Source organism: Cavia porcellus, unplaced genomic scaffold, assembly GCF_034190915.1.
Source record: "Cavia porcellus strain 051 isolate PalLab524CR breed Dunkin Hartley unplaced genomic scaffold, mCavPor4.1 scaffold_11, whole genome shotgun sequence".
In the NCBI taxonomy this organism is placed as follows: Eukaryota; Metazoa; Chordata; class Mammalia; order Rodentia; family Caviidae; genus Cavia; species Cavia porcellus.
In genome coordinates, this window is record NW_026947494.1 from 83,557,963 (window position 1) to 83,793,865 (window position 235,903).

General features: G+C 47.3%; 1 protein-coding gene and 2 long non-coding RNA genes across 25 annotated transcripts; 1 reads left to right on the forward strand and 2 right to left on the reverse strand.

Moving 5' to 3' along the window:
• The first annotated feature begins 49,869 nt into the window (after positions 1–49,869).
• Positions 49,870–234,560, forward strand: Mical3 (microtubule associated monooxygenase, calponin and LIM domain containing 3). 23 transcript variants are annotated; one of them, XM_063258632.1, is made up of 41 exons: positions 49,870–50,008; positions 127,990–128,321; positions 129,909–130,116; positions 132,430–132,546; positions 132,902–133,003; positions 133,481–133,636; positions 134,624–134,724; positions 136,964–137,221; positions 137,656–137,771; positions 139,120–139,246; positions 140,772–140,868; positions 143,177–143,324; positions 145,279–145,475; positions 147,179–147,291; positions 147,386–147,448; positions 147,889–148,065; positions 149,797–149,880; positions 153,017–153,115; positions 154,799–154,855; positions 157,180–157,287; positions 159,646–159,753; positions 160,322–160,508; positions 167,585–167,673; positions 168,751–168,838; positions 189,019–189,214; positions 194,201–194,454; positions 196,282–196,371; positions 198,347–198,484; positions 199,542–199,604; positions 202,982–203,095; positions 203,858–204,004; positions 204,422–204,504; positions 205,637–207,458; positions 207,908–208,002; positions 212,057–212,107; positions 213,332–213,442; positions 214,124–214,217; positions 218,675–218,725; positions 231,213–231,312; positions 231,423–231,496; positions 231,580–234,560. In XM_063258632.1, exons 2-41 carry the CDS (start codon positions 128,058–128,060, stop codon positions 231,762–231,764), a joined length of 6,732 nt encoding a protein of 2,243 aa, XP_063114702.1. In that variant the 5' UTR covers positions 49,870–50,008; positions 127,990–128,057; the 3' UTR covers positions 231,765–234,560. The 23 variants fall into 23 exon arrangements, 22 of the variants coding, with proteins under 22 accessions (XP_063114702.1, XP_063114697.1, XP_063114700.1 ...); XM_063258627.1 differs by lacking the exon at positions 218,675–218,725 and adding an exon at positions 228,320–228,385; XM_063258630.1 differs by lacking the exon at positions 218,675–218,725 and adding an exon at positions 228,320–228,385 and having other exon boundaries at positions 147,892–148,065.
• On the reverse strand, positions 68,895–75,291 carry LOC134478171 (uncharacterized). The gene is made up of 2 exons (XR_010050660.1): positions 75,084–75,291; positions 68,895–70,157 (listed from the first exon to the last, which is right to left on the reverse strand). It is a non-coding gene; the product is annotated as an uncharacterized LOC134478171 (long non-coding RNA).
• LOC134478170 (uncharacterized) lies at positions 165,535–175,323 on the reverse strand. The gene is made up of 2 exons (XR_010050659.1): positions 175,091–175,323; positions 165,535–165,866 (listed from the first exon to the last, which is right to left on the reverse strand). It is a non-coding gene; the product is annotated as an uncharacterized LOC134478170 (long non-coding RNA).
• Positions 234,561–235,903: the final 1,343 nt, after the last annotated feature.

The window sequence follows — 235,903 nt, forward strand, 5'->3', positions numbered from 1 at the left end:
TATATATTTGAATCATTACTTACATTAGGGAAACTATTTGGTATTCACACATGCAAGATTGATTTATTTCACTTATGAGTATGGTCTCAAGCTGCGCCCATTTATTGATAAATATCTCAATGTGATCCTTCTTTATAGCTGAGTAGTACTCCATTGTATAGAAATACCACAACTTTTTTATCCATTCCTCAGTTGATGGATACTTGGGTTGCTTCCAAGATCTGGCGATTACAAATTGTGCTGCTATAAACATAGGTGCATATATATCACTGTGGTATGATGCTTTCAGTTCTTCTGTATGCCTAGAAGTGGAATAGCTAGAATAAATGGGACTTCCAATCCCAGCTTTTTGAGAAATCTCCAGACTGACCTCCACAAAGGTTGTACCAGTCTACACTCCCACCAACAGTGTAGGAGAGTTCCTTTTTCCCAACAGCCTCTCCAGCATTTGTTGTTGTTGGTTTTCTTGATCCTGGCCATTCTTTCAGGAGTGAGATGGTATCTCAGTGTGGTTTTAATTTGCATTTCTCTAATGACCAATGATGATGAACATTTTTTCATTTGTATTTATTTGCCATTTGTATTTCTTCATCTGAGAAGTGCATATTCATCTCAGATGCCCATTTTTGGATTGGATCTTTATCCAATCCAAATTTTGGGGGTCTGAGTTTTTTTTAATTCTTTATATGTTTCAGACAAGAGTCCCTTGTCTGAGAGAGAGTTCACTAAAATCTTTTCCCAGTTTCTGGGTTTTCTTTTCACTATTCTGGAGATTTCTTTTGACATGCAGAAACTTTTTAATAAGAAGTGGTCCCAGTTATTGATTCTGGGAAGTATTTCCCGTGCGGTTTGAGTCCTGTTCATGAATTCTCTGCCTACCCCTATGTCTTCAAGGTTTCTACCCAATTTGTCTTCCAACAGATTTAGTGTTTCTGTTTTAATATTCAGATATTTGACCCATTTAGATTTTAATTTAGTACATGATGATAGACATGGGTCTAGCTTTAGTTTTCAGCAAATGGAGAGCCAGTTTTTCCAGCACCATTTATTAAAGAGACTGTCGTCCTTCCAGTGAACCTGCTTGGCTCCTTTATCAAAGATAAGGTGGTTGAGTGTGTTTGTAGTTGTGGTTGTATCTTCTAATTTATCCAATTGATCTTCAGCTCTGTTTTGATTCCAATACCATGTTGATTTTACTACTGTTGCTTTGTAGTATAACTTCAAGTCAGGGATTGTGATGCCTCCTGCTTTGTCTTTGCTGCTTAGAATTGCCTTTGCGATTCTAGGTCTCTTCTGGTTCCAGATGAAATTTAGGAGTGATTTCTCTAGATCTATAAGGTATGTTGATGGTATTTTTATTGGGATTGCATTGAATCTGTATAACAGTTTTGGGAGAATGGCCATTTTCACAATGTTTGTTCTTCCTATCCATGAGCAAGGGATGTCTTTCCATTTTCTGAGATCATCTTCAATTTCTTTTTTCAGTGTATTATAATTTTCCCTGTATAGGTCTTTCACTTCTTTCATAAGAGTAATTCCTAAATATTTCATTTTTTTTTTTTGCTTGCTAATGTGAAGAGTGTGGTTTCTCTTATTTCCCTCTCTGTGATTTTGTTGTTAGTGTATAGGAATGCTATTGATTTCTGAGTATTGATTTTGTATCCAGCCACATTACTGAATTTATTTATTGTATCTAAGAGTCTTTCAATGGAGTTTAGGGGGTCTTCTATGTAGAGTATCATGTCATCTGCAAACAATGATAATTTAACTTTTTCTTTTCCTATCTTTACCCCTTTTATTTCTCTCTCTTGCCTAATTGCTCTGGATAGTACTTCCAGTACTATATTAAATACGAGTGGTAATAAAGGACATCCTTGTCTTGTGCCTGATTTTAAAGTAAAGGCTTTCAATTTTTGGCCATTTAGTATGATGCTGGCTGTTGGTTTGTCATAAATGGCCTTTATTATATTGAGGTAAAGACCATCTATTCCAATTTTCTGTTCTTATCATGAATGAATGTTGGACCTTATCGAAGGCTTTTTCTGCATGTATAGAAATGATCATGTGATTCTTACTTTTGGCTTTATTGATATGGTGGATTACATTTATTGATTTACGTATGCTGAACCATCCTTGCATTCCTGGGACGAATCCCACTTGGTCATGGTGTATAATCTTCTTGATGATTTGCTGCATTCTATTTGCCAATATTTTATTGAGGATTTTTGCATCTGTGTTCATTAGGGAGATTGGTCTGTAGTTCTCTTTTTTAGTTGGGTCTTTCTCAGGTTTTGGTATTAGAGTAATATTTGCTTCCAGGAATGACTTAGGAAGGATTGCTGCCCTTTCAATTTCATTGAATAGTTTAAGGAGTGTCGGCATTAGGTCTTCTTTGTATTTCTTGTAGAATTCTGCAGGGAATCCATCTGGGCCTGGGCTCTTCTTGGTGGGTAAGGACTTAATTACATTTTCAATTTCATTAACAGAGATTGGGTTATTCAACAGTTTTACATCCTCTTGATCTAGCTTTGGTACTTCATATGTTTCTAAGAATCTGTCTATTTCTTCTGTGTTATCAAACCTTTAATAGTGGAGGTTTTCGAAATAGGTGTTGATGATCTGTATTTCTATTGGGTCTGTAGTGATTTCACCTTTTTCATTTCTTATTGCATGAATTTGAGCTTTTTCTTCCCTTTTTTAAATAAGGTTGGCTAAGGGCTTATTGATTTTATTTATTCTTTCAAAGAACCAACTCTTTGATTCGTTGACTCTTTGGATTGTGTTCTTAGTCTCTATTGTATTGATTTCTGCTCTGGTTTTTATAATTTCCTCTCTTCTTTTGGCTTTGGGCTTGACTTGCTCTTCTTTTTCTAGCTGTTTGAGGTGTAGCATCAAGTTATTTATTTGTATTTGTTCTGTTTTCCTGATGTGGGAACTCAGTGCAATAAATTTTCCTCTGAGGACGGCTTTCATTGCATCCCACAGATTCCGGTAAGTTGTATCTGCATTTTCATTTTCTTTTAGGTATTGTTTAATTTCTTCTGTGACCCACTGATTACTCAAGAGTGTGTTATTCAGTTTCCATGTGTTTGTGGGATTTTTGCAGTATCTTTTATCATTAATTTCTAATTTCAGAGCGCTATGATCCGATAACATGCAAGGGATGATTTCAACTCTTTTGCATTTGTTTAAATATGTTCTGTGAGCTAATATATGGTGTATGTTAGAGAATGATCCATGTACTGTGAGAAGAATGTATATTCTGATGTTGTTGGGTGGAACATCCTGTATATGTCTATCAAATCCATTTGTTCGCAGGTGTGATTCAGTTCTGTTATTTCTTTGCTCATTTTCTGTCTGGTTGATCTGTCCCTTGGTGTCAATGGCATATTAAGGTCTCTTGTTACAGTTGTGTTACTGATAATTTGAGTTTTCATTTCTGTTAATAGTTGTTTTATATAACTGGGTGCTCTGGAGTTTGGTGCATATATATTTAAGATAGTTATCTCTTCCTCTTGGAGTTTTCCCCTAACGAGTGTAGTGACCTTCTTTGTCCTTTATGATCATTGTTGGTTTAAAGTTCACATTGTCTGCAAACAGAATGGCTACTCCTGCTTTTTTTTTTTTGGATTCCTGCTGCATGAAGTATTGTTTTCCATCCTTTGACTTTCAGTCTGTGAGTATCCTTCTGGGTTAGATGGGTTTCCTGTAAACAGCATATGGTTGGATTTTGTTTCTTGATCCATTCTGCTAGTCTGTTTCTTTTGATTGGTGCATTGAGACCATTTACATTAATGGTTATTACTGTTAAATGCTGGTTTATTGTTGACATGTTATCTCTCTGCTGTTGCATCTTTATCTTTCTGTTCTGTTTAATTATCTGCTTTGCTTAGTGGTTTTTTCCTTTGTGTATCTAAACTGTCTTTCAATATTTTTTGCGGGGTTGGTTTGGTGTTCATGAAGTTCTTCAGCTGTTCTTTGTCATGGAAGTATCGTATTTCACCATCAATTTTGAATGATAGTTTTGCAGGATACATCAGTCTAGGTTGGAAATCATTTTGCTTTAGGATCTGGAATACTTCACTCCATGCTCTTCTTGACTTTATTGTTTGTGCTGAGAAGTCTGCTGTGATTCTGATAGGTTTTCCTTTATAAGTGATCTGTCTTTTCTCTCTGACAGCTTTTAATAATCTATTCTTGTGTTGGATTTCTGGGATGGTGATTATTACATGTCTGGGTGTAGTTATATTTTGGTTATGACTATTTGGAGTTCTATATGCTTCACTGATCCTGATGTCGGTTTCTGATCTCATGCTTGGGAAATTTTCAGCTATTACTTCTCTAAATATCCTCTTGACATCCTTTATGGTGTCTCCTTCTTTTTCATTAATCCCTATCATTCTTATGTTATTTTTTCTTTGCATTGTCTTGCAGTTGTTGAATTGTTGTTTCCTGATTCCTTGTTATTTTTAAAAGATCTTTCCTTTCCTGTTCACTAGCTGCAATCCTGTCTTCAAGGTCTGAAATTCTATCTTCACTTTCATTGAGGCGGTTTTTACAACTTTCAGTGGAGTTTTTTATTTCCTGTACATCTCTGTGCATCTGCATTATGTATTCTGTTTGTTTCCTATATTGCTCATCTAGGGATTCTATCTTTTTGTTTAGTCCCTCCAATTTTTAATTGTGTTTTCTTTAGATATATTCAGAATCTCTTTCATTTCTTTTATCGTTTCTTCTTTTACCTGGGAGATTATTTTGAGTTTGAATTCCTTTAAAGCTTCCTGGAGTTGTTTGTTAATTTCAGTAGCTATTGTGTCCGATATTTGAGGTGAAATGCATATATTTTCTTCTATATACATTGCTCCTAGGGTTTTTTGAGATGGGCTGGAGGTTTGAGGTTGTAATTTGGTCTTTCGTTTTGTCATTTTCCTATATTTCTGTGTTTCAAGTGTTATTTGAAAGCTTCCTCAGGGCCTGTTGGAAATCCCCTTCTATGTTCACAGCTCCTGAGACTCTGGCACCCCGTTACCCCAAGCCACTGGGCCTGTAGAACCAATGGCCCTCTTCTGCCTGTTTAGAACTCCGTAGTTCCAGATAAGCTGGGCTTCAGGGACACTGTGCGCCCACCTGCTTGTTGGAAGCTCCACAGTTCTCCAAGCACAGCCGGGATGGGGAGGCGGATGTAGATGCCTCAAACCCACTTATCCACTTCACTGCACCCGGAAGCCTGGAGGGTCCTGAACAGTCTGGGCTTTGGGCAGAGTGCCCTGAGCACTTACCGCAGGCTGTGGGACCTCTGGAACCTGCGATGCTCCCCTGCTTGCTGAGATATCCACACCCCACTTTTCTTATGTATCAGTGTGTCTCAAGGCCTGTCCAACCTCAGCCCAGCTTTGCCAGGAACTCAGATGGGCTGTGCTCCTGTGTGCTGAGAGAGACTCTCACCTGGCAGGGGGATCCCGGGCTCCGACCAAGCCCCGCCCCACCCCGCCCCCTCCAGCCTGCACCCACTGGTTTGTCAGTTTTCTTGCCCATCCAGTAGTTCTGGAAATCCTCTTCTACAAGTGTCCTTATGAAGTGTGACCAAAACTACAGTGAGTGCCATCCAGCAGTAAGGCAGGCTGTGGGAACATCAGAGTCTTCATCACCTCATCACCAGTTCTGCATGGCCACTTCAGGGTCTCCCCAAAGGCAACATGACCCTGCAAGGTAAACATTTTGAAGGGATTCAGGACATCCAGGCATCCATGAGGACACAAGTAAAGACACTCATGGTGGATACCTCCAGAACAGCTTCAGAAAGTAGCAAGAACGGGCTGGGTGTGGTGGTGCACATCCCTAATCCCAGCACTTGGGAGGCTGAGGGAGGAGGATCTCTCTTTATGAGTCCCAGGCCAGCTTGGACCACATAGTGAGTTCAAGGTCTGGTCTATATAAGGAGATCCTGTCTCAAAGAGAGAGAGAGAGAGAGAGAGAGAGAGAGAGAGAGAGAGAGAGAGAGAGAGAAGGGAGTTGTTTGAGGTACAGGGGAAGATTTTGAGGGGAATTAATTACCGTAATACATTTTTCTGTTTAAACATTTACCCTGTGTTTGATTGCCCCTCATTTGCAAATGATGGGAAATTGTTCAGCCTTTAAAGGAACTGCTACAACACTGATGAACTTGATAACACTGCTGGTGAAATAACCCAGACATGAAAGGGCAGTGGTGCATGACTCTACTTACATGATGGGCTCAGAATAGTCACATTCGTGGTGCCAGAAAGCAGAATGGGGGATCCAGAGACCGGAGTTACCATTTAAGGGGGTCAGAGTCACAATTTGGGAAGATAAAAAGCTTTGAGAGTAAACAGTGATAGTTACACAGTAGAGTAAATGTTCCTTATCCTATTGAATCGGAACCTAAAAATGATCGAAATGACCTCAGAGAGCACAGAACACCCAGACAATCTTGAGGAAAAAAAACAAAGCTAGGGACTTCCGCCATCACCGGCAGGGCCTCTAGGTCTAGTGTATGATTGTTTCATGGTGCAACCATGGGATGAAGGGAGCTAGGATCAGGGTGTGCGGTTACACATGCCCCTCTGCCGTGTGCAACCCTGCCCTGGAGCCAGCCAATGACAGACTGAAACCTCTACAAACCATAAGCCGAAATAAACCTTGCTTCCTTTAAGTTTGGCTGTCAGGTATTTTGTCTCAGCAACAACAACAACAAAAAAAACTGATACAGAGGACTACCATGAAGAAGAATAGCAAGCAGTGACTGTATTTTCCTTTTTTGTATTTTCCTCGCTGACATCTCGTCCAGGTCATCCCATCCAAAACCCGCTGGAGGGCCCTGGGATATAGCTCACTGCACAGCGCCTGCCTGACAAGCGTGAGGTCCTGAGTTTGATTCCGGTACCAAAACAAAAAACAACCTGCTGGAGTTCTCTTAGGAAGCCCACATGCAGGTTTGTGGGAATTGTTCTGTGCACCCTCTCTTCCTGTCTCACTGCTGCCCAAAGTCTCCAGCTTATACAAATGGGTAGGTATGGGTCGTCCCCGGGGTAAAAGCCAGGTTCCTGGGACTTGGGAACCAGCACACTTGGATTTTAGTCTCTGCTCCTGTGACATCAGGCAGGTCACTTCCACTTTGTAGGTTGCAGTCTCCTCAGCTGTAAAATGTGGAGTTGAACTAAGTGATTTCTGAAGTCTCTTTCAATAAGTGACTCTATCATCAGTGTTAGAGACTTAACTCTTACTATAAATCTAAACTGAGATTAGTTTCTCCTAGGGCACTAGCTGGGAGGTGATGCAGACTTTGAATGAGAAAAGAGTACAGAGGAGAGTTGACATGGAGGGGCAGAGGGCCAGGGGCCTCCAGGCAGCTCAGGGGGAGAATGGAGGGAGAGAGGAAGGCGCAGAAGTAGAGCGTAGGTGCATAGAACAGACTGCTCCTGCATCCGGGCTGGCCAAGGGTCAGCCTGCCCATTCAGAGAACACTGCAAGGCAAGGATTTTGACAATGATTAATCCCTTTCAGTGGGAAAAATCGTAAGATACACAGAAAGGAAAGAAAAAGTAAAAACAACCTGGCATAGCCTGTAATCCTGGCACTCAGGAAAGAATTGCCACAAGTTTAAGGCCAGTCTGAGCTACACGGTAAGTTCAGGCAAGACCTTGCCCCAAAAACACAAATGGAAGAAGAAGAAGGGGAGGAGAAGGAGGAGGAAGAAGAGGTAGAGGAGGAAGAAGAAGAAAAATAAAATATACCATAACCTAAATTCAATGGAATTTCAAAAATTCTCTCTTCAATCTACTTCCTTTTGCTTGCTTTAAAATTGTTTTGGGAGCTTGGGACATAATTTGTATTGCAGGACCCTGGGTTTCATCCTTAGCAAGACTATATATATGATGAATCCAGGTTTTAATCAAGTTCTCCCAAATTAGGCTCTTAACCTCAATTTTATTTCTTATACTTGCTTCTGATGTCTTGTCTGCCCACTGAAAATGTAAGCCCTGGAGTGAATATGCCTCATGCCTGTGGGAAACAACTCCTGTGACTCCCCTTGAATGCAAAACAATTACTGCACTTCTGATTATCTGGAGATTAATTTCATTACACTGATATGCAGAGAGCTGACTATGGTATTTCCTTCTCTCTTCAACTGGCTCTCAGCATTGCAAATAAGGCTAGCCTAGGTGCTGGTATGTAATCTCTAAAGCCAACAGACAGTCCTGTCTCCTCGCATAGTGTTCTCCTGTAAAGGATATGAGCACAGCGGGATGTTAGTGCCAATAGCTCCAGGAATGTCAGCTGGGCATGAGCCACAAGGTAAAGAGAGTATGACTCCGCAGGGCACAGAGTTTGCATGTCAGAAACTGCAGTAACACCTTCCCAAAACAATTCAATTGCTACCTTAATTACATTATGTGAATTGACCCTTCTGCATATCCTTCTCTCTGCAATTTACAGAGATGCTTTTCTTTTCTCCTACCTGGCCAGCCAGCTCAAGTTACTCACGTAATTCCCTGCCACCCTCACTGTCAGGCATCCCTGAGCTACTCCCCTTCTTCACAAGATAATAAATTCTGGGAGAGGCCTAGGATCAGGGCTTTGTCTGCACATCCTCACGGCATTGGACTTAGGACCCCTTGGCTGCCCTTAATTTGGAACATGTCTTGATGTCTTTACTCTTGCCGTGGGTTGCGTTGGTGGTGGTAGATTGGAATTAACTTTCTGGGATTCCAATAACATCTCAGTGGGATTACAAATACAATCTTTTAGACTGTAAGGGAAACTAGAAAGAGGATTACAATACTTGGATGATTGAACTCAATATTTGGGGTTACAATAATGCCCATTTTTTTTGACACCCTTGTACTATATCCAGCAGAGACACACGGTAAGTATGTATTGGTCTAGCACATCTAGAAACATTGCTATAGAAAATGCATGCACAAGCAGTACATGCCTATAACCCCAGGAATCTCAGAGGCTGAGGCTGGAGGAAATTCAAGGCCAGTTTGGAACACAGCAAAACACTCTCAAAAAGGAAAGAAAGAAAATGCAGACCCAAATGCAATGCCTTTTCCCATAAATACAGTGATTTGTCTGTCCACAGTGGAGCCCTGTGGGAACAGATCTTCTCGGTGGAGTGGGAGGACTTCTGCTTCTTGAAGGCCCGGATCTCTCTCAGATCAAAGGAGGTCATAGACAGAATAAGAAAGGATGCACATCAGCCAGGCAGTAACACCTGCATATAACCCCAGCACTTTGGGAGGATGTGGCAGGAGGACTGCAAATTTGAGCTCAGCCTGGACAGTTTAGCAAGACCCTTTCTCAAAGGGGATAGGTGAGGGTCATGAATCTCAGTATGAAGGCGTTGGGTTTAATCCTTGGCACCACGGAAAAGGAAGGAAGGAAAGGAGGGAAGAAAGGGCATCATACTTCTGAAGGAGACAGTCCCAACAGACACAGCCACTACACGAAATTCCCCAAGAAGGAGAGGAGATGGATCTGTGAGCGAAACCGCTCCGGCCCACTGCCACAGAACACAGCCAGGCCATCAGCACAGGGAGCGCCCTGCCCACCAGTCAGACAGAACCACAGCCCCTGGCTGCAGCCAGTGGGGAGTGGCTGTCCTGGAAACCCGGGGTGGGGCAGACAATCCTGCATATTTTCCCTGGGCCAAAGTAAACACTGGAGGTGAAAGGGCTGCAGATCTGTGTGAAGCCTGCATCTTCCTGATGTGACTGAAATCCTTTCAGTGTCCTGAGAAGTCCAAGCAGGCACACAGAGGTCTCTCCGCAGGCACACAGAGGTGCTTCCACTGCAGGTGCGCGCGTCCTCCTGCCCGCGCCATCGGGGGTGGGGAGACCCTGGGGGAGCGGGGGTGTGGCAAGCTATGGAGAGCCTCCCCTCCCTGCCTTCCCACCGCGCTTCACCCTTCTGCAGTCTAATGATGCCTCTTTGCCATGGCTCTGTGGCCTGGCTGAGACAGGCTCTGCCTCCAAGCTGGAGACCTGTGGTCCCTGGGCTTCCGGACCGAGCCACGCTTCCTGTTTGGGTGGACTCAAGACCACATGTTCTTGGCCCATTCCTATCTCTCTCCACCTCAGATCTGCCTCAGCCAAATTGGCCCGCTCATTTCCCCCCTGAATGTTGCTGGAGATTTCTGGCCTCTGAGTCTTGGCTTGGAGTCCCCTGTCCTAGTGTGCCCATTTCAAACCCTTCTGGGACATTTCCTGGAGGCCTGCTGAGAGCAGCCCTGCCCTTGGCTTTCCGGGGTCCCTGGGCTCCCCACAAGATTAGCTGGCCTCTTACTCCAAGACCAGAATACTCACTCAACTTCCTCCTCAAATGCCCCCAGGGTGCCCAACCCAAGGCCCTGTTCCTGCATCCTCTCAGGCCTAGGGACAGCCCACAGTGTCTGTTTCAACCAGTCACCCCAATTTCTCTCCCACTGCCCCCAAAACTCTGCACATGCATAATAAAGTGCAAACAAAACATTTCTGCTAGCCAGATGTGGTGGGGCACACCTGTAAGACAAACACTCTGGGGGCTGGGATTTAGCTCAGCGGCATAAGCGCCTGCCTTGCAAGCAGGCAGTCGGGAGTTCGATCCCTGGTACCAATAAAAACGGAAAAGTCAAAAAAAAAAGACAAGCACTCTGGAAGCTAAGTCAGGAGGATCACTGAGTTTGAGCCCAGCCTAGGCTACACAGCAAGACCCTATCTTAAAACTAAACCAAAACAAAACAAAACTGCACAAACAAAACAAAAAAACAATAATAAAAACACCCCTGCTGACCACATGTGGGCTGGGGGCAATTTGTAAGCCCTGATTTAAATCAAGAAATAATCATTGGAGTTTCTTACCCTATCACCAAGACTTATTGGTAATCCTCCCTGGGTACAATTTGGGTTTTTAGATTGATATCCCTCTCCCTCCATTTTGCACTATATAGCCAAAACAGAAATGGGTGAATGGGAGGGATGAATCTTAATTTGAGACCCAAGGCCCTGGGCTCTGTCTTTGGTTAACTATTACACTGACCACCTCAGATTGACTGGCCAGGCAGGAAGTAAATAGTCTGTATCATTCTCCTGGCTTTCTCGTTAGTTTTGTCTTTCTGTGACTGGGTTTCGCTATGCAGTACAGGCTGGTTCAAACTTCCACCTGCCTCAGCCTCTAGAGTGCTGGGATTACAGGCATGTGCCACCATGCCTGGCTGTTCATTTTGTTTTAAACATCTCCCAGATGTGAGCTTGGATGACAGTGGCCTGCCTGCAGCCACCACTCTATCCCAGATACAGTAAGCAGCTAGCATTCACCTAATATGAAGTTTCTGTTAACAGAAATGTAGGCTTCCCGCTAGGGAAATTCCTGGGGGACATGGAGACACTAGGGGCTTCCCAACCTGAGGGACACTGCTTTTTGTTTGGATGGTGATCTGAAGGCTATGGGGCACATGGGCAGGGATCCTCTGTCAGTCAAGAGCCAGAATGGAGACCACAAGGGGATTCTAGGCAGTTCCAACGGGATGGTCCTCTCTGTGCAGACACTCCTTTTAAGAGCCGGCACCCTCACATCTGTGCCACCCATCTTGGCTCCTAACTTCGCTTGAGGTCACCTTCTGCTTTATGCTGGCCTCTACACAATGTCAGCTCTGCCTACCGTGGCCCTACTGTTGTGACCAGGCTGACCTCCAGCCAGTCTTCACTGTCCTGGCATTGTCCCCTTATGTTGAGGACACAGGAACCTGCCTTTTCCATACCTCCTGTTACCCTTGACACTTAGCCTCAGCTGCCTGTCTGCCTGCCTGGGCAGAACAGAGGGGAGGAGATGAGAAAAGAATCAAAGCTCTGGGCTTTACCATTTACAGACCGTTCTGACTGGCAATTGAGTAGAGGAAAAGCTGGACGTGGTGGCACATGTCTGTAATCTCAGCACTCTGGAGGAGGCTGAGGCAAGAGGATCAGTGCAAGTTCAAGGCCAGCCTGGGCTACAAAGTGAGTTTAAGGTCAGCCTGAACTGCATAGTGAAACACTGTCTCAAAAGGACAGAGAGAGACAGAGACAGAGACAGAGACAGAGAGACAGACAGAGAGACAGAGAGACAGAGACAGAGAGACAGAGACAGAGAGAAAGTAAAGGACCAACCTGTTCTTTCAGTACTCTGGAAGTCTGAGGTAGGAGGATCACAAGTTTGAGATCCTGTCTTAAAAAAAAAAAAAACAGGGCTGCAGATGTAATTCAGTGTGAAGACCCTGGGTTTGATCCCCAGTACTAAAAAAAAAAAAAGAGAAATAAATTAATGAAGTTATCATTGTTTAACTTATAAATAGAAATTTCTAGTGCTCCTCTACATGCTCCTAGCATACAGAGTTCACAAAGTTGTTTTGGTTTGTTTTTTGTGGTGCTGGTGAGAGAGCCCAGACCCTGGCGCAGGAAGGTAAGTGCCCTACTGCGGGCGGGGCTCCATCCCCAGCCGTCACAAAGTATTTTCATAGGAACTGTCATTTGATCCTCACATATTCCCACAGAATGAGGGAAACCAATATTTCTATTCTCATTTGACAGATAAGGAAGTATGTGGAACTCAAATTCTGCTGGAACTCAACCTCTATCCTCTTTTTTTCTGTTTTGTTTTAAAGTCTAAAGATCTTTTTATTTTGTTTTGTTACTTTCTTTTTTCTTTTTAGACAGGGCTGGACTTGAGAACTCACTTTGTAGCCCAGGCTGGTCTCAAATTCGTGGTGATCCTCCTGTCTCAGCCTCCTGAGTGCTTGTTTTCTTTCCATACAGAGTCTTACCAGTAGCCTAGGCTGGCCTAGAACTCATGGTGATCCTCCTGCCTCAGTCTCCTGAGTCGTGGGATTACAGGTGTGCACCACGAAACCTGACTTAGGTCTAAAGACATTTCTGTGGAGTCCTTGGTATTAATTCCTGCCACTTTGTGTGAGGTCCAGACCAGGAATGAAAAACCCAGACACTCTCTGTGTGACCCCTTGTACCCTGTCTCCATCTGGCTTCTGCGGAGCAGATGTGACTGTGCCCACAGAACGGCCCTGGCTGGGAGGTGCTTCTGCCTGCGCCTTGTTCCCAGGTGGAGAAGAGAATCAACTCGCTTATTGCTCCAAGCTAAGGAGCCTCTCCCAACCCTTCGGTGCCACAGAGCCTCGCCTCAGAGAGACCATTCACCGGCTGAGGATTTGTACCTTAGCCAGCCTGTCTGGTGCCCAGGACGGGCTGAACGAATGGAGAAAAGGGCTGGCTCCTGGCGAAAGGGAAGCAGCACTCGGGAGGACAAGTTCCCACGGCACACCCTCTGTTTCTCCTGCCCTTGGGCTTAGCTGTGTCCAACAGAACAGAAATAAGAGTGCCAGGCACAGGCCTGTCCCCCCTTCCACCCTGGTGCAGAAAAAGTGATGGGCAGGGCTTGGTCCCAGCCCTGTCTCCACTTGACAGGGGATGTCTTCATCAGGAAGCTGCTGGGAGGTGCCTGCTGCTGCAGGTGACAGGTGGGGAGATTTCTCCAAGCCGAGTCCTGCAGCAGGCTCCTGGCTTTGTAATGCTGTCTGGGAGGGAGTTCAGGTGGTCCAGGGCTGAGTGGGGCAGGGAGAGCCCAGTGGAACAAAGGGGTGGGGGTGGTAAAGCCTCAAAGCTAAGCTATTAAAATTCACATGGATTTTGAAGAGCTATACATCCTCTGGCATTTTTAGAAAAATAAGGAACTGGGTTTGGAGCAGAATTGCAAAGCGGCACAAACACAGACTCTAACCACTCCAAACAGATGTGAGTCACCCAGGGGAGCTGGCGTTTCATTCCAAAGCCCTGAGCCAAGCAAACCTGGTAGCAGGCTGGAGAGCAGTCAAGCCCAGGAAGCTGGGCTGGGGAAGGAAGCATGGCAGGGAGGGCTCTTCAGGTCTCCAGGGAACGGAGGAGCGGAGGAACGGAGCAGGCAGAGGAAACCTGGTACCCCTGGCATCCTGCTCCTGAGAAGGCAGACTCACTTTGGACTTTGGTTCCTCCATGATTAAATACACATTGTAAATGGACAGCTTCCTGAGAGACAGCATCGCTGTCAGGATCACACGATCTGGATTGGGGGATGAAGTAATATAGAAATTGTCCAGAACAGTGCTTCTGTCCCAGGGAAGTGAAATATACATGTTGGCTACAATTACCACTGAGTACAGCGGAGCGCAGGGAGAGGAAAGAAAGCCAGGAACCCTGAGCAGCACAACGCTGCTCCAACAGAAACCTGCTCCGGAAACTCCAGGCTGTGCAGGGGCTGCCCTTGTGGAGGTCCAGGGGCTTCCTATGGGCTGAGTTCGGACACGACTCCTTGGAGCGGGCGTGGGTAGTTAGAAGCATGACTCAGAGTCCAACTAGAACACGCCTCCTCCTCCTCCCAGAGCTCCGCCAAAGTTACAGGCTCAGGAACCACGTCCCATTCCTGCCTCGTGAAACACAGACCACTAAAAATACACCAAGCACGTGCTCTCGGTAGATAGTCCAATACGTGCTGTTGGAGTGAATGGAAATGAACCCCAGCGGTGGCTCCTCATCACTAAGGGTTCCTCAATCCTGTAGAGAGGCTAAGGTCAGTACCAATACAGATAAAAGCGCTGTCTTCCTGCACTTCTGGGGTTTTTTGTTGTTGTTGTTGTTGTTTTGTGTTTTTTTTTTTTTTTGCATTTTATACAGCAATAAGAATGTATAGCATTACACATTTCTCTTTGTCTAGACTTTGATTACCTTAAATTTAAATTTAGCGTGCAGCTAGGCCAAGTGGCGTGTGCCTATAATCCCACTTGTTTAGAATGCTGAAGTAGGAGGATCATTTTAGTCCACAAGTTCAAGACCAGCCTGGGCAAAAGACAATGTAAGGGGTTGCAATCTTTAAAAAAAAAAAAAAAGCAAAGAAAAAGGAAAAGAAAAAAGAAATAAATGTAGCATCTTAGCTTGCTCACAGTCCTGGATTCAAACTCTAATGGAACAAATAAATAAATATTGATATTACAAACCATTCCAAATTATTTTAGGAGTCAGAAATCAAGGCCAAAAGTACTAAAACATTTATCCAGTAGAGGGAAATAGATAAGCAGGAAAGGTAGCTATGAGGACTCCCAGAATCTTTGAGCCACAGGAGAGGCTCTCTTAGAAGCTCTTGGATGCACAGCCCCCGTGTCTCCCTGGACACACGCCCAGAACACTGTGTGAGTCGGCCATGCCGAAAGGCTCTGAGATGGAACAGAAATCCCTCTCCCGCGCACCTTCCTCCTTAAAGTCCCACTTGCATCCTGTGGAGGGGACAGCACAAGGCACACTCTTCTCCCGGCAGCCCTTCATAAATGAAGCTAGTAGAGGCCCCCCGCAGGCCACACCTGCCTGAGCCGGCCTCCACTCCAGCCAGCAGGTCACCGGACCTCCCTCCTCTGGGGATGGACTACAGTTTCTCAGGGTCTTTCCTGCACATGCGCAGTGGTGCAGACGTGACCGGAGCAGTCGGATCTGCTGGCCAGTCTCTCCTGTCTCAGGTCATTCTGACTATGAAGGCAGCCTCTGAGTTCACAGCCACTCTTTTAGCAACTGCTTTTAGAGAACTCATGGTTGGCTTAACTTTCCCCAGCTTTTGTTTTACCTAAGTTTTGCCTGTGCTGTGTGACTTTTTATTTTTATTTATTTATTTATTTTTGAGGCAAGGTCTGGCTATCGCTGTTCAGACTGAACTAGTGGAGGCTGGTCTTGAACTCACAACAATCCTCCTGCCTCAGCCTCTCAAGTGCTGAATTATAGATGTCTTCCAGCTCCCCCAGCTTGTAGGGTGATAGAATTGTGGGGGCAGCGATGGCTGACAAGATAAGAAGTATGAAATATCAATGACCTTTACTTTGAGAATGCGGGGAGAGACTCCCCCTGACCCCCCACCCCCGTCGGCAATCTCTCCGTGGAACAGGTGGAGTGGAGGCATATAAGTAGCCTAGGTTTGGAGTGGAACCTGAGGGGCATTAGTGACGTACAGGTAGCCCATTGGCCTTCGTTTGGTGCCATAGGTAAATTCTTAGGGGTGGGGAAGATAGAGTCACAGGTAAAATTCCTAGGGGTGGGGAATATGGAGTTCCTTGGTTCCGCCTGAGGCTTTGCCAGCTACAGTGTCCTGTCTGGGCCAAAACTCTTTCATAGGGCATATTTTCTTTTTTCTTTTCTGTTTTTTTTTTTTTTTTTTTGTACCAGGATCAAACTCATGACCTCACACTTGCCAGGTAGGTGCTTACATCACTGAGCTAAATTCCCAGCTGTATGACACTTTCAACCCAAAGTACAGGCCATTGACATTTGATTCCAAGCAAACCATTTTTGATTGGTTGTTTGGTTCTTTGAGACATAGGGTTGTTGATGGCCTACTGTCACCCTGGCCTCCACCTGTGTATCCCCCCCATCTTCTCCCAGGATAAGGACAGCTGTCACAGCTGTGTTGCACCTGGCAGTCAGTGCTGCCAGACAGCCCTAGCCCAGCCTCCGGAAGGTCTCCTATTCTAGTTCCTTTGCCCCAGTAATCCCCAGCACAAGAGCCATGCCAGCCCTATCCTGCAGGGCACTGTGTGTTTACCGAGCCATCTAATCAGCGGGAAGTGCTGGTGTCCTTCCTGTGAAGGGTGGAGGCAGGTGGTCCTCGGTGGTAGAACACATGCCTGGTGTGTGCAGGCCCTGCGTCCATCCCCAGCACACAGACAGAAGAACACTGAAGCTCACCGGGGAATCCAGGGCAGCCTGTCAGGAGTAGGAATGGGACTACGGCAATCCCCAGAGTGAATATGAAACAAACTCCAAGTTCCTGCAGGGGCGCTTGGAAAGTTTCCCACTCTGCCTCACATTTTCCTCCTTAAAGCCTAGTGTTCATTTCCTGCTCATAGAAGATTTTTAAATAATAATGGGATCCTGAGTTGTTCTGAACAAAAGAACCACCATTACTACAACAAAACAACAAATAATCCTAACATCTCAAAGAATTTTTGTTCTTTCTCTCTCTCTCTCTTTTTTTTTTTAAACACAGTAGATTTTTCGTTTTTTCATCTGTGGTTTTTTGGAGTCTTGGGGTGTGTGTGTGTGTGTGTATTGTTGTTGTTTTGAGGGGTTTTTTGTGTTTATTTTGTTTTGAGATAGTCTCACTATGTAGCTCCTGGCCTCAAACTCATAGCAATCTTCCTGCCTCAGCTGCCCGAGCAATAGGATTTTAGGCACACGTCACCATATCAATCAGAGTTTTTGAAATAAACTATTTAAGTGATAAATGCCAGGTCTGGGAATATCATATTTGGGGAGATGGGTCAGTAGAGAGAGGATGTGCGCTCCTGGGGGATGGGCAGAAGGTGGAGTATCCCCCCCCCCCCCGCCAGACGAGGACTAGAAAATTTAAAAATGGATCAGGTGTAACGATGTACACCCTGTGATCTCAGCACTTGGCAGCTGAGGCAGAAGGACTGAGGAAAGCTCAGGGCCAACCTGGACTATATACTGAGAGTCTGTCTCAAAACACAAAATGAAACAACACAAGAGAAATAGACGATGGATTAGATAAACAGGCACATAAATATTTATTCTCATTTCAATTTAGTTCAGAGAAAGCTAGAAAAATGACTGGGTTTTCTTGAGGGGTACCGGGGATTGAACATATGATCTTGAGTTTGCCAAACAGGCACTTACGCGGCTGAGCTAAACCCCCAGCCCAAATGACTGGATTTTTAAAAATGAGCATTAATCATGACTTTCTTGGGGTGGTAGGATTATGAAAGACTTTTATTCTTTGATGTTTTCATATTTTTCTAAAATAAACTTTCAATTACTTTAAAATGTAGTAGGAGGGCTGAAGATTTCGCTCAGCAGCATAAGCGCCTGCCTTGTAAGCCAGCAGTCATGAGTTCGATCCCTAGTACTGATAGAAAATAAAATAAAATTTTGGTTTAAAATGCAGTAGGAGTGATAGATTAAATCAAACCATGGGGGGTGGTGGAAGAAATTAACAGAGATTTTCAGGGCAAAATGGTACATCTCTGTAATCCTAATTCTAGGAGGCTGAGCCAGGAGGATTAGCATAAATTTGAGGCCAGCCTGTGCTACCTAGTGAGTTCAAGGCCAGCCTGCGATACACAACAAGACCCTGCCTCAAAAAATTTAAAAAAGAAACAAAGACAGAAAAAAGAAAAATGAGCAGAGATTCCAGCTACACTATCAAACAGAATTTGGTAGGAATGTAAAAAAGTAAGTCAGCCATGGATTTAGTTCAGCTGCATTAGCACCAGCCTAGGAAGCATGAGATTGTGAGTTGGATCCCAGGTACCAAAAAACAAAACAAAAAACCCCAAACTAGTCACTTGTTCTGTGTGCTGTTAAGTTCTTCCTTTTTTGATACCGAGGATCGAGGATCGAACTCAGGATCTCACACTTGCCAGACAGCACCTATACTGCTAAGCTAAACGCCCAGCCACACTGTTGAGTTCTTACCTTGTAAAACATGGTGTCTAAGCATAGAGGCTGAAATGATGTAACTCATTTAAGGCCTCACACTTTGCCAATCTCAGTCACAATGTTCTGATGCCTTTGTTTTGGAACTGTGGCAGAGCCCTGCAGGTCTCTAGAGAGAGAGGATGAAGGGCCCAGAGGATGCACAGGGACCACTGTGGGCCACAACCCTGTGCCTGCCAGCCCCACACCTACATTCATGGCTAGGAGTGAGCAACACTGATTGATACAGGAGACGATGTGACCAAGGGACCCCTGGACCCAGAAGAGCAAGAGCCCCTCCCAAGCTGCCACACAAGGGTGGGTCCTGCCACATGAGCATGGGCTCAGACCAGTGTGCCCCCACCACATAGCTCCCCTGGGTGAGGAACTGGGACCAAGGACCCTTGATGATAAAACATGTCTACAAGGCTTCTGTCCCCTCTGATTATAACTCTACCATTACAATAAGTAGCTGTTGGGCCAGGCATGGTGGCACACAACCGGAATCTGCTTAGCACTCAGGAGGCTGAGTCTGGAGCATCCCTGTGAGTTGGAGGCCAGCATGGGATACATAAGTGACCTCGAGGAAGCCTGAACGCCATAATGAGACCCTGTCTCAAATAACAAAAACAAATAAACCCTCCCCCCCAAGAAAACCAGATATAGAGTTAGATGTGATTGAGTCTTTGTAAAATGAACTTTAAAGTGTTTGTTTTTCCCATTCAGTCCAGTGCTTTTGATGAGAAATTCAAATGGATTGGTCTCATGATGCAGAAATGACAAAAATTTTTTATTTCTAAATGCATCGTTTGTCTGCATTGGCAACCCTTCCAGCTGAAGAAATTCCAGGGGCTGCTAATGGGTTAAAGCTTCATTTGCCTGAAAAAACCAGCAGTCACCAGCTGTTAGAAGATAATTACGCACCCAGTAGGCTAAGAAGATACAAGCAGTGAAGTTGCTGTTTGGTCACTAGCACTGATTTGGCCAAAGCTGTGGTCTCTGTGTGAGTGCGTGCAGAATGGAGTGGATGTCCTTATTCCCAAGACAACAGAGAAGCATGGCACAGGTGGGTAGATCTAGCATGTCAGTTCTACTGAATCATACAAGAATTTCAGAGTGAGCTGGGAATGGTGGTGCATGCCTGTAACCCCAGCACTTGGGAGGCTGAGGCAAGAGGATCCTGTGAGTTCAAGGCTAGCCTGGGCTACAAAGTGAGTTCAAGTTCAGCTTGAACTACATAGGGAGACCCTGTCTCAAAGAAAAACTTTTTTCAGCAAGAAAGGCTTTTTTTTCCTTTTGCCTAGAGGCAGGCATCAAGTCTCCCTCAAAAACAAGCCAAAGTGGGTACAGAAAGTACACCCAGAGTGCTGGAAGTATAGCTCAGTGGCATAGCACCTGTCTGGCAAGTGCAAGGCCCAGGTCTGAAGGGTATGAGTTATAGCGAGCCTGCCCACCACGCTGTTAGCCCCCTAGAGTTTACCCAACACCTTAGGTCAGTTGAGGAGTGAGCCAGATGCCACCATGGCACCTGAGTTCCAGATTCTTGCTGAGTTGGTAAAGATGCTTTGAGGTTCTCCTCACTGATGTCCTTTCCACAGACCCTGACATCTGTGGGCCACCAAGGCCATCCACAGCACAGGGAGATAGATATACGGCAGGCAGCCATGGGAAAGGTGACAGCCTCCACCACACTGTGGGTGCTTCTCACTGTGGCTCACTGTTTGTAAAATGCATAACCTAATCAACAGTGCAGACAGTCATGTTTGCTCAACGTGTTGTGTGCCTGTTAAATAGTTTGCAGATTATTTCATGAATCCTTTGTCCAATTATAGAAGCTAAAGTGCAGTCATGTTTGATGACTACAAATGATCATTTTTGTTTCTAATAAAGTTTTTGTCTTTGTTTTATATCCTTAGGGGGATGTAGTCAGCATAGTGGCACACTCCTGTAATCCCAGCACTTGGGAGCTAAGGTAATCGAATTGTTAAAAATTAAAGACCAAAAAAAAAAAAAAAAAAATTGAAGACCAGCCTGGGTTACAAAGTGAGCCCAAGTCCAGCCTGAATTACAGAGTGAGACCCTATCTCAAAAAACAAAACAAAACAAACAAAAAACATTGTGCAAACCAGGCACGGTGGTGCATGACTATAATTCCTGAGTTCATGAGACTTAGCTAGGAGGATTTCTGCAAGTTTGAGGCCAGCCTGGGGCCAGCCTGCATACAAAGCAAGACCCTGTCTCAAAAACAAACAAACAAATTGTGCGGTATGACAGGTGTAAAACAAATTCTTTAAAATAAAAGTACTAAAACCAGCCCTGTATATTCGTTGGGTTACATGTATGAATGCTACAGCTTTCTCGAGGTGATTTTGATGCCCTGCTGGTTTACTATAAAATTGGCTAGCTTCTTGAAGTTGGCAAATGAAACCTTTTTTGGAATCAAACTCAGGACCTCATGCTTACGGGGGGGGGGGGGTTCTGTGCTACTGAGCATTATCCCTGACCTGGCAAATAAAAACTTAAAATTGGGTTTTAAGTTTAAAAAAATTTGTAGGTTTGGGCCAGGGATTTTGATAAGCATCTGCCTGGTAAACACCAGGTTGTGAGTTTGATCCCTGGTACCAAAAAACATTTTTTTGTAGGATAGGGCCAGGGATTTAGCTCGGTAGCACAGTGCCTGCCTGGCAAGCATGAAGTTTGATTCCCAGTACTAAAAACAAAAAAAATTATAGGATGGGAAGAGGATATCTTAACCCTCTATCATGATTAGGTATAGAAAAATGTGAGCTCTATGGCTGGTCCGAAGGTAGTGAGTTATCTCAATTGATTGTTCACAGTCAGTACAGATTGAACTCCTTGTTCTACTCTTTCCCCCCTTCTCACTACTGCACTTGACTAGTCTAAAAAAAAAAAAAGAAAAATGTGAGCTCTAACTTATTTTCAGATTTAGTCGTGTTCCATTTGTACAGTTGATGCTTCTGGAAGAATGTTCCAAAGTGCCACGATTCTCAGAATAAACCATTTGCAGTTTGGGCACGGTAGCACATACCTATAATCCCAGCGTTCAGGAGGTTGAGTTAGGAGGGTTGCCTTAAATTTGAGGCCAGCCTCAACTACACAGTGAGACCATGTCTCAAAAAGAAAAAAAGAAGTCACAAGAAGTTTCTCTTGGAAACAAAGCAAATTTAGTCTAATTTCAATTAAACTACCTAAGTCTCCAGAGTACCAGATACTATCAAGTTCACCTAAAGTATGAAAACTCCTAGTTCAAACGTGTGACTCCCAGGAATTTGATGCACAGTAGTGAGTAATGTTTACACTGGTACATCTTGAAACTAACAGATGTTGAATGAATATTAGGTAAATAAGAGTTTTATGGGTGGGGAGCTGCAAACCAGTGGCCATTCAGTAAGTACCTGCAAAAACCATCATGAAGGGGGCTGGGGATTTAGCTCAACGGCATAAGCGCCTACCTTGCAAGCAGACAGTCATGAGTTCGATCCCCGGTACCAGGAAAAAGACAAAAACAAAACAACAACAACAAAAAAACCCATCATGAAGCCTCCAGCTACACAGCAGGGAAAGTGTGATTGGCCATTTAGGTACAGCTTTAGCTGGGCCTGGTGGTGCAGGCTTCTAGTCCCAGCCCTTGGGAGACTGAGGCAGGAGGATTGCTGTGAGTTCAAGGCCAGTTTGAACTACCTCATGAGACCCTGCCTCAAAAACCAAATGAAACACACACACACACACACACACACACACACACACACACAAAGGCATGGCTTTTGCAAACTATTTTGGGCCAACTGGACTTATCCACTGCCATGAGAATAATAAGAAAAGCTGGTGCCACTACAAGTTCATGGTTTCTGACCTGTGTTGTCTGTTATTTCTCTCATTTCTGGTCAGATTCCCTTAGAAATCCTTGCTATTCCACAGAGCCCACCACCCTGTTTCAATTCGGTTGTCACACCCTTCATTAAACCAGGCTACTATTTCCCAGGGAAACTGGAGAGTGGAGGAAGTAAAGAAAAAACTGTCCTTCACTCTTCAAATTCTAGGCTTGCTGGCTTAAGAATAGGGGCCCTACCTTCAAAATCTACTATAATTGGTGCTGTTCCTGTAACGAGTTTTCTTTATCTAGGGGCTTTAAAAGGACCAGTTGATTTCCAGAAAATATTCATAAATAGGCTCATAAAGCCTCGAGACCTGAAGTTTCTACTTAACAAAATGAACAAAAGGCCCATACATTTTGATTGTATGTGGAGATTATTCAAGTAAAACATAAATGTCGACTAAAACAATTTGTTTTTCAAAAAGAGCTGTGCCACATAGATATGAAGGTATTTTCTAAAGGGAACCATACTTAAAAACAAAAAATCTGGGTGTGGTTATGTATGCCTCTAACCCCAGCACTTGGGAGGCTGAGGCAGGAGGATCATTTTGTGTTTGAGGCCGGCCAGGGTTACACAGTGAGTTCAAGGCCAGTCTGAACTACATAGTGATACCGTGTCTGAAAATAACAAAAATAACAAAAAAAAAAAAAGAATTTTTATTTAAAGGTCATTAAGTTCAGCCAGCTTTTATAGACTACCAACATACAGTTGCCTATAATGTTTCCCTGTAATACAGATTCATGTGTACAATTTCCTTTTTATTTATTTTACTATTTTTTTCTTTTGGACTTTTTTTTCCAGACAGTGTCTATGCAGTTGAGGCTGGCCTTGAACCCACTTTGTAGCCCAGGCTGGTCTCTAATTTGCAACGATCCTCCTGCCTCAGCCTCTTGAGTGCCAGGATTACAGGCATGAGCCACCACAGCCAGCTAACTTTTTTTTTTTTAACCAGGGATTGAATTTGCAACCTTGAACTTGCCAAGCAGGTGCTTATGCCACTGAGCTAAATCCCCAGGCCTCTTTTGGGCTTTTTGAGACAGGCTCTCACTATGCAGTTCAATCTGGCCTTGAACTCACTTTATAGCCCAGGCAGGTTTCGAACTCAAAGTGATCTTCCTGCCTCAGCCTCCCAAGTCCTGGGATTCCAGGTGTATGTCACCATGCCCAGCTAATTTTATTTTTAATTTTTTCTTCTTTTTTCCAATATTTAAATTGTTAACATTATTTCTTGTTTGTCATCTATGCTAGCTAGTTCATCTTTGCTTTGTTTCCAATATTGAATAGATCAGGTAAAATTTTTAGGGGTCTCATTTGTTTATGCATATTTTAGCAAGTTTGCAAGACAGTTGATTTTGTTTGTTTGTTTTTGAGATGAGATCTTGCTATGTAGTTCAGGCTGGCTTTTGAACTCTCTGTGTAGCCCAGGCTGTCCTTGAATGAATCCTCCTACCACAGCCTCCAGAATGGGATTACAGCATGTCCTACCACAGCCAACTCCTAAAGGTGACTTCTTAAGCATTGTGCACTTGCATAAAACATTGAAACTTCTTCAGGAAAGAGAGCATCAAATAGGGTGACCCATGCCTGTAATCCCAGCACTTAGGAGCCTGAGGCAACAGGATCGTGGTGAGTTCAAGGCCAGTCTAGGCTACACAGTGAGATCCTGCCTCAAAAAACAAAACAAATAATTTCTTAAATTTTTCTGTGTGGGCAACTGCTATGCTGCAGTGACCGGTCCCAGTTTTTCATTAATCTCTCTCCTTCCCTCCCTCCCTCCCTCCATGTGAATTTTTATTCTTTGACTCATTTTTTTTACAACTTTTATTTTAGTTTTTATTAATCCCATTACAAGTCTTCGGGACTGGGAATGTAGCTCAGGAGAACAGCACATGCTTCAAGTTTAAAGCTCTGGGTTCAATTCCTGGTACCAAAAGAAAGAAAGAAAAGAGTTACAAGGCTTAGGTTGCCCTTCACAGTATTTCCAATGACTGCTGTTGGGAAGATGGATATGTGCAGCTATGAATCATGAACCATAACAAGATGCTTTTGTACGTCTCAATTTTACCTGTTTGTGTATGAATACAATTTGTCTGCACACAACGATTACACTCGTGCGACTGCCCTTAGTATACCTCTATGTGGGTGCTTACAAAAGTGTGTCCGCTGGCATGCAGAAGATTCCAGGCTGGACAGTGCACCTGGAAGGCCGCTTTAGGAGAAGCCACTGGGGCCCACCGTGAAGGGTGAAGGTTGCCATCACCGCAGGGAGTGGGAGCTTTGGCTGCTCCTGCTTCTACCAGCCTGAGAGCAAGGAGGGAGGACAAGTCTGGTGCACGATCCCCAGGGATGCTGGGCCTCAGAGGCCCTGTTTACGTCAGCAAACCGCAGTGTCCCTGCCATGGGAAGTCCTTGGTGAAAACTGTATGCAGTGAGTCTGAGGCCTGAAGTTGGATTATCTAGACGGCCACTTCCTATACTGCCCCATGGGTTTCAAACCTGGGCATTTTGTCCGCCTTAGGATCCCAGGCTCTAGGTTACACCTGTGACATTGACTGCCTTGACTCATGGGTACCCATGGGAGACCTGGTGAGTCCAGGACCAGCGAAGCCCACTGGGGTGTTAGACTTCAACCATGAACAGCCTGAGAGCTTTCCAATAAGTGTCATTTGAAAGTCAAGCCAATAACTAACCAGATTGAGCGTACCACACCTCTTTCTCAGAAAAGACTGATTATTTCTTGCCAAGTCAGAAACACATCCGAGACTGCTTCCTGGTTTCTCTTTCTGGATCACGGAAGGGGATCAACTTCATGAAGACTCCAGGATGAAAAGGGTGCAAAGAAGCATGAACAGTCTCCTGCTTGAATTTTGATCCCACATCAGAACCAGAGGTGTCTTGAGAGTTTATATTTGTTCAGGGGACTCACACGGCGCAATGCAATTTCTACATGTCAGCTCATGTGACCTCTACTCCAAAAAAAAGATATTGACGACTTACAGGAAAAAAGTGTATGTTATTATTGCCAATTTTATTGTATAGAATGGTCTAGGAAAAAAAGGGAAAAAGTGGTCAAGGGAAGCTGAGCTTGGTGGCTCATGCTTGTCATCCCAGCACTCTGGAGGCTGAGGCAGGAGGATTGTTGCGAATTCAAGATCAGCCTAGTCTACAATAGCCAGCCTGAACTGCAGAGAGAGAACCTGTCTCAAAAAAAAAAGGGGGGGGGTGGTCCAAGAAATGTCATTTTTTTGTTTTCGAAATAAATTCCCTTTAAAAATATAAATAATGCCAAGCCCAGTGGTGCATGTCCGTAATCCTAGACCTTGGGAGGCTGAGGCAGGAGGCCAGCCTGGGCTACATACTGAGTTCAAGACCAGCCTGATGTAGACTGAGACCCTGTCTCAAAAAAAAAAAAAAAACTCAATAATTAAATAAGAGACTTCCGGGAGAACATGGTGGACAGATAACAGCTACTATGGAGGCTCTCTGAAAGGCTCGATTCAGAAGTCAGGAATGGTGCGGAGTAAGGAGTCATAAGCAGGTGGAGATATGCTCTGCTGACTCAGGAACGAACTGGGCTGAGAGAAACCAACTTGGAATGCAGTCCTGGTGCTAAAACAGGAACAGAAAAGCCTCAGTGTGGAGGCTGGAGCCCGCGCCATTGGAAGCCACGATTTGGGTTTCCCGCCGCACGGCAACTGCCTCTACATCGGCTCGGCAAGGAGAGAGACGCGCAGAAGCTCTGAGAACGGGAATCTGCGAACGGAGTCGAAAACAGGACGGGCAGGGAGGCGTGCACTGACTTGTGGTGAGGGGAGTGAGAGAAACTGACACTCTACCACAGTTTGACTCCAGCCGAGGACATTCTGGGCCTGGGCAGTCCTGCGGAGCAGGGCGCGGTGGCGACTCCAGCCACACATCCCCCTCTCAGGCGGGATTGGTGAAAAGTGCCTGGCCTGTGTGACGCTGTTGGCGGACCCGGTAGGCTGGCCCAACCCAGATTCCAGAGCTTGACTGTGGCTGGGAGGGGCGGGGCCCCGCGTAGGCTACCTGGTCCGTAACTCCCTGGTGCGCTGCGGTGGGCAGGAACACCTAACCGGCGCAATTCGATCAGGCTGTGGCTGACAGGGAGAGAAGCTGGGTCTCCTATATAAGCTTGCATATATAAGGAACAGAGAATATGGGAAGAGGCAGCAACAAGAAAGGCTCCTCGGCCCCCAATTCTGAGAAACAGGCAATAGCGGACACCGCACCAATACACATAAAGCACCATATAGAGAGCCTCATAGATCAGTTCAGGAATGAAGTTATCAATGACCTGAAGCTAGAAGTATGCAGAATAGTTAGAGAAATGCTAAGCACCACCCAAGAAAAAACAGATGGTGGAATGGAAGAACAGAAAAAGAGGGGAGAATTGTTTGATGGAGAAAACAGAGAAAGCATAGAATACGTGAAGCAGGTTCCAAGGGACTACCAAGAAACTAAGAAGTCTATCGAAGACTGGCATAACAGCTTGAAAGAAACTAAGGACAGACTATCTGAACTGGAGGGCAGATTTGTAATATGGGAGAATGAAATGAAAAACTTCTTAAAAATAACAAAGAAACAAACAGCAATAATGCAAAGACAAGAAGATGATAAGAGGATCCATAACTTAAGGATTAAGAACATAAAAGAAGAAGTAGGGACACAAACAAATGAACTACAAAAGCTACTCACAGAAATAATCCAGGAGAATTTTCCTAATTTAGCAAAAGGTAAAGATACTCAGATGTATGAGGCATACAGGACCCTAGCTACCTACAACCCAAACAGAGCAACACCCAGGCATATAATAATAAAAATTCCAGAAATTCAATACAAGAACAGAATATTAAAAGCTGTAAGAGACAAGAAACAGACCACTTACAAGGGAACACCCATCAGAATTACAGCAGATTTCTCGACACAAACCATCAAATCACGAAGAGCGTGGGGGGAAATAATTCAAGCTTTGAAAGATAATAATCTCCAGCCAAGATTGAGATATCCTGCACAACTATCCCTGGAAATTGATGGAAAAACAAGGTGCTTCCAGGATAAAGAGGAACTAAGGGAATATGCAACCACCAATTCAACCCTACAGAAAGTATTGCAGGATATTCTAAAAAAAGAAAAATACAAAGAACCCAGAAATAGTGGTGGGGAGGCCACAACGAATGGAGCAGAGAACAAAATGAAGAAGACAAACTGACAGCTACTGACAGAAACAGAGCTCAACAGAAATGAGACAGAGACGATTGGATGATAGGAACAGCTATTTTGGAGAAAATGACATCTTAATAGGTAATACTGATTTAGTATCATCTTGTTTTGAAGTCTCATCTAGCTTTTGTTGTTCTGTCTCCAATGGTCTAAACAGGTTGTATCTTATTGGATTTTATTATGTACGATAGTATAAGCAAAAGCCTTTTAAAGACAAGGAGATTATACAGAAGCCATTGTTCATTTTCTGTTAGCCGATTCTAAATACTCTGTAATGCTATCATTCTCTTAAATGGTTTTACATTGTTTTGATATACTTAATGCTACAGTATTTGAAGTTGTACTCAAGGACTTCAAGGAAAGAGTCAATATGGTAACTACTTTTAGGTCAGGATTATCTGGTGGTGAAACACTACTCTGCTTAAATGGTTATGTTTTGATTTGCGCTATTTCACTGTTATGCCCTCTTTTATCTCGATCTCCACTCCATTATTTACTTTTTTATTTTTATCCTTTTAATTAAAGGAAAAATAAATAAAAATAGCAGGATATATTATAGTAACCCACTTTGACTTTCCATTATCTCGATTTAAAGCCCTTTATTACTCTCACCAGCTTGTTTTTGACTGATGTTCCCCTATTCTGTTTTGCTGGATAGTATCAGGTTCAAAAGTTTAGGCATCAGCTGTGAAGATAATGAGATTCATTATAACGCCCATTCTCGTTGACTTTTATCTACTTTTGAAGACCTACAATGTCTCCAATGTTTTGGTTTTGTCGGTTTTGTTCTTTACTGTTTTGTTCAATTTTATTATAACCAATGATATAGGCAATTCTATTAGAGATAGCGGCAGGCATTATGGTATCCATTGTTGATCACCTTGTATTATGTTTTTACATTATCTATTATGTCCACCCTTTTGATATGACCGATTCTGTTCTATCACATTTGGTTTTACTCTCTTCCAAAAAAGTAATAAGAACTGTGGGAGCAATGAAACCCAAAATGTGTAATAGTCACTGTGCAAAAGAGAGGAAAAGAAAGTGCTCTAAACTATATAACTGCATGTATATTTAAGTGTATAAGATAGAAAATGATATCACAGAGTTTTATTGGATCATTGAACAGAACTGTTTGCAGTATCATTGTTGGAATGTCCACTTTACAAGCTCTAATTTTGTGACTTAAACAATTATTTCTAAGATGACAATATGTTATCCATTAACTAGTGATTTCCTACTGTTTATTTTTTTTTCTGTAAATCTGTATAACTTGTACCCTTTCTCTGCTTTTTTTTTCTCCTTAAATAAAATTTAAAAAAATAATAATTAAATAAGAGGCAGTTGTGGTGTGCATACTTAGAATCTCTGCATGCAGGAAGGTTGAGGCAGGATAGAAATTTCAAGCCTATTGCAGGCAATTTAGTGATTTAACAAGGCCCTATCTCAAGATAAAAAAACACAAAAAATACAACTATAGTGCTGTGCATGGTGAGACACTTATAATCCCAGCACTCAAGAGGCTGAGGCAAAAGGATTGCAGTGAATCTGACGGCAGCCTTGGCTACATAGTGAGCTCCAGGGTGGGACCCTGTCTCAAAAAAGAAAAAAAAAAAGCCTGGAGATATTGCTCAGTGTGAAGGCCTAGTACTCTAGTACTGCAGGGAAATAAGAAAGAAAGAAAAGAAAAAAGAAAAACTAAATCAATGTCCTTTAAAGAGTCTTAAATTTTTTTCAGAATTACATATTTTTGTTCATTTGTTTGTTTGGTACTGAGGATTGAATGTATGATCTCACACTTACTAGGCAGGCACTTATTATGCTGTTGAGTTAAATCCCTGGCCAGGCTTATATATTTTTAAAATTTTATTTTATTATTTTTTAAACATTTATTTATTTTGGAACTGAGGATCAAACTCACAACCTCATACTCGCCAGGCAGCCACTTCAGCCATTGAGCTATATCCCCAGCCCTAAAATTGTATTTATTTTTAAGTCAGCACATATTTGCAGCACGCAATGGTTACATTCCTTGTGGGGAGTTGGGACGGTTCCGTAGCACATCTTCTTTTTCTAATTGCTTCTCCATTCTCTCCTCTCCTTCTCCCTCCAGAATTATATAATTAAGATGCTGACCTTTTGAGATTTTAGATTTTTAAATCACTCAGGATTGGTTTCTTGGAACTATAGCCCGCCCCCCCCCCCCCGCCCCATCATCCTAGTGATGGTAATGGTAGCCCCTGAGTCCTACAAAGGTTCTCACTTTACCAGCCGGCTGTGTCTTTCAGACTGCTGAGATCTCACGACCTGAAGGCTAAGAGACTGGCTCTGCATCCAACCTTTGGTCCCTTCTTTCGGATGCCCCTGCTGGAAAGTGTTCTCAGGAGCCTAACAGCTGGCTCTGCGTGGAGCAGGGGCCTGGGGCAGGACCTAGGGCAGCGCTAGAATGTCCCACCCTTCGGATGCTGGCAAGTGGTGGTGAGGTAGGGGCTGGCAGGAGGGCAAAGGGAAGAAAGGTGCGGAAGAGGAGGAGGGGGGAGGGGAGAGGGAGGGGAGAGGGAGGAGGGGAGGGGAGGGGGAGGGCGAGGGGAGGGGGAGGGGAGGGGGAGGAAGGAGGAGGAGGAGGGAGGAGGAGGAGGGAGGAGGAGGAGGAGGAGGAGAAGAAGAAGAAGAAGAAGAAGAAGAAGAAGAAGAAGAAGAAGAAGAAGAAGAAGAAGAAGAAGAAGAAGAAGAAGAAAGAGGGATGCTTTGCTGTGGGGTTTGAGCTGAGCCTGGAGATCGCACTTTCTAGATGGGCCAGATGAGAAAACCCACCTGCCTTTGCGTCCCTGGCGGCTCAGCGGACACCCAGCAGGGGGCTCTCCCGGCCTCCCGGCGCCGCCAGGCCGCGTTACCTTTTCCCCACCGCCCTCCGCGCCGCCGCGGGAGCCGCCCGCTCCTGGTTACCACGGCAACCGCGCGGAGCCCGCAGCCTGCTCCGCCGCTGCGCTGACTTCTCCAGCTCGGGCTGCGGTGCAGTGGCGAGGACCGACAGACAGAGGCGGACTCCGGAACCTCATTCCTTGCTGCCTGAGCCGACCGTGACCCTGCGGATCCTGAGGGAACCAGGCAGAAGGAACAAGGAGGGGACGGGTGTGCCTTGGGGCCACCCATGCTGACCTCCTGGGGTTTCATCTGCAAGACCGAGCGGGTGGCTGGGCGCCGAGCGCGGTGCAGCCAGGGCAGCAGCACCTGTGCACCAGGCCCCCTGGGCAGCAGGGATTCGCTGCTGATGGAGAAGATACAGAGTTGAAGACCCAACTGGTGAGTGCTATCAAACCTTCCTTAGGGGGAGCAAACCTAAATGGTAAGGCTTTGTGTCTCGGTGGATGCCTTTTTAAAAAATCACATTTAAATGGCTTATGACTTTAAATTGCATGTTCTTCTGACATCTCCAGGGTTCTTGGAGCTATTTTGCCTCCCATTAAAGACACTGCTCTTTTAGCCAGTGCGAGCTACACCCCAGTGTCTGTATCTCCATTACCGCTCAGCACCCCACTGGTGCAGATACCGCGCATCACACACAGCCGAGGCTCTGTGGGAGAAGCTGCAGCCCTCAGTTCCCCAGCCACCATCATCCAGTTTCCTTGATGCTCCTGTTCCGCCATCAAAGAAATAACGTCCCGAGGAAAACCAGTAGTATGCTAGGTGCCCGAGAAATGCCAAGGGATTCCCGGCAAACCGTGTCGTTTCTGGGGAGCTCACAGTGAATCCATGAGCTCATCCAGAAGACAATTGTTACGCTAGGAAGGACGTCTATTTCCGTCCAGCAGAGGGCGCTGGATAAGCAGGCCACGAGAAGAGACCCGCGCCCAAGGACTCAAGCACTGTGCTCCCGGGCTGCAGGACACCGCAAGGGCTTCTCTCGGGGTCGTCCTACAAGGGGTGGGTAGGGTTACAACCTCTGGGGAGCCTGGCAAGGGTCACAGGACTTGTAGAGGAAGGCGTTTGTTTTCGAAGAGAACGACTGTGATTCTATGGGAAAATATTTCAGTGTATCAAGTCCTCCCCTCTCCTGCCACCTTTTCCTTCCCCTCTCACTTCCCAAAGCCTTTCGTAGTGGCCTAGCACTGTGATCAACAGCGTAGCATTGTCATTGTTTTGGAAAGATTCAAGGGAAAGGTACCTTTGTTAGAATGGAAGGTAAACAGAAGGCCCCTGGTTCTCAAACCTGACTACGTGTTAGAACACCTGGGGGACTTTGTTGTTTTTGAGACATGGTCTCCTTATGTAGTCCAGGCTGGCCTTGAACTGTGATCTTCCTGCCTCAGCCTCCCGTGTGCTGGGATTATATGCATGGGCCACCAGGCCTGCTCTGGGGAACTGTAAAAAAAAAAAAAATACTAATGCCCATGTCTCATTTCCCCGACATTCTGACTTAATTGACTTGGGATACAGCCTGCAGTTGGATTTTCTTTTTCTTTCTTTCTTTCTTTCTTTCTTTCTTTTTCCTTCTTTCTTTCTTTCTTTCTTTCTTTCTTTCTTTCTTTCTTTTGTTCTTTCTTCCTTCCTTACTTTCTGTCTTCTTTTTTTTTTTTTTTAATTTCCCAAGCATTCCAATGTGTGAAGGGGGCAGCCCCCTGTTCTAATCGATCTGGGCAGAGTCTTTCCAGATGAGTTTGGTTAAGAGTTTGCCTCTCATTTAGGCTGCTGTTGCAGGACTGGGTATGTAGCTGCCAGGAATGCCTAGAAGCTACAGGCTCAAAGACTTGGCTGGGAAGTAGCTATTCAAAAACGGGGTGAAGGTGATGTTTGGGGGTTTTGTAAAGTGTAGTCCTAGTCCCTGATGGCTTTATGGACTTCACCTCTGTGTGCTAACCTTGAGTCACATGATAAGCCCCCACCCTCTTGCAAGGAGAGAAGACCTTTAGAAAGCAGAGGAGGAGTAGAAAGAAGCAGTGATAAGAGTTAAAAGATTATCTAGGAATTCAGTGTTACCCTTCTCTGGCCTGAAACCCTTCCAAGTTCCTCTTAAACCCAAGAGAAATCCTAGAAATTCCCTTTCTCTGACCAATGGAGCACCAGAGAAATATCTTCTCTGTGCATGCATGCAGGGCTTGGGGCAAAAGGTTTTCCTAACCCTTCTACTCCAATGCCCTCTCATAAATATTTACAAATCGTAACTGCTGAGAGGCAGGTGGGAGGCAGAAACTGCACAGCAATTCACAGAGCCTAAGGTGCTCAAGGAAATTAGGTAAGGCCAGACTGAGTGTGGTGGCACATGTCTGTAATGCCAGCACTCAGGAGGCTGAGGCAGGAGGAGTGCAAGCTTGAGGCTCGCTTGGACTATACATTGAGACCCTATGTCCTGCCCCCGCCCAAACACGATCTACTAAGTTAGTGCCAGAATTTCAGAATTTCATCCTTCACAGCTTCCTAAGGCTCTTGCTTTACTCTTTTTGCTTTTATTTTGTTTTTTTCCTATTTGGGGCAGGGTTGTAGGCTGGTCTTGAGCTCATTCTGTAGCCCAGACTGGCCTCAAATATGGATCCTCCTGTCTCAGCCTCCCAAGTGCTGGGATTACAGGTGTGCACTACCATGTTGCTTTAGTTTTGGCTAAATGGCAAGGAGCAAGATTTCACTGGGAGGAGGGAAATCAATGATACGCTACGACTTCTGAAACCACTGACAAGGCCTGTTACCTCACAAATGAGCAAGACGATTAAGACGCGGTAAGGAACATCTACACCCTGGATTGGGGGTCACAAGGCCTGGGTAGCGGGTGAGAGGGAGTGGTGGGCAGTGTCTCCCAGCAGAGAAGGGCTGCAGCATGTGACTGACGGCGCATCCCCGGGTAGGACCCAGGCAAGCCCACCCCTTGTGCCGGTTTACCGAGCAACCCTGAAGCAGAACCAGCTCCATCCTCTCCTCCAGTCATTGTGTCTCCAGGCTGTGCGCAGCCACAGGAACATTAGTTTGTCTACCTGAGCGACACCCTGAGTCTATCTTTCGGAGGCTCAGGTCTAAAAGGTCTTTCTTCTGGGTATACTTGTTCCAGAAAATTGTGAGTTAGAGTTTCAACTTCTGTTCCTTCTTCAACATACTGCTCCTTTAATATTGGACCAAACCTTTTCGGTGTGGGCAAGGGTGCTGGGGATGGAACCCAGGGGCTCAGGCCTGCTTCATGAACTCTACCACTGAACTACACACCCAGCATACAATTGACAGTTTTCCCTCATTTGGTTTTTTGAGGCAAGATCTTGCTGTATAGTTCAGGCTGGCCTTGAGCTCACAGCAATCCTCCTGCTTCAGCCTCCTAAGTGCCAGGATCACAAGCGTGTGCCACCATGCTCAACTTTCTTTACTTTTTTTTTTTTTTTTTTTTTAGCTCCAGGTCTTCAGCTGTAAATTTCTTTAATTTTTGAGACAGCATCTCCATATGACCTTTAACTCACTATGTAGTTCATGCTGGCCTGAAACTTACCGTCCTCCTGCCTCAGGCTCTTGAGAGTTGGGACTGGAGGCATGCTCTACCGAGCCTGGCCTGCATGTTTGTGACTTTAAAAGTGTGTGCGGGGCTGGGGATTTAGCTCAGCGGCATAAGCACCTGCCTTGCAAGCAGGCGGTCGTGAGTTCGATCCCTGGTACCGACATAGATGAAAAAGACAAAAAAAAAGTGTGTGCACATGGAAAATGAAATGCCCATGTGCAAAAAACTGAGCTGAACTGATGGGTTGTAAATGGGTTTTCAATTTTCAAAATTCATTCGCCTTTTCAATAACAATGCTCAAGTAAAACACTGAAGATTGACAGAATGGGGGAGAGAAAGAAAGGAGGGGATCCCTTGAAGTTTGGGTGGCATGAATGTAGAGGGGGAGAGGCAAAATCCCAGATATTGCCATATTACAATGTAAAATGTGGTGTTCTTGGCCCTAGAAACCAGGAAAATCCCAGGAGTGGCAACTACGTCAAATACGCATGAGTCTGCAGGTTTCCTGTCACGTCTAGGCACGTGTTAACTCTGGTGGAGTCCTTGCCTGGGGAGGTGGCTCGGGAACATCGACTGTCTGGTTGAATATCAGGACCATCTTTTATAAAGTTGTACTTTTCACAGTGACAGTTTTGGAGAAAGCCGCACTTGTCTCTGAAGCAACATTAGAAAACAATAAGGGAATTTTCATTTTCCCAGTGCAAAGGGCAGCCTTTGGGGACCTTTCCCTTTAAAGAACAGAAGAGCAAAGTTGGGAATGTAGTTGAGCAAGGCGGGGGCTCCATCCCCAGCCTGAGAAGGAGAAAATAAAAATTGTTAACGGCCAGGCCTGGGGCACAAGACCGTAATCCCAGCATATGAGAGGCTGAGGCAGGAAAATTATAGTTCCGGGCCAGCCTGCACTTCACAACAAGGCCAAGAAACCCTGAAGTACATAGCAAGACCCTCGTCTCATTCATTCACCAATCAATATAAACATTCTAAATAGGTCAACTTCTTTTTTTCCCTTTTCTTCTGTTGTGTTTGTTTGTTATTTGAGACACAGTCTCACTATGCAGTTGAGGTTGGCCTTGAACTCACTGTGTAGCCTAAACCGGCCTTCTGCCTCACTGGGATTATAGGTGTGCACCCGTACACCAGGTCCAGGTCACACCCGAGAGGGGAAAGATGAGGTATGCGATGAGAATTTTTAAATGATGGAGCTTTTCTGTTGAAGCAGGAAGCAGAACGCGGGGGCAGCAACAATTTGGGAAATGCACCCTTTCTTACGCTCTGGGTCTGAGCTCTTAACACACAGCTCCCAGGTGAGCAGATCGCTTCGCCGGGCCTTGGTGTCTTCATCTCAAAGGAGGAACATTCCTGCTGCGTTCCTTCCCCACAGGCTGTCCAGGTGGCGGTGGAGATCCTGCACTTACTTATCAGAGCTTCGGGCTCTGCAGCAGCTCCAGGAAGTGTCCACGCTTTCTAAAGTACTAAAGGGAAGAGAGACGCAGCGCCAAAGGCCCCAAAACAAAACTGTGCGCGCAAGGAGCAGGGAAGAGTGTCCTTGTGCTTTGTGTTTCCTCTTTTCTTTTTCTTTCTTTACTTATTTATGTATGGTGCTAGGCATTAAACCCAAGACCTTCTGCATGCCAGGCAGGTACTCTACCACTGAGCTACCTCCCAGCTCCCAAGAGTTTGTACTTTGCCTCAAAAGCAGTGATCCTGTTAGGTGTGGTGGTGTGTGTCTAATCCCAGCAGTTGGGAGGCTGAGGCAGGACGATCCCTATGATTTGTACTATTCATGCCTCGGCTACATAGTAAGTTTAAGGTTAGGCTGAACTACTGAGTGAGACCCCGACTCAAAAAAGTAATAAAAATATAAGTATAGGGGTTGGGGATTTAGCTCAGTGGCATAAGCACCTGCCTTGAAGCAGGCAGTCGTGAGTTCGATCCCTGGTACTGATAAAAAGGAAAAAGACTAAAAAAAAAAAAAAAAAGTAAATAAAAGTGAAGCAGTGATCTTTGGACTAAATAAGGCATCAGTTACTTTACTTGAACGTACAGTCTAATATTTTCATTTATAGGGAGGAAACATTAGCACAGAGTCTAGACTAAGTGCTTTTTTTATCCTTTTTTATCCTCAGTACTAGAGATTAACCCAGGGCCTGTGCACTAAGCTATATACTCAGTCCTTTTTAATTTTAATTTTAATTTTGAGATAAGATCTCACTAAGTTGTTAAATGGTCCAGGCTGGGCTCAAAATTGAGATCCTCTGCCTTTGCGTCCTGAATAACAGATTCTAGGTGTGTGTTGCTGCAGTTCCCTAGCAAGCAGCAGCTCTCTGAAGACCGCCGTTATCCCTTTTGTTCTGATACGGTGTTATAGCAATTCAGAGATATAGATATGACCACAGATTTTATGTACAAAATGAGGAAATAGGTATTATTTAAATTTTTTTTCCTGTGTGTGTGTATGTGTGTGTGTGTGTGTGTAAGGGTCTTAGTATGTAGACTGGCCTTGAACTCACTGTTTAACCCAGGCCGGCCTGGAACTCACAGCAATCCTGTCTCAGCCTCCTGAGTGCTGGGGTCGTGGGTACGTACCACCACACTCGGCTTGTAGACGTGTGCTTGGCTGGATTACTTACCTCTGGTCATTCTTAGTTATTGTGTGGTTCTTTGCTTAACACTTACAAATCCAAGAAGAGAGTCAGAGTGGTCCAGGTGGGGCCACCCGCCACTGCCCCATGAATGAGCACAAATCACCTTTATTTTTGTGCACTATGAACTGAACCTGGGACCATAGCCCTGAGCTACAGTTCCAGGCTTTCTGTGTGTGTGTGTGTGTGTGTGTGTGTGTGTGTGTGTGTGTGTGTGGTACTGGGGATCAAACTCACAGCTTGGTGTTTGCCCAGGCAGGCGCTTATGCTGCTGAGCTAAATCCCCAGCCCTCCAGGCTTTCTGAGTTTTCATTTTGAGGTAGGGTCTTGCTGAATTGCTCAGGTTGAAGCTGAACTTGCAACCCTCTTGCCTCAGCCTCTGGAGTCCTGGGATGGCACGTGTGTGCCTCCGTGCCTGATCGTCCAAGCCACCTTGATCCACAAGCTGAGCTGATTGCACTCGGGTCCTGTGACTGAGCAGCGGGCTGGAATGTGTCCTTTCCTGCATGGGAGCCATTCACACCAGGCTTTAGGATGGAGATCTGTCTATGTAATGACCCTTGGAGAAGACAGCGTTTGACAGCAGCCTGGTGTGGAATGACTGGGTGATGCTGCAGTGGGAGACTGCCTTGGGGGGTCTGACCTTATCTGGCACACTGTGACAAATTGGGGTGGGGGAGCTCATTTCTGTGGTAGCATTGCAGCCCTCGGCCACTAGTTTCAGCTTTGCCTGCCCCTCCTTCCTTTCCAAAGCATATTTGTTTGTTTGTTTATTTATTTTGCTGTGCTGGGGAAACCCACAAGAAGGTAACACCCTGTCACTGATCTATGTTTCCAGCACCAACCCTGCCAAGTTGGCTGTTCTAAATTGACCAGTTGGCTGAACTTGCAATCGTCCTGCCTCAGCCTCCCAGAGTGTTAGGCATTATGGTCTCTCTCCCAATTTTTTACTTATCTATCTATCTATCTATCTATCTATCTATCTATCTATCTATCCATCCGTCTACCTATCATCTACCTACTTGTCTTTTGGAGAAAGGATCTCGCTATGTAGTTCAGACTGACTTTGAACACACTCTACAGCCCTGCTAGCCACAAACTCACTGTGATCCCCCTGCTTCAGCCTCCTGAGTGCTAGGATTACAAGCTCGGGCCACCAGCACACCCAGCTTTTTCCCAAGTTTTTAATGAAGTTTCTAAGCAGCTGATACAGAAAAGTCAGTAGCCTATCTGGCCCCTCACTCTCTGATAATTGTAAATTGTCTTCTGTCCAAAATCTCAAGAATTCAAGATTTTCAGGAAATAAAACACTTCTCCATAAGTTAGGGATTTCTGGTTTAAGAGGCCTAGCCTACCCGAGGTGTATCGCTCTACTGGTTGTCAGTTTATGATACTGATTTGTTTATTTATTTTTTTATGAGACGGGGTCTGGCTAGGTAGTTCAGTCTGGCCTTGAGTTCACTAGGTAGTCCAGACTAGTTTTGAACTCATGATCCTCTTGCTTTAGCCTCTCACGTGCTGGGATTACAGGTATAGGAACTTTTTTTTTTTTAAAGGAAAAGTATGTGTTACTGAGGATCAAACTCAGATTTTTATTTTTTGTTTTGAGATAGGGTTTCACTAAACTCCCCAAGCTGAGCTGAAACTTGTGATCCTCCTGCCTCAGCTTGGAACAGTGTTGAGATTACAGGCAAGTACCAGCATGCCCAGTGGTAATGATTGTGAAAGTCTTTGGTCTTGTTGGAATATATCCTGGAGGCTTGACCTGGACGTGGTGGCACATGCCTATAATCTCTGCACTCAGGACACTGAGGCAGGACAATTGCCATGAGTTCAAGGCCAGCCTGAACTACATAGTGAGATCCTGTCTCAAAAAACTAAACATGCATACATAAAATCCTGGAGGCTCTGGGCAGAGTATGGTGGGTTTGCCAGCAAGGCCAAAGGCAATACTAAAGATTTGTGATTGATAGAACTGTGGGGGACTGGCGGTGGCTGAAAAGATAAGAAATATGAAATATAAATGACCTTTATTTTGAGAATGTGAGGAGAGACACCCCTGATCCCCTGGGGCGCAGCATCTCCACCCCGGGGGCCGGCGATCTCTCCGTGGAACACATGGAGTGGAGGCATATAAGTAGCCTCGGTTTGGGGTGGAACCTGAGGAGGCATTAGGGATGCACAGGTAGCCCATTGATCTTTGTTTGGCACCAGAGGTAAATCCGTAGGGGTGGGGGAGATAGGAGCTCCTTGGTTCCAGCTACAGTGTCCTGCCTGGGCCAAAACTCTTTCATATCCCGTCTTATGATTATTATTATGAAAAGGGGCGAAGATTTCTCTCTTTAACTGCTTCCTGCTGAAAGAGGGCGCTGTACTGGGGTCTAGGGGAGTCGACGGGATGACGGTTGATGGCCAGGTAGAAGCTGGTGCCAGGTGTTTTAGCCAGGACAACTTCACTGGTGAATGCACGTATGTTAGACTGGAAAAACAAAGAGACAGATGTTATGAGGAGGCATGGCACTGTCATGTTTAAGGACCCAGGTGAGGTAGAAGGAAAGGTGCCTTTGATTTAGATATGTCATTTTATCAGGACCATGTTGAGGTAGAAACATTTCCACAGTAAGGCAGAATTCTGAAAATTAAATGTGGGGTTAGGAGTGAAGTTATGAGAGGTGACTACTACCCCATCTGAAAGCATAAAAGTTAAGAGGGTAGGTGGGTAAAACTTGTCTCTGGGGGCTGGGGATTTAGCTCAGCGGCATAAGCACCTGCCTTGCAAGTAGGCAGTGGTGAGTTCGATCCCTGGTACCGATAAAAACAAAAAAGACAAAAAAAAAAAAAAAAAAAAAACCAACTTGTCTCTGGTATGGATGATGTTGGAGTCTTTAGGAAATACTGTTAAGAGTCCTGCTGTAAAAAGCATAAGAAATTAGAAACCAAATTGGATAACAAAACATGACAGCCTGAGAGTCATGGCTATGAGGCCTTGGTAAGGCAGAGATGAATAGACAACAGGATGGTCAGATCTAGGGCCTGAGTGATGGGAAACCAGATTGGCAGTCTAGCAACTCTGATCACTGTTGAGGTTGCCAAGAATATCAGGTATGGGTTGCTGTAACCTGGTTGTAGTCCTTGGAATGATTTGCTGCAACAGAACTTTAGCAAGTATATCAGCTGTTTCTCTGGTTGTGGGAAAGGTTCTCATGTATCCTGAAAAAGTAAGAAGTACTTAACATATAAACAAAGTAAGAAGACAAAATGTATCTGCCAGTCTTGACCAGGGTTGCCTGCGAAACTGGTGAATAAGAAAGGAAGGAGGTGGTCTAATATTATTGAGGAGAGATCTGGGACCTGCATGAAATAGGCCTGTTTGTAAATGGCATAGGTTGACCGTCAATACCCCCTACAGTTTGAGGACTTATTATAGTGGCCTGAAAACTCAGGAAGAACTCTGTATATATGGCCTCTGTGTCCACAAGTATAGAGAATGTTTTACCTGAGACTTTTAGTGTGACTTGGACTCTGAGATGGACACCCATAAAGGGGGCTGTTGTTGGCCCTGAGCCCCGTCAGTCTTCGGCAGCAAGTTTAAGCAGATCTGTCAGTGATGAATCTGGCAGTGTTGGCATTTCCTGTGAGGGCTAGAAGTTAGGATGGCTTATCCACTCTCTGGTGGCTAGGACAGCCCAGTAGTCCTGGAGTAAGGTCTCAAAGAACGCCAGGATGGGTCACTTTCTTGTCCAATGTCTTCTGCTGCATTTGAGGCATGGTCCATGGGGGAACCCAGGCAGCTCTACCTTGTGTTAGTTTACCTGTCTCAGAACTCCAAGTGTCACAAGTGTTATTGTTATCTCTGTTGTTGAAAACACGAAAAGCCATATTAAGGTCTCTATGAAGTTTGAAGGTCAAGTTTTTCCTTTTTGTTGTGGGATGTGGTCTACAGTAGAAGATATCTGTAAAATTAAGTAAGTATGCAGGAGTTAAATATAATCAACAGTGTATTTATAACAGGTCCAGAGAATTTTAGGAACTGACATGACATTTATGTCATATATATAAGTATCTCTTTATGTTATTAAAATGTCTAATGCCATCTGATTTTTGGAGGATGGCCTGTTTAATTAATTTTTTCCTTTTTATTTAGGAGAGAAATCAGCTATGGTGTTATTTAATATCAGTTGAATATAGTTAATTATGGCTTGGTGGAGGGCTGAGCTAGGGCAGGCAGATAGGCTGGGAAAAGGTTTAAGTTTGGCTTCTGCCGCAGTGCTGGTTTTGTTTTGGATATATCATACAACCCTTGTCTTGGAAAAGAGCTAGTAGTTCCCAGCAAAAGGAATTCATAATTATTTTTTAATCTTACCCCACCCTTACGGATTTATCTCTGGTGCCAAACAAAGACCAATGGGCTACCTGTGCATCCCTAATGCCCCCTTAGGTTCCACCCCAAACCTAGGCTACTTATGTGCCTCACTCCACGTGTTCCATGGAGAGATTGCCGAACGGGGGGGGGGGGGGGGGGATGCCGCGCCCCAGAGGATCAGGAGTGTCTCTCCCTGCATTCTCAAAATAAAGGTCATTTGTATTTCATACTTCTTATCTTTTCAGCTGCCGCCGGTCCCCCACAGTTCTATCAGTGATCATGGCAATTGACTGAGAATTCAAACCTTAAAATCTGGATAATTTGCATTGGGCATGGTGGTGCACACTTCTAAGCTCAGCATTTGGAAGGCTGAGGCAGGAGGATCACAGCAGCTTTAAAGCCATTCTGAGTTGAAGATCAGACTGAACTATAAAGTGAAACACTGTCTCAAACACCTCTGAAGTCTGGGTAGTTTTCCTCAATCCTTTTCTTAGGAGATGGGGTAGTGCTGTTTTAAAAATGCATTTATTTGTTTGCTTTTTTGTTGTTGCTTTTTGAGACAGGGTGTTGCTGGGTGGTTCATACTGGCCTTAAACTCACAATGGTTCCCAGGGTGGCCTCAAACGCACAGCCATCCTCCTGTCTCAGCTTTTGAATGCTGGGATTTGGACCGTGTGACCCCACGCCCAGCTGTATTTCTTTCTTGTTATAAAAGCGGGCTTCATATTGCACCTGTCCCCAACATAAATAGACACAAATAAACAAAAAGAGGATAACTAGGCTGAGGCTTTTGTTGGATTTGTTTTGTTTGTGGTGTGGGTAGAACTCAGGGTCTCACGCATGCTAGGTAATTGCTCTCTCATTAAGCTACACCAAAGCCCAAAGAGATAATTTCAAAATGTGAATCCCTGCCCATCCCTCTATTCAGCAAGAGGCTTCCTGTCAGTCTTTACCCTTTCAACCTGTCTTTCTGCTAGCCCTCCGCCCCGCCTTTCCCCGGGGCAGTCAGGCGCTTCCTTGGGAAGGCCCTGGCTAAAGGGTGCGAATGCTGCTCTTTCTCTGCAAATGGTGCTAGGAAGAAAAGAAAAGTCTCACTTCTCAGAGTCCCTTTCTCCATCTTCCCAAGATGGTGCCGACCTCCTTGGAGGAACTCTCTTCCATAAAAGCTTCCCTGATCTCCTCACTAGAAGCCTTGCCAAACCCAGAGCAGCATGTTTCTCTTTGCACAAATTCTTCTTCCCAATCTCACTGTATATTTGGAACTCCTTGAGCTCAGATGTCTGTGCTGCTGCCCTGCTGTGGTCCTCAGAGCCTACACAATTAACTACCTATCCCTCAGGTACCCGAAATGTACACATTCAGCCATTTTTTGAGATATCACTGCTTATGAACCTGTAAGTCCAGAAGGACTAAGCCCCGTTGGCAGAATTGGCTGGGCTTCCTAGAGACCTTCACAAACCCTTGGAACTGGCTCAGGGAAGCATCTTCCTGCAAGTTCCAGAAGGATCCTAGGAATCTCTGATGGCAATTATGATGTGGCATTTTGGATTGCATTTTGCAGAGGCTTTGGTGGCTAGAGATTTCTTCCTGACAATCCTATCTTGGCTTTGCTGCATAGACTGTCTGGTTACTACGTGATATACATATGCTCATGAGTCTGGGGAAACTTGTCAAGTTTTTGCCACGTTAAGAAAGCTAGTCCCAGCACTTGGGAGGCTGAGGCAGGAAGATCACCATGAGTTCAAAGCCAGCCTGGGCTACATAAATGAGCTCAAGGCCAGTCTGTCCTACATAGTGAGACAGTGTCTAAAAAAAGAAAGCAAAAAGCAAAAAGCAAGAAAGCTTGATGCAGAAGTAAATTCATAATTGTATCAAGCTGCATTTTAATTTCCTTTCTGCTCACAGGGTGAAAATTTGCAAACTTGTCAGTAATTACAAAGCCAATTTTTTTTTTGAGACAGGGTCTTGAATTTGCCATGTAGCCCACGATGGCCTCAATCCTCCTGCCTCAGCCTCCCAAGTGCTTGGATTACAGGCATGTGCTACCATACCCAGCAAGATTTCTTTTTTTTTTTTTTTCTTTCTCTCTCTCTCTCTCTTTCTTTCTTTATTATTATTTTTTTTTATAAAAATCTTGTTATGAGATGTTGGTTTGGGTATAAACCCAAGAGTCCAGGATGAAATTACCAACTGGGGACATGCTCATCCACAGATCCCCCTAGCTTTCCCCCAACAGATTAAATTGGCTCCCAGCCGGTCCTTCAGTGTAGCAGAGATGCAGACACCTAAAGCCTGTCATACCCGATGTCTCCAGCAGTCCCTGTGACAGTGCCTGCAGCTGAGGGATCAAACACCCCCAACAACCCTGTTACTCCTTCTGAACTCCCACATCCTGTCATTAAGGTTGGGCCGCAGAGTTCTGGGAGCTGGTAGGCTCCACACAACTTAGGAGTCCAGGAAAGGCTCTGCTGCCGCTGGGACTCCTGAGGTCACGATGAACTGACCGGGTGGCAGTATGGGGTGTGGCCTTTGGAATGCTTGGAAGGGGTGGGCTGAGCTGCTTCTGGACAGAACCCATATATAGCAAATGTCTCAGTCAGTGTTTTTTGTTTTGTTAGTGACAGAAAACTGAGGAAAAGTATTTTCATGAGAGAGAGAGAGAGAGAGAGAGAGAGAGAGAGAGAGAGAGAATAATTTCTATGTGAGATTTAATCCAGGATTCACATTATGTCCAGCCTCTGAGCTTTCTCCCTCTCCATTTCTCAACTGTGGGCTGCTTTCACTCAGGCAGGCCATGCCCAGCAGTTGCAGCCACTTAAAATCATGTTTTAGAATAATATATAGTAGCATGGGAAAATGTTTAGTCCATTAAATAAACAAGTACTTGGGGACGGGGATATAACTCAGTGGCGCAGCGCCTGCCTGACAAGTGCAAGGTCCTGAGTTTGAGTCCCAGTACCAAAAAAGAAAAGACAAGTACTAAAACAAAAATAGACAAGATTATAAAGCAGACCAATTAAGTTTTCAGAACAGCCGGTACAATTTAGTGAGACCCTGTCTTAAGAAGAGCCAGGGGTGCATGCCTATAACCCCAGCATTTGGGATGCTGAGGCAGGAGGACTGCTGTGAGTTTGAGGCCAGTCTGGCCTGCACAATGAGTTCAAGGTTGACCTGAACTACAGAGCAAGATTCTGTGTCAAAAATAAATAAATAGGGCTGGGCATATAGGCTCAACCATATAGTGCCTGCCTGGCAAGCACAAGGTTGTGAATTTGATTCCCGGTACCAAAAAACAAGGGAATGAGTAAATAAAGGGCTGGGAATGCAGCTCAGTGGCAGCACAATTATCTAGCATGTACAAAGCCTTGGCTTCAAACCTCAGTACTGCAAAAAAGAAAAGTTGGCAAGAGTAGAGAGATGTAGACTCATGTACATAGAAAAACTGTAAGAACTCTGTAATGATTAACACATTGTGGCAATTTGAGAAATTTAGAAGCTTTATTGAGAGACTCAGCAGGGAGCTAGGATCCTTATTTTGTAAATACCCTTATCCTGTGCAAAGGAGGGCACAGAGATTTTGTGAGTGCTGCGCCTGTCCTGGAAGGAGGTGGGAAGGTGGCCTGTGTATAATATAAGGGAGGAAAAGAGACTTGCTCTCCCCCGCTCCTTTTGCTCTGGCTGCTGCTTTGAAGTGTTGCCCCTGTGCTGTGCTACCCTGCCTTGGAGCCAGCTGATTATGGACTGAAACCTTCACAAACTGTAAGCTAAATAAACTTTTCCTTTTTTAATTTTGGGTGTTGGGCATTTTGTCCCAGCAATGAGAAGAAAGTAACCAGGACAAAAACACATCCATCCACATTAGTGATAGTGAAACTGAGGCACTGTGGTGCATGCCTGCAATTCTAGCACTCGGAGGCTGAGGGAGGAGGAGTATCAACTTAAGCCCAACCTGGGCAAGTTAGTGAGTTAAGGATAGCCTCAGCTTTTCATCCTAGGGACCCAATACCCAACACCTACAATTTAAGGAGGAGAGGTTTGATTTGGCTCACGTTTTAAGGGGAGTCAGTCCATGGTAACTGACTCCGAGGCAGAAACATCATGGAAGGGCATTGTGGAGCAGAGTTACTCAGTTCATGGAGGCTGAGAAGCAGAGCTGGGAACCATGTCAGACAAGGGTGAGGGGCTGGTCGGACACGGACCCCACAGCTATACCTCTGCAGCCTGCACAGATGCATCCAGAAGTGTGCTCCAGACAGATGTTAAATCCCAATCAGGTTGACCTTTCACCTGAACCACCATACCCTAGTACCCTCCAGTAGTAACAGTGAAGCTGGGGAGCGAGGCGCACCTACAGTTCTAGCTGTTCTGGAGGAGCTGAGACAGGAGGACCCCTTGAGCCCAGGAAGCCAACCTGGGATACACAGTGAAAACTGACTCCAGTAAGGTAATGCACTAGGAGAGGTAGTGGTGCGGGTCTGCAGACCTTGGGAAACCTCTGAGAGTTTGAGGCCAGCCTGAGATACTATACACAGTGAGATTCTTTGTCTCCCAACAAACAAAAAGTTAATGAGTAATTTCAACTTTTCTATTATACTTTTCTTCATTTGAAGAAATTTGTGGTGAAGATGTTCATTGAAATCATAGTTTTTTTTCTCAAAAATGATGATAACCAGGGCCAGGGATTTAGCTCAGTGGTTCGAACACTTGCTTGGTTAAAGCACAAGGTTGTGAGTTCAATTCCTAGTACAAAAAAAATGATGATAACCAAATTATAGATTAGTATTAGCCTCCCTGCTGCCTGATTCATGTCTATGTCCAGTTTTTCTAGATAACCTTCACATTTTTGAAGGAGGTGATATTGGGCATTGAAAAAAAGAAGTTATATCACATGCGTGACATTCTCACTTGGGTACATCCGAGCCCTTAAAAAAATTATTGTATAGAAAGGATAGAAGTACATGTTAAAACTCATGAATGTGTAGAATCCATAAACAGTTTATGAGAACTGATCTTATGACACATGATGAAATGAACAAATACTTTGAAGGACAAAAAGGCACGAACAGTACTCGGTGCTGATTCTAGAGTGTCATGATGTGAAACCCAGCAACGCTATTATTCTTTGTTCAGAGTAATTTTAGTCTGCTTTGGTTTGTTTAATCTCAACATAAATGAAGATATGGATAAATGCATATATGTTTAAGAGTATAGGATTGATAACCATATTACTAAGTTTTTATTAGATAGTTGAACAGAATTATTTGCAGTCTCGCTGTTGGAATTCCCATTTATATGCTCCACTTTTGTATAGTGAGTAACTATTTGTAAGAGGACAATATGTAAACATCAACAAGTGATTTATTACTGTTTATTTTTTTCTTTGAAAGTATGTATTATTTCTACCCGTTTTCTGTTTTGTCTTTCTTTAAATAAAATTTTAAAAAATTATTTTAAAATTTTGAGACAGGGTAAATTGCCTAGTTGGAATTCTCCTGCCTCAGCCCCCCAGTTTGCTATGAGTATAGTTGTATTCCACCATACCTGGCTACTTTTCACATTTTTACCTGCCTGCCCAATACACAAGCTCTTCTCCATCACCCTACCTTTTTTCTTTCTTTCTTTCTTTCTTTCTTTCTTTCTTTCTTTCTTTCTTTCTTTTTTGTAATGACCATGCACTTACCAGGCAGGCACTTGTGCAGCTGAGCGGTCTAACACTCCTGCAAGGTGTCTGCTATTTTAGTGGAGGGCACACCAGTGTGAGTTTGTATACTGACCAGGGCGTGACTGAGCACAGTGGTGCACTTGTGGACTCATCTCTTTAGGAGGCTGAGGCAGGAGGATTAGCGAGGGCCAGGTTTTCATTCAAGGCCACCCTCGGCAACACAGTGAGACCCTGTGACAACAACAAAATAAGCTCTCCCACTGAAAAACCCTCAAAACCAAAACAGGATGGAATCATGTCCTCTACTCTTTTCGGTAGTACAATTGAACACATTAAACATAAGAGCTACATCTCCAGACTTTCTAAAAGTTATGTATTTATTTTTACCTGTCTGCACCTGAATTTTCCTTCCTTTTCTTTTTGAGGTTAGAAATGTTTTAATAGACATGAAAAAGACTGTCTCCTGGATTCCCAGGAGGGGTTTCCTAGTGGGGAAACTTATTTACCCTAGTGGATGGTTCATTTTTTTGTTTTGTTTTGTTTTGAAGCAAGGGCTCACTGTGTAGCCCAGGCTGGCCTCAAACTCACAATGATCCTCCTGCCTCAGCCTCCTCAGTGCCAGGGTTACAGGCATGTGCCATTCCCAGCTCAGACGGGGTTTTTAAAGATTTTTAAAATTTGTCTTTTTGAGACAAGGTTTTGCTAAATTACAAGCACGTATCATGGTGCTGGGCCCTTCCCCACTCATCCTAGGGAGCTCAGCCTGACTATGCTTACTGGACTATGCCTGACATTCATCACCCTTGATCTTTCTGGAGGTGTGCGCTTCGTGTGTGTGACCCCCCCAGGATAACACACACAACCTGACAGTTGTTTTTTCTCAGTAGGTGACCAATAAACGTGTGAATACAAAAATCAGGGTCTCACTGTGTAGTCCAGGTTGACTTTGAACTTGCTATGTAGCCAGGTCTGACCTCAAACTTGTATCAATCCTCTGGCCTTAGCCTCCCAAGTGCTGGCATTACAGGTGTACCACGCCTGGCATAACATTTTTGTTTTTTTGATAGGTTCCTTGTTTTTTTTCTTTCCCTGATCAGATTTTATTGGTACATTTAAGGTATATATAATGATTGTATTTATCATAGAGAATTTGTACCTGTATATGATAGAACATCTTTTTTTCCCATTCCCCTCCCTTCTATTTAACTCCTCCTCCCCTCCCCATTTACAAAAATGTTGTTTTCATTTTTCCTTTTTTCATTTTTTAACTTTTCCCTTCTTTTCTTTCCTCTTCCCCCTTCCTTGTTCCCCTCCACATGTGAACATTTTCTTCCTATTCTTAATATCCATTATACATTTTTTTTTGTCTTTTTGAGATAGGGTCTCACTATGCAGTTTGGGCTGGCCTTGAACTCACTTTGTAGCCCAGGTTAGTCTTGAATTTGCAATGATCCTCCTGTCTCAGCCTCCTGAGTGCTGGGATTACAGGAGTGTACCACCACACCCAGCTCCTATTATACATTTTGGTCCTTATTTACACTTTCAGTTTATCAGACCAGAGAAATAATGAAGTATTTACACGTGTGTCTCATTTATTTCACTTAAGAGTAGGGACTCAACATGCATCCATTTTCCTAGAAATGTCTTGAGCATATCCTTCTTTATGGCAGAGTAGTATTTCATTGTATGAAAAAACCACATCTTCATCCATTCACCAGTTGATGGGCACTTGGGTTGTTTCCAGGATTTGGCTATTACAACCTGTGCTGCTATAAACATAGGTGTGCACGGATCAGATGATGGGTGGCGAAAAATAAAAAAGACGGAGTTGGTCTGAAGCTTGGTAGGGCAAAAATGTAGCTCTAGCCCTAGTGTGGTGGTGCAGGCTGAGGCAGGAACATCAAACGTTCAAGCCCAGCTGACCAAATTAGCAACTTAGTGAGGACCAAAGGAAGAAATAAAAAAAGCTTCATGTGGCTCTGTGTAAATGCTCAGGGTTCAAATGCCAGTACCATGCAAAAAAAAAAAAAAAAAAAAAAAAAAAAAAAAAAAAAAAAAAGAAAGAAAAAGAAAAAGAAAAGAAAGAAAGAAAATTGTACTTATTGGGCCTGGGATTTAGCTCAGCGGCATAAGCGCCCGCCTTATAAGCAGGCAGTCGTGAGTTCGATCCCTGGTACCGATAAAAATGAAAAAGACAGAAAAAAAAAAAAAAGAAATATACGGTGGTCCAAAATCCTCTCTGGGCTCGATGCAGAAACTGAAGTCAAGAGCTGGAATTACCAATTCAAGATCATACAAAGTTATTTCCTCTATCTTAGTCTTTTAATTGTGGTTGTAGAAACCTAAAGTGTCTTCCCAACAAGCTACATATCCAGTTTTCTTTATTTTTTATTTTGAGACAGGGTCTCGCTAAGTTGCCAAAATGCCCAGGCTGGACTCGAACTCATGTTCTTCCTCATTTAGCCTCACAGAGTGCTGGGATTACAGATGTGCAACAAACATGGCTTTAATTCTCTTTAATGTTTTGTTGTAGCCCTTTCCTAAAAGTTTGAGGTTCCCTTACTCGCTTTGTTTCCTACCTGCATAGGATCAGGAAGAACGTTAGTGTTATTTATTTGTTTATTTTGGTAATATTATGTATTTGTTACTTCTCTTTATTTTTAGCGGCAGCTACAGACAGCAATAAACACGTCCCTTTTAACCTCTCCCGCTCGGCTCCTCTTCTGGCAGGCTTTGATATGCCCCCCACGTCTTCCCATTGGCCACTTTGTGCGGCTTCTCGCCCCCTTCTAGGACTCCCAGCCAATCACCTCAGCCCTCTCTTATCCCGTTGGGGTTTGAGGAATGTACCATATGAAACTCGCGGGGGACGCACGACAGGAACAGGGTGGCGACGGTTCGTTTCTTTACCTTTTACATACAAGTTACGAGATTTTGGCAAAGTCAGAGACTAGAAGTAGCAGTGGGATCCCGGAAGACAAGGAACCACATGTCATCTCCGGGGCCACCGAAAGCGCGCGCCCCCCGGGTCCGGGTCGCGTGGTCGACTCTGGAGGGCCGCAGCCTCGCCCTGCCATGTGCCCGCCCCGCCCCGGCGGCGCAGCTCTGGCTTCAGCTCCCGCTCCGGCTTCTGCTCGTGCTCCCGCCGGACGCCGCGGGCGGCGCGCTGGGCTGCGGGGCCCAGGGTCCCGGCCCACCTTAGGGACGCCGGCGCCAGAGGACGCCGCAGCATGAGGCGGAGGTGAGGACCGGGCTGCCTAGGGCCCGGGAGCCGCATCCCGCCCGCGCTTTTCTCCAGGCTCTGCGGCCGCCGCGACCCGACTTGTAGCCGCGGACGCCCCGCGCGGGCAGCCCGGGGCTCCGGCCCGCCGAGGGCGCCTCCTCCTGGTGGCTCCTTGAACCCCGTGGGCCGCAGGGTCCCTCCCCGCTTCTTGAGCTTCCCGCCCCAGCCGGCCCCGGCCCTTGACCCCGGGGTTGGGTGTTAGGTCGGTTCGACTCGGCGGGCCCACAGTCGGTCCTGGGTGGGCTGGTGCCAGGGAACCCGGGAGGCAACCGGCTCACGGGGTCCCCAGGGAGGAGGGCGCTGCCGGGGGTCCGGGGGAGGCTCTGTGGTGGCGCGCACGGTTGCACGCGGTCCTGCGGACGTCCCCAGCCTCCAGGGGCAGGTCCAGTCCCGCGATCACTGGTATGGAGCTTGGCATGCGCGGTGTGTGGGTTGGCGAGGTCGCTATGGCAGGTGGCCAGGAGCGAACCCTGGAATTTCCTTGTGCTGCTGGGGTGAGTTGGGGGATGGCAAGCACCTCCTAGGCCTTGTGTCTAAGGACAGTCCCCTCCCCTAACTACTTTGTAGAGTGATGACACTGTTGGAGATCTTCGTGACACGCTGGAAATTCCTAGTTTAAAACAATCACCTTGAGGAGCCCTCCGCAGATTCGGGGCTTGTCCATTGTTAGCAGGAAGCCAGATGGAGTGATAGCCGCTTGCAGGTCTCAGCATCTTAGCCTGATAGGAATCGCGTCTCCAGCTCCTTAGGTTTGTGGGGAGGGTTAGGCGCTGGGGCTTCGGCTCTGTACCTCACCCCTTTAGGGGACATGGGCTGGCACTGTATCTTGGCTGATTTTTCGCCAATCTGAACGCAGAGATGATACTTCCAAAACTACAAACCACACTTACGTTCATTTAATGTTGGTGTTTTTTTTTAATGTTGGTGTTTAAGGCAGACATTAATTATGGTTTACATGAAATGAGTTAATGCAGGGCAATGGAGCTATATAATGCATTTTTTCTTTGTGCTTTTACTATTTTTTTTTAAAGTGGAAAGTGAATGGAGAGAATGGTACCAGCACACCTATGTGTATTTGGTACCATCTGACTGTTTACCATGTAGACATTCATTTAGATTTGTCCCCTGTGGTGACAGTGAGTTAGGTTTTATGGTGAGAAAAGTGCCTTACTACAAATTGCTGTTACCAGCATCACCTTCTCATTACCTGGCCACATACAGGTGCCCATTCATCTTGGTTCACCTTCTAGGAGCACACCTCCAAGGGGCATTTAAGAGGATGTTATAAATTCCACATTTGATTGTCATGCATACTCAGGTCAGAAGTTTGACCCCGGTTATTGTAGATTACAATGAGTTTTTCTGTGTTACAGGTTGTAAAAGCTTTTAGAAGGTTTTGGTAGTGGATTAAATAGCATGCCTTAATTTCGTAATTAGAGAATAGATGTCATTTGGGTATTGCTCAAAGCAGGATCTTTTAGAACTTGGTTCTTGTTCCTCAGCCAAAGGTCCTTTTTATAACACTAGCATTTGAAATGTCTAAAACTTGATTACCAGATTGATTTTCCCCGTTCTTACCTGGGATGCTTATTTCATGGTGTTTCCAGGTATGTGTGAGAAAATGGACTTTGGAGATAATGTAAGAAAGTTATTTGCAGCAGTGCTTACCACATAGGAAGGAAATGTTCAATAAAGATAAATTTGTCTTTGGTCCTTGGTGTGTGTGTGTTTGTTTGTTTTTTTCTTCCCCTGAGACAGTCTCACTGTGTAGTCCAGGGTGGTATTGAACTCACTATGTAGTCCAGGCTTGAACTCATGGTGATCCTCCTTCCCTAGATTCTTTTTTTTTTTTTTTTTTTTTGTCTTTTTCGTTTTTATCGGTACCAGGGATCGAACTCACGACTGCCTGCTTGCAAGGCAGGCGCTTATGCCGCTGAGCTAAATCCCCAGCCCCCTTCCCTAGATTCTTAAGTGCTGGGATTACAGGCGTATGCTGCCTTGCTGGATGAATTTTGACTGTATGTTCTTTTTGTGAATTAAAAGATTCACAAAAGATTCACGTCCCCTTGCTCCACTCCATCGTCTGAAGTTCTAACTTTGGGGGTGCGTATAGTACTGTACTTTGAACCCAGAGCCTTCACACTGAGCTACATCCCCAGCCCTTCTTATTTTTTATTTTATTTTGAACCAGCGTCTTGCTTGCCAAGTTCCGTGGGTTGGGTCTAACTTGCAGTCTTCCTGCTTTGGCTTCCTAGAGTGCTTGGGGTTATAGGCACATCTCCCATCATTTTATTTATTTGTTTATTGGTTGAGACAGGGTCTCACTATGCAGTTGAGGCTGGTCTTGAGCTCACTTTGTAGCCCAGGCTGGTTTCGAATATGAGATGATCCTCCCTCAACCGCCTGAGCGCAGGGATTACAAGTGTGCACCACCAAGCCTAGCCCTCTTATTTTTTATTTTGAGACAGGATCTTGGTAAATTCAATTTTCATCTTCCTGTGCTAAGAGTAGAGGCATATGCCACCTCACTCAGCTCATATTGTGTGTGTGTGTGTGTGTGTGTGTGTGTGTGTGTGTCTCTTTTGTTTTTCCTTCTTGTTTTTGAGATAGGGTTTTGATATTCTAGGCTGGCCTTGAACTACTGTGTAGTTTAGGCTGTCCTCTGATTTGCGGCAGTCCTTCTACCTCAGCTGCCTGCGTGCTGGGATTACAGCCATGTGCCATCACACCCAGCATTATTCTTCTTTTTCTGGAGACGCAGTCTAACTCATTATGTGGCCCAGGCCAACCCTGAAATAGCGCTCCTCTTGCTTCAGCCTCCTGAGTGCTAGGATTGCAGGCAGGCATCACCACAACTGGTGCCGTGTTGGGCTTTAAACTTTATTTTATGTATTTATGCATTTTTGATAGAGTCTTACTATGTAGTCCAGACTGACCTTGAACTCATGGGGGTCCTCTTGCCTCAGCCTCCCAAGTGTTGGGATTACAGATGTTGCCACCATGCCCTACCACCATGTTGCAATTTTGGAAAAAAAAGCACGATGATGCTTGTTCTAGAAGAGATCTTTTACCACTTAGTAGAGGAGAAGAAAGGACCAAAGGTGACCTGTCTTGGTCTGTTTAGGAGTCTTAAGAGATGAAGTTTTTGCTTTGATGTCCTGCGGAAGCAGCAGTAGCTAATTTCTCCTGCCTTGGGTATGAGGAGTGACCTAGCGTGGTGGAGGTCAGACCAGCAGCACAGCAAGGCTCTTTGCGTTCACGGCTCTGCCTTTGCTGGCCTCTGCAAGGCCCATGAAAAGATTAAAATGCTATCAGACCTAATGTTCTTGAAGAAGTAACCATCATTGGTTTACTTATGTGCTGTAATATTGGCATGGCATTTTAATAATAATCTTGCTCCAAACTTACACAGTGCTTTTTCTCTGAGGAAGTGGAATAGTTTTCATCACTGGCTCACAACCTTCCTTTCCGCTCTCTTCTCTTCCACTCAAGTCTCTTTCTTTGCCTGCCTGCGTGCCTGTCTCTGTCTCTGTCTCTCTCTCTCTCTCTCTTTCTCTTTCTTCACTATTAGGGATTTAACCCAGGGCCTAGGTAGAACTAAGCAAGTACTTTGCTGCTGAGTCCGCCCCTTTCCGGCCCCACTGATTCTTAGTTTGCAGTACTGGAGGTTGAACCCAGGATCATTGCACTGAGCTGCATCTTCATCTCTTTGAATTTTTAAGTTTTGAGACAGGATCTTGGTAAATTGGTAAGTCACCAAGTTGCCCAGGCTGAGCGTGAACCTCTGTTGTGTGTGGGGAGGGAGCTTGGAGCTTGTGATCCTGCTTCCTCAGCTTTCTAGAATTCCACAGGTGTGTGGCACTGGGACCAGGCTCACTGATTCTTGCCATCCAAGTGTACATAGTGTAGTATATTATTCCCATTTTATAGATGAAGAGATGGAGGTGACGTATAGATGAAGAGATGGAGGTGACCTGACTTGCTCTAATTGTAAGTGAAGTGGTCTTTGAACTGGGACTTGGGCTTTTTCTTTTTTATCGGTACCGAGGATCAAACTCGTGACCGCCTGCTTGCAAGGCAGGCACTTATGCCGCTGGGCTAACTCCCCAGCCCCTCTAATACTACCTTTCATTATTACTTTCAGAGGAAAGTGCTCACACACAGGCATGCCAGTTGTCTGGATACTGAAAGCGAGACTGGACCACTGTGCTTTTCTGATGACCAGAATAGTTAGCATCCTTGCATTCTGGGAGGCTGAGGCTTGAGGGTTGCAAGTTTTGCCTGCAGGAACATGTGTAGGTGTTTTGTGTACCTGTCAGTATATAAGGTGTGACATTTTGTTCCAGGTTTTCAGGGTTTGGTGAAATCCCAGGTCAAGGGTGTGACGGGGAGAAGCTCTGACTGCAGAGCAAGGCTGGTGCACAGACGTGGGCCCCTGATGCCAGCGTGTGTCCTCACAGCTCATGCCTTAGTGGTGGCTGCCGTGTGTGTCAGGCTTGGCCAGCTATTGCTGCACCCTCCCGGGTTTGATGGCCGCAGTTGCACTGGGGCTTTGTTCTGCATGGCTGTACTGGTTTCACACACTGTTCCTTTGCCAGAAGCGTCCCTCTAGCCAGGTGGGCAACCGCTACTCTAGAAAACATGATCAGAATGTTAGAAATTAATAAAATCAGATAGCAAGGTGCTGGGGATTCAGCCCAGCGGCGTAAGCACCTGCCTTGCAAGCAGGCGGTCGTGAGTTCGATCCCTGGTACCGATAAAAATGAAAAAGACAAAAAAAAAAAAAAAAAAAAAAAAAGTCTATAGGAAGTAAGGATCTCTGTTTATGCTGCACTTATTTATTTATTTATTTATTTAGAGACAGGGTCTGGCTATGTAGTTCAGGTTGGCCTTGAATTCACCATGTAGCCCAAACTGGCCTCTACCTCCAGTGATCCTCCTGTCTCAGCTCCTGAGTGATGGGATTATAGGCATGTTCCTCCACCCTGGCCTCTGGGCTTTTTTGTTTTGTCTTGTTTTTAGTTTACACAAACAGTGCTGCATATTGTGGTAATGGATGGGCTGTTGTCTGGAAATTTACCTAAACTCTGTGGACTTCCCTCCCTTCAGGCAACCCCTCTGTCATCTTCCAGTTCCTCTTGTCAGAATTTGTGTCTGATTCTGTGGAGTTGGGTGGAAGGGAGGTGGTTGCCAGATACACACAGACACTTGGATGCAACCAGAAGGTGGGCTGATGTCACTGGGGCTCAGTGGCCTTAACCTCCTGGGGCTCAGTGGTCTTTGACTTGCTGTTTTCTTGGAGATGGACTTAACTGTCTTTAGGTATATAGGCACCACTAGGCAGAAGCTCGGAGAGAGGATGGGGAAAAGATTATACCAACCCCAGTAATTCATTGAGGTTTTTGTCCCTGGAAAGTTGGAATTGTCACAGAGGAGAGATGATTGCCATAAGTTTAAAAAAAGTTGGGCCTGGTGGTACAGGCTTGTGTTCCCAGCACTTGAAGGGAAGCAGGAGGATCACTGTGAGTTTGAGGGCAACCTGGGCTGCGCAGTGAGACCCCGTATCAAAAAACCAGACCCCCATGGGGCTGGGGATTTAGCTCAGCGGTGTAAGCGCCTGCCTTGCAAGCAGGCAGTCGTGAATTCGATCCCTGGTACCGATAAAAACGAAAAAGACAAAACAAAACAAAACAAAACAAAAACAAAAACCAGACCCCCTGCCAAAGAAGCCAGTTAGTAGATTAAAGAAAGGAGAAGAAAAGGCAGGGGCAGGGCCTGGACAGTACCAGGGTAGAAGGTGGGAGCAGTGACATCTGACCCTTGGTGAAAGATGCCAACCTCTTTTGTGTCTGTCTAGTCTGCACCCCTGGGCCGCGCCTGGCTCTGTGAATTGTGAGCAGAGGAGGCTCTGTACCCGGTGATGTGCAGGGCTCTGCTTTCTTGTGTCCCTTGAAGGATTCTGTCTGGTTGCCTGTGGGCGGGGGCAGCATAGCCCAGAGGTTAACTGGCAGCTTCTATTGAGCTTTCCTTACTCTTTGAAAGTAAATATGCAGGGCCGGGGATGTAGCTCAGTGGCACAGTGCCTACCTGGCAAGTACAAGCTCCTGAGTTCAATTCCTGGTACAAAAAAAAAAAGATAAATGTGTAAAGGCAGAGTAAGCCTTTGGTTGGTCCCAGCCTTGCCTCCCCTGACCCTGCCTTTTTCCTGTTGTGGGTTTCAGGGTAGAGGAGGTGGAGGCTGCAGGCCTCGTGGATGTGGGCATCCGCCTTGGAAGCCTGGAGAGAGGAGGAAGAGCGGGAACACCCACTCCCGCAGCAGCTCGCTGTCCCTCCTTTCCTTGTTTGCCCGCCTCTGCCCCCAAAGCTACTTGTGATTGAGGGTTGTTCCTTTCCCAATGGAAGGCTAGAGAAGTGGGAGAGCAGCCTCCTGAGGCTTATGACAATGACAGCCATGATTGTAGCGACCAACAGGGGAGACAGTGGCATGGATGTGCCCATTCGAGGCACCTGTCTTGCTCAGTCTGCGCAGCCCTCTGGGCAGGGGCTGTTGCTGCTGGGTTTTCCACGCTGGCAAGCTGAGCAGCTCTGGAACTCTGGATTCCTGGATTCCGTGCTTAGTGTTTGGCTGTTCTCTGTGCCGGCAGACTGGGGAGACCCACCAGGATATCTGCCCCTGCGGGTCAGCCTTCCTTCCCTCTCCTTCGCGTTCCCTCCCTCTGCACACCTTTGGCGGTGCTGGGGAACAAACCCAAGGCCCTGGAATCTCGCTAAGCTCCCCAGGCTGGGCTCAGATACCCTCCTGCCACATCCTCCCAGTGAACTGGGGTTCCAGGCATGCCCTCCTTCCTTCTTGGGTTAGCATCTGATGTAGTCGGCAAAGGTGCATTTAGGGTTGCGTTTCTTTACAAGCTCCTCAGCGTATTTTTCAGAGTATAGAATCAGAGTCGATTCTGAAGTACATGGGAAGACACAGGTCCTGGTGGGCTCCCTGGAAGGGCTGCATAGGACAGCGTAAGAGTCTTTAGGAACCCAAGGACTGTGCCATGGTATCCAGGAAATGTTTTGGACAGCTCTGTTCTCAGAAAAGGTGAGAGAACCTTTCCCTTCCTCTACCTCTTATGTCTGTGAAGTACTTTTGATTCCAAGATCCTGAACGCAGGGAAATTCATCATTACCTTAGTTCAGCTATTTTATCTTTAATAAAACACATTTGGGAACCTACCTTTTTGTATAATTAATTGGAAAGTGAACTTTTGGAATAAAACCTTTTACTCAGTTTGGTCGTGCCCAGTCAGTGTCATTTATTTTCCTGTGAAAAAGGAAAAAGGAAGTATTTTAACTAGTAACTTGGACTTTTGTCAGTTTTTTCTAAACCAGATAAGCTATTCTCAAAACTAGCCTTAGAGAAGAGGGAAAAAATTAACTTTCAACCTGTGATATTATTCCTTTTTTTTCCACTGGGGATTGAGTCCAGGGCCATGTGCATACGAGGCAAGTGCTCTACCTCTGAGCTACATCCTCAGCCTTTTAAAAGAAATTTTACTTTGAAATAAAGTCTCACAAAGATACCTGGGCTGGTCTCAAACTTGAGGGATCCTCCTGTCTCAGCCTCTCGAGTAGCTGGGTATGTAAACATGTGCCTGTGACACGCACTGTGCCCTACCTTTGTCTTTTAAATTCTTTTATTTTATTTTGCTTTATTGTTTTTGAGATATCACTGTATTGGGACTGGCTGTGAACTTCCTAGTAGCGTAGGCTAGTCTCAAACTTGAGGGATCCTCCTGCCTCAGGCTCCTGAGTGCTGTAATTACAGGTGTGAGACACCTTATCTAGCCTTAAATACCTTTTGACAGGTGAGCCTGATGGGCAGTTACATAAGAATAGCTGTCAAAGTTACCAATCTCTGGGACAAGGCCTTCACATGCACACATGGCCTCTAGTTTTTGGGTGAGTGCTCATATTCCTCCATTTCTCTTAAGGAGGCTGCTCCAGAGAGATCAGGAACCCTAACCCAGCCAGCTTGTGGTCTGGATGACTCCAGATCCTGAGCATTTAATCACATCACTGTAGGATGAGATGTTACATGCCTGTAATCCCAGCACTCAAGCTGAAGTAGGAGGCTTGCTATGTGTTCAAAAAAAATTGAAGGAGCAGAGGAAAAGGAATATAAAATTGGAGTATGAAGCACAGGAAATTGTCCCCAGCCCCAGTAGGAGGCATGCAGTGCAAAGACGCCCAGGGTCCTGGCCATCCTCAGGGAGAGAGCGCCGAGGAGTGAAGAGGATTCAGCACCTGAGAGCTTTAGCAGGTTACACACTCAGGTTTCCTGGCTCACATTTACTAACACCTGAGCAGTAAGAGCCTTTCAAGGGATGGGGACCGCTACCATATATCTCATGGGGCAGACAAAAATGCAGTCGGCTGCAGTGTGTTGAGAGAGGTGACTTTTACTGGCCGGGGAACCCTGAGCATGGATTGGGGAGCAAATTTGTGCTAAGTAAGTAGCATGATCCTTCTTGAATCAGTTCTGTTTCTTCTCTCTTGCACATGAGGCTGAGAATTTCTAGAATTCACCTGCTGCCCATGGTGATGTTCTGGAATGCTTGTGTCTTGCAAACAGGATTGTTTTGCAGCTCTTCCCTGGGGACCAGTCTGCACCTTGGCTACAAGAAGGGCTGGGGCCACCCCTCCTTTCCACAGCTGCCCTCGGCCCTCACCACTGCTATTAGACCTGACGCTCTGTCCTTACCCAGCCACAGAGAGGCAGGAAGAGGTGCAGGTGCGCCAGCAGTTGGGCCACCCTTGCTGAGGATGTGCTGCACAGCCGTGCCCTCTCTGGCGTTTTGAGGGTGGTGGAAGCCCCTCATTGTTACCTTGGGGATCAGCTTTACCGCATTGCCTATCAGGCTTCTTTCTAACTCTGGGACCACAATGCCAAGCCTGTCAGGACTTTTTTGGGGGCCCTGAAGCAGCCTGGGTAGCCCTTCTTTGTCTTCTTCCCTGTTCCTCCATCTTCCTTTGTTTTTCACTGTCCTGTGCTTTCTCAGCAGCTGACTGGATGTGCTTATTGGGCTCCAGTTTTCCAAGACCTTTAGCTCACTTTGATCAGGTCCTTTCAAATTACTTACATCTCCCTGTCCTATTAATTGAGGTGATTCAGTTTGATGGTCATATTTGGGCACTTTTTTTCCCTTTCTCCTTTTAAGATGGAGGATTGTAGTTCTGGGGATTAAATCCAGGACCTTTACACTGAGCTACAGCCCTAGCCCTTTTTTATTTTTATTTTGAGACAGGGTCTTGCTAAGTCACTACGTTGCCCAGGCTGGGCTTGAACTTGTGATTCTCCTGCCTCAGCCTTCCAGAGTGCTGGGATTATAGACATGTACCATCATGCCCAGCATATTTAGGATAAGGAAAAGTTCTCACTGCCCCTAACCAGTGAGCCCAGAGAAGAGTTCATGGGCTTAAAGGTAATGTGTGGAAATGTAGATTTACCATTTACACCTCAAATAGCATGTATCGATGCTTCTTGATGTTAAGTAGAATTGTTGAAAGTAAAAGAAATTTTATGACATAATTCTTCCTCTAGAAACTTAACATTTTCTTTATACCACCTTTTCAGGCAGTCTAATCCTCGGCTATTGGTAGGTTTGACTACCTGTCACTTTTACCTGCCTTTCCCTCTGTGTCCTCCTATGACACATGCATCCTGTGGGACAGATGCCACTGGCCTATGCCTTTGCAGCCTCCCGGGCCCAGGCGGAGGAACAAGGTGCTGTCGTGGGCTCTCACTCGGCGCATGCTGGCAGGCCCTGCCTGGCCCCGCCTTTGCTCATGCAGTATTCATTTACACACCAGGAGCCATCTGCACTGTCTCCATGCAGTTCCATGTGCTTGTCTCCAGGTGTATTTGCAAGCTTTTATAAGGTCCAAAGACTTGGGTGTAGGCAATAGGCAGGAAAATCCCCTGTGGCATAAAGGTTTCTCCTTAATAGTTAAGTAAGGGAGGTCAAGAGATTTGGCTGGGAATTTCACTTTTTTCTTTGAGCTATGAGAAAGGCAGGAAGGGAACTAACTTCTCTGGCATCTGCTTTTAAAAATGTACATTTAGGGGGCTGAGGATTTAGCTCAGCGGCATAAGCGCCTGCCTTGCAAGCAGGCAGTTGTGAGTTCGATCCCCGGTACCGATAAAAAGGAAAAAAGACCAAAAAAAAAAAAAATACATTTTGGAAAGACATGATCTCTTTTAATTTACAATACTTTTAGTCAGTTATGCACAAAGCACTCACTTAGGCTGGGAGACAGGCTTAGTGAGGGTACTGACTTGCGTGGGATCCCTTAGCTGGTAAGTAGGTAAGCTAACTTAGATTAAAGGCATCCAGAAGGGTAGTGGCTAAGGCCACCATTTACTGGAGTGTGTGACCTCAGGATGTCCTTAACCTCCCTGAGCCTGAGTTTCCTCACTGGTGCAGTGAATGGCATAATAGTCCAGCTTGCCTTGTAAGGCTATGGGCTTGTAGAATTCTGCCAGGCCTGCCGTGTGCTTGCAGTAGTGCTCTGAGTGTCAGCTAGTGATGTTACCGACTGTGCCTCTGGAACTTGAGGGGAATGCCAGGGCTTTGGGTTTCCCCTCATCCAGGGAGCAGTCTCGGGGGACACGCGTGTGGCTCCAGCTGTGCAGGGAGTGCTCAGTGGGTTTCTTTGTGGTGACTGCCAGGGGAAGCCCTTTCCTTGGCCCTCCTCGTAGCCAGCCGCATCTGAGGCTGATTCTTCTGCCTTTCCACTTCTGCTGCCTGACTCATGCCCTGGTGCTGTCATTCCACATGAGCAATCTCGTAGACATCCTGTCCATTAATTTTGTGCCTGCTGGGCCCCTCCATGTTGCACTGCGGAGCACCGGGTCTCAGGGCAGGGACAGGCTTGAAGAAGTAGTAATCGTGTCCTTGCTTATGGTGAATCTGTGGGCTTCAGAAGATACAGTACTGATGCATACAGCAGGTAGGGAGGAGAAGAGATGAAATCCAAATGGCACAGACTGTCTAAGAACGCAAGGGTGGTAGCCATCACCTCTTGAGAACCCGGACAGGCCAATCACTGGCATAGGTGCAGTCCTATGTCATCCGTATGTTACAGATCAGGACCCAGAGATGCCAGGGTCATGTCCAGAGACCCTCAGCATGTGAGCGAGAGCGGAGAGGAACCCAGACTCCTGTGGTCCTGCATGCGAGATGCAATTTAAACTGTGTCCCAGGCCTTCATTGAATTGTCTCGGTAGAAGCAAAAGCTTAGGGTTAGGAGTGAGCCCGTGCTGGGTTTGGTGATGTTTGCCTGTAATCTCAGTACAGGGGGGATTTACGTAAGGGAGTCTCAAGATGGAGGCCACCCTGGGATATAGAGTGAGTTCTGAGCTATCCTCAGCTACAAAGTGAGATCTTGTCTCCACTACAACATGAAAAAGAAAGAAGAAATAGGCCAGCCCACTCAGGGCAGTGAGGCAGGGCCCTGACTGAATGGGAGCCGAGTTCAGTGTTTCTGAAGCACTGTGCCAGGTTCTGCCTGGATTCTGGGACATGAGGAAGGTGTATTTCTTACCCTGCAGAATCTTACCGTAACTGGGGAGACAGACACACAAATAGATGATCTCAGGACAGTGGTAAGAGCTGCGATGAGCGTAAGTATAGGGTGCAGAGGAAAGTCTCGGAAGGTGTGTTAGCAGCGAGCTTAGCAGTTAAGAAGAAGCTTCTTTTAAATTTTTATTAGTACATGTTTGCAGTTCATAATGACTACATTCATGATGGGGAGTTGGTACACGTATGTCTTAGTTACTTTTCTTGTTGCTGAGACAAAATGCTGGGCGTCCACAAGTTAAAGGAGGAAAGGTTCATTTCAGTTCTGCTTGTAGTGGTTTCAGTCCACAGGTGACTGGCTCCAGGGCAGGGTGGCCTGGTTAAGGGGCATCACGGAGGAGAGACAGTTTATGGCAAAGCAGGGCAGGCAGAAGGCGGGAAAGCAGCAGTAGCAGCAGCCAAGCCCACCTTTATATTTCACCCAGATTGTTCACCCTTGGGGCAGTGCCACCCACATCCAGGGTAGGGCACCCTTAATTCCAGCGCCACATACCCTAGATCCGGCCACCTCTGGAAAACCCCAGCTATGACTGTGTGTGGCTTTGGGAGGACATGTGGACTCAGCCGTAACAGTGTGTACAACAACACTTCTTAATTCTTTTCATGTTCCTTCTCTAGTTCTCCTTCTCCCTGCCTCCTTCTCTTGGTCTAGAGGAGTTTTCTAAAAGTTACAGTAACGTGAACAGACATGGCCAGTGTGCTTTTGTTGTTGAAAGCAGGTTTTTCCTTCTGGGTTCTTAAGTGTGATGGGGAAATTCGTGGAAGGGTGTGTGTGTGTACGTGTGTACATGTGTGTGTGCAATAGCAGGGAAGCAGTACAGTATTTTAGGTCATTTGACCAGGCATCAAACCTTATCACTATGGGAAGAGTCAGCGAACTTTTCCATAAAGGACCAGAAAGTGAGTGTTACAGGTTTCCTGAGCTAGGACTGGGTCTCTGATGCAGCCCCTCGACCCCGTGATTGTAGTATAAAAGCAGCTGAGGAAGCAGATGTGGGTGGCAGCTTTCCAATAAAGCTTTTATTTATGGGCCCAAAAGTTTGAATTTTGTGGACAACCTCCCAATCGAATCTTTTTTGGATTTTCCCTCCCAAGCATCTGAAATTATTAAAACATTTTTTACGTAGAGATTGGATTTGGCCCCTCCTTCAGGGTTTGCCCAGCCCAGAGCAGTTGGTATAAATTCAGGTGTGACATGACAAGGGACTGGACTGGAGGCTGACAGTGGGGACCTGATGCCAGGGACATTTTGGAAAGAGGACCTGATTAGATAGAGGAGATAAGGGAGGGGAGAGCCCCAGATAAAGTTTCTGGTGAGGTGCCTCTCAGTCCTCTGTTCTTAAAGCTGGCCTTGTTCTACATGAGCCCAGAGTACCGAGAAAAACCCAGAGGTGGCTGGTGCCACAGATGTCTGTCCATGCTGTGAGTTGTTGAAGCTGTCCCCCTGAGCATGTCTTTGCTCCCTTGGGTTTGGTGTGCAGGGCAGGAGGTGCACCTGTGACAGGGACTGCTGCCTGCTTGTTGGGTTTATAGACAAGGCTCACCTGGGGAGTAACTGTTCAGATAAAGTTTCAAATTTTCAGAGAAGTTGCAAGAACCTGAGTAGGGGCTCTCCCAGTCTTGTTATTTAGATTTATGATTTACTAACTAGATTTTGTTACTTACATTTTGCTCCAGTTGCTTTTTCTACCTGGGGCATTTTTCTGACCTGTTCGAAAGAGACCCAACGGCTTTCACTTTATCCTAAATGCTTGTACGGATTTATGAAGAGTAAAGATATATTTTTCATAGTCACAGTATAGTGAGTTTGTCTTGGTTACTTTTCTCTCATTGCTGGGATAAAACACCTGACCCAAAATGAAGGAAGGAAAGGGTTATTTAGCTCACTGTTTATGGTGGTTTCGGTCCATAATCAGCTGGCTCCTAGGCAGGATAGTGTGGCACAGGGGTAACACTTCAAGGCAGCAGCCAGAGCAAACAGAAGGAAGAGCAAGCATCTTTCCTTCCTTGTATGGTACACAGGCCACCTTCCCCACCTTCCTCCAGGACAGGCGCAGCACTCACAAAATCTAGGAGCCTCCTCTTGCACAGGATGAGGATTTTTACAAAGTAAGAATGCTGGCTCCCTGCTGAGTCTCTCAGTTAAACTTCTCAAGTTGATAGGATGTATCAACCATAATAGATCGGTACACCCCAGCTAAGCGCTCACCTGCTGGAGGGTCACATAGCTCCTGCTGCTGTCCTGTGCCACCTCCATAAGAGTATTAGTCTCCTAAACAGACACAGCCCCGAGATCTGTTACAGTTGCAAACAGCGTCTTCTCTTGGCTTTCTTCTTCCATAGCATCTCAGCCTATAGGAAATGATTTCTTCCATGTGAGGGGTCCCCCATCCCAGGCTCAATCTGGAAAATTAAATTTGAATGATTTATTTGGGAAATAAAATGAGAGCGTAACCTAACATTCCGGAATTAGGGTCAAGATGGATTTTCTTTTTGGTACTTTAAAAGATAAAACTAGAACTAGGGGAAGGCTGAAGGCATGCTCCGTAATTCCTTACGGGTAGCTTGCCTGGTTCAGTGAGGAGTGGGACATGAATCTGAATATTCAGCACATGATGAGCAAGGAGTACAGGGAAGGCTCTTTTCTCTGCGGGTGCAGGGAATCATTGTACCGAGCTAAATTCTCTGCCACTTAGATGTTTGTCTTTGTACATGTGATTGGGGCCGCCACTTGTGTTCAGTGATAATGACTTTCCTGGTCTGGCAGGGTGTGGTGGTGCACACCTGTAATCCCAGCTTCTTGGCAAGCCAAAGCAGGAGGGTCCCAAGTTCAAGGCCAGCCAGGGCAATTTGCTGAGACTCTGTCTCAAAATAAAATTAAAAGGTCTGGTGATGTGGCTGAGTGACGGAGCACTTGCCTTATATGTGCAAGCCATACATTCATTCCATCCTTAGCACTGAAAACTGAAAGCCAAAGCAGCAACAAAAACCTTTGTTCTTATGGCCCAAGCAATCCAAGAGCCAGGAGTCGCTAGAGACTTCAGGCCGTTGTGCCCGGTGCTCAGTGTGGACAGGGCTGGTGACTGTCAGGAAGGACACAGGTGGGCGTGGCATTGCATGCCATGGCCTCCCAGTGTTGATGAGAAAATCTTGATTCTGTTATTACACATAGTCTTGCCATTTGTCAGGTTGAGAGCTGTTGGCTGCCAACCAGTTTAGGGGGCACACTGGGGCTGAAATTTGAGTGTGACATTGGACGGAAGTGTTTTGAAACAAAATGGGAGTTTTCTTAATACACACGGAGGTTAAGGCCCACCACTCAGGCAGGAGGTCCAAGGTGGGAGCACTGGGCTGCCCCGGAGGCCGCTGGCCACTCTGTCCCCAAGGCAAGGCCGAGAGATTCCAGGAGATACCGCTCAGCAGTCCCAGGACATGCGGAGGAGGTAGAGGTCCCAGGGCTGGCTTTCAGAGTTTGCAGTTCACCTTGGAAATGAAGGTAAAGATAAAAAAGCAGCTGGGGAACACCGGAAAAGGTGGGAAAGGTGGAATCCGGTCAGAGGCGGTCAGAGGCGGTGCTTTCTTCCCCGCGGTTTCCTGAGTTCCAGGGTCTCGGGTTGGCTTCTCCTCCACTCCTGGCCCATCCCTGCCTGAGGGCTTTGTACAGATGCATCCCTCACCGTGGATACTGCCTGGTGTCTGCTCCACAAAACCTAGCGCCTCTCCGTGTGAAGTCTCAGCGTAGCGCTCAGTATGGTAGTGTCACTTGGAGACCCAGCTGCTTTAGAGACTGAAGCGGGAGCTTGCTTGAGCCCAGGAGTTTGGGATCACCCTGGGATACAGGGTACTTGGAATCCCTTACCTTGCTTTGCTTTTTATTTTTCCAGAGCGCCCGCCACCTGCTAGCACCTGAAGTCTACCTGAGTTTATGGAGGTCTAGAAGCCAGGGCATTGCAGCCAGACTACAGTACTGTGCGTCTAGTCTTAGCCTCACCATTCCCTACCTCTGTGACCTTGGGTAGATTATTTAACCTCTCTGACCTTGATTTCTACATTTGTAAGAATAATGCCTAACTCTCAGATTTTTTTTTTTTTTTAATCGGTACTGGGGATCGAACTCACGACAGCCTGCTTGCAAGGCAGATGCTTATGCCGCTGAGCTAAATCCCCAGCCCCAACTCTCAGAATTTTTATGTGCACTAACTGCATTAATATTTATGAAATACTTGTCATAACACCTGACACAGAGCAAGTGCTATGGAAGTGTGATAAATGTACAGCCTTTTTTTCCCACCCAGTGTTGGGGATTGAGTTCAGGCCTTGCTCATTGAGCTATATCCCTAGTCCCTTCTAGTTTTTGTGTTTTTTGTTTTGTTTTGTTTTTTGCCATGTAGTTTAGGTTGACCTCAAACTTACTATGTAGCCAAGACTGGCCTCAAACTCTTGATAGCCCTACTGCTTCAGCTTCCCTCATGCTGGGATTACAAGCTGGCACCACCACACCTGGCTCTGTTTATTTTTTGAGACAGGGTCTTGCTATGTATCTCAGGTGGGCCTTGAACTCAAGAGATCTTCCTGCCTCAGTCTCCCCTGGGTGTTGGGATTATAGGAGTTGCCACTACTCTTGGTCATTTTTTATTTTGAAACAGAATGTCATTGAATTGCTAGGTTTCTCAGGCTGGCTCAAACTTGCGATTCTCCTAGCTCAGCTTCCCAGAGTGGCAGAATTACAGGTGTGTGCTACTACACCCAGCTAAATGCTGCTGTTATTCTTTCTTCCCACGAAGATGGAAACTTCATGAGGTCAGTGAGCATCATCTGTTCTGTTCTCTGCAGATCCCGACCATTCGGGACAGGCACCAAGACTGAGCTGGCCTGGAAAAAGCAGGCAGGGTGCTGTGAGGCGTGGGGCGTGCTGTGAGAGGCAGTGCCCACTGGGGTCCCTTGTGCTAACAGTGCCGTGCCGTCCTAGTCATGGGCAGCAGGGTCAGCTGGAAACGTGGACGGTCAGTGCCACGCCTGGCTGGCGGCAGATGGTCCGCGAGTGTGAGTTCTTTTCCTTCCACAGTGCAGTAGCCCTGGAAGAAGTGAGTCAGGACTGGCTCAGGGCAGGGTGGAAGTGGGCTGGCAGGGAGGAGCTGGGCAAATCCTGAGGCCAGGTGAAGGCAGAAGGACAACAACAAGGGAGGCCGAGGTGGACCCAGCCCAGCCCAGCTGCTCGGGTAGCTCATAAGCGTCTACTTTTGTCAAAGTTGGATTCTAGGGAGAGGGTTGGGACTATTTTAGGGGCAGGGATGACTTTATTTTGTTGTAATTTTAGACAAGTGCAAGACTGATAATACTCCTGTTTATAATTCACTAAGAAGCACAGATTGCTTGCATTTTGCCCACTCACTTTTTTATGTTTTTTCTTCTCTTTGAATTTCTTCCCCTGGCGCTGTTTATTAGTTAGATATTATATTGTCCTCTTAGCTTACTGTATTATACTCATGAACTCCTCAGTGTTTACTTCCTGGGAACATGAATATTCTCAGGTTTTGATAGAGCACCTCAGTAGATTTCTATTTTTATTGTACTTTTGTGCTGCTAGGGATAGACCCCAGAGCCTGGGACGTGCTAGGTAAGAGCAGCAGCACTGAGCCACACTCGTCCAGGATGGAAGCTTCTTTCAGAGGAGGAGACATGGTGGGCTGGGGCCAGGAGGGCCCGTGGAGGCAGTTCAGAATGCTTCCCACTGGGGCACGACAGGGAGACAAGAACAAGATGGTGACCGGGAAGGGAAGAGGTGTGGACCTAGGGGAGGTGGGGTCCTGGGCAGGCGTAGTTTGGGACAGGATGAGGTCGGGAGAGGGAGGGGAAGTGTCCTCAAACACCGCTCAGAGCCCCGCTGCCTTGTAGAAGGGAGCAATACATATAATGTGAGAAGCAGATCAGTTTCAGTTTATGCTTGAGAAGATAGAGCATCACCTCCTCTTGTTGTTTACACTACGGTCTGTAGAACATCAAGAAGCCTGGCTGACCTGGATAGCATCTCACCCTTGATTCTCAGAGCAGGGGCAGGACATGCTTGTATTTGTCTGAGGCTTAAGCATTGAAGGACACTGAAGTGATGGATATCAAGAGGTGGATGTTAGGGCTTATCATGAAGCTAACAGATGGTGCTGGGTGTGGTGCATACCTGTAACCTCAGCTACTTGAGAGGATGAGGCAGGAAGATAATTTGAAGCCCAGACTGAACCATAAATAGCCAGACCTTGACTCTGAGAGTACTTAGCACAGTGGTAGAAGTGCCCCTTGGGTTCCAGGTCCAACCCTGATCCACCAGCATAGTAGGGATGGAACAGGTTTAGGAGTTGTTGTGGTGGTTACAGTTACTGTGGTGGGAAGCATTGAAGATTTTTTTCCTAAGGAATTGTTAGTGAGTAGGGAGAATGATGGAAACCAAGGACCAGGACCAACCTGCGGCTGCAGAAAGGATTTATAGAGACTGGGGGATGTGCAGATCAAGGAAGGAAAAATGAAAGGAGGCTACCAATAGCAGTGTAAAAAGAAACAGGAAAGCGGAGCCCACTTTAAGGTGGTAGAACAGGCGAGTCCTTGATGTCATCACTGCCAGCTTGGTGCCCTGTAGAGCCTGGGGTACTTGCTGGGCTCTGTTCTTTCAGATCAGGAGGCAAAACATGTGAGCTTTAAGGAACACCCTATGAATCGTTGAAGCCTTTCTAATTCTACTTTCCAGCTGCTATGAATTTTTTTTTTAAAGAGAAAAAAAATAAAAATGACACAAAATTTTAAAAACAAGATGATAGGAAATTAACAGTGGTTATTATTGCAGATTGTTGTCTTTAGAATAGTTGCTCAGATTACCATATATAGGCATGCAAAATTGATCAGGCAATATAAGCACTAATTGTTCCTTTCCATGAACTAATAGAATGAGTAGTACAATTATCTTAGCTATCTTGTATGAGCGCATTTGTGCATATATGTGTGTATGTATATATATATATATATTTCCTCTTCCTTTTCGCCTTTTCCCTATCCCAGTTGTTCTTTCCTTTTGTGGGTAAAGTATCAAATTTATCATATTTGAGCGTATGCTAAGCATTAAAAGACATCCCTCCCATTTAAAAAAAATTTTATTTAAAGAAAGACTAAACAAAATAGAAAATAGATAGAAATAATACATACGTTCAGAGAAAAAAATAAACAGTAAGAAATCACTAGTTAATGTTTATATATTGTCATTTTACAAATAGTTGTTCAAGATACAAAAATAGAACATGTATAGTGGGAAATCAAACAGCGAGACTGCAAACAGTTCTGTTCAACTGTCCAACAAAAACTTAGTAACATGGTTGTCAATCCTATACACTTAAACATACATGCAGTTATCCATATCTTGATTTATATTTAGATCAAACAAACTAAAGCAGGTTAAAATCATTCTGAACAAAGAATAATAGTATTGCTGGATTTCATATCATGACACTCCGGGATCAGCACTGGGTACTGTAGTATCTTTTTTTTTTTTTTTTAATTTAAAGAAAGACTAAACAAAACAGAAAATGGGTAGAATTCATAATTTCAAAGAAAAACAGTAAGAAATCACTAGTTGATAACTACAGATTGTTTTCTTACAAATAGTTATTTAAAATACTAAAGTGGAGCATATAAAGTGGGGATTCAAACAGTGAGATGGCAACCAGTTCTGTTCAACTATCCAACAAAAACTTAGAAATATGGTTATCAATCTTACATACATGCAGTTATCCATATCTTCAATTATGTTAAGCCTGAATAAACCCAAACAGGCTAATATCACTTTGAACAAAGAATAATACTATTGCTGGGTTTCACATTATGACACTCCAGGATCAGCACTGGGTACTTTAGAGTCTCTTTTTCTTCAAAGTATCTGTTCATTTCATCATGTGTCATAAGATCAGTTCTCATAAACTGTTTATAGATTCTACACATGCATGAGTTTTAACAGGAGAAACAAAACAAAGCAAGACAAACCCTCCCTTTAAAAAAAAAGTGTTGTATGGTACCTTGTACTTTTCTTTCTGGCATTCAGGCCACATAAGGGAGTCTTCGTGTCAGGGTGGGTCCTGGGGTTTGAACCTAATTCCTCCACACTGAAGTACATCCCTAGTCTTTTTTTTTTTTTTTTGAGTCAGGGGCTTGTTATGTTACTAAAGACAAGGGTCATGATGTGCAGAACTCATGCCTTCCTCATTCCTGTGGTACCACAAGAATGCTATCGCATCGGTGGTGGAAATTCTGTGTGCCATTGCGCTGTGTCCTGCCAGCTGTGTCTGCTCAGAGGTGCAAGCTGGTGGCTTGACACCAGCTGTAGGGGAGCCATACATACCAGTGCTGACAAATCCACACATGCGTGCTGCAGTTTGTACCATTGAAAGCTCTGAAAAGCTTGCCATCGCTGGTTCATACCCAGAACCCAGTTCACGGTTGGTTTTCTAAGGAGAGGAAGAATAAATGTTGCCACTGCAGCTTACACTTGCATAGTTTTGTCTGGAGCCACTTTGATTAGCACAAAAGTGTATTCTATGAAAACTAGAAACTGTTCATGCTATGTTTCAGCACTGTTGACCTTATATCACTTTTTCTCTTTTCTTTTTCTCCTGTGTCTATCTCTGTCTATGTGTCTGTCTCTGTCTGTCTCTCTGTCTCTGTCTCTGAGTTTGAGACAGAATCTTGCTGTGTAGTTCAGGCTGGCCTTGAGTTCACTGTGTAACCTGGCTGGCCTTGAACTCAGAGATTGTCCTGCCGCTGCCTCCTAAGTCCTGGAATTACAGGCATGTGCCACCCTCCTTTTTTGTCTGCCGCCTTCCCTCTGGGGCTGGAGATTGAACCAGTGGGTACTAGGCAAGCACTCTACCAAGTTCCTGTACATACATCCCCAGTCTGCAGTTTTGTCTTAATGAAAGTATCATCCAGCATTTACTCATTTGTCGGTGGCATCATAGATTGGCCAAAAATTGGATCTTCCCCCCGCAAAAAAAAAACCCCAAAGGAGACAAATAATCTGTGAAAGCACTTGATAAGAGTGAATTTGCTATCTGGAATTTACAGTAAAGAGTATTGCTTATTGTTTGCTATGACTCTTTTACCTAAGTAAAATTGATAAAACATATATGACATGGTAGCACACGCATCAGTTTGTTAAGCAGGCATATGTCTCATAGCATGCCAGCACGTGAGCTCAGTGCCGTCCTCCTGGAGCCACAGTGTCTGGGGGAAGGCAGAAAGGGCACTGGTCCAGTGAGAGTGCCTGAAAAGGTGTTTCCTCAGTGGGACCAGAAGGGGAGAGCCGAGTTAAGCCGGAACAGCATCTGGGTGAGGCTGGGAGGAGCCTGCAGACTGCTGAGGGACCAGGGACACAGGCATCTGCTGTTACTGCAGTGTAATGATAAGAGGCAACGAGGTGGCAGCTCTAGAGAAAAGGCTGGGTGTAGGCCAGCGTAGGTGCTAGTAGATTGGTGAAATTCACATTTGGATCCCAGGGGTTCTGCCTTGGCTACTCACTTGCCATAGACACTTAGATTGCCAGAAGGAGATGCACATGTGTGCATGGAAGAGTTAGAAGTAAAAACTTAAATTCATTACTTACGAATTGTCCACTTACTGTGTGCAGGACTTTGCAAATGATTTTCAAGGAGCTAGAAATGATTATGTTGTCCTTGTCCACTCGGAAAACATTGTATATGGGGAACCAGCTGTGCACAGCCAGCAGTAGTGCAAGGTGGGCGTGAACAAATTGCTGGCAGAAGCAGTTTGGACCTGGAAGTGGGACGGCCTCGTTCAAGCCAGAGCAGGGCTATGGTTTGCAATAATTTACTTAGAGGCCCCAGAAGAATCCCCACCACTGCCCAAGGCCCTTGCTGTGGTCTCCTAACTTTACTATTCATCTACTGCCCTGAAGGTTTTTTGTTGTTTTGTCCTGGAACTCACTAGGTAGCCCAGGCTGGCCCCAAACTCTGCCTCGGCCTCCTAACTTCTGGGATTACAGGTGTGAACCACCACACCTGGCTGCCCTGAAGTATTGCGTGGTTGTTTGAGTGCTGAGTTTGCCTGGTTCCAGACTGCTGGAGAGGGAGCAATCCATATATATATATTTTTCTCTTCTTCAAGAACTGGGCTTAAGATACTTTCAGGAACAGATGTTGCTTTCCTCTGCTAATAGTAGGGTCACATCAGGTTGAGAAGACACTGGGCAGGGATGGCCGACACGTCGTGGGGTGTGCTGCCCTCGCTGGGTGGGAACTGTCTGGCAGAGATCACTGGAGGTAGTGGGAAATTGCTGTGGGAAATCATCAAAGACTCAATACCTCTATTTTTTAAAAACTAATATTTATTGAGTACTTGTGATATACCAGGCCCTGTGTTGCTGACAAAAATTCAGTGATACTTGAAACATCAGGGGTTTTTTTGTTTTGTTTTTTTTGTACCAGGAATCAAACTCACGACCTCACGCTTGCCAGGCAGGCACTGTGCTGCTGAACCGGATCCCCGGCCCCTTAGACATGAGTTTTTTAAAGTAGCTTTATTACATAATTCATATACCGTATAATTCACTCATTTAATTATACAGTTCAGTGGTTGTGTAGCCACAACCAATTTTAGAAACCCGGTACTCCTCATTCTGAGCACTTTCTGGAACCGTTGTGGAATCCTCGTTAGTCAGTATCATAAGATGGATCAAAATTAAAAAAAAACGCAAAACAGTGACATTGCTGCCCATTGTCATCCAACAGAAGGGCAGGCTTATGAAACATGACAGGGCACCCTCATCCGCCAGTCTGGCACTGGCCCATTTCTGACTCTTCCCTAAAGTCAAAATGACCATGCAAGGTACATACTTTATTTTATTTTGATTTATTATATTTTATTTTGATATATTTATCTTGCTGTGTAGTTCAGGCTGAATTTGAGCTCACTTTGTAGCCCAGGAGGTCTCAAACTCACAATGACCCTCCTGCCTCAGCCTCCCAAGTGCTAGGATTACAGGCATGCACTGCGTTGCCCACTTAATGATTCATTTTTTAAAAATCACACCTGATACATACAGTATTTTGTTCTGTTCTTTGGGTTGTCTTTCACTTTCTTCATGATGTTAGTTTCTAATAATAGTTGATAACACCTTGTAACTCTTTAATACACAGAACTTAGTTGGATCACTGTGTTAGATTTTAGAAACTGAAAATTCTGTCAGCAGAAATTAAAAAACTCTTTAAAACAGACTATTTGCCATGCCTCTATCTGTTTATGCCAAACCAGGCATAAACTGATGGCTATGAAATACACGGGCGGGGGTCTGGGAATAGCTAGAATTTAGGTGTGAGTGTAATAGGGTTATATTTAGGCACAAGCCAGGAAAATGGAGCATTCTTGTTTCTTTTTTTTTTGTACCCAGGATCAAACTAATGACCTCGCGCTTACCATGTAAGTGCTTGAGTCACTGAGCTAATAAGACCCTGGCCCTGCATTGTCATTTCTTACTGTAATCTTAATTCTCTAATGTTACCTAATGAGGTTTTCAGTTTTACTTACTTTAGTAAATTACATGGAACTTAATAACAAGAACATGCATTCTTGGTTTATAAGGGCAAGTTATTAAAGTGAAAAATTAAACACCTCCTCCCATGATCCCTCAACATATTTATTTATTTTTGTCTTTTTGAGACAGGGTCTCACTATGAAGTTCAGGCTGGTCTTGATCTCACTTGTAGCCACTCACAACGATCCTCCTGCCTCAGCCTCCCAAGTGCTGTGATTATAGGTGTGTGCCACCATGCCTGGCCCTCAGATGTATTTTACACATGCCCTTTGGCTTCCATCACAAGTGCAGGCATGACTGTCCCGTTGGGTGGCCCTGTCATGACCGTGCTCACTCTCACAGTCATGCTCTGTGATTATCTGATTCGCTATCTCCATTGAGCCCGGTCACCCATCTCATATCCCATAGGAAAGGGGACACGAGTGGGTGAGGGGAGAGCTCTGTTGTCCAGGGTCACAGAACTCACTCCTGGATAGGAAGGCTGGGTTTCCTTTTGGGGATGCACTTGCATGACTTGCAGATGTGTTGTTTCAGAGCCTCATTTGTTCAGTCTCTCTCTCATTTAGTACTCTATTAGGTATTTCCATGTCTAAATTGGGATAAGCAAACGTGTTGGATTTTCCTCTCTGCGTGTAATCTGGACAAGTGAGTATGAGTGATGTGGCTGAGGAGAAGGGGGAGTGCAGTGGGGCCGAACGTGCATTCCTTTCCTGCAGAGAGGAAACCTGAGTAAGGAGGAATGGAGGATGTGAGTTCTGTCTTTGCAAGTGCAAGGAAGCTGTGGGAGTTTATTAAACAGGAGGTGAATCAGATAGGCTAGATGATGATTTAAATAATTCCCTGCGGTCGGTACGTGGCTCCGTGGTAGAGGGCTTGCCTAGCATGTGTGGTGCCTTGGGTTCTAGCCCCAGCACCGCCAATCAAAAATATCCCAGGCTTGTTCATTATGAGCCTTGAGGCATCAGAATGCTTGGACTGTTTTTTAGCAAATGTAGTTTTGAGATGAGGCGTGGTTTAGCATTCCAATTGGTTGGAGCTGGTTCTGTCAAGTGAAAGGCAGTGGATGTGATGACATCCTGGATGCAGATTCTAGGGCCATTTCTTTATTGCTTTGTGGTGAGATCAACTTGAGAATGGTGGTTCTTTCAAAAGCGTTCACTCTTGGAGTCACTTTCGGGGCCTGCTTTGTTCCTGGGGAGGACAGGTTGTCACAGTGAACATGGATGTGACTGTGACTTAGGGTGGGAGCTGTAGAATCAGACTGCCTTGGATTAGTTTCTTCTTCTACCACTTAGTAGCTGGCCTTGAATTTGCAGTGATCCTGCTTCAGCCTCCTGAGTGCTGGGGTTACAGGTGTGTGCCACTGTGCCCAGCTCGGACCCCACACTGCCACTCCAGCTTTCCTTCCACCCATTGTGACTATCATGATGCGAGGTGTCGTCCCTTCTTGCACTTTCAGAGGTATGCGAGGTCTGGGTGACCCAGCCCAAGTCTTAGACCTTCTCAAGGAAGAACTTGTGCTCGTTACATATTCTTTAGAAACAAGTTCCTGTGTGCAAAAATCCCACCCACTCGGGAGCATTCTGTCTGCCACCCCTCTTGCCCTGCCCTGTGTCCCCCCATGTGGCGAGGCTTGGCAAGTGCTGGGATACCAGGCAATTTGCGAGAAGTGGATGACAGCAGCCTTGTCACCCACCACACACAATTCCCTTTTCTCTCTTCTCCTTTCTTCACCTAGCCCACCAGCCACTGCAGGGTAAGTCAGCACACAAGAGTTAAAATTACAAACCCTCAGTAAGCATGTGTGAATTGGGGTCCAACTCACCTGAAAAGATCAGCGCCTGCAGAGCACAGCAAGGGCCCCAGGACACCACGCCTGGGTAGCCAAGGTGAGCTGTGGCACGGCAGTTGAGGGATATGGGCACCCATGGCTGGCATGGGGCGGTGGGCAGCAGCCTGTGGTGGGGTGCGTGGGCTGCCCAGCGAGTGTGGAGCGCTGAGGGTTGCTTGGGTCTGGCACTGCCAAGGACTACATACACTGGTGGGTCAGGTTACAGTTGCTGTGGGAACTGTGACCTTTGAATTTTCTGGCATAGGACTGGAATTTTGGTTGCATAATACTACAACATCTTGACCCCTCCCCCTTCCTTCATCCTTAGCATTTACATTTTTTCCTTCAGCGTCTCCCTCTTCTCCCATGTCTCACGGTATCCTAGTACTTCATTGAACCCCAGGCTTTTGCACTGAGCTACATCCCCAGCCCTTTTAACATTTTCTATTCTGAGACAGGGCATCACTTAGGCACTTGAGTTGCCCAGGTTAGGTTAGGTTTGAGCTTGTAATTCTCTTGCCTCATGCTCCCAAGTGCTGGGTTTACAGGCATGCCCTGTCATGCCTGGCAGGCATTTAACTTTTTATCCCAGTGAATAAGCTCCAGAGACCTCGGTTACTGCTCCTCTTTTTGAGGCAATCTTCCCCTTTCCTTTTCTTACCCCCTCAAAGTGGCCACTGGGCTGTTGTCTCTGGGGGCTCTTTTAGGGGTCTCTAAGCAAGGATGAGGAATGAAGGTGAATTCCTGGGATCTGCCACTGGGATAGACACTGAGCATTTCAGGGTGGGCCCCAATGCCCCTGTGTGCCCCTCCCAAATGTGCCTCGCTGTTCTGTTTGCACACTTGCTGGAACATTCCACCACCGCTGCCCCCCACCGCCCATGTGGCTCAGCATCCTCCCAGTGCTTCAGCTTCTGCTTGGAATCTCCACCCTCTCTGGGGAACCTGTTGCCACCCTTTTCCCTGGAATTATTAGATCAGGATATATATTATGTCAATTGCATATAATTGTCAGGGGATGGGGTAGGATGATCTAATTTGTTTTTTTACAAACCAGAATATATGGTTCTTGAGGGCTAGGATTTTTATTATTGCCTTGCTTATTAATTAGCCACTGGTAATGTGTGTGTGTGTGTGTGTGTGTGTGTGTGTGTGTTTGTGTGTTTGTGTGTATTGGTGTTAGGGGTTGAACCGAGGCAGTGAGCCACATCCCCAGCCCATTTTTTATTTTTATTTTGAGACAGAGTCTCACTAAGTTGCTAAATTGCTCGTGTCAGACTTGAACTTTCAGTCTTCCTGCCTCAGCCTCCTAGAATGCTGGGTTTACAAGCATACTACTGTGCCTGTTTAGTAGTCATTGGAGTATGGTTAAACCTGTGTTTTCTTTCTTTTCTTCCTCTCCTTCCTGTTCTCCCTCCCTGCTTCCCTTCTTTTTAAAAGACAAAATCTTGCTATATTGTCCAGGTTGGTCTTGAATTCTTGGGCGCAAATGATTTTCTTGCTTCAGCCTCCCAAGTAGGTGGGATTATGGGCATACTCCACAAACATGGTTTTTTTGGTACCAGGAATCAAACTCAGGACCTCATGCTTGCCAGAAGCATGTATTTTTTTAATGTGTACCTTGAGGAAGGCATTGAACTTGAGCTACTGAGGACACAGGAAAAAGCAAGGCCCTGAAATGCAAACCCGGAAGATGTCCAGCCTGCCCTGGTTGCCCACCACCCCCGATCTCAGGGCCGATCTCACCTGGCAGTCTGCACACGTCTCCTGCCCCTGGATCAAACTCCCGCCTTCACTTGGTACCTCCGTCCAGGGCCAGGCGAGCTGCTACTTCACCACCCATGCCAAAGGGGCCTCCTTGAAGTATCTCTTACGTGCTGCTGTTCTTTATCTCAATGGGCATTTTCACTATGTCTAAGTATGAATCTGGTTTGTCCATGAGACATTTTAAATACTAATAACTGTGTCCACCTCTGTGCTTCCGTTTCTAGGGCATAGGAGACATGGGAGTTCAGGGTTTAGACCCAGCTCAGTGCCTGGAGTGCAGTAGGTATCAGTACTTTGCTGTACTGGGACAAAAAAGAAATACAAAGTGAGCCCAGATTTATCCTGTTGATTATGCTGCTTTGGTCGCTGTGGAACACATAGGCCTTGTGGAACCATGTGGTATTCCTCTAGAGATAAAAATGGAAATTTCTTTAATCTTGGCAAAATACATGTGCTGTTTTCTGTCCTTTTCCCTTCTTCCTTCCCCTCTCTGTACCTTTTATGGCTTGCCCTAGAGATGCCATGAGGCAGCTTGGGTTTTCAATCTGTGACGAGGATGAGACAAGGCTATTACTCTGTTCTGTGGAATTCGACACTAATTTTGGGACCTTTGGGGTACAGTACTCATTTTTTCCTAAACTCTTCGGCATCATTTTGAGCACCAGCCTGTGCTGCTGGCCAGGGCGGCCAGGAGCCGCAGGCCAGTTGTCGCCTCTCACTGACTGCTCCTGCAGGCGGTGTCTCAGCCCGCTGTGAGTCCTGGGCCTGCTGTCCAGGAGTTTCCTGGGAAAATGTGTCAATAGAGAACCTGAGGGCCCAGTGAAGTCATGTCTGCAAAAGCAGTCAGAGCTGGTCAGGGAAGAAAGAGGCACTCTGTGTGGCTAGTGTCTAATTATTAATCAGACTTTGCCTGGTCCGCTCTGCCCTGGGTTCGCCTTCTGTTGTAGCTCAGCAGCCAGGAGTCACTGGCCTGTCCCTGCCCCCTCCTGGCACAGTAGCACAGACCGTAGATAAACAGGACTCTGGGCAGCTATCCTCAGTGTGTGGAGCTGCAGCCAGCGGGTCAGTTGCAGCCTCTTGGGGGAATGCATTGTCAGGAGGCCCTGGTTCCTCTGCGGCCCTTCGACACCCACTCTGCTCTGCTTGGCAAGATGTGGGGTCAGGCTGTTTCTCCTCTAGCCTCCTTTGCGCTGTTGGCTGTAAGTTGAAAGTGGATAGCATTTTAAGTCTCTTACCCAAGCAGCTACAGAGACAAGTTTTAGGATCTTCTTCCTGACCCTGGTTCCAGCTGGCCAGATGCCCCTCTGGGAGTTGGATAAAGAAGTCTCAGAATTGTGTCTATTTTCTTACAGTGGCAGACAAGCTCTTCAGTTTTATTTTTCACTTCTTATGTAGCATCAGATTTCAACACTAATATCACTAATGTCACACACACATTTTCTTTTGCTGGGGACAGAACCTCTGGCCTCATGTGCACTGGGCAAGTGCTCTGCCACTGCCCGTGTCCATCCCCAGGTCTGCCGCACAGCAGGAGTTGCAGCCTGAGGAAGCTGAGCTGCAGGCCAGTGACGCCGGGTTCCAAATTGGACTCAAGGTGTGCAGGGATCTGGAGCTCAGCTCTTAAGGAGCAGTGCTGTCTTCAAGACTGCTTGTGCGTGGAAGGTGAGTTTCTTTACTATGCAGGTCTCAACTTTGGGCCATGTTTACTGTCCTCTTCTTTCCCCAGCATTGCTACAGAGGCGGGCCTCAGGACTTGGGATTACTGCCATTTACCCCTGCTCGTATTAGTTTGCTGCTCTTGTCCTCTTTTTGTCTGTGGAATTTGGCATTGCACATTCTTAGAAGACCCTTTTTTTTTTGGTATCCAGAATCAAACTCACAACCTTGCACTTGCCAGGCAGGTGCTGTGCCACTGTGCTATATCCCTGGCCCAGGAAATCCCTTTTTTCTTGTCTGTCTTTATTTTCCTTCTTTCTTTCCATCTTTCCTTCCTTCCTTCCTTCGCAGTACTGCAGATTGAATCCAGGGCTTTTGCACTGAGCATCAGCTCTTTCATTTTTTTGAAACAAAGTTTCACTAAATTGCCCAGGTTGGACTCAAACTTGAGATCCTCCTGCCTTATCCTTCAAGAGTAGTGGGATTACAGGTATGTGGCACTACACCTGGCTAGGTTATTTACCTTTAAAAAGTGAATGTGTGGCCCACCAGCCCTGCTGTGAGCCAGTGGTAGCCATGCAGGCTGGGAGGAGAACCAAGAAGCCAGCCCACCCTCCCGTGGCTCCCTGCCAGCAGCTGACTGATCTGGAGGAACACAGGCCGAGATGTATGTGAAATGATGGCAACTGAAGTAAAGGGACAACTTGGTTCTTGTGTTGCCTGATTGACTTTGCAGGCCTAGAGCTGGTGGTCGGAGTGTCTGTTTGTAGGATAACAATGTCTACTAAGGGATTTCCTTCCATCTTATTTTTGAAATCCAATATTGTTTTCACTGTTGTGCTTTGTTCTGTTCGTTTTTTATTCCCTTAAAAAAAAAAAAGGTGTGTATATGTATGTGTGTGTTGCTAGGAATCAAACCCCAGGTCTTGTATGTGCTAAGTAAACACTCCATCTCTGAGCTGTACCTCAAGCCCAATTTACCTGTTTTTATGAGCATTGTTTTTATTATAATGTGTACTTAGTTAACTGTTATTAAATTGACTATATTAGTAGGATGCGATCTAACTTGTATCTTCGTATGGAACTGTTAGGAGGAGCCCATGCCAGGGATTCCTGCTGTCTGTAGGTAGTAAGAGAGAAAGAGCAAGCGAGAGAGCGCCGGAGCGAGCGAGAGCATGCGTGCGTGCTGCCCACTAGACACCTCGGGGTCCCTAGCGCAGGTTCATCATGAGCTGCAGCTTGCGTGTCCTTTTCCCCCCAGTATCTATAAATGTTGTGATCAATGAAATAGGAACTCATAAGAAAATGTTGAATTGAGTGGCTCTTTGACCATTCATTATCATTTTCAGTTATAAGGCTCCAAAGAGTAACTTCTGTCACACAAAGGGAGGAAGAATCATCGTGCCAGAAGATTAGGGACTGTGGTACTGCCCTTCGCCAGGCATCTGTGGTGTCCCATTCTGTCCTAGGTGCATTCTTCTGTGCTGTGAGCTAGATTGTGAGCCCTCGGGTGTGGGACTTTTGTTTTGCTGCTCCCTTCCATAAAGGAGTAAGATCCCTTCAGCTGCTTAACACATCAGTGCAGACTGGATTTAGTCCTTAAGTGGTGTTTCCCATTTTACTCTAGTATTTTACCGTACCAAGCTCCTGTTTTCTTGTGGTTTTTGGTTTGGATTTGTTTGCTTGTTTGTTGAGCCGAGATCTCACCAAGTAGCTCAGGCTAGACTTGAACTTACTATGTAACCCTGGCTGACCTTGAACAGGCGGTCTTTCTGCCTCAGCCTCCCAAGTGCTGGATTACAGGAGGGCGGCACCACATCCAACCTTCCTCTGTGTAGTTTTGTTGTTGTTGTTTGCAAGTAACCCATAATCTCCAGTGCTTTCCTACAGTGAATTGCCAGGGTGCTTGTTATTCAGCAAGCAGCAGTCTAGGCCATAGCCAGATGACATTAGAGTTGCAGTAGCTGTCTCTGGCCAGGCATTGTGGAAGGTGCTTTAGAAATGCATTCTTCCATTCAGTTAGAAGTAACTTGTAGTTACTGGATCCACCCCCACTTCCAGGTGAGTCAGCTGGCTTTGAGGCAGAGCCAGGCTGTCTCAGTCCTTCTCTCAAGTCAGAGCCTGAAGCCTGACGCATTCACCTCCTGAGGGTTAGGCCTGGCTCTGCCCCTGAGGAATTTCCACTGAGGACATAGAAACAATGGCAAACAATGCTGTTTGGCTGTAAATAAGCATAGCATTGTTTAGAAGTTTGGTGGCGCTCAGAGGTGGAGGAACGGGAAGGGTCTGGAGGAGGTGAGGGCAGCCTGAGGGCCAGTGTGGGCATGTTGGGTGGCCCAGAGGCGAGAGCATTGAGATGAGGGACAGCACACCAGAGCAATGGACTGGCCGAACCGCAGCAGCAGGGTCTCAGGAGAAGTGGGGTGAGGTGGTTTGTGAGCTCAGAGACCTGCTGGAGCGACGCAAACAAGTATGTGTGGAATAAAAGCAGGCTGTGAAGGATGGACTTGGGACAGAGTGATGAGGTGGCCGCAGGAGGCGGAGCCTTCACAGGAGAGTGGTTGGGTCTCTCTCTGCCCACAGCCCACAATATGCCACAGTACTAGGCCTTTGCACTGAGCCACACCCCTGGCCCTTTTTATGTGTTTACCTATTGAAGAGAGGGTCTGACTAAGTTGCCCTGGTGGGACTTGAACTCGTGATCTTCTACCTTTCTGCTCTTTATTTATTAACTCTTCCCGCCTTGTGTGGCCTTGGGGGCCCAGTGCCTCTCCTGGTCCTGGGGTCGGCTGTCTGGACCCAGGTACCCTGTAGGTTGATGGATCACACACCACTCCTGGTGTGTGTGGTGGTGGAGTACACGGAGCATGGGAAAGGGTGCAGAGATCAGGGACCCGGATTTCAGCCCTGGCCCTGAGCTCCTCAGATCAACAAAATTAACCTCCGTTCTGTTTTTTCCACTCATCTATAATTTGCAGATCACCATAGCTACTCAGGGTCTTCTGGATTAAGGTGGAGGCAGGTAAAAGTACAGAAGCTGTTTAGTCTACCAGTTCCAGACTTCCTGGGAACAGGTGGCAGCTCCATCTCTCCCGATGTGACTCTGAACAAGTTGCTTAGCTTCTCTCTGTCTGCTTTTTTTTGTCTATAAATCAGGTGAGAAAGACAGAGAGACAGCTAGACAGGCTGACAGAGAGAGAGACAGAGACAGAGACAGATATTGGGAACACGTGTAAGTAGTAAGTTATAAGTGTTAGTGTTAGTGGTATCTTTATCTCCGTCAGCATCACCAGCAGCACAGTGCTTGGGTGGTATGAACTCAAAGCATAAAGCCTCCCAAATGTATGGTGAGGAGTCATCGTTAGTCACTGTGAGGAAGTGCTGTGTCTTCAGCACGTCTCATAAGCACTGGAGTTACAACCACATTGTGCCAATTGCAGAATCTTGTAGATATTCCAGGTATTGCTGAAGAGCTTGAACAAACTCAGGCATTGTTTTCTGATGTAGATCACATCTTTTCTCAGGCACACACATAGTTCCCTTCTTTTAAAATAGTGAATGGAGGGAGCCAGGTGCAGTGGGGCAGACCTGTAATCCCAGCTACTCCGAAGTTAAGGCTGAAGGGTTACGAGTTTGAGACCAGCCTGGGCAATGTAATGAGACTGTCAAAAAAAAAAAAAAAAAAAAAAAAAGAGGGGGAGGTGCGCAGCTGAGGCAGATCAATGACTGTGTTAGCAGGAAACACTGGGTCTAGTCCCCAGCACTGGGGGGAAAGCGGGAGGAAAGGAGACAGAACAGCCAGGTTGCTCCTTCTGCCTGAAGGGACAGGTCAGCCCTGCGTGATCTGCCAGGGACACAGCGGCCCCACGGGAGCTCTGCACTGCTCTGTGCCTCCTGGCTGTGGTATTTCTGTTTTGAAGTGTTTATCTTCCTCTGTCCCAGACCAGACTGGATACAGTTTAGCTTTAGCAGTGCAGTTACATTTAACAACAAAGACCAGGGCCTTGTGACTACTTTGAAAGTCCTCAACAGGTGGTTCTGGAACTAGCAGTAGTGTCCCAAGTCTTGACTTCATCTATGTAGAGCTTTTTTTTTTTAAAACTGAAATCACTGGGCTTCGTGCTTTGTAGATGAAGTGCGAACTGCTTTCTGAGGACTGGCTCATACTAGAAACCAGCTGGTTTTAAATGACCGCAGATCTTTAAAGGAGCAGCTTTCGGTAGGCCGCATTCTCATCCACAGAACCCTGCTGTCCGTCGGGTGCTAGAGTGGCCCATGACAGTGTGGAGGTACATACGGTACATGACAGCTGGCAGAGGTGCTGCTTGACTTTTACATAGGGTCAGAGTCCGGGGGATGGGCCCTTGGTGTCCTTCTCCACCTTATCATGGTTGGTAATACTGTGGATGAGTGCTGACTGTGGAGATGGCAAACAGGACCCCTCCCCCAATAGTTATGTAGTAGATATTGGAGAAAAGTGAGAATTGATCATTTGGGGTTCTCTGGTACTAGCAGTAGTACTGTGTGCTGAGTCGTGTCCTCCCTAGCACATGCTTTGTAAATGCGGAAAGACTGGACTTTGCATACTTGGCCTCTCTCGTGCAAGACAGAAATGCCTTCAGAAATATGTGACGGGAGAGCTGGGTGTTGAGGGACACGGAGTGACAGGGTGGCAGGACAAACTGGCCCTCCTCCAGCTTTGCTGTTCTTGGATTTCCCACTAAAGTTGAGGAAGACAGGCTGATGTTTTTGGCCACGGACCAGCTCCTTTCTTTATTCTTGTAAGAACACAGAATGCTAGCTCTAGTAGTAGTGCCATTTTAGGGACTTTATTTATAAGGTCCAGTAGCCAGGGTTATACATCAGGCTGACCTTCTCTCTCATCTCTCTTTGAGCTAAGGTCTTACTATGTGGTTCAGCTTGGCCCTGCAGCCTAGGCTGGCCTCGGTGGGCCCTGATATGTACCCCACTTGCCAAGTTGATCATGAGTTGTGTGACGATAGGGCACTCTGCGGGCAGATGGGGCTCAATGCAAGGTCTTCCTTGAGTGCCAAGGGGTGTCAGAGGTACTTTGCAGGCCCCAATGTCGTGCTCATCTCCTTGGGTTCCCAAAGAGGGAGGGGAGCCCTAGCCACATGTTACGGGTTGCATCTTAAATGTCCCCCAAGGGCCCCTATGCTAAAGACTTGGTCACCAGATCTGGTTCTGTTGAGGGGATAGAACCTTGTAGGAGGTTAGGTCCAGCCCAGCGGGAGGGAATTAGGTCATTGGGAACAGGTCCTTGGTGGGGTGTTTGGGCAGAGACCTCTGAAATCTGTGAGCCAAAATAAACTTTTTTGTTCCTTTAAGTTGGTTTTCTCAGATATTTTGTCACTGTGGAAGTAAGTAATGGGTGAAATTGGCCTAGCATATACTAGCAACTGTCTTGCTTTACTGCTGGGGAGATGGGATTGCCATATTGTCCCCCCTCCAATTTATGTAAAGCCTAGGAGAAAAAAATAATTGTCACTAAGGAATGGCAGTAGTTGCCCTGTCACCTCATGTGTGGGTATCCTTAACAGTCCTTCCTAAACCTTCTGTATCCAGGAAAGCTGTAGATAAAGGCAAGTCTTAGATTATAGACGTGTTTGCTTTTCTGCCACTGAACAGGATACAGATAATAATTGAATGAAATTAACAGCTGGTTTATTTACCCCATACATCTAATCTGCTTTGTTATTTCTTTAGGATATCTTTTGAAATTGCTTATCCTTAGCACCTATAACTACACTTAGCATAATGGGGTGCTCACAATTTATTAAATGCTTTTTCTTTTCTTTTTAAACAGTAGCAAAGTTCTATTAAAGATAGGAAAAGAAACAGGCTCTGCAGAATGAGGTTGAGCCAAGTACAGGTAGGAAAAGAAGAACACCTTGCAGCTTGAGGGTGCAAGAGAGAGCCCACGGGTAACGTTTTCCCTTATAGTTCTGCTTCCTGTGACCACAGTTCTAATCGGGCCTTTCTTCATCTCATGATCCCCCAGTGATTGCCTGAGCCCCCTGCTTGTTGCCTAGGCGAAGTTCCATTTTCCTGGTAGCACCCTCTTGCCCATGCTCCTGACATACAGCTTTGAAGGCTCCGGAGCGCTTCTCTGGGTCCTGCCGCGGCTCTCCTGCCTGGCTTGGGGAGCCTGCTGACAGCCACCTCCCTGTCTGGCTCCCTTTCTCGGCCTCATCCCTAATCCTGCCTAGCTTGGCTCTTCTGCTGTACCCCCGAAGGGCCCTTTTCCCAGCCTCCTTGACTCCTAAGCATGATAATCTGGCACGGCAGTGGCAAACCGGAGCCCTCTCTGTCGGCACACAGGAGCCAAGTTGCCCCGCAGGTGAGCATCAGATAACAGTTGTTTTTTCTAAACGAAAACCTCAGTATTCAGGTTTAATTGCAGTGTTGGCACTTTGCAGTAAATAAGTGGGTTTTGGATTGCAGTTTGGGCACTTAGTCTCCAAAAGGTTCACAGTCACTGAGCTAGCCATACAGTTTAGGAAATTGGATTAGTTTTTTCCTTCATTTGATGTTAAGCTTCCGCAGGGTGGCAATCATATTTTTGTGTGTCTCTTTCAGTGGTCCTCAGATGGGGTAAGCTATAAGGAGTGAGCAGACACTTGCTCCTTACTACTCTGACAGACACTGGCATAAGAGATTCTCATTAAGAAATTCTTTTTTTCTACCTTTGTCTTGTTTTGCATTCTTTCTTCTGCAGGTCTTATAGTCTGCCTCATTTTGAATGCTCATAAAAGAGGTCGTGTGGCTCTTGCTAGGAATAGAAACTCCAAACAGAATATTTTCAAAAGTGAACCTTGCGTTGATGCAAAAATTCCCCTTTGCCCTATAGGACCAGCTGTAGGCGGGTGGTACAGTGATGCCACTGCCGTCCCTAGGCAGGAGATGGCTCTAGCATGGCTGAGAGCAGCCTGCCTAGCACGGGTGGTGCAGACCCTCTGCATTTCTTCCTACCCTGGTTTCCTGCCTCGACTCCAAGTCGGGGCCATCTGTTTCTGTGCTGGAGATGATCTTGCCTTCCTAGGAGGGCAGTGGGGTCCGCACAGGGAGAAGCCTGCAGGGGTTGCTGTGTGTGCTGAAGGAGGAACTTGGTTCCGCTCTTCTGGACTTGCTCAGGATTGATAAGGAGCCCTCGGAACAGATTCTGGAGTGACAGACCATGTACCTAAGAGCAGTGGCAGAGTGAGACTTGGAGGCTGGCCTGGACGGCAGAGTCCTCAGGTCAGGTGTGGGTGGGAGGAGGATCTCTGTCAGTGACTGTCCACAGTGGGAGTGCTAGCCTTTGTCATCCTGTTCCTTGCCTCCAGTAGACTGAGGAGGAAGGAGACTTTGTGTTTTGTACTTTGGTTAATTTGTTCTTTATCTCTTCTGTTCCTGAGACCAGAAATCTTTGGATTAGTCTCTTGTATTGTCACATCTTACGTATTTTATCCATGTGCTGATTGTGTCAGCCCCATCTTGGCATTTTAATTCTGATGGCAGGGACCTGCACTGATGTTCTCTAGGGCAGCCCACTACAGTTGGGTCCCTGGGTTCCCACCTGATTTTTCTGCTGCGCCTCGTACCCTCAAGTGGCTTCTGCTAGCACATGGCTTGTGATCTCATCACCCTGTGCATACTGTCACTGGACAGGTCCTAGGAGGTTCCCAAACTCACCCTATCAAAAGAATGAAATTTCAGGTTTGCTGACTCCTGTCTTGGAAAAGGAATTTTTAGGATACATTACTAAGAGAGACATAAAGGGGTTTATTAGTTAGAAATGTAAAGAAATAGTGTCAGCTGAGGCGGGGAGGGGAAGAGAGAAGAGGGAGAAGGAGAGAGAGGTACATTATGATCCAGAGCTGGGTATTACGGGCTTGGAGGTGTCTCCAAGATGGGTGATCTAGGATGTGTATTCCTACTGTCTGTCAGGTCCTCCATCTGGCAGTCTGTGTTAGAGTGTAAACCATATGCATATGCTTCAAGTAGAGAAATGCTGTCCACTCACACGGCTGCTTTGTCTTTTTTTGTGACAGGGTCTCACCATGCTGTTCAGACTGACCTTGAACTCACTCTGTAGTCTAGAACTCATGGTGATCCTCTTGCCTCTGCCTCCTCCTCTCAAGTGCTGGGATCCCAGGTGTGTGGTACCACGCCTGGCCCTGAACCTGTCTTAATTCTTTACTATCAAAAACAATTCTCCGACTCCAGTTTAGGCAGTTACCATTGTGAGTGTCTCTATTTGCAGCTGCATATGAAACTATCTTTGCATGGGACAGGTCCTGAGAAACCCCTGTTTGGTGGTCAGTCCTGGCCCTGCTGTCACCTGTGTGCTTGGGGTGTGATCCCCTCCGAAGACAGCCAGTTCAGCCTGACCTGCAGGGATGGGGGTGGGGTGATTCACTTTGGTTGTTGGGCATGGTGGGAGGATCCAGGTGCTTGGGAAGACTGCCTCAGCTGCAGCTCACTTTCTTCCATAACTAACCCAGCAATTTCACTGTTACCCTAGGAGTGTGGTTCAGCTGATCTCTCACTGTTAGGCATTTAAGGGACAGAACACAATTAGCAGTACAGTGGAAGGATCTGAAGTAGCCTCAGCAGTGTTGAGTCTTCCTGGTGAGGTAGGGACAAAAGGTTGGAGATGTTTGTGTTGGGTTTTTCTGCAGGAGGTAGCAGAAGATAAGGTGTCACAGGTTCATGTAATGCAGTTTGCATTACTGCTGGAAAAGCTCTTGTCCAAAATGCTAGAGACTAGAAGTGTTTCAGGTTTTGGAGTTTCTTGCATTTTGGAATATTTGTGTAGGCTTTGGAGTCCAAAAGCTTTAGATTCTACTAGAGTATTTCAATTTCAGATTTTCAGAGTAGGGATGCTCAAGTAAAATACTGTGGAATTGGTGGGGAAATGTATATATTTGTACCATTCAGGGTCCTCTTGGTGAGCAAATCATGCTGCCTCACTGAGCCAGTTTCTGCGATTTTTTAGTTACGGTAATGTGGACTGTTTAAGGCCTTGGGGTGTTTCTTCTTGTCCTAAACTCCCCAGAAAAGCTCTGCTCCTATTTTGGTATCAGGGTGGCTTGCTACTTAATGACTCCTGCTAAAGCTGTTTTGTGCAAGCAGGTCCCACCTGATAAATTGCCCTGTGCCCTGTCTGCTTGTGAGATGGTGCCATCTTATCTCCTTTATAGCTTCCCTCACTAAATACAGGCTTCCACTGGGGCTGTTGCATCAGTCAGGATTAGTTTCAGTTGGAAATTGCAAAATGTAGTTTAAATGTGAAAGAAAAATTTCTCTTTTTTCTGTTAAAAAAAAAAAAAAAAAAAGTCCAAAGGTGCAAAGCCAGGGCCTACACAGTCACTTCCATGGTCATCAAGTCTTAGAGTCATTTCGTCTGTCTCCATAGGTGGACACTGGTCCTGTTTGCCATGGGGTAGTGGATGTGTGTGCTCCTCTGGATTAACTGCTGAGAGTTTAACTTGACCTAACCCTCCCATTGAGCCTACAGTAGTGATGGCAAACCTTTTAGAACTTTTAAATGATACAAACAGCCTGCTGCGGCACGTGTGACATAGGTTCGCCATCTTGACCTAGGGCCTTTGAGCTGACCTACAGGGACCCACTTAAGTTGCTAAGTAATTCATGCTGGATTTGAATTTCTGATCCTCTTGCCTCAGCCTCCCTTAGTGCTGGGATTACAGGTTTGAGGCTTTTTAGGCATGAGATCTATTCCCACTTCCCACTCTGGGCTGGGTTTTGTCCAGGACATTGTCCAGGCTGATGCATTGAGATGCACAGCCAATAGAGCTTTCAGGAGAAATGCAAGGGTTCATCGCAGCCAGGAGTGGCTCGTAAAAATGTTAATTGGTAAGGATTAAATGAGCATGCTCCGGGGTCTTGGTCGGCATATGTGTGAGTGAAGGTTTGGTCCTCAGTGGGTCCCTCTTGGTGCTGGCTATTCTGCTGTACAGACTTCCTCAATGCTGCAGCTGCCTTGGGTGAGCAAAGCCTGCCTGGGGGACAAAGGAAGGGCTGGGGGTGGATTTCCCAGGAGTAAAGGGAGAAAGAGGACTCTGGGGCAGGGCAGGGCACCTGTGGCAGACAGTTGGGCTGGAACTAGGTGGTGGTCCCCTTCTCAGTTTGGTCCCTTGATTCTCTAGAATTCCCCAAGCCAGGAAGATTGGGAAGGTGGGAGGCAAAGGAAAAGGTGACAGTCTTAGCTGGTGGCTTACTGGAGAGCTTGTTGTGTGCATCTGGAGTAACAACAGTCATTTAGTCCCTAACAAGACCTGAGGTTTAGGGTCTTGATTAAGTAACATAAATTTGAATCCAGTCGTCTGACTTTAAGTTTACATCCTATATTCTATTTCTGTCTCTCCCTTTTTTATTCTTTCAGGACTGAGTGCCTCCCATGTTTCAGGTAATTCTGGGCGCTAAAGATAATAGTGGCAAACCCAGCAAATAAAATTCTTACCATATAGAGCTTTTTATATTCTAGCAAGAGAGAATTTCCTGCCTTTTTTCAGTACCAGTTTCCTGTATTAGATGTTTCTTTTCTCAGACACTTACATGAGGTGAGTATTGTTGTTTATAGACTAATGGGATATGGAGACTTCCACTGTATTCCTGCATCCGAAAGTCCACTGAGACCTATTGGCTTTCAGGAGCTCAGACTCAAAAGGTCCTCTATACTGGGCACTTGGGCTTTCCCTTCAGGTCTTAACTCATCTGTCCCTGGGAAGGGCAGTCTTGACTCATATGGGGTTGCTTTGCTCAGCCTTGCTCCCAAACTGGTTTTGAGTTTTGAGGTGGGAAAGAGTAAAGGTTCAGCAATCAGCTCTGCTGGGGTCTGTTTCCGAGAGGTTTATGTGCCACTGATTTTTACGTAATTAATTTATTTATTTCCCCTGGAGTTTTGTCCAGGTCTTACGGATATAGAAGATCAGTTAAATGTTTTTGTCTGCCTTTGGACCTGATTCAGATACCCAAAGTGGACACTTCTCTTTGATTCAACAGAAAGAGCAGGGAAGATACCAAGGAGAGCACTCTCTGCTAAGAACTCTTAAGTGCTTAGAGTGAGCTGTTTGTCTTGTGTTTGTGAGACCTGATGAATGACCGATCCTGGATTTTCAGTTGCCACCAGTTTGCTGACATGGGAGATCAAAGGCAGGACCCCATCATAGTGGTCATCGTTGTCACTCCAGCGTTTACTTAGTATCTGTGGTGTGCCAGGCACTGCAGGGGGCACCTTCCATGTTACTGCCTTCCTTTGATGGGGTTATGAAAGTTTCCTAAAGCCATTTGGATGGGAAGAGGACAGAGAAGAATGTGCTGTCTCCTAGGCCCTGAGTGCTCTCTCAGTTCACACACAGGCTCTCTGGAGTGTCAGGGACTCTGCACTTCTGAGTCTTATCTGTGCGGCACACCAACCTGGATGTAGGTGTCTCTAAGAGAGAAACTTCTGCTAAGAGCATCTGTATGTTAGCAACAAGTCATAAAAATTGAGATTTTTTGTTGTTGTTGTTTGTTATTCACTTGGTTGGTGAACCTCTTCTTTACAATTAATTCTTCCGTCTGGCTGTTTTCACTCCTTTTTCCCTCACTTTGCACAAAAAGTACCCAGATTGACTTAGTTTTAGCTCAGCCCCGGAACTGGAACACATTTTAAACTGGGAGAGCGGAATATGGTGGGAAGTTTGAGCTCATCTTGTTTCTTAGTTCATTTTCTGCTGCTATAACTAAATACCACAGACTGGGTAATTTAATGATGTTTATTCTGCTTAGAGTTCTGGAGGCTGGCAAGTCCCTGAAGGCTTGGTGCTGCTGCGCCGCAGTGTGGCAGAAGGGCAAGCCAGCACATGCTCAGGGAGGAAATCAGCCCAGGTGCATCATGATAATGGCATTGACTACACGTTAGGGCAGAGCACGTGTGCCTAATCACCTCTTTAAGGTCCCGCTTCTCAGCACATTATGATGGCAGTTACATTTCATCAAGGGTTTTAGGGGACTTTCCAACCACAGCTCCATGTTCGGGTATCCTGCCATCCTGCTCCGGCAAGCCAGAGCTGGCTGCTCACTTACTGCAGCTTAGGGCCTGGATGCTGGGAATTTCCTTGGTGCTTTTTAAAGGAGATGAAGACACATAGTTGTTGCCAGGGTCTCGAGAGAGGAGAATGGGAGACCAGGAGGCTGGTAGACACTTGGCCATGCATAGCGCAGCTTTTACCCAGCTCTTCTGGGTGATGATAGCACTCGGCTGCGAACAGAAGGGTTAACTACTCAGCAAGTCCAATCCTGTCTTTTGATAGAAAAAGAAAATGAATCCTTCCACAAAATGATGTCATTTCCAAGGTTTTGTATGGTCTGTGAGCCAACTAGCAGGTGCCAGAATCTTGTTTCTATCCTCCTGGTTAAGTTAGCTCCACCTCGAGTTCTCCTGTCAGGCAGTTGCCAGGAGAACCAGGTAACTGGTTCGATGCTTGCAGGGCACCTTTAGAAAATGTTAAGACTTGGGTTTTCCAGAAATGAATTAATCAATTGCTTTCTTGTTATTCTGTAGTGGAATAATGTTCCTAGAGACTGTTAGTCATTCACTCAGCTGCCCTGCATTTGGAGTTTGACCTTGAACAAATCCACGATTTTTTCTTTTTCTCTGTGCTTTCAATTTTTCTTTTTGTCAAGCAGGGACAATAAATACTAGATGTATTTAGCAGTACAGCAGGCAAGGAAAATTATCATAAAGGGCCCTTCATCTCTCAGACCCTTTAGGAATAAAGTATGAGGCTTTTTTTCATTGCTGAATTTTATGCTCAGGAGCGTAGGTGGCAGATAGAGCTCAGATTACGATTTTCATTTTACTGTAAGTGGATGTCATGAGGTTATGTAGCTTATTTCAGTGACAGAGCCCTACTTCAGATCTCAGTCTCTGGATTTTGAATCTAATGCCCCCAGCCATCCCACCCCACCTCTTCACAAACAATGTACATGATGCAGGGTCATTGGGGTGACCTTTCCTTACAGTGTAGGCATTCATTTCGGGTCGCCAAGGAACTTGTTGAGTAAGGGCAGTGCCACTTTGTCTGAAATAGCAGAGGAAGTGGTCCAGCCAGGAAGTGAGGCCACATCACCAAATGGCCCAGTTGGAAAGACCACTGTTCTGGCCCGTCCCTTGGGAGACCCATCCTGGGAGGCTGGCAGGGTGGAGCTGACAGTGGGATTTCCTTTCCTGCTCATTATGGACGGTGGGCATTTAAAAATGTCTCATGAAGCATTCTTTGGCTAGTGGCCAGGTGTGTACCAAAGTTCATGGCTTTAAGCCTTTGAGTATCATCAAGTAGCTGCCTTCTACATGAGTCTTACTGTTTCTTAAATTATCAAACAAAAAGCATTCCCTAATTGTCTACTTCAGCCTTATTACCAAGATAATCAATAAGAGACTCTTTCCAAGAAGATTAAATCTTATAGTTCCTGGAAATCTAGTGATGTTTTCTGTTGCTGTGAAAGAATACCTAAGATAGACAACTTATAAAGAGAAAAGATTTGTTTTGAATTCATGGTTCTAGAGGTGCCAGTCCATGGTCACTTAGGCCCATGGCTTTGGACCTGTGGACACAGTGGATCCTGGTGGGAGGGCATGGTGGAAGAGATCTGCTCAGTTTATGGTGACTGGGATGCGGAGAGAGACAGGAATGGGCAGGAGTCCCCATGTTCCCTCTAAGGGCACATCCCCAGTGACTTAATCTTCTCCATGAGGCCCTTCCTCTTTAAGGTTCCACCCCGTCCAACAGTGCCACAGCCTGGGGGCCAAGGCTTTGACCCATGGGTCTTTGGGGGACAATCAGAATCCAAACTCTGACAAGTAGTAAGACAGTTTAGGAGTGTTTTTATAGTTTTTAAAACAGGCATCTGTGCCCTGAGTGATTTGTGCATTTGTGCTTTTTCTTGGCTTGAGTTTTCTTCTCTTCATCTTAAAGACTATTCCCTTGCTTCCTGAAGACGTACTGCCCCAAACTTCTCTAAATTGTGTTCAGTCCCGTGGACTCTGTTTCTGAATGACTTTTTTTTCACCTTCCTGGACCAGCCACTCCAGGGAGTCTTTTTAACTCCAAGGCTACTTGTTGATCAGCAATGGGGACGTGGTCTAGGGGATTGTTAGAAATGCAACATCAAGGCCAGGCATGGCGGCATATGATTGTAATCCCAGCACTCAGGAGGCCAAGGCAGGAGGATTGCTGAGGGCTACAGTGTGAGTTCAGGGCCAGCCTGAATTGCATAGTGAGATCTTGTCTCACTAAGACCAAAAAAAGAAAAGAAAGCCGCCCATCCAGACCTGCTGATTTGGAATTTGCACTGTAATGAATCCCAAGGTCGTTTATGCAGAGAAACATTTGTTTTTCCACAGGCCTCAGGTTGTACTCATTTTTCACCTGTTACTAACTATTGCTTTATTTCCTCTTGTTTGACGAAGTTTGTTTTGTTTTTGGTACTGGGGACCAAACTCACGACCTCACACATGCCAAGACAAAGTTATTTTTTATGTGGATCTCTTCGCAGGACCTGATGTAGCCTTGACACTGAGCAGGCACTAAAAACTATCCACATATTGATGGTCATCACTGGTGCATGCGGCAGGGGGAATCATCTGTGTACATAGCCCAGGTTGGTCTGAAACTCACTATCCTCCCGCCCCAGCCTCCTGGGTGCTAGGGTTACAGACAGGCCTATGGCACCACTCCCAGCTCTCAATAGTCAACATTTATTAACACATTTGTCAGAGAATGTAGGGAACTGAATAAGAGATACAACAAGACTAGTAAGTTTACTACAGAAAAGTAAAGAAGAAGGGGGCATCACAATCAGTTTAAATCCACCAAGTGAGACAGCATTTGGGCAAGTGGCAAGGGGCATGGGCACTGGAGCCAGCCAGCCTGTGTGCTGTTGAGGGCTCTTGGTCCATTTCTTTCCCCTGTTCGGGTATAACCTTGGGGAGTGGATGATCCTCTCTGAACATGGGAAATGTGCTCAACATAAGTTGAACATGTAGCACTGGCATGAAAGTGCTCTGTACGTGATAACTAAATGGCATGAAATGGATGCATTCACTCACTCAACCGTAACTAGAATTTTTAGTTACTTGAATTGGGTTCTTTCGTAACCTTTAAGATGTCTTCTGTTTTATAAAGGGGCCAAAATAAAGCCAGTGCTCTTGAGTGTCATGTTCCATCTACTATTCATGAGTTGTTGAATAAGCCATCAGCTGTAGGGTCCTTGCCCTTTGGGAACACCAGAGTCCGCGAGGTGAATGAGCAGGGTGGGCAATGGGGGACTTGGGAGAGCTGGGGGGACTCTGTGGAAACAGCCCCCTCCTCGTCTTCCCTCACTGTTTATGCTACATAAAACAGATGACTGGGAGGTAGACTGACCACATAACCATTCTGGGAGCCCTCCAGAATCCTGCTAGCAGGTCAGCAAGGCTTGGCCATACAGTAGAGGTTCCCTCCTCCAGCTGTGCGATTCTCTCCTGCTGAGTTGCTGCTTCAAGAGAACTGGTGCAGGGTTAGGGTTGGGGTGAGCGAAAGGGCTACTGTTCTGTGTTCTCACACTGGAGCAGGACAGGGAGGTTGGGACTTGCCAATTGCCAAAGGGGTTTTGCTCATTGGCAGGAGATGGAGGGGAGATGAATGGCACTGGCAGATCTGGAACTTTGAGGCTGCTGTGCACTAGTTCATTTCTCCAGAGGCTTGGGAAGCTGGAGATGGTAGAGTTGATATCCTGAATCCACACTAAGAATTTAAAACAAAAATTTTTTTTTTTTTACTTTTTTGTTGTTGAACCCTTGGTGTCTGTCTAGCAAAAGATGTGGGTGTGCGTGAATTCACAGATGTGAATCATTGTTAACCAGTTGGACTCTCATTTCCTTTACTTGTGATTAAAAAAAGTGTCCCATGCCCCCATCCATCTCATTTGCTGTGTCTTGGGCATGTAGTAAGTCATGCTTCAATCTTTTTTTTAACTCTTGAGATCAAGGCTTCTTCCTGTACTTCCTGTTGCATGGTAGACAGGCGAGGCGGTGAAACACCTGATGAACAGAATCCACTTCCCAGGTCGGGTTGGTGATGCTGTGACATGTATGTATGTATGTCATACTGTGAGAGTTAGTGACAGGAGGCTGTGTATGGAGATCAGCACCCAGGTCGTCTTTTCTCTTAAGGCTGTCCTTACTGTACATTGCCTGCCTTGTTCAGGGAGGACGGCGCTGTCCACCTCATTGGAATAATGGACGCGCTCGGTGGTGGGTGGGCTTGTTTTCATGAGTGATGACGGCCTTGGAGAACGAAGAGAAATGTGTCAATCCAGCCATGAGGCATCAGAACTTATCTTAGATGGACAATAGGCATTTAATGTAGGGTATTTCCTCTGCAATTTCATTCTACTTTATTTGTGGTTTAACTTCTTCCCCTTCCACTTTTAGTCTGAATTTTGCAGTCTGTATTCTTTGAAGTGTGAAGTGTAGCGAGGAATATCAGGGCTCGTACAGCCCCACCTTCCTGCCCAGCGTCAGGATCTTGCGTCCTAGTCCCAGCAGTGTGCAGGAGAGACAGGGAGGGGCCTTCCCTGGGGAAGAGGGCAGGAAAGACCAAGGGCTAAAAATAGGCTGCTCGCTGCCCCCCAAGGTCAGACTGGGTCCTTCTCTGATAACTGAGCTCAGAGCGGTGTGTGTTTTGGAACAGAGAAGAGAAAAATAGATCAAGCCCTGCTAAATAAATATCATTGCTAACTATAACATTCTGCTGTATGTCCCAGATTTGAGAAACTTTCCCAGATTACTTGCTAGTTTGGCTGTGTGTCCTCTGGTCCTTTTTTATCAATGCATATTTTAAAATTAGTGCATATTAATTTTACCGTGTCCCCTAGTCCTTCTGGGGGATGTTTTATGGTGTCCATGTTCCTGTGTCCTCTCAAGTGCATTGCATGTGTGTCATATTAAGCTAGTCCCGTGTTCAGCTGCTGAGACATGCTAGGACTGTGAGTAGTTATTCTCACAGAGACCTTGTTACAGAGATCTTTTGCACATATAAAAAAGGGTGTGTCCCGTCTGCACGATAAGGTTCCTTACACTGACTTGCTAGCAGCTGCCCCAGGCAAGCTTATGCAGTGCTTACCCGGCTGAGGCTGTGATCTCACACAGGAGTCATAGTCATTGCAGCGCAGAGGGTCAGACATAAGCTCTTCTTCTGGTACGTTCTTGGTCCACAAGTCATTTCATCCCCCTTCTTTTTATTGTTTTAAGAAGTATGAATTTTTGCTCCACTAAGCTGAGGATGACAAGTCTTGAGGCTTCCCTAGCCTTCTAGGCTTAAAATCGAGGCAAGTGGACTTGCTCTGGTTAAAAGGGGCAAATGTCCTTTCTGAGCTACCTGGGATAACCAAAGGGGCCTGCAAGGAAAGCTTCAAGAAGTCCTGGAGATGCCTCTGCCTTAGGTAATTTGAGCTGCTTGTCATATCTTCTAACATTTTGTCTCTTGTTCTTACTAGGAAGGAGTTTCTGCCCTTTCAACTGGATTTTTGAATAGCTTTGTAAGGTTGTAGCTTTTGTATACCTCTGGGCTTGTCTCTGCCTTTTCTGGTGTAACCTGAGAAAGCTCCCTTCTGCCCCTCAGGTCTCCAGGATGGACTGGCCCCTGTGCTGAGCAACAGATAAGCGCTGTGTGGGGCTTGGCCTGTGTGGCTCATTCCATTCCTTTTATCTCAATTCGCTGGCTAAATATAGGCTCTTTGCTCTCATTCCTTCTCTCTCCCATCTCTGGGCAGAGGAGATGTGCTTGTATTGGTTTTTGCTGTGGTGGGCTGGGCTGGAAGGGCGGGTGGGTGGGGTGTGTGGTAGCATTGAGGCCACTGCTGCACTGGCCGGCTGGCAGGCAGTTGGGCCCTCTGTAGCGATGGAACCCATCTCCTTGGCAGTGGGGCCCACATTGCCCTTTGATGTCCAAGCCTCAGGGAGAAAAGTTGTTCATGCAAATCTTGCTGTTGTTTCATTTGGAAGAAGCCTAGCAGTGTTAGTGAACCGCGGGTACATTTTAGTTTTGGCCTTTCTTTCTTTGTTAGTAGGTGCCTGCCCGCCTCATAGAGGTCCATTGTGTGTGTGTATATGGTGGGGGGTGGTTGGGGTGGTCAGGAAGCCCACAGTCCTGTCAGCACTGCCTGATGCAGGGCAAGCTAGTCAGAAACCCACCTTCAGCTGGGGTTTCTCTCTCCACATTCTTAAAATAAAGGCCACTTTATTTCATATTTCTATCTTTTTAGGCGCGTCAAAAGTTCTATCAAACACAAGCCCAGTTTCGTGGCCCCTTGTTTCATTTTCATGCACATTAGTAGAGGAGGGCAAAGCAAACACAGGCCATTGGATGGTTTTCAGATGCAGGCCATTGGCTGGCAGTCTGCTTCCTCCACTCCTGGCTGAGCTGAGCCAGGAAAGAACATGGACAGCTGGCCCTTTCCTGACCCAGGAGACGGCCTCAGGGAGAAGATGAGGATGAAGTAGTAGGGTAAGAAGAGAGCTGAGTTTTTCCTCATGAGGCTCACGGAAAATATAGTTGACAGCAGTCAGGCCTAACATACAGAGATTGAGTCTGGCCTGGAGTAAACATGAGCTCACGTATTTATCGACTTACTCTTAGCTCTAGTTTTACCATTTAAAAAAAAAAAAAAAACCCAATAGGGAGCCAGATGTGGTGGTGCACACCTGTAATCTTACCATCCTGGGAGGCTGAGGCAGGAGAATTACAAGTTTGAGCGTTGCCTGAGCAACTTAGTGCCTTACTGAGAGACCTTGTCTTAAAATAAAAATTTTAAGGACTGAGGATGTGGCTGAATGAGAAAGCCCTGGATTTAATCCCATATTTGAAACCCAAAAAAAAAAAAAAAAAAAAAAAAAAGAAAACAAAGTTCCCTTGTATGAGCAAGAGATCCTTATTTAATGGCATTTGATAGCATGTTTACTGTTTATAGAAAGTTTTTATCATCACAGGGGGTACAGCAATGTTAGCAGAAGCAGATGGCACAGTGACTGCTGAGTGACTGTTACAGGAATGCTGCTTCCAGCTTCTCCAACATGGATGCCCTGTCCTCACATGTCTGTTAGAAGTCACAGTAGTCTGTGCATCTCAGCATGTTCACCTGCACGATATTTCAATTAAAAATGCAGTTTCTCAGCCCTGAGGTTATTGGTCAGCTGAGGAGCACTTGCCTATTGCATGCAAGGCTCTGGCTCCCATTCCCAGCCCTGCCTCCCTCTCCCCAAGAGAGAGAAGGAAGAAGGGAAGGAGAGGAAGAAGCCAGGCAGGGTGGTGCATGCCTGTAATCCCAGTATTCAGGAGGCTGAGACAGGAGGAGGGTCATCAGTTCAAGACCAGCCTGGGCTACAAAGTGAGCTCAAGGCCAGCCTGAACTGCATAGCAAGACCCTGTCTCAAGAAGACAAAAAAAAAAAAAAAAAAAAAAAACAAGCGAGTATACATAGTTTTTTCTCTCCTGTAGCTGTGCATGAACCTGTGCAGTCCCCTCTCTTGGAACCTGCTCCCTTGGTCCTCCCATCACTTGAGTCTTTGGGCCCAGAAACTCACAGCTTGATTCCCAGGAGAGCTGGCACACACTATTGCTGGGGGCAGACTGCATGGAATGTTGCCCTTGTGCCACTACCAAGCGGAGGTTGGGGCAGCTCTGCTCTCTCTGCCTCCGACTTTATTGTTCGGGACTTAATGTAATAATATGCTCCAGCGGGTGGGGAGAGCACATTAGCTTGGCTCTGCAGTTGTAAACAGTATTTGCTCTGTAAGTTCCCCCTTTACCCCTTGCTCTCCTGGAGCCTCAGCTACTGCCACCCCGTGTCCTTGCATATTCTAACCTTGGTTAAACCGCTTTTTTCATAAGATTGCTAGCATTTTCTGAGAGGAAAGTGGAGTGAAAATACCCAAGTCCCAAGAACCTCCAGCTGTGACATACAAATATAAAAATTGTTTAGTTTTCTTGGATCGAGGTTTTATCTAAGTCTGAATCAATCAAATTCTTCTCTTCTCCAGCCCTTTTTCTTCTTTCAAACCCTATTTGAGAACATACACACTGTGCCCAGGTGACAATCAACTCTCACAAGGCTCTTGACTCCTTCCTTGGTGGGGAGCCCTGGGAAGGTGCCACTGACTGCCTCTTGGAACAAAGACTTCCACGGTCAGTCTGGCAGGGAAGGGTGAGTAGGAAGAAGGATGCAGGTGTGTGTTCCTGGACAACCTGCAGGCTTCACCAAGGGTATTTTCGGTTTGTGTGTTTGCCTTCAGAAGCCTGTCCTCCTGCTTGTCTTTCTTTTTCTTCTATAGTTTCATGAAAAAACAAGGTAAGAAACCCCGCACCCCCCACCCCACCTGCATGCCTGCCTCCACCCTTTGTGATTTGACAATCGCAGTATTTTGTTTGGTACACACAACCTGCTCCACCTTCTGCATGTTGATTGGTGGCTGATGATGTCATGGTGTGAAATGCAAGCAGATTGCTTTCTTTGGGACAGGCTCCAAAAAGCAGACAGCAGAGCTGACTCTTTTGTTCCTCCAGTTCACAGTATCAGCTGAGATGGGCACGAGTGGAGCTGGGCAGAGGATGCACATTGCTTTGGTTGATTCACAAAGCTGTGTCTCCAGCACCTAGGCTCTGAGGGCTTCTCAGATATACACAGAGCCATTCATTGTTTTGCAGGAGAGTGCATGGTGCTTTTTGCACCAAAAAGATTTTAGTCTGTCTGCTTTAAACTTCTCTAAAGAGGAAGGTATTTTGAAAGAATCTGTATTTTCCTGGCCCAAGAAAGGGTAGTAAAAGGAGTTGATTCAGTAAATTTAATAATCACAAATTCACTGGTTCCTTTCAGAACTTAGGGATTCTTCCTGCTGTCAGTATATGTTTCTGCCATAGAGGAAAACTTCAGCTGGACAGTGAGAATTCTAACGTAGGGATTAAGGGGAATGGTACAGTTCAGTTTTGTCTCTGACCTAAAGAGTCTAATGAGCACAAGTTTCTGGAGAGCTTTATTTTTTGTTTTTATTTTTTGGCGGTAGTAGGAGTTGAACCCAAAGCTTTTGCACTGAGCAAGTCCTTCATAAATTTTTATTTAGAGGCAAGGTCTCACTAAAGTCACTAAACTGCTCTGACGAGGCTCAAACTTGGAGTCTTTCTACCTTAGCCTCCTAGCATGCTGGGATTACAGGCATGTACCTCCATGCCTGGCTAACTGTTTAGTCCTGAGTGGACCCAATGAGCTCTTCTTTTACCGTGGTCCTTCCTGGCCCTGCTGTGGTGCAGAAAGCAATGCCGATGATCCCGCAGAGTGTGCCCGGCTCCTGTCTGGCACAGTAGTACCTACCAGGGCTAAGCCCTCTCTGACTGCTGCTGTTGACATCATAGGTCAGGCTCACCTTGTGCTACCCAGCAGAATGACCACAATTACTGGGCAGCTGTCATTTATATATGCTCAGATCATCCACAAATCTCACCCGGGCCAGATACATTGAAAGGATTCTGTCGCAGTGCCAGGGAGGTCTCTGAACATCTGAAAAACCTTTCTAATACTTTTCATTTCTTGTTTATTTTTTTTTTTTTTTGGTCTTTTTTGTTTTTATCGGTACCAGGGATCAAACTCAAACTTGCAAGGCAGGCGCTTATGCCACTGAGCTAAATCCCCAGCCCTGTTTCTTATTTAGAGACAGGGTCTCACTGTGTAGTTCAGGCTGGCCTTGAACTCACTGTTGTAGCTCTGGCTGGCCTCAACCTTGTGGTGATCCTCCCTTCAGTGTGCTGGGATTATAGGTGTGGTATTTTTTTTTTAATTTTGATTTTTTTAGGTTTTATATATGATTATGACCGCAAAGGAGCACTTGGCCTTAATAGCCATTTCCAGAAGGCGTGGTTGGAAGAGCTGCACCCCTCTGATGAAGTGGAAAAGTGTGCCTGGCAGTGCCGCTGGCAGGACAGAGGCCCGGGTACCAGAGGCCTGAGTATGTGTCTCTCCATCCTGCAGAGCTGACCTTGGCGGGGCTGGGCTATATTTACTCTTTTCCAGACTTTGATTCGTTGGGTGAGAGGAAGGCCTGAAGAGGGCTCAGCAGCCACAGTCGCTCAGCGCCTGGTCTTCCTTTGCCCTCTTGGGCTGTGTTTAATTTTGTGCTTCCTTGCAAACATACAATCACTGTGCTATCTTTAGCTATGCTGTGGTGCAGCCTTGCCTCAGGAGAGACAGAACATGACAGCTGGTTTACATTTTCCTGGACAAAATGCACCGCTCAGGTTAGACACATTGTTTTCCTGAATTCTGTGGCATATCGTGCCATTCTTTGGTTAGACAACTGTCCTCTTGTTTTTATTGTTTTAAGGTTGGGGAAAGCAGAGATTTGTGGAATAGGTGGTTGACATGTGTAAGGGAGGGGACTGTTTGAAGGTAGGTGAACCTCTGCCCAGTCAGCTGTGTATGTGCCGAATGCCCGGATCTCATTCTGTTTTCCTGTCCTCTGAGCCCTGGTAGGTGTCAGTCTGCTGGAGTGGAGGTTCACACGGGTCTACCTACGCCACCACAGATCCTGATTTGATTGATCCTTGCAGTAGTTTTGGAAGTCCCTTGATGATTCTAAGTGAACTTTATGTGTGCCCTAGGAGGCTGACCAAATAGCTAGTTTCCAAATACAGTATAATAAAATGTAATATAATTTTCCTCCTCTCCCTTTCCCCCAAAGTGGCATATAGACCCATGGTAGTTATTTCCCAAATTGATAATTGTGTAAATTATATGGGCAGCAACAGCTGTTGCCTGGTATGGCACTGGAAGCCCAGCTTGTCCCTCCTTTCTGTCTTGTAATCCCCGTGTCCTGCGAAGAACCAGCTGTAGGTTCTGTGGATCTAGCTGCTGATCTGTGGATCCTCCCTCCAAGCCTTAGGCACTTTCCTTTGTCCTTGGGTTGACAGTCTTCCTCTTACCCTGAAGATACTTGGCTTTTTACCTTTGGTGGTATCAGTGCCTTTGTTCACTTGTCTAGTGATGGAATCTTTCTGTGCAGGAATCTTGAGTCTTTTAGGACAAATGCAGGCCAGAGAAAAATGGTATAGAGCAGCTCTGCACCTCAATCTCCCCCCCCCCCCATGAAGTCTGGAATTGTGGGATCTGGCTGGCATTGTCAAGCACCTGCTCTGTATGTAGTGTGGCAGGTGGCAGCAGTGCTCTACCCATCCTGGGGCTTCTGGGTATGACTCGGTGCCTCACATTTTGGTGAGCAGACAGGGAGCGGTGGATTGACCCATCATTCTACCTAGGATTCTGATGGCTTTGGCTTTTCATCCTGCCTTGATCCAGTAACTCTCAGTGAACATTTGACTCTGGCCATTCCAGAGAGGCAGGACTTAACAGTTTTTCCATCGGGAAACTAATCTGCAGATCTAGAAAATGTTCTTTAACAGCTCAAGTACTCGTATCTTCTCCTTTCTCAGCCTGGTTTCCCTTTCTGCTTGTGTCTCAGCCTGTTACTACTTGCGTATGTATATACATCCTGGGGTTTATACTCTCTTTGCACCTTTCTTTGTTGTGGTTTTTAAAATTTTTTTTTACTCTCAAGGTACATTACATTCTTCTGTGTATTTTGCCACACAACTTTAATATTTGTGGAACTTATCCTTCTCTGTCCCCTTTGATCTTTTTGGTTTAGTTTTGCGGGTTTAGAGTTGTATGCTATGAATTTCACAGCCATCGTCAGGCTCTGGTCTCTTCTTTACACTTCAGTAGTACTTTTCACCTAAAAGAAGTATTGTTTTTGAAGTGTGTCCAACTGTCTCAGAGAGGGCAAGTATTAAAGAGGCAGCTGATTGCTACATTGAAAAAAAAAAATGGGTTAGGGTTAGGGTTAGGTCCTAGCACTTCCTTGCTTATGTCCTTGGATTAGGAAGTCCAGGGCGTTTGGTGATGGGAGGCTGCGTCGTGGTGTAGGGCAGAACAGTGCAGCAGCTGTGATGCTGTGACCTCTGGAGCCACCGGAGGAGGAGTGGCACCTTCTGTAAACACAGTACATATATCTGTGCCTGCTTGAGTGGGCTCCGGTCATTGTGTGCTGTTGGCCTTGGATATCTTTTGAATTGGATGTTTAATACAGGACACACAATGTATAGGATTATCATACTCACCCAAAGAGTCACATGCAAAAGTGCATGGGAAATCTGTCTACACACTAGAAACGCAAAGAATCTAGCTGAGGACCTGAATCACATAGCAGTGTCCTACACAAGTCCAGCTGAAGATTTAGAGCCCATCTCAGTGTCCTTCACGAGTCCAGCTGGAGGCCTGGAGCCCAGGAAAATGTCTCATGCAAGTCTGTCGGATCAGGACTGGAAAGGCCCAAAGGTCAGTAGTGGAGGCTAGAAAATCTGTGCCAATGGGATGGAGGATCTGTGTCAGTGGCTGAGGGATCTGCGCTGAAACCAGGAAGCAACACAAAAGAGTTCCCCGCAAAAGAACTGTAACCATTCTCAGGGATAGTGAGGACCCTAGTTCATCCAACAATAAGAACAGCTTAGTTCATATCAGGAAAATCAGCGTGGTTAGCTTCTCCGGGAGAATCAACAGCACCACCTCTCCCTGCTCCAGTTTCTTTTTTATGCTCCCAGGAACAATCCTTAGGTGGGTCCTTTGCACCCAGAACCCCACTGATTCAGTTCAGCTGGCTGTTACAAATGACCGTAGTTAATCTTCTACAGGTGTCTAATATGTCTGTTGTGGCTTTCTTGAATCTCCGGAATATTTTGGCAGTGGGCAGACTAGGCTGGTTGAACAGAGGAGCACACAGTTATTTTAGTATAAAGATAAGAGCCTGGTTTCTTGTCACTTGGCAGCCAGGAAGCCTTTTCATTTCTAAGTCTGGAAAGTCTTTGGCTCCTTTGGATGACTGATGTCACTTCACAGAGTTGCGGATGGAGACAGGTCTAGTCTTCCTCATAAGGAGTGCAAAGTGAGTCAGCCCTTTCACCTGCCTGAATCCACTGTCGGTGCAGCCCTCCCAGGCTTCCCATGCTGCTGTGCTCCTTAGGGATGGCAGGGGGGCATACTGCCTACTCTTAGAGAGCCTGCGTGGCAGGTAGGAAGCTACACCTCTCCCGTGTGAGTGCTGCTCCCACAGATGCATGGCTTGCTGAGTGGGTTGTAGGCTGGATTTCAGGTCCTTCTCCCTCGCCCTCTGTAGCTGGAGAGTGTACTACTACTATATGTGATGTCAGGGTGGGGAGCAAGAGCCTGCTATTTATTTATGAGTATGAGCTCTAAGGCCTGTCTAGGTATGTTTGCTTATTTTTGAGACACTGAGAGGCTGTGTAGTCCAGACTGGCCTTGAACTCACTGTGTGGCCCATGGTTGCCTTGAACTCATGATCCTCCTGCCTCAGCCTCCTGAATGCTGGGATTATAGGCATGTACGCGTGGTGATGTGTGTTGTTTAGTACTTCTTTCCCAAGTGGTAGTGGCTACAAGTGGCTGAATGTCCTTGAAATTTTAGCTAGAGCTAGGAGCACTGTTGGGGAGAACAGTGAAACTTAACCTTTCCAAGTGGGAGAAGTACGTTCACCCTCCGCCAGATTTCCATTTAGTCCTTCCAGTCTTTAATCATCAAAACATCATCTTGGGCAACAGGACTCTTAATTCATACTGACATTCAAATCCTTCATTCAGAATTGTTTTTGGCATCGGAGTCCACCCTAGCTGTCTGTCAAGTGTAAGCCCTGTGAATACAGTGGGACACAGGATCAGCACAACCTTTCCCGTTGCTGAAGGAAGCTTAGGGAAAGGCACAGCACTGCTCCCACATCTGATCAGCTCTGTATGTGGAGCTCCACTCACAGGTGAGCCCTGCGTGACCTGAGATTCAGAGTGACTTCCTTCCCATTTTGTGTTTGAGCTTCCCTGCAATGGTATGAACTTCCATTCCACTTTTGAGTAATTTGGGCCTCAAAGCAAAGTGAGTCTGGGTTTAAATGTTGCCAGCTTTAGCTTATTAGCCCGGCAAGTTATTTCCCCCTGTGACCCTCAGTGTTCTCATCTCTATAATGAGAATTGTAATAGTTGTAACAGGATTGTTGTGAGGACCACATATAGAGATTTCTATAAAGAGCCCAGCACAATGCTTGACACAAGAGAAAGTTTACAGAGCGGTAATAATTTTTATAATCAACAAGAAACAACCACTACACTATTCTTCCTCCTTCCAAAGCAACAAGTATTTGTAAATCCTTATGCTTAGATTCAAATATGATTGCTATAAATATTGGCAAGAAAGAAAAAATTGTAGGTTTTTTTTGTTTTTTGTTTTTTGTTTTTGTACTGGGGATCGAACTCATGATTGCGCACTTGCCAGGCAGGCGCCTATGCCACTGAGCTAAATCCCCGGCCCAAATTGTAGTTTTTTGCTAAGTGATTTGTTTCATTCAGATGTTGACAGCTTTAATGCTGGGATTAAGATGAAACATTGTCCTCATGCCCAGGATCTCACATATATCTGGAGTTAATCACGGAGACTGATTACTAAAGAATAAATTTTACAAGTGCCATTATAGCTATCAGTGAAGTTAGCAATCTATTTTGGTAGTAGTTGATGTTTTTGGTAAGTATGAGACTGAAGTGTAGGTGGGGTGAAGCCAGGACTTCGGCGTTCTCCAGGTTAAAGTTTTGTCCTTAGAGAACTGATGGGGCCTCAGAAGGACCTACAGAGTGATGGTGAACCTTTTCAAGCTTTCCCTGATAGCAAGATACGTGCAATTGGTTTGTCACCACTGGGTAAAAGCAATGGCACAGAAAGGTGGAGTGAAGCAATGCAGAGAACTTGCCTTTTTAATCAAGGGTCACTGGCGGCCTTTAGTGTGATGAGGACAAGTTATTTCATTTTCTTGATCCTCATTTGCTTATCTGCCGAGAGGGGACACCAGCATCTCCCTTCATACTTAGGGCGTTGAGGCAGCAGTCCTTGGGATCATCTGTGCGAAAGCGCTTGTGGTGCAAAGGACTGTTGACACCTGGAGGGTCTGGCGCTGCCGAGGTGGGTGTCACTCTGTTCTAGTGGAGAAAGTGGCGGTCAGACCGGCTGGGGAGGAAACCTGTACTGCGCTCTCCCTCTTGTTCTTCAGTGAGCCTCTGCTGTTAGCCTAGCTCACTGTAACCTGTGCGTCTCCTCAGTAGCAGCAGATTTTGGAATTACATGCTGGTTTACCTACTTGTGTGTGTTCTCCTCTAGGCAGGAAGCTCCTTAAGGAGAGGTGCTCTATTTTCATTTACCAGAGTAAGTTTAATACCAAGCTCAGGACCTGAGAAAGACTATACACTGACTAACCTGCTGAATGACGTAAAGGGCCGCTAGCGAGACATAGTCTACCTGGGAAAAAGCTGTACAAAGGACGCAGAGGAGTTGGGTACATTCCAGAGTGGCATAGCACCACCAGAATGCAAGTTCTGAATGCCACCGGCAGGATTTGTCTTCTGTGTTTCTGCCCACTCCCCTTTCTGCTCATTACTTGGGGGTACACTGAATTTAGTGACTGTCCCTTCAAAAGGGCACATTGATTGTGAAGTATACAACCAACTTAAATCCAGGGAGTTGAGAGCTTGCCAGGCAGGTAGCATGAATCCTCTTTGCTGTTTATAAAGCACGCAATCCTGGCTCTGGTCAGAAGCTGCACCCTGTTGGGCTCCTAGCTGTCTGCCCAATCTTATGCCAAGTGGTGGGTTCTTAGCCTGTGAGGCATCGTGCGGATCCCATTCTGCTGCTGCTGTGTGCCTTTCTGAGTGCTGTACTCTCAGGACACTTCAAAGGAACCCTCCTCTGCTTTTAAGATAGTGATACAACGTGAATCTTGGATGTCAACTTGAATTTTTGCCTGTATAACCTCCTTGTGTGTTCTGACAAGGGTCAGTCAGAGGAGCTGACAGAGATTTTAGGGTTAGCTCCAGCCTCAGTCCTTACACAGTTCTGAAAAGAGTTGGGAAAGTGGGTCTCCAGACACGGGGGCTGGAGTTAGAGAGGAGCCCCTAAGTGTTGCCTGCGGCATTGGCCACAAGTTGGAGTTTATGGGGGGATCTGGGAAGCCAAGCACTTCTGCTTAGGATGGAGATGGGAAGGGGGCGCGGGGAGCCCCGGCAAGCCACTGCCTCTGGGAGCTGGCGGCAAGGACATCCAACAGTGTCTGGAAGTGGCTTATGGCCGTGGCCAGTTTACAGGGTCAGGGGTGGGGAAGAAGAGCCAGATGAAGTATTGAGGGAAACAGGGCACAGGAAATCTCTGTCTACCCCTCTAGTTGACTGATTGACTTACAGAGAGTGATGGCCACTGCTTCGGCTCCATCTTCCAGACTTTGGAAAGGAACTTTTATCCGGGGATCTTGGGAAAAACAGTGATTAGCTTAATCAGGTTAGCACCACACCACGGTCCAGGTCAGGACCCTAAAGTTTCTAACCTCACTCCACTGTTTGGACTGACTTAATTTTATTTTTATTTTAGTTTTGATACAGGAGATTGAGCCCAGCGGCCTTGTATGTGCTGGCAGCTGCTCAAATGCTGAGCTATAGCTGCTGCCCCTGTCTCTGTAGCATAGTTTTGACTTTGGTTTGTTCTTGATCTTATAAAGGGAGTCGTTCTATGTGTTCTACGGTTTTTATCTGTTTGCTGCATGTCACAATATATTGGGGCTCTGGTATCCTTGGGTTCTGCATCCATGTATTCAACCAACCATGTATTGAAAGGTTTAAAAAAAAATGAACATATCCTGTACTGAACATATTCAGGCCCTTTTCTTGTCATTGTTGCCTAAACAATGAAGCATGAGCCTATTTGCATAGCATTTACATTGGAGTGGGAATTATAAGTAGTCTAGAGATGACTTGAGGTATATTGATACAGGGAACTTGAGCACCATGGAGTTTTGTATGAAGGGTCTTTAGCAGATAAAAGGACCACGTAGTTATTTCTTTTCAGTGCTGCATGGAAGTCTGTTCAATGGCTATGGTTTATTTATCATTTAGCTGTTGTTATTCATTTGGGTTGTTTCCCAATTCTGGAATATTTTTAGTAAAGCTGTTTTAAATATTGTTTTATTTGCTTTTTGGTTGACCCAGAATGCCACGTATCTGTGGAAGCTGGTGATTTTTAGGGTAGATACACTTCAAGAATCACAGTTTTTCAAAATGGTTGTACCAGTTTATTCTTCTCAGGGTCTGAGTTTCAGTTGTCATTGCTTACACTTGGTATTGTCAACCTTTCGTATTACTCATTTTTGTGAATATATAATAGCACCTTTTTTTGGGGGGGGTACCATTGAACTCACAACCTCATGCTTGCCAGGCAGCTGCGTATGCCACTGATCTAAATCCCCAGCCCCTTATAATAGTATCTTATTGTGGTCCTGTTTGACATTTTTCCTGATGGCTAATTTTTTTTTTTTTTTTTTGTCTTTTTTTATTTTTATCGGTACCGGGGATCGAACTCACGACTGCCTGTTTGCAAGGCAGGTGCTTATGCTATTGAGCTAAATCCCTGGCCCCCTACTACTGCTTTTTAAAAACACACTTTATTCAAAGATATGCTGAGTGCCAGTTACTTGTCACATCAGGGCATTGTTATTTTAGTGAGTGAACACATTAACCAAAACAGAATCACACTTGTAAAAGATTGTTTCTTTTTCTTTCTTTCTTTCCTTCCTTTTTTTTTTTTTTTTTTTTTTTTGTCTTTTTGAGATAGGGTCTTGCTATGCAGTTCAGGCTGGCCTTGGGCTCAGGCTGTTTTCGAACTTAGAAACAATTCACCTGTCTCTCCAAGTGTTGGGATTACAGAAGTGGGCCACCACACCTGGCTTTTAAAAGATGTTTCTTTTTCTTTTTCTTTTTTTTGCCTTTTTCATTTTTATCAGTACCAAGGACCAAACTCATGACTGCCTGTTTGCAAGGTAGGCGCTTATGCTGCTAAGCTAAATCCCTAGCCCCTAAAAGATGTTTCTTAAATGCATGTGTGAACCAGGACAGTCTTATTGCAATGAATGAACCTGTTCACCACTCTAGTTATAAAATATGGTGTAAAAGCACCTGTATAGCAGTGTCCCTGGCAGTGCTGGTTACATGCTGCATCCAAGTGGTGTTAGCTCAGTGGGTGACTGTGTTCTCCACGCACCCTTGCGTATGATAAACTGTATAAAGACACCCGTGAAAAGCCCCACAATTTACCTGTCACTCTTAAGTATATACACATAAGTGAAAACTTAATTCATTCTATAAAGATCTTAATGTACGTTGTTGGTCTGGTCACTCTGTTAGCTGCAAGAATAGCAGCCTGACTCAGAAATTTGCTGTCATCTGAGAGTTTAGTGGGAAGAACTACAAAAAAGGGAAGAGCAAGTCACAGAGCCAAGGGCTTGGAGAAGACCGTGACATGAAAGCTCTGGTGGCTGAGTGGATTTGTATTTAACCTCTACCTCAGCTCTGAGAGGGTTTGAGGAGGTTAAAGATTGAGTTCAAAGGTGTGTGTACACAGTGAGAAAAGTGCCTTCTAGGCTCTGGCGACTAAATGTGCAGGAGAGCACATGTTTGGTCCTGGAGCAGCAGGCAGATGTGGGTGGGTGGGTGGAGCACACAGTGTGTTGGAAGGAAGAGTTTGGGAAGAGTGGGGTTGAGTCAGGGCTTATTTGTTACACAGCTGGCAGTGAAATGGTCTCTCAAGGCCTGTAAACAGGGAGTGATATGGTTAAGAATACATTAATTTAATGGAACTTCATAATTGAGCAAATTCTCCTTGTATAGCTATATGCGTAGCAACACAGTAACCAGAAGTTGGAAGCCAATTCTCTATCCACAGGTAGATGGATGAATGGATAGATGGATGGTGGGTGGATGAGCAAAATGCAGTGTCTACTATGTGAAACGTATGCAGTCATAAAACAAGAAATTCACAAAAACATTATAAGCGAAAAAAAAAAACAGATACGCAAAAGGATATATGAGTCCACTTATTAGAGATACCTAGAAGAGGCAAATTCCTGGAGACAGAAGCCAGAACGGAGATTACTAGGTGCTTGGGGTATGTGGGACCAGGGACGTTTTGTTTAATAGGTTTCTGTTGAGGATAGTGGTGTGGTCATCTAACATTGCAAAGGGACCTGGTGCCACTGAACTGTATGCTCAGAAATAAAGTACGGTAACTTTTATGTTTTATGTATATTTTACCACTGTAAGAAAACACACAAGTCAACTAAAAACACCTTGCAGAGGAGTCTGATGCAAGAGTCCAGGTAGCGAAGAGGGAGTTCGAAGCAGTGAGGTTACAAAGGAGTGAATGGAGGAGAGAAACAAATGGGAATGTGCCCAGTGCTGTCCTGCTCTCCCACAGTACTTTTTTGTTTGTTTGCTTTTTTGAGGCAGCGTCTTGCTGTATCGTTGAAGCTGGCCTTGACCTCACTATGTAGCCCAGGCTGGCTTCAAACTCTATACAGCCCTCCCGCCTCAGCCTCCCCACTGCTGGGATTACTATGCCCAGCCACAGTACTTAATAACACAGCAGAGCTGTCCTTTTCCTCCCTTAGCAATAGGAGGTAAGGGAGAGGTAGAGGCTGACACCTAGAATTAGAATTTGGTGGAATGGATGACAGTTTTACTAGGAGTGCCATTCGGAGACAGGGATAAATTCAAAAGAGAGGATGAGGGGCACATGTTCTGATGGAGATGTCCTGCAGAGACTCACAAAGATGGTACCAGAAGGGCATAAAAGTGAGGCTCTTGCAGTCCTTATTGTTCATGAGTGTGACCTAAGGATTAGGAAGCATGTCGGAGAAGAACGAACCAGGAGGAGGTGCTGAGCTGGGTGATCTTCTGTTGCTCACCAGACTGGCTCGTGGGCTCCTCACATGGTTACTTCTCCCCGCGTATTCCTTTCCCAAAGCAGACTGCACAGGTGGGTGTAGAGGTCACAGGTTGTGGTGAAGGCATGTGTTTTAAATTCAGGGAAAGGTACACATTTCCAAGCAACCCGGTTGTGTATGGAGCTATTTAGTCCTCTGGCTATTTATAGTTGTTAATTCTACTTTCCCTTCATTGCTTCACTTTACCTATAAAGATAAATTGAGAGCTTTGGCTGGGATCAATCTCAGAACACAAGACATCTGTATAACCCTCCAGGTCTGTGGGTACTGTCAACTAAAAGGCGTGTTTGTTTTTGACACTTGGCATTAATTTCTTATCATTTCTTTGGTGAGTGATTGAATAGATTATTGGGCTTGAGAGCAGTAGCCCATTGCAGCCAGCTGTCAGGAAGAAGGGAGGTTCCCATTTCAGGCTTTCACTGACGCATACTCGGTCCGTGGTGGTGGAGAGATTTGTGCAACTTTCTGGACACTGCTGGAAAAGCAGCTCTGGGAAAACATAGGCTGCGGGCTTCATTTTCATTTGAGAAGCACTGTTCTCACCAGTAGATTTTTTAAAATGTGTGAGCTTTTCACTGCCAAGGCCAGACAGCTGTGATCTCGGCTTGCTTTCCTTTCCTTTTCTTTTTTGGTACCGGGATTCAAACTCAGGACCTTGTACTTGCCAGGCAGGTACTTAGGCCTCTGCTTTTTGGGTCTGCTTTGAGTTCCCTTTATGTTATGGAATTCACAGCCTCAAGTGGAATACTAAACTTTCACGTCCATCAGCCTCCTAAACCTCACTCAGCCAGTACCTCTTCAGGTTTGGGAGTCATTAAAATTTCCTTCAAAAGGGGAAGTAGAAATAATTAACATTTGTCATGTACATGCACCAACTTCCATGAGTGTAATCGTTGTGTACTACAATCATGTCCTGATAAAATTTTTTTAAATTTTAAGGACACCCCCCCCCCATGATGAAAATAGTTTAAAACTAGATTATGATGGCTGTACACTTGGCAGATTTAGTAAAGGTAACTGATTTCCACACTGGAAATGATGAGGTGGTATTGTAAGTTGCATGTTAGTAGAAGGCTTTGATGCAGAGATGCTGCTGTCAGGAATCAGGTGCAATGTGTTTTTCCTCTCCCTTGCTTGAGCACAGTGTCTGACTTTTAGCATGGTTGGAGAACCGACCCAGCGTAAGTCAAGCCCTTTTATGTTTGCAGCCAAAAGGGTGCTGTGAGAAGCCCAGGCCCTGCAGGGTCCAGAAGCCAGATGCCTGGATGGTGGTAGATTCTGATCCCATGACTCTTTCCCCCTCCTATACGGTCCAGGTTATAGGAAAGCAGGAACTTTATTTCTGCAAAATTGAAATCTCCCAATCTGGCCTTTCTCTTAGTATAAGAGGAGCAGTCATCCTGTGATTGAACTGTTGACTGTGTACTCTGCAGTCTTCTACCCTGTTCTGACTTTGTTTCCAAAATTCCCTTGACTGAAAGTAAAGTAACTTTTCCCCCAGCCTTCACTGCTGCCGCCTTCCACTCAGTTGGGTGGCGGTGGCAGTCCCCGTTTGGTTGTCACCAACTTCTCTTAAGGAAGGCTGTGGTGGTGAAGCCCTTGTCCTCCTTCACCGTTCTAAGCTTGCTCTTGTCACCTGCCAGATTCTTAGTAAACAGATTGGCTTTTGCTCACTGGAGTGGAAGCCCAGCCTGGGGAAGAGGGGGAGGCAGATCACAGAAGGGGCTTTGGGTCATCCTGCTGCTCTCACCCTGTGGAGATGCTCAGGGCTTCTGTCTAGATGTCCTCTGAAACACGGTCATCGTAGTCTTTGTGTCTGTAGTGTATAGTGTGTAGTGTGATGTTTGAGCTGGCCAGACCGCCTCCACTTTCCCTGCCCCCAGGTGAGCTGTATTTCTAAAGTGGCCTGTTTAGCCTTTGGATGACCAGGAGGCGAGGAGCACCTGGCTCAGTTTGGTCATGCTTGGCATGTCGTGGTGCTTGGCTATAGGCACAGCAGTTGTGAGTGGGCAGGTGGCATCATTGTCTGTCTTCCTATAAGGATGGCTTCCCCCGAATGGGACTGGCACCCACTGCAGTTGGTGAAGGGTCTCAGCATTAATGATGCTCTCTAACATCCTGCAGGGATGTTGTTTCCCTCAGATTGAGCTCTCAGTTCATGAGGCAAGCCTTCACCGTCTGTGTCCCAGAGTCAGGAGGCCAGCCAGCAGTACTTCTGTGCCTGCAAAGTCAGACACGGTTTACTGAAAGTCAGGCGCTAGGCAGAGAGCTACCTATAACCGGAAACTACTGCCAGCCAGCCTGAGGAAGTGCCAGGCCTCTCGGCCATCAGGTGTTGGCATTTTAGGGCAGGATAGATGTGGAATGTAGCCTGGAGGCCTTCTTTAGTCTGCATTTTCTAGTCTCATTGGTGCTGAGTTGAGTGAAGATTTATAATGCTTATAGAAAAACCCTGGTAGCTTGTTGGCTTTGCGCCCAGAGCAGTTGAAATTTTGGAGCCCAAGAGTTCGTGGCAGTTGGTTTTTGGTATTTGGTCTTCGAGAGAAAAGAAATTAAAATTTTGGCTGTACTTCAGTGTGCCCCGGACGGGGTGGGAACGGGGGTCATCCTTAGGGCAGGGGCAGTGTAACAAGGGAGAAGCTGTAGGCTGTGGACTCTCCAGACTCCTCCAGAGTGTAATTTAGGGAATTTGCTGTATTCTTTAAGCATAAGGCAAAAAGCTCATTGTTATTCCCTTTCCTTTAATGTCTCATTTCCAACCAAATGAGCCCCCTTGCCATGCACAGGAGCCAGGGATGATGTTGTGGGCATGATCGTGGGCAGCATCAGAGCTCAGCAGGAATCCATGTGAGGATGGGCCCTGAGAGGCTCTTGATGCAGAGGAAGCGCAGTTTCATAGATAAAGCCACACAAAGTCCTTAAATATTAACTGGGAAGGGAAAGGCATTCCAAGAGCTGTGCTCAGCTTAGCCCTATGGGTTTATTTCTGCTTTGGAGAGACCAACTGAGATTTCTTTCTGAGCATAGTTGGAAAAATACAGGGAAGGCCTGAGAGCGACCTGGTTCCCGTTCCCGGTTTAATGTAGCCTGCTAGAGAGTTCTCCTGCCCAGTTCGTGGAGGTGAGGTTAGGAAGGAGAGTACACAGCTACCTGGCTAGGGAATTAAGGCCCTGCCTTTGTTAGCCGTCAGCCTGCCATGCCTATTACTTACACTCCCCTTCTCTTTCTTCACTATTTCTGTCTGTAAGAGGCTTCCCTTTAAACTATCTCAGTCTTGGGTGCTCAAAACCACAGCCAGTGGCTTAGGGAGCCTCTGATAACTGAAAAAGGTAAATAAATACCTACCTGCAGTGTGAATTGAAAACACCAGCCCTTGTATAATTAGAAGATGTCTAGGACAATGGTGGTGAATGGGCACATAGAGCTCTCTCTGTGGCACTCAAATGAAGTCTCCTCAGCCAAGGTTTGACAAATTATCAGCGTGCATACCATAGCGAAGATGGCATTAATTATGCAAAAGCAGCCAAATGCAAACTTTCAGTTTGCATCATTGAAATCATCATTGAAATATTGCTATTTGTATCACTGAAAACTCTGTTACTGTTTTTTCTTTTAAGACAAAAGATGTCAATATATGTTAATGTGAATTGTTTTTTCTAAAACTTAAGTATTCATGTTTAATTGTAGCTTTGGCACTTTGCAGTAAATAAGTGGGTTTTGAGTCACAGTTTGGGCACTTGGTCTCTAAAAGGTTTACTGTCACTGCTTAGGAACCCAACTTTGTCTGCTTTCTCCCCTTTTCCTCCCTGTTTAAGAAGTTGCCTTCTTAGTCAGCAAGTTAATAATACACTAATCACCATGTAGGTGCCATTCCTCTTTTGTTTTCTCTTTTTTTTTTAATCAGGAATTGAACTCAGAACCTTGCTCTTGCCAGGCAAGTGCTTGTTCCACTGAGCTATAGCCCTAGCTTTCCTCCTTTTTAATAGTTCTGTGATGTTAGAAATTGTGGCCTAAGCCAAGGTTTTCATTTTCTTTTTCATTTTTTCCTGGTACCTCCCGTGCCTAGTACCAAATTTCACACTAGCATCTGCACAACGGTACAAATGAACTCAGACTCTGCTTCCTGCTGACGGGAGCAACCCACATTTATGGGCAGATGGACATGGGTATGGTTTCAGAACTAGGGGCCAGGGCTAAGTGCACAAGTGAAGGAAGAGTGGCTAACTATGGGAATCCTGGAATGACAGGGGAGGGGTTTACAAGGCCAGCGGGAACACTGTGAGCAAAGATAGGAGGCTCCCAGGGAATATGGCTGAAGTAAAAAAGTTCATTCGTTTGTTTTAAAGACAGGATCTTGCTGTGTATCCCAGAATGGCCTTGAACTCACTAGGTGTGTAGCCTAGGTTGGCCTCAAATTTGCAGCGAACTTTGTGCCTCAGCCTCCTGATTATAGATGTGTGGTACCGTGTCCAGCAGGAAATGGTTTGCATTGGAAGTGTAGAAATCAAGGCTGGTATTGGTGCTTAATAGTCCTTTGCAGCTTTGTGGAGGATTTGGATTATTTCCAGAACTCATGGAGGACTGAAATGGGGGACCAGATTTGCTCTTCAGAAAGAATACTCTAGCACTTAGGATTGGAAAGGGCTCAAGATTCGGGGGCTGTTTTGATAAGCAGTCTTGGTGTTTCCACCAAGGTTATGGTAGAGAGATGAACTCTGTGAGATAAAGGTCCTAAAGGGTTAGAACCAGCAGATTAGACTGAGTTAAAGAACAGAGAAGAGTCTGAGATGACCTCACATAGTGAGAGGTTATGTTTGGTTATACCCAGGGGCTGGGGGAGGAGAACAGAGACACTCAGTTTGGGACTCGCTCAGGTTAGTGTTCCTATGAGATATGTGGGTGGGGCATATAGGAGTATTCAGATCTTAAGAGCAAGGTCAGAAGGTTGAAAATTTACAGTCATCCTGTTTTTTTATAGAGCAGTAGATGAAAGAACTGGAGCCATTTGAGAGACTTGAAGAGCGATGAAAACAGTATGAGGACAAGCAGAAGGCGAGTGTCACGGTGCTGAGGGCAGAAGCAGAGGACATGCATTTCCAGGAGGAGCCAAAGAGAAGGACCGAGCCTTTGTTAGTTAGAAAGCCAGTCAGCCTCAGTGGAGGTGGGGAGACGGAAGCCAGGTTGGAAAGGGGGTGAAAAGGGTCCTTGGGAGAGTAAACTCAGGACAGCAGAGCGGCTGTGGTCCTTTATCTTTGAGGAAGGGCAGCAGCTTGAAGGGATGCGGGGTCGGGGCTTCGTGTTTGCGTGAGTGCCCACGTGTTTAAAGATGAGAGACTCCGGCCTGTTAGAAGGATGAAGGGGAAGGAGCTGGTAGAAGAAATGAGTGACAGATGGTGGTGGTTGTGTAACATGCGGATTTACTTTATGCCACTGAACCGCACACTCAGAGATGGTTCAAATGGGGAGGCAGATTCAGGGGAGAGCAGGGAGGGAGGGTTGGCCAGGTGGGAGTTTCCCAGAGGCAGGAGGAGGAGGAGGTAGGTGTCAGAGTTGAAGAGCAGGGAGCCCCCAGCTCACCTCCTAGACAGTAAGTGAAGGACCCTTAGTAGTTTTGAGGCTATTTCTCCACTGTGTGAAAAGCAAGCCCATTTGAAAGCAGCATGGAGGTGGGTACTGAGCAGGTGACCTGAGCGCAGAACCAGTCTTGGAGGAACCAGTGGGGTCTCCATGAAAGAAAACCGCTGAGGCCCCTGTGGTGCAGGTGTAGCCCTGCCCTGTCCCTCGGCCTCACCTCACTGCGACTTTTCTCCAGCAGTGCAGAAAGCTCTTTTGTTCCCTCTACCTCTACTGGGGGGCTGGTGTTTCTGCCTTCTAGCTTTCAGTCTCATTAGCCTCCATACCTACACCCAGTCTCCAGGTGGCTGTATCTGAGGCTGGTGAGCTGTGGGGTGCACAGTAACCCTCTGGGTCCTCTTTGTCATCCTGCTTTGAATGAGGAGGTGCTGCTGCTGAGACACCCTGGCCCCCTGACAGCTTCATGGTTTTCTGACAGATTTTAAGCACAGAAATCAGAAATAGTGCTGGTCCCTCACTCATCTCCCTGGGGGCAGGGATTGGTATATAACATTTCATGACTGATGCCACCATTCTTTTCTGGAAACCAGTTTCCTTTTATAGGGGACAGTTACTCTGAAAGTATTTGGCTGTTGAAACAGAGCTGCCTCTGGGTTCTGGCTCCTTTCCTACTCCTCACGCAAGGGCAAGGCCCGCGCCTGTGTGAGGCTGGTCCAGGGTGAGTTGTCATGGACAGAGAAAAGGGCTCCAGAGAATCCGGGGACACCTTCCTTCCCAGGCAGCAGGCTCTGGTTATAGGACCCTTGGATTTCTGTGTATTCCTCTCAGCCTGGTGGCACTTGCCTGAAAGCACTTGACTCATTTTCATTTGCTATGATGTCTGTTTCGTGGCCTCACAGAATTCTGTCTCAATCCCCAGACACCTGGGTGGACTGGAGTTCATTCATCCGCCCATCCACTCACTGTAAAGTGCTACCTGTTTATTGTGCACCTGCCTGCTGGGCGCTAGGAACTGTCTAGTGCAGTGGCCCACGGTGAACAGAGTGACAGAATCCTAACCTTTATGGAGCCTGCATTTTAGGCGTAAGGGACAAAAAGTACCCAGTGTGCCAAGTGTGGTATCTAGGAGACCATGAGGGAAAGAAGGTAAGTGTTTTGTTGTTGTTTGGAGGCATTTTTGTTTGTATGTTCGGGGCTGCATACTTACCCTGTGCACTGAGCTGTGGACCTGCCTGGGAGCCGAAGTCCTAGCCACTGTGGTCAGAGAGGACTGCACTGAGAAATGGGCATTCAAGTGGACACATCTGTCGTATCCACAGGGCTCACCTCCTGGGAGGCAGGGGTTTTTGCTGTGTTCACTGCTACATTATTTCTAGAGCCTAGGAAAGGTCTTCACACATAATAGGTACTCAGTGATAATATTTTTTTAAAGAGTAAATGGATTCGGGAAGAGAATTTTTAGACAAAAAGAGAAACAGCACCAAGGCTGCAGTCTGTGAGGAGCTGCCGGAGGCTGCTGGGAGCAGATCTCAAAGAGGCTCCTGAGACTTCTTAGGGTAGCCACAGTTTGAAACATTTTTGCTGTTACCGTTCGGCCCTGGGGATTGAACTTTCCACACATGCTGGGCAGGTGCTGTACCAGAGCTGTAGCCCAGCCACTGTTTGTTTCATTGTCGGGTACTGGGAATTGAACTCAGGGCCTTCACACTGAGCTACATCACCTGCCTGCCTCCTTCCTTCCTTCCTTCCTTCCTTCCTTTTACTGGAGCTTGAACCCTGGGCCAACCCAGCCCTATTTCGAATTGTTTTTTTTTTTTTTTTTTGTCTTTTTCCTTTTTATCGGTACCAGGAATCGAACTCACGACTGCCTGCTTGCAAGCCAGGCGCTTATGCCGCTGAGCTAAATCCCCAGCTCCTCGAATTGTTTCTTTGACACAGGGTCTTGCTAAATTGCCCACGCTGGCCTCAGACTTGAGATTTCCTGCCTCAGCCTCCCAGGACCTGGGATTACAGGCATGTACCACCACACGTGGTATAAAACTCTATCCATAAAAATACGGAGGTGATGTTACTTCTTTTTCCACTTTTGTTTGTTCGTGTGTTTTCTAGAGGCTTGTGATGTGTGATGTCACAACAGATGGAATGCAGAAGCAGATCCTGGAGTACAGCTGTCCTTTAATAAGTCAGACATTAGAGAGATTTGCAGAAGTGCAAAACACAGGGTCACTCCACACAGTTTTGGTTTTGGAAAGTAATTGGTGCTTATTTTTGTAAAGTGTAAATGATGTTAATATGTAATAGATTGTTATCTTATAGTGAAATATTCAGTAAGAAAAATTTTTCTCAGTTTTAATTTTACACGTAGTAAACATATTGATTGCTCTTTAAGTCTTCAACAGCTTTTAAGTGTATAAAGGAGTCCCAAGACCTAGACATTTGTGAAACATAGTTATAGGGCCCTGCAGGCCATAGCATTGCTTGTATACTGACTGACATGGTGTATTGGTTAGTTTTTTGTCTCTGTGACCAAATACCTGAGAAAAACAACTTGAAGAAGGAAAGGTGAATGTCAAGCATGCATCCCTGGTAGCCTGAAGACTTCCCACTAGGTCCCACCTCCTAAAGGCAGGCAGCCTTCAACACCCAACAGCACCACGCTGGGGACCAGACCTTTATTAGCACATGGACCTCAGCTATAGCAGGGAAGCAAGGTGCTCCCTCCCGCAGGCAGTCAGAAAGAGGCGGTGTGAGAGCAAAGACTGAGGAACATGAACAAGCTGCCACGCGCAATGTAGGGAGAGTGGGAAGGCTGAAAGTCAGGCTGTCTGGAGCCTAAGGATTAGTGGGGAGTGGGGGACATGAGGATGGGGTACACGCAGTTCACTCACTTGACAGTTCACTCACTTGACAGATGTTTAAGTAGATACTCTGGCCATTTGTGCAACATATCCTGCAGGGTAGATGTAGGGAGAAGAGGCTGGAAGATGTGTCTCTGTCATCTAAAGTGAGCGTGATGGGGGCATGGATGAGACGGGTAGAGAAGATGCCAAGAGAACTGGATGCATTTGTGTTGTATTTGAAAATAGAACAGGCAACATTTCCTGAAGAATTGAATGAGTGATGTCTTAGATCGTGGTAATTCCACAATTTTTAGGTTAAACCGCTGGGTAGGTAGTGGTGCTGTTTTCTGAGACAGAATACTTAGAAGAAGCAGGTTGGGGTCACCTGTGGGAATTAGGAGCTTAGTTTTGTATATGTTGAATTTGAGATGCCTGGGAAACACCTAGTAGATATATCAAATAAATGATTGGTTATACAAGTTCAGGAGAAAGGAAATAAATATTTGGGTGCCGTCAACAGCCTACATTGTACTGGTGTACAGAATAGAAAGCCCTGGGCTGGAGAGACTCTGGGTAGATGTGTGGGTCTGTACTACGCAAGGCAATCTATTAGGTAGGTCTCAGGATCAGAGGCCGGATATCCACCTAGCTCTCTGCGGGCTAGAGAGCCATGGGGCCCGGTAGCTTCTCCATTCAGCACAAGATGGCTCAAGGGTGGGCGCAGGTAGAGGAGAGTGTCTTCAGGCAGGCACACAAATAGTTGTCTGTAAGGCAGCTGAGATTCGTGCAGTCACTGAGTGATAGGAGCCGTGGAGAACTGCTAAGAATGGGGAGAATCTGAAGTCACATCAAAAGGGAAAGAGAAGGTGCTGAGGAGGATATGTAGATAGCAGCAGACATTTTTGGGAGGTTGTCACGTGAGACAGGAACTAATTTCGTTCTGGATTCCCTCACGAGGTAAATTTTGAGTCACTGGGTGAGAATCTCTGGGCGGATTATGGTTTTCTATGTCAAATTGAATGCTTGAGACAATAATGTTTCAAACTTCTCAAAGACGGCAGAGGCTGCTTCCAATATGGAAAGTTTCTTGTCACTGGAGCCGTTCATGTGTCCAGATGATAGAGAGAGGCAAGTGTGGGGTAACACACAGGGCCTCTGTCACGTGCTGCCTAGCTGTGACCCCGGTGGTCCTGTGATTCCGTGATGGTGGTGTAGGAGGCAGGCTAGACAGCTGAGAGCCGTGAACTCGGTCCCAGGTTAAACTCTTGTCAGCTGTGTGCTGGGAAAGCCTGAAGTTGTGACTGCCAGCCTTCTGCTTGGGAGCTGGGTAACTGTGTTGTTGTGGAGTGTTTTGGAGGGAGCTCCGTGGCCATCTTTATGGGGTCTTTTTAACCTTTGGGCTTCTAGAGCCATGGTATTTTCAGCCCGTCTGCAGCTGTGACCCTCAGGGTCTCCCTGTGCAGCCTCCCGGGATCTGCCTGGGGATTGCTGACTTGGTTGTTTAGCACTCGGCAAAACTTCACTGAGCACCTGTTGTGTTTGGGACTGGGTGGTTAGGGCTGAGCCTGGCCCTGTGGAGAAAAAGCATTTGTTGGAATTCTCCTTTGCTCCTATTGCGCCACATCCTCTCTGGTTAGAGGCCTGGTCATTGCCCTGCAGCCTGGGTTGTAGTGGTGCTCTCAGACCAGCAGGACAGGAAGGTGCTGGTCTTTTAGTCGCTTCTAACTCAGCTGTGTACCCGTGGTAATGAGTCGGTAGGTGGAGGTTCACCTCCTGCCCTGCCCTGGCTGCCTATACTGGAGTGTGGTGCTAAGCAAATAGAAACTACTCTGTAACCTTAATAGTGTTGCGGATGCGGCGGTGCTAGAGCCTGCTAAAGAATGCAGACTGATAGGTTTTACATTAGGACTATTTTCGTCTCTTTGCAGCCAATAGGAAGCGTTTTCCATGAAAGCAGAGTGTGCTCATTTCCATTTATGAAAGGGCTGATACGATGATAAATGGTGCAGGAGAAAGAATCTTGCGTTGCTGTCCGGCTTAATATCCTTGAGACTGTGAGCCCACCACTAGCTCGGCAGCTGGTGTCCTGGCAGACTTCGCCATCGAGACCTGCAGGGTCCAGCTCTGGGGGCAGCCGGACGGGCTGGGAGTGTGCATTCTGGTGTGCCTTCATTTCTCAAACTCTGTTCTCAGGGGGATTTTCACAATGGCTGAGGACTTAAGTTCAGAGTAGGCAGGTTTGGATCTAAAATATGACGGAACTACTTACTTCTTGCTTTGTGACCTTTGAACTTCTTCAAGCTGCAGTTTCCCACCTGCAGCATGGAAATAGTAGATTTTAGCTCCCATGCATTAGTGAAGTTTGAGGAAAGCATGGACCCGACTCCTGGCGACTGTTCCATTGTGTTTTATTACCGCTGAGGAAGTATTTATCTCCACCTTGTTTAATACTAAGTGTGCTGGACACTTGCTGGCAGAACTCGTCCTATATTATTACTGCACCTAGAACAGAGGCACTGGAGCCCGAGAGTTACAGCAGAAGGAAGAAAGTGGAAAGTGTTTTTCTTTCTTTCAGAAATGGTCGGAACTCTTATTTCTGTGATCTAGATCAGCTGTTTATTTAGACTATCACTTTTTATTGCTGAAATTTTTATTCCACAAGCACATATGAAAACGCGCAACAGAAGTAATTACTCAAGAGTAAAGTTCAAGACTAACGATGTAGCTCAGTGGTAGAGCCCTGGCCCTGGGTTCAGTCCCCAGCACTAAAGAAGATTTTAAAAAGGAAAGAAAAATGAAAAGAATGAAGTCAAAGTTTTTCCTCTTGAAATTGGGAACAAGGCACGACATCTTCTTTTACCATTTCTGTTCAACATGGTGTTGGAAGTTTAGCAAGAGCGTTCAGCAAAAACCAAACTCATTGAAAAGGAAAAGGTGGGATTTCCTTCATTCGTAGATGCTCTATTCTCACATAAAACCCTAGACACCCTATCACAAAAGAAAAAAATAAAGCTAATACAGGAATCTCACAAAGTGGCAGGGTACAACGTTGATATACGAAAATCAGTTGCATTTCTGTACACTGAATAGCCCACAAAGGAAATTATGAAAACAATTCCATTTACAGTCACATCAAAAAGAGTAAAATACTTGGGAATTAACTATGGAAGTGAAAGACTTATATAGTGAAATTACAGAACAATACGGAAAGAAATTAAACATAAAGAACACATCCCATGTACATGGCAGACTTGAGATATCTGTCTCATTCAAAATAATTTAGATTTATGGCAACTGTTATCAAAATTCCAATTTGTTTTCTTTTGTTGTCACAGGAATAAAAGCCCCATTTTAATTTGTATGGAGTCTCAAGGAACCCTGAATAACCAAACAACCTTTAGAAAGGAGAACAAAGCTGAAGGAGTCATGCTTCCTGATTTCGAAACTTACTACAAAGATACAGTAATCAAAACATTGTGATACCAGGACAAAGAAAAACATATGGGGGCTAAGGGTACGGCTCAGCAGCACAGTGCCAGCCTAGCAAGTGCAAGGTCTTGAGTTCAATTCCCCATACCAAATATAAAACAAGTGAATAGATAACCTAGAACTGTATACTTACATGTGTGGTTAAGTGATTTTTGCCCGGGGCACCAAGAGCTTTTAATAGAAAAAGAAGGCTTTATAACAAATGGTGTTGGGAATACTGGTTAGCTACATGCAAAAGAATGAATTTGAAGCTTTTATCTAATACAAAAATTAGCCCAAAATAAATGAGAGACCTAAATGAAAAGCCTAAAACCAAGAAACTCTTAGAAGATAACAGGACAAAATTTTCAGTGTTGCGTTTAGCAGTGATTTCTTGGATATGACACAAAAGAAAAAATAGACAGTTGGACTTTATATAATTTTAAACACTTTTGTTCGTCAAAAGACAATATTTGCACGGTGGCCTGCAGAAGGGAAGAAAGAACTTGTATAATCATATATCTGATAAGAGAATAATATATATATATATATATATATATATATATATATATCTTAACTGCTGCCTAGCGTGGTGACACATTTCTGTAAGCACAACACTTGGGAGGCTGAGGCAGGAGGATCATGGCAAATATGAGACCAACCTGGGCTACATAGTAAGTTCAGTTTGTGTGAACTACATTAGCAAGACCCTGGTTCAAAAAATTAATAATAAATAAAACTCCTAAAACTTAACAAGAGCAAAAGTTGGAACTAAAGATGAGAGACTTAAATGACATTTCTCTAAAGAAGATGCAGATGGCCCAAAAAGTACATGAAAAGGTGCTGAGCATCACTAATCACTAGAGCAATGCAGAGCTAAACGGTGAACTCTCATCCGGTAGGATGACCACTATCAAAGACTAATATTAAGAAAAAATACAGAAAATAATAAATTCTGGTAAGAGGGTGGAAAAATGGGAACCCTTAGTATGGTTGGCAGAAACGTAAAGTAGTATACTCACTGAAAGACAGTCTAGGGGTTCCTCAGAAATGTAACACTGGAGCTATTATATGATCCGGTGACCCCAATTTGGAGAATAAGGTACATAAAAAAATTGAAAATAGAATCTCAAGAGCTCTGCATACTTATGTGCACAGCAGCATTTACTACAGCGAAGTGTAGAAGCAAACTGAGCTGCCATCAGCAGGTGGATAGATAAAGGAAAACATGGTATATGCTTAAAATTGAACATTACTTAACTGTAAGGAGAAAGACCCAGCACTTGGAAGGCTGAGGCAGGAGGATCGCCATGAGTTTGACGCCAACCTGGGCTACATAATGAGTTCAAAGTTCAGGGTCTGAACTACATAGCAAGACCTTGTCTTTAAAAATAGTAGAAAGAAAATACTGCAGTATGGTACAATAATATGGGTAAACTTGAGGTTATTATGTAAGTTGAATGAGCCAGTCATAGGCAAATAACTTTGATTCCATTTATATCATATACTTAGAGTAGTAAAACTTGTAGTGACAGAACATTGGTTGCCAAGGGCTAGAGAGAGAGAAGGGGCGCTCTTGTGGGTAGGTGTGAATGTGGAGCTGCAGAGAGAGATGGTGGTGATGGTTGCACGCAGTTATGATTGCTTAGGAGCACTACTGTATTCTTAAATTGGTAAGGACAAATCCCGGATACTCAGGAGGCTGAGACAGGAGGATGACTGGCGTCCAGGAACTCAAGGCCAGTCTAGGTGATTAAGTAAGACTCTTTGTCAAACAAATAAATGGTTAAGGTAGTATTTTGAGCCCACTTCCTCGGGACCCGAGAACCTCATCCTGTGGTTGTAAGAGCTGAGAAGCTGCGTTAGAGGTGATGAGCACACCATTCAGTCCACTTGCTGACCCCCAAGACATGGCCTCAGTGTCCTTACCCACAAGGCCCTTTGTGATTTGGAGCCCTGTCTCTGAGGCAAAACCTGTGGGAATCTTGAGTAATGGGAACCACATTGTTTATCCAAGTTTCCTAACAGCATTGCAAAACAAACATTCCCGCACACCTTCTAGGAGCACCTAGAAGGAGCATCTAAGAGTTTGCATACCTGCTGTTTACTAAGGGTACAGGAGCAGAGGAGAAAAATCAGGTAAAATCATCCCAGTCCAGTACTCTTGCAGTATGATTATTACATTGCTTTCATTCTCTATTTTCAGGATAATTCTCCTTCCTAACCCTCCAAACAACTGCTCACTTAATCCTAAGAGCTAGGGATTGAGTGTTCACATAACAGCCATGAGTCAGGGACAACCTTTGCTCTTGCTGTAAATAGAAGCATGAACCCTGTCCTACATGTGCTTCCTGGGCCGTCTGTCTCCCAGCACTTTCCTCCACAGCCAAGGACTGTGCAGAGAATCTGAGTCAGCAGACAGCTCCCAGAGACAAAGCATGCACGGTACTGTCAGCAGCAGAGACCGCAGATGCTCTGGAAACCTGGCCTCACCATTTCTTCCTCTTTCCTCAGTTTGCTCACTTCCCAAACCCTTTGTCCCATACCTTGGAGTTTCCATGCTGGGGCCTCTTGGCTCCTTATGACTAGGTTTCCTGGTCTCTGTGTTCCCATGGTTATGAATGTCAGTTTTCCCCAGGATAGTGTGATGAATGATAGGGTGGAGCAGGAGGAGATGACACAGCTTTGTCCTTGGGAGATGGGGGCGGTGAGAAAGGGCCCTTCTGCCATTCTTCCCAGCTGTTCTCGGAGTGAGCCAGAGTGCTGGGTAAGTCCTCTTGTAGCGGAGCACAGAGCAGCTCTGAGCACTCTCAGCTTGTCTTCCCACTGCATCATCTGGCCTGCAGAGGAAGTAAAGTGAAGCAGCCCAAGGGACTTAGCCTCGGGTAGTCTTACCTTAGGTGCCTGTCGCATTGTGCTGGGAACCAACCTGCCAGTGTTTATCTGTTGTCATTAGGGCCCTGCAGGTTATGATCCTTAGCCTGGGCACTTAATGCTTGTCTGCTGCTCTCCAAGAGCTGGAGCTGAAAGGTGTTCATTTGAAAGTGCTTTACATCCACAGAGAGATGGAAACAGTTACTAATGAAGGTGTGTGTCCGTGGTAGGCTAGGCGTTGATTTGGAAATTCTCTGAGATGGTTAGCAGTTCTCAGGAAGTAAATATTTGTTTTCAGAGTGAGCTTCAACCAGCCACAGGGATGTTAGCGCCCATGGCAGGACTCTACTTTGGAAGTAATTGTCCAGAAGATCCTGGGATCACAGGACAGGTGTTAGGGTTGGGGAGAGGCTTTTAGAGCCATGTGGTGGGACTTTTAACATGGTAGATTCGGCAGGAATGTCATTGTTCCCAGTACTCTGGCAGGAAGTAGGAGGGGCTGCTGTTTAGAACAAAGGAAGATCATTTTCCTCCTTGAAGCGAGGGAGACCAGGCCAGGTGTTTTCAGAGCTTGCTAGTGTTCACTGTGACACCGGTGGGAGTGCGGGGTAAGGATCACGCAGTGCTGTCTGCTCCGCTGAGATCTGCACTCGGGAAGCAAGAGGCTGAAGGCTTCGAGGCAGCAAACACTGACTGGGATCTTTGTTTACAGTCATTAGCTCTTACCTGCCACCCTTTTTTCTGTCTTTGCACAAGCACATCTAGTTTTTTCCATCCCTAGAAGAGCCATCTTCTCCCCCCACTCCTTCTTTTGCCCCACCCTATTCTCCCTGTCTTTCTTTCTCCTGGGATGGCATCTGGGGTCTCAAAACATGCTGGCTAAGTGCTCTACCATCCAAGCACATTCCCAGCCCTCTCATTCCATTTCCTACTGGACTCCTGGCCATGTAGATTTGGGGACAAGCATGTTTATTAGATATACAGCGTACTGTCGTTTCTAGTACCTAGAGCCAAGGGGGATTGGTGGTAAGGAATATTTTTGAAGAAGCCAAGTCAGTATGTTTCGTACTGGTAAAAGAATTAACCATCTGACCATCCTCCTATCCCCCCATCCCCGAAGAGCCTTGTGTCTGATGGAGAAAACACATGAAGGGGTGGTGGTTCTTGTAGTTACTACTTTTATCATGAAGTATAAGACATGTCTTCAGATGATTCAGTGTAATCGCTTAATACCATGATGTAGTACAGAGAAAAGCGGAGTGTTATTTCTATTTCACAACAAGGGTTCCGTTGCACAGGAATCTGCCAAAGTAAGAGCTTTAGGGCAGAATCCTGGGTCTTGTCCATGTCATGTGGAGCTTGCCGCCTGTCCTGAAGACTGGTTTCATCACCACCTGCAACTTGGGGGTCTCTCTTAACCTTAGGTTCATTCAGCTTTTGCACTCACCCTCCCTTCCGCAGCACAGGGTGTCAGTAATTCCCTCCACCTTCCCTGAGGCCCAAGAATAAGTTTTACCCTTTGAAGAAAAGTTCCAACCCAGTGGTGTTTCGTGTTTGCCACACCAGAGGTATGCTGTGTTCTTCCTGTGGCTTAGTTTTGATCTTTGCCCCTTTGTCTGCTTAACACAGTTCTAATAGTGATGGTAAGTAGAATGTGTTGCAGAGGTTATGAGTGGCCCAGGGAGTGCCATCTCTAGCCTGTGAGCCCCTGGCCAGCAGGCACTCAGACAGACGTGTTGGTATCTCTGATAAGGGGAGGTTGTGGGCATCAGCACTGTTACTCCCGAATATGGTTGTGGGCAAAATGGGATGGCTCTGGCATCTCCCGCTGTAGAGGACTGCCTCAATACCCCCTCTTCCCTTGGCCATCTTCCTGCCTCAGCCTCCCTGAACGCTAGGTGTGCACCGTCCCCAGCCAGCGGGAGGGCTTTTTGAGTCCTTTAAATTCCTGCTGACTGTTCACCTGCGCTTCCTGCTTCTCCTGTCACCCGCACGTTGTGTTTCTTCAGGCCGCTGTCTCTTGTTTCTGGCTTTGTTTCTGCTAGCCTTGTTCAGGTTGGTGCTTCTCTGTCTCATCCTCTCTGCCCAGGGCTGCTCTCTTCACCGGCTCTCACCTGCTCTCAGCATTTTTACCCCACTCATGATGCTAACAGCGCTCCCACCCAGCACGTGTCCCCAGCCACTGCCCTGGCCCTCGTGTGTATACTGTGAGCACTGCCACCTGGGGATCTCAGGTGAGCAGGCTGAGAAGGGCACTCCACTGCCCAATCCTCACACCTGAGGGCACTGCCTGGCTGCCACCATTTCCCAGAATGCTGGAAACCATTCTTGACTCTGATGTGTCAGTGACCCTCACAAGCCTGCCAGCTGTTTTCCTTCCCATGTCCTGCACTTCTCCACCCAGCTGACGTGTGTTGTACCCTGAAGGACTCTGCAGTCTCCTCTCAGAGGTACATCTCCAGTGAGGATCCGCCCCCCTGTGACTTAGTTTCTCTTCTCTACCTGTCTTGTGACACTTGCTGTAACACATTGTGAAGTTTTGTTTATGTGTTAGTCTCACCCACTGGACTCTCAGGGGGTCAGCAAGCGAGGACTTGTTCATATGTCCACCCCTGGTGTCCTGGATAGGGCCTGGTGGCATCTTGCAGTATACTGCTGTTAAATGGATGAGTGTTACCGCCTTGTCACTGCTTTGGAAAGGCCTCCTGGCAAATGTTTATAGAAGCAGGAATACTGAAACTTTCTTTCTCTTTAGGTTAAGGTGACAGTGGATCAGGAGCCAGCCCACCACCCCTTTTGTTGGGGAGCCGAGAGCGTGGAGGCATGGAGGAGAGGAAGCATGAGGCTGTGAACCAGGCTCATGTTCTCTTTGACCGGTTCGTCCAGGCCACCACCTGCAAGGGCACGCTCAAGGCCTTTCAAGAGCTCTGTGACCACCTGGAGCTGAAGCCCAAGGACTACCGCTCCTTCTATCACAAGCTCAAGTCCAAACTCAACTACTGGAAGGCAAAAGCCCTCTGGGCCAAGTTGGACAAACGGGGCAGCCACAAAGACTACAAGAAGGGAAAGGCGTGCACTAACACCAAGGTAGGGGCTTGGCTGCTCTTGGGTCCTGGGTTCACTGGCGTGAAGATTTGACCAGGCAGCAGCCAGGAGGATTGAGTGAGCTGGGCGTGATGGCGCACCCCTATGGGCCCAGCACTTGGGAGGCTGAGGCAGGAGGACAGTCGGGAGTTTAAGGCCAGCGTGGGCTACGTAGTGAGACCCAATCTCAAGAAAACTAAAAAGAAAGAAGAAGAAGAAAAAAGGAGTGGATGTAGACTGGGTGAGAAGCAGGCAAGAGTCTAGTGTTACCCTCGTAAGTTAAGTTTAATTCTCGCTGAAATTTTGTAGATGTTTTACACTTTTTTGACTGTTTAGGATCTATTTGAGCATACTCTGTGCATTTATATGTTGAACAGAGTTTCAGCTATTTAAGACCTTTGAGAGCAGGGTCTTATTTTGGCAGAGCTCTGTTTTGAACCTTGCACTGTTAGGAGGATACAGGTCACTCAGCAAGGACATACTCCGGCCCCATGGTGTCCTGTCTGCACGTGGCTTCATGTTTCTTAGCATACTCAGTCCCTGGTAAGGATTTACCGCAAGCTTCAGACTGTTTCTTACCCACGTCTCGAAAGTCTGGTTTTGGTTCATAAGCGGAACCTTGTGAACTGAAGTATTTCTGTTGCTTTCTTCACAATGTAGCGAAACAGGGTTTCTGTGAGACAGACAGTTTGCCACAGACCTGAGTGTACATTTACCTGTGTCGGGGTGGATGTGAAAATGTGGAAAGGAAGATACATTTTCTGGGTCCTTTTGTTGTTGTTGTTTGAGACAAGGTTTTGCTGTAGTTCAGGCTGATCCTGAACTCACTGTGTATCCCAGGTTGGTCTTGCACTCACAACAATTTCCTTCTGCCTCAGCCTCCTGAGTGCTGGGATTGCAGGCATGTGCCCCTCCTGGGTCCTTTTTGTGAGGACATCTTTGAGAAGTTGAAAAAAGCCAGCAAGGAAACAAATTTGCAAAGACTTTAGGGCTATGTAATTTTCGTGAGCATTAGCTTGCCCTTTGTGGATGCTCGAGACCCACTCTAGTGGATTTATACTTGGATAGCCCTTTATGAACAATACTCAAGAAATTTTAAGGCATGACTTTTAAGAGTACTGAGCTTCATTAAGAATAGAAGGAATGCAGAGCTTGTCTTCTTTTTGTGCATATATAGCAAACTGCTTCAGATCAGTACCCAGCCTTAGGCTGAGTACTGGAGCACGGGTTTTCAAGAGCACTTCCTTGGACTTTTGGTCGAGAAATGATGAGTTTAGAATTCTGAATGGTACATGAAGATTTGGGTCCTGAGAGTTGCCCTCTGGGAGTCACTTATGCGTTAGACTTATTTTAGGACTCAAAGTTTGCCTGTTGAAAAAAGATTAGACGTAGTTTTCAGGTCATTTGTTGGGATGATGACCCATTTAATTGTGATGCAAATCTCTGGGTCACATAGGCTGTCCAAGTCAAGTTTGAAGTTTTCCTGGAGTGGGGAGAATCACCCTGGTTGGGGGTTTTGGGGATTGGTGGTTATGAGATTGTGATACTTCTCTGTATGGTATTTGCCCTGAAAGCAGCTGTGTTTTTCAGTGTCTCATCATTGGAGCTGGGCCCTGCGGTCTCCGAACAGCCATTGATTTGTCTTTATTGGGAGCCAAGGTCGTCGTCATTGAGAAGCGAGATGCCTTTTCCCGCAACAATGTCCTGCATCTCTGGCCCTTCACCATACATGATCTTCGAGGTCTGGGTGCCAAAAAGTTCTATGGCAAGTTCTGTGCCGGAGCTATCGACCATATCAGTGAGTAACATCAGCTCTCCTATAGTATTTTGCTCTTGCACGCTGGCTCAGTAGACAAGAGACAGGTCAGGTGGGCGAGGAATTCCTGCTCAGCAGCCCAGTTGGTTCTTATCTCATTGGTATCTACTCAGTAGCACTTACTGTGTGTGGAACCAGAATACCCACCACCAGTGCCTTGGACTCTGAACGGCAAGCATGTGCCCGTGCTAGCAGTCTGACTTAGGGATGTCGGCATCCGAGACTCAGTACTCAGCGTGAAGGCAGACGGGACCAGGCTTTGGGAAATGTTCAGCGGAAGAAGTACACAGGCTGTGCTGTGGCTCTCTGCAGTGTGACCCCTTGTACACTGTGTTGGTGTGGGAGCAAAGCACAGTGGGGGTGCAGCTCCTGAAGGAATCACGCTTACAAAAAAAGCAGAGCCCTCGCTTGGTCGTGAATGGCAAGTCAACCCAACTGCAGGATTTATCTGCTTAGGTGATTCTCATGAAGTCTGCAGCCAGAGTAGCTCTGGTTGTTTTCATGCCATTTCCACGCTCTTTTGGAGATGGGTGAATGCAAGTTAATGCAGGCAGAGATTTCATTTTCCTGGCTGTAAGTGGCCTATCTGAAAATCAATTCAGATCAATGTCTGTAGAATGAAGTCTTTTCATCTTCTTCTTCTTCTCCTTCTTCTTCTTCTTCTTCTTCTTCTTGAATTGATTATCACTAATGATTCCAGGGAAGTTTTTTCAAGTTTTTCTGAGCTCCTCCAGATATGTCCTGTACACACATTCAACCACTGGACCTTTTGCTTTGTGAAGTGGTTGGGCCCATTTATTAAGCACTGGCTGACAGCTGCCACATTCTACTGGCAAAGGAAGTGCTCTGCCCATCTGCCAGGCTGTAATTTGTAAAGCATCTTGGAATCCACAGTTGTTGCAGAAATTAAATGTGTGCTAGCACTCAACTTAATGAGTCTTGGCGAGTGTGACTCAGAAGGAAGGGGGTGGTTGTGGTAAGCTGAGAAAAATTACTAGGCTGGCAGGGCAGGATGTATATGTGCTCCTGGCAGATTAGTTATGGTAGATAGTAGTAGATATATTTGGCTTTAAGAGAAGATTGAGGATCATTAATCCATGCTATTTATCTCCCTTGTGTGTGACAGAATTTATTTTGAGACTGAGAGGGTCTTAGACCGAGGACTAGATTTCTGTCTCTGTGTATCTGGTGTTGCTCCCATGTCTGGCATCAGGTCAGAACTCACCAGAGATTAAATAAATATGTAAACCTCACTATGATAGTAAGTTGAGATTCTTAATCACTTTGGGCTTCAGTTTCCACAAGTGTAGACCAGTGTCAGGAGGGGATGGTAGGGTTATGATTTCCCTTACTCACTTGGTGAGAGCGTATGCATTTAGGAGATCCTTGGCATTCACGGGGTGACGGAGGGAAGCAGTGCAGAGCATTTCGTGGAGATGTGGAGCTGTGGAACTGGTGCCCTCATCCCTGCCTCCGCCTTGCCCTGCAGCAGTGACTGTGTCCCGTCAGCACTGTAGCCACTGACAGAAGTGATAGCTCTTACTGGATCGGGGAGGATGGGAAGGAATCTCCTATTGGCCACCGTCCCCTGTGTCACTGAATTTTGGGTTTAGAGTACTTGACATGAGGGTGTACTTACGGGAGTCTAGAACATTTCTTCCGCTGGTTTGCATTTACCCTTAAAGAGAAGCAGTGAGGACAAAGCTGCAGCATCCTCCCGAGCATTAGCTGTGGTGGGGTTCGGCCCCCCAGACCCCCTCCCCCTAGCTCTCCAGCAACCCGCTGATTCGGAAGAAAGCAGGCTGAGATGATAGCAATTTAAGTAAAGAAAGAACTTAATGCTTGTATTGTTTGATTGATTTTGCAGACCTAAAACCAGTAGTTTCAATGTCTAGTAGATAACAGTATACAATATAGTAATTATTGTCCTTTCCTATTATCTTGTTTTTACCAATATTGTTCTCAATGTTTTATTTTGTCTCATTTTGTTTTATTCCCTCTAAAATAAAAAACTTGTGAGATCATGCCTTGGAAAATGTCTCCTGCTACAAAGGACTTCAATGTATAGGTTTATTTCTGGGTCTCCCTTTTTCATCCAGGGCTGGAGATAAGCCCAAGGCCTGGGGGCATAGTAGGCAAGAGCTCTACTACTGAGCTGCAGCCCAGTCTATACAGATGGCTCTGAGACCCGGAGTGGACTGTGGACAGGTAGATAGGTGGGAGCCTAAGGAGTGACCACTGGTGGGTATTTTCTGTTTCACGTCCCCTTGCCAACCTGTCTTCGTATTCACCCAGGTATCCGTCAGCTCCAGCTAATACTTTTGAAAGTAGCCTTGATCTTGGGCATCGAAATCCATGTCAATGTGGAATTCCAAGGACTTGTACAGCCCCCTGAGGACCAAGAAAATGAACGTAAGTTGGATTAGACAAATGGAGAAGACATAAAGGGCACTAGCTGGGTGACTGAGGGTGAGCACAAGGGCAAAAATGAGAATGAGTTAAAGGTGCTTTTTGTTCATATACCCTGTGCTCTTGAGGACTTTTGGCTTAACGAGGAGTCAGTTCTTCCGACATAGTAGACTTTGCAGACATTGGCATTAGAGAGAATTCGTGGGAAAAGTGTGCTCCTTCTACCAGCCTCCTTACCGTCTGGCTTAGTGTCTTTGGCTCGGGATTTGGTGCAGCGTGTACTCCTGAGTGTTGACGATGGTGCTGGGAGGTGTGAATCTGATCTGGTGATGACCTTCATTTTGCCATTGGCTTGCAGGGATAGGTTGGCGAGCACTGGTGCATCCCAAAACTCATCCTGTGTCTGAGTTCGAATTTGAAGTGATCATCGGTGGAGATGGCCGTAGGAACACCTTGGAAGGTATGTTAGCAGAGTGGACACTGACTCTGTCTCTAGAGTCCATCCCCCTACAAATCTGCTCCTATGCTACCTGTTTTAACTGAAAGGCATCCAGCCTTCCTGCAGACAATGTCAAATCTTGTTAGTGCCCTGGAAGATGAGCTGTACTTTGAAGGCTTGGTACTGCAGGATCTAACATATATTAATAAGCTAATTCAACTCCTTCCCTTCCTTTTAAATGGACTCTCCAGTACTGAGTAATATTCTGGTCAGTCAGATTTCGAATGGTTTGTTAATGATGTGGGAGATTTTTATTTCATTGCTGAATTACTTGTTTTGGTGGGGAAGCAGCTTATTTTCAGATGGAGAAGAACTACCCTCAGATTTTTCCATGGACCCACACCCCCCACTTTCCCTAGTGTCTTTCCTTATGGGAAGCAGTCCTCCTCCTCCTTCTCCAGCTCTTTATTTCCACTTCTGATCGCTCTCTCCCTCCAGGTTTTCGTCGAAAAGAATTTCGTGGCAAACTAGCCATTGCCATTACAGCAAATTTTATTAATCGAAATACAACTGCCGAAGCCAAAGTGGAGGAGATCAGTGGCGTGGCCTTTATATTCAACCAAAAGTTTTTCCAGGAATTACGAGAAGCTACAGGTCGGTGTCCACGCCTCCTCAACACTGAGGACAGACACTGCAGTAGCCACTTGCTACTTAGCTCCTGAGAGTTTGGCAGGGTTGAAGCTGTGGCGTTGTCTGCCTTGTTCTTTTTTTACTTAAAGTTTTGCTCTTAGTATAATGTTCCCCCACTGTTCATCTCTTGCTCTAGAATTCTCAACGCTCAGTACACTGACTAGGTGCTTCAGATGCTGTTTTGTTATTTGCTTGTTTTTTAAATGTTCATTCTGTCTTCTACAAACGCATTTCTAGCTCCTTATCCCTACACTACGATGCTGAATTACGGTATTGGATGCAGCAAGCTGCCTTTGGTAGCACTGTCATTCCATTAAGAACCTAACTTTGGCATTAAGTATGTAGCCTTACTGAATTCCAGTTCGAGCTCAAAAGTAAACCGTGTGCCAAATGGAAATGAGATTGTATGGGACTGGGAATGTTGCTCAGTGGCAAAGCGCTTGGCTAACATTTGCTAGGCCCCGTGTTTGATCTCTGACCCTAGAAAAAAGGTTGGGGGGAGATTGCTCTGTGGTCGCTTTTAAACAGTTTAGTTAATTTAGCTGCATCAAAAAATGTTTTCTAGAACTTGACTTCTATTAACCTATCCCATTAAGAATATGGGCAAGTTCTGTAGCTTTCTTGATGACTATTGAACAGCTTTAACCTGTTAACTAACCCACACTGTCTTGCAGAGGTTAGCCTTGCTTTTGTTTTGTTTTTCTCATCATTATGTTTTTGTTTACTTTTGATGATCCATTTCTGGGTAACAGGGTATTGAGTGAATTACAGAGCAGAACAAAAAGAAACAAAGCTCTCCTTGTTTTCAGGAACTAAATATGCAAGAGATTAGAATCTGAGCCTAGACATCTTCCCAGCCCTATCTCTGCAGACCCCAGGACAGTCTTCTGGCTGCCCTGAAGCCTGAATGTCAGCAGACTCTTTACATACACGTTTGTTTTCTGTTCACAGGTATTGACTTGGAGAACATCGTTTACTACAAAGATGACACACACTATTTCGTTATGACAGCCAAAAAGCAGAGTTTACTGGACAAAGGGGTGATACTGCATGTGAGCAATGGATTTCTTTCAAGCCACTTATTGTTGAACTGGTTAATGTGATCACCAAGAGAAAGAGTTTTATTATCTAATGGGTTTTTCCTGCAAGGGAAAGAAAATGAGCATTGAGTGCACCTGGAAACTTTAGATTTTATTTAGTATAATTTTGGAAAATACTTATTTTCATATGAAAAAATTGTCATTGTATAGTATTTATTATTCTGATTTCAAATAGAAAAAGTGGATTCTAATGAACTTATGTGCCCATCCTCTAACTTAAACAGTTATCAATAAACTGTTACTGTTTCAATAAAACCCCAACCCACGCCCCTCTCCTGCCATTAGATTGTTTCAAAGCAAGACTCAGATACTGCATGCATACATATTCAGTCTAATTTTAGGTGACTTGGTTTGTGGCTATAGTGAATTTCCTGTATGACCAATTACTGACTGATGAGTGGATCCTTTTCACTGGAGAGAGGCGGGTGATGGGGGAAAAGAATTTGAGTGAGAGGCAACAGTTGCTATTTACGACAACCTGACAGCAGCTCTAGTGTTACTGTGGATTTCCTTGCCAGAGGTTCAGAGATCTCTCTGACTCACCCACAAGGGCCTAGTGTTCATCTTTTACCAGCCATTTCTGGATGATGAGCTGTACTATGTTCCCTGAGATGATGATCTGAAGTCAGAGAATCCCGGGGTAGGGGTGGGCATGGGGGTGGCTCCTTCAGGAGACGGGCTCAGTCTCGTTGGTCTGAGTATGAGAATTGCTCTCCCCTTGTGATGAGATAAAGAGAACCATCAGATGCGCTGAATCTCAGGGAGCCCTTTGTCTGCAAAATAATAATGAATCATCTTTCAGTCTGAGTCCCTTTAGTCCGATTCACACTGTTGCCTTATCTGAGAACAGAGTGGGGAGCAAGCTGAGAACCACGTGCTCACAAGTCTCCCTCCCAGCCCTGAACCCCGTGCCCCCCTTAGCATAATGGTCCTGTATGTATGACGGTACCAACAGGACAAAGCAGTTTATTTAGCCCATTCTGTGAAAACAAAAGCTAGATGTCCTTGGCTCGCTGCTTCATCAAGTGGGCTTGTTCATTATCTGCTACTGATCCGTGGCTGTCAGTAAGATCTAGTGGAGCACTTGGAATGCCTTAAGACCAAGTGAAGACTTTAAATCTACCATCTTGGCAGAGCTGTGGTTTCTTGACTCAAGTTAGATAAGAGCGATTTAGCATGCCAAAATTTACTCTTTGCTTTTTACTCTTAGTTTATTTTTCTAGAGAGCAGGGGTAGTTCCTTCTGTGTGTACAGCTAAGTTCTAAAACCATTGTGGCCACTTAATGTTGAACAAACAGTCTTTCCAGGACCGACATGAGTATTTGTGTTTTGGCTTTTGACATCTTGTAGTTGTAGCTGAAAGTACCATGAGCAGCACTTGGAACTGCAGGCCCCACTTAGGAGAACAAAGGCTTAGCTCAGCACGCAGGAACCTCCAAGTCAGAAAAGGAGTTTTGCAGCCCTCTGTGTGGAAAGCTCTTTTTTTGGTGAGACAAGGGTTCCCTGTGTAGTTCAGGCTGGGCTTGAACTCGTGGCATTCCTCCTGCCTCAGCCTCCTGCTGGGATTATAGGCATGCACCAGTGTGCTCCGTGAAGGCCCTTCTTCTCTCACCTTCATTTTCTTTATTGATGAGTTTTGTATACCCTTGCAGACCCTTCTGTATGATTTTGAAAACCTCTGTTCCATTGTCAGTGTATTCCTCCACATTTTCTTGACTCTTATTGTTCCCATTTCTGTATCCTTTTGGAACTCGTTTTCACATTCTTCCTTGGAGGATGTGATGAGCCATCCAAGATTATTTTATGTGGTCCCAGCAGCCAAATGCTACTCACTATCCAAAAGATAACAATTGTGGAATTAATACAAATAAACCATAAAATGCCCTTTCAGTTGCATATGCATGAGTTTATTTGATACTGGGAACAACTCTGTGAAATAATTTGGTCACAATTCTAGGAGCAGTGACATACTCCAAATAAATGCAAGGCTAGGACTGATTTTAGGCAGCCAACTCTAGGTCAAAATAGCCCCGCAGTTTTTCTTTTTAATCTGTGTAAAAGATTCAGTTTTTGAACTGAGAAAGTCGTAAAACTAGATGACCTTTGCCACACGTTACATGGTCCTGGCTGGCCTCACCAGTCTGTCCCTGCCTGGGCTGTTCCATCCTGTGCATCTTTTCTCTCTGGCCAGGACTATGCTGACACCGAGCTCTTGCTGTCCCGGGAGAATGTGGACCAGGAGGCCCTGCTGAACTACGCCCGGGAGGCAGCAGACTTCTCCACGCAGCAGCAGCTGCCCTCTCTAGACTTTGCCATCAACCACTACGGGCAGCCCGATGTGGCCATGTTTGATTTCACGTGCATGTACGCCTCTGAGAATGCTGCCTTGGTACGGGAGCAGAATGGGCACCAGTTGCTAGTGGCCCTGGTTGGGGACAGCCTCCTAGAGGTGAGTGCAAGAGTAGTAGCACTTTATGGGCAGTGCAGTAGTGAGGAACATATTTGGGTAGCCCAGGTTGTGAAGTGAGTATCCACAGCCTTCGCAGGCTTCCTGCCACGGTTGTGCCCGCAGGGAGAGAAAGGACAGCAGGCCCTGGGAACCCAGGCTTGTTAAGAGTGGAAATCCTGCAACGTTGGTGACTTGCCCTCTCCCTGTTTGTGAAGTAGAGAAGTCCAGTGTCCAAACAGTGGCCAGATCCTACTGTCATAGCAAATGCTATCTTTGTTCTTTCACCTCACTCTTTATTTTATTTTCTGTTTCTGGTACTGGGATTCAAACTCGGGGCCTCGTGCTTGCCAGACAGACGCTGTGCTGCTGAGCTGCATCTCTGAGCCTCGCCTCCCTCTTTCACTTTTTAACTCTGTTTTATATTTTATTCACAGCCTTTCTGGCCCATGGGAACAGGAATAGCCCGGGGCTTCCTAGCTGCTATGGACTCTGCCTGGATGGTACGAAGTTGGTCTCTCGGAGCCAGCCCCCTGGAAGTTCTGGCAGAGAGGTAATGCGAGAAAGCACAGGCTCGCATGAGAAGAGCAGAAGGGAGCGTGGCCTGCTCCCTGGGCAGCCTTTTCTTCATAAAGATACCTTAAAAAAAGGAAAAGCAAAAGTGTATTTCGTGAAATGATAAAAACCTAGATAATCATCTGTTCTCCTCTGACCCCTTCTTTCCTTCCTTTTCTCTTTCTTTCATTCACAGTGACACAATTTATTTGAAGAAGTAGAAGTGAAGCATGAAGGAAAAATTGCAATGAGCTTGGGCCAAGTAAAAGAGAAAAAACTAAAATAAAAGTGTACTCTGGAGGGGCTGGGGATTTAGCTCAGCGGCATAAGTGCCTGCCTGGCAAGCACATGGTCATGAGCTCAATTCTCACTACCAAAAAAAAAGTAGACCCTGGAGAACACAGGGTGGGCTTCTTGAGGAAAGCCATAGCTAGCCTCTTAAGTGGAATTTATGCTGGTGCACTCCTGTAATCCCAGCACTTGGGGAGGGGAGGCTGAGGCAGGAGGATAACTAAAATTTTGAGGCTATCCTGGGCTACATAGCAAGATCCTCTCTCCAAAAAGAAAAAAAAAAAAAAAAGGAATTTACTAGTGCCAAACAGCTTTGTATTCCATTGAGCAATGGTATTCCACTCCTTTGATTCCTTTATAATTGTATCGGATACATGAAAATGGCAAATCAAATCCTCTTGTTCTTCAGCCAGGAAGGCCTGTACTGATACAGTCAGTGTCGTAGTGGGGACATGCTAGCGTAGGAAGTTAAAAGTGACTGGCTCAGAGGAAAGCAAACAGCTTCTGAACATTGATTAAATCCCTAAATGTCAGATATTTTGAAATAAAAACCCTCAGATTTTCTTATTGATAAAGAAGAATTTAACACCACGACCAGGAGAACTGCAGAGAAAATTTCCCAGATAAAATTGCTGGTTGATATAATTTAAAATCCCTTACTTTCAGTGTTTTTGCTAAATGCGGTAGTGAGTTCTTTTCTCATTTATGATTTTTCTTCCCCCTTTGGAAATGAACTATCGGTATTCTTGGAAAACTGAAAATGCAGTCGCTAAATAATGGTGGCCTTTTTAGGTGAAACCAGGCCTGTATCGCTGCCCATCATGTTGTCTCTGATCCTCTCTTTACCTCTTAGCTGATCCAAGGCCATGGAACCACTGAGGGAGGGTGCACTGGGGCGGCTGAGCAGATGTAGGACTAGAGGAAATGTGTCAAGGCTGAAAACTTGTCCTATTTGTCGGATAATTTGGTACGCTGTCAAAAAAGAAATCACTTAAAGGAGGGAAGTGCTGCTGATGCTTATCACTGCTTTGAGTGCACTGTGGATATTTTTGCAGGGAAAGCATTTACAGGTTGCTGCCTCAGACAACCCCTGAGAATGTGAGCAAAAATTTCAGCCAGTACAGCATCAACCCTGTCACTCGGTATCCTAATATTAACATCAACTTCCTGCGGCCGAGCCAGGTAAGAGACAGCTGTGAACATACGGGTCCATAGGACTGGTCAGAACTCTGATATATGACTATGTTGGTATTATTCATGGGCATGTTTAGTAATCTCGTTTGCCTTTGCATATATAGACTTTCAGAAGTCCAAGTCTCTCTAGGTGTTATTTTCCACCAACACACAGAGTCACTAAGACTTGTAGATCACACACATGACCAAAACACTGGACCCAGGGTTTCATTTTTGTGCCTTCGAATTCACATTGCACAGAGTAGAAGGAAAAAGTGTTGGAGATGTGGTTTGTGCTGCGTCATTGCCACTAATCACTTGTAAGTTAGGTCATTTTATGGTCTCTGACTCCTATGTTTTCACTAGACAAATGGAGTAATAATCCTTGTCTATTCAGGACCATCGTGAGGGTAAATAAGACTATTCACTTAAAGAAACTTGAAAGATGAGATACTCTCTACAAGTAGAAGTTGATTTTTTTATTTCTTTGATTTTTGTTTTTTGTTTCATTGAGTTGTTTCTCAGAATCTCTGCAGCCTCATTGCACTATGGGTAATGAAATCTTAGAATGAATACCAATCCCAAAGAGTAGAACTCAGTCCAGGAATTTTTTTTCTTTTTTGAGATAGGGTTTTTCTATGCAGTTCAGGATGGCCTTGAACTCTCATTTAGGCCCAGGCCAACCTTGAACTTAAAGTCCCCATGTGTCAGCCTCCTGAGTCCTGGGATTACAGAGGTGCACCACCATGCCATGGTAACAGTTTATAGAAAGCAGCCTATTTCATGTATTTGGCTGTGTTCTAGAGTCATGTTTTATTTTCCTCCTACCTGAAGTTTATACCTTTAGGCTTCTGTGTATATGCTGGTAAAATCTGTTGATAATGGGCAGCCTTAATTGTCCAGTAGAGACTATCCAGAGGGCTCTCCACAACTGAGTACCTAAGTTTTAGCACAATTGCGTGTAGTTAACATGTATTCATTTGCATTTAACCTACCTCATTTCATAAGGGACTTAACATGTTCATGAAGGGAATGTAATTTGTGTGTCTTGCTGCTAATCAGCTGATTTGAATGATTTCCCCAGCTTGAGCCATGCATGGCTGTCCCATCAGGCGGTTTCCGGCAGTCCCATTGGTTGGTGCAAACCACCCAGTGAGACAGTCATGTGTGTTCCAACTGTGCCTATTAAAGGTCACCATTAGGGCTGGGGATTTAGCTCAGCAGCATAAGCACCTGCCTTGCAAGCAGGCAGTCATGAGTTCGATCCCCGATACCGATAAAAAAGAAAAAAAAAAAAGTCACCATTACGACTTATGTATAAGCCTTGCTGTGGGGCTGTGTGGGTAGCCCCGTGGTAGAGGGGAAGCTAAATTCCTGGGTTCAACACCACCCCCCATCCAGCACCACAAAAAAGTGCAAACAAACTTTATCCAACCTGCTTCCCCAGCCTTTCATCTTAGCCTACTTTTAGGTAGGAATTTGTATCTTCGTGTTGGATTTTTTCTTTCCTTTCAGCTTTTCAACTTTCTTCCAGGTGCGTCATTTATATGATACTGGAGAAACAAAAGATATTCATCTGGAAATGGAGAACCTAGTGAATTCCCGAACTACCCCGAAATTGACCCGCAATGGTGAGTCTGGCAGTAGCCTTCTGAGAGGCAGGTCTGTGCTGAGAGAAGTCTGCACCTTTGTACTTGTGTACAGACAAGTACTGCATACTTGTCAGAAGGCAGTGGCTCTCAAGCTGGGGGGGGGTTGCTTTCCGGGGGATGTTTGGTTGTCGGGGAAATTTTTGATTGTCATGACTGGGGAGGTTACCACTATCTTCTGGTGGATAATCTAGGGGTATTACTAATCCTCCTAGAGTGCACAAGGCAGGACTACACAAGAAAAACTTACCTTGGTTACGAGCATACAGAGATAAGTTGGATAGCAATGCTGTGGAGACAGAGAAGGAGTAAGAGCACAAGAGCCAGAGGACACAGTGCAACCATGGACACACTTAAGGTTTTGGGAGGAAGACTTGCAGAATTTGTGGCATTTATTGGGATCCTATGACATTGTCATTACATAGTGGTAAAGATAAAAGTCACTCTGTATTTTGTGTATTTAGGGGCCCCCGAAGATGTTTTTGGAAAGGAGAGTGACGTTGAGTATACCTTGGACTGGAGATGGAAAAGGTCCCAGTGTGGGAGAGACTGGTTAGAAATACATCATAGTATTCAGACTATGGGCAAAGGCCCTATCCTTATAGAGAAGGGAGGAGGCAGTGGAATCAGACTTTAGGGCCAGATGTGAGCAGGTCCTGACCCACACTGTGATATTTGGAAAGTTTATACAAACATTTCTGAATTTCAGCTTCCTTATTAATTAACATCCCTGACCTTCAGTGTCCTTGTCTTTGAAATGAACGTGACAACACCTCGCTGAGGTTGTGGTCATGAGGATTCTGTGTCATGTATGTGGTCCTGATTACCATGCCCGCCATATAGTGGCCTGGCAGTGGCACCAGCAGTTTTGTCACTGACTTTATTAATTACATAACAGGAAATATTAAAAATTCAAAATCGGGGCTGGGGATTTAGCTCAGTGGCATAAGCGCCTGCCTTCAAGCAGGCAGTCGTGAGTTCGATCCCTGGTACCGATAAAAAGACAAAAAAAAAAAATTCAGAATCGATAGGCATTGGCAGTTGATTGCCTCAGGGGCAAGAGATAGTTATTTGTGGTGGGTGTATATCAGTCTGAATGAGGAAGAAGGAGGCTGATAAGCTGTGAGAGAAGGTGTGGGGTCCATTTTGGACATTTTAAATTTGATAGGCTTTTGGGATGTCAAGGTGGATGTGAGAGCCAGCGAGCAGTTGGAACCACTTCATCTTTTTCTACTAGCGTGTCACCTGCTTGAAACCAGAGAATATATCTTTGTTCATTGTCACTGGTTTAGGACCTGAAATAATTGAAATTAAATATTGGGTGGCTGGCTATACAGACTTCGGAAACAGCTGAATAAATTTAGTGTCTGAGCCAAGAAATGGCATCAGGAGTGATTCTGTGTGTAGTCTCAGAACACATTTAAATAGTGAAAGGTATGAACAGGATTTTATGATACACAGTTTTTATCTTATGTTCACAAATCACTGAATTACATAGTGCAAAGCTAAATATTTTCGACTGCCTGAAGGAAGGATACCAATTGGAATTTACAGATTCTCTTATAAGATCCATATCAGAGCTCTTCTGATGCAAGTCTGTTTGGTTCTAGAAGACTCTAAGGGCATGTTTTGCCTATTTGGTTTCTTATGATATAATCATTTGTAATACAGAGTGCCAGATTGCAGCAGGGGGATTGTTCTGGTTTGGGATGCATAGCCTGGTCAGCACAACCTGCAGCTTCCTCATCTGAAAATTGCGTGGCTCTCTAGGAAACCGAAGAGCAAGGCTTTGTTTGCTTTGAGTTTAAGATGCTGCTATATAGAATGGCTGCTAGGTAGACCGGAACCTTTTATAATCTAAGCTTCCTAGTGTTGCTGTGATGAAAAAGGCTTCCTCAGGCGCTTGCCAAGCGGCTCTCCAGGAAAGACTCAGAGTTGTTAGAGTGAGGGAGACAGCTCCACAGGCAGCCCTCCTCCATCTCCACAGCTTCCAGCAGTGCTGCAGGGACACAAGACTGCAGCCTGAGCAAGTCCATGTCGCTCAGTTGTGGGGCACCAGTCTGTCTGGGGAGTGGACCTTAGAATATGGACAAATTGTTACCCAAACTTTGACTGTCAGGATACCAGGCACTCCACCTTATTCATCACCTTTCTATTTTGAAAGCTGGTAATGGCTATTTTGTCCCTACCCTCAGCAATTTTCAAGCTGGTGATGTATACTGCAAAAGGATCTTGTATCAACCTTACAAGGTAAACACACTTCCAATCATAATTATTTTTGTTGTTTTAGAGTCTGTAGCTCGTTCAAGCAAACTGCTGAGTTGGTGCCAAAGGCAGACGGATGGTTATGCGGGAGTAAATGTGACAGATCTTACCATGTCTTGGAAAAGTGGCCTGGCCCTGTGTGCAATCATCCACCGATACCGCCCTGATCTGATGTAAGCCATGACTAAATTTTGCGTTCATTTCATATCTCCCAGGGATCTCAAAGTACGCTGCTATCTAGTAGGCAGATTTTGTACTTTTGCCAGAGTGGGTTACATAGTAAGATGTTTTCTCCAAGAAGCCAGCATATTGGCTTATTTACATTTAAAACTCAATACCAAGCATTATATGACTCCACTCAGGAATGATTAAAAATCACAGCATTTGCAGGGTTAAAAACTGATCCTGTTAGCTTCACACAGAGGAAAACTCTGTGTGTTGGCCTCGAATTGAACTCTTCATTTGGCCAGCTATCTCTCAAATGTTGTTGGTGGTCACAAGGGAAATCTGGCTGAAACATTTGGCTAGCTCAAGATGAATATGTCACTACCAGTAAAACAGAAAACAATACTTACCTGATTTATGATTGTTCATTATTATTTGCTTTGTTAAAGACTGTATTTCTTGCCCGTATGTTCTGTTAAGTTCATAAATTTCATGTCACCTTACCCACTATACCTGTAATGTCTCCCTTGGTCTATTCTTCAGTCACCTGTCTATAAAATCAGGGCACTAGGATGACCCCAGGTCTGCTGCAGTGACCAGTGTACTCATATTTCTCCTATAGGAGTTTATTACCATAGAAGCCAAACAAAAAGATTCAGAAACCAGGGGCCGGGGGTTTAGCTCAGCAGCATAAGCACCTGCCTGGCAAGCACGAGGTTGTGAGTTCAATCCCTGGTACCAAAAAACAAACAAACAAAAGATTCAGAAACCAGAGCATGTCAGGTAACTCTGACTGCCTTTTATCACTGGGTTCACTTAAAGGCCAATATTTTTGGTTTATTTTGTTTTAATGATAGCTTAAGTCCTAAAAGTCATAGTCCCTAGTTATGTGATTGTAAACAACCTGTACACTGTGGATTAAAGATGGGAAGGACTGAGGCTTAGTGGTGGGGCACTTAACTGGCATGGCTGAGGGTCTGAGTTCCATACCTAGCACTGCCAAAACAGGAGGAAGGAGACATTGATGTGCTTGGTTAAAGCTAAGTGGCCTCCAACAATCCTGTCACTTAGCTCATCAAGTGAAATAACACTTAGAAAATAATGCTTATTTACTCCCACCAAAGGAAGAGAGGGGGGGGGGTTTGCAACTTAAGGAAAAAATTTAATGTATAGTGCTTGCATATGTATTTGTGTATGTATTTGCAGATAGTATTTGGCACTGTTCAGACTACAATGACCTCATTCAGGATTAGTGTCCATAGTTTAATAGGCAGTGGAAAAGTGCCGTGGAATCCAGTTGACATAAAGTAAGGCCTGTCCAGTTGATCCGAATCCTCCAAGAAGAATGCTATTAGTCCTTACTCTGAAAAACAAAAGGCTGAAGCCCCAGTGGGAAATGTTTGTTAAACTAAGTACTTGGGAAAATTCAGGAAATTTAGCTTTGGGAAAACTTTTGAAGAGTTTTTGAAATTTCCCCACAGAAGATGGAGTGAGATTTTCCAGAGCTGACTTAGGATAGTTTGTGCTGCTGGTGGGTGAGTCCCAGACAGGTGATCACCACAGGCTTTAGGAGCATCTGAGCCAGGGACCCTTCTCCTCACTGTGGGACATTTGCTTCATACTCGTGGACACTTGGGTACAGGAGAGACAGTTCTGTCCTGAGCGTGCATTTCAGTAAGAATTTTGTGTTACTGAAAAAATGAGGGAGTCTTCACCTTTTCCTCCCTTTTTTCCTTTATGGGGTAGATTTCTAATCATTTCTTGAGCCTGGATTGCATTTCCTTAGGAAATGGAAGGAGAATAATAGAGGAACAGATTTGTTCTCAGATTCCACCAGAGTGCTGCTCTATAGATTGTAGCCAAAAGACAAATGAGAAATGACAGTAACTTCACGTTAACTGTGTTTGCTGGTTTGAGGAGAGTCAGCTCAACTTGATCAATTCTGCATGTGCTGTTTCTCAGAGATTTTGATTCTTTGGATGAGCAGAATGTGGAGAAGAATAACCAGCTGGCCTTTGATATTGCTGAGAAGGAACTGGGCATTTCTCCCATCATGACAGGCAAAGAGATGGCCTCAGTTGGGGAACCCGACAAGCTGTCCATGGTGATGTACCTGACTCAGTTCTACGAGATGTTTAAGGACTCACTGTCTTCCACCGGTAAAGGCCTCTCTCCTGCTGAGTTGTTGCCTGCCTTTTCTTTCCCTCAAACTGTATCCCTCTGCAGTACCAGTAAATGCAGTACCCCCGTGCTCAGGCTTATTCTTTTTACTGGTTGGCCATTAGAGGAGGTCTCTGGAAGATTCCTTCATTGTTTCCCTCCTCTGGTGGTATTTTCTCAATCACTCATTCTTCTCGACATCTCTTTCACTTAACCTGTAAGTATGCAGAACTCGTTCCTGCGCAGACTTTTTGCTGAGAATGGAACCTGGGGCCTTCTGCATGTCTGGAAGGTGCTCTCCCGCAGAGCTACCTACATTCCCAGGCATCTGTCTAAACTTTCATTCCGTGACTTTCCTGCCCATCCTCTCAGAGCCAGTCTTTCAGAAGAAAAGGCTTGCATTTGTGGTTTCCATGCACTCTACACCTAAACTGGAACATCAGGGATCAAACTCACGACCTCGCACTTGCCAGGCAAGCGCTTATGCCACTGAGCTAAATGCCCAGCCCAAATGGAACATTTCTTAACCCGACACCTTTTTGCACCATTTTCCCTGCACTGTCCACCACAGTTGCGAAGAATCAAAATACTCATATTCCTCTCTGATTTTTTCATCATTTAGCACTTAGCTTTCCTGCATTATTAGGTGTTGTGGAATTCTGTCCTAGTCAACTTCTGTGAGCCTGTGTCTTGCTAGATTTATTCTCCTTTCTTCTGGTACTGTTCTTCTCTGGCTTGTTTCTCTATTCCTGCCTTTTATCTTTTATTTGGCCCTCAGCCTGCCACCTCAATCTATCATAGTGCTACAATAAATATTCCTGTTGTCATTTATTATCCCTAGAAGTAAATGTAATATAATGCTTAAGAGTTTTGACCCATGTTATTCACCTTAGGTTTACATCTAAAACTTCCACATTGGACCTGGGTCAACTTAATAAATTTTCCATTTCCTCAGTTCTTATATAAAAAGGACATGTATATGTATATATATTTTCATACAGTTACATTGTGACATACTAAAAAGCATTTGACAGAAGCACTTAATAAATGTTAGCAATATTATTAATAATCTTCAAGTGCTATTTTTAAAATTATCTAATAAAACATTGCAGTCCCCAGAATTTATGGTACCAACCCCATTGCCTCCTAACCCAAAAGATGCTTTCAGGCATCTGTGGCTTTCTCAGTTACATGGGCAGTTCTTAGCCCAGAAGTGCGCGCCTCTGCAGGAGCTTACCTTTCAGGGAGAGTGCCCTTCGCACGTGCCTCAGAGCCTGGCCTCTCCATCCACCAAGAGCAGTGGCTCTGAGTTTCTCGCTTCTCTGCTCTCCTCTCTCCTCTCCCTGTTTCTCTCCATCCTGGAATTTGCATCACTAAGGTGAGGCTTCCCCACTCTGCATTAATGATCACAGGCAGATGACAGCCTTTTGAAAAGTGAAAGTGCAGGTTTTATAACCAAGTATACTTTGTCTACGTGGATGGAAAAAAGAAGGCTCAGTGTGCACACCCAAGGGTGCATTTCCTTTGTGGCACTTCCTACAGAGATTTGTGTGCTTTGTCTTAGCCAGTGAGCCTTTAGAGCTCCCTGAGGGGATGTTCCCTAGTGCCCTAGTGCATGTACCCTTCAAGAGAGTGGCTGTGGTTAGGACTTCACGGCTCCTGGCGGGGAGTGACCTTGAACATTGCTGACTTCTGTTCACAGACACCCTGGATCTGAATGCTGAGGAGAAAGCAGTCTTGATTGCCAGCACCAAGTCCCCCATTTCCTTCCTTAGCAAGCTCGGGCAGACCATCTCCCGGAAGCGTTCTCCCAAGGTTCGTCCATGCAGGGGTTGTTAAGTTGGCAGCTGCAGAGCTGATGACAAGGCGGAGCGCCCAGAATAATGCGGTTCCCTTTCTCCTGGTGCAGGATAAGAAAGAAAAGGACCTGGATGGAGCAGGAAAGAGGAGAAAGACTAGTCAGTCAGAAGAGGTGAGCTTCATCTGTGACTTGGGAGAATGGTTATGCTCATTCCTCCTCTGATTACAATCTTTAATTCCCAGTTTGGTTCTCTAGAACTTTGCATGTTCATTCTTTGTGAGAATATCTATGGGCAGATGGCTTTTGCCTTTGCTTAGTTATTTTGGAGCACACTAAGGTAATATGTACCCACATGCTCTCAGGCCTTCTGGTCTTTTGGAATCACATTTGATGAGGCACAGTGGCTTTCTTGGGCTTGGATGATACCGACACGAGTGTGAACAGCAGTACTGCCCAATATACTGTGCTCTTGCTGGCTGTTGAGATTAGCACCTCAGAAACTGCTGGCAAACCCAAACCACTGTGCAGATCCCAGCCATGCTGTTTGGAGGAAATAGCAAATGGGTGGGACCCTTCTAATGGAGTCTGTCTCTGGGGTACTTGCTGCTCAGCAGGAAGAGGTTTCCAGGGGCTACAGAGGAGAAAGACCAACACTGGTGAGCACTCTGACAGACAGGAGGATGGATGTTGCCATCGGGAACCAAAACAAAGTGAAGTACATGGCAACTCAGCTACTGGCCAAATTTGAAGAGAATGCACCGGCCCAGTCCACTGGCATAAGGAGGCAGGTAAGCTCATTTCCCATTCACCCATCCTATTGGTCGGGCCATACAGGAATGGGAATCTTTCCAGTGTAGTGAGACAGGCTGTATGACAAACCTGGTACCCAGAGACTCAAGATTAGGATCTGGTTTTCCATCATCTGACTGTGACAGAGATGAGCATTTCCTAAGTTCATTGTAAATGTTCAAAGTTGCTTTGTCTTCTGCATTCACTTCTAAGGTATCTGTGACAAAAAGCAGCATGGAGATCTAAAAAAATGTGTATGTATAGTTCACACACATACATACATACATACTGAAAGTGTAGTAAAAGCAATTTAGGCACTTGCATAAATCTGCTCATATTTTACTACATATCTATTTCTGATCCTTTATTCCATACGTTCTCATTTGCATAATGGAGGTCTTTTTTTCTTTTTGAGACTAGGTTTCGCTATGCAGTTCAGGCTGGCTTTGAACTCACTTTGTAGGCCAGGCTGGCTTTGAACTCACAGTGATCCTCATGCCTCAGCCTCCCGAGTGCTGGGATTATAGGTGTGTGCCCCCATGCCTGGCTTGGAGGTCATTCTTAACATATACTTCTGTTCTGCTGTTTTCATTGAACTTTGGGCTCGTTCCCATGTTATTCCAAACTCTATGTCTTCCAAAATGTGCGGGCACCACACTCTGCGTTAGCATTGCTCCCGTTTTGGATGTTTTAGTTGTTTCTCATCTTTCATGATAAGAATCAGAGGTAAATTTCTTGGGACAAAGCTGCCTTTGTGTGTTGCAGATTATTTCCTAGAATACTATTAGGAATGCAAACATTTTAGTACTGAATTGCACCCTGTAAGTCGTGAAGTGAGTGCCACACAGCGTTTGACCCAAGGTGACCTCATTAGGTCCTATTTGCTTATTGATCATGTCCAAGTCCCTAAGGCTTCTTACTAGCGGAGGGGCTGGGAGTTGGAGATTCACACTGAAATTTACTGACAAAACTCCCTGCCCACCTAGAAGAACGTGCAGAGGAGAGCAGGCCTGTTCTCTTCGTTCTTCCTTCCATCAGCTGCTGTCCCCATGGACCGCTGGACCAGCACCAGCTCCCTTGGAGTCCGCCTGCAGTAACCTGTCACTGTGTCTTTGATTACTGGTGTTTGCACTCCAGTTTCCCTACTGTGGCTCAGGAAAGCTAGTAGTGGTTGGTAGGGAGCATTAGAAGTCACCTGGAGTTGGGGGTCTCCCCACCCCAAGAAGGCTAAAAGAAGGTTGCCTCTAAGAGACAACGCTTCTCTCACTTGGGAGAAAAAAATTGGTTTTCCAAATCATAATTGGCAAATTAAGATTCAGAGGATCAAATTTGGTATACGGTAATGAGAATTACCGCCGCTCTTTTCCTGCCTTTATTTTCTTCTTTGTACTTGCTTTTGGTTTGGAGGCGGGGTATTTCCCCCCTCCACCTTTTTTTTTTTTTAAATCGGTACCAAGGATTAAACTCATGACTGCCCACTTGGGAGGCAGGCACTTAAGCCACTGAGCTAAATCCCCAGCCCCTAGGCGGAGTATTTTCTTTCCTTTTTAAGTGTAACTGTCTAAGAATTGACTGTAAACCCCCACCCACCCACCCACCCACACACCTCACAGTTGGAAGCTGTGTGTCTCCCCTCTGTGAGTACTATTTTGTTTCTTTTATCTTAATGTATTTTATTTTGTTTTGTCTCTATGTTCTGTCCCCACCCACACTTGGCCTGTGTGTCACAGCCAACACAAGAGCGTGGGGTCAGCCAGCCGTCCTGTCACCTGCCTGAGCAGGGTCGCCTTGCTCACATCCCCCAGTGGAAACAGGTAAAGGAACTGCCAGGGACCAGGCTGGGCTGCCACCCCACTCCACTTTGGGGGTGGCCTGGGTCAGGCCTGCACTTGAGGATCCTGGCTTACGAGGGTAGGAGAGTTCTGTATTCCTTCAAGTGATGACTCTGGGAAAATACTTAGCAGACAATGCTGATTCCATGAACGCTGGGGGACTCGAAAAGCCAGTCAAAAGGGCAGACTGTTGATTTGGTGTTAAAGCTAACCGATGGTAGCTAAGGTACCTTAGCTGTTGAGGCTGTGCTACCATGACCTCTGTTTCTAGTTGGCTTTTTGGTAGCATGCCAACTCCTGGGACCACTGGCTTCATCAGGACTGAGACAGTAAGGCCTCTCAAATGAAGTGGGAAAGTGTTACCCAAGAAGTTATCTTGAACTATGGTATTTGTTTGTTTCAGACAAAGGTATTCATAGGCTGGGGGTGGGGGAAGGAAGGCTTATTGAGAAAACTTTTCTCCAGACGTGGTGTTAAACAGCCTGAGGGCCCAGCTACTTGTGAAGCTGAAGCAAGAGGGTTACTTGAGCCCAGAATCTCAAAGCCAGCCTGGGCTACCTAGTTAATAATTAATTAAGTAATTAAGTAAGTAATTGTGATTTTTACTAAAACTGTTTCTTTTTATAATACAGGAAAGAACACTTTATAATAGGGATGGAGGCCTCACCTGTTTTTTCTTCCACTTTATAGTTGAGCAGCTTCGTGCTCCAGGAAGCCTGAATTAGCTGTCCCTTAGTTTGATCTCATTTAGAACTTTATGGTGCTGTAAGGTCTGCTGCACTGACCCAAGCCTCCTTAACTTGTACAGCTGGCCTCAGCAACCTTGTGTGGAGTGGCCTGCCACTGGGAGTGCTGTGGAGGGGGGAGTAGGGCTTCATTTAAGTTGCATTCTGGGAAGAATGTTCCATTCTAGGCTTGTGCCCTGCAAAAGTCGTGGCCTCCAAGGCTGAGCTGGAATCTTGGGAATGATGTCCAAACTTGCAGCAGAAACCAAACATGCCTCTCTCTGTGCCTGGGAGAAGGCTTCTGAAAATTTTTCATCAAAAATTCACTTGCATTTTATGTTCTTGCCCGTTGCCTTGAAGTCTAGGTGGAAGGTAAGACTTGAGAGAGAATCTTCAGTTGAAGATCTGTTGAGGGCGAAAGTGAACTGTAAACCAGATGCTAGAGACCTCAGATTTGTACTTTCTTTAGTGGTGGCCTGAAAAATAAATAAATGAAAGGGGACCTGAGATAGGAGCAATGTGGGAGAGAGCTGAAGAGTCATCTGTGTAGGTGGGTGGGTAGATGATTGTGGTGCGTGTCTGGTGCAGCTTTGGGGGGCTTGCTGGAAAGTGAGGGGTGGTGAATGAGGCCCTAAGAGCCTGGCTGAGCTGTGGCCTCTGTCCTGGTGAGGACTGACCGGTCAGCTGCTCATTTGACAGGACATTGGAGGGACATTAGAAGCTTGATCTTACAAGGCTGCTTACGAAGCATCTGACTGCCGCTAACTGTGTGAAGAATGTTTTTCTACCCATCCTGTCCAGCTTGTCATCCGGTTATCTATGGTCACAGTCAATAAAGTAGAATACTGGCAGGCCATCCGGGCAGCAGATTGAAACCTTTGAAGTTGACCAGGTTCCATGAAGGGAGCACCAGAGAATTAGAAAGAGCAACTGGGGAAACTGAGAAATCACATGCAGCGAACCCCATTTAGATTCTTGCAAGCTTTAGATTGTGTAGAGTTGGGAACTGTGAATTTACATGAATGCAGAAAGGTAGCACGGAAGTGGATTTTTTTTTTTTTTTTTTGTACTGGAGATCGAACTCACAACCTTGCATTTAACCCTATAGCACTGAAGTCTTACAACTCACAATTCTTATATCCCTGTGAGGTGTACATTATTTATATGCACTATTCTCTCAACCTTAGCTCATGAGTCTTGGCCCTCTAAATTTATTTCCTGAAAGTTAGAGGTAAATATGGTGCCGGATACTACAGATACCTGGGGACAGAACAGCTCCTGACCTGCCTGATGGTGGCCTCTGGTCTCCCTTTAGGAGTGGGCTCACCAGCAGCAGCCCCACATGTGGCTGTCTTTGTGTTTCTTTTGAAGTGGTTCCTAGGAGGGGAGGGTGGGGCAGACAGCAGGGGTGGATCAGTTGGCATGAGAACTGTTTCCAACTTGGGTCACAGTGGGGAAGAAAGGAAATGAATAACAGCTGTGCTTCCCAGTGACCTCTCCTCTTCACCTTCCTGTGTCCACGCTGTGGCTCTTTCCCTCCCTACCTTTTGACTTTTTGATCTCAGAAGTGCATCCTGCAGGCTAGCTCTGGAAGAAGCCAGCCTTAGTTATCACCTGAGGTGGGGACAGTAGGGCTCATATCCCACAATCTTTTCCCCTTCCAGGCCTTCCCATGTGCTAACTGGGCAAGAGTAACTGGGAATTTCCTGGAAGGCATCAGGAGAGGCTTAGGGTAGTGTGTGATTTTTTTTTCCTTCAAATATACAGGGTCTTTCTCAATCTTAGATGGAAAATCTTGGATGGCAGAATTAGGAAAAAGCCATGGGCATCATATGGCTTTAGAGAAATGTGCTTAATTCTTTGTCCTGTATTTTTGTGTACATTCCATGGTAGTTTTCCAGAGCTTGTATGAGTCAGTGGCCTGAGAAAAGGGGAACATTGGTGGGGTGTTGTCTCAGTTTGCTCTCAGGGTGCTGCTTTGCTGCTGCGCTCTGTGTGTATGAGAGAGAGAGAGAGAGAGAAAGAGAGAGAGAGAGAGCAAGAGCAAGAGAGAGAGAGAAAGAGAGAGACACCAGACCATTGAAAGGGAGTGACTGGGTCCATCTGCCTCTCTGTCTAGTGAAAATCAAGCCCATTTCTCTTTCCTTCAGCTTGACTATTAAATTCCTTGATTCCTGGCATTTAAAAAATGCCACACCTTGAATTCTTCCCAGCACTGTTTGTTTGCGGGCCAACAGGAGACTGACAAGCCACCCCCTCTGCACAACGATGTGCTGTTGAGGACAGAGGGACATGGAAGGGCCCCTAGGTATGCTTCAGCCTTTCCGGAGCCACCCTTCATGTGACCACTGTTTCAGCAAACCTCTATCTGTTTGTGTCTGTTGGTGTAAAAGCGACGAGGAAAGGACCATTCTCGGACCTGCCCCAAAAAAGTGATCACACTGTGTCCTCCCCCTTCTCCACTTCCCTGCCGGGTGCACAGTGGCCAGCAGGTGACCTTCTCTGCATGCTCTCTATCCTGTTTCCTGCCTGTCTCCATAGAGATCCACTCAGTATGGCCTCTTTGCAAAGATAACTCTTAAGCAAGACCAGTGGTAGCAGAAGCAACCTGTATTGCTACTATGAGCAATTCCCGACTGGACCCCGGGATAACGCATTGTACAGCCAGACTGGTTTACTCCAGTATCTGTCATGGGGCTATAACTGCACAGCTACAGACTAATGTGTAAAATGTATTTGTCACAGATTAGGGCCCAGAAGCCCTGAGGGCAGCACATTTTTATCTATCTGTTTAAAGCAGCCATTTTTCTCTTGCTGTTCAGTGAGGTGTGAGCGTTTGGAAGCTTCATACATGAATTTGATGCCTTGCGATTCTGAGCGCCCGCTTTGTACTTAACCCACCTTCTCCCAGCAGGCGCTGCCTTTCCCCATCAGTCCTGTTCACTCCAGGCAGATCATTCAAGACAGCTCTCTAAGCTGGCATCCCCCGGACATGGCTCCGAGGGCATTAAGCACACATGCAGCAAGTGTGTTAATGGAGTGGTTTTGTTGACTTTTGTGACATCACCCTGTAAAATACAAGGCTGGTTTTGAGGACAAGATCTGTGGAGAAACAGTCTCTCCATCAAGGTATCCTGTGTAAAAGGTGACCACTGATCATGTCTGGTCAAGGCCCAGTTTGTTTCCCCCAAGCCTAAGAACTGAGTCCTGGTGACTGTGGTAGCTGCCTGCCTAAGGCTTTGTCTCTAAAAAAGAGTGAACATTTGTGAGCACTTAGTGTGCGCACGCAGTATTCTAAGTCCCTTTCGAGGATCAGGTCCATCAGTTCTCATAATAGAACTACAAGGCTTTGTAGATGAGACTGGGACATGGGTGGAGATACCAAGTCACTGCACCAGCCCACACAGGAAGTTCTGGAACCAGACCTGCTTCCAGGTTGTGTGAGCGAAGCCCGGCCCTGGCTTCCTCCTGCTTGTAGAGACATTATGCTTGTGGTCGCTGGCTGAAAGCAGCTGTGCAGGAGACTTTGGATCAGTGTTTCCCCAGTGAAAAATCCTTCATTATCCTAGTGCTGAGCGAGGTCTTCCCTGTTGCTGTGATTGCTGAGTTAGTGGTTTCCTCTGCTCAGCAAGGCAGCTCTGGGCTTGTCTGATGGGTTTCCAAGCTTCTCACACATGCCAATAAACTAAAACTTTGTTCAGTCCTTGTCCAGTTCTCCCATAATAAATTGCCTTGGTTCCATATTCCTATTCAGGGCCACTCCCCACATGCCTCCCGCCCTCGCAGTTTCAGCTGGGCCATTGTAATGGTTGTTTAGTCCAGGTGGTTTCCATCTCCCCACCTTCCCATTCTAATGTCTTGCTGTACCCTGCTAACCAGCCTTCTTCTAAACCTTCACTGAATGCCTCTGACCTCATGCCACGGTGTGAAAGAAATATGTTTGATCCACCTTAGTACTAACCGCAGTTCTTTGTTAATCTGTGTAGCTGACCTCACTAGAGGCCAGGTGGGCGAGGTGTCCCAGTCCCTTCCTTTCAGGCTATGCTGTCCTTTCCCCTCCCCTCTGGAAAGCATTTTCTTTGAACGATTTGTGGCACTGAATTTTCCACTGTCACTTGGTGGGTTGAAAAAGAGTATCTGGATGGTATTTTAAGTTTCTGCTTTGTTATCAACAGAGATACAGGCATCTTGATGCTGACACCTGTGGCAAGCAGAGTCCCCACCATGAGAGGGTAAAGGAGCATGAAAGCGTGGCATGGGATGCTGAGAGCCAAACAGATGGGGCACGCTGTGTGGTGGGCAGAGGACAGGGGCTTGGAGGATGGTCCCCGCTCCCCTTGCTTTTTGCATACTTGTCACCTAGCCAAGAGCCAGATTTCTTTTTGCTAACAGTGTTGGCCCATGCAAGCAGATTGACCGTAGAACACTCATCTGCCCAGGATTCAGACAGGATGCTAAGCCTAAGTGGTTGTTTGCATAAAGTGTCTTAATGACTTCCCATTTCTGTGTACCTGTCCAATTGCAAGACCGTACTATCACCACCCTCAAACAGGTATTAGTGATAGAGCACCATGGACTATTAGGGAGCACTTACGTAAGCAGATAGTGTTTGCAGTCGTGGGTCTCGAAATAGGAATACTAAGAGGGCCAACACTTAGTAGGGAGAGGACTTTTCTAGTGTAAAGGTGAGGACGACATGGGAGTGCATAACAAAAAGCTTTTGCTTGTCATTTCCGAAAAATCTAAGGGGATAAATCACAACTGGCCATCATATAATGTAATCAGTAGCAGAGATCTGTTAAAGAAGCCTGCTTAGTCTATGAAATTCTGCCCTTGAATATCTCCAAATGGAGATGGCTTTGCATCTAGAGTGGATCATCTATAGTTGTATGCTCACAGAAGCTCTTTTTATGATTTGTAGACAGTTACACCAAACACTAGGTCAGGTTGCTTCTCAGCTCCTGTAGGAAACTAATCCTAGCACTGTCTTCCTGTGCCCTCACCAGCTATCAGCAGGTGTGTGCTGCCACACTGCGTGCTGGGCTAGGGGGAGGAGGCAGGCCAAGGTGCAGGGTACTGGCCTGCCCAGCATCTCAGCATGGCCAGCTCTCTTTGCTCACTCCTGTTGGGGCTGCTTTCTCTCTCGAGCATGATGTGTGCCTTGGCCCCTTTCCTTCCTTTCCAGACTATACTGTATTTCTTTAGGCATTTTCATTGAGCAGGACAATGCCCTACAGTTCTAAAAATGCATTTTTAATGAAGTCCCAATGATGCATAATAAAACACTTAAAAGAAGATGGGAGGAATATTTTAAGTAAAAGGAGAATCAGGTAGTAGGAGAAGCAATTTGAAGTCTTGAGATACATCATTGAGGGGAATAGGTGGGGTTCGGAGCTCAGGAATCAACCAAGTGACTGGTTTCTGAATTCCTTGCTACCGGGCCTCAGCACAGGGCCCCTCCACAGCTCCCTAACTTGCATGCTACTGGCCTGCTTTCTTCTCAGCTCTGACAGTCCCACCATCAAAGGAAGTACTCAGTCCTCTCAACTCCTGTTAGTGGGTGGTGCTCTTCCACAGCAACCATCCCCAGGGACTGGGTACAAGTCTGGGGTAAAAGCTTGGAGGTACCAGGTACCTGCTATTTCACACTGTCACCCCAGTAGTGTGTAGTGACTATTGGCTAAAGTAGGGGGTGCAGTGAATCTGCTTGGAACCAGAAGAGCGGAGGGCATCTCATTACTCCATCCTTCATACCTTATAAATAGTTTACAGTGAGCCTGGTGGGAAGCTAGGCAGTTATTGTTCACCAGAGCTTGTAGCCACCTTGATCTCTAGACACCAAAGTACCCAGCTGCATGGGCTACCATTAAGGAAGATCCCAGCCCACATTTGCTACCTGAGCTATATGCAGTCCATAGTGCGGGAGCTTTAAGATTTGCCTCCTAATGCTTAGGGATGAGTCAGCTCCTCAGAACGCAGAGCTTCTCAGGCAGTAGGGATGGCCAGAGGAGGTGCTGCAATGCTTGGCGGCATGTGGAAAGAGAGTGTTCAGTCCTGGCTCTGCTGTCTCTCTTGCCTGCTGTGTGGGCTGAAGGAGCCATGGTCTGATGGCAGGACCTCTATGCCCAGGACAAATTCCAGCTCAGGCCAGGATAGGGGGTTTCCTGCAGAGCACAGGGAGCACACGTGTTCACAGTGCCTGCTTCTGCCAGCACCATTACCTGGCTGGCACTATTTCACCTGGCTGGCACCAGTACCCACTTGGGTGGGGGGTGAGAGTACCAAGTGGAGAGAGCGGGGCTTTCATGGGTAGATCACAGCTCCTCAACTTGTGTTCCAGAATGAGCGTCAGTGTAAGCCATGGAGAATGTCAGCAAGGGCAAAAGAGAAACCTTGAGTTGCATGGGTCACTTATGCTTCTGGGGCCTGGAACTGTTTGCTTACCACTTAAGGTCTAGAGAAGAAGGGTCTAAAACTGCCAGATTCCTTAAGTGCAGGGTGTGACTTTCAAGTTAACATATCCTTTGACCTTTTTTCTCCATCTTATATTTTGTAGCCAGAGCCTGAACCTCCTCGTCGATTTTTTGTTGACCAGTGGGAGCTTTCTGTTAGTCTCCGTTCCTCCAATCGCCCTGCCTCTCCCTCCTCAGACTCCCTCCGACAGGTAGCATGGCCTGGGACTTGGCAAAGCCACGTTCCTGCTGCAGCCTCTGCTCACTCCATCTTCACGCCTGTCATCTGGTGGTCTTAACCTTGGCCTGTCTCTGTAGGGAGCTAATGGCGTGCAGGCTTCGGTAGGAGAGAGGGAAGGTTGCTGCAGCAGACACCTAACTTAACAGGCTGCTGGCTGTAACTGGATCATGTTCGGAATGTCAAAGTTGGCCTACTTTGATTGTGTGTTGACTGACTCCAGTAACAATAAGCATTTTTTAGCTGTCAGCTTTTTTACTTCACAGGTCTTCCTGATCATACGTGTTACACAGTATGAACCATATGTAGCCAAATGCCTTCAGTGAAGTAGTGAATGTGTAGTCTTTGGGGGGCTTCTTGATTCGTAGTCATGTGAGTAATGAACCTACAGTTTTCCCCAGTGGCTCTGGTCCAGCCACAGAAGAGTTTTTAGAGAGATCAAAGGGTCTTCCTGCCCTTGTGTGCGTCCTAAGCAGTATGTGCGCACAGGAGTATATGTAAATGTGTGTTGTGTGGCGGTAAAAGTCTGGGGGTTGCTACCCTTTGACTATTTTTTAATAGTGGGGAGGAGAAAACTATCTGCATTTCATGACAGAAATAGAATTTGATCTTCACCTCTGGCAGGGCAAGGGCTCATGCCTGTCAGCGTTACCACATCGCTGGGAACTGAATGTGGCAAATGCCTTTGCACGCGGCAGCCCAGGCTGTAATACTGAAGATGATGGTTTCTGGTTGGGGTGCACAGCAAGAGCCTCGGGCTGCACAGTCTCCTAGCCTCACGCGTGATGTCTGGTCCACACTCTCACTTGTCTGCTGCAGAATGAAAGAGACGTGATTTTCTGCGCCCTCGGTATCAGCTATTAAGTGATGTGCTTCGCTCTGCCTGGTGTCTCCACAGGCCCCAACCTAAAGGTTTAGCATCTTAGGAGCCACTTGTTTTCCTCAGCCACTGATGGATATGATCTGTTAGTTAATGGGCAAGTTGCACCAATCCTTATTTTTAAACTGGAAAATGTAATCAATTCCTTAGTTCTAACTAACCCTTGAACTAAGCCAAGCACGAATTGTTTTCTTGTTTTTGCCTCTGTTGTTCCCAGATTTGCATAGAGTCATCTCACCTGCCCTTAGAGTACTTCTCTTTGTCCATATCCTGCCTCAATATGCCCTTGCTCAGGCCAGTGCCACTCTTACGTATCTGGACCCATAGCCACACTACTTTCTCAGGGCCCATGCCCATCTCCAAGATAACTGCTCCTGATTGTGGGTCAGAATTAGCTGTGGCCCCCCTGTTCCGTGGCATGACATGTATGGTACACACATGTATCATGGCCAGCTCCACTAGGAAGTTGGCCTAGATGTGGAGTCTCTAAGGGACTGCCACCAAACCTTTGACACCACCCCAGGACATGCTGCAAAGCTGGCACCCTGATGCCAGTCTCAATGTGAATCAGAAGGTTCACTGTGCAAACTTGGCAGTGTTCTTCTGCTGCTGCTTCTATATTGCCAGGAAGAGAATTGAATTGGTTGGATCTTTTTTTCCCTTTCTTTTACCTTTTTTCAACCTATAAAACTAATTTCTCTTGGACTAGAAACATTCTGACTTTCTGGATCTGAGTTACTGTCTACAGGGCTGTAGCCTGTGGTTGAGATACTCCACCCAGCCTAGAAGGGTCTGGCTTTAGACCCTGGATGTATCTCAGGGGTCTCACTGTGCTTTTCTCAAACCCCATTAAATATCAGCAGGGAAAATGGGCAGAGAGGAAGCTCCCAGCAGAGCTGGCCGGTGGCCTTACATAGTACAGGCACCGTAGTCAAAAAAAATTGGAACTCAGTGTGGTACACAAGTAGAGTCAGCCTTTGCAACTCTGAGCTCAGTTTCTTTGTAAATGAGAGAACCTGCCAGAGACCCTCCCTCATTCCTTGAAATAGGATAATCTGGGCCTGTTGGAGTTGTTCCTCTTGAATTGTCTGTATAATTTGAGTCACCGGAATATAGGCCCTTCTCACTCTCTTCTGTATCCCTCCTGCAGATCTTACCTCCCCATACATCCTAGAACTGTATATTCTAAAAGATATGGAAGACTCAGTTCTCCCCTGTGGAAAGCCATCTGTCCACAGCTGCAGCTTCCTCCTGTGCTGACCCCAGGGGGACACTAGGGCAGTGTTTTGCTCACCACCCATTTCCCTGCTTGTGGGCACTGTGTTGGCATGGTTTGCTGCTACACTGGTTTCCTTTTTACATCTTTCAGAGATTTTTTTTTCCTTCTTAATTTGTTTATTTTGCCTTTTCATTCCCCTTCATTCTGGTCTGTCTGTACTCTCCGACCCATAGAAGTATATAAAGATGTACACTGGCGGAGTGAGCTCATTGGCTGAGCAGATAGCCAATCAGCTGCAAAGGAAAGAGCAGCCCAAAACCCTTCTAGACAAGAAGGAACTGGTAAGAGCTATCCCAAGGGCACTGTCGCTAGCCATGACACTGCGGTGGTCAAGCAGACTCTTGCTTGTTCTAAGGAGCTTAGTAACATGTGTGGCCGCTTGTGTTGCCATGTGGTAATTATTCTTTTTTTGAGTTGTTTGAATTTTGATAACTGACTGCTAGAACTGTATTAGAAGTTTAGAATGTTATGCGGAAAAGCATTGAATTTTACTAAAAGTGATCACTAGTGTGCATGAAACGCATTTATATATCTATGATTACTGAGTATGAGTATATGTGTGATACCCTCCAAACAGAGTTTTGTCAGAGTAATTTGCTTTGATTGTTATGAAATTCTGCACATTCGGATTCTTTATCAGAACAAGTCTTGGTTGTTATCAACAACCATTCAGACTCCACCTTAGAGGAGCTGTGTGAAACAGCTACTGCGGGAGTTCCATGACCCAGTGGGAGAGCTGAAGGCAGGGTGAATGTAGCCGGCTCATACTTGCTGCAAATAAAAGCGTGTAGCTCTGGGAGGGCGTTCCAGGAAGCCCTTGCCCTGACACCTCACCGCTCTCCCCCACAGGGCTCCATGAAGAAGGAGTTCCCGCAGAACCTAGGGGGCAGCGACACCTGCTATTTCTGCCAGAAGCGGGTGTACGTGATGGAGAGGCTGAGTGCCGAGGGCAAGTTCTTCCACCGGAGCTGCTTCAAGTGCGAGTACTGTGCCACCACCCTGCGCCTCTCGGCGTACGCCTACGACATCGAGGACGGTGAGTCTGTGGGCCGAGGCTGCATTCCCTGTGCGACTTTTTGGTGTGCCTCTGCTGACGCCTCTCACCCATGTCCCTCCACTCTTTGAGTCCGGACTGCATCAGAGAGTTACTCAGTGAGGGTGGCGTGTGTCATCTGAGTCATTTCCCTTACCTGCACTCACTTGCTTTTTACCTCCTGGGGGATCCTGAGATGAAAAGGACACTGTAAGGACAAAGTCCTGTTGACTTATGGAGGTAGAGTCGCAGATCCATAGGAGTCCCAGTTGCTGCCTGAGGTTGATGACAGTAAACTGAAACTAGATTCCAGGCTCTGACTTCTCAGACTGTTACCTCTTTTGCAGGGGGGCAAAGTGGGCTCTGTTCTTTTCTTTATTATTATTAGACTTGCCTCTTGAAGCTGATTGAAATATGCCTGGTGTTGCCGCCTCCCTCTGATGCCAGCATCCTTGTCTTAGGAATAGAGACCAGTGCCTGATTCACTAGATCTGATTTACTGTGGTGTGCAAGGCCTGGCCTTTTATGGCATTTGCTGTTGAGTTGAGTTGTTTGGTTTTAATAGTGGGAAGACCTTGGTAGAGTACAGGGCAGAGAGGTGTGCAAACAAATCACAGGACCTGAAGGAGGTGGCCTGGCTCTGTGCCATCTGAAGACCTTAAGGTTAGTAGAAATAGGTGACCTAAGGCAGGAATGACTCAGTTCCACTCCCATAAGATGCGGAAGGAACCGCATTGCGAAGCAGTTTCACTGGTTCCAAAGAAACAGAAGAGACCTTAATGAAGAGGAGAGAGAGTGAATTTTATGGAAGTGACATTATCCATTACATTGATGGGTGATTTTTGTTTGGAGTGAGAAAATTACAAGATGATGTGATACAAGAGCAGGACCCCATGGAATCTGGAGCCATTCCAGTCTTGCTATAGTGAAGAAATGACAGCTGTGTCAGAAGAAGTAAGAAGAGAACCTAGAATGGGGAACTGAGAAAGACTGATTCTTACCATCGTTGCCCATGGTGCTCTTGCATTAGTAAAGAATATTACCCCCAGGGGCTGGGGATTTAGCTCAAAGCATAAGCGCCTGCCTTGAAAGCAGGCAGTCGTGGGTTCAATCCCTGGTACGGGTAAAAACGAAAAAGCCAAAAAAAAAAAAAAAAAAAAAATTACCCCCCGGGGGAAGATTAGGACAATTTAGGTAAGGAAAGTAAATCCTAAGGAATCAAATTTTCTGTTGAGGGCTGCGGATATGGCTCAATGGTAAAGGAATTGCCTAGCATGCACAAGGCCCTAGGTTCAATCCTCAACACTGTAAAAAACAAATTTTTTGTTGTATTTTTCCTACTGCTCCCTGGGTAACATCTTTGACTCCAAGGATGAGGGTTGCAGATGAAGCTCACTCAATCTCTCTATCTTTAATGCTTAGATTATTTTAGTTAACCTTTTATCTTAGGATCTGCCTGGGGGGGAAAAAATCCCTCAGGCCCAACCAGTTGGTCAATAGGTAACTTTACCTGTGGATGCGTACTAATCTTTGCTGCATTTTCCTGGAGCTATAGATCAAATACTTGTGTTAGTCAGCCTTATATTACTATAACAAAATATCTGGGAAAATGGACTTATAAAAAGAAAAGCCGGTTACACATGTAATCACACATATAATCTCATGGGCAGTCCTCCTACTACCCCTCAGGGTCTCACTGTGTAGTTCAGACTGTCCTTGAACTCACTGTGGAACCAAGGTTGGCTTCAAACTCACAACAACCCTCCTGCGTCAGCCTCCTGAGTACTGGGATTACAGGAATCTACCACCACACCTACCAAACCTGGGCAATTTAGTGAATTGGAAAGAGCCTGTCTTAAAATAAAAAAGGCTGAGCATTTAGTGAAAAGATGGCACTGGGTTCGATCCCCTCAACCGCCAAGAGAAAAAATGGCTTATTTGGACTGACAATATTGGAGGTTTTAGTGCATAATTAGTCGACACTGTTGCTTTGGACCTGTGATGAAGCAGCGGATCATAGCAGGAGTCTTAATGGAGAAAACTTACCTCATTGCCTCAAAGCCAAAAAGGAAAAGCAGGGACTGAGACTGGCTCACAGTCCTGAGACCTAAACGCATCCTTAGGCCCGATTGTACAGGCTCACTGCTGCAGTACACCCTAAAAATCAAGCCTATGTTAACCCATGGTCCTTAGGGGGCGTTCCCAGTCCACACCACAGCGCATTCCGATGAGAATAAGGCCCGGCCTCGGGAAACAAAGCAGTGTGAGAGAGTGCGATTAGGGCCTTGCAGTGCACAGTGAACCTTCATAGAAACTCAGACAGGAAACTGACAGTGCTCAAGATGAGTTGGGAATACAGGACATGGTGGTGCAGGCCTGTAATCCTGGTACTTCGCGGGAGGCTGATGCAGGAGGGTTGCTGTGAGTTTGAGGCCAGCCTAAACTATATGGTGAGATCCTGTGTCAGAAAAGAAGAGCAGTTTGATTGCCTTCGGCAAGTCTCAGAGAGGAGTAGGAACCAGCTCCTAGAGAGGGCTTTTTAGGCAAGAAGCCAGACTACAGGCCCTGAAGGCAGTGGCCGTAAGGTGGGCGTGGAACGAGGCCAGACTACCAAGCGTGTTATTCTAGACCTTGCAGCCAGCCCAGCAGCCGGCCTAAACCAGCTCCCCAAAATACTCTTGAGTTTTCATTCAAGCTTAGCCCCTCCAGAGAAGTCACCTCCTCTGTTAGAGGGCACATGGACTCGAAAAGAATGGAATTTTAGGAGCACCAAAGTTTAACCCTGTTGTTCAGCCAAGCTATCAAGGACCTCAGAAGTCTAAATGAAATGCCTCAGATAAGAAAAAAAAAAGAGGCAGAGAAATCTTTGAAACTCAGAGACAAAGAAACATGACAGATGTTGAGAGCCCTTGGGCACACAGCATGTCATTTTATACTCCCAACAGTTCCCAAGGGAACTGTTTTTATTACTGTAATTTTTAAAAGTTTGGAGAATTTCTGAGTTGCTTGTTCAAGTCTACGCAGCTAATAAGGGCTGGTTTGTATTGTTTTTTTTCTTCAGCCAGATTTTATTGGTACATTTTTAGATATACATACTGATCACATTCATCATAGAGAAATTTGCTCTATACATGATACAACCTGATTCTTTTTTTGCCCATTCCCCTACTACCCTTCAACCACTCCTCTCCTCTCCATTTACAAAATGGTTTGTATTCAGTGACCTGAGATGCACTGCCGGTCAGAGACTCCAGGTTTATTTCCAACAACCTCTGAGGTGACTCCAGGCCCTTTGCAGCTCCACAGTGATACACTGAGATCCTGGGCCTCCTTGTCACTGGCCAGTCTTCCTGCCTGCTCTTTCTAAAGCTGCAGCCTTTGCCAGAACCATGCTGTCCATCTCTCACCAAGCTCTGGCTCAGTGTCATTGCTGCTCACTCTGAAGATGAGGGCTCTGAGTTAGACAGTGTCTCGAATTTTTCCCTGCCATCTCTTTTTTTGTACCTGAAATTAAAGTCAGGACTCTGCATTTGCCACTCAGGTGCTGTGTCACTGAACTATATCCTGGCCTCTTTCCTGTCATCTTGAGGAGAAGAAATAAGACTTCCTGCTGGAGGAATCTGTAGCTTCCCAGGAGTGACAAGCTGGTGCCACCTAGGCCAGCTGCTGTGTCTTCTGCCTGCACCACTGACCTGTAGTCTGTTTCCACAGAGCAGTTGGAGAGATCTTACACAGATGCCCGTCACCCTGCTTCCTGCCCCACTGCCCCCAGCAGTACCCATGGAATTCACAGCCTTGCCCTGGGAGAGTGTCCCATGGCTACCCAAGCTCTCTGCTGCCTTCTGCCCTCCGCTCACTACTGTCCCCTTCCACTCTGATCTCTTTTCCGCTCCATAAGCATGACACAGCCGCTGCTGCCATGGGATCTTGCACTGGGGGCCCTCTCCTCTCTGCAGCACATTTCCATCTTTATAGGGTGGCCCCCCGGCCTCCCTATGTGCACAGACTCCCGGCTCAGGACCTTCCCAGACCTCCAGTGTGATGTGGCAGCACAGTCTCGGTCACACTGCTTTTTTCAATCCTCCACGTAACACTCACTGTCATCAGATGTTTAGTCACACACGGACTGCTCTCTCTGGAGAACTCTGTCCCAATGGGAGGGCTCTCTGCAGTTAGGTCATACCTGTCACGTAAGCGCCCTCGATGCGGGGCTGAGTGGACAGATGAAAGGCCCCTCTGCCTTGTCTGCCTCACACTCATCTGTTTGCTCCAATTCCTTTTGCAGTCACTCCCTGTTGCTTAACTTAGACCCTCTGCAGTTGGTCACATACCCGAGTCACCCATAAATTGTAGTTAATTTATAGTAACTGTCTTTACTGATTGAGAAGCTAGCTGTAGCAGCTCCACAGTTCAGCCCTGTCCCTGAGACTGATGACCAGGGTTCCCTGTGGGCAGGCTGCTCACCCCTTCTGTCTCTCAGCCAGGAAGTGTAGCTACTTCCTTGGGTTGTGTGAAAGTTAAATGAGTTGGTAGATGCAAAACAGGTAACACAGTGTCTGTGATGTGGCACAAGCCCACATCAAATAAAAATCAAATGTTTATCTGAAAAGACAAAACTGTCATTAGGTCGAGTTTGGGGAAGAGTGGGAGGAGCCTCGTGCTAGGGGCACTTACAACTACAGGGTCTATGGATTCCAGCTTGTGGGGTTGTATTGTTTATTTCTGTAATCCCAGCTGCTGAGTGGGTGCCTAGCTTTTGAACTGAGCTTCACTTTCAGTATATGAGGTCCTTATATCATGTTGTAGCTTCCCAGGAAAACGGTTTTCTAAGGCATTGCCTCTGGTTAGACTTAGGAGACTTCAGAAGTTAAGTTCTGAAACTGAACCCTCTTTTTGTTAATAATTTAGGGTGTCAGAGCAGAATTCCTTGAAGATGGTACTCGAGTTCAGTTGAGTTATATCTGAAACTGTAGGTTTCTGCTATTATAGGAAAATAAATTAATGCAAGAAAAAACAGAGGGAAGAAATGAGATGAATGTAGTCTCACATGCTGTAATATATAAGACTCTTGGTTACAAGTAAAGAGAACCCACAGTAGACTGACATTTAAGTCTTTGATATGTGTCTTCCTTGCAGGTACCAGTCATGAAGACAGCTTCTCTTTCCCCCTCACCATCCACGGCAGCCCCTCCGAATGGCTGTGGTTGGCAAACTTTAGTCCCAGGCCGATTCCTAGAGTTGGTATCCCAGGCTGGCATGGAGGACAGGGGTTTCTGATTGACAGCCTGGTGGCAGAGAATGTCAGGCATGGGCGATAGGCACAGGCCCACCACCACATCAAGGAAGGAGGAAGGGTATTTCCTGCAGTAGGAGATAAAGCAGACCTTAAAGTAAGTGCAGCCTCCAACTAATAGCACATTTGATCTTGATAGTCAAAATTGACAAGAGTAAAGTGGCTTGTCATGAATGGTAAAGGAAATTGAGAGGAGCTAAAACTAAGAGGCTCGCCTTCCCCAGTAGGCAGTGAGATGGTGTCCCTGGGTGTCGGGAATTCCCAGCAGCAGAGTTTCCAAGTCCTGGTTAAAGCAGAGTGTTTCCGTGTAAGGCGTGGTGGGTCATGCCTGTGATCCCAGCACTCGGGAGCCTGAGGCAGGAGGATCATTGCGAGTGCGAGACCAGCCTGGGCTATAAGTGAGCTCAAGGTCAGCCTGAACTGCACAGCGAGACCCTGACTTAAAAAAAAAAAAGGCAGTGTTTCCAAGTCCTGGTTAAGTGCAAAGGGCTGGTGAAAATTCTGCATACACTGTGGTGTGATTATTACTTGCAATCCTTGAAGTTCCATAAAAGGTTCATTCAGCATCAATGGGAAAAAACAGATAAAAGAGAAAAAACAAGTCAGCTACTTTGAAAAAAGAAAATCTAGGCTCAGATCACTAGGGAAAAGGGAAAAGAAAGAGTGCCAACTTCCCTTTCTTTTAACTTACGCATCTTCTTACTTAACTGTGACATTAGAAAAGCTTTTTTGATGAAGGACCATTTCCTACAAAATCAGAGGTTCAAAAAGAATGATTCGTGTTCCACCCGTGTGTGTGTGTGTGTGTGTGTGTGTGTGTGTGTGTGTGTGTGTCTTTGTCTTTTTGAGAAGGGTTTTGCTCTGCAGTTCAGGCTGGCCTTGAACTCACTCTGTAGCCCAGGCTGGCCTCTAACTTGTGGTGATCTTTCTGACTCAGCCTCCCCAGTGCTGGGATCATAGGCATGCTCCACGGTGCCCAGCCCCAACACTATCTGTAATAGGGCCTGCCGTTTATTGTTCAGAAGCCTTACCTCTAAGTGAGAGTAAACAATCAGAAGAAAATAGCTCTGAGTTAATCCTAACAAGCATGACATTGGACAAGCTAAGATCAGTGTTTCTCAAGCCTTTTTGACCACACCCTCAGTGGGAAATTATTTCATTAGGACATAGAATTACTTTATGTCATAGCACACTCTGGGGTTATCAGTCCACTGCAGGGTTTTTGTTTTGTAACGCTGGTCTGACCACTCGAGGGCTGGAACCTGCTGTGGGCGCACCCGGCTAACAGGTGGTGGAGAAGGCAGGAGTCTTAGGGAGCAGCACAAGTGACTCCGGCAGAGTTGAGGCTCAGTGCCCCCACCCCCAGGCCCTGCAGCCTTCTGGCCTCCACCCACTTGTATTCCTTCCTGCTTTCCCCTGCATCGCTACTCCCAGCTCTCATGTGACCACATCTTTGTTCTCCACACACTGCCACTTTGTTTGCTGGCCCTGACATGCACGCCTCACATCTTTGCCCCGGGCACTGATTGGATAGTGGCTCAATGGCCTTCACATACTCAGAGGGAAAGGGGACTCCCCACCCCCCACTTTCAGGGCGAGGAGGTCTGGAATCAGAGTTTGGAGGGGGAGACCGGCCTCCCTGACAGGAAGGGCCTGGTGAAGGCTGGTGTGGTAGTGAGGAACTGCCTGTGGCTGGAGGAGGTAGACAGCAGTGTGCTGAGACAGCGAGTCAGGTTCAGAATAAAGAATCTTACTCACCCTTTTCCCCCTGTTCTTGCTTCTGTAGGTAAATTCTACTGTAAACCACACTACTGTTACCGGCTCTCTGGCTACGCACAAAGGAAGAGGCCAGCAGTGGCTCCTCTGTCTGGAAAGGTATGGCCGTCCACACTGGTATGGTTGCAGGTCAGGGCTGGCCCAGCAGTGTGAGGCCCTTCTGTCCTAGCAGGGCCTGAGATGCCATTTCGGTCTGTCTGGGGAGGGAACTTGTTTTCCAAGCACAGATGTAGCCTGGCTTCCTTAACCACCTGGGCGACTGGGGGATTATGCTGATCCCCCTTTCTGCTCAGTTTAGGAGGAAGGTGCTGCCTCTGTAAACAAGCCTTTTTCTTAGAGGAGGGTAATCTGCTGCTGGGTCTTTTTTCTTATGGTTAGAGCTGTCCTCAAGAGTGGCTGTGCAGGAACAGAGACAGGAGTCCCTTTCATTTCTGCAGCACACTTCAGGCAGCCATAGGCACTTAGGAGACACAGACAGCTCCACCAACTGTCCAGAAGGAGCTTGCCATGCAAGCCTGTGTGCTACCTCTGCCGGGCTTCAGTTCCTTCATCCTGCAAGTTACTTTTCTCAGACCTTTCTTTGTTACTTTTGTTTTGCAATAAGAATGGCTTCTCTGATCCTGCTTGTTAGAGTGACCTGAATAATCCCTTTGCTGCAGGGACAGTGCCTTGTCAGGTTCTGTGGGCAGCACACAGGCTGCGGGCAAAGGTGTACCATCAGCCTCCTGTGCTGGGCTCCATAGCTGCAGATTTCATCAGCAGTTATGTCCAGAGTTGATTCGAGGATATAGAGGATATACCTGGGTTTTGTGCAAATGCAGTGCTGTTTTATATAAAAGACTCAAGGGTCAGGGATGTAGCTCAGTGGTGCATCACCTGCGCCTGCCTAGCAAATGCAAGGACCTCAGTTCAATTCCTGGTACCAAAAAAGAAGGCTGGAGCACCCACAGATTATGTTACCCACAGGGATCCTGGGACCAATCCCACAGATAGAGGGCCACCTCTACACTTGGGGGATCTAGATTTTGACTTCTAGTGACTTCCATGGGATGTGTGTCCCTGTTCCTTTAAAGAAAGACTTACTTTACAAGGAATGCAGCCCTGAGTGACAGGGACAGACTAGCCAGTTAGATTGAGGGCTCAGTCAGTCACCATTCTGTTTTGGAACTTTCCTAGGAAGCCAAAGGACCCCTGCAGGATGGCCCTGCTGCAGACGCAAACGGACGGGCCAGCACCGTTGCCAACTCAGCCGAGAGAACTTCAGGTAGCCTCACTTCCTTGTTTGACTGGGTGGTGCGTCACTCTCTCGGCCTCTGTGACAAGGCTAAGGGGATGAGCCAGCACCTTCAAAGCAACATTTCATCAATTGGGCATCAAGTGGTTCAGAACCCTTTGGACTCCTTTTTCATGTGCCAGCTGCTTGCATTCGGGGTTCCTTTTCTCTATGGCCTGTCGGAGGTGCTGGTGCAGATCGGGGGGGAGTTTCACTGGCAGACTGTAAGCCAGTAAGGGGGCCTTTGGGTAAGCGGGGTCACCAGAGTGCAGAAAACGTGTACCAGGGTGTGGTCACTGTAGCCCGTTCCCACCTCCCGCAGACTTGCTGGGTGCCTGGTGTAGACCTGTTAGTTAGACAGGAATGCGGAGAAACTGGGCACTGACCCAGATGAGAGCGCAGAGGAATCAGGCTTCCTCATGGGTCTGGTTCAGGATTTTTATGGCAGAGCATAAGAGTTGTGTTCAGCAGAATTGGACATGTTTGCATCCCATTCCCTAGCCAGGCGTCTGGATGAGTAAGGACGTGCTCTGTCCTGACCTCTTTGGGGCATTTATGTTTCCAGTGAGGGTCAAGCTCTGTCCCAGGGTCATTTCCACTTCCTATGGCACCGTCACACCTTCAGAACACGCAAGGCAGGCCAGGGATGGTGCAGGAGCCTCAAGCCTCTAGAGAACGGTGTTTACATTGGCCCCCTGTAAACACGCCTCTGAAGTGAGTCCACAGTTGTGCAGACCCCTGGGTCCAGAGTGTAGCCCCAGGTACCCACAGCTCAGGGTTGCCATGCAGCTGAGAGGAAGTTTGTGAGGCCACGTTTGTGTTCGTCTCACGTTTCCTCTTGTCCATAGCAAGCATACCTCACACAGCCATTTCTAAACACATGTAAAATTATCAACCAATACTAGAATCCATGGAGAAGAAGTTGGTAGTAGAATTTTCATGATGGAAAAGGGAAGAATTACTCTCTCGGGCTTCACACAAATGGTCCCCAGAATCACTTCTTTTCTTATGCTAAGGAAATCGAGGCATAGGGTGCTGACTCTGGGAGGGGAGACCAAAATCATTTGGTGTCAATCCTAGGGGCAGTGCCCTGGAGCCTGAAATCTGGCCAAGCAGGATCAGCTCAGCTTCTGCTCCTACGTGTATATCCCCATTCCCAGGGTTCCTTGAGTACCCTGAAAGTGGGACCCATAGTTGACAGCCATGCTTACGCCACGAGGGACTAGCTCAGTCAGCAGGCCCTTCATGATGTTTCTCAGGAGGTGCTGACCACGCTCTGCAGTTGACGTTCTCACAGCAAGATTGGGGGCATCTCTGTTGGAGAAAATTGTAGGGATCTAGGTACAGCTTTAGCTTCTCACTGTGGAGCGTGTGTTTGATCGGCTGAGAACACGACCCTATCGGTCCAGGCCTCCCTGCAGCACAGATGGGTTTTCTAAGGAATCTGACTACTCAGTCAAACAACACAAAGAAATGAAACTTTATGAGTAAGATACACAGAATATTGTTTTAAAAGAGATCAATGCAGTGAAATTCAATTCTTTTCTGGTCTTGCTCACTTTCCCGTCAGGTTCAGATTGCCTTTCTGATTCTGATTGAAAGGCGTAATGAACTTGAGGTTTTGGGGAGTTCTGAAGGATTTGGGGTTCAATAGAAATAAAGAAAAATGTTCCACAAAGCTGAGAAAGAAGATGAGGTGGGCAGTGTGACTGCAGAGTCAAAACAAGAAAGAGCCAGTATCCTGAGGACTCTTTAGTCCTTGTAGTACTTGATTATGCACTAGAGCGCCCCTTGCCTGTTATAGCTCCAGCAGCTCACCAAGTGTTGTCCCGAAGGAACCCCAGGCTGAACCCTTAAGGTGAGCCAGGCAGGCCCTTTCCCCCAGTGCACGGTGCCCTCTAGACATCAGGAAGTTCTGACAGCTCAGGGATGCCAGGGTTCTTTGTTGCTCAGAAGACACAGGCTTTTGGAAGTTGCAGCTCAGAGCCCTGGCACGTCCTCTGGGAACTGACCCATGCAAGCTTCTGCAGGAAAGCGACAATGTGGTGGTGTGTAGTTGTCATGACATACATTTCTTTTTTCACTTTATAGAGATTTCTTTTTTTAAAAAATCCCAGACCAAAGTATTTGTTAACTAGAATTTCTTTTGGAAAGTCTTCAGAGAACCTCAAGTGCATGAGGACTTCAGACTATGTGACAGGGAGCAGACGTTAGCCCAGACCCCTGTCTGTCTCCTCCACTGCACCCTAGACTCGAAAGGCTGGGGATGAGTGAAACTGTCATGTGTGACTGAACTGTTCTCCCTAGCACCAAGTCGCCATGCTTCTGCTCTGTGGCTCCTCTTACGGCATCTCTAATTTCCCTTACGTTCTTTCTGCTTGTACCAAAATGACTGTTGTTGGTCAAAAAATACAAACCACCACCCCAACCAAAACCGCTATAACCCACAAGTTTAAAAAACCTACTGCAGGCCTGGTTTAAAGTGTTGTCTTTTTCTGGTAACCTAATATGTAACTGCTGCCTAATCTTGTGGGCTGGGGACATTGTTTACAGTATTTTTGTTTATAATGTGCTTTTAATAGCGAAATCGTCGTTTCTGTTCTCAAGCTTGTAAATGCTGTGTCCTGAGTTCCACACACCCACTGTGGGTCAGTGGACCTGGCACAGATTCCCTTACCCTGGCCTCATAGTTTGTGCCCTGACTTGAGTGGATGGCAGCTGGCAGAGAAAACACCCACATGGGATTCCTTTCCCTGTGGACACGAGGCCTTCACTTGCAGGTGTTCGTTTCTTGTCTACGGGAATTCCCTTTTTATCTCCTGTGTAAACAACAAAAATTGAAGTGGAAGGACTAGGGGTGTGCTATAGAAAGGGAACAGAGCTTTTCTCAGAGTTTGTCAGCCAGGAATCTTCGACCATCTGCATGCTGGCACAGAGCACATGAACTGTCATCTTGTAGGAAAGGTGGCCTAGGTCAAGAAGCTGCCAAATCGCAAGTGGCAGTACCTGGTCTCTGTCCCCAGACACCCCTTGTGTGTAAGCATTGGCTTCCATAGTTTGATCCTGAACTGGCAACTGGAAAACACGGGTATTGCCCACACAGGCCAGAAGTCAGCCAAGCAGTGCAGGAATTTCCTTCAGCCCTGGGGTTCTTACCTAACAGAGGGAAGTTAGGAAATCTCACTGCCTCCCAAGTTCTCTTCCCTCTTAGGCGTTTCTGGAAAACAAAGCAGAAAGAATTCTGCAATCTAGCCTACCTCCCTCCCCAAACCCTATCACAGAGTCACAGGGGAGTCGATGGTAATGTGTAAATGTTATATATGTGTATATAGGGCTCACTTCACTGATAAAGGTATTTATTTATACAGTATACCCTAAGTAATAATAAAAAAGCTGTTTCTAAAATCTCATTCCATCCTTTTGGACATGGAAAGAGCTTTGATGCTGAGAACTTGCCTTTGAGCTGGCTCAGGGTTTTGAGGAACCTCAGCAGCCCAGTAACAGCACACAGGATGGGGTAGAGACGTTTGGGGAGTGGGTGTCCCAGAGCAGTACAGTCCTGCAAGGTCCAATAATTGGTTCAAGAGCAAAGTGGAAAGGCAGGAGTTTGCTGCTGGCAGGGTCACCAGAGAACCAGATCCCCGCCTTCCCTCGAGTTTGTTCTTGGACTCCTGTGTTGCACCTGCCAGGTACTTGCAGCTGTCTGCTGTCACGTGCTGTTTGCTGTCTTTGGGTGCTCCCTACAGGACGGTACATTCTTAGGCCTTCCCAGAAAGGAATATCCTCACTTAGGGTAGGGGCAGGAAAAGGCAGCCACCAGATTCCGTGGCAACAGTACAAAGAAGCCAGAGCAATGGAGGATTAGCTGTGCCAAAAATCATATTACCTGTCCACTCTAACCTTCCCTAAAGCCTTTGTTTTTGCCCTTGTTTTTAACCTGTGCTGTTGTGAGTTTTTGGTGTGTTTCTTTGTGAGTTTTTATTTAATTGTGTAACTTTGTTTTTGCTGTCGCTGTGAAACCAAGGTGTTGTGCTTTTTAAATTTTTCTTTTGACAAATGTTACATTCTTATTTAAGAGAATAAATTCCAAACAATCTTCAGGTTTCTGAGTTTTTCTTTTCCTTCCCTTTTTCCTGACTGGAGGGTGGGGAAGGGGGAAGTGCAAGCAGACCCTGGGCATGGGCTCAGAAGCTGCAGTGCCTCAGGACTCTGGCATCGGCCATAGGGTCAGGAAGAGAGGGAGAGGGCTGCGACGCCCAGGGGGACTGAGCTGTCTGTGTCTACTGTACGCATTCCCACCATGCAAGGGCCCTCTCTGTTTAGGGCTTTGGCACAGTGCAAGATGTTCCGCTTTGCGGCAGCTGCAAATAAACGAGTAAGAAAGGTGCAGCCACGCCTGCGTGTCCCCTGCTCAGTCAGCCTGAGAGACTGCGCAGAGTGGGAGGAGAGAGCTTCCACGCAGCCTGCACCTGCATGAGGACGTAGAGCCAGGTGAGCGCCTCTGTCTCTGCCGCAGCAGGCCCCCGAAGGGAACTGAGAACAGTCAGGTCTGCCCCCACCTCCGCCCCTGCCGCAGTGCCTCTGGACAGTCACACTGCTCTTCCTCCCCGCTGGTGTCTCCCTTTGCAGTCTAAGCTGGGAATGGGCAGTGAGTGAGGGTACCTGGTTCTGTTTGGCCACTCCCAGGCCTACAGGGATAACCCCGTACACTGAAGCCCTGGCTTCCCAGCACCGCACTTACAGACTCACAGGTGTACTGTGTGAGTCGCTTTGCCAGAACTCATTGGTAATTCGGAGACTTAATAGATTAAGAAACAGACTGCCCCTTCTCTCACACGCTGCTATGATCTTAGGACTGGCGGTTTCTGCTGCATCAGCATGCCAACTGCAGCTGGTAAGGCCCAGCTTCAGAGCCAAATTGGGCCAAAACAGGACATCTTGGGGCAGAGCACTTAGCACTGAGCCTGCCCCACTGGGCTCTGGGAAGTTTGGGTTTTCTGGGATTGAATCAGCCTCACTGGCCTGGGAATTTGGGAGCATCAGGCTTCCCCATAGAGTGAAGCCTCAAAGTCCTGGGACAGCTCTGGCATCTTAGATAACCATGCTCCCTGCCAAGGAGGGTCTGGCCACCATGCCACTCACTGCTTCATTTTAAGAAACATGCTGGCGAGAACTCATCTAGCAGAGTTTGAGTGGTCTCTCTTGGTGCTCATTTCTGCCCCACCTCTGTGTCTGTAGTTTTGCTTCCCTTTCTCTGAAGTAGCCAATGTCCAGGTTACCTGCAAACAGGGAGACCAGGCCTGGTGGCACATGCCTATAATCCATGCTGCTTGAAAAGCTGAGTCAGGAGGATGGCGAGTTCAAGGCCACCAGCAGCAACTTAGCAAGACTCTATCTCAAAATAAAAAAGTAAAAGGACAGGATATTCCTCAGGGGTAGAGCCCCTTGGGTTTGATTCCCCAGACCATAAAAATAAAGAGAATGAATTGGGATTGAGGAATTAGTCAACAACAACTAGCCAGGCACGGTAACCATCCTGTATCCTAGCACTCAGAAGACTGAGGCAGAAGGATTACTGTGAGTTCAAGATCAACCTGGACTGTATAGTGAGCTCAAGGCCAGCCTATGTTACAAAGACCTTGTCTCCAAAACAAAAAGTGAATTAACAACAACTAATAAATGAGCCAAGAGTCAGTGACAAGGGTGGCTGCATACACATGAGATTTTCAAACTCAGCCTTTTCTCCCGTTACTTTCATATTTCCCAGTCATAGAGGGGAGGAGGACCATCATCATCATGACAGTGTGTGGAAACACGTGACACTGATGTGACTCTGTGCCACCCCTCCGGGAGATGCCAGAAAATTCCCTGTGGGACTCAGTTCCTTTCTGAAACTTCTTAAAATCTATTCTCTCTTTTGCTCGCAAATCTCCTGGCAGTTTCCCTAATTAAGGCGGCTTTCTAGGAGGCAATGCTTTGTTTTTCCTATGCAGGCATGGAAAAACAAACAATGCAAATGGGCCGATTTCTATTTCCACACTGAAATACAGGGTAGGATGATGCTATTCAGGGCCCAGGGCCCACAGGTGTCCCTGCTGATGTACAAATGAAAGAAATACACCCAGGTGAGACGCCTTCTCTCAGACATAATTGCCAGGGAGAAATTGCAGAAGAATCCTTTTTGAGTTCTGTCCCTTCCACCGAGTTCTAAAACCTCATTGAGATAACAAAACTTGTCCTTACCTGCACCTCACACTCAGCCAAGCACTCAGCAAGTGCCAACAAGCAGATGGATCACAGTACTCCAGTCTAGGCCGGCTCACGGGACCACGGTATGGCTCTCTCGCTGCCCAGGGTGCTCGATGTCTTGGCTGCTGCCTCTTTACAGTTGCTTCTTGTCTCCTCCCAGAGAAGGAGGCTGGCACATGAGTACCTTCCACATGCCTGGGGAGGGAGGCGGCCTCCTGGCTACAGGCCTTTCCTTCAATTACTTCCGGGTTCTGCCAGCCTGGGCACACCATCACCCTTTTACTTCCTGTGGGCCAGCTTCCACCTGGCTTTGCCCAAGCAGTTCATAAATGTTTTCTGAATGTATATGAGTCACTGCCAAATCCAACCTTAAGTCATGCTGCTAAACACAGCCTTGCTATTGACAGCCTTTTCCTCCCCGTAACAAGCTTATCACAGATGCACCCTGACTATGCTCCAGACACGAAGAGAGCTTGTACCCCTCACAGAGGTCATTTATTGGTATAAAAGATAAGTTTGGGGAAACTCTTCAGCAAAAAGGGAATGCACGGCCCCACATTAGTTTTGCTGTAGACTATTGGGACCACGCGAGCTTTATTACTTAAAGCACCTTTACAGGTGGAGCCAGAATTTCTGTTGGCCTCTTGTGTTTCCTTTACTTCTGCTTTCTTCTGTACTTACTCATCTTATTGTGATTGTGTCTTAATTGAGTGAAACGGCCTTCAATTGACTTGTTAGATTTCCTATTGGGTGATGCCATTAAATACCAAATTACTGCCACTGTGTCACTAAGACCTCTCGGAAGTATAGCCTGATGTCTCCTAGGTCCTGGCCTGGGATTGTTGGTCTGTAGTGATTATTTTTACATCAAGTGTTTGTGTCAGTGGAAGAATTCACCGCTTTCATTCACAGCTTTTATTCCCAGGGCTGCACCTTCTCTGAGATTCTGAAGCAGCCACCTGCCATCTTTGGACTGTCCTGTACCTTTTGTCTTAATGCCACTATGCTTCAGTCAGTGCCCATTGCCTGAGAATGGAGAACCTAGCTAAATGGGCAGGGCCCCTGGGTTCTTCCTGTGACAGTTACTGCTTAACATTAAAATATTTAAAAGATTAAAATAACTACAAGATTACCACCACCAGGCAGGGCCTAGGAAACCAGAACTCAGCTTTAGTGGGTCTTGGTTTTCCTCAACAAACACGGCAAAACCCAACTCTCTTTGGTCACCTCAAATAAAATCAAGCCCAAGTCTGTTTTATTAAGCTTAAGTCTAAAACGGTCTTTCCTCTTTTCTTCCAGGTACCCTGATTATTCTCTGGGATGTGGTGTAACTGCTTAGAAATCTGTTGGCTTCCCCTCTTCTTCTTTGCCATATCATTTTATTATACTTTTGTATATGTGTGCGTGTGTGTTAGGAGGGAATCCAAGGCCCTGTGCCTACTAAGTAAGCTTTGGACCTCTGAGCTATACTCCCTATCCCTGGAAAGTTGTATCTAAATTTGAGTCATTTTATTTCAGTTTATACTTAAAATGATGAACTTTTAAGTCTCTGGGTTGGATGTACATATCATTTCAAACTAGCATATTTGCTGGACGGAATTTACTTGGGCCCCAAATGCTTTCAGGAAGCATGCTGGGCACCTGCAGATGTAAACCTCACCCTCCTCTTGGAAAGGGTTATCTCTGTTGGGCTGTCAGAGCTCAAGGGCTGGATCTTTTGGGAAAATGGAAGAACGCGTTGAAGAAGCAAAGAGAAAAGGAGGTGTGTTTTTCATGTGTTCACAAGTTAGTTTTCTTCCTAGGAGGGGGAGGAGGGCCTACCAGAATGCTGCGGGGCTGGTCCATCTATTAGCAGGCTTCTGGCCTCCACCCAGCGAAATGTGAGTGAACAGGAACAATTGATCAGATCCACCTGTTGGTCTCTTAATTTTCACTTTGACCTCACACAAAAGACAAAACCTGGACAGGGAAGTGGCAACATATGCAGGTCACCTTGAATGGCATTGTGGGGAATATGTCATAGATGTTAGATGGTCCGATGCCCAGGTGTCTTACGCAGTTCCTTGTGTATGTGGGCTTGGTGAACGGCTCTGGAACTAGTCCGTCCCTCACGGTCTTAACATCTCTGCTCAGCATGACAGTTCTGAGTTGAACCTTCGAATTTTATCCTTCCATTAGAGTGATTGATGTTGTCAATGACAAGGAGGATCCTCGAGCTCACTGCTTGGTGTTCTTGGTACACACAGTCCAGTCAAGCCACAGTCAGAGAATTTAATGGATTGGTTGGTCTGTTTCATAAGAGAACAGAAAGTTTGGTGCAACTTCTAAACCAGGTCTCTTACCTGCACTGCCAAGATGTGTTCATCCCTTTGTGATGACCACAGCCTCAGAAAACTAAGCTGGATCTAAATGAATAAGCATCATGCCAAGCATGGTGATACACAGCTGTAATCCCAGCACTCAGGAGCTCGGATAGGATCGCCCACAAGTTTGAGGCCAGCCAGCACCACATAGTGAGACTTTGTCTCAAACAAACAAACTAGCATCAATCTTGAAAACAGAGCTTAAATTGAGCTTCATTTCTGCCACTGTTCTTGCTGTCTTTGGTCTTAACCTTTCTGAACCTCAGTTTCCCCATCTAAAGAATTATTAAAGTGGGCGGGAAGCTGGGCTAGTTGGTGCACACCTGTAATCCCAACCTGCAGGAATACTGAGGGAGGAGGGTCACCATGAGTTCAAGACCATCCTGGGCTGCATATTCATAGTTCAAGGCCAGCATGAACTATACAGTGAGGCTCTATGTCAAAAAAACATAAGTAAAATGGGGGAAATCCTACTTACTCTTCTGTGCAGAGCAAGTATGTTAAAATATATGAAACTGGTTATTTAAAAGCATTTCAGGACCAACAAACAGGATTATTGTTGATTGAGATTCCAGAAAATGGTAGAGAAATTGGATTGAGTGGATTAGGATTGCTTTTCTTGGCTAATAGTCTCTCTTTCAAGCCTGTGCATTTTGTAGGGTTGGGAAGGATGGGTCAGTTATGGAAGACTGGGCTCTAGTCTATCAGAGGAGGCCAGGGGGAGGTGACATGTTGCTTGCCAGCTCTTTAGGAGCATTGTTAAGTCTGCAAGCACTTGGCTAAATTTGGCATTGCTTTTCCTTCAGCCTGCATGAATGGGATGTGAAGTCACTACAGTCCCATGACACCCTGGGAGTGCTTCACTATAGTAACAAACACATAAACGACCCAAGGTAGGGTTTGTGTCAAGCTAAATTTTCAACTCCTAACCTGAAAGCCAATTAGTTCTCCCTTAGGTGTGCTAGTGAGACATCATCTTAGGGCTGTGAGTGTGGTGGCTTGATTCCTGGCTCCATCCCCCAAAACTTGGCTTTATCTGTTGGTGCATTTGCAGGAGAGGTGGTCTGACGACATCTTTTGGAATCAGTGCATGGACAGTGCTTTATGGAGTCCAGTGGCTGCCCATCTGCTGCTCATTCTGCTGTGTCTTTCATGGCAGAGGATACACCCAACCCCGTGATTACACTCTTACCCGTTGGCCTGTGTTTTCAGTGTCTGTCTTCTCACCTAGAGCGTCTCAGTGTTTAGAGGCTATCAATTCTTTTCCAGGCCAGTCTCAGAGACCTTCTCACAGCTAAAAGCAGAAATATAGCTGATAGGCATGAGTATCAGGTGATAATTTTGGGCACTGCTGAAGACAATTTTAGTTTCTCTCTAGCCAGTTGAAGGAGTGCTGATTATGAGAGTTTGTATCTTTAAAAGGGACAAGAAAAGCTTTGGAACCTGTTTCAAGAGCCTTTCATCAGGATGTGGGTTTGTTTCCATTGATCACGAGATATTGAACATCTTTTCAGGGATCACAGGCTGAGCCATCTTGGGCTGTCCCACTGGCCACAGTGGGCTGCTGTAAAGCTGGCTTTGGACACAGTCTGGACTGGCAGTGCCATAGGCCAGTGATGCTGAACCTTTTAGAGCTTTCAATAATGACAGCCAGCAGGCTGTGGCACACATGCTATAGGTTCACCACTACTGCCACAGGGCCTCTGCTTCAAAGATGAGACTGGAACTTACACCCAGAATCTTGGCCAGGGGTGTATATGGCTCAGTACTGGAGCACTTGCCTGGCATGTGTGAGCCTCCTGGGTTCCATTCCCAGCACCATAAAAATAAAAATCAACTTAGCATCTTTAGGAAAGTATATCAAGCTGGGCATAGTGGCTCATGCCTATAATCCCAGTACTCAGGAGGCTGAGGCAGAAGGATTGATTCGAGTTTGAGACCAGCCTGGGCTACAGAGTGAGCTCAAGGCCAGCCCGAACTGCAGAGCGAGACCCTGTCTCAAAAAGATAAAAAAAAGCCAGGTGTGGTGGCTTGTACCTGTAATCCCAGCACTCAGGAGGCTGAGGTAGGAGGATTGCTGGGAGTTCCAGACCAGCCTGGGCTACACAGTGAGCTCAAGGCCAGCCTGAACTGCATAGTGAGACCCTGTCTCAGATAGACAAAACAGCGAAAGTACATCAGCTCGTTGTGACTATGGTCCTTCCCTGTGCTTCCCTCTCTCTCCTTACTGCTGCCCATTTTCTAATATGAAGGGCACTCTTTGGAACTCAATTGCTGTCCACTGCAAAGTGCTTATTTTAGGATGTCAGTTCATTTGAGGACCTTAATACTGAGTCTCATGTGCCATTGGCATATTGTCATAATTTCTCTTTCCTGGATACTAACCAGATTGGTGGTACCATGGTAGACTTGCCCCTTTCATGGGCCTGTTATTTCCATTTTTCCCTGGAGCCAGTACAACAGTACCATGCTAGCTACACAAGTGATGTAATGGTCTTTAAGTTTCTGTGTTACAAGGAAACAGGCTAGAATGTGCTAAACTAATTTCTTAAAATTATGATGGAGTAGGCTAGTTTAGACATACGGTTAGAATTTTCATTCTGATCATTTATTCCAGACATTCGCGAATGATTATCCTGATACTGAACTAGGCACCAAGAATACAGTGATGACCAGAGTCCTTTGCTCCTGAGCAGAGCCTTTGTCTTGAGGTCTGTAGAGACTTGTAAACAGGAGGAGAGAGATGCTGTGATAAAGGTGCAGATAGGAGCCCTTTGACACTGCTAAGTAGAGCCATTCACAGCCCTGAGTAACAAGAGACAGAGTGGGAGAGACGGATAGTCTTGGCCTGCCCTCTTAAGTCTTCTCTCCTCTCTACCTGCCCTTAGGGTTTCAGAGATCTTGACAGATGACTCTTGTTTAGCTGTGGAGAGCCTCTTGGTTTGGGAGGCCTGTATATGAGCAAGTGAGTTGAAACCATCCAGCCCCATTGCACAAGGCACCCTTTCTGAAATCTCACATCAGCCACATAAAAGTGGGCAGCCAGGTAAAGGAGGCAGAGTCCCACCCAGACCACAGCCTCCTGGGGTCTCAGAGGGAACAACCCAATCCCGGTGTTTTAGACAGGCCTTCTATCCCAGCACCAGAGAATCAGCCACTCTGTCTTGCGACCTAGTTCTTTGGTAAGGATCAAGTTGAGTTTTATCCTGAAGTATTACAACACAGGGAAAATATATTTTAAGAAGATAATACACTAAGATTTTTTAAAATAGGGTATAAACCTTTTTAAAAACGCCTTTGCATTGGCTAAAGATAGCAGTGCCTGTCAGAATTTCCATTTACCAGAAGAACACCTTGGGGAGATACTGTAATAAGAGGGGAAAAAAATCCCATATTTAGAAAACTAACTGAAAAACGAAGTCCAATGAGATCATGCAGCTTGCGAGCCAGGCTGAGTGTGAGAGCGTGTGGTCCGGGTGCTGCTCGCGCTGCCCGTAGTGTTCTTGAGAGGCAGGATGAGGGCCTGCGGTGCTGCCATTCCAGCCTGGGTGATTTTTTCTGGTACAGTGCTCCCTGAACTACCCACGCTGCGTTTTCCTCCTCCTTGGCCTCTTGGTCTTAACTCAGCATTCTCCAACTTTTTAGTAATTACATAGCTTCAAAGCAACTAAGCTTCTCCTTCACTCACTGAACCTACTTTTCTAAGTATCCCACATAAAAGTGAGCCCAAACGAAGACTGTTTGATATATAAAGAGCAATTCAAAAGTAAGTCTGTTACGAGGCCAGGGGTTTAGCTCAGCAACTCAAGCATATTTCCCTGGTAAGCACAAGGTCCTCGTGAATTCAATCCCCAGTACTACAAGTCTATCATGGGCTGGAATGTAGCTCAACAGCAGGGGTTCCTTCCCGCCCCACTTGAGCCTTTGGACGTGTTACATCTTTGAGAGGTTAATGTCTGTCACACATGTTGAGCATCCCTCATGTGAAAATCCAAAATACTCCAAAATCCGAAATCTTCATGGGTACCTACATGATAGCATACCAAATTCTATACCATGAAACTTTATTTCATGTGCAAAATTATTTAAAATGTTGCATTAAATTTCCTTGAAGTTATAAGATCGTATAAAGCATAAATTAGTTTTGTGTTTAGACCCAGTTCCCATTCCCAACATAACAAATTATGTATATATGCAGATATTCCAAAAGCAGAAAAAATTCCAAAATTGCAAACGCTTTTGGTTCCAACACGGCATAATGGATACCCAGCCTATGAGAGTAATAATAGGGGTTGGCAGGAATGTTGTAACGGTTCTGTAGCCAGTGTGGGGAGCACACCTGTCATAGTACTTGTCATTGGTAATTAATAAAAATTGCTGCTTATTATTCATCATATTCCTCCCAAGAAACGTGCCGTGTTGTATGGTCTTGGATCGTGTGAACAGACTCCTGCCAATAGGAAGCCGCAGAAGGTAGGCAGATACCCATAGGCAAAGATCACCTATCTGCCAGGGAGGCAGCTTAGAAGCTTTATGCCGCACACAGTCAGTGCTTGATGAGAAAATAGCTGAAAAAAATGAGAAATGTGAGCTTAGTCAAGCTGTCTTCTTCTTCTTCTTCTTCTTTTTTTTTTTTTTTCTTTTATCGGTATTGGGGATTGAACTCATGACCACAAGCTTGCAAGGCAGGCACTTATGCTGCTGAGCTAAATCCCCAGCCCCAAGCTGTCTTCTAAGGCAAACAAGCCTGGGCAAAAGAGAAGAGTCCTGGCAAATCTTCCTCCCCAAGTCAGGTTCTAAGCTCGAGGTGATCTCTTTCTGCTAAAAACAGGCTAAAGATCCCCCTCCATAGATTCCAAATAATGTCGGAAGTGATCCCACTTACTAGTTTACTAAGATGGGTGTTGTTTGCCTTGTCTACTTTTCAGACACCCACGCAAGAACTCCTGTGGGACCCTTTGCCCAAGCAAGATAGAGCAGAAGTGTTTTCACACTGATTCCTCACTGTAGTGTGGTTTGCCCTGCTTCAGTCACTAGGGCCCAAATGTGGCTTTATATATTCCAAAGGGAACAGAGGCCCCAACCAGGCTTTGTCCTCGGTAGGGACCTGTCTCCGGTCCAGGCAGTGGTTTTGTTCTAGAACAACCACTCTTCACAAGGCTTCATCCATGTTGCTCAGTGTTAGAGGAAGTAGGAAAATGCAGAATCCATGTCATTTCTCACTCAAGAAGAAAGCAGACTGAGGCGATCGCCCACCCTCCACACATACGAAGGAGCCTTGTGGAATCTTTGGGGCTCTGGGTGAGGAGAGGCACCCCAATTTCTCAGGGTAATTTTGTGTTTCTGAAATCAGTGAATCTAGCAATGTAAAAGTCATCTTGACAAATTGTCACTGTGGATTTAGGAATACGGATGTATGCTGCTGGCCTGAAAATCCTTTCTTCAAGAGGTTTCATCTTCCCTAACAGTGCCCCTAAGGCCTTGTAGTCCTGACTTGGTGTAGACAGACTCTACAGAGGCCTAGCTAATCTTTCCTGAGAGAAAAGTCACTAAAAAATACCCTGTAACTTTTTGATAAAAGCAGCAGAAGGAGCCAGGTGTAGCTTAGTGGCAGAGTGAGCGTGTACAAGGCCCTGGGATTAATCCTGGCACTTAAAAAAGAGAAAAAGGAGCACCCTTGAGGGACAACCTCTGTAAGACAGAATGGCAGGTGTGTACGTCCCATTTCAAATCATGGTGCCATTTCTTACTAGAACCTGGCCCAAGTGACACCTTTCATTCTCCCTGGGCCCCTAGTCCCTCCAAACAGGTAGAAGCAGCCTGTATTGCATCAGAAAGAAGGTTCCCCTGGAGCAGAACCCCTTTGTCCGTTTTGTCATTGGTGCGCCTGAGAACCTTGCACAGTGCCTGGCTGGAAGGAGGTGTTCAATAAATATTTGTTATATCAGCGGTTGAATGAATGGATTCCTGTAGCCATCCTACTTACAGACAGGAAATCAGGCAAATTGATCTCAGGTCACTATGCTTTTCCTAGGTCCTCGTCAGAATCATATTTCATTCAAGCTTTCTCAAGCTAAAAAATGTTGATCTCATCAAAGTAGAGAGTAGAATAGTCACTAGAATACAGGCGGGTAGGGAGACAGAGAGGTCAGTTGATGGGTACCAACACAGTGGGGTAGGACTGACAGGCATAGCGTTTTTCCTTATCTTGCAGTCTCTGTAGTGTACAACAAATTATTATATATTCTTAATAGTGTAAGAGTCTGGGGGCTGGGGATTTAGCTCAGCGGCATAAGCGCCTGCCTTACAAGCAAGTAGTCGTGAGTTTGATCCCTGGTACCGATAAAAAGGAAAAAGACAAAAAAAAAAAAAAGAGTCTGGAGGTTTCCAACACATAAAAATGATGAACGTTTGAGAAGCTAGAAATGCTAATTATGTGCATTTGACTACATTGTATACATGTATCAAATTATACTGTATCCCATGTTGTACACTTGTAATCTCAGCACTCGAGAGACTGAGGTTCGAGACAAGCCTGGGCTACAAAGTAAACCCAAGGCCAGCCTGAATTGCATATCAAAACCCTGTCTTAAAAAAAAAAATTATAGTGTATCCCATAAATACGTATAGTGATCAGGTTTTTGGGAACATTTAAAAAAACAAAGAGAAGATAAGGACTGAGAAAGCAGGTGAGGAATGAATTGGGGCAGAGGAGACAAACTCTCCTCTATACCCATAGACAACTATGGGTATCTCCTGTGATACCCATAGTTGCTGGGAACCTGTATTGTCTCAATAGAGAACCCCCGTCCCATGGGCTCTGGTAGCCCTAGCAGGCAGGACAGGGTTAGAGCTGCCTGCCCGAGGCCCTTGAAAGACATTGCCACTTCAATGTCATCTGTGGCCCTCTTTCTCCCCAGGAATCAAACACAAATCGAAGCTTCTGGCAGCTCTTGTCCCTCCGTGAGGGCAGGTTGTCCTGCTGGGAATAGTGCTTTGGCGATGAACTTTGGGGCTCATGCAGCCAGGGACTGTTCCAAAACACTCAGGTCAGGCCAGAGCCTTTTTCCTATTTAGGACGTGGCCCAGTTCCTGGGATCTGTTTCTTTTTGGTATGTGTGAAGCTGTAATTGGCCTCCCCATAACCTGAGATCAGCTGGCCCTGACTTAGTGATGAAACAGCCTTGGAAATTATTCCAAATGTTCTGTCCTGTTTTTAGCTAGAAAGTCCCTGTGGGGCTGCTGTCACATGGAGACTTGGGAAGCAGAAGGCCAGGTGGGTCTTGGCCAGCCAACCTTCCCCATCTCCTGTCTGTCATAAGGGTTTGTTTTTGTGGCGGTGGTGGTGTTGTTTTGGAAAGAGGATTCTGCTGTGCTGCCTAGGCTGGTCTTGCACTTCTAAGGCAAAGCAGTCTTTCTGTTTCAGCCTCCTAAGTAGCTGGGACTCCATGTGCCTGCTCCCCTGAAGTCCAGGGAGCAGTGTTGTGCAGTTGTCAACAGTGTTAGCCACCACACAGCCCTCCACACTGCGGCTTCTTGTGCTGTCTGCCTCTGTCTTGGCCATCTGGATAATCTGACAGATAGTCTTTTGCTCAGGACAGAGAATCAGAGAGTGCAGATCTCACTGATTCACCTAATTTTTAAAATTCCATTTCCCATGGTGCTTTGAGGTCATAGGCTGGGAATGTTCAACATACTCTGGCAGTTGGAGAGTTTTGAGTATTCGCCAGGGCTCTTCTGAATGCCGCCTTCCCTTTGGAAAAATAACCTCTGTGGGGACCTAGCCTTCAGGGGACACTGCCAAGGCATTCCCTTGTCACCAGAAACCTGGGTGAGCTTGAGCTCTGTGCAGATGGCAGCTGGGTGGGCCTGGCAGAATTGAAACGGCAAAGGTGACTCTACTCCTTCCCAGCTCGACTTGCACAGACTCTGCAGCAAGACACTTGTTGAAGTTTGCCTGGCCCTGAATGTCCTTTCTGTAGGGGCCTGATGTGTGAATGATCTGATAGTACTTCTAGTTTTTTTATTGTTGGTTGTAGCCAAGCTCAGAATTAAATCAACATTTCGCCTCCCCAGAGGCCTGGGCTTGGGCGTGGACTGCCAAGTTCTGATGCTTGATGACCCATTATTGGTCTGCAGAGCTTGCAGAATCTCCAGAAAAATAACACTGAGAGGAAAGCAGAATGTCTGCAGTCTCAGAGTATCTGTCTGTTTAGAGACACTGGATTTTTCATTCTTCAAAGTACAATAGAGAAGAGGTTGCACAGCGAAGCCCCCTGGAGGGAAAAGCAGACTAGGACTCTTACGGAAATGCACCCACTCCTTCCTCCCTGTGTCACAAGTATAGGGACAGCTTGGCGGTCTCCTAAATTACTGTTTTCTTCCTCAGATTCAACTCTTGGCTCTATCACTCACAAGCTTTGTGACCTTGGGCAGCTTAATTAATGTCTCTGAGCTTCAGTTACTTAATTTGCAAGTAATGCCCGCTGGGCTTGGTGGCACCCACCTGTAATCCATTCAGGAGGCAGAGGCAGGAGAATCGTCATGAATTTGAGGGCTACATAGTGAATTCAAAGCCAGCCAACACTGTGTAGCGAAACCCTGCCTGAAAAAAAATGGTGATGCCTATCTTCAAATTAGGCTTCTGTACGGTCTTTTAGAACACCTTCCTTTAAGCCCCAGCCAGGGGTAAGTTGCACTGTCCTATGCTCCCGTTGTACTGCAGGCTGCAGGTGGTCATCTAGAGCTAATTGAAGCTGAGAGCCATTCACAGCCTGCAGCTCCTCAAGAGTACAGATTGTCTTCCTCTGCTATGTTGTCTAAGGTCCTAGTAGAATTCCTGGCAAGGCAGCGCATATCACTCCCCACAAAGGTTCCACTTGGTGCTTCTCTGATGTGTCTACCTGAGCTGTTTTACTCTCTCCTGTGTGCAGTTGCTTGGGTCTAAAGAGATGAGTGCTAATCGTTTTCCTTGAAATGACAGTTCTTGTTTGTTTACTTTTTCTATCTAAAAGAAATTCTGATTTTTATTTCATGTTTGTGGAGTTTCTGGAAAGTAGGCTTATAGCTACTTTCACATTTGTTTCTCGTTCTCCTCTGCTTTCTGGTTAAAAGTGGTGGTCTGGATGTCCATGGTGAGAGATAAATGGTGGTGCAGTCAGGGAGTCCTCAGCTTTTGGCCCTCGGTTGCATCAGGATGTGAGTCTTGCTGAGGAAAGAAAGAACTGGGGGGAAGCCATGGACCTGCTTGCCCGTGTCTCTTTGCTGCTGTTACCTGGGGTTCACAGGCTTCCTAGCCCTCATATGCCCTCATCCAGCAGCAGAGCTTAAGCTTTTGGTGCCCGGAGCTCAGTGGGATATCTTAAAGTGGTACTTGCACAGGTGTAATGCTCCCAAGGGTGTGACAGGCTTGTGTGTGTGTGTGTGTGTGTGTGTGTGTGTGTGTGTGTGTGTGTGCCTGTGCATGTGCGTGAGCAGGCCAAGTGAACCTGAGAATGTGTGTTCAGTCCCCATCACAGCACACTTACCTGGTATTGTAGATGGTCGTGCTACTGGACTTGCTTTTTGCTGAAGATTCTCTAGTAAACTTGAAAAGATGCCGTTTGGTGGAAGATCCCAGTAAATGCAGCAGATGCACTAAGACTTTGTCCTGTGTCTGTATTCATTTTTTTAAAAAGTAGCTTTTTCTTGTGCTGTTGCAAAGGAATTCAAACTCCATATATGCCAGCCTCCAGAATATTCTTTAGACAATTTGTTTTGACGCAAAAATTTCTAAACTTAATACCACTATTCCTTTCCTTTAATCAAGCTTCGCTGATCGACCAAAACTGGCTTGGTGTGACATCACATGCTGAGCCCGGCGTTACCTCTCGATAGTTGGGACTTCTCGGGAGCCTGCGTGGGCCAGGCTACAAGACCGCGCATGAGCCACCCCTAGCTGTGTTTCTGCCTCTTCTCGACGGCTTCCTGTCTCCCCTCCTAAAGATCTAATAAATTCTAAACACAAGTGCTTGTCCCTGTCCCTCAGCCGATGCTGCCCCCACCGATCTTTCTTTGTCAGGTGTGACCTATTTGCATTCTGGAGCAAATGAGTATCACATAACTGTGCAGGAATATACACACATCAGTGGTGAAAATGTTACTGGACATCAGCCACATTGCACAGCTAATTCATGTGCTGAACACTGCCTGTGTTAAGCACTAGACTTAAAATAGCAGAGGGAGGGAAGTAATAGGCCAGACGCCCAGGCTTAGCATCCACACACCTTTAAACTCGTGTGTATAGTTATAATTTCATTCTCTGCTCATAGTAACCCTGGGAGGTGGCTATGTTCTCATTTGTAGACCAGGACATGAGCTCTGAATAGTTACATAATTTTTCTAAGACTCTTAGCCAGCCACCAATGGAGTCAGAGGTCTGACCTAAGGATTTGTCTCAATCCTTAGCAGTGTGCTAGGCCATGTTACAGCAGACACACCACAGAATATGTGGCGGGCTTCCTGGACCAAAACCAAGAGGACTATAAGGGCATCAGAAAGGAATGACCATGGTAATAAGGGAGGCCAGGAACCTGTTTGGTGTAAGAGTTGGAGTCAAACCCAGCATTTGTTTTTGTTTTTAATCCATGAGTCCATAGTGGTATTCAGAAATACACAAAAGAATGACAGAACAGCAAGAGTGACACAGACAAAGATCATCCTGAGTGCTCAGACCTGGGATGAAAGGTCTGGGTACTGTGCGAGAGCTTGGTACTCCCACAGCTTCTAGTGCAACCCCACAAGTGGCTGATGGCTTACAAAGGGGAGATGTGTCTTTGTGTGGGCACTGTCCTACCCACACCTCACTGCTGACCCCACTCCTCCTCCAACAGCCCAGCGTCAGTGTTCAATGTCCATGTTCTGCAAAAAGTGCTTACCTGAGCCAGGTACAGTGGCACTCACCTATAATCCTAGCACTCAGGAGACTGAGGCAGGAGATCGCTAGCCTCAGCAACATACTGAGTTCAAGGCCAGCCTGGACTACAGAGCAAGACCCTGTCTCAAAAAAAAATAAAGCTTGCCCAGGAATCTGACCATGGGAGACGGATACACCCACCATCGCTTTGAGGTCAGCCAAAGAGCTGGCCTGAGTGCAGTCACCGGACAGTGTTAACCTCAGCTGCGTCCCTGGCCGTCCGGCCATCCATGGCCTTCTCTGTGGGTGCTGCTCAGTCCCTAGTGTGAGTAAAGCTACTCATGTCCCCTTCGCCCCTACACTGTCACAGTTACTAGTAAGGGGTCTCTTCCTCGACTTGGCCCAGAGCTCAGGGTATCATGGAAGTAAACGTAGACATGCAGTCTTTGTTTCCTGCACCCTAGCGAAGTTCTGCTCCTCCCAGCATCCTTCCAGCCTCCATCAAATCTATCAAAGTTTGCTTTTCAGTCTGCCCTGTCTTCTGACTTCACCGAAGGCCTATCATCCTTCACGGAAGTGATGGCAACTGCCTTGAATGCATAGGTGTGCCATCCTCTGTCCCATGTCCCTGCCATCAGAACTTACCCTCTTTGCTCATGTTGCAGGTTCCAGCGTGAATGGCTTGGAGGAGCCCAGCGTCGCCAAGAGGCTGAGGGGCACCCCGGAGAGGATTGAGCTGGAGAACTACCGGCGGTCCGTGAAGCGGGCGGAGGAGCTGGAGGAGGTGCCTGAGGAGACACAGGCTGAGCACAACCTGAGCAGCGTGCTGGACAAGGGCACCGAGGAGGACGTGGCCAGCAGGTAAGCCTGTGCCTGTGGCTTGCAGCCACAGCTTCCCCAGGGCTATGCCCTCGCCAGAGCCCACACTGAATATACTTCAGGAGTTTGTTAAGTGTGGTATCTGAGCCAGGCTGTCCTGTATACACAAGGCTCTGGGTTCAATCCCTCGCACTACAAAAAAATAAAAAGTCAAACCAGTTGGCATCTATAAGGCAACACAAGTGCCTTGTCTTTTAAATTTGGGTTTTAAAAAAAGGCAGGGGCTGGGGATGTGCCTCAGTGGTAGAGAGCTTACCTAGCCCAGTACAAAGCCTTGGTTCTGTCCCCAGCACCACAAAAAATTTAAAAGGGTTCTTTTAGAAAAAGCAGTAATAAGAACAGTAACAGATTTGCATCTGGTGCCATATGGAGTGGGAAACAGTCCCATGAAAGTGACGAAGGAGCGCCAGGCTTTGCCACTGCCCCACGAAGGGGCCAAACCCTGTATCCTCCTTCCCTGCTGCACGAGGTGGGAAGCAGGTCCCCCTCTCAGTCCCCGGTGCCCCAGGAAGAGAAGTGAGATGGGACGCTGATAAGTGGCATGGTTTTAAGGACTCACCCACCCCAGCCCGGGAACTCCGTTTCGGAGAACTCACTGCAGCCTCCTGCTGTGGAAGGAAGTGAGTGTGAAGACCGAGACTCAAACCCAGGTGTGCTAGCTACTGCAGGGAGGCAGGAGACCTAACCGCTCTCTGCTTCAGTTTCTTCATCTCTAAGGGCACTGCCCTTCATAACTTTATTGTGAGGATTAAATCAGATAAAGTAGCTGACATCTGGTGCACAGAAGTCCCTAAGAAAATGACAGCAGTTGCCATTGTGCCTTGTAGGTACCCGCAGAGTGCAGGTGGCAGGCCAGGGCTTTTTGTGTTTGTTCCCTCAGAGGTGGGGTAAGTGGCAGAAACTGGCTATGGCCCAAACTCACCATCCCCTGCCACCTTGGAGACCAGACCTCATATCTCTGACCAAACAGGGGTCCCGCTGATGGGCACCTGCTGGCTTGAGATACTGATTCCCACACTGCAGGGTAAAACCCAGAATTTTCATTGCAGACCGCTTCCAGGTGCTGCTCTAAAGTTTGCCTGGCCACAAACCCCACCTGGGACACTTAGTGAAAAACTAATTCCTTGTTCCTCCCTGGGAATGTGGACAGAGAGACTGGCAAAGTCTGCTTTTGACAGACAACCTGGGCAGTTCTCCATCCACATCCACAGTGTGGTTCATGTGGGCTCCCATGAGTCCTCAGCGCATCACTGACCCTTGCCCAACGTCTAGGCAGCCGCTTGCCGGCATAGAGTCAGGAAACAGCGTTTGTGTACCCTATGGCAAGACCAAGTGGCCAGAGACAGGAGGGAACCAGCTCTGGGATCTCTGTGTGGTTTCTCCCTGCCCATTGGAAAGAATTTGCTGAGGCAAGGGAGGACGAATGTGCAGTGCCCAGCGGCTGGCCTCTGTGGTGTTCACAGATCTGTGGCTCTAAAGAACCATCATTTAACGCTGGAACAAGGAGGTGCGTTTGCAGACCAGCCACCTGGTCCCTTGATGGGCCAGCGCACCATCAGAACAACACTAAAAGGAAACGTCCCTCGGACGGCTGACCGTGAATAAATGGAATTCCTGCCTGTCCCTCTCTCCTGCCTCACCCCTTCCGCGCTCAAAGGCAGCAGCGTGAGCTGCAGGTGACAGGATGTTGGGTTGAGCACACATTAGATTTCCTCTCTGTGAAGACTGCCAGGCAGTGCACATTTCTACCACCTGCTAAACAGTGGGGCCAGGGGCATGGCTGAGCAGGACAGCGGATTGCAGTCTCTGGCTAGAAGACAGGATGCTGTGAATCTCAGTTTCCTATGAAAATCACCTGGGAGTGTGGGGATACCCCATGCAGAGCCTGCATCAGTTCCTGTCTGCACCTTCCAAGGGAGATCAGGACCTAGATCACTTCCCGGGCTTGCTCCCCCGCATGCCTGCACCAAACCACTTTGAGGTTCTTGGAGAACCACCAAAGAGGGTACAGCATGGTTCTGTGTCGCTGTCCCCACTGGGAGTCTTAACCCTCCTCACAGCCGTGATCTAGCCTCCTTAGGCCGCAGTTTCCTCGTTTGTAAACATGGGAAGAATACCCTCCCCTATCTAAAATGCTTGGAACCAGAAATGTTTGAGATTCCAGCCATATTTGAAATATTTCCATAGACCTTACAGTTGGGTAATCCTGAAACCCAAAACTCTGAAATCTGAAATGCTCCAAAGTCCAAATTTTTTTGAGAAGGGTATTGGCACTCAGAAACTTTTAGGCCTTCGAGCTGTGAGTTAGGAATGTTGAACTGTGGTATGGTAACTGTGTCCCGGAGTGTAGCTGAGTGAGCAAGTCCCAAGGAAATGCTCTGGCAGAAAAAAAGTAAAAAGAACCAAAAACAAAAAATTAACAGATGAAGTGCTATATGCAGCAGAGTCCATCCTTGGGGCTGCGTTGACCTCCCAGGGACTGTCGCCCTTGGCTGTTCCTGCCCCCTTGGGCAAAACCTCCTCTTGGCTCCGTTAGAGACCTTGTCCCTGTGGGTTCCTCTTCCATGAGCTTGGTATTGCTTCTCCTGCCAGCACTCAGTGAGACGATCCTGAGGGGAAACATGAGGTGTGATGTTGTGGCAGGGAGGCCTTGTTTCTGCACAGTCTTCCAGTGGAAAGTTAGCTTTCCTGACAGGCTCTGTAGTGAGGGGTCTCTGTGGTGTCCTCTCCAGCACCTCCGAAATCAAGGCAGGCTGCCCCGGCTCTCATTGTGGCCTCTTGTGCACTCAACCCGCCTCAGCTGTGCCCAGTCCTCCTGAGACAGTGCCCATCAGATCGGTCTCACGGGACGCCATGTTGTTCCCGGACAAAGCCAAGTTTCTGCTGTGCAAGCAGGATGACCCAGAGGGCTGGCTTTTCTAGCATTCATCGCTCCTACAAGTCTGTACCCTGAGAAGATACTGTTCCTTCCTGTAAGGAGGGAGAAATTAGTTATCTTTTTGTGTTTTGGTATAGAGATTGTCCCTCCTTAGTGTCCAGGCTGTAATCTGCTCACTATAGTCTCCTCCTTCCACTGCACCCAGAGACTTGGGGGATGAACCTTGCAGTGCTAGATTTGGATTGTGAATCTTGCATGATATAGGCAGCCTGGCCAGCCCTAGAAACTGCCCCAAGACTTGTGAAAATGACGTCCTATTGGGGCATGGTGCCACACACCTGTAATCCCAGCAATTGGGAGGCTGAGGCAGGAGGATTGCTGTGAGTTCAGGGCCAGCCTGGGCTACAAAGTAAGTTTAAGGCCAGCCTGAATTACATAGAGAAACCTTATATCAAAAAGAGAAAAAAAGAAAGAAAATTGACAACCTGGTTCCTTGGAAGCAGGTATTACACAGGTATTGAACTTCTGGCTCAGAGCACAGTGGCCAACTGGAGACAAGAGGTCTCATCACCAGAGCAGCAGAGCCTGTGTGGCACTGGGAGGGGTGGACGGGATGGCCCTGGGAAGAGGTAGCCAGGGAGAGAAGCACTTATGGTAGAGCCTAAGAAACTCCCCAAATCAAAGCCTCCGTTGTCCTGCTTCAGTGCAGTCAAACACTGCTCTCTTGGTATCGATGTGTGGTATTGATTATCACTCACACCAGTCTGGGTGCTTTGCAGTTTTTATTAGAACTGTATTACCTAGGCAGCAGACTGGCTGGTAGATAGTCCCATGATTGATTCAATCTGCAGGTCAACCAATTCTGAGTGGCCTAAAACCTGTACCCTAAATCATATTCTTGGTCTTTAATACTAAGGCTAAAGGCTTCAGCGAGCACTCACCTTGGGTCCCATTATGAGACTCCCCACGCCAGACCCCAGGCAAACAAAGATCCTCTCTGCCCATGATCTCAGAGGGGTTAGCGTTCATCTCCCTGAAGTCAAGGACAAGGCCAGACCTCACATTGAGCAAGGTTAGATTCTCCCCTGCACAGCACATAGCACTAGAGTGACTGTGGTCATCTGTCACAGTGCGTACACTGGCTTGTGGTCTCTCACACGCAGAAGGGCTGGGAGGAAGCCTGCCCAGGTGGAGAGAGGACCCCACCTCACAGGAAGTTGGTACTGGGCTTGGCTCTCTGTGGTGCCAGGCTTGGTACAGTGCTTTATTCTGAGAGCCTCAGCTGTTCAAGGTTACACTTCTCACAGAAGGCAGAACCTCCTGAAAAAAGATGCTTTGGAAATTATACGACCATTGAACTTCTCCAGGGGAGCCCATAGCATGGAAGGGGATGGAATTTTATTCCTGTCCTGCCTGCCTGCCTGCCTTTTTCCCTCTTCAGGGCCGGGAAGAGGGGATCCTAGAAAGTAGGGTTGGGTTTTGGCTTCCCTCACTTCGTGCGTGGAGTGCAGCTTCTTGGCTGGCCGTGGGCTGTGAGGACACCAGTGTGCAGAGCATAGCTGCCCATCAGGGGTGGTAACCCCTGTGTGGAGGACCTTTCCCAGGGAGCCAGACATCACTTACCACTTGCCTGTGTGCAGCTCAGAGATGGGCATGCAGTGGAGTTCCAGGGAGCAGCTGAGATCTAGCCGCTGCTCCCACTAGGCCAATGATTCTCCTGCGAAGCTACCAAACAACCCAAGTGGAGCAGAATTGACATCTTCAAACAGATCAGGATGGAGGAGGATTTTCTCTGCTTTCTCAGTGCCTAGGATTGTGGGTTTATAGCAGGGGTTTATCACCCCTACTGTACCTTTGAGGCCTCTGTGAACCCCGACTCCAGGGTCCTGGTGTTCTCTGGGCTGCTGGCCTACGTGGATTCACCTAGGCGCTCGCTCAGATGTGTACATCCTCTGGTTTCCATCATCCCTCTCCCCCTGGCAGGGAGGGACTGGCTCAGCAGGCGCTTTGCTGAGATGCTTTCGCTCTGAACCATCCCTTCCTCAGCGTGTCGACCTTCCCTCACTCGGCCTTGTGGTTGCTTTTGACAGCAGTTCCGAGTCGGAGATGGAGGAAGAAGATGAGGAAGAGGAGGAGGAGGACCAGCTGCCCCCCTCTGACCTGGGCGGTGTTCCTTGGAAGGAGGCTGTACGGATCCACGCCCTTCTGAAAGGAAGGAGTGAAGAGGAGCTGGAGACCTCCAAAGGCTTTGGACCTGGGGAGGAAGAAGAAGAAGAATACGAAGAGGAGGAGGAAGAATACGAGGAGGAGGAAGAGGAGGAGGGAGAGGAAGCATCTAGTGAAGGTCAGAAAAAAGTCTCTCCTGCCAGCCCTGACCCTGTCCCACATGTGCACGCAGGAGGTTTCATTGGCTCGGAGTCACACAGACGCCTCCTGCAGAGCCTGAAACCGTGTTCCCTGCCACTCCCGGCCTTAGGCACAGGGCAGACCGTGGCATTGGAAGTGATTCCCTTATTCACCTTGGTATTTTTTATTATAAGTGAGACTCAGAGACTTCCACGAAGTCCAAAGACTTTGTTCAAATTAGGGTATTCATTCCTGTCTTCTCGCTTTCTCTTTTTTTGCTTAAAGTTTCAATTAGAGAAATTAATTAGAGTGAAACAAGGAATTGAGCCTGCTGGAAGAGTCCCTGATTCCTAGTCTTGGATGATAGAGGCTGCTGGGAGCTTAGCTGTCCTCTGGACAGGGTTCCCTTGATACCCCGAGTAATGTGTTGGGGCCTCAGAAGAACTTAGGTTCCGTAGTCAGTTACTTTAGTTGGTTCCAAAAGATTCTCTTGTCTTGCGTTTTTGATTCTGAATCTCCCTGAATCTGTGACCTCCAGGGACAAGGAAGCAAATTTCCAAGCCCTTTGCCTGCCTGTGTGGAGAAAGATGGTCATTCTTCCCGGTCCTGGCCACAGCGAACCCCATGGGTAGTGAGGAAGGGACCAAGGCAGATGAGACCAGACTCCCGGACAAGGCTGTGCTCCATCTCTGAGGGCGTGACCTGGGAGCAGGAACACAGGCCTTTGTGTTCCTGAGCCTCAGTTCCTCCTCATTTTGGGGCAGAGGAACAGATTAATACAGGATCACACAGGAGACTTGGCACACGGTTACCCTGCTGTCCCTGGCCTTAGTTCTGCATTTCCTGGAATTCGCCATGGTCGCTGCCCGGGCAGATCCACAGGCTGTTTCCTCTGGCACTGCAAGGCCCATACCTTCCCAGACATGCGTTCATGTTCCCGAGCCGCTCCTTGGAGAGCTGTGTCTCCAACACACTGCTCCTGCAAGGCAAAGTAGATAGAAAGAAGGCACCCCTAACCCTGACCCGGATCCTCGGCGTTGGCCTGAGTGGTAAGGGAGAGCCCCTCCCTCAGAAGCTTCTAGAAGTCTCCCTGCAGAGCCTGTCTCCCCTCGAAAGGTGGAGGCCCAAGCTGGTGCAGGACCTACAGCAGGTGTGGTGGCTTGTGTTCCTGCCAGGCATGAGACACGGGAAAGGTCTGGGTAAGAGGGAGCCCCAGAGCCTGGCTAGAACCTGAGTTCTACTCTGCTGCATCTGCAGAGCTCAGAGCTGTCGCCTGGTCCCTGCTGTCAGAGATGTGAGCCGGCTTATGACTCCCGCAGGGGAAGGTGTTTTGTTCCTATTATCTCAGAAGTCACTATCTCCGCGGGACCATTAATGCTAAGAGGCTTTTACCCACAACACCTGCCTGGCAAGCACAAGGTCCCGAGTTCAATTCCAGTACCAAAAATCAAAAAAGAATTTTCCCCTGGCACAGTTTGGGGTCAAAGCTTGTTCTTTCCCTCTTTAAGAGAGTTCAGCTTCCTGGTCTTGAACCTAAAGGCAATCCACACCTGTAGGGAACAGGGTCTAAACTAGCAAAAAAAAGTGCCAACAGATTCAGCCCAGCTCTGAACAGTGCCAGCTGGGACCTGGTGTCCCCAGCTTGAAGTGTGCTGCCTTCTGGGCAGCAGACCTTGACGCCTGTGTGGGCAATGGCAGACACTGCTGCCTTGCTGCTGAAGACAACTCTGCTCTCTTCTCTTTCCTCCCCTCCTCTCTTTGCTCTCCATTTTCCCCCTGCGGGATTCTGATGCTGTTTATGGGTGTCTGGCTCCCCCTGCTGTAGAAGGGGAGTATTGCCCCTGGGACAGAGAACTCCTGCAAAGCCAGTGGCTCCAGTACCTCTCAAAGGAAGAAGAAAAGGGTACCCGTAAAGGTACCCACTTTGCCCCCTGCCCACCTTTACTCTAGCTGCCTAACAACCATCCAAAATACGCCTCCAAGAGCAGGTCCCACGTGAGAATATCTGTGTCATGGAGATGCTCGCACAGGCTTCGCTCATACCTGGCTGGGCACCTCCCCCGTGCCCAGCCTTCCCCGGCAAAGTACATAGGAGCCTGTGGGGGAGCAGACATTCAAGAGGCAGCCACAGAAGACTCCAGGGGAGCGCATGGAGCGTGGCCTCCTCTCTACCTCTCTGGCTTTTGCTAAGAGTTATTCCTAGTAGCTAAGTTAGCTTCCTTAATACAGAGGCCCACAACCTGACTACAGCTCTTCCATCACCTTCACAGGTATCTTTAGCATTTCCCTGAGAAAGGAAGAGATGCTGGCTTCATGCTGTTGATAAGTCCCCAAGGTTGCTTGTGTTAACAGGAAGCAGAACACTGTACCTGGAGGAGGCTTGCTCACTCCTCCTTTTGCTGAGAAGGTAAAGGCTCTGCCTTTTCTCTTTGACTTATCTTCTCCCATCCTGAGATACCCAGGATCCTGGGTGACTGCTGTGCTTCAGGCCTCCAGCACTATAAGGACAAGTGAGTCAGCCTTGGAAGCAGTGCGCAGATCTTTGCAGACCCACAGTGAGAATCCCATGAGCGTCAGTGCCCTAGCATGACAGAAAGCAGTTGGCATCTGCGGAGGCTCTCACTGGCACTGGCGCCCACATCACTTACCCTTGTTCCAGGCTAGGAGATTGTGGTTGCAGTGGTTGACCCTCCAAGCCTGGCTGCCCAGTTAGGTGGCTGAGGGGAGAGAACATGCACTCCTCCCAGCTGGAAGAGACTCCTGGCAGGAAGCCCAGAGCCCCTCAGATTGGGTGGCACCTGCTCATGCTGGCTAAAGAGCCACCTGCCTTCACACGTAGTGTCCCCTCACCCCACCCGCCACCCCCATCCCCGGTCACCCGCTTTATCTTAACCCAACTGCGTGGGGTGATCTAAGTACTAATGACAGGGCGCCCACCGGGCAGGGACTGCATGTGAATTCATGGGCTCTGACGGTCTAAGCTGAGCAGACTGCTGGTGAGTTTGTGTCCAGCCTCAGGACCAGGTCTTGTGTCCAGAGAGCTCAGTGGGGCACCCAGGGAAGTGTTACGGAAGCAGGCCTTGATCGCAGGAGCAGCAGAGGTATCAGTCTCGTTCCTACACTGAACCGCAGACATCTGGGTTGTTACAGCTAGAGTTCTGCTTCCCCTCCCAGTCTCTGCCTTCATCATCCTGCCACACAGCGCACGTCCCTGTTCCGACCTGGCACGCAGTGGGAGGCCTCTTAGAGAAGAGGGACTTTTTCTCTCTGGGAGCACTTAGTCCTGCAGAAGCTGAAAACTAAAGTACCAGCAGAGCACATTTCTGTCCCGTGAAGCTAGCTGGCTCAGCAAAATGGCACCGTCCTCTCGCACCTCTCGTTGTTTATCAGAGGAGAAGCCATCAGCCTGGCAAGTGGTGGTAAGCACCTGCCAGGTGGCCACAGAAGAGCCACAGGTGTGTGTGCTGTAGGTCTCATGCTGTGCAGGTAACAGCTGCGTCCTTGGGACCCATGGAGGGGTGACCCCATAGAGGCCAGTGGTAATCTGCTCTTGACGTTTGGGCCCTCAGATGAACCTTAGGATGAGAAGAGCATCAGAGTCTATATTTGGAGGTGGACTGTGCAGTTCTCTTTATTGAAATTAATAGTATCTATTAAGCTTTAAATGACTAAACTGAGGAGTGTGCATGTGTGCACACAGGCACGTGTGTGTGTGTGTCTCGGTACACATTCTCAAGTTTTATCTGTCTCTGATTCACATTGCTCCTGGCAAATACTGTAACTTTTCTATTTCCTTTCCTCTGGTGTTTTGTCCCCTCCTCCCTTTGAATGTTTATTTTCTTGTTCCATCATCTCTGTCATCTGCTCCACCCTTTGGACCTGGTCACTAGCCGGGAACCACCGGCTACAGCAGATCATAAATCCAGAGGACCCCTTGGCAATCCAGGCTGATGTGCACTGGACGCACATTCGTGAGAAAGAGGAGGAGGAGAGGATGGTCCCAACCTCCGAGTCCTCCACTTCTAGAGGTAACTGCTGGAGACACAAGGCCGGGGTGGTCCTCGAGCTCCTCTGTCCTCCATCCCCTCCTGCTTCCTGCTAGCTCAGAGCCTTGGTTTGATCAGAAGTAGCTGGTGCTCCCCCAGCCGCCACCCTGACCTCTCCTTCAAGGATATGTAAAGTTCTTTGTGGAGTAAGAGGGTTCAGTCTTTCTTCACTGATGCAAAGCAATAACGTAAACCTGACCTAGGGAAAAACAAGCACTTGCTTCCTTCCTGTGCCCTTAGTCCTTGGCAGGTTCTTCCCTGCTCTGCAGAGGTGCTGATGCTTTCCCGGGGCGGGGGGGGGTGGGGGGGGGGCTGACGTGCCTGTGCGTGCCAGGCAGGGAAGGGGAGCGTATTGGGAAGTGAAGTCAGAAGAGGTGTATGAGGGGGCTGCCCGGTCACTGTGTCATTTGTAACTGTAGGTTTCATTGGAGAAGGTCTGTGTATGCGTCAGCTGCAAGTATGCCACATTCTGGCTCATTTCCAGGGATGGCGATAGGGCACAGAGGAATCTGTGGGCCTGCGGTGGCTGCTTGTTCTCAGCTCTCCTCCTTCCAAATGCACATTGGAGTTCCAGCGTGCTCTTCCTCAGGCTCCCTTGGCTTCTCTTGTTTCTCAGGGGCTGTGGTCAACCACTGTTCAGGAAGGGAGTTTGTGGAAGGGTGTTCCCCACCCTGGAGAGGGGAGCACAGCCTCTCGGGGCACATTTCTTCCCTGCAGCCTCAGGTCTTGCCAGTAGGCAAGACCACCTCCACCAATGGCTTTTGCAGCACTGTAGCTTCCCAGCAGCTATGCAGAGGGTGATTAATGTCGCTGCTGGACTGGGACAGTGCTGCCACCCTCTTGGGGCCTCTCTCCCTACTCTGAGTTCCCACCTCACAGGCTCACAGTGGATTATCACTCCTTGTCGGTGCCAGACAGGCTGTGTTTGTGACACTGTTTCAGGCTTTCTTCTATTTGGACTTTAGGATTCACTCAACCCTCTGCCCTTGGAATGCTTCCTGCTGTGTAACTTTGTATTTATCATCTGTTTTAAATCCAGTGCCTGGCCTCCCCTCCATACGCCGTGCAGCAGTGCAGGCCTGGCTGGAGACGGTCTCTGGAGGTAGTCTGGTGATGTTGGATCTCCCCCTACCCATTCACAGTAACCTCTCTTTCTAGGTGGCTCTGCTGGTGCCTTAACCCTAGAACCTGGGTCCTGCCGCAGGTGCATGTGAGGGCGGAGCCAGAGGCGGGTGGGCACTGCATGCCTCAGCCCGCAGCCTTCCTGCATGGGCCAGAAGCGCCTCCCCCTCCCCAGGGCCGCAGAGAAGGGCAGAGATAGTCCTCCGATTCATAGAGGTTGAGATAGAGGCCCCGGCTAAAGTGTAAAAATTAACTTGGGTGGTGGTTGGTGTGAAAACAAGAAAAATCAGAAAATATTCCACAGAGCTATCAGAAGAAAATCGGCAGAACTCAAGGAGGAATAATGGGAAATGACCAGAGAGGACAGGGCAGACCACTGGTGCCTGTGGTACAGTAGTCAGCTGGGGGCTGCAGTCTCCAGGCTGAGTGCAGGAGTCTCTAAGTGCATACACCGAAAGATAATCCAGAAAACTTAGCTGCCTTAGATTTTTCTGGAAACGTGTTCCTCCATGAAGAGCTGCTGGCATTTTGGGCAGGAGATGTTCCACTTGGGATGTTCAGTGTCCTTGGCCTCTGCCCTCTCAACATTGTGCATTGGCCATTCCCATGTCCATCGCAGTGACCACCAGGGGCCCTGTGCATTCCCAAGCTCTGCTTGAGGATGGGTGGCATTGCCTCCTGGCTGGGAAATGGCTTCCTTCTGGGACAGACTGGCCCGTGTGTACCTTCACCACCAGACTCCTCCCGTCCAGCCTGCTGCCTCAGCAGTGGCAGGAGAAACACACATGCATGGAGAGGAGGTGTTACAGGCCATAAGAGAGGGAGTGGCCCTGGTACCCAGTTAAGCTGGCCCTGAGCCATCAGCCCCATGACACAAACCTCTGGAACCTAGTTAGTGTACACCCCAGATGGTGGAAGGGGCCGAGGGCAAAGGACTGCCCAGCTGGCGATGGGGGAAAGATCTGTTCCAGGCTTTGAAAGGGTGTGGCCGCTTCTAGCACTCTGCTCTCCGTCCTAACCTGGATTCCATCCCCAGCCCATCGCTCAAGCTGTAAACTCCTTCAGCACCTGCTGCTGCTGCTGCTGCTGCTGCTGCTGCATCAATATAGTTCTTCTGCTCGTTTTTTGATACGTGACAATCATTCTCTTCAAGGTCCCCGAGGAGTGCTCTCCCCGACACACAGCACTCTGGCTCTGCAGCAGACATTTCTTAGAAACTCCAAACGGGAGAACCTGTGAAGGACTGAGGGCCCAGGACAGGGACAGGCTAACCCCGGGGCAGACTGGGCAGCCTGGGAGGGGGTCTCTTCCAGCTCACTTGCCTGAGAGAGACAGAGACAGAGATAACCACCTCCACACCAGGCCCCTTCAGATTCATTCACAGAACGTGTCAGCACTGAGCCTTGAGTCCAGAGAAAAACTTTATCCTGACCCTCCCCCCCCAGGTCTCCTGTGCTCAGACAGAGTAGAGCACAATGATGAGCCCACGCGCAAAGCTCAGGTTTGACTGGAGGTCTGTGTAAGACTCTGCTGCTTTTTGGTGAGGCTTTTGTCCTGCTCCATGGTGCTTGGTGAACTGTCTCCGTCAGTGATGAAAAGCAGTGTAGTAACTCAAAGGCTTTAACCTATGGAAATGGCCAGGCATGGTGACTCACACTTGTAATCCCAGCACTTGGGAGGCTGAGGCAGGAGAATTGCTGCAAATTTGAAGCCTGTTTGAGCTGCATAATGAAACACTGTCTCAAAAAACAAAACAACAACAACAACAAAAAACCCTATGAAAATACCTGAGTTGTCTCCCTGGTATTTCCCCCAGCAAATGCTGTTAATAAAATACATAAGTGTGGCATTAATCATTCACCAGCCCAGAATGTAGCCCAAGGCACTCCCCATCTACCCCTGAACCCTAGACTGTCTGTTACACCCAACTGGTTTAGAGTCATACAGAAACTAGATTTGAACCAGCACCTTATTCGCTGGGCATAAAAGATAAGTATACAGTACAAGAAATTCTCTTTAAGTTTTTGTCCTTGTGGCTGTTTTGAGACAGGGTCTTACTGCATAGTCCAGGTTGGCCTTGAACTTACTTTGTAACCCCAGCTGGTTTGAAACTTGCAGCAGTCCTCCTGCCTCAGCCTGCCAAGAGCTGGGATTACAAACATGCACCACCACACCCAGTTTAAGGAATGTTAAGGAAGCAAAAACTTATGTAACTACCATCTAGGTCAGAAAATAATCCAGCATCTTGGAGGAGTCACAGTCTTCCTCCCTGCTCATCCCCAAAGTAAGTGCCTTTGTGACTTTCATCACAGTCTGACCTCAGTGGCACCTACACCGTTGCCCCCACTCTGTGCCCAGGCCGAGGTGCTGGAGGCTACCCTAACCCTAAGGAACAACGTTGGCCACTCTGAGAATTGCCCTCTCCCACTTCCAGTGCAGCTTCCTAAGAAACGCACTTGGAGTCTAACACTCCTGTGTCTTAGGCATGTGACCAGTTTCATATTTTTCTTGTTTAAAAAGAGAAAGACAGGGTGCCTGGGGCTGTTGCTCAGTAGTAGAGCTCTTCCCTCACGTGTGCAAGGCCCTGGGTTCATCCCCAGCATTGTTAGGAAAAAGAGCACAAAAGAAACAGAAAGACAAACTGCTTCAGCCAGGTCCTTTGCACCGTACCCTGCCTTGGGCCTGGGCCTCAGCACCTGTTTTCTGAAATCAGACTGCAAGAGAACCAGGCGGGTGGCTGTCCCTGCAACTAGATGGGAAGCTGCAGGAGCCCGGCAGCCCCGTGTGCGTGGCGGCTGGACAGGTCAGGCAGGAGTGTGCCTGGCCTCTTTTGGCAGCACTGGCAGACGACTCTTGAGTCCAGAAAAGGAACTTTACATATCCCCTCAGCCCCACTCCAATGCTCTAACAAAACTTCCCCACACTCTTGCAAGAAAAGCTGCTGCCATTGATGGGAGGGCAGGGCCCCAGGTCCTGCTGGCCACTCACCAGGGTGACCCCAGGTTGAGCAGTATGGCCACGCACAGGTCATCCAAATGGCCTGTGGCTGTTTTCTGTCTCAGGGCTGGGCCCTAGGATTGTGTGGTCATGAGACTAAACGACCCATGAAGGCCTGTGAAGGGGTCAGCTGGTGCCTGCCGACTGGAGACCCTTTAGCCAGCAGCCCCTAGAAGAGGGAGTACATCTCCTCCAGTGCCTGCTCCCTCCGCAGCCCACTCCAATGGAGAAAGGCCCTGGGCCCTTCTCAGCCCCCACACTGCTTCCAGAGCACCCCCATGCCTAACCCAGTGGCCCTCACGTGACCACAGTCTGTCTCCGTCTGTTTTTTCTTCCTCCTTGACTTTTTCTGCTTTACAGTCCCATTGGATGAGGACGACCTGGAGGACGATGAGGACTCAGAACCAGCCGAAATTGAAGGGGAGGCAGCAGAGGATGGAGACCCAGGGGACACTGGTGCTGAACTGGATGACGGTATGGGGCTCTGACCACCCCTCTCCACCTGGGTGACCTCTTCTTTTCCCTGCTGGCACAAGGCCGCAGTGCTTAGAACTTGGGAAAGATCAAAACAATCTACTTTAAAGCAGAAGCTCAGGCGAAGTTTGTTAGTCTTTGGAATTTCTCTTTTCTGCCAGTAAGCAAGTTTCATTCAGTACCCTACCTCACCCCAGAGCACCATTCGGTGTACCCCTCAGGTGCTGAGCTGTGGTTGAGAGCTCAGCAAATTGCAGGCTTTTTGCAGGGTCTTGAATCCAGTAGATAACTCTGACAGCAAGAGACAAGGACATTTTAAGAATTAGTCTTGGTGGTGGGCAAAGAAAGGCATGAACTAGGCTGGATGGGAACAAGAACAAATAGAGGTGACACAGTAAAAGGGGACAGAGGAGAGCAAAGAGGAATCAGTAGCTGGCCTGTCCTCCTCAGACATAGCCGGAGTTGTTCATGTCATGTGTCATGGTCCCCATACTTAAGCAGAACACCGCAGACTTTGGGAGACCCCCCACTGCAGAGGCCAGTGCTTTTTGTGTTGGGAGAGTCTTTGGCTGTGTGGCTCAGGGGCCGTGTGGACAGCAGGCAGGGTCTGTCACAAGGTAGGAGGCTCACCCGGATCGCAGGACCTGGTGTTGACCTCAAGCACCTGCACTGCAGTCCCTTGGTCTGCTCCAAAGAGAGAAGAAACAAGAAGGGCGCAGCCTGGCCCCAGGGTCCCCCAACTGTGTCCTCTGCCTCCACCAGATCAGCACTGGTCTGACGACATCCCCTCAGAAGCCGACACAGAGCTTCCGTTACGGAGCCAGGCTAAGGTGGAGGAGGAGCTGAGGGTGTCAGAAACCGAGGAGGAGGAGGAGGAGCCACCTGCTGTACCAAAGCAGCAAGAGACAGGTAGGTCCCCTGCTGTAGGTGGCGGACACGGCTTCCAGAAGGTTCCAGTCTCCTCCTTGCTGTCCTACTGTAACTCCCTCCCTCCCGGGGACTGCCAGTGGTTTTATCCAACAGCTCCTTTCCTTTCGTCCTTTGAGATCCTGCTTTTGCACACCACAGGATACTGATAGTGCCAACAGGGTAGTACATGGCAAAAACGCTTCCAGGAGGACACTCAGTGCTGAGGACAGTCCTCTCTAGAGCAGTGACGACAGGCCCAGGGAAGCCGTCTGAGCTGGCTCGGTGGACCTCTGCTTTCCTCCCGCCATGCCCTAGGCTGGCTGCTGTGTGACACCCTCTGGAAGCTGGCTGGGACCCCTTGTGGCCCATGCTGGCGTAGCCAGTTTCCTGTTGTGACCCCTGTGTTGTTCTCTTCAGGTCCCTCCCAGGCCTCCAGCCCCATCCGGTCTCCTCAGGAGCAAGCCGTTCTCTTCACCCCAGCCCACAGCCCTGTGACGGAGGTGAGGGTTTGTTGCTTACGGTTTGAAAAAAAACTGGTGGGACCCTGAGGAGACATAGTGACTCCTGTTTTAAGGACCAGATATGAGCCGCACAAAACCTGAATGTGAAGTAGTCTACTAGACTGTATCAAAGCTAAACCTTCGTTCGTGCTAAGTGGAGCATCAGTAGGGCCTTGGAACTTCTAGCTTAGTCCTCAAAAATACGCAAAGTTATTTGTAAACTGAACCAGTAATCATGGAATCAGGTTTATTATGGTAGCTACATTTTCCTTAACGTTAAAATAACTAAAAAGCTAGTTAGAATTTTTAAAATTCTCCAGAGTGCCAGTATTGTATGAAACCACGTCAGAGAATTCCGCGTGAAAACCTAACTGCGACCTGAGCAGTGGGTTTGGCTGTCGCCATCCCAAAGGCAGATGGGAAAGGAAGGGCTTTGTGTTAGGGACCCCAGTGTGGCAGACTCAGAGTGTCTGTCTGTCTGGTGGGGGAGCTTTATCATTGGTTTGGTTTGCTTTGGGTTTTTTGTTTTGCTTTGCTTTTGTTTGTTTGCTTGCGACAGAGCCATGTCGTCCAAGCTGGCTGGCCATGAACTCGCTTGTGTAACCCAAGCTGGCCTCGAACTTGAGGTGATGATCTTCCTGCCTCAGCCTTTCAAGTGCTGAGATTACAAGTGTGAGCCACCATGCCCACAGTGACAGAAGGATCCGTGTGCATTTCTGAGGTTCCTGGGAAAGACTGGGACTCTAAAACAGACTATAGTCAGTAACTGAAATCTTCGCTGTGGTGTTACCTCAGGGGCTCGGACCTTGGAGATTGCTGCTTGGGTGAAAGCAAATTCCTTGGTGTCCTTCAGACAGGGTTTGTTTCAGTAGACAAAGAATGTGGGTTGTATCTGGGATGAACTGAACCCCAAAAGCTCAAGTCAGTTCATTTAGGCTAAGGAAAGAGCTTCTAAACATTGAACGAATAGAGCAGAAGGCGCAAGAGGTCTTCCCCATGCTAAATAACAGCTGCAAGAATAGAGAGGGATTTATTTCAACACACTAAGTCCTTAGAGAGCCAAAGTTCCCTCAAGGACCTTCCTACCTACTAACCTCCTCCTCCTTACAGTATCTCTCTTCCATCTTTCTAGGGCCCCCAAATCCCGCTTGCCTCTGTCACCACCAAGGTAAAATCCCCTGAGGAGCATCTCTTCCCTGAACCTCTGCTCCCCCAGGAGAGGTCCAAAGCTGAACCTCCTGTGGATCAGAAAGCTGCACACACTCCCATCAGATCACAGCCCGCGGCTCTGCCGGAGGCCAGGACGCCTACCTCACCAGTCAGCTCACGGCTTGTGCTACCTGTGTCCCCCACTGCAACCCCCTCTGCTCAGCTCCCCATTTGCTCCCAGCCTCAGCCTTCCTCTGAGGCCACCATCCCGTCCCCCACAGAGTCCCCCATTCGCTTCCAACCCATTCCAGCAAAAACATCCACCCCCCTGGCTCCTCTCCCCCTGAAGAGCCCAGGGGACCCCAGGGACAGGCTCGGCGGCCCCCTCGTAGTGGAGGAGGCCCTGAAGCGCAGCGACCTGGTGGAGGAGTTCTGGATGAAGAGCGCTGAGATCCGCCGCAGCCTGGGTCTCACGCCTGTGCAGCGGCACAAGGGGCCGGAGCCCAGCTTCCCCTTGCCAGCCGTCAGGCCCTTATCCCTGAAATCCTACTCGGTTGAGAAGTCCCCTCAGGATGAGGGGCTCTGCCTTCTGAAACCTCCACCCGTTCCCAAAAGGCTGGGCCTGCCAAAATCAGACGGTGAGCAGCCCTCCCTGCCAACTCCCAAGTCACCGCCTGACCGAGAACTGAGAAGCTCCCAAGAGGAGCGCAGGGACCTGTCCAGCAGCTCTGGCTTGGGCCTCCACGGCAGCTCCTCCAACATGAAGACCTTGGGAAGCCAGAGCTTCAATACCTCCGACTCCACCATGCTCACTCCACCCTCCAGCCCACCCCCTCCACCACCCCCTGACGAGGAGCCCGCCACCCTGCAAAGGAAGCCTGAGCACAGGGAGGCTGATCCCAAGGCCTCTATCATCCCTCCTCCCCCACCTGTGTTCATGCGGCCCCCTCGAGAGCCTGCCCAGCCCCCCAGGGAGGAGGTTCGCAAGTCGTTCGTGGAGAGTGTAGATGAGATCCCCTTTGCTGATGACGTGGAGGACACGTATGATGACAAGACCGAGGACTCGAGTCTGCAGGAGAAGTTCTTCACACCCCCCTCCTGCTGGTCCCACCCAGAGAGGCCCCCCCAGGCACCCCCAGCCAAGGAGAATGGGAGGCTGCCTGCTCTGGAGGGCAACATGCAGCTGCAGAAACGAGGGCTCCCCTGGGTCTCCCCAGAAGCCAAGGAGCTGGCCGAGGAGCGCATGCGAGCCCGGGAGAAGTCTGTGAAGAGCCAGGCACTGAGAGATGCCATGGCCAAGCAGCTAAGCCAGATGCAGGAGATGGAGATGGCTGCTGGGGCTTCCAGGTCCCACAGGGTGTCCTCAGTGGCCTCCCAGGGCAAAGAACTCAGGTCTGAGTCTGCCAGACAGCTGGGTCTCAGAGGCTCTGACGAGCCCACCTTGAAGCATGAAGCCACCAGTGAGGAGGTCCTGTCGCCTCCCTCAGACTCAGGGGGCCCAGATGGTTCTGTCACCTCATCGGAGGGCTCCAGTGGAAAGAGCAAAAAGAGGTCATCCCTCTTCTCTCCCCGAAGAAACAAAAAAGAGAAGAAGTCCAAAGGGGAGGGCCGACCTCCAGAGAAACCCAGCCCTAGCCTCCTGGAGGAGGTGGCTGCCAAGCCCAAGTCCTTATGGAAGTCTGTCTTCTCTGGGTACAAGAAGGACAAAAAGAAGAAGGGCGAGGAGAAGTCTTGCTCCAGCACCCCATCCAGCGGTACCACGGTGGACTCCGGCAGGCACAGGATGTCCCCTATCGTGAGAGCAGGTATGTCTGCAGCCAGGCAGCCTCCCATCACAGGCATGAGCCATGCATTCTCTAGTCATCTGGCCTCAGAAGGTCATGTGCTCCACCCAGGATTCGTAGGTGAGGCAGGAGCCAAAGCACAGGTGCTTAGGACATAGTCCATCCCCACAAAATGATGCTAAAGCCAGCTTGAACCTGGAGAGGGGGGACCTGGATGGCACCCTTCCTAAAGTCACATTACGCAGAAGGTGGGCCTGTTTTTAAGTGGGCAGAGAGCAGTCCTGCTGGGGGGTCATGGGCAGTTGTCTGGGGGTGGCATCTGTTGAGTGTTGACCCTGCTCCTGTGGTGACAAGGGTCAGTGTCCATACTCACATCTTCCCACATAGGAGGCAAACCATTCGGCTGCTCACAGTGCCATGGATGTTGAGGTGCTACCCGGTGTCCTCACATGGCCTCTTTTCCCCTTTAGAGCTGCAGCTCCGGCGCCAGCTGAGTTTCTCAGAGGACTCAGACCTCTCCAGTGATGACATCCTCGAGAGAACCTCCCAGAAGTCCAAGCGAGAGGTAGGTGGGTCCTGAGGCCACAGCTGGGGATTCAGAGAGCTGGAGATGGTTGGTTTCTTGATAAGGCAGAAGACAGACAGTCGAAAGCCAAGGGAGAGAATGCAGAGCCCAGCCTGGGGCCTAAGGGCCAGCCACAGAAGGGGACTCCGCTCAGGCCTTTGAACCAGTACATGGGTATATTTGCTTCTAAGACAAGAGCTTCAGGTTCTGCCCCTGTGAAGAAGGCTGATGTGTTCTGTGCAGAAAACTTTACTCAGGCTTTAGGAAGCAGCCTGGCATTGTCTGTTTGCTCTATTTTCCCTCAGAAGTCTTCGCATGGAGTGGCATAGGCCAGGGCCTGGTGACAGGAGATACGTTTTCCCGGACACCAGGGTCATTGAGGAGGGGACAAGGCTGCAGGTGTGGAAGGGAAGTGGGACCAGGTTGCTCTTTAGGGATGGACCTCTTCCACCTACCTTCCTGATGGGTTTTTGAATTAGCAAGGACTTTTTGCTGTTAAAAACCAGTGCAGCTGGGTGTGGTGGCACACACCTATAATCTCAGGTGTTCACGAAGGTAAAACAGGAGAATCACAGTTTGGAGCCCAACCTGGACAACTGTGGGAGCCCCATTTCAAAATTTTCAAAAGGAAGCAGGTGATGTAGCTCACTGCAAAGGCCCTGGGTTCATTCCCTTGCAATCCTGGACCCCCATAAAAAGATCCTATTCCAGGTGCAGTGGTCCATGCCTGTAATGCCAGTTACTAGGGAGGCTAAGGCAGGAGGATTACAGGTTGAAGGCCAGTGTAGGGAGCTTAGTAACACCCTAACAAAAAATAAAAGACTGGGAATATAATGTAGCTCAGTGGTACAGTGCCTCTGGGTGGAATCCCTGGTACACAATGAACAAAACAAAAAAGAACTAGTTTCAAAAGTTGGCCTGGGTCTATGGTCAGTCCTATGTGAGATCTTCGATGCTCCAGGGCCAAGGAGGTGTGGCTGCTCGGCTCTACTGAGAAGCAGAGGTCTCCACTGGAGGGCTCCCTCATCGCTGGGCTCCCTGGTGTGCTCGTTCAGTCTTCTGGTTTCCAAGGGCTCTGGTGGCTCCGGGTGGCTTTGTGTAGGCACCGGGGCGTTGGAGGAGGAGAGGAACTGAAGAGCATTCTAGTGGGGCATCTGTGTCTCAGTGACAGTGACCAGATGAGAACTGAGATCCAGGCAGGCCTCAGCCATAAGGCAGTGACACTCCATGTGAGCTGTCCTTCCCTGAAGTTGGCCCCCTTCTGTCCAAGATGGGACCTCAGCTGCCCACTGTCTCCGTTTTCCCCAACTTTTTGAATGAGAAGCTTCCCCGGAACGTGATTGACAAAGCCTCCCTGGAGCTGGGCCCATCCACAGGCTTAACTGGCCTACAGGCACCCCAGGGAGACTCGGGGTGAGGTCTCCTGTGCCTTGCATGTGCCTGTCCATAAAGATGACTTGTGCAGCCTGTTTCCGGGTTCCTCTTTCCACCCTGACCCGGTTCCTCTTTAATAACTTGGCAGATTGGAAAAAGCTGGTCAGCCTGTTATTCATCTTCTGCACTTGTATCCCTGATTGGGGACAGCTTTCCCTCCAGTGTCCTAGAGACACCTCTCCTCCTGCTCCACGCACCTGCAGGGCCAGGCCTCGTGTGTACCCCGTCAGCCAGTGCTGAGTGGCAGTCTGGGAGTCTGTGTGCCCTCCCTCGGGTGTGGTTCGAGGTGCTGCCTGTCAAACATTCCTCCAGAGGTGTTGTAGTAATTGTGTCTGGATTTGCACGTGGGGCCCTAAAAGCATTCCAGCACTGGGGCAGGCGCTGCCTTAGGCCTTAGGAGGGTCTGTGAAGAAAGGTGAGTGGAGTCCAGGCTTCCTTTTAGCTCTGAGTTGACTACAGAGGCTCAGACGATTTACATCATGTTGGTCAGATCCTTCGATCGTGGTCTGGTCTTCACTGCTTTCTCCACAAATGGCCAAAACATTCTTTGGAGCACTTAGCAACAGGTTGCCCACCCAGCTGTGCTGTGGCCATCGTCTCCGTGCAGCCTCCCACTGAGAGTGGCCTCTCCGGGCCTCACTGGCACCAGGAGCACAGGAGCTCACTTCTCCTTCTGTGTGAAGAAGTCATGGGCAGGTCCCAGGTGTAGATGCTGAGAGACACGGGACCTTCAAGACCTTGCACACAAGGTGCACCCTGCATAAACAAGGCCACTCACCCGAGCTCATGTGGACACATGCCGAAGACAGAACAAGGCCTGGCAGTGGCTGGCCTGGCTCCCTCCAGCCCATGGAAATGGTGCAGGGAGCCCAGGGCCCCTCATGTCTGCAGGGCGTGGAAGCTAAAGCAGGAAAGTGAACCAGAACCACAGTAGCCATAACGGACACTTTTGAAACAAAGAGATTTGCTTGTGAATATTGTTTAAATAATGTATCATCAAATCAGCAGCAAGTTCCTTGCAGGTGACAGAGGAACAGTAAGGAGGAAGAACAAGCTGAATTTCTTAGGTCCAGAAGTTCATGATGCCTACAAATGATTCAGAAATAGAAGTGGTTCTACCACATCTAAAGAGTGTGCGCACCAGCCAGGTGTGGTCACGTTGCCACCCCAGTGGCCACAGCAGCCACAGGTGCTGTCGTTGCCATTCTTTAGGTGGTAGTGATACCACCCTGTGTGTGTGTGCATGTTTGTGTGTGCGTGTGTGTGTGTTGCTGGCAATTGAACCCAGAGCCTTCACACTGAAATCTATCCCAACCTTTTTATTTGAACCGAGTCTTGCTAAGTTGCCCAGGCTGGGCTCGCCTGGTATTTTCCCTGCTTCAGCCTCACCCCTCGTCCTGGGATTAAAAGCAGCACTCCTGCTTTAACCTGGCTGTTCTAATAACGGAAGTACTCCTTTCACCCTGCTTTGTGGGAGAAATGAGTCAGTCTGAAGCAGGATTTCAACGCTCACAGGTTTAAGGTGGCCTGTCCACCCTTCTGCAGCCAGTACACCTGCAAAATGCGGGATCCTCCTGTCTTGGTCCCCCTGATGAATGGAGGAGCAGCATAGGCAGTGGGGCCTTGCAGTCCCTCCCATGCTCTCATTCTCCCTGTCCTGTGGGCCAGTGGACTACAGTCACCCCCCGCTTTGCTCTCTAATGGCCTTTTTAGCCACTTAGGCAGCCCCGTGCAGGAGAGGTCACTCAGCACTAGTGCCTGAAATACTTACAGCAAATAGCAGTGAGTTACGCTGTTTGCCCCCATCCCTGTCACTGCTGGGGAGAGCCTTTTAGAGAGGGGGTGAGGTTCCATGGCTTGTGTCCCTCTGTCTCACTCCACTTGATACCATTCAGTAGCAGGAAGTGGGTGGATTTCCACAGCAAAGGAATGAAGGAGCAAGTGGGCTGCTGGAAGAAAAGCAGCCCCTGTGCCCACTATAACAGCACTGAGTTCAGCACACAGACTCTGGGCAGAGTCTTGAGGCTGATAAGGAGAGAGATGTGGCTACTTGGTAAGTAGAAAAGTAAACCCCGGGGTTTGATTCAAACCTGGGCTGCAGCCAGGCTGGTAACACCCACCTGTAAACCCAGCTGCTCAAAAGGCTGAAGCTTCACAGATTCAAGGCCATCCTTAGTAACTTCATGAGCCCCTATCTAAAAAATAAAAATAGCCACTTGAGATGGCGCAATTCCAGAACTCGAGGCTGAAGCAGGAGAATCTCTGGGTGCTCGAGGCCAGCCTGGGCTACATAGTTCAAGACTAGGCTGAACTACATAGCAAGAAAACCTAACAAAAATAAATAAATAATAAAAGGAGCTAGAGCTCCTTGGATTCAGTCCCCAGTACCTCAGACAAAAAACAAAGCAAAACAAGGTTAAGATGCAGCCTGTAGGGCCTATCCACTTAGGTTCCTCCCTGTACAATCCTGTGACATTGTGGGAAAGAGTGTTTTAAGTCTCATGTATTTGTTTTAAGCTTCTAATTTATTTTACTCCATTTCTGTGTTCCGTTTTAATTTGTTAAATCATCATTATCATTGCTATTTCTGTTTTGTTTTCTGTTGCCATCCCTTTAAAAGTCGATTTATGTACCACACGCCTTGGCATTCAGGAGACCCCATTCATCAAAGGTAGTGTCCCCTTGCCGCCGGCTGGTCCGCGTTGCATGCCTGTCTGTGATTAACCCCGCAGAACAGCTGGTCCTCACTAACTGTGTTCAGATGTGCATGTAGCTCTAGCAACCAGACTTTCTTTAGCTGTGCCTTAAGGAGACAAGAAGATGAGACACCTACTCTTCACTGGCTGGAGTGCATATGGTCATTTTGCTCCAGTGCCCGTGCTGGGGGCACAGATGCCCCTGTGGGTCTGGGCACCCCAGCGAGGGTAGCGTACCTCAGCTCTGTCCGCAGGGTGAGCTGTTGGGGCACAGACCTGCCTATGCCTGTTCACTTGATCCATTTGAACTCCTAGTTGACTTGATGAATCCAGACCCCTTGATGACTTGAGGTGAAAAATCTCCTCTAAAATCTGTGAAAGTCTCCCTGTTTGTTTTTCTTTGAAGCAGTCATAAGCAGACCTCAAGAAAAAAGGCAGACTTCCCACAGGGCTCTGGCAGCTGCACTTGTAAGCCCAGGCAGCCCAGCAGGGGGCACACTGGATTTGCCTCGCTCCCCACCACCACTCGAATTCTTGATGTACCACCCCAGTGCATCTGGACAGACCCCTTCCTTCCGGCCTCTCTGGGGCAGTTAGAGTCTCTGCAGACCCCAGAGGCAGCCAGGGTCACCCCACCCACACTTCCTTCTTCAGCCTGCGTTACTTAGATCAGTATTCTTTTCTCTACCTCGGATGTTCTTAAATTTCTGAATCCCATCATCTCAAAAAAATAGTTTTTGATACCAAACAAGAAAATAATAGGATCTGGATTTTTTCCCCCTTTTTCTTTATGTTTGCCTCAGAAGCAATGGGCTTAGGGAACTATCCTACCAGTATTTGTATCCTCACAAGTACAGGCATTCTTAAGCAGAGAAGAAAGTGTTTCTGATGATAGAGTACTAAATTTCCTCTGTCATTTTAATCTTCTGACCCTCAGTCCTCCCATCCCTGTCACCAAGAGAAGTGTCACTTTGGGGTCTATAGGTACATATACCCTACGTTATCTGGGCTCCAGCAGGGACAAGTACCTCTGAAGTCTCAGCCGAGCTGCAGCCAGGGCTCTGCACACACTATCCAGCTGCTGCCGGGCACCAGCTCCCACTCAGGACAGCCCTCTCTGTGCCCCTGCCAGCCTGTCTCCCAGATGACGCTCTAACCTGCGTGTACCTCACTAAGGAGATCTGTCTCATTCTCTCCAGCCAAGAACCTACACAGAGGAGGAGCTGAGTGCCAAGCTGACCCGGCGAGTGCAGAAGGCGGCTCGGAGGCAGGCCAAGCAAGAGGAGCTCAAGCGGCTGCACCGAGCCCAGGTACAGGCACGGGAGGCAGGGCATGAGGCTGGGAGGAAAGTCAAGGGGCTGCATCTTCCTGTGCACCCCGGTGGCCTTGTCCATGCCAAGGCATGGTAAGGAAGCCAAACTGAGGCACAAGAGACTTCCCTGTCATCCAAACTCACTGCCTTCAGAGTTCCCTAACCCCTCAGTCTATAGTGGGCATTATCAGCCACTTGGTCCCCTGGTAAGCAACAGTGTCCAGAGTCAGTTATTGGCCTGCTGGCCTCGGAGAGAGGTCAGACCATCTTCAGTCATCAGGCTCTCTCGTCTGCCTTACACCCTACACTCCTCAAGACGTATCCTTTGACTTCCAAAGACAGGATTAGAAGAATTCTCTCAGAGGTTTAGGGATCTTGTTCTAGAAAGGTCAGAGGTGATAATACACGGATGCTTCCTGTGGGGTTTTACGTCTGCCAGCCTTGGAGCTGCTCCAGGGAGGTGCTGGCCCTGCTTCCCCTACCTGTGTACCGTGGGTGAGTCTGCTCTGGGGTCCAGTGCAGGCAATCCACACGCCACACACCGAGGAGCATGCTGTGTACCAGAGGCTTTGGTAATGTTTTGATACAGTTTGTCTTCCTCCCTTTGTGCTACATGGTGTAGTTTTCCTCCTGAGAACTCAAGAGAAAGCTGCGTGCTTACACCGCTGTTTCTCGGCAGATCATCCAACGGCAGCTGGAGCAGGTAGAGGAAAGGCAGAGGCAGCTGGAGGAGAGAGGGGTTGCGGTGGAGAAGGCGCTCCGGGGAGAAGCAGGTACTGTCTGGGTTCTTTGTGAGGAGGTCAGTTCTTAGGGAGAGCCCGCCCTCCCCGCCTGGGTAGACTAGTTCTGCATCATACATCTGAATTCAGCTCCTTCTCCAGCAGGGTTATCTGGGGCACTGCATTACTGAGATCTGGAGTTTCCTAATAAGCCAAGACAAGTCCTTGTGTTTGGGCAGCCCTGGGGCCAAGGCCTGCTCTCCAGCCCTGCTTACACCTTACCATTCCCCGTAGAGTGAAATCGGAGGCCTGTCATGTGTGGCCATCGAGCTCTGGGCTTCCCCCTCCTTGTCCTCCCTCCCTACCCATCATTTTCTCCGTGAGAAAATGCCTGGAATGAGGGAGATTGTACCACAAGGAACCATCACAGAACAGTGGCAAGCAGGTCTCCAGCCTGCTTTCTGTGTCTCCTCCTGTCCTTGGTTCCTGGGTTCTCTTGCCCAAGTCACAGGCTCCCCAGAGCCCACACTGTCTCCTGCAGAGGGGACCTCGGTCTGCCCTTAGTGTGCACAGGTTTTCAGGGTCAACTCAGGGTCAGTGTCCACTAAAGGCCAGTCATTCGGGGCACAGTTGGAGAGGCCAGAAGGACTGATGGGCCAGCGCAGAGCCGGCAGGGGAAGCGACTGTGAGGTGGCATCCTGGCAGAAGAGGCTGGCAAGTGTAGTGCCACCTGCTGTTCCCAGGGACCTGTGAGTTTGGGCTCAGCACAAAGCAAGAAAGGAAACACTGAGGCCTCTTGAGCCACAGCCTAGGGAGCCCTGCTGAGTCCAGACCTTTGGCCATGGCCTACCCCACCTTCAGGCATGGAGAGACTGATACTTGCCTTCCGAAGCATCCAGAGCTTTGTCCAGTCTCTGGGTGGGGATCACCCAGAGCATGAGGCTTACAGCGCAGCTGGGATGAAACAGGCAGAGGCTTCTTACTTTGTCCCACTGTCACAGCAGAAGGGAGTGGGCACTGGCCTCCTTGAAGGCAGGTTCTGTGTGGAGCTGGAGAGAAATCGGAAGGGACGGCCGAGAGCAGGGGTAGCAGAGCCGTGCACTTCGCTGCCACACTGAGCAGTGGGTGGGCCTCGTGGCATGTGCCTGGAGTGGACGAGAAGTCAGCTGGACGTGTAGGATGGATATTTGTATACTACGGAGTGGGGTCAGACAGAGAAGTGGATCTTATCCTGGCTCAGAAATTACAGCTTCTCGTTGGCTCTTTGATGACCTTCAAGGGAAAAGAAGGGTTGGGGAGGAAGATGAGGGTGTGGATGTCCTTGATTTTGTGATGTGGGACTTAACACTCGAAGTCCAATGCGAAAACCTTGAACTACTTGGTACCCAGCAAGCCAGAAAGACGTGGATGTGTTACTGCAAGACAAGTGCTGGCTCCTATGCCAGGGAGTAGAGGCCTAGGTTCAGCCAAAAGGACCTCCAACCCCCCAGAGAACCTGTGATTTCCCCCACAAGCTTGCAGGCTTCCTTTCCCTGCTCTGCATGCTCAGCCTGACCCCAGGAATTCGCCCTCCAGGACACCCTGTGCCCAAGTACAAGCACTGTGGGCCTGCTCTTGCTTTTGTCTTGTTGCAGAGAATGCCAGGAGGAAGGCTAAATCCATCACCATTGCTTCTTAACCCTTCTGCACAAATTACTTCTGCCATGATAGGTCTTGCACCCCACAGAACAACTTCCATAGGTCCACGCATGCTCAGTGAGTTGGGGTCACCCAGAAGAGGATCCCCCCCCCAACCTTCCAAGGTGCAGGGCCTGCCACTGGGGTTCGTGGCTTCCATAAAGCACTTGAATCCTCATCGGCTCCCTGAAACTGGAATCTACGGTAATACTTCAGCGCTTCTGCAAGGAGCGTGTTACTCCCATTGCCACCACGCAGTCTGGAAATAGCACTGTTAAAGATTGGCAGCGGAAGGCCGTGAGCAGGGCTCACAGCGCATTTGGCCCAGCCTGGGTTCCATCCCCAGTGCCCCACACGCCCCAGAAAAAAGATTGGTAGAGGATTTTAACTAAAATTCTTTCTTGTTGTTGAGCTGAATACATTTTCATAAATATGTACAACCTTAATAAGTCAGTGGTTTTCAAACTTCCTTTTAGTAGCAGAGTCCTTTTCGTAAGATTTTAAATTCAATAAAAAAGGGTTAGTCTAAAGTATTTTTTAAAGCCACACACACAGGCTTAGGACCCAGGTTATGCTGGCAAGCTGTTGATGTTAGGCTCCACTCCCAGTTCATTCCTGGGGTTCGGTGCCGAGCGCACTCATCCACGCAGGGAGCTGTCAGAAATGGTCGCAGCTCATTCTTAACCTGCCTGAAAGATCTAGCTAGATCTGTACTTGAAGTGCTATGGGTGCTGGAAGCTTAAAAATAAAATAGGGGTTTTTTTCCCCCTCAACTGAATCAGTAATGAATCTAACAGTTGTTCATATTCCTTATAAAGAACCAATCTCAGAGAGGAAGCTTCCTCAGAGAACAAACCAAAAGCACACAGCGAGGCAGAGTGTCATGACGTAAGGTTCTCTCAGCTGGGGAACCGTGCCAACAGGTGCTGCTCAGAGGCCTGCACCTCCTGGACCACAGCTCCCTTCCCTGGCCCCTGCACAGGGCCACCTGAGCCCTGAACTTGCAGGTCAGGATTCTTTCCAGAGCTCAGATATGGCACACAGAGAGCAAAAGAAACCTGGTGCCCGGTGCCCCACAAAAGCAGGTTTACCCAGTAGCACAAATCTTCAGGCCTGGTCTGATGCTCTCGTCCAGGGCTGCACTCCGACGTGACAGCCACCATCTTTGAGGTTGTGTATGCACACTGGCCACTTCTAGTCCTATCTCCTAGTCCTCTTGCATGGCTCACCCTACCTATCTGGGCCCTGACTGAAGAAGGTAGTCTTTCCCGGGCATGGAACCTCGGGTCTTCTTTTTTTTTTGTCTTTTTCGTTTTTATCGGTACCGGGGATCGAACTCACGACTGCCTGCTTGCAAGGCAGGTGCTTATGCCACTGAGCTAAACCCTCAGCCCCAACCTCGGGTCTTCTGGCAAAGCCCACCAACCCCTTGGCTGTGCCAAGCTAGGGGAAGCTGCCATCAGTCTCATTTGATAATTTCAGGCTTCGGTCACCATCTGGAGCCCCAGACTTGTCCATCTCAGGGCTCAGTCTCTACTGGAGACCAGATCTGTATGAACCTGCCAGCTGGTTACTCTGTACTCATGAAAGGCTTCTGTACCCCCAGGCCTCAAGGATTAGCTTCAGAGTCTTTCTGCCAAGACAAGACCAAGGCTTAGGTGATTCCTGGTCCTAGAATATCCAGGAAGCTTTTTTTCTTTCTGAAACCATCTCATTCAAACTTAAAAGCACTGATCGCTTTGAGCAGGAGATAGAAATCCATTGCAGGATTGCGTTCAGTTTCGTGATGTTTCCATTCTTGAAGGGGAAGCTCTCATGTTGAACTAAAGGCTATCAGGACCAGCCTTCTGAGCATGAGGTTTGGAGAAAGGATGGCACAGCCACTGAGTTTTATTGTTTTGTACCTCTGTGGTTCCGGGAGACAAGGACAACCTGCTCCAGCCCACCCTGGCCGGGCACAGGCAATGAAGGCCGGAGTTTTCTCTGTGGAGCAACTGCAGGACCAAAGTCTGGGAGAGTTTGAGGCCAGAGCTCTGTATGAATAGCGAGGGTAAGAAATGCACAGGTCCCAGCTCGCCTGTTGTTTTTAAGGACAAGACTGGCCAAAGCCGAGGCCTGCATCTCGGAAGACGCAGGACTCCCAACTTAAGCACTACTCAGCACTAAACATGCAGTGGTCACCAGGGGGGCACACATGTGTTCTGGAAGCTCGCTACCTGCATTTAAACCTAAGGATTGGGAGCCATGCATGGCAGTGCATGCCTGTAATCCTAGCACTCAGGAGGGTGAGGCAGGAGGATTGCTGTGAGTTCAGGGCCAGCTTGGACTATGTAGTGAGTACAAGGCCAGCCTGGACTACAAAGCAAAAGCCTGTCTCTAAAAAACAAAACAAAACCACCAAACGTAAGGATTGGGACTCTTGCAGTCTTGGTTAGGACATTCAAATGTTAGACACTCAGCCTATGGCTTCTGGTATTCAGAAACGAAGAAAGCAAGTAATGCCTGATCTGCCCTTTAATTTTCTTGCATGTTCACTTAGATAAGGCTGGATCTAGCAGGGTCAGAGTTCCCAGCAAAGCCGGTCTGTGTCCTCACAGACCTGAGGTTTCAACAGGAGCCTGCGATACTGGAGGTCTACTCGGTCCCTGTGATTTTTCCGGTTAATCCTCTTCACCCAGAGGCAGCCTGCGCGTGCACATGCGTGCTGCCCTCGTTCGCCCTCTTGCTGTGTCTCTGCCTGTTTCTTATGCTTCATTTCATCAATTGCCGTGGGCACGGGGGGTGGGCAGCAGGGTCATCTGGTCAAATAACTCTTCACCAATTCCTTGTTGTAGACTATTGGGGAGAGTCTTATTACAGTGACCTCATCGACTTGCACCTGGGTGGTATGTATAGCTGCGGCCCTCGCTGGCGCCCTTCCCTCCCTCCGTCTCTCCACCCCTCCCTCCCAGTTCCCACTCACAAACAGCAAGAGAAATCTACCTGATAACTACACAGCAAAAGCAAAAACCCTTTTCAGACTCAGTGGTAGGACACTCACCTAGAATACATGAGGCCTTTCATTCAAAGCCCAGTGTTAAAAAAAATAAAAAGGTGGCACCTCAGACCCTCTCCACTGCCTTGTACTCCAGAGGAAGAATTAAAGTAACTCTTGCTTCCAGGGTTGGTTTTTTTTTCATTTTTATCAGTACCAGGGATCGAACTCACGACTGCCAGCTTGCAAGGCAGGCGCTTTATGCGCTGAGCTAAATCCCCAACCCCATTCCAGGGTTTTTGATGGTTTAAAATAAAATTTTTATTGCTTTTTTTTTTTTTTTTTTTTTTTTTTTTATGGTTACCAGGGATCGAACTCGCAACTGCACGCTTGCAAGGCAGGCAATTATATGCCGCTGAGCTAAATCCCCAGCCCCTAAAATAAAATTTTATAGCCAGTCGTGGTGGCACATGCCTGTTATCCCAGCACTTGGGAGACTGAGACAGGATAGCCGTGAGTTCAAGGCCAGCCTAATCATATGACCCTGTCTCAAAAAAAAACAAAAATAAAATAAAATTTTACTCCACCCCATCAACTTGGCTCTGCATCCTATTCCACTTAATAGAATTTGGCGTTTGCAGCCATCCACTCACACTCAAGTCCAGCCTGGCCTTTGTCCAGAGCCTTATCACTCACAGTGTGCAGGGATCACGTCCATTAAGAAGTTCACTGCCCGCAAGTTTGTTGCCTTGGAGGGAGTAGCAGGGATGGGGGGAGTGCTGATAATACCCCTTCATTCAGCAGCCGAGCTTTACAGTTTATACACTTGTTTACACAGCTGTCACCTTCCTTACTCCTTAATTAATAATAAAAATAGCCGCCAAGGAGCACTCCCTGGTGGGAGGAAAATAGTTCACTGCCAACTGCACTGAAATATGGCAGTGCTTGCCTCACATGCCCAAGGCCCTGGATTCCATCATCGGCACCCAAAAATAAAAGAAGCAAATACAGAGAACTCCACCTGGACCATTCCAATAAAGGTGATCACATTTTCCCTTTAGAGATCCCAGGGTGCTCAAAAGGTTTAGCTTCAGAGGTCCCTATACCAGCATCCCTCCTCTTTGCCATGTCTTGGGACTTAGTTTGTATTTCTTTTCACGGAAGCCAGAAGTCCAAGGTAGTTCTCAAAGTGTGGCCTCTAGACCAGCAGCAGCCGCAGTACCTGAGGCATATTCTCCCTTGCCCCAGACCTGCCGAATCAGAACCTGTGCCAGTGAGACCTGGGTATTTGTTTGAACACACTTCCCAGTGGATTCTGCTGCCCTTTAAAGCAGAAGAACCAACAGCTGAAAGGAATTCCATGTGTGTTGCCACCTTCCAGAATCAAGTGAGCATTTGTATTGGCCTGGCAGAGTGATCTGCCCATGTGTCTGGTCTCTAGACCCTGGACAATTTTCCTCTGAAAAGCTGCCATGCAGCAAGAGGAATGCCAAGCAGCTGATGCAAGGGGCTCCCTATCCCAGATCAAGCAAACTCACCTGTTCCTTTCTCGAAGGCTCCATGTTTAAAATGGTCTTCTGCAAGCAGAACTGATGAAGATAATTCTTTCACTTTTTTTTTTTTTTTTTTTACCCTAACCCTATTCTTTTGAGTCACATTTAAAAATCAAAACCAGAGCTGGGGATGTAGCTTTTTTAGTCCATGCAAAGTTCTGAGTTCATCTCCAGCACCCCCACCCTCGCCCCAAAAAACTACCAAAGCAATCATTCTGATTCCTACTCTAGGTCAGTGCTGTATCCTTAGAGTACTTGTATTTCTCAGCCAAAGGACCCTAGGCTCTTTGGATGGGTGGGTTACTGTGTTCTGTGTGTCCTGATCCCACACTACCAAGGACCTGCACCCTCCACAGGATACTTCTCTGTCCCCAGAGCTCCTGAGAGACTTCCACCCTCAAGGCCATTGACTCTGAAAAAGGGCTCGTGCTTGCCCCCGGTAACCAACCCTATTCCTGTCTAATGCCTGACTCCCTCTGCCCTCCCTAATGTTCCCCGGGGACCCTGAATGTCATCTCTAAGTTAATTTCAGTCTGTGCAAAGGTATCTTTATATTTAGAACCTCGGCAGAGGGAGCTATCAAAACTCACTTCCTCTTCCCTGTACTGGCTGGTCCCCAACTCCCACACTGGCTGTTGTCCACATGTGTCTCGTCTGTGTTCTTCACCCCACTGCTCAGCAGGAAAACGTTTTCACTTCCCTGGCACTGGGCATCAGTGTCCAACCCTTTGGCTTGGGAATGCCAGTAGGTTCCAGGGTAAAAATGAGGTAAATAGGAAAGAAACTCCGCGTGTCTTCCAAATTATAAAGTACCCACCATCACCCGCTTCCCAGCCCCTGCTGCTGCCCCTCAGCCCCCGGTACTCCCCCTGTGTCAGCCACTCGGATGCGCATCTACTAGTGATTCTTCCTGTGGGTTCTGCTCCGCGTAGAGGCGGCAGCTGTGGCTGCCCTGCTGATAAAGCATGACAGAAACAGTCCTTTCCAGAGGGAGCTGTTTGGGTCCTCCAGGCAGAGGGCAGGGGTCAGCAGGCCACAGGAGGAAGATGGGGATGCCAGGCAGATCCCTGTTGAGAGTCGGCCTGTGTTTCCTTTTCAGAGACTCAGTAATGTTCATTATTTGAGGAGGGAAAGTACCTTCCTGCCTGAAATGTAGAACCTAGCTGCTCCCCAAAACGTCACATAGAAACACCATTTCTGGCTACAGCACCACTCTTATTTCTCCTGTGAGTAACAGAGCTCCAAGCGGCACTCAAAATATTGGGGCTTCCCTGTCCTGCTCAGAGGACTGCAGACCCGGACCCTGGCCCAGCGCTCTTTTCCCCACTCTAGGCTTCACTCAGGTGTGTGGGTGACCTAGTCACAGGGCACCAGAGCATGGCTCTGTGGTAGAGCACACTTAGCATATGTGGGGCCCTGAGTTCTGAACCCACACCCCCAAAAAAGTCCTCTTAAGCCAGAGTTTAAAGAATAAAGATACCACTTCCTTGAATAACTGGGCCTTGTGATTGGAAACAGACTTATTTAGAGGACACATAATGGGCCAGAGAGAAAGGTCCCAGGTAGACACTGCCTTTCCCTCTTCTACAGCCAGGCCCACCTCAGTCTGTTGCACAAGTACAGGGAGATGATCTCTTCTGAAAAGCTTAGATTAAAAATATGCACACCTAGTGGACAGTTTTATGGGTCCTTTCCTCTGGATTTTGTGTGTCTGAAAGGGAAATTAGGATTTAGACATTTTGGGGAGGACTGGAAAATGCTCTTTGATTGCACCCAGGAGTTGGCTGGGAGGCACAGGGCAGCCATCCTAGGCCTGCCCTTGCCGGCTTCTCAGCAGCTGTCTGCCCAGTCTGTTTGCGTCCTTGTGGTCATTTTGCGGGGAGGGGGGTGTTTTTGGTTTTTTTGCGTATGGGGAATCAAACTCATGACTTCGCACTTGCCAGGGAGGCACCATGCCGCTGAGCAGTATCTTCTGTCCTGCTTCCCTGCATTTGATGTTGATAGATATTTTTCTGTCTGTTTGTTTTGGTTTTAGTTTTGGTTTTTTGAGACAGGATTTCACTGCATAGTCCAGGCTGACCTTGACTCACTTTGTAGCCCAGGCTGGCCTAGAAGTCACAGAAGCCTCCTGCTCCACCTCCCGAGTGCTGGGGTTACAGGCGGGCGCCACCACGCCCTGCTGATGTTGGTAGATTTCTGCTTGTCTGCTCAGGCTGAAGGTTAGCCTTCTCCGTCTTTGCTTAAGAACTTTGAAGCAATCCCCAGCATTCCTCTGTGTGTGTGTGTGTGTGTGTGTGTGTGTGTGTGTGTGTGTGTGTGTTGACTCGGATCTTCTGTGCATTTTCTGGTTTTTTCGTTTTTGCCTTTGCCTCCATGTGCAGTCTAGAGACTGATTCTACACTGAGCTTCTGTAGTACAGGGCACCTCCCCACCCCTGTCACCTGTGCGTAGACTGGGTCTGCTGGGCCATAGCCTGTCTTGTCACAGTGTTTCTCATAGCTCTGCAGCACTGCAAACATGCCTGGGCTGTTGTGTCTGTTTCTGCTGTTGGGTTTTGAATTTGGTCTCAACCTGGCTGCCTCACCAGGGCATGACCTTGGTACTGACAAAATAAATAGGCTTCCTGAGTTGAGAGTAAAAATAATTGAATATAATTGTAGTTGATAGAGATTTTGCGAGTTAACTTTTATGTTAGACTACTACCCCAGACAAAACAAAAGTCAGCACAGCTGGCCACAGTGGCCCATGCCTGTAATCCCAGCACTTGAGAGGATGAGGCAGGAAGATCACTGCAAGTTCAAGGTAGCCTGAACTACATAGTGACACCTTGGCTCAAAAAAAAGTCAATGAGAGCCCTTTTTCTCATATCCAAACTAACAGGGAATCCTGCCAGGCTGAAAGTATAGCTCCACGGTAAAGCACTTGGCTAGCATGTGCAAGTCCACAGGTTCCATTCCCAGCACTGGGAAAAAAGATAGGAATTCTCCCACATCTTATCATGGTGGTGACTGAGAAGGCCCCGGTGTCTCAGAGGAAAAGGTAAACCAATCTCTGCAGTGTCTGTAATAAGAATTCCGTAAAAAGTCATTCCTCTGTGCTGACTCACTTAACAATATACACAGTGGCATTCGGAGCCCACTCCAGGCAAGCTGACGGCCACACAGGGCTGGCTTAGAGATCACGCAGCTGGGAAGTGTACAGCTGCATAGCACATGTGCCTCCTTCCTGTCGCTGACACCTTAGGCATGTTCAGAGACCACAGAGAAGTCAGAACCGAAAACAAGTCTTGGCAGGTGGAGGACAGTATGAAAGCTTAGAATATGTTCAGTATGTTAAAAAGGAAGACTCGCCAGGCAATTCCAGCATTTGAGAGGCTGAAGCAAGATGATGGCGATGAGTTCGAGGCCTTTCTGGGCTGACATAGTGCAGGGCCAGCTATATAGCAAGAGCCTGTCTTTAAAAAAAGACTTGATGTGTGGTGGTTTCTGACTTCAAAAAGGATGGTGTTCTATAATGTTTGCAGGCTGATAACTTGGAACTCTCCACATGTGCAAGTGCAGTTGTGACTGATGGCTCAGCTGTTGGAAGCCCCATCTCCCTCAGAATGTCTTTGTGGACAGTATGCGGCTAGTGGCCCTCCGGGACTTAGCCAGCATGTCAGGGAAGCTCCACACTCCAGACTGGATCTTCTGGGGTCAAGATGTCCCCTGGCACACCTCGAGAGTCCTTTCACTTTGACCCTGTCACAATGGCTTCTTTGTCCAACAAAGGGGAGCTGGGAGGTTAGATACAGGGGTGGGACGGGTGCCCGGGTGCCTTCTGCCTGGTGGTCCCTTTGGTCTAGGAATCCCGGAGTCTCATCTGTCAACTTGCTTTCCTTCTATAGCTGTCCTCATCTTTTGCTTTCAAGCATAAAATATTTTCCTGCTTTGACTCTTCAGAAAAAATGGGGCTGATGGGTGGCTAGCAGAGTGCCTGGTGTACCAGAGATACTCCATAAACGTTTCTTATCTTCGGGAAATCGCTGGTCTCTACTCTCTTTTTTTTTTTTTTTTTTTTTCTGCCCTCTTGTATTTGAATGGTCTCTACTCTTGTCAGTAAAATAAACCCGTGATCCTTCTGAGGTGTTCATAGCTGTTTCTGATGTTACCACCCAGCGGTGTTACCAAGATGGCTGAAGCAAAAAGGCAGGGCCTCCGGCCGAGTCCCTCACAGTGCACACACTCCCTAGGTCTCACAGACTTTAGTTCTGGTCAGGAAGGTGCTAACCTTTCTCTGCCTCGCAGCCTCAGGGGAAGTTTCCTGTGAACATTTCAGATGAACACCCAGTCTCGCTATCTTGAGGGTTGATTTGGTTGCTTGTTTGCTCATTTGTTGATAGGATGAAGGTGGAGGCTGCAGTGCATGGGAATGAAGTCTCTTGGAATCTTCCTTTATGAGGAAGTGCAGGGGAAGGTAAAAATACAGAAAAGTACAAGTAAGGGCTGAGGACTAGCTCAGTGTTGCAGTGCTTGTCCTAATGTGCTAAGTTCCATCCCAGTGATAAAAGAAAAAGCTCAGGAGGCTGAAGCCAGAGGACTGCCATGAGTTCGAGGCCAACCTGGGCTACATAGCAAGACCCTGTCTCAAAGAAACAGAGGAAGAAAGCAGGGGAGAGAGAGAGGGAAGGGAAGGAAAAGAAAAGAAAAGAAAAGGTGCCCAAGGTCATGAGTTCAATACCTGGTACAAGAAAGAGAGAGAGAAAAGAGAGGAGGGAGGGCAACAGGCAAGAAAGAGCAAGCGAGGGGCTGGGGATTTAGCTCAGTGGCATAAGCGCCTGCCTTGCAAGCAGGGAGTCATGAGTTCGATCCCTGGTACCGATAAAAACGAAAAAGACAAAAAAAAAATTTAAAAAAAAAAAAAAAGAAAGAGCAAGCGAGAGAAGGGAACTTGCCTGCCCTAGGATTCCCTGTCTTCTCTCCCCGCCGGCCATTCCACCACAGTCTGGGTCCCAGGGCAGCTCCAGGTGAGAGACGCTGGCCCTCGAGAGTAAGGTGTCCAGGCGGTCCCAGGCAAGAAGGGTATGTGAAGAGCAGCCTCAGTTTAGGTGGCAAGACCCAGATTCAGCTCCTGCGCTCCCTCTGTCCTATCTGTACCTCCCTTCCTGGTCCTGCATTCTGGTTGGATCCTTCTCCAGATAACTCAGGTTAGCGCCCATGTGGGCTTCTAGAGAAGGCAAACTCTTAGTTCGTTGTAGGAAAGGAAGGTTGGGAGGTTCGTTCAGGCTTTACGAAGTTTCCCTTCTTTGAGCTCAATCCCTCATTGAAAAACAGGGAGGCGACGCCTGTGCAGACAGCCTCCCTGGACCAGGAAGAAGACCTGGTCTGTGTTTCTGCTCCACACTGGAAGATGACGAAGCACACAGTGCTTCAGTGTGATACTCTGCTGCTTTTCGAGATTGAGTGACATACATCACTGTCCCCAGATGTTAAGGGAGCTGCTGCAGTGAGTGGCCAGTACTGGTCCCACTTCAGAAGGATGCAGTCCTGCTAGGGGAAGAGGCTTAGCTGATGGGCAAGGTGTGGAGTGGACCCAGTGAGCTGAGAGAGTGGAAGGCAGGCAGGGCCCAGAGAGAGAGGTAATAAAGAACCTGCCACCAAGACCGAGTTCTGGGGGAGCATAGAGGCAGGAGCCAAGCCCCGAGACTGCAGAAACGTTCTGAGAAGTGATAAACAAGGGGCCGTTAGAAAGACCCAGGAACCGGTCACCCTTAACTTTAAATTTCTTTTCCCAGAAGCTTAACGGCATTTTGCTCTTAGGACCAGTGGACCAGATCACCTATTTTTCACATCTCCATAAAAGGCAGTGAAGTTACATCCAAGGCTCAGCCCCAGGGCCTGGCTCACATGCTCATTTCAGATACAGTGCTGGTGTGGAACTCCGCACGGTCGCCTCTGCCTTCTGTTTCTGGGGGCTCTTTCTGATCACAGAAGTAGTACACGTCTATTATGGAAGTCTTGGAGCCCAGTGAAGACAATACAAGCCCTGTGGCATCTAGCTGTCACCCCTTCCGCCTGTCACATGCTTCCTTTTGTTTGCTGTTAGGATAATGCCCTTTTTTTTCCCTTTTCTTTCTTTTTTTTTACTATTTGCTTTACCTGATCGCTACTTTTTCTAATTTTGTTTCCTAATTTCTCCATATCATGTCAGATGACAGCGTACTGTATATCAGGAAGGTATTCAAGGACCACGGTCTACAGGAAAGGAAAGGAAGGCTGCATTTTGTGATGTTCGCCAGTGGGAAGCACGTGCAGCCCACACGGGCACCTGCTTAGTTTTGGGTGTAGACTTGTTGTGTATCTCGGCGCTGTCCCTGCTGATGAGTATCATGTGTAACATCAGTCTCACAAAGTGGCAGAGGTTGTCTGTTGGCATTGCGTGTAGGGTCCAGGTACTTTGAGCCTCAAAACAGATTCTACATTTTGACACCAAAAAGACTAAAGGTAGGTCAGCTGGAAGGCAAGTGAATTTTTGAGGAAAGAAGCCGCTCTCTGCTGTCCGCAGGCATCAGTCATAGTCGTGTCCACTGAGAACACTGGGTATGATTAGCATGTCACACGCATGTAGTGGCCCTCGTTTTGAAGTTCTACCTGGGATCAGATTCACCGTGCACAGAGTGCTGCACGGAACAAGGAGGGGCTTACAAGAAGATGTGGCTCGGGTGCTTCTTCCCCTGCAGAGCAGAGCAGCCTCTCCATCCTTGTCTGTCCAGCCTCCTGCTGACCCAACCCCACTTTCTCCGGAGCCACCCATTCCGCGATGGCTGTGTGGCCGCCGAGGCCTGTTGTCCCCTTGGCTCCACTGTGTGTGCTCCTTGGTTCTGTGATGGTCCCTTGCTCGGCTCTTCTCCCTCTTCCTCGAGTGGCCGTCAGGTCCCCCCAGGGTCCAGAGATGTCTCTCTGCACGCTGTCTCCTCTCGGTTGTCCCGTCCCCACTTTTACCAGCGTCGCTACTGTGAGTTGTTGGCATGTCCTGTCAGCTCACCTCCGCTTGGTCCTGCAGTCCACAGTGTGATAGCATCCCCCTGCTGTGAGGAAGAAAGGATCCCTCTGTGAGATGGAAGGGCCAGGAGAGAAGGAGGTGGCTGTCACATGGGAGGGATGGTAGCACTGACTGGTGGAATCACCTCGGTGTGTATGCGTTTCCCCCCAAGCAGCCCTGGGGCAGAATTCAAAGCGCTGCACACATCAGAGCCCTGTGACCCATCTCTAGACGAGGATGCTGCCTCCGAAGACCCAGAATCTGAGGGCGGCAGCCCCTCCTGGCCTCCAGACTCATCCACAGACAGCTTAACCTCCAGCACAGGTGTCTGTGATGACATCTTAGAATGTTTCACTTAGGTTTGGTTGGTGACCTCAGATGATCACCTGCACACCTAGAAGCAGCGTTGGCCACATAGTACAGTCTGTTGCACAAGGTAGGCAGGCCTACCTGGGGACTGTGGGTGTCTCTGAGGAGGAAGCCCAACAGCCGAGTCTGCAGCACGCTAATACCCACGGGGTCACCACCCGGTAAGGGCGAGGAGGGAGGTGCGTCCCCACTTGGCTACAAGCCACTGAGGTGTGAAGGGAACGCATGAGTCTTCGGAGGAACCACGTCCGTTATGCCACATGCCACGCTGCGACCGCTGCCCTTAGCAGGGTCTGCTTTTGTTCAGTTCCCATGCTGAAAAAAGGACTTAATTCATTTGTAGACTTTGTTTCCCCTGTTTCTGCTCCTCCATTCCCTGTATTTTTTTCTTTTCCTCCTGTGTTTCTTTCTTACCTTTTCTGCTTTTTGTCCTCTGCTTGTTTTTATTTCACCTCTCCCTGTCCCTCTCCACATCCAAAATCCTCCTCCTCCTCTTTTTTCTCTTCTTTGTTTGTCTTTCTCCATCTCTTCCTCTCCTCTGCCTTGTTTGGTCCTTTTTGAAGTTGAGCCCAGTGGCGGGACTCCACGGCGTAGACCTCTCTCCTTCTGCCCTTGCTGTGTCCAGGAAGGTAACGTAACCTCGTCCCCCGCATCCTCACCACCTCGGTGGGGTCGTGGCCACGGTAGTCCCGCAGGGAGCCAAAGCCCAATTGTTACTCCTTCCTTCTCTGACACGTGACAGCCCTTTCCAGAATGTTCCGAGTATGTGGCGGGTTTCTTAAAAGGCACAGTATCCCTTTGACTATCTCAGGGGCACTGGGTACAGAGGGCAGCCGAGGCCTCCAGGCCCGGCATCAGGAGGCTGCAGACGGCCCTGCGATGCTGCCTGTACTCACAGCTGGGGCCCTATGCCTCAAGTCCACCAGGCAGAGGGCTGGGGACACAGGGGAACGACCTCCCGCAGGGCAGCAATTTGTACTGACAAAGTCAAGGAATACTGTCCTTACAAAGACTGGTCTACAAGAGTGCCCCGAGTTCTTTACCAACACAACCACCAAAAGCAAACTTCTCTACCTTGTGTCTTGCTGAGTGTGTTTTGTTTTGTTTTAAGTTTGTCTGATTTGAAGTCTGTCATGGTGATAAGACTGTCTTTGACAAGGCATGTGGAAAGGGGCAGGGGAGTGTGGCCATGACTAACCCTCGCTAACCTCCTCCTCTGCTCCCCATGGCTCTGACACTGACTTCACCCACCCACCACATCCCCTGCTCATCGCTGTGACCAAGCACCGCCATGGCTCATGAGCAGTGTTCAGATGTCCCCGGTGGGGGTCTCCGTCTTCACACCTGGGCGGTGGGCAGGAGGAGGGCGAGACGCGCCGAGCAGCTTGCATGCCTCGGGTCCCATCCTCATGGCCACGTGGGCACACTGTGCAGAGACGCTGGGAGGAATGCGTGGAACTGAGCCAGGACCCAAGTCTATCTATTGGAGTGGGTGAGGAGAGCTCAGGCCCCAGACGCACAGGCAGCGCTCCACGGGACAGGCTGACAGCAGGCTCCATCTTCAAGAGTAGGACATGGGCAGGGCACCCCTCAGAGCAGAGCTGCATGTGCAGATACTAACCCTTGCTTGTGTGGACACTACACGTTTCTGCCTCTCCAGAATGTGGCCACTGACTAAAAACCTCACCAACGCTGGCCTCACACACTGGGCAGACAGTGCCGCAGGAGCACTGGTGTGCAAGGTCAGGTGGCCAGGCACAAGCAAGAGTAAGGGACAGCCACCAAGGTGACCACCTGTCCCCAGGCCCCTTAGGAAATAGAAGGGACTTGGAGATATGTCCCAGCCCATCACCTCTTAACCTGAGTCCTGTGGCTTGGCTTTGGAAAGTTTATGATAAACACCCCAAAATTCTTTGTAAAACAATAGTCGGACTGGGGGTGTGGCCAGTGGTCAGCACTTAGCTAAGATGCACAGAACCCTAAGTTCCATCCCAATACCATAAATAAATAAATGTGATATGTACAGAGAAGCGTTTTGCTAGGAGAAATCCTTAGCTTTCATGAGACTTTCAAACAGTTTGTAACCGGGTGTGGTAGCACGTGCCTATAATCCCAGCACACAGGAGGCTGAGCCAGGAGGATCATTTCGAGTTCAAGGCCATTCTGGGCCACATAGCAAATTCAAAGCCAATATGAATTACATAGTGAGGCCCTATCAAAACAATTTGTAATCAAAAAATACTAAAGGGCCACTGACAGTCTGTCTTGAAGCCAGGACCACATATTTGCCATAAGCATCCTCATGCTCCAAGGAAAAAGGAGTTTTAGCTCCTCCTTGGTTTATTCCTTGCAGAGTTCTTCATCCTCCTGCAACGGTTAAGCAAGATCCAGCCACTGGTAGTGGAAACTCAGGGCCCAAACATGTGTTAGGTCAGGGCAGCTGCAGACAGCAGGAGGTCCCAGCACTGCTGCTAGGATTAGAACAGCAACTGAGCACTGAGCAGGGCACAGTCACTTCCTCTGCCAGAGTCTGCCGGTGAGAAAGCTGATAGCTACCCAGCATGCCCTGCACCTGCCACACAGGGCCCGTTAGCTTGTTCCTCAGGAAACACAGCCGGCAACATGTTAAGAAATGACATCTTCCTGCCAGCACATGTCTGTAATCCTAGCTGTAGAGAGACTGAAGCAGGAGGATCACAAGTTTAATTAAGCCCAGCCTGGGCAACTTTTAGGGAGACCCTGTCTAAACATAAAATGGATTTGGGGATGTTCAGTGGCAGAGCACCCATGGGTCCAATCCCTAGTACCACAATGGGGAAAAAAAATGGTGTCTCCTGGTGAGGATTTAAAGCAGTGATGAACTGTTAATAGTAGAGCCCCCAGAGAAAGAACTGGGTTAAATGGGTGTAACTTAAAGGAATAAAGTGTTATGGCTGGGTCTACAGCCCAGGGGCAGAACACTTGCCTAGTGTCTCACACGCAAGAGGCCCTGGTTTTGACCTGCAGCACTGAAAAAAAAAATTGTTTTTCAGTTTACGTGTGCCCTACTCATTCATTAGACTGGTACATAGCAAGAGCCAGATAGATACTAAAAATGTAGGTGGGGATGCTGGCAGCAAAGCAGTTTAAAACATACTGTAGGAGAGCCGCTGAGCGGGAAGGTATCAGCAAGCTGAGAGGAAGAACGGTTACCACCGGCCAGGGTTACTGTGGGGAGGGGGTGGGGCAGGGCAGCTAGCAGGCATATGCCCCGTTAGATCCCGGGGAGGCACAGTGCAGGGGCTGTCTTCTCTGCCCTCTCCCGAAGGTGGTAGGCAAACCTTGGACCTGGCTTGAGAGTGTTCCCGCAGCATCTTGCTCGGCGCTCTTTGCACATTTGCCCCAGTGTGATGATCCCTCTGGGCCAGGGTAGGCAGAGCTGGTTCCTGCAGCCTGATACTCAGTCTCTCTTGGCAGGCATGGGCAAGAAGGATGACCCCAAGCTGATGCAGGAGTGGTTCAAGCTGGTGCAAGAGAAAAATGCTATGGTGCGCTACGAGTCAGAGCTGATGATTTTGTGAGTATCTGCGGGGCTGGCTCTAGAGGGGGAATAGCAGTCCTAGGCCTGCTCCATCCCGGATTTGATGAGGTGCTGGAGTCATTGTCACCGTCTCCCTCCTGTCTCAGTGCCCGGGAGCTGGAGCTGGAGGACCGGCAGAGCCGACTGCAGCAGGAGCTGCGAGAGCGCATGGCCGTGGAAGGTAAGCCCAGCACCCCACCCAGAGGCCAGGGTGCACTGCCACCTCCTAGACTGCCCACCTGATGCCCTTGGCTGCTCTTGCAGATCACCTAAAGACGGAGGGGGAGCTGTCAGAGGAGAAGAAGATCCTGAATGAGATGTTGGAGGTGGTAGAGCAGAGAGACTCCCTCGTTGCCCTGCTGGAGGAGCAGCGGCTTCGGGAAAAAGAGGAGGACAAGGACCTGGAAGCCGCCATGCTGTCAAAGGGCTTCAGCCTGAACTGGTCCTAAGCTCCTGCAGGTACACTGGCCTGTGTGTTGGCGTCCGCCTGCCAGCCTCTCCCAAGCCCCTGGAGCCAGCATCCGAGGAGATTGGCACTACCTGGGAGCCCACATTCAGGGTCATGTTCTCCTGTGCTGTGGGAAAGCCCAGCTACAGTGATGACCTGAGGAGACGCCGCCTCCTGGAAAGAGGCCCACCAGGAATTTGTGCATGAGAGGAGGAAACTGCACCATCCTAAGGGTGCTGCCTGGTGCACCTTCCTTTTGCTGGCATGTTTGGTAAGGAAGGAGACTGCTCCCTCTCTTCAAAGTCACCACAGCCACGGAGAATACTCTGCGGAGCAGTGCAGCCGTTGTCTTCACACTTCCTGAAGCACCACCAAAGAAAGGAAAAGACACCACGCAAAAGCAAGTCATAGAGACGTACAGGAGGGCCGGCCGGCCAGGCCAGTGCGCAAGCTAGCATCGCAGGGGAAGCTGAGGGGTGGCAGACTCCGCATTCATTATGCAAGTTAGGAGGATGCAGGAGCGGTCATCCCCAGCCCCTACCGAACATCGAACATCGGCCCTCAGAGGCCAAAGCTGCAGACCTCTGCTCTCACTGGCCGCAGCCTGAGGCCTGTGGATTGCTGCGTTCTGCTTTCAGTTCACAAGCATTCTGACACTGGAAAGTGCTGACTTGGAGGGCTGTGGGGGCCTACAGCACAGGCCTCCTGCTGACAGGCAGGCATGTCTTTGTTCAGCACTGCCCGTGGGCAGGAGGCTACTTATCTTCTGCCTGCGGGTTCTTCCTGCATTTGCACATTGAAAAGAAGCTGACAACTTGGCAAGATGCTCAGCCACTTCGGACCCTTTTTGTCAATTAACTTATTTTTTTAATACTTGAAAAGAAGCAACGTCATTTTTATATCCTTCCTAGAGACACTGATCACCTGGCACCTGCGTGTAGGAGTGACAGAGAGGCCTCTGAGACATCCTGCACCCTGTCTGATTCGAGACTGAATGCTTGTTACATGCATCTATTTATTAGCTTCTTGGTAGTGTTACTGACCTGGTTGGCATCAGGGAGGAGCTCGAGACCCTCTGGACCCTTGTTCACAGCTTTTCTGTCCCCTCTAGTAACTGTCACCTACCCTACCCACCCACCAGCCTGCCCTCATTTGTCTGTCGAAGATGCATCTCAGCACCACTGCGGGAAGCTAAGAGGCAGAGATCCCTCTCCATAGGGATATTTCTATTGGTTTTGGTGCCAGAGTGTCCCCTCGCTTTGCAGGTGTGTTAAAGCTTGGGCATAAACCCCCTTGGGCTGGCGAGACCATGTAGGGTGGGACTGGCCTACGGGCCAGCCAAACTGGAGCACAGGCATTGGGATTTAGGCTGCTCCAGGCAAACGGGCTACTCCAGCCCTCTCTTCCTTTGCATACTAGGATCTCCTGAGGCAGCAAGGGCTAATCAGCACCGTGTAACAGCTCCACATGCCAAATTGTTCATTCTCATAGTTCAGCCAGAGACAAGCGAGCTGTGCACAGCCCATTCAAGCCACTGACTGAGAAAACTGGGTGGTAAGTGCTTGCCTGTCACAAGAATCAGCACACCGTCAGCCCAGGGGGTCAGTGCCAGGCCCATCCAGGAGAAGGCACTGAGGCCACTCCTGGTGGGATGGGACAGGGGGCCATGCTGGCCTTGGACTTCCTGTGGAACCACACTGTGCCTCAACGTGAACATACGTCTGACTACAAAGGAGCAAAGAACCTGTCTTTTCTGCACTCTGTCTAGAAGCTGCCGTCTGTCCTTGGGAACCTAGATGTGCCACTGCAGCCATCGCAGCTCTGACTTCCTCGTGTCCTGTTTTCCAGTGAGGCAGTCTCCATATTTATTCTTTTTTCCTAAAGGCAGGAAGGAGAGTGTTCTCATCCCATCTTCAAACCCCATTTCCCAGTAAACATCCACTGGAGACAGGACCTTCGTTGCCTGTGTGGCCTTTTCCCTTCCTCCATCCCCAGTCTTCAAACCCTGCAGAGTTGCCTCCATCCCCTTTGTTCCACTAACTCCAGAACAAGAAAGCAGTTTTGAGAGTGACCACAGCCTTAGGGCTGTGCCTCACGTGGCCTCACAGAGCCTCCTGCTGCTGCCCGGTCCTTGTCAGCCTTGATACCACTCAGCTTTCCAAAGCACACACTGCTGCCTGCAGTCACTTTCAAGGGGGCCAAAGAATGCTGAGAGGCCTCTCGAATCCACCAGCCAGCCAGAGGTCCCCCAGCAGTGTTAGGGCATCAGTTCTCAGCACTTTCTAAAGCTCGCAGTTTGTAACCACTACGATTTCGTGCCCTGGGGGCTTGCTGCATGAAGTGTTTTCCATCTCTGGAAAAGCGTGCAGCTCCTGCCAGCTTTTCTGCCCAAGAAGTAAGCTTTGCCCTGAAGGCAGGGAAGCAGAGTCCATTGGAGTGACCCTAAACACAAGGCTGAGTGCAGTGGCACCTGTTAGGGACAGACAGAAGCCGTTTCCATGCCCCAGCCTGAGGCCAACCAGCAGCTCCACATGAGATTCTAACCCTGCTCAATCGCTATCTTTGGCCTTTGTCCCCAGCTGCCTCCGCAAGCTGATTTTGACCAGCAGTGAAAGGAGAGTTTGATAAAAAGTTTAGGGCCTGGTAGCAAAGCTCAGTGATAGAGTGTGTGCTTAGCATGTGCGAGGCTCTGGGTTCCATCCCAACTCTGAGGAAAAAAAAAAAGTGATATCATCTGGACTTCTGACCCACAAAGGATAATGATACGTTTTATGCACAATAAAATTTTTAAAAGAAATTCAGAGTGTATTTCTTCAGTCATTTTTCTGTACCTGGTAGTGAGCCGTGTCCACAGAAGCAATAGGTCTAACGTGTGTGTATGTATACAAGGTGATTTGAAAAAAGGTTTTTTTGTTTTTGTTTTTAGTTTGTGCTTTTTTCCCTCAATTTCCCAAGTTATCCCCTCAGCCACCATCTGCTATCATTTGAGAAGCTGCCTGAGGCTCCTACTTGGTAAGAAGTTGCCCTTTGGAGCCGAGCCCCTGTATGTGGCCTCTGGGAAACACGTCTTTGACACAGAGATTCAACAAACTGCAACCATCCTGAGGTCCTGGACCCCTCCCTTCCAGCTGGCCAGAGAGCCCAGTGGCTTGAGCCTGCAGCCTCTAGGCCAAGGCTGTTTAGATGGCTCGGTGTCCCTGAGTTTTTCAGTGCATAGGGCCCTGGAGAGCACTGATACCACCCTTCATGAGTAGGGAGGCCTCACCAAGGGAAAAGGGAAGGATCCTGCCCAGCTCTTTTCCCTTTGCTGTAGGCCACTTCCCAGGAACCTCCCGGGACTCGCCCAGCATGGCACACTGACCTCTCAGGCTCGCATCAGGAGCATCGCAGACCTTGGACTTCAAAAAATAAGGAAGCCTGGAGCCAGCTGGAGTCCCTGCTGTGGCCCAGAGCTGGGCCTGCTTCTTGTGTTACAGCTGTTCTGGAAAGAAGGACTCCTGACCAGGACCAGTGTGGGCATGTGAAACTAGAGAAGGGGACAAAAATCACAACTAGCACAGAAGGAATGTACCAGGGCATGGACCTGAAAGAAAACGTGGATCATGGCCCTTGTCGGCAGGGAAGGAATGGGCTTGGAGGCAGGTATCATGGTGCGCCCCTGCAGTCTTAGCTACTCGGGATGCTGAAACAGGAGGGCAAGCTCAGGACCACCATGGGCAACTTAGTGAGACCCTGTTTCAAAAAATGTAAAGGGAGCACACACTGCTGCCTGCAGTCACTTTCAAGGGGGCCAAAGAATGCTGAGAGGCACTCAGGAGGCTGAAGCAGGAGGATCATTACAAGTTCAAGACCAGCCTGAGTTACAAAGTGAGCTTAATGCCAGCCTGAACCACCATAGTGAGACCCTGTCTCAAAAAGATTTAAAAAAAAAAAAAAAAAAAAAAAACCACGCCCAAAATAAAAAGTGAGGCTTGGAAATAACCTGGTCCCAATTCCCATCTGTTCCCCCAAGGAGAACAAGATCTGATCACAGTTCACTACAAACCCAGGTAGCAGGAAATGATGGTGGTTGTTTCGGGCAGATAGGCGGAAGGGCAGGCTTGTGACCCTCCTCTTCCTCTCAAGAAACCACTATGACTC

Bases quoted from the DNA above. Each gene is read 5' to 3' on its own strand.
- Mical3 (XM_063258627.1), top strand. From the start codon at position 128,058: ATGGAGGAGAGGAAGCATGAGGCTGTGAACCAGGCTCATGTTCTCTTT. The intron at 143,325-145,278 runs GTAAGCCATGAC...GCTGTTTCTCAG, and splicing joins CGATACCGCCCTGATCTGAT to AGATTTTGATTCTTTGGATG. The intron at 149,881-153,016 runs GTAAAGGAACTG...TTGGTGTAAAAG, and splicing joins ACATCCCCCAGTGGAAACAG to CGACGAGGAAAGGACCATTC.